Source organism: Tachypleus tridentatus, chromosome 2, assembly GCF_004210375.1.
Source record: "Tachypleus tridentatus isolate NWPU-2018 chromosome 2, ASM421037v1, whole genome shotgun sequence".
In the NCBI taxonomy this organism is placed as follows: Eukaryota; Metazoa; Arthropoda; class Merostomata; order Xiphosura; family Limulidae; genus Tachypleus; species Tachypleus tridentatus.
In genome coordinates, this window is record NC_134826.1 from 97,629,431 (window position 1) to 97,834,988 (window position 205,558).

A 205,558-nucleotide genomic window follows, 5' to 3' on the forward strand; every position below is an offset into this window, starting at 1 on the left:
TTTATGAGGTATTTAAAAATGTAATGCTTGTTCATTAATTTTCAGCGAGAACCATTTCTCATGTAGCTTAACTCACTAGCACATGAACTAAAAAAAGGTAACAGAAAGGTGGAAACATACAACCTCAAGCAATTTTTTCTTCAAAAAAAAAAGAAAAGAAAAAAAAAGATCAGTGTCCTTTAAAAAATCAAATATCTTGGTATGCAAAGTTAATGGTTTTTGTGCTGTTATTCATGCATAAATATAAGAGATACACAAAATTGCTAGTAGTAATATTAATAATAACTTAGGATGAATGTCTAAATATTAAATTCAAATGAATCAGATTTTCTTTAAGAATAAATTTTCTACCTGTCTTCACCCTGCATAATACATGTAGTAATGCTACAGTATTTTAAAATAGTGTGTAAATCTGTTGTTAGAATATTAAATATCTATCTCTGTCATGAAAAACAACAATAAATTTTCACCTTAACTAGGAAAAAAAGTGTGAATCATTTTGGAACAAAAAATATTTAATATTGTAGTGCCCCTTTAGTGCAAATACCAGCATCATCTACTACAAGAGTGTTGCATGATTGACCTCAAAAACTATCTTCAGAAAAGAAATCATAACTTTTCTTTGAAACTTTAAAATTCTGAAGCCTGGAGGAAGCTCTTTGAATTTATTAGCAGAAAATATCTTTAAATGTTTTTCATCACTTTGGAACACATGTTAAAAACATTCGAAAGTAATTTCCCACATGGCAGTTGTTATGTATAGATAAAGAAATATATTAAGTTTGAAAATTCTTTTTTTCACATATGCCTATAAGGTGGATATTTTATTTTTTCTTATTAATTCCTTTTGTTGGTATTAAACCCAAGATCTTTCATACACCAGGGGAATGCTCTACCAATATAGCTAAATGATTAAATAGTAGGGCATCTTTAATAACTCAAACTACTGCATTCTTCTCTTCTCACACATAAGGCTAATCCTTGGACCTTACATATCCCAGGGTTGTAAAATGATCATCATTAATTGGATGCCAGCTTTACTATGTTAAATATTTTATCTTTGCATCAGATTCCAACCCATACCTACACTTTTACTATAAATGCTTTCTCTCTTAAATGTGTTAAGGGTTAATCTGCTAACATTTGTTAGTAATACATCCTTTAACAATTCACACTACCATAGCAGTAAATTATCAATTACTGAATAATGTTGAGTAAATATGTTTATAAGAATTTTTGAAATAGAAGTTTAATTGTGTAATTATTGTTTTCTTTATTTCTTCAAGTAATGTTTATTTTTCAAGCAAAACAAATTACAATTATTTTTTGACAACAAAATATTTCTAATATTTAGATAAAGTTATTCTAATCAACAGTAGTGTGACAGTAAGAGCACTTGGAGGATAACTGTAGCAGCAAGTAACAGGAAACTCCGAAAGACCTGGTGAATTTGTCTGGACAGTCTTCTTCTTTGAAGTGGAAGAAGGATCCTGTATTTAAAAAAAACAAACAAGACAAATACTGTGAAAAAATATTTCAAGAGGGTTTTTCTAAACTGATAATTATAACATAAAATGGAAAAACATGAAAAAGAAATTCCCAAAACAGATTTCACTTGACTGTTTTGGGATAAGTGTATTGAATCTCTGTCACAAAAAATGTTTCATACAAAATCTCGTATTATTTGTTTAAATTTTCCATAATGCCATATACCTATTAAATAAAAAGTGAAAAGCAAGAAAATATATATTATTGCATTTATAATATAATGTTCTGTCTTGCATAATATATTCACTTTATGACAAAACATGGTAATTCTGATAAGGTATCTCGCCTCTCTCGTAAATATCTTCTCTCGTTCAGTACTGCTTTCTATATGCAAAAATTTTTGTGCTCACAACTTGCTATGAAACTCTAACCTACTTCACATTCATTATGGTTCTACTGCTTCTTTGCATGCAGTAATCCTCCACCAATAAAAATATGACACATTCTCCTAATGCAGATTATCCCTCTATACTACTCAGTCAAGCCTTCACTTTTCATTTTGGCACTATCATGTTGAAACATTCTTAAATTTCACTAGTTTTTTCATTTTAACTCCAAAAAGTAATTTGAAATAGTTTAGCATTTCCATTACAACTGGCCCGGCATGGCCAGGTGGTTAGGGCACTTGAGTCGTAATCTGAGGGTTGAAGGTTCGAATCCCTTTTGCACCAAACATGCTTGCCCTTTCATTTGTGGGGGGCATTATAGTGTGACGGTCAATCCCACTGTTTGTTGGTAAAAGAGTACCCCAAGAGTTAGCGATGGGTGGTGATGACTAGCTGCCTTCCCTCTAGTCTTACACTGCAAAATTAAGGATGGCTAGTGCAGATAGCCCTCGTGTAGCTTTGCTCAAAATTCAAAACAAACAAACCATTACAACTTGAATTGAAGTAAACTTTTTTCTTAACTATTTAATTTGGTGAATTGTTCTATAGAGAATCCTCATTCTCAAGACCAATGTCTTATTCAAGCTCCTGCTGAACTAAGACATTGGTCTTGAGAATGAGGATTTAGAGTTATCTTTCTCTTCCATCCTGTGCCATACAATTCCTAGTGTCAGCTGTGAATGCCACCAAGTCACCCTTAGCCTTTTAAACATGATCATACAGGTATGCTACATTTTGTTTGTGTTCCATCCCCCATTTCATATGACCCCACACCTTCTGTTTACACATGGCTTCTTTATCAGAATCCCTTGGTATCCCCCTCTCTGGATATTTGGGTCTTCATGGATCAGCTCCAGGCACAATTAAGTGCAAGATCCACCATCTTCAGATCATTCTGCTTTGGCTTATAACCAAGTAGACTTTCCTTTTTTCAGACTTACAACACTTGAAGTCTTTGATGCAAGTAGGAAGAGAGAACCCAGATTTTCTGGTGAGGTTCTCCAAGGCCCAATTTATCAAACTCCAGCTAATCCTGTCTTAGATATCTATCTTAGATACCTCTCCTGCCCAAGACTATCTATCAATCCCTTAAAGAGTTTTCTGAGAAGAACTTCAACCTCATACTTTACATGTTGGCATGTTTATCCACTTCTGTCCTTGCCCTCCAGATGTAGTAGGGATGAATTTTTGTCTCAGGTGTGCTCATCCATTACCCAGGGAACACATTGTTCATGCATATCTCATTTTAGAAATGTCTGCATTGTCACAAGTGGAGTGTGCATGAGAATGTATTTTTCATTTCTTCTTTGGTTTCCATATTATTCCAGCCTTCAACTGCCTCTGTTTCCACTTCCATTTCCCATCCCACTCCTTCCCAACCTTTACATGTTCTTCTGTCTAGGGTTTTGATTTCACAATATACACAAACCACCAATGGTACTGGTGATTATCTGGTGGGTTCTGTTAGGGTAGGTGCACACCTGTCCTTGGATTTTTCAGCTGCTGCCTGGAGGACTCTTATTCTACTCCTCCTTTCAGATAGCAATTTCTCTTTCATCCCATTCCCTTCCCTCTTTCTCACTTCATGGTTTATCAAAGAAAATGGTGGACTTTTTGCTAATTGTCTTTGCATCATGGATTTTGTCCTTCGTGAGAGACTAACTACATGTCACATTGCAAAATTATTGGCCTGGCTGTTTGATCATAACTCATCACTATCTTCTCTTGCAGGATGATCTTGGGCAGCCTTATTTAACATATTCTGTTTTACAAGAAGCTGCAAAGTGATTTCTTCTTCAATCATTTCACAATTGTTGCATTTCTTCAAGATTTATCATCCTCCTTGCCCCACGTTATTGCCAGATTGAGGTATTAATGTTATTTTACACCCATATCCCTCCTTTCTTTGAACCCTTGGCTACCTGTTTCCCCTACCACTTCTTCCTTAAAACATACTTCCCACTCCTTTGGACTGTTGATGTCAAAGGTCTGAAATATTCACTGTTGATATTTCGCATACACTTTGACACTACACCTATGTTCTCCTTTATCCAGATCATACCTTCCTTCCCAAAACAATAGCAGCTCATGAAAGCAATTTTTCCTTTATGTTGGTTCCTCCTCCCTTCTATTTCATATTTCTACTTCTGTTCAGATTTGGATAGACTTCTATGTCCAATTCATTCTCTTTGCATTATATTGCCAGCACAACTCTGTATCATAGGGCACGCTCTCAATTATTCATTTCTTTGAACCCATCCTCTCTCCACAAATCGTGGGATTTACTCTATTTGTTATATATTTTTAGATTTTTCACAAATTTTAACCATTAAATTTTCCAACACATTTAGATATAGAAAGTTACTTTAAAATAATGCTTTTTATTAGATACTTGTGAGATCAATGAAAAAAAAAATACTGTTAAAGTCATTTTGTTAATAATGAAATGAACAGTTACGCATAAAACAGAATTGTTGAAAGGGAAAAAATGAGTTTTTTGTTTTTTTTTCTGTATTTCAAAGCAATAATCACTGACAAAACTCACCAGTGGTATATGAAGATGAAACACAGAGTTAATGTGATGATCCCTCCACTGCATAAAATCCAATCACTGAAACTAAACAAAGTTACCTATATTACTTGAAAATAACAGAATATATAATACTGTCAAAATATCACTTTATTATGCTTGATTGTTTATTGTGTTTTATATAAAGCTACTCAAGAGCTATTGATGCTGCAGCCCCAAGTGTAAGTTAGAAAGAAAAAAGCCCATCTTAATTTGTTTTTTATTAAAATGCTTACCCTTCATGCTTTGGGTGATTAAAGAACATATTACTACTGTTGTAGAGTTGCATTCAAAATTTAACGAAATTACTTTATTATCATGGTATATGAACAAATATGGCATTCAAATGTAGTTAATAAATAAAATTTTCATACAAGTTTTCACCTTATAATGAAATATTTAAATAATCCTCAGTCTCACCCAAGTATGAGAACTGTGACATTTGGTTTCTGGGTATCCCTTCTTCTCTTATATTTATTTACAAACTTTTCTGAGAAGTATGGAATTTAACATAAATTGTGTATTATAATATTACCACGTAACTCTAGAGCATTTGATATTCTTTGGTTACAGCCATAAAATAGAAAATCAGATTTCTTTTGCCATGCTCATCTGTTACATCTTCTCATTTTCATTACATTTAATCACTATTATATGTGTAAGGATATATAAACCTTTTTCTTAGGTTTAAAAATTGTTTGTTACCTACCTATTAATACATAAACCCTCTTACTTCAGGTTAAGTGAAATGAACTTCATTTTTAATTTATACTTGGAAATATGTACTGTGCAATCTACATACACACACACACATTAATAAATAAAATAAATGCTTTTCAAGAAATCTTTGGCAAATACTGTGTGTACAGGTGTTGGAGATTTGTCACAAGGCTCCTAATGTTTTTAAAATTATATCTCAGATAACAGATATTATTATCAAAGAAAGAGGATATTGTGTGATAAACTATTGCATTTATTTTAATCTTTTTAACTTGTATACTAAAGTAATAATCAAGAAAATTTCAAATGTACTTTACATGTCTCAGTTCTAAACAAAATATTCAATGGGGAAATACAAGATAAAGCTTTGGAAGTATTTTTCTGTGGAAGAATGATGGAGTACCAATTGTAAGTTTTGAATTAATTTAAGTAAAACTATTTGACAAAGCCTAAATTCAGATTTTTATTTATTTTTTAATAAAAAGTATCTTGTCTCTGGAAGAGAGCTTTGGCATACACTGTTTGCAACTCATCTACAGTTCTGGCTAGATCAATTTAGAATATAGTGGCAGCAATGGAGTTATTCCAAAGTGATGGTTTGTTTTCACTCAACATTTGATCAAGAAGACCTACAACCTGTACAAAGAGTAATGTCCTAATTATGAAGATTTAGAAGTTATTTGATATCAGTTCTGGTGTTGTTTCAACCCTTAAACGAAGATTGGGGAATCCAGTGAAGAAAAGAAAACAGACATCAAAATATAATTAATAAAAGTTATCATACAGCAAGTTTAAAGATCTAATTTCTTTGATAAGTAGAATTAATTTCAAACAATTTCTTTGTTTATATTTTTTAATCATTTATATTTGCTAATAAAATGATTTTCAATGTGGTTCAAAAAATTCCATCTTATATGCATTTTTCAGTAACTGATGTTATGGTAATCTTTCAACAAGACTTCATAGTTGTAATTTCAACGTCATTGCTATGTATTAAATGCATGAGTAATTTATTAACTTGTACTTATGTTTCTAATTCTACATTAAAAGTACTGTTGGTTAACAACATGAAAATGATTAAAATGACAAGTTATTGAGATTCTTAAATCACTTATTATTAATGAGGAAAAATTAGAACAACTTACACAGTTGAAAATATCACATTACAGATTTTTTTTAACAGGAAAAATATTTCAGTATAAAGAAATAATCTTTAAGTGATAAAACAAAACACTAAAATTAATATCTAGTAACCAATTAAGCATATTTTTACCTATAATATAATACGTTTAGGCTCTCCAACCAATGTGATCTAAACAAGACTCAATATGTTTACCACATTCGTAAAATAATTTAAAAATATTTCTGATTTTATTTTCTGTCAACACTACAATTAAGTTAAAAGCCTTACAATATAAAGGTGAAGAAAATGTTATTGTTTGTTGTTAAGCACAAAGCCACACAAAGGGCTATCTGTGCTCTGCCCACCGCAAGTATTGAGACCTGGTTTCTAGCACATGGTATTGTGAACCTAGAGTTTCTTAAGAAGTGGTATGTTTTAAAACTCAAAGTCTGTGGCTAAGTATATGTGTTAAGACTTGTTGAATCTTCTATCAAATTCTTTCTAAGGTTCTGTATTTCACCTTTTTTTTTTTTTAATGAAGGTTAATTACATCACTTAGTTTTAAAAGGTTCTTGTAGATTTCTCTCTTCATGTCACATTCTGAATAAAACTATGATGTAAATGTTCATATTTACAATTTTGTTTTGATGTATATATATTATCAACATTTGTTTTGGATAAAGAAATAACAAAATTCAAACTAAACTGGTGGTGCCCGTTTTTTTTTTTTTTTAATCTTTCAAACTTCATAAGTTAATAAACATATGAATAGTCTAAAAACTGGTATCATTTTCTTCCTCACAGTTTATTTGGTGTAGTTTCCTTTCTTTTATAAATTTAAGAACTTTAGTTATTATAACAGAAATTAGCAGTATTTTTTGATATAGCTAGTGCATGTTGTCATTAAGTCTGATACTGTTGTACTATGAAGTACACCATACAGCTACATCAAAAGGTGACTTGTATTTCATTATAAATTGCACATTTACCTAAATATTCAGTGATTGCAATACTATATGTTTCAGTTACCTGTATTTCAGATATTGCTTCATTTATGAGTCATTCATTTTTATTGTAGAAGCTTTACAGTGCCACCAAGGTGGGAAAAAAAAACCAGATAAGTACTAAAGTTAACTCAACTTACTTTCTTTACAATGCTATTAAGTATTTCCCATTTATTCATTATAAATTTTGAAATGAAATCAAATATATACATATTTTCTCATGTTAATTCTTGTCATACAAAATAATTTTAAATTACCATGAACCATTATGCAATACTGATTTGTCATCTTTTTTTTCTTGCTGGCTGTGGTGTGATAACTAGAAGAAACAAAAACAAAAAAACTGAATCTAAAATGATTAAACAATTTAAAAAAAATTGTAACATAATATTATCATTAAATTAGAAATTTGGGAGTGTTTCAAATTATGAATCAAATGACAGTGTGAATTGATATTATTACAAGAACAGTATTATTATATACAAAATTTAGCATTTACATATTCCTACAATTCTTTAAAAGTTTATTGGGCATGACTGGGAATTTGAAACAGAGGAAGGGGAATATTCCAGAAAAACAAACACAACTAAATATTGATGAAAATTTACGTAGATTATAGTGAGGTGGTACCATACTTATATTTACTCTTCATTGCAGAATTAGCAATTTTAATTGTAGAATTGCAAGATAATTCACCTTGTAATGCATAGTGTATTTGCTTCAACACTACATTTTTGGCCTTTACTATGTATGCCATTAGTTTCACAAAATGTTGAAACTAATGATTAGTATTGTTAACTTTACCAAGATTGATTGGAATGATATATAACTATTGTGCCCATATTGTTTCTCTTTCAATACAGAAAGAAACTGCTGGTATGCCAAATTGATTGGGGATATCTTTGAAAATTTTCTTCCCTTGTTTGACCTAGACCCATGTTTAGCTTAATTACTACACTTAAACCTCACTTTCACAACCACATCATTACATCATTTTACTTTACTTTTACAAGTTAACTTCTTCATACTGACCCTTATGGTCTTTGTTCTGGTCCAGTGACCTAAGACCTTGAAAATAGTTCCAAACATTTTTTGTGTTCAATCAAAATATCCCAAACCTTTCCAGAATTACTCAATTTTTTTTATCCACATCAAGATGCTGAGCTGCCTCTTGTGGCAGACTTTACAAAATACCAGTATACCAATAATAACACATTACTGCATATAATTTTTTGTAATAGTCAGTCTTTACCTTAGAAAACTAATCTCAAGTATATGCATCAAATAATTACAAAATGAACATTAAGTATATTTGAAAATTCTATGATCTTATAGCAATAAAGAAACTTGTTAGAAACTTATGATGAGAAATATGCCTTATAGATTGGAATTATTACTCTTCTGATAGGGCATATTACCTACTTTCACATAAGTAGCTATTCTCATTCAGTGCTACTCTCTATAAGCAGAAAGATTTAAGCACATGCCACAAGTCTTGAAGTTCCCACCCATCTGGAATTGACTAATTCCAATGCATCCTGCATAGAAATGATCATACAACAACCCTCCATCCTTACACCCACCACTATACTGGTACAGGTATGTTTATGATACAACTACTGGAATTACATCTAAAGAACACACACTTAGTTTTTTCAATCATGTTAACTTGATACACCTCAACATTAAGTTCACCTGTGAACAGGAAAAACTAGCCACATAGCATTTCTTAACCTCAATATCAATAGAACTGATACACAATTCAAAACAGAAATTTACAGAAAAATCACCCATACTGGATTATACATTCCCTGGGACTCAGCATATGAAACAAAACAAAAACTCAACATATTAAGAAATCAAATAAACACAGCTACAAAGCTATGCTCACTCGATAAAATTAACGATGAAATCAACAAAATAAAACAACACTTCATCAACATCAAAAAATTTCCTCAAAAAACTGTGGAAAAAATTATATGCACACACCTAGACCAACAACAAACAGACAATAAATCTCAGGATACAATAAACTGCAAAATCTTATACTGCTGCATACTATATGTTCCTGACATCAGCAAAAAAATAACCAACATTTGGAAAAAAACTTAAAAAAAACAACACAACTTTCTAGTAAACACCAAATTTATTCAAAAACCAGGTACAAAACTAAAGTCCATACTATGTAAAAACTACACTAATAAACACAACACCAACATAATTTATAAAATACAATGCAACAACTGCCACGACTTCTATATTGGAGAAACATGTAGAAAAATGGAAACTAGATTCAAAGAACACATCTTCACACATTTTCGAACACTGCAAATCAAATAAACACGACATAACCATAGAAAACACCCAGATATTAAGTAGGGAAAGAAATATAAACAAATGCAAAATCAAAGAAGCCCTACTTATACAGCAACTAAAACCAAAATTAAACCAATATAAAGGAACATCTTTATACCTGTACTAATTAATAACCTAATATCCAAATAAAACACCCCTACAATCCCTTACCCATTTATACTCTCGTCCCTAAGACACATGTCCAGCAACAGTCAGTTGCAAACTCTCTTTGTTAATCTGAAGATGACCTAGGAAGGTCGAAATGTTGTTCTCTGCTTATCAATAAAAATGTTAATACCCATACCAGCCATTCTGAGATGAATTTTTATTTCAAGAAAGTGGGTTTCTCGTTATCAAGAGGTACTCTGTATGTTGAACACTGGGTCTACATCTCATATGTTCATCTCACATTCTCTGCTTTGGGTAGCTGTTTCTTCCTTGTCAGGGTATTGTTATCCACCAGTTGTCATCCTTCACTCTTTCATAAGACTATCACTGGGTAAATTACCTTTTACTGTACATACCCCTTCTTCTTTGGGTACATGTCCTTCTTTTTCCTACCTTTCTCTCTGTGACAAATGGTGCCTGACCAGGTCTTCTTTAACTATTCAGATCAACACTGTAAGACCATGTCAACTTACATATTATGATTCCATTGCTGATAGAGGGTGTTCCACAAGATCGCTTGTAGGTTTATCCTCAAAATATGTTTGCTTCATTAGTTTACCCATCCCAGACTCTACTTCCACCTTGCACTACGTGGGTAAAGCTATGCTTTGTGTTGAATAAATCAGTATGATCTGCTTTTAAAAACACAGTTTCATGGTTACTCCTTGCACTATCTCAGTTGTTGTTGTTCCTCCAGACTCTCCACTGCATCTTCTCCTCCTTTTTCTTCTAGGAGTTCTTAAGAGTCCTTACACCTTTTGGTTCCAAGTTGCTGCACAGTCCATTGCATCTTAACCACACTGCATCCTTTAATCTGCCCACTTTCAGATCTTCAATGATTGAGTTTTATAAATAATGTATGTTTTGAATCACTATCCTACCACAGTTCTCACCTGTTTGAATGTGCTCCTCCATCTTTTCACCCTTATGTGCAACATCATTCCACAATGGGCAAAGAGAATACCTAGTTCAGAAGTGGTGTGGTCTCCAAACACCTCCTTTTGGGGAGTGTCTTTAGGACACTATTGAAGGGTGCTTCATTCTTTTCTTCACACTGGTTCCTCCACCTATTAAATGTGGTATTCTACATATTTATGTGAGTAGAGTTAATGTACTCTGAGAAGTTATAATTTTCCTATACTGAAAATTTATTTCCATTAAGTACGTACTTGTACTCACACTTCTCCAATGAAAAATGGTGCTTCCATTTTCTGCCAATACATGAAATGACGATGAAAATCTGCACGTGAGAGGTATTGAAATTAGTCAATTCCAGACAGGTAGAAATTTCAAGGTTTGTGGCATGCACAAAAATGTTTTCCATATAGAGGGCATCACTAAACATGAATAGCTATTTTTGTGATAGGAGGTAATCGAAAAATTAATTTTTAGTATAGGAAATTATAATTTTGTAAAGCTTTGTCAAAATATTTAAGAACACAAGGAAAAATTTAGGAAGATACTGAATCAAAACAGCAAACAAAATAATTAGAAGGTACTGAAGTAAATAACCTACTATTAACTAATGTGTCAGTATCTTAATTTTATAAAATGAAAGCTTAATTCTGAAAATATTTTAGTGAGGCAGCGATAAACATATATAATTATAACAGGAGCACATGGATACAACTAGGTAAGAACATATGCATAATAAAATGGTGGATTTTATCAAATTGTTAAATATTTATGTAAATACTTGGAGCTTAAATGTTTCTTACTGGATGAGGGAAATCATTTATATGATTTTGATTTTCAACAGTGTTTACATAAAAGTCAGGCAGAGGGAGGAAAGCAGCAGCTTCCAGTTTCCATAGATGAGAAATAGTTTCAGTAGGCAAATCTAGAAAACATAATTACATAAGTACATATGTTGGATAAAAATAAATCAATGGGTGATGAAATAATGTCATCACTTAAAAGAGAATATTCTAAAATTACTTAAACCTATTTTGTTAAGAAAATTATAAGCCACCATAGTTTTATTAAAATTATAATATTTAAATTGTTCTTGAAATTTATTACATGTTTAGCTTCCACATTAAAAAAACTTACGCTATTTAGAATATAACCACTCACCAATTTTTTCAGAAAAGTCTAATAATAACATAATCTTCTCATATGTTCGAGGATCTTTATCATTAGCCTAAACAATGATTAAAATGTAAAGTATTAGTTTCATCAAATGTGAATAATCATATTAAAACTGATGAAGACATTACATTAATAACTGTTGACACAGTAAAGTATCACAGAGAAAAAATATTTCTAATCAATCTCTCTGCTACAAGGTTTCTTTAAACTCAGATTATACTTAATTGTACAGTTTACAAGACTAAAAGAATAAAAAAGTAAAGAAATAAAATGCCAATTTGTCCAATAGGTAAAGAAATAAACTGTCTTATTTATTACAAAAAATGTTTAAAATTTATAATTATGTAATAATCTTGTTGAAAGTATTTTTCTGTCAAACCTTTGGTATCTTAATCAAGTCAAAAAAAGTAAAATCTCTCCCATGCTGAGATGGTATATTGAATCCAGTGCTGAATACTGGTCTAAGTAGCACGAGTTGATAAGAGTGGTGAAACACTTCCGCAAGACAAAACCAACCCATTGGAGATTAACCGATAGCTAACACCTAGTACCAACCAGACAGCTGAGTAGATTGACTGGAGTGAGGTGTTTTGCTCTGAGACAACAGCATGATGTAAGCCAGCTTTATGTTTACGACTAACTGATTGCAAGTTGAAACAGCAAAACCACACTGTCAAGCACTGTATAACAATAATAAGGTATTACTTAATTCAAAATAAACAAGTACACAAATGAAAATAGATTTATTGATCATCACTCTTTTGAGATGTTCTATTTAGTATCTTGTACAATTTTAGGATTGCCTCACATCATAATGTCAAAACCTATCATGATAAAAAGGGATTTATTTATTTATTAATAAATGCATGTGATCTTAGAATTTGCACATTTCTCAAAAACTTATAAAAGTCTCACTGCACTACCACCCATGAGATGGTGGATTCCTGTACGTAGTGAGGAGACCCCCTCAGAGATGGTTTTGTACTTTCAGTTTATCTCCTTTAGGATCTGAAAATCCACCCATGTGTTTACTGTCTGTGGCAAACTGTGAAGGGGAGGAGAAGATTCTGGTGGTTGAAAGGTCCAACTCCAATAAGCCACTTTGGCCTTGAATTGTTGTAAATGGGCAACCTTTGAGTGGCCCTTCAGGGTCAATCAGCTGGTCCTGTTGGGCTAGGGTGAACTGGGTACTAGTGTTGGACGTTCTCAATAGGTGTTGTGGACACTGTCTGATGCTGGTGTTTGGGTATAATGCTCACAAAACTCTGGCATTGCTGCAGTGTCCTTGTTTGGCATTGAAGTGCATTTCCTTGCCATTCCCTTGGCTGCAGTTTCACTAGATAGTAGATAGGGACTGTGAAAATCTTGTTAATTCATTCATGCATGTCACTAATCAGATGACGATGCATCTGGATACTGAAATTTTCTGTAGTTATTATGGATATCTCATTCTGTGAAAAAATAAATGAATCTGAAGAAAAACAACAGCTAACTTAAAAATCAACCACACATGGATGACTCTGTTGCACAGTCTGATTTCACACCTCAATTTCTTATCCTTCATTTATTATCTGGGAACTCAGGGCATATTTTCATTCAAAAGAGATTAGAGGGGCATGATGACCTGGGAGAGCCAGCAAGTTGTGCTCTGGCAACATTTCGGTGGAAATGTTTACACTGCACCAAAGGCCATTGGGGACATACCTATCAAGATTAATCCCCATGGTACTTTGAATTCTTCAAGTGGAGTTATTGTTGAGAGGGATTTTAAGAAAAGTTTTGAGTTGGAGATCTTCACTGGTTTCTCCAGCCAATCCATTTTTGCAATTTGCGAGGACATTCTCCAACCATGTGAAGAGACATTTGCCTTCCATGGTTAAAAATAGTCCATGAGTCAATGTCTACTCCTACCTTTGTCCTCACCATTCCTTCCAATGGCTCCCCAGATCCACTTCGTTTTGCTTCAACGTCTGGCATCATTTCAGGTCTATCTTCTTTGGCCCCAAGATGCAGAACGATTATTTGTTTATGTCCTCAGATACCGAAATCTACATCTACCAACAAAGACCAGGGCAGAATCCATGAAGGCTAACAGACTTCCTTCTATTAAAGGAAAATGGCATGGTCGAAAACAGAAGGGCTTTTCCTCATTCTCCTCCACCAAAGTAAAAATGACCACTTTGATATAGCAGAACTATCAAGGTTTCCTTTCTAAAGTGGATGACATTTAGACTTTGATTGAGTTTTATAATACTGTGTATCTTTTCTTAAAGGAAAGATTTTTTAAACCTGTCAATACAGCCACCTTTCAGCAGTTTTATTTGGACTAAAATGACAGATTGAGTGATGGACTAGCGCCTGAAGGGGTGGCACTGCTGGTCGACTAGCATGTGCTGCCCTGTCTCTGCTACCAGTACACCCCTGTTGGCAGTAGCCATCCATGTTTCATTGGGTCACACCATCACTGTTTGTTTTCTCTACCTGTCTCCTGGAGAGACTTATGATCAACCAGACCTTAATGCCCTCATTGAACAATTGTATTCTCCCTTTATAATCCAAGGGGACTTTAATGGATGTAATCCCCTCAGAGGTAGTGTTTATATTGATGAGAAGGGTTGTTCCATAGAGCATCTACTCTCCCATCATAACCTTTCTTCAATACTAATTCTTATGCTTATTTTTATGCACCTACTCAGTCTTTTAATGCTACTGATCTCTGCTTGCTTTCCTTCACTTTTCTTGGATGGCAGACAGTGACCCATGTGGCAGTGATCATTTACATATCATTTTGAGGAAGACTGGCTGTGGCCTATGCCATTTGATCCTCATTCTTTGGTGGAAGTTGGACCAGACCAACTGGCCCTCTTTTACTGCTCTCTTGGAAGTTCATCCTCCTGTTGTCTGTATGCTATCAATAGAAAACTGTGGTAGCAGTGACTGACTGTATTGTCCAGATGGCTGATCAGTCTATTCCTAAAAGCTTTGACACATTTTCCACGATATCCTCATCCTTGGTGGAGTCCTGCCTGCCAAGACCTTTTCTCATGCATCTAGCAATTCTGTTTTTCTCCCCACTTTCTTGGCCATCAAGTCTTGGGCTGAACAATCACTTCTTTCCTTTCGGACCAGTTGTTTCCATGACTATAACTGCCCCTTCACACTGGTGGAACTCAAGCTTGCTCTTCATTGGTCTGCCAGTATATCAGTCAGACCTGATGATATTCACTATGAGATGCTGTGCCATCTGTCTTTGTCTTCTGCCTCTCTTGCTATTCTTCTGGTTGCTTTTAACAGAATCTGGCAGGAGAATGTTTTTTCTGATGCTTGGTGCCAGGATATTGTCCTCCCTTTTCCTAAGCCTGGAAAGGATCTCAAGATTCCTTCAAACTACCATCCAATTGCTTTGACAAGTTGTCTGTGTAAGGTTTTAGAGAGGATGGTTAATAGTTGTCTTATGTGGTTTCTTTAATAAAACAGTCTCCTTTCACCCACCCAGTGTGGGTTCTGACAACAGCATTCCATTATGAACCACCTGATTTTACTTGAAAGATTAATCAAGGAACCCTTTCATAAGTTTCTGCATTCTTTGACATTGAGAAGGTTTATAATACTATGTTGGTGGTACAGCATTTTGCAAGATTTCCACTCAAATGAGTTACTTGGCCATTTACCCACTTCTATAAACAACTTTTAAATGGCCAGGCAATTACAACTCCATATGGGCTCAAATGCTTTCCCATTCTTTTGCACAGGAACTTGGAGTTCCTCAGAGCTGTGTCTTGAGTGACACACTTTTCAATGTGAAGATTAATGCTGTCACTGCACTACTTTCTCCTACTTTTGCAAATGGGTTTTATGTCAATGACTTCCACATCTTGTGTCAGTCATTGAATAAAGTTTATTGAGTGACAGTTTCATGCTGCCCTCAATCGTTTAAGTTGACCACAGCAAACAGTTTTATCTTTTCTTTCTCTAAAACTGTTTGCATGCATTTTTGCTACCAATGGGGTATTCATTCACCCCAATCCTGAGATCTGTCTCAATGATGTTGTTCTTCCCATGGTCTCTGAGACAAAGTTCTTGGGACTTATCTTTAATCATAAGCTGACTTTCATTTCACACATCAAGCGGCTTTGTGTAAAGTGTACAAGGATACTCAACATCCTCTGTGTCCTCTGTTCCATCTCTTAGAGAGCAGATCTGTATTCTGTGCTGAAGATGTATAGTGCCTTTATTCGATCTAAATTGGACTATGTGTCTATAGTCTATGGTTCTATGCCCCCCAGTGGCACAGCAGTATGTCTGCAGACTCACAGTGTTAAAAACCAAGGATAGCACAGATAGCCTATTGTGTAGCTTTGTGCTTACTTATAAATAAACAAACTATGGTTCTGCCAGTATCTTGGTCTTGATGGTGTTAGACCCCGTTCACCATCTGGGGTTTTAGATCTGCATGGTTGTGGGTACTTTCTGCACTTCTCCAGTCCAGAGTCTCAAGAAACTTCTCTTCATCTCAGTTGCTGGCAACTTTCTTTATAGTATGCTTCAAATCTTTGATCCTTACTTACTTCAGCATCCCACCTGGGGTTGTGTTTTCTTTTCTCAGGGCTATGTTGTTTTTTTTTAATAGATAGTTTGACATTCTTCTTTTTGGCCTTTGTATTCAGATGCAGCTCGCTGAATTGGGCCTGTCCTTGGATAATGCGACTGTCTTCATTGGTGAGCCCACTCCACCATGGCTTATTACCATTGCCACTTGTGACCTTTCTTTGAGTCATCTGAGGAAGGCAGATACTCCTGACTGGAAGTGCAATCTTCTATTTGCAGAACATCTTTTGAACCATCATTCCATTCCCATTTATACAGATGGTTTGAAATCAGTAGACTCTTTTGGGCTTTGTCATGTTTTTTTGTGGTTCAGTGGTTGCATACAGGATCCCCTCTACAGTTTGTGTTCACTACTAAAGTGCATGCCATTTCTTCTGCCTAGATCATGTAGAAGCTATGCAATACATCAATTGTACTATTTATAGACTCTCTTAGCTCTCTGCTAGCCATGAAATCACTTCACATTCGTTCCCACCTTGTTCTCATTGATATTCAAAAGCAACTGGCCCATTTTTTTACCTTCTGTTTCTATCTAGTTTTTCTGAATACTGGGCCACATTGGCATTCATGGGAAGGAGCTTACTAATACTCCAGCTAAGTCCTACTCTGGTGCTATCACTACCATGCTCGTCCCATAGATGGACTATGCCATTTGGCAGTTGACTTATAGTGAACAATGTGATAACAAGCCCTTCCAGATCAAACCTTCTGGTGCTCTTCGGCCATCCTTTTTTTCCCATAAGAATTGGAAGTAGAAAGTTGTTATTGGTCACAGTTTTGTAACTAATATTTTTCTTTTATCTGGGATTGATGCACCAACATGTGGCCATTGTGACAATCAAATCCCAATAGCTTATGTTTTACTGTTATGCCAGTGTTATGTCTCTGAATGGCAGCACCATTTTAGACGTTTTTTTCCATGGATTTATCCCTGACAATGAGCAATGCCATGGGCAATGGTGACACTGACCATCTCACTTGTGTTTTTAAGTTTCTAAAGGGCCATTGGCCTTTTTAATTCTATTTAAATCCTTTATCTGAATTTTGACCATTGTTTTGTTTAAACTTGATTTCTTTTTACATGTTATAATAATTTTTCCTTTTTTTTTATCTATTAATTTGCACAAACAGCCGAGTTGCTTTTTGCCAATAAAACAACCAACCTCTGCTCTATCATATACAGGAAGCTTTAGTATATGTGCAAACAGTTGTAACATTAAGAACTTATACAGTCATACTGTATATACAAAAATAAAAGTAGCTACTATATCATTTCTATCAAAACATCTTACCTTGAAGACTCTTAATGTCCAAAATCCAGGCTCCATTAGTCCACAATGTAACTGTGTACTAAATGTCAGCATGTCAATCTTTGGCTTTTCAACCTTGAACAGAAATCATAACTGATGGATATATTTGGACATTTGTTTAACTTTTTTTTTTCTCAAAATAGAGCCAAAAATTTCTTAAACCTGAAAAAAAAAGGATCATAACATATCTTTTAAGGACAATAGGGACCTGTTAGACCATCTCAGCTGTCCCACTAAGATAATCTATTTAAACAAACATATAAAAAAAGAAAACTCAAAGCAATTTTGTCATTCAAATATTTATCAATCCTTCCTTTGAAATCCCATAGATTTAATACTTGCTTCTCATCTTAAGGCAACCCATTTCAAATACTTCTTTGTAAGAAAAATAAAAAACTGTCTTAACAGAAGATTACTCTTGCATTGTCAAAATTTATATCCCTTACCAAATAAGCAAATCAAAAAAATTGTTTTATTTATTATAAAATATTAGACAACATGACAGAAAGTGCTTAAAATTAAATTAGAGAATAACCCTAATGAAAGTACTTTTTTGTGATACTTTTTGTATCTTAAGCAAGTCAAAAGGTCAAATCCCTTCTATACTGAAATGGCACATAGAATTTAGTACTGTAGCCCAGTTTAAGTGGCACCAATAAGAATTTTAAAAAAATGTACCAACACTAAAATTCCCTTAAGAATTTGAAACAACTTAATTAGATACTCTCTAACTCTTCCTTCTTCTTCAAAGGAAGATAATTTCAGAGACTTTAGTGTACCTCCATATGGCATCTTATCCATCAGAGGTTATTGACCTAGTAGCCCCATTCTGAACACTTTTCAACAATTCAGTTTTCTTCCTAAGCTAAGGAGCTCAGGACTGAACACAATACTCCAAAATATGGTGTAACTAGTGACCTGCTTATACAATTAAATTGTAACCTCTTTAGACTTGTACATTTTTAAGGTTATTCTAATCAAAACTGTGATCATTTATTCAAACTGATAAATTAGGTTACCTAGTAATCAAATACAAGTTAATAAAAGAGAATAAAATATTTTTATAAGTTGTAACTCTTCTTGCATGTTTGCAAAACAAGCTTTTATTTGCATATATTTCATTTTTTCCCAAAGTACTTATTTGTTTTAAAAAAAAAGTTTACTTTAATACAAAATAATGCTATTATACAATTACTGATCCTTTTATAAAATATTCTTGTTTATTCATCTTGAAATTATGTAAAACTCAGAATCCTTTTCACAAAGGACAAATTAATAGAATTATACATCTCTTTGTAAACATAAAATTGAGCTTTAATGTTTAATATAGTATCAGTGTCTTTCATTTATGATTTTGCATTTTTCTTGTTTTAATACATATTTTTTATTTGCTTCTTAAATTTATTTACTTACATGTCAACCATGTGGTGAGATTCCAAGGTTCTCACTTAACAAAAACATAAGTAACCTGAATAGAATAAATAATTTGACAATGTTTAGACAGATTTGATACAATAACTTTTACAGGCTATTCTCTGATCATTCAGCATATTCTCATGATGTCTCCTTCCTTTAACCCTAAGTGCTCATATGTACCCAGGTGAACATAATCCTGTATCTCCTATGTAGCATATCTTCTCCAAGCAAGTCTTAATTTTACAATTAAGAATGTTCAGTTTGTCGACAAGGATAGAATACAAAAATATAAAACAATAATCCTTATTGGCAAATAACAATAAAAGCCATAACCATATGACAAAACAAGAGCAATTATGGTTACTTCAGATTCATTGATTTCACAAGATTTCCAATATAGATGCTCCAGGTCATTAGGTTAAACAAGCATTAGCTGGCACTGTAAGGTAGATATGAATCAATCTTCCTCTCTGTTCCAATGATATAGTGATATCCTAGTAAAATTTTAGTATTCAGTGATTTCAGTCCAATTGGTAATAGGTTTTTCTTTGACCTTCAAGTATGGATTAAATTCTTGTTTGCAGCTTACTATCTAAAGCACAATAGCATCACTTAGAATCAGTGGAGGTGGATGTACTGGCCTACTTATCATTTATGCCTGTTTTAACTCCTATCAGTCTTTCTTCACCATTTAATATGAGATTCATAAGTTTTGAAATGTACATGCTTTTAAGAAAATAGAATTTATATGAGTAATCACATTTAGATGGGCAAATAATTCTCTCTTCTTCCCACAGCTCATTGTTTCTAAATGAAATACCCAGCTATGTGCTATACATCACATGATCTTCCAAATATGTAGATACATGAAGATGCTTTTTACTTTCAAAAGTAGAGCTTGCAATCTACAAGTTACTATACACTATTCAGATACAATAATTTGTATGAAATGATATCACAAAATGACAGAAATAGTAAAGAAATCTATTTCAAAAGTCAGTGGAAGAACTTTAATTTTCAATCCATACATAAAAAAAATATTTAAGTACTAATTGCATAGCTGTGGTCATTGTTGTCATTTTTAATAGCCTATATAATTCTAGATCTACTTACAAATTATTCACTACCATTTCCTACCCCCCATCCTCCAAGTGGAACAGTGATGTGTCTGCAGACTCACACTGTTCAAATCTAGGTTTCAATGCCTGTGGAGGGAGAGAACAGATAACCCACTGTGTAGCTTTGTGTTTCATTTAAAATAAACCAAACACGAGTTATTAATCAGATTTAGATGACTGTTTACGCTATGACAACTGAGGAATATTCATTTAATCCTATATGACTTAAATATTTTTTTAGTTGCTATTCTGCATACCTCTGGATTGCTAGCCACTGCTGTACTGTTGTTCCATTCCACCACACGATCTTGACTACACTTTACATACCCATCACTTCTTATAAGCTCCAAGGTTAAGTGTAAAGGCTTAGCCTGTACATTAGCTACATTCAGATCTTCAAAAAGCAGGGGAGTTCCTTGGTTTGATGCCTCATCTAAAGTATATCAAATATAAGTTAGTATTTCTCTCCAATAGATTTGTTCAGTCATAAATTAATTGTGTATGTTATACATTTCATAATTAGAACTAAAAATATGCAGCTCATGATGTTTAATCATGTGATGTTCTCTAAATTACTCTTCAATTATGGACTATGCCCACAAATTCTGTATTTCAGTTCCAATAATTAAAACTTTGGAAATTAAAACAATTATCTATTGTTACTAATGAAGCATCAAGAATAAATCTAATGACAGGTATATACATATTAGCTCCTGAAATTTATAAGCATGTTTTTACTATTCAATACGATGAAAAATTTGTGAAATGGTAATAGTTCACTTCAAATGGATGCTTCCCATTTTGTTCTAATTAAATATGTTTCTAAGCTTTGCACTCATACTTTTGATAATAGTGGTCAAACGTACATACATACATACATAACATATACAAGTTAAAATTTCTTTATAAAAGTAATGATTGAATCTTTGCCTCAACATTGGAAAGTTAATAATAAGGACGTTTTTAAGTAATTTTCCATCAATTAATGCATAAAAGACATATTAGTCAATAAAACAGAAACTACAGAAATCCTGTAAAAGATTAAAAATACTGATCTACCATGTAAGTACAATTTTTCTCTGTTTGTAAACCAGTGTTCTTAGTTGCAACAAGTTCTTGTAAAACTGCAAACAGAGCTGAACAGAAGTGTGGCTGTAATATCCTTAGCCATTTGTGGTACACCCATTACTATTAAAATTAAGGGCAAAAACTAACTGCTGTGGTGCATTATGTTCTTGGTATTTTTCATGATTACATATAATAGGAAAAACTAAATATATCAAACACTGTTATCTTTAAACTTGATGAAATTTACCATGGGATTTGGAAAAATGTAATTATATTCTTTGAATTCCAATTTCTGTCAATCTTGAATCATTTACAAATTTCTCATTCTTTTTTAAGATATAAAAACAAAATAAATTTAAATAAAACAAACATTTTGTTTACAAAAAAAGTCTCATCCAAACTCCCAAAACTTCTCTTGTTTCTGTCATAGTTAAAATAACTGATTATTTCACTCTTGTATGACTAGTGTAGCATACATCTATAATAAAATACATTCGAGTAAATTTTTGTAGAGGTGTTTTACATGTTTTATTAACAGCTTTGTAAACTGGATGTTAAAAGGTCATAAATAAGTACTAATCTTCTTTCTTAGGTAAGGCTTATATACAACTATTACACAAACTTGTACTACTAAAATTTTGTTGCTCTATCCATTATCTAGGTTGGAAAAAGTCCATTTTAAGAAGTGACAAATGTTTGTACAAAGTGATAAGCATTTATGATTTTCTTTTTTGAACATATCAAATCACAAAATTCATTGATGCAAATAACATCTGCATTATGGGATATTGCAATCAGACCCTTTGACTTGAAACTGCAGCATAATAAAGTTCTTGCTGTCCTCTTTTCATGCAAATATTTTGGTAAAGCTCTCCAGCCCCATCAGTCAGTTGTTGTTGTTGTTCGTAATTAAGCACAAAGCTACACAAAGAGCTATCTGTTCTCTGCCCACCACGGGTATCAAAACCCAGTTTTTTAGTGTTGCTGGTTGGTTGATTTAGTGTTTTATGGCACAAAGCAGCTAAGCTATCTGTGCCAAACATCTGGTAAAAAGGTAAAATTAAAGTAAATATAGTAAAATTCGTAAAAGAAAATTAAGGTAAAACAAAACAAAGTTTAAAAAAACATAAATAGCATAAAACCAATGTTCACATCTAGTCTACAATGTCAAGAGGAAAATTACAACAATTCAAGTTGTAAAGGACTTTCTGTAGCATAATTGTAATTATCATAACTTGCAAAAAGACTAACAGGTAAGTACAAAAACCACCTTCAGTCACCTGAAGTTGGCCTTTCCAGTCCTGGTTCCGAGTTATGTGTCAATATGGCCATTGTCAAAAAGTAAAGTAATAAAAGTTTTAAAAGATGTGTAGCAAAATTTTAATAATAACTCCCCAGGATGACTAATGGGTAGTTCAAACAGCAGCATCAGTCACCTAAAGTTGGCCTTTCCAGTCCTCGTGTCGAGTTATTTAACGTTACAGTCAATTTCTAATTTCAAATTGAACTAGAGAGACTGTGATTCTTAAAAAAAGAACCACATTAAAAAAGGTTTAATGTATAAATTAAAAAACTTAAATGGCATTAAAAATATTAATGGCCTTTAAATAAACTAAACACTTTATCAAGCTGGACAGTGTCACCATCACCAATAACACTGTCTAATGTTACAAACAAACCTTGGGACAGAACATGTTTAAAAATGGTACCATCATTGAGAGTCGTAATGACAGCAAGAAAGCAAAATGTGGCTTATTGTAATCTGTGTGTTACACAGACTACACACTGGTGCATTAGTTCCAGATAAAAAAAAATTGATGAGTTAAAAAACTGTGACCAATGCATAGTCTAGTTAGAACAACTTCCTCTTTCCAATCCTTATGGAAGCAAGACAGCCAAATTCCAATACAGGGTTTTATTCGGAAAAGCTTGTTTTTGCATTGCTCACTCCAAGACGACTGCCAGCTGGCATGGAACTGAGCCTTGAATAGAGGGCCATAGTCCACATATGGAGCAGGCACAGTGGTGATAGTGCCAGAGCAGATAGATTTAGCTGAGGTGTCGGCGAGCTCGTTCCTGCAAATACCAACATGGCCAGGTATCCAGAAAAACTGGATAGAATCAAATGTTGAAGAGAAATGAGCCAGTTGGTTTTGGATATCGGCGAGAATAGGGTGTGTGAACCAACATGAAGTGATTGCAGGACCAGTAGAGAACTAAGAGAGTCAGTATAATTGTGCAGTTTGAGTACCGCTTAGTTTCTATGTGATCCCGGGCAAGAAAAATGGCATACAGATCATCAGTGAATACAGAAGCTGTAGAGGGGATTCTGCATGCAACAACTGAACCACAACAAACCATAGAAGAGCCCACACAGTCACCCGATTTCGAACCCTTTGTATAAATAGAAATGGAATGATGGTTCAAAAGATGTTCAGCAAATAACAGACAGTATTTCCAATCGGGAGTGTCTGCTTTTCTTAGATGACTTAAAGATAGGTCACATACGGGGACTGTAACAAGCCATGGTGGGATGGGCTGACCAGTGAATACTGCAATATTATCCAAGGACAGACCAAATTTATCCAACTGCACCTGAATACGAAGGCCAAAAGGAGCAATGGAAGATCATCTGTTCTGAAGAAGTATGGCCCTCCAAGAAAGGAAAGTACAACCTCAGGTGGGATGCTTTGGTAAGGAACGAAGTTTTGAAGCATATAGTAAAGACAGCTGCAAACAGCAAAGGTGCAAATAAGGTTCATGAGACTCTACTTATAAGCTCTGAACTGGAGAGGTGCAGAAAGCCCCAGTGCAGAGCCAAAGTCTGTGATGATGAAGGAGGCTCTTTAAGGCAGAGGGTCTGGCAGAGCCATAGACCAGTGATGCATAGTTGAGTTTTGATCAAATAAGAGCACAATATATCTTTAGCATAGAACATCGACCCACTCCCCAAGTGGTGGTAGAGAGGGCACAGAGGATGTTCAGTGCTCTTGTACATTTCACCTGTAGCTGCTTAATGTGTGGTATAAAAGTCAGCTAACGATCAGAGATAAATCCCAATAACTTGGTCTTAGGGACCACAGACAGCACAACTTCACTGATACAGAGGTTCAGGGTGAATACCCCGTTGGTAGCAAAAGTATACGTATGCAAACGGTTTTAGAGAGAGAGAAAAATAAAAGCCATTTGCTGCAGTTTCCTTCAGTCCACGATTGAAGGCAGTTTGTAGCTGCCCCTCAATATGTCTTATGTTTGACGACTGACATGAGATGTGAAAGTCGTTGACATAGAACCTGTTTGTGACAGTGAGCGGGAGTTGTCAGTGATGGCATTAATCTTGATACTGAAAAGTGTGACACTCAAAACACAGCCCTGAGGGACTCCAAGTTCCTGTAGAAAAGAACAGGAATGTGTCAAACCCACATGAACTTGGAATCTCCTGTACATTAAAAAATTGTTAATAAAAATGGGTAAATGGCCACGTAACCCATATGTATGGAGGTCTCGCAAAATGCCATACATTCATGTTGTGTCATAAGCCTTCTCAATGTCAAAGAATATTGATACAAGATGTTGTCATTTGAGAAAGGCTTCTCTGACTGAAGTTTCAAGTCAAATCAGGTGGTCCATGGTGTAGTGCTGTTGTTGGAACCCACACTGGTTGGGCGAGAGGCGGTTGTTTGACTCAAGGAACCAGTAAAGATGAGCATTAACAATCCTCTCTGAAGTCTTACAGAGACAGCTCGTCAAAGCAATTGGACGGTAGTTTGAAGTAATCTTGGGATCCTTCCCAGGCTTAGAGAAAGGTAAGATAAATAGCCTGGTGCCAGGCATCAGGAAAAACATTCTCCTGCCAGATCCAGTTAAAAACAATTAGAAGAATATCGAGAGAAGCAGGAGATAGATGGTGCAGCATGTCATAGTGTACATCCTCAGGTCCAACCGATGTACTGCCAGACCAATGAAGGGCCAGTTTCAGTTCCACCAATGTAAAGGGATGATTATAGTCAGAGACAATAAGCTTGAAAGGAAAGAGGTGATCACTCTGTCTGAGTCTTGATGGCTAAGAGGGTGGAGGGAAAAGCAGAGGAGCTAGATACCTGGCAAAAGCTTTCACCTAGAGTATTGGCGATGCTCCGGATATCAGCTACTTCCTGGCCATCAGAGAGTAAGATCGAGAGGGGGACAGAATTATATTGCTCACTGACTTTTGGAATGTTGTCCCATATAACTTTGGACCTGGTGGTAGAAGATATGCCAGTTGTGAACTTGTGAACTTAATCCAAGATTCTTTCTGGCTTTGACGTCTCTCACCCACCGAGCATGTGCACAGGCCTGCTGGAAAGTAATGCAGTTTGAGAGTGTGGGATATCTACAGAAAGTATCCCAGGCCAATTTGTGAGCCTTCTGTGCCATGTGGTAGGCAGAATTCCATCATGGAGTGCATAAAAATAAGTAGAAGAACCAGTATTGAAAAGAGAAAGGTTGTGATCAGAGAGCATACACTCTACAGAGCGACCCCTTCTATCAATATTAGCAATTTCCCAGAGGGGATGATGTCCATTCAAGCCCCCAGGATTAAAAAGGGAGAGAGCAAATGTTCAATGAGAGCATCAAAGGTCTGATTGATCATATGTCTCTCCAGGCGACAGGTAGAGAGAACAAACAGTGACGGTGTGACTCAAGAAAACACGGATGGCTACAGCCTCCAAGGGTGTATCGAGTGGCAAAGACAGGGTGGGCACATACGGCAAACACATGGGTGGATGTTTAGATCCCAGAGGAGGTTAACTGAAAGAACAGAACCTTCCCTATGAGGTTCTCTCACCATGTACAGAAATCCACACTGAGAGGTTTTAGCGTTGCAAGTCCACAGACATACTGCTATGCCACAAGGGAGCAACAGCCAGTTATAAGCTCATATCAATAGGAGAAGACAAGTAGGTAATATAGAGAATGCACCTTAGTGGATAAATATTACTTTGTTCATATGTTTGTAGATATCTATGTTTAACATTTGCCTTAAGTTTCCAGCACCTATACTTTTGTGGAAATTTGAATAACACAAAATGAACATAATATAATCATATTACATGTGTGGTTGAGTGCTAAAATAATAAGTTATGCAAGTGACTGCTAAACGTTTATAAAAAAGAAAAAAATCATATCTGGGAAAATTATGGTAAAAGTGCTGCTACTAAATACTAAGGAGATAACAGAGAACTACTATTTTAATTTATGTTAGTAATGTTTATAATTATGAAAGACTTAGTGAAAAAATTAATATTTAGCTATTGTAATCCAGATTTTTATGTAGGAAAAAAAAACAACAGCTCAAGCTCATTAAATACTTACATAATATGACAATATTTTTTTTTACTATTCTAAATTTTCTTTTTTTTTTTTATAATGCAGTGTGCAGGAATTAGTTATTACAACAATTCTTGGTATTCAGAAAAACTGCAAATTTTGTACTCATTTATAAAACAGATTACATGTACTTCCATATGATTATTACATTACAATAAATAATTTTCAACTTTTAAATACTCTAAAAAACCACCTGCTGTAAAATACATTTGTTGCCATTAGACAGTAATGAACTAATGTACATTAGGCATGCTTTTTTTAACATTTGTATTGTTCCTAGTGACTGTATTTACTACACTTTTCATATACAACTTTTATAAAGCAGTACAGACCCTTAAATGATGTTAAACAGAAATCCATTGAGACAACCTGAAACTTTACTCACCTTCACACCTGTCTTTGTCTTCTTCAACATAAAAATAGAGCTGTATCCAAACAACTGGGACATAAGCTGGGCCATAAGGAACAGGAAGAGATATATCTAAACCTAACCTGTAAAAAGTATAAACACCAACTAATTAACAGAAAATAGTTTGGTTTGTTTTGAATTTTGTGCAAACCTACATGAGGGCTATCTGCACTAGCCACCCTTAATAATTTAGCAGCATAAGACTAGAAGGAAGGCAGCTACTCATCACCACCCACTGCCAACTCTTGGGTTACTCTTTTACCAATGAATAGTGGGACTGACCATCAGATTATAATGCCCCCACGACTGAAAGGACAAGCATGTTTGATGTGATGCAGATTTGAACCCACGATCCTCAGATTACGATGAGTGCCCTAACCACCTGGTCATGCCGTGCTGCGTAGAAAATTGGAACACATATTTGTGACTGCAAAATTAGTGACACAGTTCATAAACTTTTTAAACACATTTATAAACTTTGAAACAATTTGTTGGTTATAGAATTTCTAATAACATAAGAGTCACACAAACAAATGTTCAATTTATGTTACTAATATTGCAATTAATCCAAGAAATTACTTTTAAAGTCTCTAATGCAGAAAACTAGTGATTACACTTAATGTGTGTTGGTTAGGTTTTAGAAAGAATGTTGCAACAAGTAAAATATATAAAACTTTTCAATTTGGTGCAATAAGTGGACACTCCCTTACTGGAAATTTCAGTATTGTCCAGAGGGAGGAAGAATGAGCAGAAGTAGCAGCAAAAGCATCCAACTCCTGCTGAATGTATGCTCAAGTCTCCTCAGCTAATGTCAGCAACTTGCCATGTAAGGAAAAGAAGTTCCTACCAACATGGAAAATCCGAATTCATACGTCCACGTTGACTTTTTAAAAAATAATAGTAAAGGAGCTACTAAATAATCAAGTAATTACTACTAAAAGAGAAAACTAGCAATAAAAACACACAAAAACCAAGCAAACTTTGCTTGAAAAACAACTGAAAACACACATCTAAAACTGTAGTGCCAATCAAGAAAGTGATAGTAAAAGAAGCTATCTTTGCTGATATAGAGGGTGCAAAGGGATTTGGTGGAGGGTGGTCACATGATCAGCATATGTTGCTGCAATGATGCAAAAAGTATAGGAGCATAAAAGACTGGTGTGTCATTAAGATTTACCAATGCCTAGAGTGAAACTGAAGGTTGAGATAGCTATAGGAGAAAGGAAGTAGTATTGTTTCAAAATAAACATTATAATACGAGTACTGGTAAATGAGATGGAATCACATGTATCAAGAAAGTGTGTTGCAATTATGTGGAAGGTTGTTACATGATAATTTGCCTGCAAAACATATTGCAATTAGTCAGTTCAAGACAGGTGAGAGTTTCAAGGCTTGTGGCATGCACAAAAATATTTTTGCATATAGAAGGCAGGACTAAATGTGAATAGCTATTTATGTGAGAGGAGGTAGTGTACAGTATAGGAAATATAAAAAATTCCACTTTGGAATATCTTAACAAGCTACTAATATTGCTACTGAAAAGGAAAAGTTAGACTTGTTGAGAGACATTAACACAAAGATATAGAAAAGAAATAAAACAAAACAGTTGAAGAGAGCACAAACTAAATGTTATAATTACTGCCAAACAAAAAGTGATAGTTTGGTATAATTGAATAGAGGGAGTTACATGCATCAAGTATGTGTGTATCATGCTCTTATTATTGGAGGTTTTATTGCATGGTAACTTGCATGGGAGATGCATTGGAATTAGTTAATTTCAAATGAGTGGAAGTTTTAAAGCTTGTGGCATGCACAAAAAATGGTTTGCATATAGAGGGCAGCACAGAATGAAAATAGGTATTTATGTGAATGGAGGTAATATATTAAAAAACCTTGATTAATTATAAAATATTCCATAAAAATTGACATATTTTATTAACAGAATTGTATAATTATTGAGAGAAATGTTTTTTCCCCATAGAAACAATGTATCTTATTGTTTTTACCCTTCAAGTTAATCCTGTCTTAATGTTAATGTAATGTAAACATTCATTTTTTAAAATTTATATCAATATTGCCTTCAGACTATTATATATTTTTGCATATTTTGCTAATATTATGTGCCAAGGTTAATAAGTGATCCATTCATACCATTTAATGGCACCAGAATAATGTATCTGTGATAAAAATGTTATTGTGTAGATAATTTATACTGGCCAACACTACTTGTTTTTCTACTTATGTGTAGTATTACAGGTTGCTTGGTTGGCTGATTTTGTCTTTTATGGCACAAAGCAGCTTGGCTATCTGCACCAAACATCCGGTAAAAAGGTAAAAGTATAGTAAATGTAGTACAATTCATAAAAGGAAAAGAACATAAAACAAAACAGCATTTGAAAACATAAAAAGCATAAAACCAATGTTGACATCTAGTATACAATGTTAAGAGAGAAACTACAGTAAAAAAAGTTGTAAAGGACTTTCTGTAGCAAAATGGTAATTATCATAACCCACCAGGAAGACTAACAGGTAAGTACAAGAACCACCGTCAGTCACCTGAAGTTAGCCTTTCCAGTCCTGGTTCCGAGTTATGTGTCAATATGGCCATTGTCAAAAAGTAAAGTAATAAAAGTTTTAAAAGATGTGTAGCAAAATTCTAATAATAACTCCCCAGGATGACTAATGGGTAGTTCAAACAGCAGCATCAGTCACCTAAAGTTGGCCTTTCCAGTCCTCGTGTCGAGTTATTTAACGTTACAGTCAATTTCTAATTTCAAATTGAACTAGAGAGACTGTGATTCTTAAAAAAAGAACCACATTAAAAAAGGTTTAATGTATAAATTAAAAAACTTAAATGGCATTAAAAATATTAATGGCCTTTAAATAAACTAAACACTTTATCAAGCTGGACAGTGTCACCATCACCAATAACACTGTCTAATGTTACAAACAAACCTTGGGACAGAACATGTTTAAAAATGGTACCATCATTGAGAGTCGTAATGACAGCAAGAAAGCAAAATGTGGCTTATTGTAATCTGTGTGTTACACAGACTACACACTGGTGCATTAGTTCCAGATAAAAAAAAATTGATGAGTTAAAAAACTGTGACCAATGCATAGTCTAGTTAGAACAACTTCCTCTTTCCAATCCTTATGGAAGCAAGACAGCCAAATTCCAATACAGGGTTTTATTCGGAAAAGCTTGTTTTTGCATTGCTCACTCCAAGGCGACTGCCAGCTGGCATGGAACTGAGCCTTGAATAGAGGGCCATAGTCCACATATGGAGCAGGCACAGTGGTGATAGTGCCAGAGCAGATAGATTTAGCTGAGGTGTCGGCGAGCTCGTTCCTGCAAATACCAACATGGCCAGGTATCCAGAAAAACTGGATAGAATCAAATGTTGAAGAGAAATGAGCCAGTTGGTTTTGGATATCGGCGAGAATAGGGTGTGTGAACCAACATGAAGCGATTGCAGGACCAGTAGAGAACTAAGAGAGTCAGTATAATTGTGCAGTTTGAGTACCGCTTAGTTTCTATGTGATCCCGGGCAAGAGAAATACAGTTCAGCAGTGAACACAGAAGCTGTAGAGGGGATTCTGCGTGCAACCACTGAATTGCAAAAAACCATGGCAGAGCCACAGAATCACCTGATTTGGAACCATCCGTATAAATAGGAATAGAAAGACTGTTCGAAAAATGTTCAGTAAATAAAAGATGGTACTTCCAATCGGGAGTATCTGCTTTTTCAGGTGACTTAAAGAAAGGTCATATTTGGGGACTGTAATAAGCCATGGTGGAATGGGCTGACCAGTGAATGCTGCATTGTTATCCATGGACAGACCCAATTCATCCAACTGTGCCTGGATACAAAGTCCAAAAGGAGCAATGGAAGATCATCTGTTCTGGGAAAGTATGGCCCACCAAGGAAGGAAAGCACAACCCCAGGTGGGATGCTTTGGTAAGGAACGAAGTTTCAAAGCATATAGTAAAGACAGTTGCAAACAGTGAAGGTGCAAAGAATGTTCACGAGACTCTACGTATAAGCTCTGAACTGGGGAGGTGCAGAAAGCCCCAGTACAGAGCCAAAGTCCGTGATGATGAATGGGAGGTTCTCTCACCATGTACAAGAATCCACACAGAGTGGAGTATTATAGAATTTACTCTGAATTCATTCTTTACTTTGAAAAATGCATGTACAATTAACTTGTTTCAAATTACCCCTGTTCTTTGTTATCCTTGAAAGTAAATTATACATGTTACCACATAGGAAGAACATTGATAAAGTGTATAAGAATTTCAAAACCATATTACAGAGTCCTTAAACAGTTGTTCAGGCAGTTTCTAAAGCTTAAAGCCCCAACTACATTGTAATGAAATGACCAGTTAGCTGGATGGCATGTGAGTTACTTTGGGTGATTGTGAAGTTTCTTGGAAGCTAAAAAACATGGCATTTAAACAACCTGGAATTTCATCTTCCATAATATATTTGGTCTCTATTTTAAATGATCTGATCAAAGATATTTCCAGAATAGACTGAAGGAAAAGCTTGTATAAATGATAGTCCAATGCATTTTAAATATTCAAACGGTTACATGTACCATGATTGTGTTACATTATATAATAAAGACTGTAAATTTTTGTGCTTCACTTTGTTTTCAGTCTTTTTATCTGATTTAACATCATTCCAGTTAGTTGGAATTTTAACACTATAATTAATATATTAATTTGTTTTTAAAATCTCAATGTATTGTGCTTTCAGCTTATCAATATATAAATAGTCATTTTAAAATACGAACAATGAGAAGAACATGTACACACTTAAAAATTCCTTACTTCTTACCACCTGGAATATCACGTGTCCATGTAGTAGCAAAGAGAAATTTCAAGTGGCCAGTATCTCCAAAGCATTTAGTAACTCCAAATGAAGAGGTCTAGATGACATGAAAGGATAAGTTAATATTGAAACATTTGTTCTAAAATAATCTTTTTTTTTTTTTTTTTTTTTTTTTTTATACATAGGTCAGAAATTCATCACACACAAATCAAGTAAAATAAAAGGGTACAGTAATGAGACAATACCAGCTAGTGCCATATATCAAGTTTTCAAATTGTAATATACATGCTTTAGGATTTGTTATAATACACTTTTTAGTTTATAAAGTAAAATTAAGGTTAGGTATTTTAAGGAAAATATGTAATAAAAAAATCAAATTTAACAAACAGTTTGTTATAACTCATTGCTAACAGTTAATGAAGTTTATTACATATTTGAAAGTTAGAAATACAGTAACATAGCAAATTTAAACAGGTTGAAATAAAGTTCTTTACCTAAATATACCGATATGACATATTTTATAAAGTATTTCAAAACTCAGTTTAAAACTTAAAAATGTTCAATTACATTTTTTAAAATTGTTTTTATAAAAGTAGTTTTTATCCTTAAATGTATAATTTCTTGTATAAAGGATTAAATCTGTTCTCATTTGAGCAATTAACATAATTTCTCCTACTTACAAGTTCAATACATCATATACGAGTCAATGTAGATTCTAAACATGAAAAAGTTATTTCACCCTCCAAATGCCAGAGTAAAGTTTATGAAAAGAGCAAGACTTGACCCTTTTATATTAAATACATTCACAATGTGAAAACACCATTCAATGAAGAAAATGCTATTTATTTAGCGATTTCATATTTACATTGAGTGCATGCATGCGTGTGTGCGTGCGTGCGTGTGTATTAGTGGTAATTATTTCTGAAGTTTTGATTTACAACACCTCCCTAATTTTATTTCAATATACATAAATGAGTAAATCATACCACGTTTTTATCCATATTGAATAAAATTTAGGGATTACTTGGGCATATAAAATTTTACCTTTTACCTTGCATTATATATCTGCATATTCTGAATGTTCTAGAATATTCTAAATAATTTTGGAAGGTTCTAAATTATGCTAGGATGTTCTAGCATATAATAAAATGTTCTAGCACGTTCTGAAATATTGTAGCATATTCTAGAACATTCTATAGTATTCCACAGCATTCCAAATGTTCAAGAACATTCCATGTATAAATCATATGTGCTGTCATTTTTATTTCTAGAATATTCCGTATAACCTAAAAGCAGGTTATAGAATTTTTTATGGTTATATAAGCACTTAATTAGATTCCTTTATACCACTAACTGAAACTGTATTGGTATACCATTGCAAATGAACAGTGCAACAAAAAGTAATACTACACTTTGACCTATAAGAAACAGAATGAACATGAAGCAAACTACTTTCAAATAGGCAAGTGATTTGTGTATTTCTCTTCCAAAATGTTGAAGAAGACTGTTTACAAAAGCTTGAGGTTGTGACCAATGATACTGCAGCTTTCTTTTTATATATATAAAAAAATTACTCTAATTCCAATGTGTCCAGAATGTCAGGTCACTATAGAACTGAAGATACTTTTTTGTAAAATGGGCAAATTCAAAATTCAAAAAAGAAAACTGAAACACTGTTAAGAGGATTTGAGTATCTGTGAACTGGGACCCTTCTATAGTAGATGTTTGTGACCTATTCCCATTAAATTTGGACACTAAATGGACAACACGCAATCCATTCATTTTAAAATAATATATATTCAAAACAAGTCAAGCTTACTTACAAAAATACTTTCAATTATAGGAAGTCACAGTTTTATTTAAAACTAAATAATTCTCTCTTCCTGTCAAAAGTTCACACAGATTGATTCAATTACTTTAGAATACAACTGACAAGAATTATTTTTCTCTACTGTTAAACGATATTATAACAATTTGTGGTTTATTACAGTTGTATCTTGAACTTTAAATAATTGTTTCCTTTTTGTCATAATCCAAACAGACAAGTTCAATTACTTTAAAATATCCTTTGACAAGACAAATTATTCCCCTTATCTCTGTTTAGCTGTAAAACGCATTTTAAAATATAACCCATCATGGCTAAAATACCAATCACACAGACTAATATTACTTTCACTGACTTGACTTAACTCCACTTCTAACTTCTTTTATTAGTTACCACAGATGTATCCAAAGCTTTAAATAATTCTCTCATTCTTTTTTTTTTCCTTTGTCAAAAGTCTCCACAAGCTGGTTCAATTACTTTAAAACCAAACTAAGCAAGACAAATTATTTTTTTATCTCGTTTGTTATAATAAAGCTATGAAACACTACAGAAATCACCCATTATGGGTAACCACTCACACGTTGGCTAACTTCACATTTTTTTTCACTAACTAAATTTTTTATGATATAAGTACTTCTTACTGCCTTTGATGTATTTAGCTTCAACAGCAAAACTGCTTTGATAGATCTGGTTAAATATTCCTTTATGGTTCTCTGTCCATTTTGTATTGTTTTACTTTCTCTCAGTTGTCTTCTATTCCCATTAACCAATAATCAAAATGCTACTCTCTGGTATTTACAAGGGCTTGATGTCTTTCTTTATCTTCTTTCTTTGAGCTCAGTGTTGACTGCACATGCCCTATCCATCTTCTTTCTGTCTGGTCCCTTCAAACTTCTACTATTTAGTATTTTTCTAATCACCAAGTCATAGAGGGGTGTCTTTATACACATGGCCTCAAGGTCTCCCATATAGTATGGAGTGTCCACCTTCATTCTTGCTGTGGGAAACTTTCTCAATGTTCCATCATCTAGCACACACAGATGTACCTTGTCTGATATAAAATGATAGACTGATTCTCACTGCTGCACTACTGCACCTAGTGTCTCATAGGACCTTCTCTTTGTTGTTCTCAACACAGCCTTCACCTACTGGCATGTTATGATTTGTTATTATCTCTCAATGTTTCTCACATGCTCCAGTCACCACTGGCATTGTTAATTCATTTGCTAATTCCAGCTGACAATTAGTTATACAATAATCAATCGCAGAAATAGCACTTCCTTCTTGTGATGAATCTGACACGTTTTCTTGATTTAATTTCTTCTGACAGGTCCATCCATAATCACAGTTACTCTTCCCTTGTTTCTTGTCAGCATCATCTTTGTAGGTAGCTCAAACTGCTGCTTTATGTTTATATTTCTGCTGTTGTTTGTAAATTATAGACTTGTACTCCTTTACAATGTACCCCATTTTATAACATATATAATATCTCTTCTCCCATTTGTCTTGTTAACTTCCTGTCATCTTTAGTAGACTCCTACTTCTGGTCAGCCACTACTGGTTTTGACCTTAACTAGATATTTTTGGAGTTGCCTGTTATACTCTGTCCATGGGATTCCATATACTGTTCTGCCAGCTTGATCATGTCATCCAAAATATTATTTTGATGCTCTTTCCTTTGCAAACAGTGGCATATCAGATGAGTACATGATTGTGAACTGTTCAAACATTAAAACTATTGTCACATTTGGCCATGTTATATGAAAAACGGGCATTGTGGGTGCATGGGTCAGGTAGATAGGGTTCTTTCTTAAGGGAATCAAGGGCTGAGAAAAGAAGTAGGGCAAGTAAGGGCAGAAAATAGCAAGCAGGAGCAACAGTAAATGCACTAAATGAAAAGAAAGGTATGGATGAACCTTCAAAATGCATTGAGCTCGATATCAGGAAGTCTGAGGACATGACAATGAAGATTTCATCACAGAAACAAAACAGGCTCCTTGAAATTCTATCTGAATTATAGTTCTGAGTCAGAGCTATGCAAGCTGAGAAGACTACAGGGAGGTACTACAGACTATTATCACTTGAACAGAGGAGTAAATGACAATGCTGAAAGGGGTTTGGCCCTTACTGAGGAGTAATGCCATCTCAACAAGAAAGAAGAACAGAAACAATTAAAATTCAAGTTGTGTTGGATCACAGTAGGTACTTTGTTAACAGCAAAAAGGAAAACAATAACAATGCAAAAGTTAAGCATACCAAAAACCATATAATTATACTGTTGTACATGCAATAAAATAATAATATACTTTATATCAAGCATTTATAATACATAACATATATGTCTACATATCATACAGTACATGCTGTGTCAGGTCATTGCATTATAGAACTTCAACCCCATTAAGCAACTTCTAAATAAGGTATAAAATGGACGAAGTTTGACATTTAATGTTTTTGTACAATGGAACAAAATTAGGGGATTAGGACTTTACAATTTTTTTATCTTAAATTTTACCTGTAAACAGGGGCAGCTTCTATATACATACAAACAATTTGAAGCATTAAATATGATGATTGTAGTTTTATTAATTTAAAATTATTTTTCTTCATAATCTAAGAAAATCATTTTATTCACTTTTAAATTTTTTTAGTTTAATCAAAAAACAAGTCTCCATTAAAAATAATAGAAATCCATTATCTAAATTCACTGCCTTTTTCTTCTTAATTTTTAACTTAAATTTTGAATGATGTTCAAGATTCATAATCTTAGAAAAGTTTTTTATGCCCACACACACAGTGCTTTTTCCTACATCTTTTCAAATACAGAAGTGTCAAAATTTCTTGGCAACTTTCACATATCAACTGAAGTCATTCTGGATTCAAATCTTTATGAAATTTTTTGACTTTTCATTCTACAATTTTTCATCAATCTTTCGCTTTGTGCAAGAACTTGGTTCCGATTCTACCAAAGGTTTTATGCTTAATCAATTTGAATGAATTAAAGTTGAATATCATTATGGTCAGCAGTACCAAAGTTTGATTTAATTGCAGGCTTAAAATGCAATTATATCTATAGTTTAATGAGTAAAGGCAAGTTAAAATGATGCTACCGTATGGTACATGCCTTGTGGAATTAATGGTTATCTTCCATGACAAAAAATCCAATTAAAAAATGTAGAAATTCATGCACCATAAAAGACACCACATAATTTTCAATTGTCAGTAACACTCTTCTGTAATCAAATGATAATAATTAATTCAGTTATGTGTATCAGTAAAATACACAGTCAACTTTCAATTCTTTTTTGTTTTGACACAAAATTTTCAGTAACAGCTAATCCATACTCTTGCCAAGAAGCATGTTAATTGGCTTAAAACTAAACAATGCATGCTGAATTGGGAGAATATGGATAAGCATGTAGTCTAAGATTTGAATGGTTTATGTCAAGAGTTTGAAGACCAAGTATGCGATATTATTTATCACATTCAGCATGTAAGCTGTCAAATGAATGAAACTTGAACTTTATCTTAGGAAAAATCAAAAGGCGAAATCAGAACTTTAAAGTCTTCATCTAGTCACTTAATCCCTGTTCATAAGCTCTATTTAATATACTCATATCATCACTAAAAACCTCACAATTACATACAGAATACACATGCTCCAAAATACTAGTAAAAAAACCCTAGTCTTTTTGCATATGTTCTTTTAAAAATGCTTAACCATCTAGTGGTACTCCTTGGCACAACCAGGAAATTTTCATTTATGTATATAACTATAATGGCCTTTTCAGCTATGGAATTTTATCCTTGAAATTAAAAGAAAATTGCATTCAAAAAGCTGTCTTTAAAATGTATGTTAACTGGAAGTATTTGGAAATAATTTGCATAAAATGTTCTGTATTTTTCTTTACATGTTGGAATAATTTACCTACATATAAAAATGCTAATATCAAAAATTGTTTAGAGATGTCACATAAAAAAAGTTTGGTATACTAAAATCTGTAATTTTATTGAACATATTTCATATGTTTTAGCACATGTAACAATATTTTTTATTCATTTAACTTGAGATAACATCTTATTAATTTTATTACATATGTTCTTGTTATTACTTATAATCTTCTAAGCTAGATAAACAAGAATTGTCATAAGATTTTCTTTAAACAAGTTAAGAAAAAAAAAGTATCAAAATTTACATATATATAGACACACACACACACACGAGAATGTTGGTTTGTGGCATAAATTACACTAAACCATCCTGATTTATATGGACTAAATTATCCAAAAAACTAAGTCAACATACAGTCGCTTACATGCTTAACAGTAAACTTGAAATAATGATAAGAATTTAAATATTGCACAAAAAAAGTTCAATTTTTTTTTAGATTGAAACATAGTAAAAGTTTTATCTGCATAACATCAATATTGTAGAGGTTTGATTCCACTAGGATTCTTACCCAGTCACTGCTTCCATGATAACACAAGAAAAGGTTAGTTACTGTTCTTTAGCACCCAAACTAGCCTGTTTGATCATATATACATCCATCTATCTCTCTCTCTTTTTTTTTTCTTCCCCTTTCTTATTAAATTTGCTTAAGTGTGCTCAAAAGTGTAGACATTTAAGTATTCTTGTTGTGTCAAGAAGGACATTGGTTTAGCCACAAGATGGTTAACCACTCAAATATTAGAAAATATACAGAATGTAACAATGTTTCTTTCAGTGTTGCAGATCATGTGCTCTCTGTATGTAACTGTGAGGTTCCAAGTGACTATTTTAGTATGCTAAGTAAAGCTCATGATAAGTTGTAATTGTAATAAGAGAAAGCCTGTTGGTTGCTAAACTGAAAACAGTTTTAAACCATTGACGGTTAGTCTATACTATATGCATCAAACTGTAAGTTGTCTATAATTTTATTATTGTTGCTGTCTTTGGCTGGTGAAATTTAGATGCTTCACACTTACCAATGATGCACGAATCACACGAGTGTCTGAAAAATCATTGTTGGCCTGAAAACACGGGAAAAATCAATCATATTTTATTGTAGCAGATATTCACTTTAGACTATTTAGCTTTTTAAGACACTAAACAAATTGTTCTTCTTAATGTTCTTATATTCTGCAATTCTCAAAACAACTGCCTTCCAATGTTCATAATAATGTGTTAAATGTTTGAAATTGTTCTAACATTTTTAACATAATATTTAACTGTGAAATGTAGCTAGTAGCTGTACAATGACACAAAAATTCACTAAACATGGCATCTTGTTACAAATGATAAGGGTAAAAAAAAATATTTTCAATTTAATTATGAACATACGAGTACAGCATTAATTCTAAGATCATTTATCATAATTTATACTTACAACTTGAAAGTCAATCCAGTATTTATACTGAACAGTGTTTCTAAACCCTCTTTGATGAGGAAGAAAGCAACAGAAACTAGGTGGAAGAATAAAAGGAAAAACTCGAAAATTAAGAACATCCTGAAGCACTTCAAACTGACCAAGGGTAGTAGTGTTCTCTTTTATAAGTTTCTGAATAACCACTTCTGCTAACTTCCTATAATAAAAATAATACATAATTAGTTCTGTACTACCACTTAGGGCATCTGAATTTGGAATTAGTCTATTTGGCTTAAATTAAAAACCCTAGCCTCTGTGCATACATGAGAGTTCAAAAATGAAATTTAAAAATAAATTTTTGATTAGTTGGTTTTAAGAGTTTTTAAGATTAGTATTAAATAAATAATTCATGATTGAAAAACATGTCACAAGTCTCAGAGATTCAAATTAATTAATTGTAATATTAAATAATTATTTCATGTTTGAATATTCTGATTAAGCATTAATATAGTTGGTTTGATTGTTTTCGAGTTTCATGCAAAGCTAATCAAGGATTATCTACAATAGCTGTTCCTAATTTAGAAGTGATAAACAAGAGAAAAAGTAGCTAGCCAACACCATCTACTGCTAACTCTTGGGTGACTCTTTTACAAACATGAAGTGGAATTGACCATCACATTATAGCACTCCTATGGCTGAAAAGGAAAGCAAATTAAGTTTTAGGAGACATACTCATAACTTGCAGATTGTAAGCAGAGTAACTTAACCACAAGGCCATGCCAGACCTACGAATTTAATACAATCAGAGTTGTATCAGAAGGAAATGGACATTTAACCCTATCATGACCAGTGTGCACCTTTTATTTATTTAGTGCATACCTCTGTATCAAATATCAATAAATAAAAAAAAACAACAAAAAACTATTTCAACAATTATTTTCTACTGAAGTATTTTAGGATTGACATTTTAGCAACATGTAATGTTTAGTTAACAAATGTTACAAAGAACATGAAAACAATTATTAACTTTAATTTCAGTGTAGATAGAGGTGGCTTGCCAGCAGACAATACAATTTAAAGGTTTCAGAATTTTCCTACTTATTCCACTTTCTCAATACAGTGCTGTAGTAACTGAACCAACCTGTATGTATTTGGATACAATTATTTAAAGCTCTGGATACAACTGTGGTGATCAACAGTGAGATAAACGTATATATTGGACTTATTTTAGTATATATTATTCTAAAAAATAACTTGCAAAACTAAAATATAGTTTACTTTTTTACACACAGAAATGAATGCAAGAGTTAAGTTATGAAAATTCTTAAAACTAGAAATATTCTAAAATATTTGATATATAACAAGCGAAACATTCTGCCACTTTTGACATTTTGTTGCTACAGATATTATTAACAGATAACTTCCTATAAGATTACTGTAATTAAATCAACAGTAATGAAGCTGCTAATAAATAAAACATAATTTTGATTAGATGATACTGACTATTTTTGTTTGGGAAAAGTATTACAGTCTCTGTTTTTCCTTGGTTGTAGGTGTAGTTACTATGCCAGGACCAATTAACATCTCAGTTGAACATCCTGACCTATGGCCACTAGTCCACATCCATTTTTGTTGCTTAATAGGCAATAAAAAGTATGCAAATATTTTCACTGCAAGCTATAAAAGAAAGTTATACTGATGCACTAGCCTCATCTGGTGATTTCAATCATTAATTGCCTCAAATCCTTACCTACTACAAAACTTATGTTGGAGTTCCACCTAACAGACTTTAGAACTACTTCTCTAGCACTCAGTACAATTCCTCTTTTTCAATTTTATTTGCTTTTGTAAAAATACATGTGAAGAAAATCTACAAACACAGATCTACACAGAAATTTTTCCAGGGAAAGGCCAAAGTCAAATTCAAGAAACGATGAACCCACCTTCAACTCTGCCATTACAATCAAGAGAACAGGCAGGCTCCTACAGTTAGAGATGATGGGTTCAATACTTTTAAGGTTAGTTTAAGCACATACTCCATAATAGTAAATTATGTTTGAATCTGACCATGTTCTCTAATGGGAAGTATGCAAGACTGCATCAGTCTTTTTTATACACTGCTGCCAATATTACTGACAAGTGATAATTTGTTGACCCTGATCACATTATGTTAAGGCCAGGGAATGTCAGCAGGATATCACTAGCCTCTTTGATGACATGAGTTGGAGGCCACTGTAATAGCGATGTTTCTCAATATTTAGCTATAGGGTAGGTATCTAGAGATTTTAAGTAAAGCTGCTGAAACAAAAACTGGTGAATTTTATTAAAATTAAAATTTAAGTTCAATAAGTAGTGTGAAATTGTGAAACGAGTTAATAGCTTGTAAATTCATATACATATGCTGAATGAATAAAGAAAGAATGTTTCTAGTTTTCTATGGGATTCAGTGCTCTCTTGCTTTCCCAGTGGATGCCATGTCTATGATGGCATTCTATACAAGTCACAATAAAATATAGTCAAAAACAATAAAAAAATATTAAACTACAACAAGTAGTGATTATTAGTAGTAAAACATTATAAAATCGATAATAAAAACATACTGACTAACATAATCAAATCAGAATTATCATGAAGATGGTGAATCTAACTAGAATTTGAAAAATTATGCCAAGCTAAATGTATTTTTTGGTTTCAATTTAACTATTAAATATTAAGTTACTTCCCTTAAAACTAGTTTTCTAAGTGCTTACTCACCAATTCAACTGCAGCTAATAAAAATGAAATTAGGGAAAGTTAAATGCCAATAAACTGCTTACTATTTGTCTAATATTTTTTCATAGGTGCCACAAACTAATTTCTATGTATCCTACATTTATCTGAGTTTTACAGCACTAAATTGAAGGTTAATAGTCTTCACATGTGTCAGGTGTCAATTTAAGTTTGATGCAAATATTAAATTTAGTTATGTTTAAAAGCAATAGTTTACTGCAGGCTTGTTTCTGTAACTGTGTAGTTCCACTGTTGGGAATTGGTGCTTGTTGTATTACTGCATCATGTTACTAAAACCTTTTAAGTATTTTTCTTGTTTTGACTGAGTATTGTTGTATCATAAGATCCCATACTACATAGCTTCAGTCAGGCTATAACTACATGTGTACATGTATTTATAACCTGACTGAAGCCTAAATGTGATAATAAACAGTGAGAAAAAACATTTGTGTATATGTCTTCTTTTAGCATATATCATTTTAAAACAAGTGGACTATCTTGTTGTTTTTTAATTGTTGAAATTTATCACCAATAAGTCACAGGCATCTACTGTAAATCATCCAACCCACACATACATAAACACCTGACATTGACAAGCTAGCAAGGATGATATAGTGGTAACAGGTGACAGAAGATGTGAACAACAGTAGAAATAGACCTATATACACACAGCTGTAGCAGTGATGAAAACATTGTAGAGGTCACAACACACTATATAATCATGTTGACTGACACTGAGAGAGAGAGAGAGAGAGAGAGAGAGAGAGAGAGAGGTGACTGCTTGAATAAGCAATTTCACTGTGGTTTTACTGTGGTGAAATTGAGATATGGAATTACAAATACAAATGTTTGCAGCTGCTTACTTAGAAAATCTCAGCTTTCTTGAATGTACTGTGCATGAATTCTGTTTAGAGAAACAACCAAAGAAAAGACTGAGTTACTGGTGATGTATGTGTAAAGACTTTTTACCCTGTTTCAGTAAGAACTTGATGCATTAAAGATAAATGTCACTTGTAGTTGTGACTTTATAACTATATGACATAGTTTACTCGTATTAACATGCTCATTTATTCATATCCTACATTCCTTTCTGAACATCTGAACAAAGAATGAATTAAACCACAGTTTAATACCAAGTATCAGTAAGTCATTCAAACAATTTAAATAAAGCAACTAACCTTATTATAGAAATATCAAGAAAGCGATTTAGTGCGGAATAATATTCCTGACGAACTAACTTTACAGCTGCCATTCTGGTTTTGTGATAAAAACTAGTGTAAAATTTACGGGCAAAGAAAGCCCTATGTGCTGCAATGTGTAACTCTTCAATATCCTGATCTTCAAACACAGCTGGACCCTACAAGACAAATAAAACATATTTTCAAAGCACTATACACATTTTATACACATTTATTTTCTGCACTGACAACAATGTCAGTTTACACAGAAATGTTAAATTATCCACTCATGTAGCCCTCTGTAGAGATATTACGTTATTATAGAAATAATATAGTTTTTATTTGCATAAAACATCTCTTTCATTTATGATTAATGTCATTTTGAAATTTGACTGCACCAGGAGAGTTCAAGAGAAGACAAGGTTGGGCAGTTAAAAGATTACATGTAGTTTCAAGTCACTGTTAATGAAACCCTTGTCCAGAAAAATGGAAACAGGGATGAAATGGTTTTTAATGATCATCATGGAAGATAGCTTCATTTTCAATTCATAAACAAAGACCCTGAATAATAACTAAGGAGAAAAGAAGTTCCTTTATTAGTAAACAAAGATACACATAAGTTAAAACATGGAATGCTATATATTTCAAATGTTACTGAGATTTGGAAACTAAATAAAACTTTGTGGAACACCAAAGAAAGTTTTTTACCAAAGTTCATTATATGTGACAACTTTTCAATACAATGATGCAAACTTTGTTAAAATATGAACCTGCTTTAGGTGATACATTCCAAACTGGGTTAGGAGATTCATTGATTAGTACAGAAATAACATCCAATTACTTAAGACAACATTCTTATTAAAGCAAAAAATGATATTTAGATAAATAGTGGTAGTGAAAATGGAATGATATTAATGAGGGAACTCTATGCCAGTGCAGAAGCCAAGTAGCACTGTCATATGTTGAAAATATTTTTTACAAACTACATCTTAAATTAATTAATATGCTTTTGGGCCTAGTAGAAATGCTAGCTTGCATGGATGATTTAAATGAATATTTTTGTAAGATCCTACAGATGCTGAAATGCATGGATGACTGGCTGACATCATGAGAAATTACATATATGGGCTGAATCAAATTGGATATCTGCAACATTAACCTCCAGGACTCATTGCACATAGAATGCATGAAACAAAAACCCATGACTGAGGTAGGATTATGAGTCATGTGCAACACATGTAAAGATTTATGTCAACTGGTCCTACTCAAATCCAAAGTCACTCACTATTCCATACAACCCTAGCCATACTACTCTGCACAAAATCAACCTCTTAGGCCCAAAACTATTGATGTGTAGTAGCAGTGTATAACCAAAGCAACATCATCCTTTAGATAGGAATGGACAAAGGCTGGAGTGAATGTATCACTTAGTGATATCCTAAGCAACCATAGTTCACAGAACAAGCAGAACTAGGACTAAACGATATCAATCTCCAAGACCCACCTCATGAAGGTGGAATGACTGAGTCACTAAGTAGAAGAGAATATATCCCTGTATGACTTATGGTCAGCTGTGTAGTGAGAAAAAAATTTTTTTTTGTTGATGTACCAATAAGTAGCATGTTTGGACAGGCAATACACAGTATTGAGCAGGATCCTAGACCTAAAAGAAACATGTATCTGTAAACAAAAGTAACACAGAGGGAAAAGGAAACTTACTTAGTCACAGATAAACTGATGATTGGAGGATGGTGACAGGTGGAAGGCAGTGCCTCAACAAGGAAGAAACAGCCATCTGATGATGGTAGTGAGAGATGAATGTATGAGTTGTTGTCCACATGCCTGACTGGGCTGGAAGCCACTGGATAGTCACTAGCACTGTTGGCATTGATGAATACAATGGTGAGCCAAGTGATAAACCAACAGCCCCTGGAGAAAGGAACAAGCAAAGGATGTGAAGCAGGTAGAGAAGATGGGACACGAGAAGGCTGAAACAAATGACCAACCAAAAGAAGAAAGAGTTGAGTGTTGCTTCACGGATTCAATATGCCACTCCAATGATTCAGGAATAGTTACAAAACCAGAATTACAGAGAAAGGAAGCCAGCCTCAGGTCATAAAGATATGTATAAAGTAGACAAATTTGAGACATGACAGCATCACTACCAATAACAAAGAAAACAAGTGTAAAGGGATAGGGCTGAGGAGGATAATTATGCTAATGTGGAGGTACCTATTCATTCGTTATCATCCAAAAATCCCTCACGAAACCAGCGAAGAGCTTTAGAAAGTAGGTGTATGGAGGAAAGGTACTATAGGAGTGGAATACATGTATAGAATCATCAAGATCTGCCCCACACAAGTAAAAGTAACTAAAGCTGCTTGGAGTAGAAAAAAGGGATGGCCAGCTTGATTGTAGGCCAATGAGATTATGATCAGGGACTTGTTGTAGATGAAATTCAATTGAGAAATGAAATGTTCAGCATGTACCCTGATAATAGGAAAAGGAAGAAAAACAAGGTAATTGGACAATGGGATAGTCATAACAAGAAGTGGACAAGGTCGTACAATACTGGGGAAACAATAAAACATAAACGTGAGAAATAATTTCCAAAAAGAATGAGGGAGGCCTAGCTGATTCTTCAAGAAAGACACCGACATACATAACATAGGTAGGAAAAAGGCTGCCAAAATTATCCTCATCACAAACGGGTTCTACAGAGACATGCAAGGATAAATCTTTTGATGAACGATGGGTTAAAAATCCTCAGCTGAAACCATCACTCTTATCTGAAGTTGTAGCATAATATTCCAAGTACACAATTGATTGTGAACAAGTCATAAACACAAAAAAGTAAAAATAAAATGACAAAAAATTGTAAGTTAACTTTGAAAATAAGCTACAATCATTAAATTGCTGAAAAAAAAAGACTAGAAATGTGAAAGCACTATTTTGTAAGGAAAAAGAAACTGTGTGAAATCAACACAAATTCAAAATATTCACACTAGACAAGTGTTCAATGAGAAGTTATGATTATGTGAAACTAAATAGGAGTATTCTACATCAGGGGTGTGTGTTGCACTATTATTATTTGAGAGTTGTCATATGATCATGTACATGTGAATATGCAAGGAATCATGTTGATCATGGTGTAGATGGGAGTTTCTAGACAAGTGACAAAAAATACACATGTAGAACAGCACTAATGGAGGTTTGGTTTTTGAAATTTATGCAAAGTTACATGAGGGCTATCTGTGTTTAACAGTAAATACTAGAGAGAAGGAAGCTAGTCATCACCACCAACTGCCAACTCTTGGACTACTCTTTTACAAATGAATAGTGAGATTAGCTGTAATATTATAACACCACTATAGCTGAAAGGGCTAGCACATTTGGTAGTATGGGTATTTGAACATGAAACCATCAGACTATGTGTCAAGTGCTCTAACCACATAGTCATATCAGGCCTCATTGAGTGAGAAAATCTATTACGCATGTAGAGGCAAGATACTGCATCTGAAGTCACAATTTCGTCTTTTACCTGTTATTGCTGCACATAATGCAATTGTTTTCAATTGGATACTATTTAATTATTTTCACTTACATACATCTTAATCTGCAAGAGTTTTGCTACATGAAAATCAACTTGTCACTTTCAGTCCATCTTCAATAAGTATTTTATTTTTAATATGGCTTCAAACCCATATCTTGACTCTTTCAATCCATCTCTAATTAATAATTACACCTGTCTTTCCAAACAGTAAATCCTTAAACCTTTTGTTTTTGCAAAAATTGAGTGCCCACATACTAGATTTAACCTAGGAACACTATATACCTTCCCTAAAAAAACTGACAACCTATATCTGATGTTAAGTTTATAAAAGCAAAGTAATAAACAAAAGCTGTTATTCCAAGATATTTAATTAGTTTCTACCATTACTTATACTGACTAATAAAAACATAATTCTCTTCTATAAATGTAGAATTTATAATTACACATGTTAATAGCTATGTCTTTAAATTCTAGGTAATTCATCAATTAATCCTTCCTTCCAAAATAAACTAATTTTCTACACACAGTTACAAGACATGATAGTGTTCTTCAAAAATGATAAAAAACAACAACTTTAAAAAGGTCAAAACTCACCTGGCCACAAAAATCAGCATCATTTCTATGTCGACACAAGTTGTCAATATCAGTATTGGAAAATCTTTTAAAATGACGAATTCCTCCCATTCTAAGTGTCTTACTTAAGAAAAACAAAAAATCTTGTTAAAGATTTTGAACAAGTAATGTATTAAAGGAACAATGGCATGACTTAGAAGTATTAAGGTATGCCTTAAGGACTGTCAATTAGAAATTAGCCATAAAAAGAGAATTAGTTCTAATACTATTCAAACTATTATAAAGATTGTGTGATTTACATCTGAATTTACAAGTTTCTATAAAGTAGTGTTGATCTGTTTTTATGTAGTCTCAAATTCATCAGGATTAAGTTTCAAAATGGAAAAGATTGCAAACAACTTCAGGAAAACACATCAACACAACAATAAGTAAGTTTTAAAGGATAATAACAATCCAAAGCCACACATTACACACACACACACACACACACATATATATATTTAATATGCAAGAAAAATAAAAGTCTCTACATGAAGTATCAATGGAACAAATGCTGTTCTTATTGGCTTGTTAATTATAGTATTCTAAACTGTTTACGTACGAAAATGTTTGTGTTTCCATAAGTTTCTGGCTAAATGATTTATAATGATCTACAAGTCAAATAAATACAGTAAAAAAGAACACATTTAAATAATATAATTAATCAAACTAATTACTGTTGGGATTCTATATGAATTTTACTTACAAAATGAGTTATTTCACCAAATTTGTCTAGACAATTCTTCACATTGCACGTTGATGAAAGCATAAACTAATTACTCAATATGATGAAATATGTCTCTAATGGTAGAGTGAACTGTGTAATAACAAATCAACAATCTGAAGGTCATTATCATAGTTTGAACAAAATGTGTACATTTAAAGTTCTAGACTTTGACAGCTCTACATGTTCTTTTTAAAGTACACAAAATGACTTCTTACATAGCAAAGAAAGCTATAACTTGAACATACAGTTAGTTAACTGAAGCTTACTTAAATGGTGAGTTTACTATAGCTGTCACTAAGTATGATTCATCTGGAACAGGACTGGTCTGAAGGTAGAATTGATGTTTATTGAGTTGTTCTGATCTCTCTTCTTCTTGCAGTAGATACTCCACAAAATTCCTAAAGCAGTTTGTGTGAAAAACAACAGCAATGTCATACATATAACACAGAAAGAATTTTATTCAAGTTTTTAAATATACACGTTTGGTCTCACATTATAACGTGCAAGTAAACAAACTCTTTGTACCTATTCTTAACCACTTTGGTATAATTACAACATCTGCAGCACTGAATGAGTAAATGAGGTACAACTGTTTTACTAGTCATTAAACGTTGACATGAAAAATATTGTTTGTTTCATTTGCAATAATAGTTTCAAATCACCTTGTTGTAGATCTAGTTCTCCCATTCACAGAGAAGATCTAGTTAGGATTAAGGAAAAGTTTATTTTCAGCACAAAATCTCGTGGAGATTTGAGCTTGCTTCTTTTACGACCATTTCTTTGTTATCTGTTATGTGAGATTACTAGGTACACGGTGAATTCTTTCAAATAACTTTTTAGTAACTAATATACATACAGTATTTACTCCTAACCTAACTAAGTTGCATATTTAACAAGATTTTTCCATATATGTAGCTTTAATATTTCTAATGAAATAATTCTTCCATAAACATACTGGTTTAATCAGTAATGAAAAATTCTGTTAATATAAGTTTGTTAAAGAAATTCAAGAAGGTTGTACACTGAAAATTAACCAAGAGTTTACTGGTTCTACACAATGACTAAAATTTCTGCATCAGTTTTTGCTTTTGCAACAAAGATACACAGGATTTTCAGCAACACAACACATTGTAAGAAAGCATACATGTACACATATATTTGAATTCAACTTTCAAAGAAGTCAAATGACAACTCAATTAAATCTTTCATTTTGATGCATTATAAGACTAGTGTGAAGCAAACTGTAATTCAGAACAATTTCAATCAGGCTAACACAGAATATAAAACCTTAACTAGAAGTCAATTTATTTTTAGAAATTAATTTTTTATAAAATAAAACAATATTTGTCTGGTAAGAATACCTGCTAAATACACCCCATTGGGAAGATGAAAAAACCAGCAGATTCTCACTTAGTGGTTCTCCAGCCATAGAAGAAACATTGTAAACATATCCCCCACATGCATATCTGAATGAAACAAGAAAGAGAATTAACAACAAATAACACCACAAAGTCTAATGCAATGTACTTTTCAAAAACAAAATAACAAAAATGTACAAAGATGTTTCTACCAGGAACAATGCAAAAGATAGCTGAAATACTTACTAGAAAAAATATATTAAGAAATTAAGTGCTACCAGAAACAAAACTTTCCCAATACCACAGTTTAGGCAAGCTAATTAGTTTTAAGAAACAAAGCACAAAGACTTATCTTTCAGAAACACATCAACAAAAATTAAATGAACTTAAATTTTCTGAAGAAAAAAAATATTACCAAAAACTTGAAGTGTGTTATTTCCTACCTAAGAAACTATAAAAATAAAAGTGTTTTGTTAGACTTGAAATTAAAATGACAATGCATTGAAAACCATTAAAATACATGCATGATTCCAAAACTGAACTCAATCAATAAACAGAGCATTAACATAATAAGCAACAATATATTAACTGAAAAACTTGAGATACAAAATCTCATCAGTTTTTGATATATGCATAGAGATAAGACAAAAACTACACCATGTTACACAAGTCATTTTTCATTTACCTATTAAAACACTAAATGTTAACCAAAATATTTCCTCAAAAGACACTTATACATTACTTATTCTGTAGTCACAAACAAAGAAAGCTACATATTATATACACGTACATACATACAAATTACGTATAACAAGAGACTTAATGGTTTATCTCAATCATACTATACATTAAAATATAATAATGAAAACTAGCCCTTATGATTCAAACATATTTAAAGTCTTTTGTTAAAACACTCTAAAATTAAATACATTCATTTCATCTGAAAGCTAACTGTTCCATAAACTAACCACCCATTTATAAAAAAACATAGCTGTTTTCAATGAAGATAATGCCTACCTAACAAAAATCTGCATCTGTATCTCCTAGTCAAACCATTCTCAACATTAAGAACGAAACAAAACAAATGTGTTAATGCTAGCAATTGCTTTAAGAATCTTAAACAACTCAATCAAATCAAACTATTTTTCAAGACAAAACAATTTCAGATATCTGAATCTGTCTTTACATGATAACTTTCCATCCTAAATATTACCTTGATAGCTCTCCTCCTTACCCTTTCCAACAATCCAATGTTCCTCTTACGGTAAGGAACCCAAGTTTGAAAATAATACTCCAAACATGGAATAAACAATGACCTATACAATGAAATCTTAACCTCTTTATAATTGTATTCAATATCTGCTTGCATTACTTACAAGATTGATCAACTATAACAAAAGATACTTTTCTTGCATAACACTTTTATGGCTATTTTCCATCAAACTGGTAGTCATAATTCAATTAATCAATTAAGCCATAAGCTCCTCTGATGGTACTTTTCAATCAATTTCTGTAAATTTTATGTTTACATTCATTTTACCAGAAACCCAAATACGTTGGAATCAAAATGTTTACCAATCAAAAATAGTGTTATAAAAGTTATATTTTAATGTTGTGACTAAAATATTAACTAGAGGGAGCTGTAGGTATTAAGGTAGCATATACCCTTTAAATGTGAAAAAAACATCACAATTTATTTTGTTGCATATTTTAAATCCTTAGACCTTTAGTTTCAACATCCAGTTTTAGCAGAAATAAAAACTTTAAGAAAGTATGAAAAATATTTTAAATTTAATTGCCTTTATAAACATGTCATTCCTGTAGCAACCTATCCAAATCTGTGTTTATCATTGTTTTGAAACACTTTTAGCTAATTTGACTGTAATTCCCCCTGTTTATGAAAATGCTACATTCTTGTTATTCCCCTTTAAAAGTAATGGACTGTGCCAATAACTTTCCATTGATGAGTCAGTCACAAAGGTCAAACTTTGTGTTCAACAAAGAAATAACTTTTACTAATTCCTGTGGTTCAACTTGCCATTAAATATGATTATTCCTATGGTAGATTGAGAATATTTGAGGATAAAACAAAAGCATGGTCCTCAGAAATCAAAGAACTGGAAGATTCATGATAACAGGTCGGCTAGAAACAAATAACTGAAAGAAGAGAAGATTGGTAGGTTTAGTAATTATACAGTTGAACCATACATTTGTAATTGTATATCACAAAAATGAAGCCACATCTCATCTACATCAGACAACACTACTACCTTATACTCAACTGAATGATTATAGCCATCTTTGTGTGGAACTCCTCCAGGCAAGTGTCTTTAAGGTGGACGACCCAAATGGCTTGAAACTGGAAAGCGGTAAGGACTCCCATACTCCATTAGAACAGAGGAGGATGAAAAAGCTGTCGACAGTTTGAAGAAATGTAATTATCTGAGACAGTGTAATAGCTGACCATGAAACCATATTTTGAAAATCAGACTACCAAGTTATTCACTATGTGCATAGCAGGGATGGGCAACTATCTTCTTCTGTTTTAGCCATACAGTCTATGGTTGATATGGTCTAAGACAAATATGTTTATGAAGCAAAACATCACGAGGTTATTCACCTACAAGCAGTAATGTGGAACACCCCATCCTCAAAATATATAAAGCTTATATCCACCCCCTGACAGAATACTATTGTCTGGTTACATACAACATGTCCAATAAGACATTACACAAGATTCAAATACAACAGAACAAAGTAATAAGAGCAGCAAATTGACTGCCAATATACACACCTGTCAACTATTTACACAAAAATCAGTAATCTACCCACCGTTAGAAATAGGCTTACCAAATTAGCACACAAATACTACAAGAAAGCAGAATGCAAAAATAAATTAACTACATAATTATACATAATGCTTCCATAAAATACACTTCCCCATATAACTTATTTCAACAAGCACAAATCACTTAATACACACAATACGCTTTCCCCCCATACAACACAAACATGGCTTCCAAAACCTCTCAGCATAACAATAAACAACACACAATAAACAAATTATTATGTATTAATCTTTAATCATGTCTTTATTCGATTTCAACTTTGGGCACAGGACAGGTAGATAATTTGGTGCCTGTCCTGTGAAAGTGGGTTTTCTCAGAGTACTCTCATTTTCCCCAACAGCAAATTCTTAGGCACTTGGACTTATTAATCCCAGTCACACCATGACCCTGATCTTGGACCATTTGAGAAATGTTTCATCTACCACCTGCTGTCTTGCTTTTTCTTGGTCTTCCTTCTTCAGTCAAATCATTGACCATCACATTAATGTCATGCCACCAGCCCTGCTAGTCTTCACTCTGCCACCTTGATCTGACCACACAGCTCCAATATTGTCAAAATCAATCAAATATATATTTCATGTTGAGAACCATAACTAGCAAAAAACGTCCAGAACAACCAAACAAAAATCAACACAAAGCATACAAACAATAACTCTAGCTTAAATCAAATCACGAGCAGGGAGAAAGAAGATACTGGTATCCCCAACCCCAGTTGAGAAAGTCAATTTTCCTTTAAAACTAAATACCTGTCATGATTTAGTCATGTACTGGTCAACTTAAAATTCTGTGGGTGGGATTGAAGAGGAACAAGAATGTTCTGAACACCGCAGTTGGGGAGAGAAGTCTCCTAGCTTGTCTCTCTTCAAACTAAATACCTGCCACAGAAAGAATGAACAAAAAGGCAATCACAATTTTGATAAAACCTGAAGAACCTTTTGATACTTGATGAAGGAATATCAGAGTTCAAAAAATTGGCAAGCACAGCTTCCACTGGACCACCAATACTGTTGGTGACAAGATGTACATCATTGAAAAAAAAAAAAAAAGAGGCACCTGTGAAAAGAAGGGACAGGTAAAAATCAGGAAGGGGAAGGATGGAAAATGTTGTCATATAGCCTCCAACTGAGACAAATGTGCAACAATATTGGTAACATAGCACACATTCTGCTTAAGGTGCACTTGTAAGTGTTGTGGATTGAGCATGAATTAATTTTCAGTTTTCCTTAGTTCAGACTAATTGTTCACATCCCAAAGTCTGTACCAATTTTCAGGAGTTTTCAGCCCTATTTACAGAAGTGATCCAGAATAAGACACTTCTTTTGTATTTCTTTATTTTTACAATATGCCAAATAGCCATAGTGGCAATGTTACACAACATGTGTAAATATATGTCTTTGTACCTATTTCAATATATTTTCACACAAAAAACCAGTATGGAGGAGTTTTTCTTGTAATAAAAAGCCCAAAATGTAGTAAACACAATGTTAAGGGAATATGCTACTTTAATGGTGACATTTAATAACATTGATCTATACCACAGTTATTTTTAAGTGTGACAAAATTTTCTTTCCAATATATTTAAGACAGTTGTGAAGTATATCAATTTCTTCTGAGATAAAAAGTTCAATCATTCATTGTTTTTGCAAAATATTTAGATATGCATTTGCTGTATTGAGTTACTTAGAATAAAGAAGTTAATTTGTTTTACGTTAGTGTTAACTGTAATGCAGGCCTGTTCAAGTGTTCAAGCTTGTAAAGACATTAGAATTCACTTTTTATAGTTTACAAAGACTGAACTTAGAATTATGTTTATCAAATAACTTTAAACACCCAACAATGAAAGAACAATAGTTATAAACAAGTGATCATGAAGATAACACAACATGTTACTAATAGTTAACTGAATGGAGTTGTTTTTATCTTGGCCATATTGTTTCTTTAAGAGTGAACATCTTTTCACAACAGAACACACAGCATGAGTAGCAATTTTGAATGTCAGATATTGTGGGTTTAAGAACCTATAATTGTTCATTAAGTTATAATTTAAATTCAAATGTGAAACTTAGAAACAAAAATCTGATATATGATGTATACCCAACTCTATATGGATCTTACTTCAAATATCTCTAGTTGTAACATTTTTGTCAAGCTGTTATAATTGCATCACATACATAAATATACACATATATAAATACATTTTTCTGTTTATTTTATTACGCACATGATTCATTTTTACTCACAAAGCACTTTCCAGAAGTGGTTTGGTATTGTTGGTATTTTGGTTTCTCCAGGAGTAGAATGGGAAAAAAGTCAGGCCTAAAGAACAAGGTTTCTCCAATTAAACCATATGGTTCTGTTAGCAAATACGTTAAAATACTAAAAAGTGTTTTTTTTTCAAACATATTCTAAAGAAGTCAAGAATATTTTGGACTACTTATAATTTGAAAGATATCAAATGGTTTTATGATAAAATAACATTTGCTAAAAGTTTCCAGGTTTGACAAAGTAATTTCTTAAAATTGTTATGGTAATTCAAGAATTAATCTAATGTACATTCACCTGGCCTCTGCAAAATCTAAAATTTCAAATATTCAGTACATGGAAAGTTTAGCATAGTAATTTGTTGCAAGTGAATTTATACAAGACATGGTGATAAAGTCTGAATGAAAATATTACATTTTATTTTCTTATTACAAGTTGATAAAAGGAAACTGATTTTCAAAGTAGTAGAACTATTGAGAAGGACAAGCTAAGTTGCAGAGGTAAATGAAGAAAGTTGGACTGTGCATAAATACAGAAAACAAAAACATTTATATAAGAAATAAACATAAATAAAATAAAATGGGTAAAATCAACAGAAGCATCAGTTATAAATCTGTATGCCAAAACTGCATGCACGGAGCACTTTCCTTCTATAGCTGACCAATAAGGAACAAGGTGCCAGAATGTGGATATTAGCACACAAGTTAAAGTTGGATACAATACAAATTTTTCATGAAACGGTAGATATGCTCCTTGACTAAAGATATTACAGAAAGTAATGCATATGGTTGAATTGGCACATGAACTCAACAAGATTTAAATAATTTCAGACTAGAAAACTTAAATGAAAATCTTTTAGTGATGAAATATCCACCACATTACCATTATAAAACAAATTATGGAACTCTTCCATTACAAAGAATATATACATGTGTGCGTATAGTATATAAATTTCTAAAGGCAAATTATTAATTTATCACAAGTTAGCATACTACTATTTCTGAAAATATAAAACTAGCACATAATTGTTCTCAATCAGTTTAAAGTACTTCTACTGCTGTTAAAAACAAATTATTAAAACAAACATCAGCATACAAAAGAAATGTTATTATAAAATGATTTATTAAAAGTATTATAAAATTCACTAATAATTATTGTCTTTACAGAAAGAATATAAATATTAAATAAATGAGTTTACCACTGAGTTTAAATAAACATCTAAAATAAAAGTTTATCACTATTTGTAAACAAATAGTATTAACTTACAATTCATCTATCACTCTTCTGAAAAATATGTTAATAAAAAATTAATGTACCAATGTTTTTTTTTAAGTGTGGTACCACTGCTTTTAAATAAATTCAATATATATATAACAAAGCAAGTTTACCTTTTTACCAAAACTTGAAAGAGAAATTTTACCATGTTTACTTTGGGAAAATCTGCTACCTTAAAATGTTTGACTGAAGTGATATTAATTTAGAAACAGCAATCCTAGCAACTTTACTACCTCTGTATTGTGCTAGTGCTGCAGCCAAATCATCAACATCTCTGAGTGGTAAATCTGCCCCACTGAGATTAATAGCAAAATCCCAAGTTCCCATTCTCAGTAACTCTTCAAATCCCTGCAAAAACATGTCCCAAAGTGTTCATTTCTACATTAATATTAAATCAACTATGAGGTCACAGTGTAAAAAAATATACTTAAAAGAAAAACTTCATATGATTCTGAAATAATTACAGATTGGTTTAGATAAATAATTTTTATTAGTATTCTAAGCTATACTGCATCACTATGACAAAACTTGCTTCCCATATTATGTGCTAGATATACATAAATGTTTCATTTTGCGTTTAATGTTAGCATTATGAATTAGGTTATATATATGCTATAAGTATTAAATTTACTCTTAAAAGCAACAGTTGTGTCAAGATTGTTTGTATAACTGTTTTACAAATTATTTATTGTGTTGTTCAGTTGTTATGAATTGAAGTTTTGTTACTTGAAAATTCTGAAATTTTCTCATTGCTTTAATTGAACATTGTTGTATCATAATATGTTGCAGTGCACAGAAAGTTCCAGGCCTATTTTGGCTATAAATAGCTATACAAAATGTAGTTTAAGCCAGAAAAAGTTAGTTATACAGATAGCAAGATCTAGAATGCATGATTATAAATTTAGCCATAAAGAGTGTAGAGTGGTGATTTCTAAAACAAATTATTACAGATTGTATTGTATATAACAGAATTAAAAAAAATTTGTTTTGTCATTTGCGTTGTAAAGTAAGTGAACAAGCCTATGTAAACTTTGATGAAAAGAAAATTAGTTAAAGCTCTGGATACAACTGTGGTAATCAACAGTATAAAGAACATTTGTATGCATGTTTCACTTCTTTTAAAACAAGGGTACTGTGTGGTGTTTATTTTTGTTGAAATGTATTGCCAACAAGATACAGACACTTACTGTAAAGCACCTAATCCATACAGATCCTGACATTATGCGATAGAAACTTTTAATTAATGTAATTTTATACTATGCAAAAGCTATGGTATTTGACAGTCCTGACTTTGTGTCCTTTTAACTCCAATTTCCAAAAATTAGTTTGGTCTGCATGCCTAAGAGTCTAAAACTAATTGTACTTTTATATCTTGTAATGTTAATTCTGTAATAATATATATATATATGACGTGTTACCAAAATAACAAATTAAGCATTTGTGAACCATCTGCTTCCAATAAATTCACACTGGTTTGGCATGTACAAATTGTCAGCTAAGACCATATTATTATAACATAAATGAAATAGCATCAGTGTAAAAACGCATCTACTTCAAGTTTTTGAACTAAGTTATCTGATTGATTTAGTAAATTTCAGAAGTGAGATCTGTTGAATATATAACACTTAGGAAGCATACGATTTCAAGTACATTTTTAAATGGCAATATTGTTATGTGATTTACACTCTTTTTAAAAATTACATACATTACATTTATTTTACTGCATACCTCTTACCAAAGTAGATGTAATTGTCACTTGCTTGTTTGACAAGATTATTCAAATATAAGTATATTAAAATATTTATGATACAGCAAATATTCTTGTTAGAAAAAAAAATTCTTCCATATGCACTAAGAAAATATGTTCTCAAATGGATTACCTTTTATAAATTTTATTTACTTTTATATACGTTAAAAAAATGTTTTATTCAAGCAAATAAGAAGAGCCTTTATGTTATGAAACGAAGCAAATTCAAAAATAGTCAGTAACCCAGGTAAAATTTTGGCATTTAGTATCTGATTTCTTGAAATAAACTGCAACACTAACAATTAAACTCAGTGCTGAAAATGTGTGCAGTGTTATTGCTAGCCATTGATGTTCTTGCTCAATTCTATTTGACAGTGCCCAAACCACTAGTTCATGGTCAGCTCTAATTAAATCTGTGTTTCTAACAGAAAGAAAAATATATATAGCTGATGCAATATTCAGAAGTTATCATCAACACATGTACTAATAAGTGTTTCATACACTTTTTTGTATATTAAAAGACAAAATAATGCTTAAGTAAATTAATTTGTTTAAAATCAAATGACTGAGATTGAGTAATTTGACCAATAAAATAAACTAGTCATTTAACATGTCAAACTTGCTAATTTTACATCACTATAATTTTCATTTGACAAAAGATATGCTAGATATAAGGGCGATGTTCAATTCTACATACCTCTAACTGTGCACGTACTATATCATATGAAGCCCAAGATGTTAAAAAGGATCGATCTTTGGGAAGAACCCGAATGTTGTTAGACTGGAGTTCCAGCATGTTAATTTTTGTTTCGAGCTCCTGATTTAAATATAAAAAACTGGATAATTAACATACTTAGAAATATCAATTTCTTTAAACTGAAGATGTGTTTATGCCAAAAAAACTTTTAGATATAATATTATTCTATGTTCAAATACCACAACTTTATCTCTCTGCTTTCAAACACTGATATTCTTGGAATAAGATTATAACCATTAACTCCCCTACTTCCATGATAATAAGTAGAAATATATTTATTAAATATTAAATGGTTCAAAAGTGATTTTACATTTCATAGTACAATGTATTTTGAAATTAAACAACTTCCTCACCTCTCTAACATTTCTTGCTCTGACATCTACATGAATAACGTAGAAGTAATAAGGTCGATAGATTAATTGCAGTAATTCCATCTATATGAGACAAGGCTTCATATAAAATCTCAATACAACATACAACTATTATGGAAAAGTAAGTTAATAATATTTTCTGAGAAAATATGTACATGATTATTAGAAACAAGGTCTCTGAAATTTGTGTTATAAAACATTTTTTTTTATATATACAGAATTTGCTCTTGTTATTTATTTATCTAGAAAATTACCTATAGTCTTTAAAATGTGTACTAATTATACTGCTCATACTGTTGTTTAGAGTTCCATACAAAATTAAAAACAGTACTTAAAAGTTTTCCTAATACATATGCATTATCAATAACTTCTTATAAGCTTTTAAATTAGTTTAAAACATGACATGTTATCAAAAATTTTAAACTACTGAATTAAGAATTGAAATTAATGTGAATTCTTAAAGTACTTAATAGTTTGTGAAATTCACTTCAAAAGAAAGTGATCTGTACTTTAAAAACTTCCTAATTCCAGAGTAAACTTTATTTACATCAAAATTTAAAACATTCAACAGCCACACTGCCAGCACAGATAGCCCTCAAGTAGCTTGGCACAAAACATAAAACAAAACAAACTATACCAAACTTTTTTCACTTTCACAAGCTGCAAATACCAGAGATTATTCTAACAATAATGTAGCAAAGAACTTCCCCCTGAAACATCAAAATTATAGAAGATACTTACAAGATCAATTTAAGTTGATGAAATATTTTACCAAACATAACTCATAAAACCTCATATCAAAATAAATGAATCCACAATATATTTTAACACTTTACGTAGAAAGTGAATGATTTCACTTTAGATTAAGTACTGCTTTTTTCACTATTGCATTAGGAAGTGTGAAAGAAGGCAAGTACTTATCAAAAATATAATTTCAGTACAGAAAAATTATAACCTCTGATAGGATACTTCCCTCCCATCACAAGAGTTGCTAGAATCCCACAATGAGAAGAAGGAGGAACCAGTGTGAAGTAATGAGAAAAATACCTACCAAAAGAATCTGAAGGAATCCCTGAAAATGAAAGATTCAGAACCAAAAATAAAAAAGATGAACTGTACCACTTCTGAATCATTTATACTCTTTGCCCATGTGCAAGACATAAGGGTGAATATAGAGAGAATCACATCTTGCTGCAAGATAATGTGGTAAGAAAAAGATTCTAACCAGGGCAAGCAAAGATAATTCAATCCAACAAGAGAAATGCTGGTAAACAATGATGTGCTCATGGGTGTAGTGTATCTATGGCATGGCAGACCATATTCCACAAGTCAACTACATTCAAAACCTCCTAGTGGGGTACCAACATCCACACAAGGATAGGACCAGGATCATACTCTCTTTATTTCACACCCAAGAATCAGAAATTAAGACTCATATCAATTCCTGGATATGACATGGTAATTATATCTGACCTATCAATCTGAGAATTGACATCTGGTATGAAAAGTATGTATGCCTCATAGAATCAACTTCCCCAACTGTGACACAGTCTAGGACCATCAAAAGGCAATAACATCCCCATAAGAAGAAAACAAGGAATAGCCAAGGATAGAAACACTGGTATGACCTATAACACAGATGAAGTAATTGGGAATGGAAACACTCCAATTAAAAGAAAAGGGCAAGGGGTGTAAGGGGTAAGAATGGGATATTGAAGTAGAAAGCATATGACGGTTTGACCAACACAAATGATCTATAGAAGTCACAAGGGTAGATTTTTGGCAGACTGATTCACCTGAGGCTCAGTAGTTTCAAAGGCCATAACAAATACATAATATCTCAGAAAATGTTCCAGACATAAATCCCCAGACACATTGAAGGTAAACTGGCCCAAGTCAAAATTGCTTCCCAATCTATAAAGTCCCAACGACAAAGAAACAAATGAAATGTGGACTAAAGTGGAGGAGAGAATAGTAAGGGTATCTGCAGAAAGCCCCCAGAAATTTTGTAGAGAGTCTCAGGTAAGAGATGTATGAAAGAATGATATTGTAAGAGGATGGTTAAGATACAATGTAGATTAGAATATTGGACATGAGTAGGACTAACATTTGATTTGAGAACTGCCCCCAAATAGGTAATGAGGAACCTAACTATTGTTGATCTAAAAATGGATAGTTTGCACAATTGGAAAGAAATAGTGAACTGATCAGAAGTCCTGAGGGGGTGCAGCATGCCAATTTCCTTGTTTAATTGCAAGATAAACTGATCAACATGTACCTGAAAGCAGAGAAGGGAGGAAAAAAAAACAAAAATGATTAGGAAGCTTGTTCACACAATAAGGAAGGACAAAGTGAATAGGATATAGAGAAAAGGGATAAAATATCAGAAACTTGAGACACAAAATCCATACAGACAGAATTAGATCTAGACGATTCTTCATTCTGTAAATGGGAAGGAACAGCAAACAGTCAAAGTTCTAATCATTCTGTATGGGTTTAACTGACTCAGAAGGAGCCTGTGGACAAAGGTAGACCTACATAACATTTGATCTCCCAATGTATAAATGCTGATAGATCCATCATTAGGTTGCCCACACCTAAGACCTATGAAATAATGCCTGTTACTGATACAACCCCTGAAGTGGTAAAATGAATGAAAATGAAGTAAAAAATGACCATTTCATATGGAAATAAAAATTGTCACATTGGAAGCACTAAGCATAAAATAGAGTACATCTGAACTCAAATGTTGCAAAACAAGAAGCGATAGTTTAGTAGAGTATTAAAGAGGGAACCTTATGCGTCATGTAAGCATATCATGTTTCTATTGTTGAAGAAGTGACGCATGATGATTTGAATTAGAGATACGTTGGAATTGTGCAATTGCAACATGGGAAAGTAGAAGGCTTTGGGTGTCTGGAAAGAAAAGTTTTGCACAATAGCTAATCTTGTGAGACAAGTACTTTTCCAGAAACATTTTATAATACACTGTTGCACTTCTTTATTACTTGGGATGGAAGATAATACTGACATTTTTCAAATTAGCAACATAATGCTTTTATCTTATGTAATAAACAAACACGTTAGTCTTTACTTATTTATAATGTGTGCATTAACATATTTGCCAAAGCATATATCCTTAGCAAGTCCTACTATGGCAGATCCTTTGTTAAGAGTAAACTGTATGAAGAGAGGACAAAAACAAAAAAATAATTTTATACCTAGCTTACAGGGTTTCTATTTTCATGCACTACTGACACATGTAAGGTTAATTATTACCCACAAATAAAAGCACAGTTGTGAGAAAAGAAACAAAACCTTAAGATCATATATAGAACTATTCCTACCACAGCTGGAATGTCTTGATGAATGAGTAGAACGAACCCCAGTCTAGTAGGAATCAGATGATGATTGGAATAAGTTAATACTATCTAAAGAAAAGAGATATAAAATGAAAATGAATCTTGAAAAATACAAGTATTCAAAGCATTACTAGTTTGTTACATTATACTTTATTATACTGAAGTTCAGTGTCACTTTCAACTGCTTCTGTAACACACATCATGTATACAATATATATAGATAAAGTTACAATATAATATATAGTTTAATTTAAACATGCACTAAACAGAAGTGTTATTTTTACAATAAAAGTAAAATGAAATGTCTTACTTGCCATTTTCAAAAATCCAACACAAATAATAACTTAAAAATTCCTTCCATATGATATGTAACTTAAAAATCCTGTTGTAATCATAATAGATGTAAGAACTTTAAGTTAATCTTCATATAAAATCAAATCATTCACAATACAAAGAAGCTGCTTAATCACCACATTTTGTAAAACCTCATCTAAAGCACACAAGTTATTACTTTTATTTTTTGCAACTGAATAAATAAATTGCAAGTTATTCTGTTATAGTGCTACAATTTTCTACACAGAAAATTTACACTTGATAACCAGAACTAAGATACTCTAATCTTGTAAAATTCAGTTAGTAAAAATAAAAAATTAACGTTAACAGTCAAATTCAAATAGATAGAAGGACAAAGAAATGTGAATGTGAATTACGCAACACAGTTGCCCCTCCCCATTCCAGTTACTTTGTTTTAGAGTGCTTGTATGGTTAATGGCAACTTACTCAAAATTTGGACCCTAAACTTTGCACTCAAGTTTAAACACTCCTTAAATAAAGGAATGAATGATATCAAAGTGTGTCTACACTGTAAGTGCCTGAAAAATCATATAATCATACTGTATAGTTATCTCATTATTTAAAATGCAAAAAGTGGCAGTTTCTTTTACAAACTAAATAAAACTTACACTTCTGATGAAATGCTTTGTTCACCCAAACACCATGAACTGGAAGAGATTTGAAACTCAATTTTTTCTTCTTTTCCTAGAAAATTAATTGTCCTCATATAACTTCTATATTAAAAATTGTATTCCAACAAGGTTAGCAGCTTTGTAGAAATTCATACATTTAGAAGAAAAAACACTGATCTACTGCTGTATTGAACTTTATTGTTCCTATGTACAAGTTCTATGTTCAAGCAAATCAATGTCAAAAATACAAAAAAAAAAAAACTTTTCTTACGAAGGTATAATCGTTGGAGAAAATGTGTAAAACTAATATGTTTTTCACCACTTTCTCAAGCCAGTTTAATCAAGAACCAGTTCTCTTCTCTTTCATTCACTGTAATATAAGTATAATATCTTATTTAAATAACTCTAAAGTTAGAAATAAATTGCATTTACTACTACATGATAAACAGATAGATGTTTTGAACAGAGCTTCAAAATTTCACATTTCCTTAAATAAAAGATACAGAAAAAACATAAGTGAAATTGAAATTAACATGAATGATGCATAATGTCAGAAGTGAGTGTTGTACTTCATTAAATAATATTAAAACCCATAAATAATAATAAACAGGATTTTGAAATTGTGAAAAAGTTCAAGGAGCAAGATGTGGTTATTTGCAAAGATGATAAAGGGAAAAAACAGCAATTATTAATGAAAAAGAAAATGAAGCATTTCTTCATCTTGAGAAATGTATTAGAATACAAAAGTTAAACCTGTGAATAAATTTCAAAGTTTAATTCTAAGTAACCTATTTTACCTAGACTTCCTGGCTTGAAGTTCATAAGATTTGAAACACTTTTAGCCCTGTTGCATCTAATATTAAGAGTTCAGCTTATAATGTAACAAAATTTCTATCAGTAAATACTCACTTATGAATTTGTTTGAATTTCTGAAAGGAACAGATCATATAATTTTAAATCATAAAGATATCTTGGTGTCTTTTGATGTTGTGATAATGTTCAGCAAAGTACATGTGAAAAAAAAAATTACATGTTTTAAGAAAAACTTAAAAGAAAATACAGTCTAAAATAACAGATAAGATTAACCTGGGAGAAGTATGTGTCGAAAATGTTTCTGTCAAATTAACAACAATTATAAACTGAATGAGGTTTAGTAGCTATGGGTACTCTTTTATCTCAGCTATAATGTGACTTTTTATGGACATTTCTGAGTTTAAAACATTACAAAAAGCAGATAAAAACCTGAAGTTTGGTTAAGGCATGTTGATGACACATTTCTGATATGGTTCCACTATAAGGAGTTAGATCTTTTTTTTGCTAATTACCTTAATAGCATTGACAATTTTATTAGATTTACTTATGAAGTTGAGACATAACTGTTTACTTCTTTACATATTTTAGTGAATAAGAACAAGGATAAATGGAAAAAACTATTTATTAAAAACCTCTTTTTCTCTCTAATCACTCCACCACATCAAAAATCTAATCACATTTAAAGATCAGAAAACTACCATTTTTTTTATCTTATGTGGTATTCACATACTAAAATTATAATGTAAACAGGATGATATTAGCAATCATTTATTATTAAGTACATAGCATTAAAAAGATATTTTAATTCTGATACTGTTGGAAAAGCTGTCAAGAAACTAAAAAAACAGAGATAAAAGTATTAAGTTAAAACCACTTGATGAAAAAATTAGAAAAGAATGTTTGGTACTACAATTTATATCTGGCTTATCATGTCAAATAATGAATAACTTTAGTAACCAAATAAATATTTTTCTGGTATGTATATTGATAATTAAAATTCTTAATATAACTAAAGATAAAACTGATTTAATGGGAAAATCTAGCATATATATAAAATATCATGTGAATATGAAAAAGTTCACATAGGACAAGGCAAAAGAAATTTAACATTCAGAATGAATTAACACAAACGAAATGTTAAAAACAATAATATTACTATTTCATCTTTGACAGAAAATATTAATAAAATCAAACATAATTCAATGGGGAAACTTATTTTAGGGCACCTTTAAAATTTTATCACTCCTAATATACATAAACCTATTGAAATAATTAAATATAAGAAAAGTAAATTTAAAATACTGAATAAGAATAATAGTCCTGATGAAAACATTGTCAGCAGATGGCATGAATTTTTTAAAATATGTAAATTGGTGATTGTGTAATGTATAAATGTTACTCTTGCACAGCATTGTGCTTCAGAGGGTGACCAAGTAAAATACATCAAAACATGTTGCATGTATGAGACTGCTTACAGTCTCATTGAGTTTTTGTCTTTTATCCTGTACAGTAAGTTTAGTATTTTATTGTAATTGTGTGACTGGTAACAGTTTCATTATTAGAAACATGTAAAAAACTGTTGTTCTATTAAAAAAAAAAAGAGAGGTTTTAACAAAATTAACAAATTCTCACTGAATATTATAATTTCAAAATATTCTTTTTTGTTGTTCAGAGGTGATATTAATTTTTAATATGACAAATTTATATATTTTAAAATAATGTGCTGGAATCCAATTTGTCTAATAACTGACAATATTATGTAGAACGTTTCATCAGCACTGAAATTTGAAACCACATACATGAAATATTATATTCAAATTGTTATTACTAGCAATAATAGTGGAGTATTCAAGAATGTTATGTTACAACAATCTTACTGTGATGCTTAGTCTTAACAATTTACACACTTTGATAATCAAGGTATCTCATCAATACTTGTCTAATACAGAATTTTTTGCAAAACCATTATATGGTGTGACCCAAACTCCTTAAAGAATCTCTGGTTTTACAAAAGTCTTATTGAGAGTGATTAAATACTAAATTTATTTACTAAATTTGTGCTGGAAATCCAAAATGTGGAGTGTAAGAAAGAAATATCCAAAATTTCTTGGCTGTCTTACAGTTACACAGCTGGTATTCTTTAACATGCAGTGATAATATTTTGGACTTTCCACCAAATCTTTATAACAGAATCAGAACTGCAGTAACTATTATTACTTTCCACCAGCTTTTACATCATACGATTATACTGTATGAATATAACAAGTTAAACAATATTTTACTGTAATTCTGATAAACCATTCTTTCAGTTTTTATCAAATGTAACATTGCTTTCTCAGTTATTTTTGCTACTGACATATCACTATGCTAACATGAAAGTGAAATCAACTTCAAAAATTAAGGTCAACACCACTGTTATCTGATGATTTATGCCAACTTACTTGGAATAGAGTACCATTTTAATGTTCAACTACTAAATCATCATTGTTATTACAATCTTAAAAGCATATTCAAAACAAACAACATTGCTCAATTTTAAAATCATATCATTTCTTGTACTATTGGACAGTTCAAATGTGTTTACCTAATAAAACAAAGTTCTGAAAAGTTTGCAAATAAGAATGGGATTCATGGCAGTTCTGTTGTTAAAATCTCTGAATTTCAACTCTTTCAACACCTCACTTTCTTTAACACCTGGTGTTTAATAATGCAGATATTCAGATGCATAAAGATGCATAAAACTGTATAGAAGTATACTCTTCAAAAAAAGAAATGCAAAAGGCAAAATTTGAGACAAATTGTTAACAAGTTTATTCCAGGTAGTTCTGTATGAGATGTGTGAAACTTTGCACATTCACTGCTGAACATCCAAAGTCTGCAAAGGCGATGTTCACGCTCACTAGTTGAAGTTTAACGTCACTCAACGTCAATAACGAGTATGCCCCCGTGAGCATCAATAACTGCTTGGCATCTCCTGCCCATGGAAGCGATGAGATGACGAATCACATCCTGTGGAATGGCTGTCCACTCAATCTGCAAAGCTGCTGCAAGCTGAGGTAGAGTCTGCGGTTGAGGTTGTCACCGTCGCAGACGTCGATCCAACTCGTCCCAAAGATGTTCGATGGGGTTTAAATCTGGTGATCTGGAGGGCCAGGGAAGAACGTTGATGTTTTGGTGTCTCAAGAAGACAGTGGTGAGTCAGGCTGTTGAGGACGGGTGTTGTCATGTTGAAAAACGTCATTGACGTTCACCATGATGGGTTGCACATGGGGCCTAAGAATCTAGTCGACGTATCGTTGAGCCGTAAGATTCCCTCGAATGTGCAAAAGGTCTGTTCTGGCATTGTAGGCGATGGCAGCCCACATCATGACGCTGCCACCACCAAATCTGTCAACTTCCGACACACAGTTTGCTGCAAAACGTTCACCTCGGCGACGGTAAACACGGATCCTTCCATCCTGCCAACGAAGCATAAAACGTGATTCATCGCTGATCCAAACATGCCTCTATCGTCGATGAGGCCATACCCGATGTGCCCGAGTCCACTGCAGCCGTGCTTGACGATGTTGCTGGGTGAGGATGACGCCTCTGACTGGACGTCGAGGTCGGATTTTTGAATCTCGTAGACGGTTGCGTACGGTCTGATCGGAAATCCTACGCAGCCCTGGTATGGTTGAGGCAGAAGACGTCGCAGTGGTGGTCCTATCCCGAAGGTGACGTAACCGGATGTAGCGTTCTTGTGCGGGCGTGGTCACACGAGGTCTGCCAGATCGTGGAAGGTCACGAGTTGATCCATATTGTTGGTGACAATTCCATAGCCTTGTGATGGTACTTGGGTGGACATTCACAGCTCTGGCAACATCTGATCGAGATTCGCCTGCTTCCAAGCGACCAATGGCGTTGTTGCGTTGTGCTTCAGTCAGTCTTGGCGTAACTGTATTGCGTGTCGGTGGCTTAACACTGAGCTACGGAAACCGAAAACCCGTCAGTTTTATAGGGATTTTGTACGTTATTGGACACAAATGCGTTTTGGCAAAAAATCCAATGTTTTCCTCCGTTTTCAAAGTGCACAACTTTTATTGTCATTTTGGTCTGACAATCAGTGCCTTAACACGTGTAACATCACTTACTCTGAGCTTGTAACGTTATTACATATATATCTGTTTAAAATAACAAAAATATCCCTTTTGCGTTTCTTTTTTTGAAGAGTATATAATCATTATGTCTCATGTAAAAGTTATTCTCATTTTTGTCCTTGTCCCTTTTATGCATAGATCAGACTTAAGTGCAGAAATATAAGGACAAGGTAATTTTAAAAGAAATCAAAAATAATTTATAATTATTTTAGAAAAATACCAATCTTTGAGAAACTTCTATTAGCTTGCTAAACAAATTAGCTTGATGACAGAGGAAATAAAGATAGAACTTAAGAAATAGTTGGCCCAATAATAAAAATTTAAAATACTATTGTAGGCCTCTTAAAAATTACTTTCGTTTCTCAATTGTGGTATGGCTTGCATTGACAAGTTTTGTCAGATAACATTGAATTGCAACTTTCATTGAAAAGGTGTCAAGCTAATTTTTTGGTATTAGATTCAATACAATTAATAACTTTACTGTAAACACTTAATGGATCTAGTTGATCACCAATACTGGTCTAAATGGGTTAGAGGATGCCTCCTAGTGCATATCAACATGAACCGAGTTTAACAGATACAAAACTAAAGGATGAATAAGATGAATGCCTGTCTTTGTTGCTCTATAGTGTTTATTGAGAAAAACAATTATTGAAAAAAGAAGATAGTTTAGGCAAGTTAAACTAAAATTATTTAGTATATATAATTGTTAATTTTTGTTTAATGGTTATTTTTAGTTGTTTTTTTTTTCCTAATATAATTTATCTTGTAATATACTGACTAGACAGTGCCAATTTTCCATTGCAACTTGCAACTACTGCTATTGGTTTACAAGATTTTTATTAAGGGATATAAAATACCCAAGCTAAAACACTAAGAGCATTACAATTTCCTAAAAATAACCATAAATAAATTCAATTGTTGTCAAAATAATGTTTTTTTTTATCAAACTAAAAAGTGCACATACATACATTAAAAATCTAACAGAATTCTAGATACCTTGTGATCTATAAGAAAAGGTGGAAAACAAGCACTTCTAGAGTTGTACTTATATGCACAAAAAACTTGTTGGATTTCTTCACGGCACTGAGCAGTTGAAACTCTGCAAGTAAAATTTCAATACATGGCAGTTTTTATATGTTTAATTAAAAATCCTTATCTTCAAACATTATATTCAATGAAACATGATAAAATTTCTAGTCAGCACTTTGTTAAGTTTCATTGTTTATTATCATGTTTCAACTCATCAGTTAACATTTATATTCATGAAATTAGTAAAATTTTAACAGAAAAGCTTCTTTACAACAAATGTTAAATCCTTTTTTGTCTCTTAAAAAAAATCAACCTCCTGGAAGCTTTCTGGCCACTGTGAAGGCAAATGTATTCAGGGTGAAAAATGATTATCATGTGCAGGGGTTATCTCAAAGCAATGAGATAAGATAGCTTATTTTCTCTTTACAAAAGGAGAGTAACAGATGGTCTTACTGAAGTTTGAAAGATTACCCAGGATATTGATAAGATAAAAACCTATGGTTTCTTTGCACTGTATTCTGAAAGTAACAGAATGAGAGGACATAAGTTTAAGGTCATGAAAAGGTAATCTATGTGGCAATTAAGAAAAAATTATTTTCCTAGCAGGGTAAATGACTTATAAAATAAGTTTTCATTGATAGAACACTTTGTACCATAAAAAGTTACTAAAATCACATTCAAGAAGTTTAGTACATACCATACAGATTTTGAAATAATTTGTTAAATACAGCTTAAACACGTTATTTAACAACTTATTATCTACAACAGATGAATAAGAAAGTATGAAATGTAACTGGATTTAAAAATTGTCATCAACATTTAAACAATCAATCATTTTATTCAAAAACTATTAGTAGTTTGATATGTGTAAAACAAATAATTTAAAAATTTATTTCAGCTCAAGAATTGTAATTCAAGAAAAAAAAACATCGATTATTTACTTTGGTAAGTTATTTATACAATTATACAGTCAATTTGTGTTATAAAAGTTATACTTAATGCAGTATACCATTATCTACCCTTTTTAAAATATGAGAAGAGTCAAGATACTAATATTATTTTCCTCATAATATAACATTTAAATACAACAATGGGCCTGTTGTCCCATAATCTAAACTAAATATACGTATATATAACTCAACTTTTTAGCGTTTGAATAATAATTAAACCATCCCTTAAACTATCCTGAATTTACTTTATCCACCATATAATAATAGATTAAAATAATAGCAGATAATGATCTAATTTTATTTTTGTTCTGTATAACATTACAATGCAGTAAACAAAAAGGTGGAAAATGTGCAAGTTCAGTTCCAAGACTGAGTAAGAAACTTATGTGCACAAATATATATATATATATATATATACATCTATGATCAATCACATTGATTCATGACATAAATCATTAAAATCAAGGCCCAATGTCCCTATAAACAATAAACTTACCTTCCTAACACATTCCATAACATTTCACTAGCTGTTTCAGCATCAGGAGCTTCAGTTCCACATTCGCCAGTGTATCTTACAACATAACAGGAAAAAAATTAGAAAATGACACTGTAAGAAAGTTATACATATCTAATTTGGGCATAGATCTCACACACAAGAAATATGCTTTCACTTATAACAATAGACAAAGCCAACTCACTGACAGTACAATATATTTTTATTTCACCATACAAGTTTAAAAATAAAGTTCAAAAAGATAAAATATATTATGCATAATTTCAATAATTCTTTTAAATACCGTTGAAAAAATGTTATTTCACTACTTTGATTTTTTGAGGCATTAAAAATTATTTTAAAATATATTTTAAATTAAAATTACTATAGGAGATTATACTGGATGATGGTATGACAAGAGCGTGGGGGTGGAAAGTGGTGTGGTATCATAAAGACTCCCACCCAACTTAATTTAGCAGCATTTCAAATTTTTTTCAATGTGCTTGTGCATCAGTATCTTTTTCATTAATCATTTCATTCTCAGAATACACAAATACTATCTACAACCACAAAATGATTTGATATGTACATACATGTAAAAATCAAGACAATTGTATGTGTACAAATTAAACTTTTTAAAGGTAATTAGACACACAGGAATAGAAAGTAAGTAGAATTAAAAGAAAAGAAATTACCCTTTTTCTTGTGCTTCTTCTAGTTTGGGACAAAAAAAACTAAAAATTTCATCTTCTTGTAATACTAATTTGTTAATGACTGTTCTTGCATAATCTCTTATTCCTTCTTCTACACGAGATTTATAATAAAGTGACAAAACTTGTTTGGTATACTCATGCCATTCTGCTTGCTCAGCTTTCCAGTTTGTGATTTGAGAAAAGAAACTCTCATCATAGAGGCATGTGATATTCACATTCAATACTTTACGGACTGATTCAGCTGGGTCTTGCTGACAAAACTCATTACCAAACTTGAACAAACAGCCCTGGTACCCAAGGCACTCATTCAACGTGGGACAGGCAGTTGGGTTTACTGAAATAGGAATTTACAAATAGAAAAAATAAAGGATTTATCTTATGCAGAAATAAATAACACTAGAACAAACATGATAACCCAAGCACATTCTGAGGGTCCACTTTCAAGTTATCAAACTTATTATCTTAAGACTTATTTATTATAAACGTCTTCTTAATATCAACAATACAAAGTAACAACAGCTTTATTTTCTAATATATATTGAAACCTTAAACAAACAGTATATGATGGGTTGCATTTGTGCTTATATTGAAAATTATATATGTAAAAAACGGCTGGTATGGGTAGAGAAAGCTTTGTTTGTTTGTAATTTCGCACAAAGCTACTCGAGGGCTATCTGTGCTAGCCGTCCCTAATTTAGCAGTGTAAGACTAGAGGAAAGGCAGCTAGTCATCACCACCCACCGCCAACTCTTGGGCTACTCTTTTACCAACGAAAGTGGGATTGATCGTAACATTATAACGCCCCCACGGCTGGGAGGGCGAGCATGTTTGGTGCGACTCGGGCGTGAACCCGCGACCCTCAGATTACGAAGCGCACGCCTTAACGCGCTAGGCCATGCCAGGCCCGTAGAGAAAGCATATATAATTTTCTCTACAAGTGGGTTTTCTCATCATCACATATTATACTGAAAATATTAAACCTCCAGCTCTCAAGTATTAGATTTTTTGAAAAATTAAATTCTTTGTTGACAGGTAAGCACGAGGTATTCATCCATGTGGGAGGGGTTCAAGAATGGCTGAAGAATTCTTAAAAATTTTTTTGATAAAATCGTGCATTCTGAGCAATTTTAAGGCTTTATGCAACACTTTCAATGAGTATTTTATTACGGTATTCTTTAAAAAAAAACGATAGAATTTCTTAATAACCCAATTTGGTCTTGTACTTTGTAGTATCCCACTATTTTAACTTTTTTAGCACCTAGTAATAGTTTCTGCTTCTTCTCTCTCACTCTCTGGTGTTTGGGTATATATATTTGTATACCCAGGAGGGTCAGGTACACTAGACCTCTTCCTCCCCTGCTTCTTCTCAAAAACACAATTGTTGAAATTTCAACATAAAAAGCTAGGTTGTGATTGGTTGATAGTTCATAATTGACCAGTAAGTGCCATGGCCAAGGCTTACGGAAATAAGGGAATTAGTAAAACAGCAGTGAATGAAAGAAATAAACTTGAGTTTTTAAGTAACAAAAAATATTCTTGACATACGTCACGTCAAATGCATAAGATTTTTATATCACAGCGAAAGAGCGTGACAGTGTGTAAATGTTTGAGTTTCACGCTCAATGCGTGACACTTAACAGATCCGTAAACCATTCAAAAGATACGTTAACCTTTCAAATATACTGAAAATAGAAGCTGCTTTATTTCTAAAGTATCAGCGTTCTTTAAAAAAGGAGCATCGAGAGAGTTTTCAATGTTTTAATTCTTTGACAAAGATAATCTAGCCCCGCATATCCCAAACTTTCTCGGTTCACGGCGCCTTTAGTGTCTCAGGACTTTTTTCACGGTACACCTAGGTAAAAAGAAAAACCTAACAGTTCCGTTTATTAAGGCGTGCGACTGTAATCTGAGGGTCGCGGGTTCGCGCCCGAGTCGCGCCAAACATGCTCGCCCTCCCAGCCGTGGGGGCGTTATAATGTGACGGTCAATCCCACTATTCGTTGGTAAAAGAGTAGCCCAAGAGTTGGCGGTGGGTGGTGATGACTAGTTGCCTTCCCTCTAGTCTTACACTGCTAAATTAGGGACAGCTAGCACAGATAGCCCTCGAGTAGCTTTGTGCGAAATTCAAAAAACAACCGTTTATTAAGTAGTTAGGTCCAAACAACTTAAACTTAATAGGTTTTTTATGTCCTAATAATTAAGTAACCGTTTGAAAGAATAATACACGTAAACTGAAAGTAAGAACAACATTTTTATTTCATTTTTAAATAATCACAATTACTAATATGATGTGTACTCCCATTGGGCACTGCACACCTTCTCAAACCTTGGAATCAGACTAGACACCACCATCGTCATTTCTTCTTTCGCATTGATTTTCGTGGGGTACTTGCTTTTTATCACAGTAACCGCCGAAAACCCTGCTTCGCAGAGATTTGACGTCACACATAGAATTAGGATTCGCTGAGCTTCAGCACTTAGCAAGGATATCCATCTTTTACTGATATCGAAAACTCAGTTAGTTCCAAGCTGCCAAATTTTGTTTTCAATCAATGTCTTGTCACAAGACAGCTCAATAAAATTTTCTTCTTCTGCAGAGGTAAATTCAGATGGGGCCTTAGCCTTGAATGGGTCTTGGATTCATGATAACTTCTCCATATTTTCTGTAAAGTAATTTCAAACCATTCACTGAGTTGCGTTAAGTGCTTTTCAAAAACAGATTTTAGTTCGTGGGTCAAATCGACTTCATTGGGATGTAGCAAACTGCTGCAGCAGGAGGAAACAGTCTTTGCCACCATCTTCATTCATTTTTCTTCTCCATAGCAGTAACTTTTTTTCTGAAAGCTGAAACTTTCTCTGCGAGTTTCAGAATGTGCGTGTTGCTTCTCTGCAAGAAGAGATTTAATGCATTCAGTTTCTCGAAGATATTGCACAGGTATGTTAATTGTGACAAAAAAAATCAGTGTCCAAGTTTTTAGCACATTCGTATTCTTCTTCGAGATAAGAGTAGAGTTCCTGTCGTAATTTGAACATATGGTACAGCACACAGTTACGACAGAAAGTGTTCGTACACCTCCGTCGTGAGTAGTGTTTTTCTCATAACTTAAAAAGTATCACGTTTAGAATATTGAAAGTAGAGTATATTATAAATATTATAATAACACACATCTAAAATAAAATTTTATGTAAATTGAGCAACAAATAAACTATTTATAAACAAATAACCAAACATAGGAGGGGCAGAAAGTGTTCGTGCGTCTACTTTAATGGTCAGTTGTGTAGCCTTTCAGGTGAATTATTTGGCGCAATCTCTCCTCATAGCCCTCCATGATCGTTTGACAATATTCGACTGGTATTTTCTTCCATTCTTCTTTACAAAAGGCCTCCAACTCTTGCAAGTTTTTCGGATAACGCTGATGAACCCTGGTCTTCAACTCATGCCAAACGTTTTCAATTGGGTTGAGATCGGGTGACTGCGATGGCCACTCCAGAACGCTTATATGGTTCCTCTGCAATCAGGATTGCACATATTTCGATGTGTGCTTAGGGTCAAAGTCGTGCTGGAAGATCCAACGACGCCAAAGCTGCAGGTTCCGAGCATCATTCTTGTTATAAGTGCCTAATATATCAACGTACTCTTCTTTTTTCATGATTCCGTTGAAGTGGTGAAGGCTGCCTACACCAGAAGAGATGAAGGAACCCCATAGCATGATCGAACCATCTCCGTATTTAGCTGTAGGGACGGTGTTCTTTGGAAGATTTCGTTTTCTTTTCTTACGGAAAAGCTCGATTTTAGTTTCGTCTGATCAAAGAATACTCTTCCAATAGGTAAAGAGTTTATCTACATGCTTTCTTGCATACCTCAATCGTGCTTCTAAATGAACAGGCTTTAAATATGGAGTTCTATGAGGACGCCATGCTTTGAACCCAGAAGAGCGTAACATGTTTATAACTGTAGAGGTGCTTACTTTAACCCTAGTTTCCTTTACTAGTTACTCTATGTCACTACGTGTTAAACGATGGTTCCTACTAACTTTTCAGATAACCTTCCTCTTGTTTCTCTCTGGAATTTTGGTGGGGCGTCCGGAATGAGGAAGGTTAGCAGTTGATTCTGTAAGATTAAACTTGGCAATTATGCTTTGAACTGTAGATTTCGGCGCATTATGTTGTGTAGCAATACTGGAAAGAGACACACTAGCCTTATATTTTGCAATAATTCGGTTTTGGAAATCACTGAACAGTTGTTTCCTGTTCGCCATAATGACCAAGCAGATAATGACGGAGACGGCGCTATATTGCCAGAAGTACATTTTTTTGCTGGCTAAATTCCAATAATTATGAACTCAGTTTCTAGTTCTGGAATGGAATAATGTAGTTTATTTTCCAAACTAAACAAAATTTTTACGGGAATATCAGTTTCTTCACACGTTCTGAAATGTACGAACACTTTATGCTCCTCCTATTTTTGGTTATTTGTTTATAAACAGTTTATTTGTCGTTCAATTTACATAAAAAAAATATGTAAATGTGTGTTAGTATAATGTTTATAAGATAATATACTTTCATTATTATAATCATGATACTTTTTAAGTTATGAGCAAAAAAACCACTCACGACGCAAGGGTATGAACACTTTCTGTCGTAACTGTATCCGGCTAATAATGATAAGTTAAATAAAACTGTTAGGTGTTCATATAATTTCTGAGTACCATGTTTTAGGAGAATAGCTTGTATACCATCTTCTTTGGTATACAAGAGCTTTGTTTTTGTGTTTTTGATAGCTGTTAGTACTTCCGTTACTGTTATATCTTTTATTAGTTGATGAGTGCTCCAGTCTATTGTTTTCTCTGGTTTTATTAATGTGTTTACGGGGAATTTTGGTATGTATGTGGTTTTGTTGTGTTCAATAAAGTTATTGACTTTATTATAGAAGTATCTGTTCATGTTTGGTTCATGGCGTGTTTTGAACGTGTTTTCTAGGTGGTCTTTAAATATCTCCGCTTTTTCTATATTAGTGTAAGCTGTTTTGCCATGTAATTCGAGTGGTGGGTACTCTTTGTTTTTCCTGTGTTAGTATATCTTTTCAAGCGTGTCCAGAATTGTGTCGATATCACTGTGTCGCCCTGGAAAATTGAAAATATCCCGCGGCGGCTCTATGAGTTCGCCGCAGCTCCCTGGGGTGCCGCGGCGCACAGTTTGGGAACCACTGATCTAGCTTATGAAGTGTTGCACAGATACAATAATACAAACGGATTTATTGCCCACCTTTTATTACGTTCATTAACTTAACTGATGTTAGCCTTTTTTAAAACAGTGAAAAAAGTTACAAATCTAGTTTTTATATTTGAATCAAAGTCATAATAGCACTTTCATCAGTTCTGTAGAACAGTAAAAACAAACAGCAACAAAAACTCGAGTTTCTCTCATAACAAGGTTTATTTATAATTCACTCAATTAAGTAATCAGATTACATTTCTAATACAAGTTCCTTGGAATGAATATTTTAATTAATTGATATATTATGCCACTCATCAATGTTTTGTATTTTTTCCCCTTCTTGTGCTATTTTCAAGTTGTTACCATCATGATGTTAGAAAAGCATGTAGGTTTAAGAAGTCGCGAAACCCTATAGGGTTTTTATTAATTTCAGGTTGTTATCAATACTTAGTGAATATGAATTGCAATAAAAATAATGACTTCTTGAGAAAATTTTAAAAGAGCATCACTTTATTCATTCGTTAAAGAAAACCGTTCATTATACTCATTTGAGGTCTACGTTTAATTAATCTTATGGTAATATTTTTTTTAGTCAACCTACAACGGGAAGAATGAGGCCAAAACGTATTGCTGGAAATTGTTATGCTTGTTGTTTTTTAAAAATTATATTATACAACGAACAACATTAATGATATTTAAACTATACAGATTTAATTTACAATGTATAAAGTAAAATCTGTTAGATATGATAAATTTTTATGAGAAACCTAACAACTGAAGGGCATAGCTTGAAAAACAAAGCGTAGATGGGTTCACACATAAGAAATGAATACTAGCTAAGTTTTTGTTAACTTAGGAAACAGCCCGGCATGGCCAGGTGGTTAAGACATTCGACTCGTCATCCGATAGACGTGGGTTCGAATTATTTGTCACCCCAAACATGCTCGTACTCTCAGCCGTGGGAGTGTTATAATCTGACGGTCAATCCTAAAGCCCAATAGTTACCCAAGAGTTGGCAGTGGGTGGTGATGTCTAGCTGCCCTCCCTCTAGTCTTACACTGCTAAATTAGGGACGGCTAGCGCAGATAGCCTTGGTGTAGCTTTGCGCGAAATTAAAAACACAAGCAAACAAACAAAAAACGTAGCTCGCGAAACTACGAAGTATACGATATATAAGTTAAATCTTCCACACTTCTTACCAAAAAGAATTGAACACATATGTGAAAATGATTGCAACGATATACGAATGTTTTTTGTAAGCAAAAGAAAAGGATTGGCACATGACAACCAAGGTACAGTACACTGTATCTTTGCTGCCTTAGTAACTAATATACCTTTTGATATGTAATTAGAATAGTTACTTTGTACTGTACTACGCATATTTTAAATTACAAAGTTTGTGTTTAATTCACGAATTTTTTAAAATTGTATTATAATTCATCTACATATAGAAGAATATAACAACAATCTTTACTGTAGATTTTATGTATCATATAAACTACAGTGTTATGTTCAAGCTATATAGTGGTCACCTCTTTAAGGCTATATATACTCTTAAAAAAAAAAAAGAAACGCAAAAGGCAAAATTTGAGACATATTGTTAACAAGTTTATTCCGGGTAGTTCTGTATGACATGTGTGAAACTTTGCACATTCACTGCTGAACATCCAAAGTCTGCAAAGGCGATGTTCACGCTCACTAGTTGAAGTTTAACGTCATTCAACGTCAATAATGAGTATGCCCCCCGTGAGCATCAATAACTGCTTGGCATCTCCTGCCCATGGAAGCGATGAGATGACGAATCACATCCTGTGGAATGGCTGTCCACTCAATCTGCAAAGCTGCTGCAAGCTGAGGTAGAGTCTGCGGTTGAGGTTGTCACCGTCGCAGACGTCGATCCAACTCGTCCCAAAGATGTTCGATGGGGTTTAAATCTGGAGTCTTGGCGTAACTGTATTGCGTGTCGGTGGCTTAACACTGAGCTATGGAAACCGAAAACCGGTCACTTTTATAGGGATTTTGCACATGTTGCACTTGCAGAACATGCAGATCTCTCAAACAAATTTATTGGACACGCATGCGTTTTTGCGAAAAATGCGATGTTTTCCTCTGTTTTCTAAGTGCACAACTTTTATTGTCATTTTGGTCTGACAATCAGTGCCTTAACACGTGTAACATTATATACTCTGAGCTTGTAACGTTATTACACATATTTCTCTTTAAAATATTAAAAATATCCCTTTTCCGTTTCTTTTTTTGAAGAGTATATATTTGTTTTTTGACACAATCCAGCCAGAAAGTCAGTCTTTCTCTAGTGCCAGCATTAGACGTGAAATGTGCACAGTTGACCCTATTGAGCTAAATCTTGTGGCGATGATATGTACGATATGCAATCCGGCTTATTTGATCCTCAAACTTCCTCAGGTATTGATGACTTCATTCTTCCTGTCCCACCATCATTGCAATACACTACAGGAACTATGGATTCATCAGAAACTTTTTATGATATTTCTGTAGGCAGTGAGCCATGCATTGGCACTGAAAATTTATTGGTACAAACAAAATCACTTGATGAGAAATGCTAAGTCATTAGCAATCTCTCAAATGTGAAAAGTAGTCCTATCTTTATAAACGTATAGTACAACCACAATTTTACCTACCACTTTTTTTCCTTGGTGTAACCAAAGTTTTAAAACAGCTTAACTTGAGAAATTCCAATGGTTATTATACAGCTCAAAATTGGATGGTATATTTTTAGCCCTTGTGCTACCCTTTCTCCATTGCATAGTCAACGTGATAAAGGAGTATTTGCCAACAAATCATTTAACAACGGGGTAAAAAATGAGCGATACTTTAAGCAACTATTCTAAGTTTGTTTACCGTTGTGATTTTATGAAGGCTGCTGAAGTTTTGAAGGCTTCCGTTGAACATCCGCCATCTATTAGAATTGATATTATTACCAACAGTACTCTTCAACATTATGTAATTTAGAATAAACATTTTCTTCGTCATGCTGCTCACACCATTTTCTTTTTGGTAAAACAAGGCTCAACATTTTGTGGCTTTACCAAACATGTAAATTATTCAAAAAATCTTGGCAATTTTCTAGCTTTGCTAAAACATTATACTGAAAATAATGAAATACTGGGAGCTACATGTTTTTCTCACAAAATCACACCATCAATGCCATAGATTATGGTGTAATTCAAGTAAAATTATTGAAAAAGTAAAAAAGGATGAATTCTTCCCTGTTCTTGCTGGTGAAATGCCTTCTCACAATGTACAACATTTACCAACATGTCTTTGCTTTGTAGATGACAACTGTGAAATTAGGAAATAATTTATTGACATTGTTAAACTACAGAGTTTCAGAGTAATTATAAATATATCGCCTGGTTTTAGATTAATTCCACATGAATTGCGAGGTAAAAAATATGATGAAGCATTCACCACGATTGGAAAAAAAGATATGGTATACAAAAACAAATCCAAGATATCCAAAGCATGGCCTTCTACATTCATAGATCACTCATTTAATCTTGGAATCATAAATTCATGTGCAGTCCATCAACACGAAATTATATCGATCAAGTTAATTTAAGGGAATAACTATTTGGATTAAATCCTCGCCTAAGCTTTTAAAGACAATTAAATAAAATGGCATCTAGTATAGAACATCTTCATCTTGTTTTCCACTATATAATGTGTGTGTTACACACTGGGTTGTTTGTTTGTTTTTTTTAATTTCGCACAAAGCTACTCGAGGGCTATCTGTGCTAGCCGTCTCTAATTTAGCAGTGTAAGGGATGGCAGCTAGTCATCACCGCCAATTCTTGGGCTACTCTTTTACCAACGAATAGTGTGATTGACCGCACATTATAACGCCCCCACAGCTGAAAGGGTGAACATGTTTGTTGCGACCGGGATTTGAACCCGCGACCCTCAGATTAGGAGTCAAACGCCTTAACCCACCTGGCCATGCCGGGCCTCACTGGATTCAGAATAACGAAGATTGGAAAAGTTATGTTTATGTCATTCATTCTTACTTTCTCCAGTTAGTATAGCGGTAAATCTACAGGTTAACAACACTAAAATCAGGGGTTCGATTCCCCTCGGTGGGCTCAGCAGATAGCCCGCTGTGGCTTTGCTATAAGAAAACACAAACAAACACACACTCTTAGTTCAAATGTATGGGGTTATTGTGTACAGAGATAATAACTTTAAAATATTTAATGACAATTGGGCTTCTGAAACTAAAAAAAAATGTCATGGCTTATCTAAAAATATTAGAATCATTTAAATTCATTTTTGTTTAACCGCTTTACACTCATTTTTTCTACTATTTGAAAACGTTTCTATAAAACTGAAAAGTCCAAGCCAAAATATTTTCCTTGTGTTTCCCTAATAGAACAATGCTGTAAAGAACTGACTTCTTTAAGAACGAATGTATATGATTATTTATAAGGTATCGTCAAGAATAACAGTAATATTACAAATAAGTATAATATTTAAGTTAGCTTGCCACCAACGACAAGCCCAATATGCATATACATAATAAATTTTCATGGAGAATTATTTTCAGTAACAGTAACCGTTCCTTTTCTTGAACACATTATGAGTAATCTTTCCTCTAGATTTGATGCACATATAAAGCAAGCAGCATCAACTCAGTAACACGTCATTAAAACTCGCATAAGAGTTCTCCATCTGTGACATCGAACAGACTATAGATGTTTTTTAGGGAAAATTTACAAAAAGTTGATATTTGTGGTGCTTCAGTGTACCAGATATCATTATTTTTGCCATACTACCACTGAAATTCATCTTTATGTGAATGTTTGGCACCTTCTTTCTTAAGTAATTCCTTAAGGTGTACAAAAACCTAATAAAGACTCAGTATTTTAGCTTTAATACATAATCATTATGAAGCTGCTATCGACATTGGAACTGTATGTAAGTTATTTACGGAAAAGCGCCCCAGAAGAATAGAGCATGATAATATATTATTTCCCGAACACAAACATGTACACATATAATAGCCAATCATTGAAATAGCTAATATAATACTGTTGCACACAGCTATTTAACTTGGTAATATAATTTAACAATTAATAACTACTCTGTATGTATATAGTACAGTACCTTAGAATAATAAAACATACATATCTATGCTAATGTAAGTTGAGCTATCTATGCAGTGTTAAAACAGAATGATGATTTTTCGACTTTTATCAGATATTTACGGATTTTATGTGAACAGCCATAGTATCGTTTATGATATGTTTCATGCAAAACTTTTTCCAGATTTAATGTCATAGTACCTATTTTTTACACATTTTATGTGACACATGACCCCAAAACTGTGTACAAAACTGGTTCTGAGTTATCTAACACTTCATCTCTTAAAACTCACAATTCTTTTTATAATCTTGTATCATTATGATACAAAATATTATATTTACATCTTACTGTAATATTATAACATTTGTTTTAAATTTATACTTTGTTTTTTATATGTGCAAGTTTAACGAACACGAGTTCAATAAAGCCATCACGATGATTTCATTAAACCCTGTTCCTTTGTTGTTCTCAAAGTGGATGATACCTATTCTATCTAGGATGTTATTGCACAATGCCACATTTCTGACAGCAATGCCCTTTATTAGCTATTCAGGTGCTGCCTAGGGGTTGCAACCTCATGTCCAGCTACTGAGTAGCGCTGGCCACACTAAGTAAATACAGTATTTCTTATATAGTAAGGAACTATGCATTTAGTTACCCTGTTTGAAGCATCATCTTCAGTGCGTTTAGTTTAGAACAGGATCCCGAAGAGTTACAAATGAGAGTATCCATTCAGAATAACATTTTATCGCGGTAATTCAACCAAGTGCACACATTTTTATTACGTTTTCAAGTATGAATAAAAATGGTTTTATTGTGTTTTGTACACTGTCTCTAGGCTCGTCCTTTATCGTATTCAGTTCAAGTCAAAGAACTCCAAATTACTTCACAACAAATATTTTGTTGAATTCCAAATTATTAAATAGCTCTATCTCATTGCTTTTAAGTAAATTCTGTTTTACCTGGGTAGACCACAAATGCAACAACTATAGCTTGACTTTAATTATTAGATACAAGTTTAATGACCAAAAAGAATTAGGAAATTTGAAAAAATTATTCTTATAATCTCACCTGAATTAGAAAGAGCATCATTTACAGTCACATTTTGAGCTTTTTCACTCCACTGTTTGCTAGCGGGCAACTGATAAAGTTTCTCAGACAGTATTAGCTTCTGGCTTATCTATATACAAAAACAAAATTGTGAAACACATAAACATTAAAAAAATGGATTAGTTGGTCCATCAGAAATTGAAGAAAAGTAAATCAAATTCGAACGTATGCATTTATAAACAAAACTACTTTACGATGCTATATATAATGTTTTATTTTTATTGACAAGTCAATAAATAAATTTCATCTTCTATAAGGACAACATCTCAGGCTGAAAGTCTCATAGTAAATGTAAATGCGTATTTCCTAACCAATTGTACCTCATACCATTCTTTATTTACGACTCATTTGTAAACAATTAATAGCCAACCATGACTAATTTGCTTCAATGCAAAAAAAACGTTCGATTTATTATTTATTTTGAAAGCTTTATCGTGATTCTTTCACAGATTCTGGTGACCTAATTTTGGGTCACGCCAAAGCTAAATCACTAAAGCAACAATCAATTTATATTTTTTCTTGTTAATCAGTTAATGAAGGTAGGTAAATTATTTAATTCTACAATCGAAAAATATGTCAATTAATAAACGGGCTAACCGCATTTATGTATAAAACTTTCACCCTTAATTTCAGAACGATGCAAGAGTATGGTTTCAGAAACAAATAATAAGGGCTAGGAATTTATTGTGAATACAAGAACGACTGCAGTTAATACAAAAATGAAAATAATTTCAGCGTTTATGTCCATATAAGGAACAATAAGGACTTCAGGGACGCATTAAACTTTCGCCCCCCAGTGGCATAGCGGTATGTCTGCGGACTCTCACCTTTAGAACCCGGATTTCGATACCCGTGGTGGGCAGAGCACAGATAGCCCAGTGTTTAGCTTTGTGCTCAATTCTAAACACACAAAAGCTACATTTTTATGTGCAGTTTCTATTATGTTTTACAGGTATATTAATTAAATATGATTTTATTGAACTGACTGTTTTCTAATTCATAGAAAATGACGTACTATTTGCAGGGATGCTAACTTACAGGAATCTGTTTCAGTAATAAAGCAAAACGGTCCAATCTGTTGCATTTATTGGCAATGCCATGTAACAGATATATAGGGTTGACTATTAATGTTAAATATTTTGTAAAAGCAGAAAAGGAAACACAAGAAACCTATGGAAAGTAAAAGATTCAATAAAACTAATAAAACTTAGTAAATAAAGTTACAATATTCATCAGTATGACAAAGAAAGTAATCGTCAAAAAGTATTGTGACAAAACTAATGATATAATGCCGTAAGAGAATTGGTATACAGCTAATATTAATCATATATGATAAAATAACTTAATACACCAAGGTTGTTCATTGTTACCTTAAACAATATCCCAAAGAATCAAAATGTTGACGAAAAAGTTTTCATAAGATCGTGACCCTCTATAAAACATCTCAACCCTTAACCTGTAGCAAGAATGTTGTTTAGATTCCTACAGAATTGAATAAACTTTGTACTTAAAATACACAATGAAAAACTTTGATTATGAATAATAAAAGTGAGTTTACGGTATTTAACTACAGAATCTTATATTGATAAAAAACTCTATTGCGTTTAATAAGCAAAGAGTAGTGAACCTTATAACATAAATTAGTTTGTTTTACATAATGAAAAGCATTAAAAGTAAGATAAAGATCGCACGTAACTTGATCCAGCTGTTTGATTTGTTCTTCAGTTAGGTTTGGTTTTAAGAAAGTTACCACCATCAGTATCACACTAAATGAGTTGAAGATCCTGTTTATATAATCATTCCTTTGTTTTAGTGCTCAAACTAAAGTAAAAATATTTAGTACCCTCATAGAAAGTCTGTATGGTAGAGGTACGACTCTGTTGGTTAGGGATTCATTTGTACTACCTATTCCTTTGTATTCAAAACTTCTGATAAGTTCAGTTAAATATGAGATAATCAAAACAGTCACTGTTTCTATGATACACAACAGAAAACAGGGATGAAAGATATGCAGTCACATGAATTCTCATTGGTCAGAAGTTCATTTACAAGTGTAGGTTTGAATGTTATGATGGCATGGCCATAATCACATATGAAATGTAACCTTAGTCGAGTGACATTGCTGAAGGCTTACTATGCGTATTGACATGTATAGGGCCTATCATTGTCCAGTGAATAGGGTGCTCAACTTTCAAGCGTCAGACTGTAGGTTCGAATCCGATCACATGCATAATCATCATTCCAGTCATAGGGGTATTGTAACGTAATAATTAATTTTACTTTTCGTTGGTAAAAAGTAACCCTGTTACCCAGGTAAACAGTTGGCAGTGTGTGGCATGGAATAGCTGATTTCTCTCTAGTGCATCAGTTTTATAATTAGGGCTAGTTGACGCAAATAGGCATCGAGTAGTTTCTTTACAAAATTCAACAAACAAAACGTTCATGTTTATTGTTTAAAGATAATATATCCCTCTCATTTGTGGCTGTCTTGGTCCATCGTGCTTCATATAGTCTCAAAGTTGACATATTTTCATCAGTGATCAAGACAACAACTAACAGGTCTACCCCAGAATCCAGCCACATTCTTTTCACTACTGCGACTCTTATGCAAATAGAGAATCAGGTCCAGTAGGAAAGAAATGAGGGCAAAACTAACAACTCTGGTTCCTACAAAAGCAATCAAAATAAGGTAGTCATCATAACCAAGCCAACCTCGATCTTTTGACAGTGGAAGTTCGTCAACACCAACATGTTTCTTCCATTTAGACTCTTTTCACATAAAACTTTATCAGGCCTAAAAGCACCACAGAGCAATACCAAATGGATGTTATATTTTGCCTTCGGCAATACCCTTAATGTCTGCAACTACATGCATTTAAGCTACACATTGCACTAAAATAATGTTAAAATACATCAGTAAAAGTGTGAATTTATCAAAATACTTCGATATGCGTGATTACAAATATTCAGCTTTAATCAATTAGAACACCGAGAGCACAAAATATACTGTTTGCAGATTTCACTTTCAATGAGAAAATTTACTTACCCGCGATTAATTTTGATTCGATCTAATTGAGATCGAATAACAATACAATAACTCGCTACTGCTGGCGAAGACAACAGGTATTTTCTTCCAAGTATAGCATGAGACTAGCCACTACTATAATCTCTTTCATGAAAATTCACTACCTGTGAAACATTTCAATGCCAAATCTAGAACATATTTTCGTCAGCATTAATGAAAATATCAGGTGCCCTGAATTTTCAAAAAAATGCTTTACAGGACAATAATTGCAGTCGATATTCACATTTCAAAGCCATAACATTCAGATATATGTTTTTTTATTTCTATTAATTTCTTACATGATAGTTGTGTTCTCATTGTAATAGATTTATTTACGTTATTCAACACATAAGAAAAATGACGTAATAACCGTAATTGTACAAAACTACACAAAAATGTTTATTTAAACACTTTTGCCATATACAGTAATGTAAAAAAGTTAGGACACCCTATGAAGGCCTGTATATTTTTGTAACATTTTTGAATATATAGATATTTAATCTCAATTTTAACAATACTAAGAGATTATAGGAATATAACTAAATAATTAAAACTGAAGAAAAGACTTTTCAAGATCTTCTGTAAATGTAATTCTACAAAAATGTATATTCTAACTGAAGAAAAAGTTAGGACACCCCCACATTTATTCCCACTTAAAATGACTTAACTCACACACAGGTGTATCCCACCAGATGCACATGATTAGAAGATCGTTACTCAGCATTTTGAATGAGACTTGCCCTATTTAAACCTCAGACATTTAGTTTGACGGGCTCCTGACTGTTGAAGTGAGAGTGAGCACCAAGGTGAAAGCAAAAGAACTGTCTGAGGCTTTCAGAAAGAAAATTGTAGCAGCTTATGAGTCTGGTAAGGAATTTAAAAAGATACCAAAAGATTTTGAAATCAGCCATTCCACTGTCCGGAAAATATTCAATAAGTGGAGAGCTTTCAAAACAACTGCCAACATGCCCAGGTCTGGTCGTCCAAGCAAGTTCACTCCAAGAGCAGACCGCAAGATGCTAAAAGATGCCTCCAAACACCCTAACATGTTATCACGGGACCTACAGCAGGCTCTGGTTACTGTTGATGTGAAAGTGCATGCCTCTACAATTAGAAAGAGACTGCACAAGTTTGACTTGCATGGGAGGTGTGCAAGAAGGAAACCTTTGCTATCTAATAGAAACATCAAGACCAGACTGAAGTTTGCCAGAGAGAATGTAGACAAAGACCAGGACTTCTGGAATAATGTTCTTTGGACAGATGAGTCCAAAATTGAATTATTTGGACACCAGAACAGAGGACATGTTTGGTGTAAACCAAATACAGCATTCCAGGAAAAGCACCTCATACCAACTGTGAAGCATAGAGGTGGAAGTGTCATGGTTTGGGGCTTCTTTGCTGTAGCAGGACCTGGACAATCATAGACTCCACCATGAATTCTACTGTATACCAAAGGGTGCTTGAGGATCATGTGAGACCATCTGTAATAAAATTAAAGCTGAAGCGGAACTGGACCCTGGAACACGACAATGACCCAAGACATACCAGTAAATCCACCAAGGACTGGCTAAAATTAAGAAATGGAGAGTCCTGGAATGGCCGAGTGAAAGCCCAGATCTTAATCCCATTGAGATGCTGTGGGGTGACTTGAAACGGGATGTACATGCAAGAAACCACTCAAACGTCTTACAGCTGAAAGAATTCTGCATTGAGGAGTGGGGCAAACGTTCTTCGGACCGATGTCAGAAACTGGTAGATGGCTACAAGAAGCGTCTCACTGCAGTTATTTTAGCCAAAGGGGAACACTAGCTATTAGGGGGTAGGGTGTCCTAACTTTTTTCTCAGTTAGAATGTGCATTTTTGTAGAATTACATTTACAGAAGATCTTGAAAAGTATTTTCTTCAGTTTTAATTGTTTAGTTATATTCTTATAATCTTTCAGTATTGTTGAAATTGAGATTAAATACCTATATATCCAAAAATGTTACAAAAATACACAGGCTTTCATAGGGTGTCCTAACTTTTTCACATGACTGTACACATATCTCAACATTACACATCAGACTACATCTTGCTTGTGCACCGTTACCATGATAACATACAAGAGTTACCTTAACAGCTATAATGATGCAATTTGTTGGCATCTATTCATCAGGCTCAACTTATTTTTTAGTGTCACAGAATAAACAACCACTCACAGAATTCAAACAAACTAAGACTCTTCAGTTAGAGTGACGCAGTCAAGATTAATATTTGTGTTATTCCTACGATATATAATAATATACACTCAGACCAACCTAGATTAAATACAACGGTTTACAGTAAAAATATTTTCACTGTCCTAGGTGTTAACTAATATTAGTAGCAGAACTAAAAAGATGTAGTTTCATTCACGCGTTGATCCACTCATTTTAGTTAGCAACACATAAAATAAATAAGCACAAATCTAGTGGAACTAATGCTATTCTATTTAGTGCCATATCAATCTGACTTACATTCTGTATTGAAAAGAAAATGTAGTTTTGGGCAACTGTGACATTTCTTGAAGATTAAGGAACGTTGACTTCAAACAATCTGGTACTTAATTTCAGGTTGAAGTTTGGAATGAAAGATCCAGTAAAAATCCCACGTATGAAAATAGCAAGTGCACATACTGTGTTTGTGCTTCACTTTGATAATAAAAACTATGTGTTTTATTTTACTCTTCATGTCCAGTTCGATTATTTTATTTTAGATTGAATCAGTCACTAAAAGGTGAAATATTACTGTGTAGCTCGTATCTTAATCGAATATTCTATTATCTATCAGACTTATTCTAGTGTAGCTCTGAAGTTATTCCAGTTTTTTCTTGATCTATCACACATTCCCCACTTATCACTAAGTTTTGGAATTTCTATCTCTCCTCATAAATTCTTGACAACCAAAATCTAATCAACAGAACTAGGATTAATATAGTGGTAAAGTATACAATATTCTGTTAATTTACTTTTTAATGGTATATATATATATATATTTCCTCATATCAGATTTGGATTCAAGACCTACATCTCGCCAGGTGTGTTAACCAAATAGCACAAACAAGGTTTTATATCAAGTTCATGTGACAGCCTCACGTTGAACTGGCAGTTTTTCTTGTAGACCATTCAATTTTATTTATTATTATTACTTCCTGAGCTCGGATTCAAACTACTACGTTATATGTAGCTTTAATACGGTGGTTGAAACAACATAAACCACCTTACATGTTATATGCAGCAAATCGTATTATGAAGCTAAAAAACGTACATTTGAGGTTAATTGTTTGGTAGGAGCAGCACACTGTGCAAGTAAAATCTTTACTACTTTTTATGATCTTATTTAATGGTTAAAACTATTGCTGTGAAATTTTCTATCACTAAGGGAGTTCTGTTTTTATTATTAGATAAAGATAATATAAAGTACAGTTCACTGAAAGATAACAAAATTGATTTATTTCATCAACTATAACGTTAACTTAATTTATAAGTAAAATTAGACTGTCACTTATTTCTATAATTTCTGCTTCGTTCACACACAAGTTCAAACTGTACAGCATTGATCTCGCCTACTAACTACCTAACTCATTGATTAACTCTCTACCCGGGCGCTCGACTCGTAATATGAGGGTCGGAGGTTCGAATCTCCGTCATACCAAACCTGCTTGTTCCTTTCAGCTATGAGAGCGTTATAATGTTACGGTCAATTCCACTGTTACTTGGTAAGATTAATGGCCCAAGAGTTGGCGGCGGGTGGTGCTGACTTGTTGCCTTCCTTCTAGTCTCACACTGCTGAATTAGGGGCGGCTAGCGAAGATAGCCCTTGTGTAGCTTTGCACGAAATTCATAAAAAAAACCTATTTCGTTGACTGACTACACCACTCCAAATTTTAAATACCACAATATTTGTTTTATAATCTCACAAAAATTCGAGCTTTCACGTCAAATTTATATACCCAGAAAACTATTACGTATCAAACGTCATCATTACTTTCTATCAAACTCCCTCTGGCAAAAATCCAGAAAATCCAGACTGAAATGTTAAAAGCATTGCCTACAGCACTGTCTTTTAAACAAATAAAATATTACATTAAAATTAATACTTTATAATTATCAATAACATAGATATTTAGAATTAATGAAAATTGGCGTTCATAAATAGATTTTAAAATCACTTTATCATTCATTTTGTAAAACAATGTACAGTCAGGATGCTGATTAACAAATCAAAATCTTCATTAGACCATTTACTGTGTCTAAACTGATTATTCATCAGATCCTTTTGGTGTTTCTCCTGTTGCTGTCTTGCCAATGAGTTCTTTTTAGGTAGATGGTAAGCAAAATGCTAGCGGCTCTGTTCTTGATTATAATCTGGAAGTGGTCTCAAAAAGAACCCTAAGATCTTCAGCAGATTAATCTTTCTCTGATAAATTTCACTGTAAAATGGCTTGACAAGAACTTGACCTTGGGTTCATCAGCAAATAGACTAAACAGTGCAAAATACTTTTCTGAAGCTAAACAGTTGGTCTCTCTCTCCAAAGACATTCATAAGGATGACATATTGATTGGACCACTTGTTCTTCTGGATTCTGTAAACCACATCAATGATCTTTTCCACTAACAGCTCCAATATCAGCGAAATAATGTTGCCACAACGACATTTTGTCTTATCAGTATTTACATAAGAGTAGCTTTTCATCTTATAACTAGCTGCTTTAAATTTTAGTAAGGTGAAGTCATGTATAGCATCAACGGTGTTCCTTAGTATCTTTGTATATTATTTGTAATCTTTTGCAAAGTGCTGTTCATATTTACAATAAAAGTGTGTGTGTGTGTGTGTTTTTTTCTTATAGCAAAGCCACATCGGGCTATCTGCTCAGCCCACCGAGGGGAATCGAACTCCTGATTTTAGCGTTGTAAATTCGGAGACATACCGCTGTACCAGAGGGTGCAACAATAAAAGTAAATAAAGTTCAACTGTATTTTGGGTTTTCTCCAAAATATCATTAATGCCAATGTGTTAGCTGTGGGTTCATGTATTGAAGCTCAATAATTCATGAGTAGCGATGAAACATCTTGGTCCCACATTTTCTGATGCTAATCTACATAAGTGGCTAATTAATTTCAAAGTCTACTTTTTTAGCATTTAATAGGAAAAATGTGAACACTATGAAATTAGCCTAAATACTAGCTGGTCAAAAGTTTAAGACCATACTGAAACGAAGTCCTAAACAAGGTAAGAAATGCCCAACAAGAGGTCTCAGTAGTGAGTTGCACGGCCGTCATTGAGAATAACTTCAAAAATTTGCTTTGGTATGGTTCATATAAGCGTTTGCAGAAGGCTGGCTGGAATGTTATTTCAAATGGTGAAGATGGCTTCACGAAGATCATGCACTGTTTGGAACTGACGTCCATTTCTATAGACTTCCCTTGTCATCAACCCCCAAACATTTTCAATGGGGTTCAGTTCGGGCAAACACGCTGGATGTTCCAAAAGAATCACGTTATTCACCATGAAAACGTCCTTTGTTTTGCAGGCATTGTGGATTGCAGCGTTGTCCTGCTGAAAGATCCAATCATTTCCACACGAGCGAGGGCCTTCAGTCAATAAGGATGCTTTCTCTAACACGCCAATGTAGCCAGCTGCTGTTTGACGTCCTTGTATAACCTGAAGCTCTATTGCTCCATGAAAGGAGAAAGCACCCCAGATCATGACGGAACCTTCTCAACCGTGTCGTGTAGAAAATGTCTCCGGTGGGATATCCTTATTGTCCCAGTAACGTTGGAAGCCATCTGGACCATCCAGATTAATTTGTTTCTCATCTACGTCCCATGTTTGGTGCTTCTCAGCAAAGTTTAACCGAGCTGTTTCATGGTGTGAAAGGAGGCGTGGCCTTTGAAGACGTTTACGATTTTTAAAGCCTTTCTCTCGTAGATGCTGTCTTATTGTTCTTGAGCTGCATTCTGCGTTCGTAAGGGCCTTAATCTGGTTCGACGATCGGCTGGTGTCTTGCTGGACAACCCGTTGAATCCTCCTGCTCAACGCTGGCGAAATTTTCTTGGGCTGACCACTTAAAATTCTCGTTCCGTATTCCTCAGAGTTTTTTAAGAAATTTGCAACAGCAGTTTTACTACGCCCAATCTCACCAGCGATGGCACGTTGAGAGAGACCTTGCTTTTGCAGCTCGACAATCCTGCCACGTTCAAACTCTGTCAACTTTTTAGCCGTTGCTATGTTTTTACCCAATGTAACACAGGAGTTGTCAATGGGAGATGTTGACAATGCTAATGCTTGTACACAAATGACTAAATTTCGTTACGTGTTTACCGATTAACGCTTCGTTTCAGTATGGTCTTAAACTTTTGATCAGCTAGTATTTAGGCTAATTTCATAGTGTTCACATTCTCCCTATTAAATGATAAAAAAGTTTTTTTTTTAATTTTTATTTTCCCTTTTCTTATTTTCATCTCTCGAAGCTCTACTCAAATAAGTGGTTGAGTTTAACAACGCAAAATGGATATTTTTCTTTATGTTCATTGGCCTTAAGATTTTGGCCAGTAGTGTATCTCTTCATCATTCCATCAGAATATAGTTAAAGGATTGTCCATTTGATTATCTTCATCCAAAATTTGACATGTCTTTGCAAACAAGGTTGATTTTAAGTTCGATTCCAGATCTGGGTGAAGTTCCATAGCTAACCTAAATCTTGCAACTAATTCGTTCATAAATGTTATTACTAAACTTATTGTAAGCAAAATATATCCCACTGTGCTTCGTACATCTTCGTTTTCAGGTTGTATGGAGAAACTGTTTACCTTGAAGGTTATTTTGCATTATTCTTCATCCATTAAATAATTGGTTTCAGATATGTCTCCTTTACCTGAGCATCTTTCAGTTGATAGTTGTACCCCATTAATTCTACATTTTCACTTGCGGATACTTATATTTCACTATACTCTGTTTACTTTAGTTTGGCCTTCTTAATTGTCTCATGTGATTGTTAATTCTTCATAATAAAACGTCTTTGTGATATGACATCACCATGTCCGCATTCCATGCAGAATGATGCATTATGATAAAGTTGCGCGCCTATAGTTTGTAGAAATTTTTGTTATCCGTCATTTGGGATTGTGAAACTTTACCATTCACTTCAATACTGCATAACTAATCTGAAGTTTAAACTATTGTTCATACAATTAATTATGGAAATGGTTTAGAATAAGAAAATATTTTTTAGTTCTTTCCAAACTGTAGAATGCTTCATTCTTGCTGCATCATTACCTTGTTATAACAGACAATAACGTTTATTTCTTGTAATAGCATTATTTCCAGTGAAAAATTACTAGTATCTTGATCTAATATGAATGTATCTTCAAGTGATGGGTATGCTAAAAACGGAATAATGATCAGTTATTTCTTCAGTTTGTTGGATTTGTTCACTCAGGCATCAGTTTCAAATTGATTTTTAAAAATCAGAATGAAAGAAACCCTCTTACCGCATACACATTCTGTAGTGTTGGCTAATCTTAACAGATTTAATCTTATACGGATTTGTAGATATTCCTTCTCCACTGATCATGTATCCAAGGGAACTCGCCTGTTAATAGAGCAATTCATACTTTAGATTTAGCTTACGGTTCTTTTCTTCTTCAGAACTTTCTTCAGTTTTTAAAAGTAGACAAGTACAATGTTTCAAGGTAATCCAAAAATAACACTCCTTAAGTCATTGAAATGTAATAGGTGCATTACATAATTCAATTGATAACACAAACAATTGCCAAAACCTACTTATTGTAGTAAAGGTTGTTTTTTTACATATTTGCTTCATCTACTTGTAAATATCGGCTTTTCAGATCCAATGTTGAAAACCATTTTGATTCAGGTAAAACATCTAAAGTAAAGTCAACCCACGGCAGTGGATAGGAATTCTTATTTGTGATTTCATTCATTTTCCATTAGAAAAGCTAAGAAGAGCCTTGTGATCCCTTCCTTACTCAAAAATAAAAAACGATGATGCTAAATGACTGGCACTCAATTCTATCACTCCTTGTTCTTTTATGGCTTCTATCTATTTGGAAGCCTGTATGTTTTGCACCTGAAAGTCGTCTGGTTAACTAACCAGAAATGCAACTCTAAATTCAATGTTATGAGATATTTTATTTGCCCAGCCTATTTCATGACATCCATTAGAGGAAATATCTTGGAATTCGAGGTATTGATAGTGATCAGCTGTAAACCCTCTACATATTCAGTCATACAATTTTTCTAATTGAGGTGGTAAGGTGTCTTTATGTGAAGATACGACATCACACTTTCCCACATATTGTCCTAAGATAACTTCTGTGATGTTCTTCAATATGGAATTACTTCTGTAAAGCTCCACATCTTGGGGTCCGGCATGGCCAAGCGTGTTAAGGCGTTCGACTCTTAATCCGAGGGTCGCGGGTTCAAATCCAGGTCGCACCCAACATGCCCGCCCTCCCAGCCGTGGGGGCGTTGCAATGTAACGGTAAATCCCACTATTCGTTGGTAAAAGAGTAGCCTAAGAGTTGGCGGTGGGTGGTGATGACTAGCTGCCTTCCCTCTAGTCTTACATTGCTAAATTAGGGACGGCCAGCGCAGATAGCTCTCGAGTAGCTTTGCGCGAAATTCAAAAACAAACAAACAAAATCCACATCTTGCAGTGTCCTATCCAGAAGAGTCTCGAACTTTATTGCTTGTGTTCATGGCCCTAATAATTATTCCATTATTATTCAAATCAATAAAAGCTCTTCCAATTAAATAATCCATCTGTTTATTGTTGGCACACAAGTTTATAACTTATAGCACTGAGCTGACTTAGAAACTAACGAACGCAGTGGCTAGTTTATTCACTCGTGTTTGCATATATATCACAATATTTGTTTTCCCCCAAATTTAATGAAAATATGAAACGTCATGTCATATGTAAGAAAACCTCATAGCAACATGTGTCATCACTACATCTTGCTAAAATTCCCTCTCGTAAAAATACAAAATGTTTAAATTAAAATGTTAAAACATAGCCCTACAACACAATTATAACATTTCCGTTAGCAAAACAAAAATCGGAGCTTAGGAAAGCTTAAAAACAACATAGAAGAAATGTTTGTTTATCACAGTAATTTAAGTGCCAAAAACTTTACAAAATGCATATTGTTTCGACAATATATTTCAAATTTCTTATAAAGTTATAATACAACAATTTAAGGGTAAAACTCTGTCATGTGATTGTGAATAGTTTATTAGCTACTGAATGTCGCTAAAGAAAGTTTTATACGTAACCGGAAATTATTTACAGTTAGTATTATTTTATACAATGATAACGTATATAAATACTTGGCTAAAAGTAATATCAGAAAATGTATAGCTGGAATAAAAACTGTCTTTTTTTTCTAGATTCTTTGTTTGTTTCTTTTCGTTAAGTAAAAAGATACAAAATAGGCTATCTGTGCTCCGTCCATCACAGGTATCGAAAACCAGTTGTAAGTGATAGAAGTCCGGTGACATACTATTGTACCCAGTGGAGTGTATAGATAGGAGCTAGAGAGGGTTCAGCCCCAGAGCCCATGGTCTTAATGGGGACCCATTAATAATTTTATTTTATGTAAAATTACACGGGATGTAGGACCCCTGGGCCCACACAACATTAAATCCGCCACTGATTGTGCCACCGTGGGCTTCTAGATTCTAACGACAAATTATAACTAGGTCAACGAAAGGTCGAGGAGGTTCGGGAAATTACCTGGGGCCAATTTGCTACCAGTATTTCCATGAGGTTAGCAAATAAACAAAAACAAGTATAAGGTTTGTATCACATCAGTTAAGAACGTACTGCAAAGCAGACATTAACCGCAACTTCAATAACTTGTACGTGGCATCATTTCAAAAACTATTCGTGAGTCAGAAGTACATATCCATTATTTCCCGAGGCATATTATGACTGTTGATGGCCCTGGTTATAACCTATGAATAGATTATTAAATAATATAATATGTATCTGTCTTCACAGCATCATCGTACGTAAATGTGAAGTTTGACTTGTTATCTTGAATAAAAAGCTAAAGTTTTACAAACTTCATAATAAGTAAAAACTCAATTATTAATTTTTCTAAAGATTGCAAAAAATAAATAAAAAAGTGAAACCTAAAAAGAAAATTTTAATTGTAACTTGTCCATTGTACCCTTTGCTGATTACTTGGAATTTTTCACTGGTTACAGTGTTAACACAGAAGCTTAAGTAAATGAACCAAGAAACTACACTGGCTTATAAGTATCATTTATTTTCTAAAATAATTAATATATATTACTTACTGCATAAATAAAAAAATGTTTAGGACACAAGAAAAAACTCCTTGGGTGAGTTTCTAGAATAAGATATTCCCGTTGAATACTTGATGTTCGTGGATTCGAGTAATATAAATACGAAGAAGGGTCAGGTATTGTTCGATTTTCAAACTCCATCGATGTTACGCTCAACACAATCCATCCCAATCCAACACAAAAAATTACTCCGAACAGCATCTCGTGTATCATCGCAGTTAATCGTTTTCTGATAATTTTCTATATTAAAGATAGTAGAAAATAGATTAATCAAAGGAAATGAAAAATCAGAAGAAAATGGACGAGTAGTAAAAAAAATGAATCATTTTTTTCTGAATAAAGCCTCAACACATCAGAAAATTTGAATTACAAAAATAATTAAGTTTAAGAAAACAAAACTGGTTGTTTGTAATTAAGTACAAAGCTATGTAGAGGGCTATCTGTGCTCTGCCAATCACGGGTATCGAAAGCTGGTATCTAGCGTTGTAAGTCTGCAGACATTTCGCTGGGAGAATTCAGAAAATTAAATATTGTCGTTCTTATAAAACATAATTATTTTGGTAGTTTTATTTGCAATGCAACACATGGACAGCTTCAATTATAATTAAATAAATAAATTTTAAATACATAACGCTGTCAAATGTTTGCTCAAATGATTAAGTGAACAGTTAACAAAACCATAATACTTTCTAAATATATTCAAGCAAAACACGTTAATTGTAAAGTTACAAAGAATAGTTTTGTGGATCATAACAGCATATGAACGATACGCATATCTCAATGAAAGTTATCAAGGGTTAGACGTAGTAGCCGTGTATGTTTGCAGGTAGCAATGTTAATTAATACTGTTAATTTCTATTTGTACATATCCTAGATTTTCATTATTCGAGTGTAAGCTGTAAAGAATGGCTTTCAGTTACAAATATGTACAAGAAACCACCACTTGGAAAAGCAGTGTCATTCAATCGTCTAGTATAATTTTACATTTTAAAAATAGGTTAAATAGTCGAATTGAAGATATTAAAAACTTAGTCATAACCATCATTAATTTATAATTAGTAACCAGACGGCGAGTGTCACTCTGTAGCGTCTGCCGCCTACACGACTACACTTGTATGAATAGTAGATATTACGATAAATTATAATACCTTCACAAATGAAGATGCGAAACGTGTTGAATAGCATATCAAAACTCTAGCCGTGGACCTTATGACTCGTAGTTGTAGCCTGTTACTTAATCACGTGTCTGGTCGTGGTTAATATAAAACTGAACGAATTCTTTATACCCCTATCTGAATAGATGTATTTTTAATATTTATATTAAGTTTGACTTACTAAGACTGCTCTGACGGTCGAATGTCGTTGTTATTGCTTTATACTCTACAAGTTTATGTTAATTAATACGTAAAACACCTCACGATTTCTCTCGAGATCTCATATATGCATCATATCCATGCTGTGAAATAAACTGTACACGCACCAAGTGAAAGATAATACCAATAATTGTGCTGAAAAGATAATATTTGGAAAAATACAGTTGTTTCTGACACATCTGCGCGATTCTCACGGCAATTCTAAATCTTTGTCCCTGGTTTAGTTGCTATCATATTATTTATTCAAAAACACTGCACTTGCTGTTCTGTATTTTCATTTTTTTTGCGTCTAATTTATTGGGTGAGAGACTATAAATGTACGCTTTTTAATTCAAGCATAACTTCTTTTTGTTTAGAATATTTTTTTTTTGTTATGAAGAGCAAAGATGTTGTCATATAGTTAAGCGAAAGTTTTTTTATTTTTTGTATTTTAAACTTTATCACTGCATGTTATATATTTTAGGAAACTGCGAAAACCGGCTGAAGATTAACTGTGCATTTGTGATAGAAAAGATTATTATTTTCTTTAAAAAGAGATATTACATTACCATGATTAGAAGGTGGAGGATTTCTATTGGTTCAATAATACCATGAAGTGTTTTGAATTCATTTTTTTTTAAAGTTTAATCGCATCAAGAAGCTATAATGTTTTAGATGTATTGTCTGTGAACCTATTTGTTTTGATAAGAACCTGTACATTTCATTTATGTTCACAGAAAAAAAAGAAGTATTTCTCTAATTGCAAGAATTGATACTAATTATTAAAGTAACAGTGAAGTGCAAGAGCTTTTATTATGAAACTTTTACACATAACACATTATTTTTTATATTTTCTTGATAAATTAGTAAGATTGATTTTAGAAACTCAGAATATGCATAATTAGGGTTTGGGAAGTATGAATAACACATAATATCAATTGGGCGAATTGAAATTGAAATTAAAGACCTGTTTCGCGGAAAGTATGAAAGAGGTTTGAAACCTTGTGATGTTGCCATCATGCCCCTGGTGACTCATTGATAAGTTTGAGGTCTTATGATGCTCAACATCGAGGTTCTATCCCTATAGTTGGCACATCGCTGATTGCTCATTAAATAACATTTTACTTAACGACAAAACAAACAAATATACAAACTTATCACAGCGACGTCATTATTCTAGTAGTTCCTGTTGTTACTTCGTTATGAGCATTGTTTCATTGATGTATTTAATCCAGTGGTTCTTAACCTGGGATCAATCGAACCCCAGGGGTTTGGTGAGTCAGTCTTAGGGGTTCGGCGGAGCTCGAGACACACACACTGTGTGTGTGTCCGTTCCGTTCACCCCACTCGTATGATTCGTGACATCATGCTCCACTGGGCCATTATTGGTTGCGGCTGATCACTTCACATCACTTGGCCTTAATATCTGTGCTGCAGGGAACTTCGGGCGCTTAGCAGTCGACTTATGACTGTAGAAATCGTGCGCCATTTGTGATTTTTTCCCTAATCCTTCAATCCTTTCATACTAACTATCTCAAGCAAAAACAGAAAATGGTCGGAAGAATACGTACAATATGGATCCTCATTGTATGACTTGCAATGCCAAGTTGAGCAATTCTAGTCTAGCACCGGCAAAACTAAGAGAACATTCCCTAAAGCTATATGGAGATGGGAAATACAAGAACACAACGCTTGCTGAATTCAAGGTAAAGAGAGCCAGGTTCGATGAAAAGGCTACTTTGCTTGTTCTCGGCTTTGTACCCATCGATAAACCGATCCTCACAGCATCGTACGAAGTTGTGTACTTGATCGCAAAGCAGGGCAAACCACACACCATTGGTGAAACACTCTAAAACCAGCTGCGTTTAAGATGGCGAATATCATGCTGGGAAAAGCTGCTGAAAATAAGTTATCCCAAATTCCTCTTTCAAATGACACAACCAGCAGCAGAATAGATGACATGAGCGATGACACGTTGGTTCAAATAGTTGCAGATCTGATTACAAGCCCAGCAAAATTCAGTCTTCAACTTGACGAGACCACCGACGTATCCAATCTAAGCCAGCTTGTTGTATTTGTGCGCTATGTGAAGAACGACGAGATAAAATATTTTTTTATTTTATAAGCCTCTTACAATAACAACTAAGGCAGCCAACATGAAGAAACTTGTGGATGACTTCTTCGGAGACAACGATCTTTTGTGGGATATGGTTTCTGCAGTTTGTTCGGACGGAGCTCCAGTTATGCTGGGACGAAACTCTGGTTTTGGTGCGCTGGTGAAAGCCGATGCACCACACATCATTGTAACGCACTGTGTTCTGCACAGGCATGCATTGGCAATACAAACCTTGCTTTTAAAACTGGCAGAAGTATTAAAGATTGTAGTGGAATGTGTGAAATAGTGCCCTGAAGCACCGCATCTTTAAAGAGCTGTGTAATGAAATGGACTCTGAATTCGAGTTACTTCTGTACCATTCTAACGTTCGGTGGTTATCCCGGGGAAAGGTGTTTTTGCCATGCGTGTGAAATTAGCCGTTTTTGCGAGAGCACCAACATTGTCATGCAGATTGTTTCGAAAAATCTGAGTTCATTTTCATTTTGGCGTACATGGCCGATATCTTCAATGCTCTCAATCATCTCAATCAACAGATGCTGGGCGGTGGAGTAAACATCATTGAAGCGGAAGAAAACCTGAAGGCTTTTCAAAAAAAGTTATCGTTATGGAAACGATAAACAGAGAATGATAATTTCACAAACTTTCCCCTACTGGACGACTGTGTACGTAAGATCGAAGATGTGTCTAAAATCGGAGACATTTCTGTACCCGGGGAACTGAAGCAAGCAATTGCCATACACTTAGATGAGCTCGCAAAGTCTATCGACGGATACTTCCCTACCAGAGAGTCATATCCAGCATGGATGAGACAGCCGTTCACGTTTAATGTTGCGACAGAAGATGTCAACGATGAATACCTCGACGAAATCATTGAACTTCAGCAGAGCCAGATTCAACAGCAACTTTTCAGAACAACAACGCTTTCAATGTTTTGGTGTCACCAAATCATAGCGTATCCTCTTATTCTTAAGAAAGCCCTTGAGATACTCATACCGTTTGTTACAACATATCTTCGCGAGCAATTCTTTTCGAGGATGGTAGACATAAAAACGAAGAAAAAGAACAGACTTTGTTACGAAAATGATATGAGAGTGGTACTTGCCAAGGTAAAGCCACGCATTTCTGAACTTGTCTCTGAAAGGCAACAGCAAAAGTCACATTGATTTGCAGTAAATATTCATTGAGTTATGTTTTTGTTTTTGTGTGAAATTCATGTTTTGTTGGTTTTGTTCTTTGAACACAGTGATATTGTGTGCAACTGATGCATCGTTCATTTTGTACACTAATAAAATATCTACTTATGTTTTAAATTTGAAAAAATCATATTTTATTTTTCCAATTACGAAGGGTTCAGTGAATGCAAGTACGAAACTTCCGGGGTTCAGTACCTCCAAAAAGGTTAAGAACCACTGATTTAATCATTAAGGTAAAGCAGAGATAACAAGGGTGTATTTTGGTACTAGACAACATGAATAAGTTTCGAGTTCATATTCTGTAAAAGCATAATTAGTATATCTATGATCTATCAAGTAAAGCAGTAATGTTCTCGAGAATGATTGAAAAAAATCCACAAAAACCGTTCATAACTGGTGAAATGTTTATTAGAGGGAAATACACAGGTATATATAAAATTGGCCTTCTACTTAGGTCATCATCAGGCAAGAGAAAATAACAACGATTTGACACATTAGATAATACGATATTAGAATGATGTAATCGTGCACAACGAGAACAACAATAAAAAATAACTAACAACACTATTTATTAGTTACAAACGGTATAGAGTTGTGTTATTAGACACACCAGATTACCGAAAAAAAAAAAATGAAAACCATTCTGAGCGACACTACAATGCTCAAAGTACTTAGTCAGATATGCTCTCCCTGACCATTCAAAAGGAAGAAAAGTTAAAACGCTTTCTTATGTACTTAAAAAAAAATATTATTAATAACAATGCATTCAATCAACTATTTCTTATGGATTGCGACCTGGTATACCGTATGGCCTCCTTCAGGTTCATAAACAGAATAATCCATTACGTCATATACCTTCTGCTATTAGAACATACAGCTATAAAACAGCCATATTCCTTATACCTATTCTTAAACCACTAAGGGTTAATAAATTTAATGTCCTGGACTCGTTTTCATTTGTTAAAAAAATAAAAGCTATACACCCTCCCAGTGAATGTTTTATGGCTAATTTTAATATAAGTTCTTTATTCACAAACGTTCCATTACATGAAACCATTGACATTTGTTTGGAAAAAAACTCTTTCAATAGGAGTCTTTTGTTCGTGGATTAACTAAGGAACAACTTAAATCTTTAATTATTCATTCTAAAGAACAACCATTTTGTATTTAATGGAAAACTGTATGACCAAATTGATAGAGTGACTACGAGATCCTCTTAGGACCACCTCTAGCTAACATTTTCTGAGCCACTGAACAATCTTGATTGAACAATTGCACACAGAAACTAAAAAAAAAAATTCATAAACGCTACGTTGATGACATTTTCGTCATTTTTCGATCACATTATGAAGTTTAGTAGTTTCTTAAGTATTCAAACTCACAACACTCGTCTATACAGTTTGCCCATGAAATCGAAGGAAAAAATACTCTGTATTTACCAGACGTACTATTTGTACTCGAGCTGCTCAAAAGCCTTTAACATCAAGATGTCGAAAGAAAATATTTTTACAGGATAGCTTATCCAGTTTTATATTTTCATACCTGCAGAATATCTGTTCAACTTATTTCATATTACACTCTAAGGTTTGGTTTACTTTGTGAAATATTATTGTGTAATGATGTCCTCAAAATGATTGCAAGCCTAACCAGGATATTTCTGAACTACAGACTTAAAACACCCATACAAGTGTTTACAGTGGATAAATGCCAAGTCTTATTAAACAACCCTTACCTAAGATAATAATGTGTCATATTATCTAAACAACTTAAATGTTTACAGTGGGTAAATGCCCATTTTTATTGAACAACCCTTACGTTGGACAATAATGTGTCGCATTATCTAAACAACTTAGATCTTTAATGAGGAAGCTCAACTCACAAATCAAACTTAACATCATTTTCAAACTATCCTTTAGGTTAAAATACCTCTTTCAACACAAAGGATCTTCAACTCTCTTCGCTTCTGGACTGTGTATAAATATGTGTATGGTGACTGCAAGACACTTGTATCGGGAAGACTAAATGTCATTTTGCCGTTCATATCCACGAGTACAGGAATATCACTGTTTTTAAGTCCACCCAATTCGACGGTCAGGAACAAGAGACATGAAATTGGACATCCGATAATTCACTCAGGATTTACCATCCTTTGTAATGGTAATTACAACCTTGAACTGTTAATACAAGAAAGTCTATCTATACAATGAATGTTCCCTGTTTAGATATGACACACTCCTCCTGTACACTTAATTTGTTTTAAAGCAACTTACACTTTAAAATGCATTTATAATAAACCACTTTATAAATAGAATGTTTATATAATAATAATAACAACAAAAATACAGGTTTGTAATACCATTTCTTCCATAGATACTGTTGTAAATAGTCGATAATACTATTAGTTAATTTTATTGTTGTTTCCATTTCACGCGTTATAATACGATTTTAAACTTGTGCTTTCCCAGTGGCACAATGATACGACTACAGACTTATACCACTAGAAACGGGGTTTCGATACCAGTGATGGGCGGAGCGCAGATTGTCCTTTCTGTAGTTTTGTACTTAATTAAAAAAAAAAACATTTATTCCTCTAATGTGTCAAATTATCGTTATTTTCTCTTGCCAATGATGACCTAACTAGAAGGTCAAAATGTTGCATGGTCATATTTGGATACGCGTGTGTAGTTCTCGATAATAAACACTTTACAAAAAGTAAATATGAATTTTTTTTAGATTACAAATGCTTTTAGAAATTCAACCCTATTTCTAGAACAGAATGTAATGCATTAGTGGAATTATGTACGATAAATAGGGCTTTCTCCAGAGAAAATGACTATTTGGTTATTGCTTTTCAGTTTTCTTTATTTATTGTATATTGTTGCAATAAATATGCCGCGTGAGACTTCACAATATATGTATATTGTTGTGGGCAATGTTTTGATATAAATAAAATCTGACATTTTCTATTGTTTGCTAGAGAAGGTTTTGGCATGACATATAGATGGTATGTTACGCCTAGAAATGTGGTGACTGTCTAAATTTGGCGTGACGTGTGTCTCGAAGTTTCAGAGTGTTTAAAAAAATTGTATAGAAACACTGGAGAGAATTAGTTAGTTACTGAATCCATGAGTAGCCAGTTGATTAGTGGATCAACTAAACAGTGAGTTAGTTACTGAGTATCGTAAAGTGTTGTCGTTTGATTACTTTGTTAGCGAGTACAGTACATTTTTGGTGAGATTTTGCGGTAGATACAAAAGGAGAGTCAATCCGTAAGTGACATGGCCCGGCATGGCCAAGCGCGTAAGGCGTGCGACTCGTAATCCGAGGGTCGCGGGTTCGCGCCCGCGTCGCGCTAAACATGCTCGCCCTCCCAGCCGTGGGGGCGTATAATGTGACGGTCAATCCCACTTTTCGTTGGTAAAAGAGTAGCCCAAGAGTTGGCGGTGGGTGGTGATGACTAGCTGCCTTCCCTCTAGTCTTACACTGCTAAATTAGGGACGGCTAGCACAGATAGCCCTCGAGTAGCTTTGTGCGAAATTCAAACAAACAAACCGTAAGTGACTTTTAAGTTTTTTTTGTGAGTTACACTTATTGCTAGCTTAAATTTAGTTCGTGAGTCCATGTCAGTTGTAGAAATGAATTGTACTTTTAGTTAAGTGGGCAGGAATTTGTATTATTTTTTACCAAATAATAAAAAGAAGAACACACCCAAGGATACAAACTGTTAGCATTCTTGTTCTCTGATGTAAGATTAATTTGGTACAAGCAAAATAGAATCCAGATTAAACTCCAAGATGCTAGTATGTTCTCGAATTGAGATCGAAAATTTGCTGGAGGTAGTGAAACAGTAGAAATAATAATTAAAAGTATACAAGGAAGAATGAAAAGAATTCAAAGAACATCAAGAAAACATGTAAAGAAAATTAAGTGGAGATCGAAAGATGGAAAGCAATAAATTAGGAAGAGGGTTAAAAGAAGAAGATGCAAGATTTAAAGAATTAAAAAAAAACAAATTCAGTTTAAAACAAAATCAACGACGTACAAAAACTATCTATGAAGTACAGAAAGGTTACAATTAAAAATCAATGCAATGCAAGGAAATTATAATAGCAAAATCAATAAACTAGAAAAGGACATCAAAACAGTAAAAAGGGAGTACATAAAACATTGATGCCATGATAAAACATTTGGAAACAGATTTGGTAAATGCAAGGATTAAACCAACCACACCTCTGTCTGTACCTGGCCAAGAATTCCAGTATCTAACACCTTTAACTGTTAAATACTGAATAGGATAACCTATTTGGTCTATAACTTTTCCCGCTACTGATGTGTCACTTATGACTCCAAGAACTTGCTGGACTACTCTGGCTATATCGTTAATTCATCGACCCTTTCAGAATTTAGCAGATTGCATGCAAATATTGTCTATTAAACAGACTGTGATAGAAAGGTGCATGAGAAACATATCATTCTAATTATTATTTAAAAAGTTAATGTGTGACATAGTAAACAACAAGTTATTCATCTTGCTATTAATTTAAAAAGGAACAGCTTAAAAACATAAAGCAACCTTCCAAGTGAGAGCTATGACAACCATCAACCAATTATAACTACCTTATTCAACAAGTTTGAAATTACTCATCAGAAGAATGTTTCTAAAGTAAAGTTGAAAAGAAGGAAAAATGACAAGACCGCGATTAAAGTTGCAGAATATGTGAAAAGATTTGCTTGTTTACCCTACCTTGACACCAAACTAAAATTAAATATTCATTTGCATATAACCAACTCAAAGATGCATTAGTGGATGAGTACATACAAGTTAGCCAAACCAATAAAGGAAGTTGTCCAGCAGGTGGTGGAAATTGAATCAATTAAAGATGCAAATAAACAACTACGGGAACCACCCAAAATTTATGGTATTGGTAGATCAGGTATTGTTGAAGAATTAACTGTCACTGAGAGTTTGATTTTATTTGTTAGATTGTGTGCAAAACTAAACCAGAGTTATCTAGGCTAGTCATCCCTGATTTTGAAGTGAGAAACTAGAGGGAAGGCAACCAGTCAACAGCACCCAGTGCTAATTCTTAGGCAATAGTGGAATTGGCCATCGCTTTTATAGTGAATCTATGGCCTCAACACTTTTTATTTAGTGGTAACAGAACTCAACCACAGAAATTCAGCTCTACAGTCTGACATGTTAACCACTGGACCATGTTTGGACACTTCTGATGAAAGCCTAAACGAAATAAAAAGAATAATTAGGCAACAGTTTAATACGAATGGAGGAATTAAAACAGGAAACAAACAAACAAGTGTTTAAATCATAACTTAAAAGGATATATTGCCAAGATTTGGAAACAAAGTCTGTATAGAATAAAAAACTTATTCTAAAATATTCAAAAAAGGATCTGTTATAAATGTGGAAGCTGAACATTACAATTATGGCTGTAAGTAAACAACAAATTATAATAAACGAAAGAAACAATATCAACTAGATCAAAGGAGCAATAAAGAGCTAACCAGCCACTGGAAAAAAATGTCTGGACTTTGGGCCACATTCAGCTGAGAACATTTCATCTGCCCATTTGAGATAAACGTTCACTATTTAAAAACAGTCTAGTAGGTAGTGGATTTATTGATGAGAAACCGAGTGCCATGTTGATCGACTATGATTCTATAGTTACAGCTGTATGACCTGATATGGTAATAAAAGATGGAAAATTATCTCCAGATATGAAGAAAAAAAAAGATGATTTTTTTTTTTATAAAAGGCAAGTAGACATATAGTTTCAGCAAGTGGAAAGCTTGAAGTCACCATTAGTGTTAAAAGCTTGTCTAAACCTCATGATGTGTGGGTAACTGATATCGAGGAATAATGCACATTGGAAATAAGCTTCTTGCAGAAACATGGATATAAAGTTAGGCATGCTTCAACCAGTTTCACAGTCTATGATGAGGAATTCCCTGTGAATTGCATCATAATTATAATACCATAGGTGGAACTTTTAGTAAAACAAAGACAGTTATTATAACAAAAAGAACTCGAATACTTATACCAGAAATAATGGGAAATAAATTTTATATAGTGACTGGGATATAGCAGAATCAAACATTCCGGTTTGTCCTGAAGAGTTATTAGTTGGAAGAACAATTATCTATCTGAGAAAATGAGGATGTTATAATTAAGGTCATGAACACAAGCTATGAAATCCAAGTCAATTATCGATAAAATATCAAATAACATCAGAAGTAGTCACTTTTGATACAAAGTGTAGGAAGTTTAATATGATACCTTACTACCTTACTTATGGGAGCTGAATGGTTAGAACAATGGAGGTATTGCAACTGATCAGTGCTATAAATTATGCACGTTGCTCAAACAATATTAAGACAAATTCTATTCTGTGTCTCATGACTTTTGCCAGACAAATCAAATATCTCATAAGATTGAACTACAGATGCAGCCTTAATACAAAAATTAGTCAGATGACTCCAATTTGCAAAATAAACTGATACCATCAATGAAATTGGGCCTTGAAAGAACAATAGAACCAACTACTAGTTATTGTGTACCTACTAATGTGCTTGTGAAGAAGAAGTTTGGATCCACAAGGCTCTGAATGAACTATCGGAAGCTAAATCAAATCCCAAAGAAGGTGATTATACACTGACAAAGAGTGAATCAATCTTGTATGTTTTATCGGGACCAAAATGGTTATTCAGCATTAGATCTATAGAGTTTATAGTCGCAGGAAGGATTTTAGAAATAATTAATAAAACAAAGTACCCATTACTTCAGGAAATTGGTTTTGGCAATGTGTTATATTACCATTCAGATTAAGTAATGTAATTTCTACATTTCAATAACAAATACTTTCTATTACAATCACTCAAGGGTAGGTCTTTGATATTGCTTGTGATGGGCTTAATAACCTCAAACTAAATCCCGAGAAGTTTGAATTGTTACATCAATAGGCGAAGTTTCTGGGGCATATATTTAATGAAAAAAGAGATTTTACATGTTCCATTAAAACTGAATAAGTTCAGAATTATCCAGCATCACGACATTTGTTTTATTTAATAGGATTTCTTATTATGGGCTCTTACTATTGCCATTTTGTAAAATTATTCTCTGACACAATTTCTCTTCTATAAGCTTTCGTGAACAAGCATTCAACAAACTAAAGAAAGAATTAGTCACTACTCGTATATTAATATAATTAACTTTCGAAAATGTAGGTGTCAGTGGTTTTTCAATAGAAACAGTGTTATAACAAGTATAACACACACACACAAATTTTTTCTCAGCCACGGCAAAGTATTATCCAACTTGAAAAGAGCTACTATGTATTGCTCAGGACTTAAGTAATTTTCATTATTAGCTTTTTAGGACAAAAATTTATACTCTGGAAATATGATGTAACATCAAAGTAGGTAGAATATTTTTGCAATCCAGAAGGTAAGAGAGCAAGATGGCTTCAAAAACTATAGAAGTACAAATTTAATATCATGCATTCTTCTGAACAGATCCATGGTATCTCAGATACCTTTATTTCTGAGAAATGTAAACATTGTAGAAACAGGGAACAGCAATATAATAACGATAACCAACTGAAAGTGCAATAAAGCAAAATCAAAGACTAGACATCCAGAAATGACGTTGAAGAACTAATGTGGTCCAATGAAGTAAAAGATATGAGCATGAAGCTAATTATTCAGTGGATCATGGATGGCTCATAATGACTTTGGTAGCAGAAAGTGGCTCTATATAGTTTAAATTAACCTTGCAACAACTGGACACTTGGGTATTAAGAAGACAGTTGAGAAAAGAAGAGAAATTTTCTATTTATTTGGTGCCATAAATCTTTAGATAATTGCTGTAAGTTATCTGAGCTATAATGCGAACAAAAAGGTCTATAAGAAACAAAATAGAAACCACAAAAGTATTGTATTAGAGAACCTCTTGAGAAAGTTGGTATCGATGTGCTTGGCCCTTTACTACAGAGTAACATTGATAATAAATACATCATCATGGTGAAAAACTAGGAAGTTTGTTAAGACGTTGTCTCAAAATTTGGTGTTCCCATAGCACTTAAATGAAATAAAGGACGAAACTTTGAATCAACCTTGTTTATGGAGTCGTGTCAAATCTTTAAAATAAGAAAGAACAAGAAAATTTCATTTTCTAATGGAATGGTGAGAAGATACATCTGCACCCTTTCAAATCAATTAGCCATTTATGTGGTTGACGTGGGATAAAAATAATCCACTCCTAGAAATAACACATTAGCATCACTGGTGTTTAGAAAGGAACTCGAAGTGCCACTGGGCCCTCTTTAATCACATTCTAAAGGTCATCACTTAGCAGAGTCTTAGATAGATTATACAGAGAAATTAAGTAACACTCTTGGTGCTATTACATGGCCTTACTCGAAAAGATCAGCTAGTAATAAGATTAAAATTTATTGTGATGTAACTTCTGACAAGACTGTATTTTATCATGGTGAAATGGTATCACTTTACAGTTCTGATCCTAAGAGGAGATTGATTTTAAAGTTAAGTAGATATTGCTAAGAGCCCTATTCTTTAGCTAAAAGAATCAATTAAATGGTTTATATAATCCAAAAATATAGTTGATTCAAATCAAAATCACCTTACGTTATCCTATTTGAAAGTTTGTAAAAAATAGCAAAGTCGTTAGCTTTAAACAAGACAGCAAGAGGTTGCTAAGAGCAAGAGATTATTCCATCTTGTACCGTACACCACAGAGAAGAAAAAAACTAAAATATTAGGTGAAAAGGTTCTTTAAAAGCAGTAAAATAATAAATATTTTGATCTATTATTCAAATGTTTTATTGTAGTTTTTTTAGCACATTTAATTAATGGTTTAAAAATTAAATTTTAAGTACTCCAGTAAAATGCACTGGTCTGAGTGTATGTGGAGATGCTTTAATTTTCTTTAATTTAATTTTCTTCTTTAGTTTTCTATTTGATGTTTGTTTCATTTGTTAATAAATGTCGTTTTTGCATATCTTCCATGATTCGACTCTTTCTTTCTTACAAACTTGGTTCGAGATCAGAGAGATAAACAGATATATACAATATAACTCAGCCTCTTTTGAACTCCTGTTAACCTACCCTGACTTAAGGAAAATCATAGAATCAGGAAAAATACTAGTGAAAAAGGTTAAATTCTAATGGCGTGACAAAGAAATGTTGTTGTTTTGGAGGTATGTGTTCTGCGTTTTTAAGTACTCCAGTAAAATGCACTGGTCTGAGTGTATGTGGAGATGCTTCTCTACAGAAATATGGGTGAATAATCTGGAGGAGAATGAGTTTATGGCCAAGGCAGTAGGGCTTCCAAGAAGAGTGGATAGAGCTAGGGTAAGTCCTCTCCAGAGTCTTGGATTTTTGCCAATGCTGTGAAGATCCATTACAACCACCGCTCTGTATCATGAGCTTGGGAAAGGAAAAATAACTTTTGTAACACTAACGAGGGCTGACAAAGTTTTCATACTGAGGATGAGCCTAGGTAGGGATGGAGTACAAAGAATTAAGGATGGCCAGGGATGTGTTCTACTCAAGGGAGAAAGTAAACAAGAGTCACTGATGCATGAACTTCAGTTGTGGCGAAAATACTAAAGCAGGTCTCCCAGTTGCTTGTCTGAGCTAACAAGTCAACTAGAATAATCATTTGGTCTAGAAAAATAACTAAAAGGATATTGTGACCTTTGGTTTGTGATATAGTGTTTTGTAATCTAACCAAATGTGTGGATGACAATTTGGAATGACCAATTGGTCAATACAGTTAGAGTGGTCGTGTATTCGAAAAATAACTGACTAAAATGGTATGGCAATACTTGCTTTCAGAGCCATCTGATAGTTTTGTGACATATGATACGTGCACTACATTATACAAGTATCATTCAGTTATTACTTCGAGAACTTATTCATTGATAATTCATTTATGTAAAGGAGCTTTGTGGCCTTTATTTTCTGAGCTACTGGTAGATTTTCATTGTGAAATTATATATATTTTCCCGTGATTCCAAACAACATAAGTGGATTGACTTCTACAAGGCAATACAATGTCCAATGGTTTGATGTTGGCAACCATTCTGGGCACTAAATGCATATTCTTTGCAGACAACTGTATTTGGCTGAAGTCGATTAGAATACATAATGATATATTGCACTGAAGTGTACATTTTCCCACGCACAGCTACATTTCCAGACTGTAGCTACTGATGAATAATATACGACAGTAGCCTATACCAGTTATTGAGGTAACTACACAAAATAGCTTGGTAGACTTTTCAAACTATTGGCGTACGTAATTGATATATGGAAGGTGGAAACTTACGTGTACCTAAATATATGCTTGCGGTTATGCAAATGCAAGGTATAGCATACTTATATGAAAGTTTATACAAAATCCTTCGTAAATGTTGTTCAATGCAAAATTAAGTCACAAAGAAAATGAGGGCAACATTTGAATGAAAATATAGGAATTTGATTTGAATGTCATGTAGAGTTACATAGATGACTTTAGAACACTAGTCAGAAAGTAGGATTATGATGTAATAGGAATAACTAAAAGTTCGTTAAGTATAGACAATTTTAATCACTCGATTGTTTTTGTAATATAGGGTTATACGTTATTTAATAGGGATAGATTCATGAAAAGAAAGTAGTCGTGAGATAAAACTCAGCTATTAATAAGAACAAAACTTTGAGTTTGTTTTGATTTAAGCACAAAGCTACACAATGAGCTTTCTGTGCTTTGCCCACCACGGGTATTGAAACCCAGTTTTTAGTGTGTAAGTCCGCAGACATACCACTGTGGGTCCATAATCTTGAGAATTTTAATTTCAGGCATTGAGATTGGAAAATGTTAAAGTAAAATACACATGGTAGGTAGTTTTTAGAAACTGTTCAGAAAGGGTTTTCTTCACCAATTTGTTAGGGAACCTTCGCTTTTTTTAATTTCGCGCAAAGCGAAGGAAGGAATGATACAAGAATTATTTATTATGAATTGGGCAACTGAATTAAGTGTTGATACTGTTCAAATGTGAAAACTTTAAAATCTAAATTTTTAGATATTCAAGATAAGTATGCTCCCTATAAAATGGGGATATGTGCAAGTAAAAACCAGGTTGACTGCAATGATGGAAAGTTTAGCGAATTATAGAAATCCAAGAGAGTTGACTAAATGGAAAATAAGGAAATAAAAAAAAATTATATGAAAAAGTTGGCTGTAAAGGTTAACAGTAGGGGTTTATTTAAATACATTAATGATAAGCAAAATGTTAGTATGGGAGTAAGGCATTTGAACTATGACACAGAAAACTCATACCTGATATTTATGAGATGCCTTATTAAAAAGTACGTTTTTCTTTATTATTTGCTAATGAAAATTTAATTAATCACTCTTCATCATGAAGATTACTCCTCTTTCTAAAAGTGATAAAAATTGTTCCAGTAACTAAAGGTCAGTTAGTCTTCTATCAGTTATGGGAAAAAGTTTTTGAAAGTTTGATGAAAGATTCTTTGAAAAATAATTCCACATAGTTTAAAATTTTCTTGGATTGTTGTCATGGTTTCACTAAGGGAGAATTTCTTCTTACTACTCTTGATATTGTTTGAAGATGTAACTGCTTATTTAGATGAGAGTGTAGATTTAGTGTAACTGGATTATCAGGAAGAATTTGACAAGGTGTCACATAAAATTTTTGTCAAAAATATCTTCGTAAGTGCATGAAATAGGCTGGCTCATAGGATACAAAACTGGCTGAATGGAAGAAAGCAGATGTTTATTATAAATGGAGTTCAGTCAAACTAGATTACTGACACAAATGGGGTAACAAAAGGCTCGATACCGAAACATTTGTTTCTTGCCTTACATCAATGGCATATGTTAAGGTATTTCAATACATTATTAAAATTTGCTGATTAGATTAAGGTTCTGTGTATTGCTAGCTGTAAGGAAGAGGATGTTGTTTTACAAAACATTTTATGTTGTGAGATTGGCAAATAAATAGCAGATGGCTTTTAATTCATGATATAAATTATAAATATAATTTTGATAGCCTGAACATTGTTATGAAGAAAAAGATATTCATGATCTGTTTGACTGGTCTCTGAAGACATCCAAGCCATGTGCTGTTGTTAGTAGTCGAACAAATAGGATTTTTAGTTTTATTCACAAAAATATTGGTCTAAAAGGTTAAAATGTTGTTATAGAGGCAATTGGTTAGACTACATTTGGAATAGTGTTCATTTTAAACTCCTTCCCTTAGGAGTTAAATGTTGAAAATGGTCAGAGAAGGGCTAGAAATATTGTAATAAAACGGTAGGTTAAGACCTCTGAAACCATTTTATCTTGAGAAAAAAAATTAGAGATCTAATTGAAATATGTTTATATAAAAGTGATTATGAACATTGACATATGAAACATATAACGGATTGACTGTTACGCCTTTATTTAAACATCTACATTTGTTTCAGTTAGGTGCATGTGATGAATATTTTTAGATAAGTATTGTGCAAATCCCGCCTCTTCTCTAAGTTTGTAGAAGATTCTCGATAGCAAGAATCAATAATACATGTTTTTCGAAAATACTAGTGTGTCTTCGAATATTGTTGAACATTCGAAAATCTAGCCTAATAAGTATATAAACTGACATGCCAAGATACAAAATAGAATATATTTTTGGTTAGTTACAATCAGTATACTATAAGCCTTGGAAGCTATAATTTTGATAAATGCTTACTAATTGGAAAACTACAGATACTTGACGAGGAACGTTAATAGATTTCGAACATTACAAACTTCAGTGGATTAACTTTGAATGTTAGAATTTTTACGAGGACATCATCTTCATCGGTAATAAGTCAGCTTGTAAGCGGTGTGAAGCTAGCCAAGAAAAGACAACTAGCTAGCTTAAGCTCATCGATAAAATATTCAGTTCTACACCAGATAGGCCCAGCATTGCCAGATGGTTGAGGCGCTTGACTTGTAATCCGAGGGTCACGGGTTCGAATCCCCGTCACACGAAACATGCTCGCCATTTCAGCCGTGGGGACGTTATAATGTAACGATGAATCCCACTATTCGTTAGTATCTGGGTGTTTTCTATGGTTATGTTGTGTTTATGTGATTTACAGTGTCCAAAAACGCAGGGAAACAAATATAAATAAACGTAATATCAAAGAAGCCCTACTTATACAAGTAAGACAAAAATTAAACCAATATAAAATAACACCTTTATACCTTTACAATTAATGACCTAACATCTAATTGCAACACCTCCTACTATACCGTACATGTGCCCGTCAACGTCAGTTGCAAACTCTCTCTTTGCTAACCTGACGATGACCTAAGAAGGTTGAAACGTTATTTCCTTATCAATAAAAGTGTTATATCCATACCAGCCGTCCTGAGATACAACTGTAATAACTGTTAGTATAAATTGTATTGTTGTTTGTATAATGAAATACATTTATGTTAAACAAGAAAACTGTGTGTATCAATCTCGTTGGTAAATATCATAAATTTGATACATATCAAAATTCAATTAACTTCTAAATTAAAATTTCCAGCTACCTGAAATCGTGATACGGAACGTGCGTAACATAAATAGGAGACTCGTCTAAAATAAGTTATAATATATAACAAGCATTATTTGACGTAACAGTGAGTTGTTTTTATTAATGCTCGAGAAATTGCTTTAGTTTTTATATCGAAACATTCGGAAGTTACGGGATTTACTGAAAAAAGTAACAACTTTCTGCTATTCTTGCAAGAAAAATACACTTAAATGTGTTTTGTAAGTGCTGGCATGAAGCAGTTCAGTTGTTCTAACTGAAATGTAAGAGAATGAAACAGATTTATCTTTATAAATTGTAATTGGCACGACAACTTTAAACTTGGCATATGTTTTATTTGATTGTTGTGGAACATTTTCGACCATGCAAACCGAAATATTTCTTAAGTTCCTAGTCTTGTGAATATAGTACATGAAAATGTAAACTATGTTATAACTTTGAATTATCACAGGATCCTGCTCCCTAAAATCCAATGGTTATTTGACGACGCTGAGTCTACACTTAAAGCTTACTAGTTCACACGTAAAGATAAAGAACCACATCAAGTAACTACGTAAGGAAGCAAGAAAAATTCTTATCAGATGCCTCTTAGCTTGATTATTATTTAAAGAAGCATGAGAGCCTTACGGTTAGCTTAAACCATACCACAGTATAAGAACAACAATAATATCATGAGGAATGTCCGTAACATTTCAAATATATGAAAAATAATATTGGAAAACAGGTTAGTTCATTAAAACTAACTTTCCATAGTTTACTTATATGCACCACAACTATATCTATAAATAAAGCCTGTAATCAAATCCATGAAATGCACACTTACTTAAAAATTACATGTTAAGTTGTAACTTCTAAGCGAGATTTTCCATCACATGGACCGCCTTCACGGTAACACTGGGTATAAGGTGTTTCGAAATAGACTACTTAGTGATGTTTCCAAGAGTTTTGACGATTAGGAAAGGACACATATGATAACTTGCGTTACATATTACATTCCACAACAATCCAAAATATACACGATTGGTCTAATTACTTTCCAACATGAACTGTGCCTACATAATAAATTATTTAAAGATGCATGTTCAGCTCTTAAACCTAAAGGCATTTTCCACTCGACTCTCTATAGGCTCAGCTTTTTCACGCTACGCAGAACAAGTGGCGGTACTATTTTGATAAAATATTCACTCTGGATTACATAATACACGTTTTAGTCGCTTGGATGTTAAATAACAACAGTAAAAAATAACAGTATTAAGGACTTATATTTAACTTTACACCCTGATGTTATAATGAACACAAAAATATACTTACAAACTACGACTGCTTTCGATTTGTCTCATAAGTTTCTATGGTAACAGAGAAACAAATAAAACACACTAGTTGCACAGTACTTTAAAATACAGACAATTTTCACGAAAATTATGCCATATTACAAAAAAAAGTTTCTAAAATAAATACTTTCTATAAAATAGATCAGTAGTTCTCAAACTTTATTTTTACACGAACCATTTCAGCGGACTACAATGGGTTTGCTTTGTTTCAATTTCGCGCTAGCCATCATTAATTTAGGAGTGTAAGACTAGAAGGAAAACAACTAGTTATCACCGTCCACCGCTAACTCGTTTTTTCAACGAAGAGTAGAACTGACTGTCAATTTATAACGCCCCCACGCCTGAAAGAGCGAACATGTTTGGTGAGACGGGAATTCGAATCTGTGATCCTCAGATTATCGCTAATAGTTTTAAAGAAATGCACCAAATTTGGGCAAAAACGACTAAAAATATTCAATCTGTTATCTATTATTTGATTTATACGTGTAGCTCAATTTACAGTAAGGTTTAGAAATGATTTTTAAAGAAAATAGAATCAGCATCTTAAGTGATGTAAAACAATAATTATGATAGATGACCTGTGACTTTTATGATTAGAGCAACCAACCAACTGTGCTTGCTTACTGTTTTCATTGAAGTGGATTTTTCTGGGGAATCTACTGCATTTGAATGAAGTTTGATGTACAGAATAGTTGAAAGATATGATCATATTAAATTTTGTGTAACAAATGCTGGAAAGAAGAAATTTTATGTACAAGTTACTGGAAGGGTGTAATTTGTTTCTGAATTTTACGCAAAGCTTCGTGAGGGCTATCTGTGCTAGCTGTCCCTAATTTAGCAGTGTAAGACTAGAGGGAAGGCAGCTAGACATCACCACCCACTGCCAACTCTTGAGCTACTCTTTTGCCAATGAATAGTGGGACTAACCGTCATATTATAACACCTTCACGGCTGAAAGGGCGAGCATGTTTGGTGCGACAGGAATTTGAACTCACGACCCTCAGATTACGAGTTGAGCGCCTTAACCACCTGGCCATGCCAAGTCAGAAATGGTATAGCCAGGATAAATTCCACATTCGCAATAATGGAAGAGTATAAACTTTATGTATGAAATACTTTCATGGTAAATTTTATCTACAGGATACAGCAAGGATGTAACAAAGATAAATTTTACGTATAGAATATTGGAAGTGTGACAATAAGATAACTTATGTATTAAATACTGGAAGGGTATGGCTAGGAAAATTGGTTTTTACTTGATCTCAAACATGCTTCTCTTCATCAGAATATAAAATGTGAAAATTCTGGAAAAACCTTCTATGTTATATTTTAATTTACTACTGACCTTGGTTCGGCACCTACTGCACTGGAGTTTATATCAGTTATACTAATATATACTTAATTATATTTTAATATGAAACCAATCCTGATCAGGAAGCTATTGAACCAGAGTTTACACCTGTTCTAAAAGTATATAGTTAATATTTTAGTGTGATACAGATCCTGTCAAGAACATATTACACCAGTTTATACCTGTTGTACAAGCATATAGTTAATCATATTTTAGTGTGATACAACTCCTGTTGAGTACCTACTGCATCTATTTGTACCTGTTGTATAAGCATATAGTTAATACTTGAGTGTGATACAGATCCTGTCAACTACCTACTGCACCAGAGTTTATATCTTTTATAAGCATATAGTTAATCATATTTTAGTGTGATACATCTCCTGTCAAGTAACTACTGCACCATATCTTCTGTATCCATGAAGTTACATTAGTCACGACATATTTATAAATATGAATTAACATCACTTACCACACTTTTTTATAGTAGTGGTTTCAGATTTTATCCTTTAAAATGCACATAACACAAGAATTGGTTAGTAAGGTACAGGCAATTCTCTCATACACATCAAGAATTTGACTTAAAAGAGCCAAATATACAGCAACCAGATTCAAGTTTTCACATACAAATCATGTAATCTCACCCAGTATTTATTTCACTATTCATCCTTCATCACTAGTCTTTATTCAATAGAAATATTGAAAATAGTCACAAATATTTTACGAACATTGATAAAGATTTAAAGTGTTATGATATATCTATCATCAGATTAATTCTGTATGCCTACATCAGATGTTAGCAAACGAAGTTCCAAAGAAAGTCCTGGTATACATATTCCCAAAGTGAATCCTTTTAAGACCAAATTTCCATTTGAAATCTTTTCTTCAACTCTAAGTTTTTCAAATACTTCTCTGCTTGTTCATCAGTTTTCCCACCATATTCTTGAACAATTTTCAGGAAAGCCTTTCTGACATCTATAGGCATTTGCTTAGCATTACCTGCCACATACACCCATGCACCTTGCTCTTCTATTAGGTCCCACAGTAGCTGTGCCTGCTCCAAAATTTTATGCTGTACATAGCTGAAGAAAAGAAAGAAAAAAAAAAGATGCAACCTTAAAAAGTTAATAATCAACCAATAATCACTGGATAATTTTATAAGCATTCCTACTGTGAATCAAAACCAAAAAAAATGTAGAACTAAAATAATTTTGATCACCTTGTCAGATATTATTTTACAGTTCTATAACAGTGAAGGTTTAAATAAAAATAGCAAATAGGTAATGTGAGGTAAATGTTTAGTTCTTCACTTTCAAGATTCAATGGTCACTTAATAATACTAGCCATAATTGACTTTTTCAAATCAAAAAACTAACTTCTACATGTAGAAACATAACAACAAATTTTATGTCCACTAAATAAAATATCGTGTGGCATCAATAAATATCTCAGGTGTCAAAGTGTGATCTTAGCATTTAAATTATTTTCAAAGCGTAAGTTGGAAAATCTCTTTTTAAAATCAATTAGACTCCTAACATACACACAAAACTTTCAACTAGATCTCAACACACACACATGCTTATTGTTTGTTAATGTTTCATTATACCTCCAAAGAGAGATACACTGTCTCTATTATTTTTCATCTTCTAAAAAAAACTTTTCAATTCACCACCATTCCTTCATTTCTTGACAAATTGACTTGAAATGTCATAAACTTGATTCAGTACACCTAGACACCTTTTCATTTAGGCCTTTTAAGGATTTTATGGAATCAAAGGTTACACAATCCAAAATAATGTAGAAGTTTGGCTCCTATGCAATCATATTTATAGCAATCAAGATGAAATTCCACATAAATATAAATTTTTTATATACCAACCACACTTGCTCATTTTGAGTCTTGTTTTTTTGGAGGGTGGTAATTTTTGGGTTCTTGGTCAATTACTTAGTCATATTTTGACCACTTTATATAGGATTTGGTACAAAAGTCCCATACACTGAAAATCATAAATGGTGAACTTGGTCATATTTAGTCATTCTAGGAGGTCAAGATGTTATAAAAACATAATTTTGGGGGTTTTTGACAATTACTCCTCTGTATTTTGGTCAGTCTTAATGACTATGGCACAAAAATATTTTTTTTATAGGTCCCATACATATAAATACAAAAATGTTGGATATGCTCATATTTTGGAGGAGGTGTCAAAAGATTAAATAAACTCATAATTTTAGGTATTTTGATCAATTATTTAGCTTTATTCTGACTAATTTACATGAAATTTGATGCAAAGGTACTTTTTGTAGATCCCAAACACAGATATAGACAATTTTGGAATGCTCATCTTTGCTTAATTTTACAATGAGGAAAGTACAATTTGGGTTTAACAAAAATACCTTAGAGATCTCAAGCAGTGATATAGATAATTTTCATTTTTTTTTTTTTTTAACAATTGTTTTGGTGTCAAAATTGGCCATGTTGGGACTGCATAGTGAAGAAATGTTGAATGCTTTAATTTTTTATACTTTCCTTTTTGAAAGCAGAAAATGCTTAAAGAAATCCAGGTGCAACAGAAATAATTTTAAAGAAAAAAAAAGTTTAACCGTAATCTTGTGTCATGAAACTGAATGAGCTAAAGAACACTAAGAAAAGTTTACAAAGCATGCTATGGTGGTGTTGTAGCAAAACATTTTATAACCTGAATAGCATATCAAAACATGTATGTATATTTTTAAAATAACAATTATTTTTCACATTTTTATTATGATTAAAAACATTCTGTGACAATAATTTATCTTTTATCATACATAAACTATCAAGTTAGTACATAACAAATAGGTTATAAATGCTTAGAGAAACACAATAAATAAATCAGCTAACTTGCAGTTTTAGGATATCAGTTGTAGAAAAAAATGTTATATCTTTTTTTACATTAGTATATTTCATATATTCACTGATTAAATTGTGTATTGCAATCTGACAGTCTAAATAGAAATATCATAGAATATATTAAAAAAATAAAAAACATAGCAAAATTGTTATTTTCAGGGAGAAGGTAAAACAGTCACATTTAATGAAAAATACTTCTGATCAGTTATTTATAGTAGTAAAGAAATATGACAATAATAAAAAATAAAACACATCCTCCTAATACACACAAGCTATATTATGTATTAAATTTAAAAGATAAAGTGAAACTTGCAATCTAACTATCTGTGTTATAAAGCAAATAATAACAAACAACAATAACAAACTACTGGAAATCTTTTTTTAGTCACCATGTGCACCAAATCAGTAAGTTATAGTTTGTTGAGGCTTTTAAAAGCCTGGAATGTAGTGTCTCTTCCATGATAATTTTGAGCTTGCTGGTTCTACAGATCTGAATTAAGGAGAATTAACTGAAAAGTTCTCAAAAAGTAATATAATTCTACACAATTAAAAAAAAAGTTGGATTTTTGGTTAACATGCTTAGATTGCTCAAGTTACAGAATTCCATAAATCCTTACACATTTAGAATAATCACAAAAATCAATCTATCTTACACTTTATGCTCTTGATCTCGAGAGAAGGCTGTAAAGAGATGAAGCATACCACTATTTACTAGTGACAACCAATCCCTACAACAAAGAAAGTCTCCACATTTGTTTCTGCAACCAAAGAACAAGTAGTTACTAACTATATTTCTGGATGCTCTTTCAAAAATGAATGACCTAAAAGGGGCACATCCTGTTCCAGGACCTACCATCACAACAGGATCATCATCGGGAGGCATTGTAATGGACCCCTTACGAACCCACAAAGGAATTTTATTAATATCTTCCATGTTAATATTTGCCAACCAATTTGAGCAAAGGCCAAGTCTAGGTTTTTGCAACCTTGTTTTAAAATTAACAATTGCTATTAATATGTGTATTTCTCCTACATGTACTGTAGGAGATGAAGCAATAGAAAAAGCACGAGGTTTAATGGAGGGAATCAAGTCAAAATAGTACTCAAAAGGAATATATTGGGTAGTATGAGGAAAATCTTGTAACACTTCAAGCACTGTACGACGAGGTCTGTTACAATAGGAATAAAGCTCTTCTTGACCCTCTGCTGTTGTAAATTCTTGAAGCTTTTCTCGTTCTAAGTCATCTTGGCTAAAATGCCACAGAAGTTCAAAAAATGATCTGAAAAACAGAAAAATAAATTGCTTTTACATAAAAAATTTACAAAATTAAGAAGCATAAATATAAATATTGAAAAGGCATGCTTACAAATAAATGTTTTATATTTCACTTTCATATTCAGGTTTGTAATACAATACAGTTGAAACATCCAGAACATCTCTATAATGAATGTAGTCTTATCTAAACTAAACTTGTGATTTTAAGCAAAGAATATTCCACAAATGATAAATGTGATTGAAAACTTCCATCCAAAAACAAAAAGAAGTGCGTATTCCTACATGAGCCTACTCTACTACTAAAGTTATATTTAAACACAGGGATGAAATTCTGCCAGTACTCACTTGTACTGATACTAAAATTTACTTTTAAGGTGGTACTAGTAGTGTCATTTATTTGAGCTACTTTTTTCAAAAACAGGTTTACTTCATCCAGTTTAGTACCTCTATATCTTTTTTAAGAATATCACTTTGTTTACAGCTATCTTGAAATACAATGAATTATATAACACTATACAAATGCTATTCATACACCTAAAAATTTACAAAACATTTAGTTTTTCTTTAAGAAATAATGTCCACATTGAATTAGTTTGAATTAAAGCTTGGAACCTAAAACAAAATATTTTAAGATGTGCCATGTTTTTAACAGCAAAAAACCCCACCAAAACCAATGTTTTTTTTTGTCATAGTGAATGGTAAATACTTATTATTACTTGTACTTGACTAGATTCATTAATACAGTTACTATCATCAAAGCTTTTGGTTTCAGTAAGCTCTGCAGTCAAAGATATTAACAAACTCTAGAATCTGGATGATGCCTTTCCCAGCAGTCTTGTGTATCAAACAGGATCCAAAAAAAAGAACACCTTTCATTACTTCAGCTTCATGGTCATTAGGCACAAAATGCAGTTTTTGATTGAGTTGCTCCTCTATCTTAATAATAGCTTCTCTCTAGAATCTAGAATGTCCTTACAAGCCCAAATTCTTTTCAAGAAAAATTTACAGACCAAAGTTTATAACCATTCAGCATGAAAAAAATCCCAGAAGTATGGACACATGAAAATTCTGAAACCATTCATGTAATACCTACACTGTTTGACTTACATCTGTTAGAATTTAAAATTTTATGAAACTTGTAACCTCAAGTATGTATAACTACCAATCAATCTAAGGAACCCATGTACATTCTAGTAAAACAATGGCCCAATACTTTTCACTACTAAACTTCTGAAAAGGATCACATGGAAAATTTCAACCCTGAAATGGTACAATTTATTTTCTATATTACTTCTGTGGTAAAGATAACATAAAAAATAAACTGAGATCTCACTCATCCAGTAAAGAAACAGGTTTTTAGTTATCATAAAAAACAATGTTAGAAATGATAAATAACACCTTTTTATACAAACAGGAATCAATGAGAATTTTTTGTAACAGCTAACCTAGTTCTATTTTTCTTCAATGAAAAACAATTGTAAAATATATGTGAAATATTTTAGACTTGACAAATCTTTTAACATGCTCATGTAATTAAGCCATTTTTGCTATAGCTTGACATTTCAGAATATTTTAAAACCTATAATATATGCCTCAAAAATAACTGAAACTAACAGCAATAAGAACAATGTATTATAAATATCAGTAGTTTACACATCATTTCAATCTCATTTGCAGATGTTTTTATTTCATATATTAGTTACTAGAGCATGTTAAATTTTCATAGTCACAATTTTGATGTATTCTCAAACACATTGATACAAGGGACCCACGTGACCTTTTGTCATTTAAGTCTTTTTTTTCCCTTCTATACTCTACTTCAAGTCAATTTTTATACAGGAGAAGAAAAATATAGAAACCATTTTTATTTCACACAGAATAAAAACTCAATTTCCACAAGTTTCAAATAGTAAGTCACCACTTTAGATTCATCATTTACTAACACACAAACTTCAACTAGTATAAATAATTATGTAATGAAATAACAAATTTTTAATTAATTTCACATCCTCTGTTTTGATCATTGGTTACTGTTAACTTAAAATCTTAATTGACAACACAAACAGCAGCAACCTTATTTTCTGACACCAACTTCACTAATATGAGCCTACCATATTTTTTTCTGATCTGCTAGTAATGACTGCTTGCTATGTTTAATTTCAGTATTAATGTCAATCAAGAATACATTCTTGCAATCCATTAATACAGCATTTCCAAAACTGTGTTCTGGGGAATCCATAGGGTTCCATATAGTATAGTAACATTAAAGGAGAATGCCAGGTATAGGTATTGCTTAAAAGCTTGTCAGCCCATAAAGTATTCCAACATGTATTCCCTTTGGCATTGGTTATTTCATTTATTGGTGGAGCATAAATGAGGACCTGCTATTAGTTAGCCACTAGTGATAGTTAAGTGCAGCATTTCAAGAAATCAACAAGCTATTCTTGATTTACTTTTTATATAGGAATATTTCTTAAGGATTCTGTGAACATTTTTAGAGCTAACAAGTGCTTTGTGGTCAGAAAAGTTTGGGAAAAATGCTTAGTAAAAATCCCAGAAGTGTGGACAAACGAAAATTCTGAAGTTGTTCATGTACTAACTACACTGTTTGACTTATATTTGTTAGAATTTAAAATTTTATGAAACTGGTAACCTAAAGTATGTATAACTAGCAATAAATCTAAAGAACAGATTTCTGAAGTAAAAGAAAGCAAAATACAAGTTTATAAGTAAAAGAAAATGTAAATACAAGTATTACTGACAAGAAAAACTAACAGGAATCTAGCCTCAGACAGGCTAAAATAAAGATTTATTTAAAAAGATAACTAACTCCATTTTTATCAGATTTCTAAAATTTTTTTAACAAAATGATTATTTTTTATTGCACTAATGTTGTAGTTACTTATAATTCAAAATGTTTTTTTTGCGTATTTAACATGAAAGAAACAGAAGGAAACTTTTCTTTTACTTTACATTAACCATTGTAAATAAGCATGTCATAGTTAAAGTTTTTCAGTAATAATGTTAGAAATATTTCTCTCCAGTACCTTCTTGGGATGGATTGAATATCCCAATATCTTTCCACACATTCTTGGACACTGCAAGGCTGGGGTAATTCAGTTGGAAGAGTAGAGTATAAATCTTCTTGATGAAGAATAAATTTCTGATCTGGAGAAACATCTAGCAAATTCAGAAATTCTGTACTTGTTTCCTTCAGATTTTGAGGATATATCACCACTACATCTCCTGGTCTGTACTCAATCTTAGAGCCTACAAATTTAATTTATATATCATATACCAAGTTTTTTTTTGTTTAAACAACAAAACAGCTGTACAAAAACATTAAATTCACAAAAAGTAAATTTAAAGGTGTACTTCTAACACATATTCATAGAGCTAAAAAATTCAGGATTATAAAATAATTACACAACTCAAAATAATTATTCATACACCACAAAAAATTTCTCTGAAAAATGAGAGTGACTAAATTTACATTACCTTGTATATCAAACGAAATTAATCTTACATCTTGAAAATGAGACCTTGCAGTCATTTTCTCATTACCAATCATTCTAGCTTTAAAAGGAGAAGCTTGAGATGGAGGACTTTCTACTTCTGGAATTGTTTCTAATGAAGCTCTGTTTTCTTCAATGACTTCATCTGCCAAATCTTTTTCTTCCTCATAAGTCAAAAACTGTACTCTAAATCGAGGTGGACTTAAAATCTCTTTACTTATGATTTCAACTCCAGGTGGAAGAGGGTACATTATGTGAACCTTGTTCCAGAAAGATGTGAGCCAAATGTCTATAGCTGCATCTGGTCCAAGTTCATGTTGGTCATCACCAAGAGCTGGACTTAATATTGCAATTGCTCCTAGCTGTAACAACCTTTTGTGGAGTTTTTTTGCAACAACATTAAATTTCAGATAAGAAGAGTCACCAAGACCTATAACTCCATAACTCATTTGTGATAAGGAATCTAATGGCAAATTTTTACGTAACAGAAAACGCCAAAATATTTTCATGTTGTCTGGCTCATCTCCTTGACCAGTTGTAGCACATACAAAAAGTACCAATTTCTCATTTATTAAATTATATATTCTATATTCATCCATAGCCATAACTTTTACCATAAAATGTCTTCGCTGAGCTTCACGTGCAATTCTTTCAGCGTGATCTTTGGCAGTTCCAGTTTGACTACCATAAAGAATTAACAACTTTCTGTCGTCTTCTATCATCTTTAGTTTTTGGTTTTGAATTAACTTCAGAAACAGTCCACGAAAAACTACTTCTAATTTAAAATAAGCACTGTATGATAGTAATAACTTACAAGAATGATTCCTACAACAGGCTAATATATCTTATATGTTAATACATGCGACAGTAACACCGCATCTAACACTAACAGCGTCACTATCAATTCTAATACGAACAAGTATTGTACAACTTGTAACTAAATTACCACGAAGTTACTAGTTTCTTAATACAAAAAATAAATATAAAATAGAAGTACAAACTCGACATTTAAGTAAAAGCAGTTATACTTCAAAAACTTTTGATTAGCGAATTTTATTTAGAGGTATAATTATTATACAAGACCATAATTTTCAGTACATATTTGCATCTTGTGCTACCTAGCGGTAAATGCAGAAGTTATGCTCACTTTTTTGCTGTGTTTATAAATCGTTATTTTCCAGTTTATAACTATATTGGCATAATATGCTTCCATACTAAATATCATTGAAATCCTTAAAAGCACCACACTGTACAACGTAAGTAGCATGTCTTAAATCTTCATCAGTGTAAATCAGTCATAAACTTTTAAAATCTGACACAATTATATAGAGGCTTGTATTTATACGTAACTAAATTTTATTAATTTATAATTAACATGATATACTTTTTATCCATATTATTGTAATAGTTTCTGTCAGTGAGCGGGTTCTTTTTATTACTCGCTAAACATAGGCCCAGTATGGCCAGGTGGGTTAAGGCGTGCGACTCGTAATCTGAGGGTCGTGGGTTCGCATCCTCATCGCGCCAAACATGCTCGCCCTTTCAGTCGTGGGGGCGTTGTAATTCAGCAGTGTAAGGCTAGAGAAAACGCAGATTGTCATCCCTATCCAACCTCCAACTCTTGGAGTACTATTTTACCAACGAATAGTGGGATTGACCGTCACTTTATAACGCTCCTACGGGCAAACATGTTTGGTGGGATCGGGATTTGAAGTCGTAACTCTAAAAGCGCCCTAACCACCTGGCCATGCAGAGCTCTAATAAAAAATAAACACGTCATGTTAAGAAAAATCTATCAGTGTGAAGTTATGGTTTTGCTTATAATAAATTACTTTGAAATGACCCTTCGGAAGCCAAGTAAAAACATTAATAGAAATTAGTAATTGTAGAGATTTTTTAACAAAAAAAAAGCTATGATTTTGGGTAATAGGTCAGTTTGCAGCATTCAATCCCAGTCGTTAGAAGTCTCCACCGCAGTTCTAGACTATAGCCGTGCTTCAGAGTATTGAAAACTTGCGTTGCACGAAATCCTTGCCATTTGAAAATCGCTGTTTCTGGTCAAATCTAACATAGATAAAAAATATATTTTAATTGTAGATGCTCCAATGGTTGAATCAAAGAAAGATATAATTGAAAAGCCGTAATTAAAAAAAATTGCTGCTAGAATAGAAATTATATCAAAAAATAAACCTGGGGTTAAGCTAATAGATGATTTGTTGAATATTGTTCTGACGTAAAAGCAAAGTTTGTATAAATTACTAGTAAGTTACTTTACGTAAATACGTTATTGAATTAAATGTGGTTTTCTTTGTATTACGAGTGACTTTCTTCATTCTGAACAGAAAATTCCCCGAGATGGTGGCCTGTGAGTAAACCCACGACTGCACAACCTGAAATTTACTAAATTATATTTGTAACTCGTGTAAGTCGACCGAAACGATTGATCTAAAAACACCTGTTACACGGCCCGGTATGGCTAGGTGGTAAAGGCACTCGACTCGTAATCCGAGGGTCGCAGGCTCGAATCACCGTCGCGCCAAACATGCTCGCCCTTTCAGCCGTGGGAGCGTTATAATGTGACGGTCAATTTAGCAGTGTAAGACTAGAGGGAAGGCAGCTAGTCATCACCACCCACCGCCAACTCGTAGGCTACTCTTTTACCAACGAATAGTGGGATTGACCGTCACATTATAACGCCCCCACGGCTGAAAGGGCGAGCATGTTTGGCGCGACGGGGATGCGAACCCGCGACCCTCAGATTACGAGTCGCATGCCTTAACACGCTTGGCCATGCCGGGCCCATTTGAGCATGTACGAGTTTTTTTTTTCTTCAAAAATTGGTATGGTGATAAATTTTTCGAAAATCCCTCGAATTTCAAGACTTTACTGTCTTTTTAACCTCACATTAAAGATAACGCTGTTTTTTTTTCATTACGTGAAAATTAATTTGTAAACAATTTGACTAACTACACTTATTTTTCCATACTTTTTACCTATGTTGAAATGATATTGGTTTTAAACCATCTGTTAAAGTACGCGTATTTGTTTTTTTATTTTCTTTGATATATTATTTCGCAGCACCAACGCAAGCCCAAATTTTGTGTAACGAAGACAGGTGTATTTGTACTTTTATTGGTTATTCACAACTCACTGTAGGGGATTTAAAATAGGCGTGAAAACAAAACTATAATTTTTACAGCTATTATCAACAGAGACTCCAACACACAATTGATGTTTTGCTAACAACAGCCATCCTACTTGCAAGTTTATACAGCAAAATTAGTCGCTATTGTCATTGGATTCGGATATACGATAGATACATTCTTTTTTGTTATCAGTCTGAACCAATAAATACATCTTTTAGCCTTCCTTCGTTACAAATGGATACTGATTTTTAAGTTTGTAATTTTCTTCAGTAATTTAAATTCCTTTGTTCACATTTATGCACTCTTACGTGTGAATTATATTTAAAATATAAATTAAAAATCAAATTTCAAAACAAAATTTCTCGCTGAAATTAAACATTTTAGTTAGTCAAAGAAACGCTTGCCTTTTTCATAATTCCAATTAATTTTATAACGCTCCCACGTTCGGTGTGACGGGGATTTAAACTTGCGACTCTGATACTCAAGTTCAGCGCCCTAACCACTTAGCCATGTCGGGTTCCTAAAAATTAAGTAACACTCGGTGAATTGCAGGCTGTTTAAAAACTTGCACGTTCGCGTTCTAAACAGGTCAATATTGATTCTGCGATATGCCATGTTACTTGGAAGCAATAATAAAACGTCTTAAGCTGAAAGAAGGAAATAGGTGCAAATTGTTTTTTACGAACACTGTAACAACGTGTGAAGGGAAAGCTAATAACAGACTTCAACTTTCTCCTTAGCAAGGAATGAAATCACTCTTTGAATAAAAGAGAGTTTACTGGTTAGAAAATTAAAATCAGAACCAAATGAACATTCACCTTTTCCAATAGTTTGTAAGTTTCATACCATTTACGTCTGGGCAAGTTCTTTTTTTTCATCGGCATTCGTGTATGTTTTTCGGAATTGTCAGGTAAATTACTATTTTTACATGTTTCTTCTAATTTGGTGTATTTCTTCATTAGCAAGGCTTAGTAGAGTCTCTGAACATTTAGCATTTCATGATGTCTCTTTTGATGAATTTTTACTTCTTGGCTAAGACAAACAGTGTTTGTTTTTTAGAATCGTACAACTGAGAATGAGCTATAGATTAAACAATATTTTAGGTTAGCGCTTCTCTGCCTTTTCCATACTAGAAATCGGTCTACTGTGTCTAAACACGTGTAGTCACACTGAAAAATGTATAAGGTTTGTTTGTTTGTTTTGAATTTCGCACAAAGCTACTCGAAAGCTATCTGTGCTAGCCGTCCCTAATTTAGCAGTGTAAGACTAGAGGGAAGGCAGCTAGTCATCACCACCCACCGCCAACTCTTGAGCTACTCTTTTACCAACGAATAGTGGGATTGACCGTCACATTATAACGCCCCCACGCCTGAAAGGGCGAGCATGTTTGGCGTGACGGGGATGCAAACCCGTGACCCTCAGATTACGAGTCGCACACCTTAACACGCTTGGCCATGCCGGGCCCAGTATAAGGATTTAATAATCTGTTAGCTTTTGTGAAATTTCGTGGACTAGCAAGGTGAGGTGTATGTGTGATGAATCAGAAGTTGAGAAACACTGCTTTAAATGATAAATAGAAGATTGTGGTTTGAAATTGTTACATTTAGTAGATGTTCTGAAGGTTAAAGTTTCTTCTTATAGTACTTGCAAACGCCTATTTTGAACTCTGTTCTTTTAGTATTATATGCTTTCTGTCCATGTTCTATTACATTTGTTCCAATAGATTGAAACTTGTGTTCCTTTTTCCAATTATAAACTTAAATAACACAACAGAACCTGGAACAAGTAATACATTCCCCTCATTACAACTACATCAGTTGATTCTTAAGAATAGTTTAGAAATGACACAAAGTTTTTTTCTCTACAGAAAGTTCGTATTTTTTTATTTAACAGTGATCTGTAAGACTAGAGTCGTGATCTGTTAAATAAAGTAAACAGTTAAAACTTTTAAAAGTTGAATATAAAAACACTTATGATAATGATATACAAAAACACAGTCTCTTCTTGTAATTTTGTACTTCATTTGATAAATAAGGTAACTAAATTCTTGTGATATCTTGTGGTAGATTGTTTAAGTAAACACTGAGCTGAGAAAATTTTCTCCTTTCTTAGAAAAATATTTATGGTTGAGTTTAAGAAAAAAGCATGCTAGACAATGTGTAGAGAAAGATTAGTTTATTTCCAATACTCATGTATCTTTTGGCAACCCAAATAATTTTACAGTTCCAGCGTCTTGTTCGTATTTATCTTTATCATCACAGGCAAAAGCCAAGAGATATCTTTTTGGGTGCCAGGCAACAGTGAATGTTGCTGAGTCGCATGGTACATCTGCTATTTTCTCTCCTAAGGATAAAGACAATTTCACTGAACACAGTTTACATATTTTTAATGCAATTCAGGTATTTACAAAAATTTTGTACATCACGAAAATACATTAAGATATGTTAAGAAAAATAAGTTCTTATATATTTTTTGTTTTTCATAAAAAATGAGAATATTTTCCCACTAAACAGAAAAAAAACAAGAAAAAAGAAACTAGCTCTTCATATACTTATCACACAGGCTAGACAAATACTAACTTTATTTCAGTGTTTAATAATTCAGCTTATTAAACAGTGATGAAAAATCCAAGTTAACATGTTCTTTCTCTGAGCAAAGTTTTTTGGAATATATCTTTCATAGGGACTAAGCATGCACTCCTATATTCACAGCTTAGAACAGAGTGCTGTCTTTATTGTAGGTAAAATTACACTATCTTTGTTGTGTATCTTCCACTAACTGAAAATAGATTCCACCACTTTTTCTGAACATTTACATAAACATCTTACAGTGGTTAACACCAGACTGCCAATTTACCTTGCAATGGTTGAGAGTAGAATGTACTATCTCTTTTGTTTACTTTGCTGTAACTTAAATTATACTGCATTGCCTTTATTGCACACCTTGCACTAACTTGTTTTCACATCTGTAATTGAAGCTGACTTTCAGTGCCTATTATATATCTTACAACCATTAAAGTACGTTTAGGCATTTAGAAATGTAACAAATGTGAGCAACTGCAGTAGAATTTCTTGTGCATACCACAAGCCTTGAACAAACTCTCGCCTGTACAAGTCTAGGTGTACTGTATCAGCCTATGACATACTTGTAATAATGATATAGTCTTACATCAATAAGAGGATGATACAGTTTCTATGTATGGTAATCCCTGTGAATATTAGCATATGATCATAGGTTATTCTTGACAAGACAAAATAAACCAGAAGTGGGGACAAAGTATGGGAAAGTGGTACAGAGAGGTATATTTCTAAAATACATTTTTGGGTAAATAAAAGGTTAACTTCAGAAGCTCTCTACACTACTAAAAGCTAGAATCCTAAACTGAAAATTATAAAGGGCTGATGCTGATTAGTTTGAAAGATGAAATATTTTTTGAAACAGTGACAGAAAGATAATGCTCATAGGATACAACTTGCATGAGATCAGAAGTAGCCCAGTGAGTAGCATTAGGTGGGAAACTGCATTTTTCTCTTTGCCCAACTTGTTATTTATTCATTCTTTTATTAAGTTTACATTACACAAATATTTACTGTAAAGGTAATGTGTTGCATGACTAGAGCTTTAGCTCATTCTATTTTGTTCACCCCTAAACAATGAGAATGTTGTAGGTAGCGGCTCATTATAGATGTAAAAAATTGGGGACAAAAATTTCTTAAACATAATCTTTAGCATTTGTATCATGAATTTTGAACAAAATATGAAAGAAAATGAAAAGCATAATAAAGACTTATTTATTACAAGTTCAAGTTCAAATCTTTTTTAGGGTAGTAAAGTCACAAAACATTCTCAAATGCACAGTGCTACTCTACATTCTTTACACCAGGCAGTCACAATCTTTTGCTTTTTTTTTGTTGTTGTATGAATACATACATGACATTGTCTCTGTACAATTTTTCTAGCTCCTGAGGATGGAATGCTTTCTAAAAAGTGCTAAGAAAATGTTTCTTTACAACAAGTCTACCAGGAATAGTCTTCCTGGGAAAGGTCTTGTCACCCTTCTATACCTTTTCAATAACTGGCAAATTACATTGTAACTAAACTGCCTCAAGGACAGCTTCTTGCCACTCTTTACTAGATACGTTTTATAAGAATTCAAAATTGATATATCAATTTGGTGAGAGAAAAAAAAAAAAAAAGGCTTCTTTTATCACTTCACAGATTCATGAAGGCAATCAATTTGTCCAATTTGTATGTCACTTTTGTCAACTAGCATCATGTTGATAGTATAATCTAAATCCATATGGGGTTTGGTTGTTTAGCCTTGTAATCATCCTTTCCAGTGTATTTTATTTCACTTTTATGTATTGTACTAAGTAACAGGATGTTTGTCTTTCACTGAAGTGCTAAAACATTCCTTTGCTTCTTGGTCTTAACATCTCTTTTCTTCAGGGGTGCAAATTTGGGCATGTTCTTCCAATTAGTTCTAACTGTTCCACAAAAACCAGTCTTATTTTTAAAGAGAAAGTAGTATAATTCCAGATTTGTATAATAATTATAAGTATATAACATATAACCTTTTCATCAATTGCTTGATAACTGATCCTGAAAATCTTAACAGGGGATCTTTGGGGACATCTACATTGCTTTCAGAACTGATAATCATATCTATTACAATTTGTGTCTTACAATAACATAATACAAAGATCTTTATTCCAAATGTATGGTATTTGCTTGGAATGTATTGCTTGAAAACAATGCAATTGTTGAGAAGAATCAAAGACTCCTTAGCTTTATTCTTCACCACTGTAAACACTTCTTGAACTTTCCATAATCTATCATTTGCATTTGATTCTTCATTATTTACAAAATGCAAATATTTAACAATCTTCCTGAATCTTGAGTAATGTATTATGGAAAAATTGGAGTTCCTATAAGGGGATCATTCTTCCAATAACCAGCTAATAATCATGCTTTTTATATGTGGCATAAGCAAAAGTATACATTTCCTTAATAGTTGTATCTTCCCATTTCTTACTTCATGAAGTAAAGGGAGTATTACTTTCACTTTTTTCAGAATTCAAGGATTTAAACAAGCTATATTGTGTGAAAAACAAACATATATTGAGTTGTTTAAATCCTTGAATTAAAAAAAAGTGAAAGTAATACTCCCATTTCTTACTTTATGAAGTAAATGGAGTATAATTTTCACTTTTTTCGGAATTCAAGGATTTAAACAACTCATAATATATGTTTGTTTTTCACACAATATGGCTTGTTATACTTTGATCAAATATAGCAGTAAAAAATTCATATTCTTTATATGAAGCCTAAATTTACCTGCGAGTCCAGCATTTCTACTATTAAAAGAATGAATAAAATGAATCAGAATCATGACACATTACCCATTGGGAACAATCTAAATCTTGTTCAGAGCTTGAAACAATTGAATTTGAAAATGATGAAAATTTTGAAAAGATTTCTTCATTGGAATAATTATCACATGCTAATATTTCAGTTTTGTCTTTTGATGAAAAACTTTTTCACTTCATCCCCTTAGCTGACACATCCTTCCTATTCTGCTCCATAACTTAAACAGAGAAAATGACTCAAATGCTACACTTTAAATGGGTACGGTCACTACAATGTGAGGAAGTTGCCAACTAATGTTTTTAGCCTGTATCATCAATTGATAGTAGCTGTACTGAGCACAAAGCATGAAATAATCAAATGATGAGGACCACCATTTAAGGGTTAAAATACCTACATGAGATAGATATTGTAAAAACACGAGAAGGGAGGAGGTGATCTCACTGCATCCCAAGGTAACTTGAAGTTCCTTCTGACCAGATGTATCTGCTAGGAACAGCTTGAGAGATATTATAATGTGGTGTCTTAAATCTGAAAATAAGGGTGGCTGAACCAACTGGTTTCTTAATAGGGGAAAGGTACCACTCCCAGAGAAAATTTTCCACATTTACATCTCAAGCAGCTTGGGAATGGGAAATTAAGGATTCTCCTGCACTCCACAAGAAGAATATGTGTACATGGAGAGAAGAGGGAACAAGCATTGAGTAGAATACCAAATTATGTTCATGGATCATTGTTATCACGCATAGTAATCTGAAAGTTAGCATTTTCTTAAATCCAAAATATACATCCAATAATACCTCTTCCCACACTACAGCTATTACTCAACTGCTAACTGAAGAAAAAAACAACCTATTCCAGCAGATGATAATGTGCTAAAGGATGAATCTATCCCTGAGAATGAACCAGAGTGTAGAGAGAATGATCAAGCAGAAGAAATCACCCTATCTGAAGAAACATTGGAAGAATCAGTTGCTCCACCAGTTGAACTACTGACACATGATTATATCTTGTGGTCATGAGGTCAAGTAACCAAGCAACCAGAACTTGAAGAGTAAGATTTAACCAATAATACTAATAAGTAGCATTACAGCACACATCAAATAGTCACATAAAAGCAATGAATGTAAATAATGATAAATTAAGTATCATAAAAGCATTTAATCATATGCTAAGTTATCTTGATAAACATTGTTTTGTTGCAAAATTTAGTTGTGGGTTAATAATGTGTGCAATTGCATATATGTGAATGTTACATTCTTTCTTGTTAATACTTAAGTTATGCATATTAGTTACAAATTTTATTTAGGTACACCAGCGCTTTTGTGATGCTACTTGCTGATATAATAGGAGAAACTGTTAGTATTGTACCAGTAGAAAATAAGGTACGAATTGCGTTTGTTGAAGAAGGTAACTTCATTTTATCAGGAGATCAATAGATAATTGTAGAAGATATTCCATTTCCACAGTATGTCAGATTTTTGACAAATTTATAAGAACCAGTAATATTAAAAAAACATCACTTAATCAGGAACCTAGTGGAAATTTTAAATTAAATGAGTACGATGAATTTACAGTGTTAACAAATAAAGGAGTACCTATAATGTGTGTATTATGGATAATGCACTCAGGGTTAATAGATAATTATCATACATTAATTCATAAATATTAAGCAAAAATTGACAAATTATTGAACAAAATAAATCACAACAAAAACAGTGTTTCAATTTAATATACACATAGACTGAGACATGGACTGATTAATAAAGGCAGAAGTATTTTAAAATTTCTTTTTGGAACAGCAATGACAGGTGACCTGACAGAATTAAATAACAAAGTAGATTACAAAAGGTGAGTTGCCAAGGAAATTATACATTCAATAGGTTAACAGGTGACTATAATGAACTTGTTGAATCAGACAACTGAACAAAGTGATGAAGAAATTAGAGGAGTATTAACAACTTTAGTCAATATTACCAATGAACAAATTCATACTGAACTCAAGTAAACAGAAGTTCACAAAGGAGGAGTAAAAGAAAGTGCTAGTTTTTCATGCTAGGGTCCAGAATAATTTACAACAGTTAACATTTACAGTTGTAAGACAGAATTAGCTAAATTAGTTCAAGCTTTACACGTAGCTACTGATTGAAATTTAAGTTCTATTTCTTACCCTCTAGTACATTAGAGAAAATACTAGATGCAACTGAAAGGAGATTACCTCCACATCTGCAATTTGTAAACCCTTCCTGTAGTGATTAGATTTATATATATTAAACTTGGGCCAATGCAAAGATGGCTGCAATCAGATATTTTAGAAATGTTCATAGAAATACCCTGTCTATTCTAACACTAATACAGAAAAATATAATTTCCAGGTTCAACTCACCTTTCACCTCATGCAAGCATTCTACTAGTTATGCTGACTTGACTTTATTTTCATTGTACACAGTAAGTGTTATAATTTAAGCCTTACGTTTTTGATGTATTCAATTTTATGGCAGATGACATAATTTTATTTTACAGGCTATGGATACTGTTTGTTTTTTTCACACACAACATTCTGATTCTGTATACTTTTCTTTTACGTGAGAGTTAAATATATGGTGTATTAAAAGATGTATAGTTAATGATCTGTAAATAAATAGGTCTATAATGCTGCATTCCAAATTAAACATTAAGTCAAACTTGCCAAAATATGTTAAGTCTGCACAGAGTTTATTCATGTAATGTATATGAACATGAAAGAAATGTAACCTGTGCAGTGAATGTGGTGGACAAATAAGCAGAGAGACAGACAGAGATTTTACACATGGAAACACATAAACAAGTCAAGCCAATTTTTTAACAGCATTTATTATGCATTATTATAATAGTTATGGGATATTGTCTGTTTTTTACGTTATTAGCTGTATTATTTAATGAAATAAAACTTTATTTAGTGAAGTATTACCATTAGTGCAAAAAGTAGTATTAAGTTTCAATGACAGTTGACAACAGAAAAAAAGATCCAGGGAAGTACTATATTTTGTGTTTTTCATGTATATTACTTATCCATTATTATCAAAGTAACTAAACTGTAAAAATCAGAAACTTGTTATGCTAGGTAAAGTTAGATTAAGTAAAATAAAGAAAAACAGTAATAACAAATTTTTCTCACAATGTATTTTCACACACAGCCAATGCATTATATAATTTAATAGGGTAACGTGAGGTACTTGTTTGATGAGCAAGTTACAACTTGTGTGGCAGTATTATTAGTTAGACCTGGTTCAAAGGACAATAACATTTTAGTAAAAACAGATCTATCTGTTATAAGCTTTAAATTATTTAGGGTAAACAAATGTAGCATTATGTTAAAATCTGAGGTTATTCTAGAAAGAAAAAAGGGTAATTTGGATTCATTTTGTACTATTCTATGGCAGTTACAAGGTCAGCCAAAATTGAATGACCTCATATAGAGTTAGGACAGAGAAAATAACAGCTACAACATAGAGTTTGACTGAAAAAACAACAACAACAAACAAAAACCTTTGAAATTTATTTAGGAGGTTTTAGAGATTATATGTATCTGGGATACAAATCATAAATCCTCAGACTCACAGTAATGTATTTTAATTTCTAGGTGTCAAGATGGGGACACAAATCTTGCGTTAGGTAGGTTTAAACAAAACTAAATGAAAGTTTTTCTGCTACAAAGTTGGGGAGAATTCCCAGATGGACAAGAAACTGACTGGAAGTGAAAATGGTCTTGAAAAGTTGAACCAGACAACCTAGGCAAAAGGTCCCCTAGAGAGTAGAGTGGAGGTTGCATTTGCACAATCCTGTCAAGACAGGACCAGGAGAAATCATACAATCATAGAATGATAGAAGAAAAAAATGCAGACAAAAAGTGTGAAGAGAAAAAAGAAACAATGTGAAAGAACATGCAGAATTCCAAAGTCATTGGAGAAGGTGTATAAAGTAGAAAGGCAGACACTGGTGGATTCATAGCTTAGCATCATTTCCAAAGAAGAGTTACTGCTGAAAGCTGCAACAGCTAGATGTGTGGGAAAGGGAACAACATACAGAAGCAAGATTGGTTGGTTGGTTGATTTAGTGTTTAATGGCACAAGGCAGCTAGGCTATCTGCGCCAAACGTCCAGTAAAAAGGTAAAAATAAATTAAATGTAATAAAATACATAAAAGGAAATGAAGGTAAAATAAAACAGCATTGAAAAACAGAAAAAGCATAAAACCAATGTTGACACCTAGTCTACAATGTTAAGAGAGAAAGCAGAGTAAGAGAAGTTGTAAAGGACTTTCTCTAGCATAATGGTAATGATCATAACACGCCAGGAAGACTAAAAGGTAAGTATAAAAAACACCATTAGTCACCTGAAGTTGGCCTTTCCAGTCCTGGTTCCGGGTTATGTGTCATAACAGCCATTATCAAAAGGTAAAGTAATAAAAGTTTTAAAAGACATGTAGCAAAATTTTAATAATAATTTTCTAAATGTGTGGTAAAGAGGTAAAAGTAAAGTAAATGTAGTAAAATTCATAAAAGGAAATGAAGGTTAAAAACAAAACAGCATTGAAAAACATAAATGGCATAAAACTAATGTTGACATCCAGTTTACAAAGTTGTAAAGGACTTTGTGCAGCATAATGGTAACGATCATAACCCACCAGGAAGACTAAAAGGTAAGTATAAGAAACACCATCAGTCACCTGAAGTTGGCCTTTCCAGTCCTGGTTCCGGGTTATGTGTCATTATGGCCAGTATCAAAAAGTAAAGTAATAAAATTGTTAAAAGACATGCAGCAAAATTGTAATAACAACTCGCCAGAACGACTAACGGGTAGTTCAAACAGCAGCATTAGTCACCTGAAGTTGGCCTTTCCAGTCCTGGTGTCGAGTTATTTAATGTTATGGCCATTTTCCAATTTCAAATCGAACTAGAGAGATTGAGACTCTTAAAAGGGAACCACAATTAAAAAGATGTAATGAATAAATATCCAACACTTAAATGACATTAAAAAGATTAATGGCCATTAAAAAACTAAAACCTTTATCAAGGTGGAGAGTATCACCATCACCAATAACACTGTCTAATGTTACGGACAAACATTGGGATAGAACATGTTTAAAATAATGCTGTTGTAAAATGTGGCTTACAGTGATTTGAACTACACACTGGTGCAACAGTTCCAGATAAAAGAAAACGAGTTAAAAAACTGTGACCAATGCATAGTCTAGTTAGAACAACTTCCTCCTTCCGAACTTTACGGAAGCTAGACGGCCAAAGTACAACATAGGGTTTTATTTGGAAAAGCTTGTTGTCACATTGCTCACTCCAAGTTGACTGCCAGCTGGCACGGAGCTGAGCCTTGAATACAAGACCATAGTCCATGTATGGAATAGGTACAGTGGTGATAGTGCCAGAGCAGATAGATTTAGCTGACGTGTCTGTAAGCTCGTTCCCGCGAATACCAACGTGGCCTGGTATCCAGAAAAAACTGGATAGAAGTAGATGTTAATGAGAGATGGCCCAGTCAGTTTTGAATATCAGCAAGAACAGGGTGTGAGCCAACGTGAAGCGATTCCAGGACCAGTAGAGAACTAAGCAAGTCAGTATAAATAGTGCAGTTGGAGTACTGCTCAGCTTCAATATGATCCAGGGCAAGAGATATGGCGTACAGTTCAGCAGTGAACACAGAAGCTGTAGATGGGATTTTGTGCACAACCACCGAACCGCAACAAACCATGGCTGAGCCCACAGAGTTACCTGATTTGGAACCATCCATATAAATTGGAATGGAAAGATTGTTTGAAATATGTTCAGTAAAAAAAAGACGGTACTTCCATTCGGGAGTATTTGCCTTTCTCAGATGACTTAAAGAAAGATCACATTTGGGGACTTTAATAAGCCATGGTGGGATGGGCTGACCAGTGGATTCTGCAATGTTACCCAAGGACAGACCCAATTCATCCAATTGCACCTGGATGCAAGGGCCAAAAGGAGCAATGGCAGATCGTCTGTTCCGGAAAAGTATGGCCCACTGAGGAAGGAAAACACATCCCCAGGTGGGATGCTTTGGTAAGAAATGAAGTTTCAAAGAATATAGTAAAGACAGTTGCAAACAGCAAAGGTGCAGAGAAGGTTCATGAGATTCTATGGATAAGCTCTGAACTGGGGTGGTGCAGAAAGCCCCAGTGCAGGATCGAAGTCCTTGATGATGAATGGGATCCAGCATCTTTAAGGCCAAGGGTCTGGCAGAGCCATAGACCACTGATCCATAGTCGAGTTTTAACCGAATAATATCACGATATATCTTTAACATAGAACATCGATCCGCTCACCAACTGGAGGCAGGGAGGACACGTGTATTTGACCTGTAGCTGCTTTAAGTGTGGTATAAAGGTCAGCTTAGGGTCAAAGATAAGCCCCAAGTTCCTGTAGAAAAGAACGGGAAAGTGTCAAACCCACACGAACTTTGAATCTCCTGTCCATTAAAAAGTTTTTAATAAACATGATAACCCATATATATGGAGGTCTTGCAAAATGCCATACCTCCATATTGTGTCATAAGCCTTCTCAATGTCAAAGAATATTGATACAAGATGTTGTCTTTGAGAATGGATTCTCTGATTGATGTTTCAAGTCGATTTTGGTGGTCCATGGTGGAGTAATGTCTTCGGAACCCACACTGGGTGGGCGAGAGGAGGGTGTTTGATTTGAGGAACCAAAGAAGATGAGCATTAACCATTCTCTCTAAGGTCTTACAGAGACAGCTCGTCAAAGCAATTGGACAATAGTTTGAAGAAATCTTGGGATCTTTCCCAGGCTTAGAGAAAGGTAAGATAATAGCCTGGTGCTAAGCATTAGGAAAAATATTCTCCTGCCAGATTTGGTTAAAAACAATTAGAAGAATATCAAGAGAAGCAGGATAGAAATAGCACAGCATGTGATAGTGTACATCATCAGGTCCAACAGATGTAGTGCCAGACCAATTATGGGCCATTTTCAGTTCCACCAGTGTAAAGGAACAATTATAGTCAAAGAGACAGTCAGTACGAAAGGAAAGAGATGAACGCTCTTTCCTAGTCTAAGAAGAAGTGCTAGATACCTGGCAAAAGCTTTCACCTAGAGTATCAGTGATGCTCCGGATATCAGCTACTACCTGCCCATCAGAGAGTAAGATCAAGAGGAGGACAGAATTACATTGTTCAATGACCTTTCAAACCTTGTCCCATATGACATTGGAACTGGTGGTAGAAGATAGGCTAGTTGTGAACTTAATCCAAGATTCCTTCTGGCTTTTACGTCTTACCCACCTAGCATGTGCATGGGCCTGTTGGAAAGCAATGCAGTTTGAAAGTGTGGGATATCTACAGAAAGTAACCCAGGCACGTTTTTGAGACTTCCATGCCATGTGGCAGGCAGGATTCCACCACAGACGAGGATATCGTGGAAAATGTGTCGAGGTTTTAGGAATACACTGAGCAGTTGCTTGTATAATACAGTCAGTTACTGCTGCGACACAGTCGTCTATTGATGGCTGATTCATGATGGCAGGATCAAGTTCTGCGAGAGCAGTGAAAGCGGACCAGTCTGCCTGATCCAGCTTCCACCGGGGCACATGGATAGGGTGGCATCGACCATGGCCAGTCTCTCTCAAAAGTATAGGAAAATTATCACTGCCTAGTGGATAATTGTCAACCGTCCATGAAAAATGGGAGAATAATGAAGGGGAGCAAACTGAGAGATCAATAGCGGTAAAGGACTGACTAGGTGCATGAAAATAAGTGGAAGAACCAGTATTGAAACGAGAAAGATTGTGATCAGAGAACATACGCTCTACAGAGCGACCCCTCCTATCAATACCAGCACTTCCCCAGAGGGGATGATGTCCATTAAAGTGCCCTAGGATTAGAAAGGGAGACGGCAACTGTTCAGCAAGAGCATCAAGGTACAATTGATCATACGTCTCTCCAGGGGACAGGTAGAGAGAACAAACAATGAAGATATGACCCAAGGAAACATGGATGGCTATGGCCTCTAAGGGTGTGTTGAGTGACAAAGACAGGGTGGGCACATGCTGATCAACCAACAGTGCCACCCCTCCATGTACTCATTCATCACACAGCCTGTCATTTCTGTACAGAGAAAACTGCCAAAAGGTAACTGTATCGGCAGGTTTCAGAAATGTTTCTTGTAAGGAAAGACATACAGGATGGTAGGAAGCAATCAGTGTTTTGATGTCATCCAGATTAGAACGTAAACCTCGACAGTTCCATTGTATCAAGGTGGCTATTTTTAATGACGGGTAGGCGAAGTGGCTGGAGAACCCTTCTGTTTACGACCACGTCTTTTTTCCTTACTTTCCTTATTTGGAGGAGGTCTATCGACCTCCATGGATCCTGCCCTGGGTCGTTTGGGCAGGTCTTTGTTGTTGGAAGGAGATTCCAGTGACTGAGGATGTGAACGAATGATTGTTTTGCATCTTGGGGTGAGAGAGGAAGATGGATCTGAGGAAATGCCAATATTTGAAACCAAAGGATGTGAGTCTTGGGGTTTGTTGGGTCGTATGGAAGGAACAGAGATGGGTGTAGAAATTGATTCATTAACTTTAACAATGGAGGTCAAAAGGCTTTTCATTTGTTTTGAAAACGATTCTCTTGGAGGCACAGAGAGATCTGTTTGCACTCCCACTGTAGGGGACATTTGCCCTAAAGGTTTTTCTGCAAGAGAATGTAATATAAGAAAATGAGGTACGTGTGTTACAGAATGCTGCTCACAGTCTTCAAGACGTGGTCGTTTACCTATTGACTTATTTTCCACTATTTTATTTAAATTTTTCATAGGAGGATCCACAGGAAAAAAGGAAAATTTCGGTACCCACTGACCCCACCCATCATGGAGCCTTATGAGGGGATGCACTACAATGTCAGGCAAGGACATTGCAGCAATACCAAGGTTTCATGAGCACTATACTCAAACACCAGCATCAGACACAAAGTCCACAACACCAGTTGAGAACTTCCAACACTGGTACTTGGTTGACTCTAGCCCAAGTGGACCAGCCAATTGACCCAAGGGGGCCACCCAAAGGAACTGAAGGCCAAAGTGGTGTGTTAGGGTTGGACCCCTCAACCACCAGGATCCTCTCCTCCCCTTCACGGGTCACCACGCATGGCAAACACATTGGTGGACGCTTAGATCCCAAAGTAGGTAACCTTCCCTTGGAGGTCATCTCACCACGTACAGGAATTCACACCGAGGGGCAGAAGCAAGAGGACGAGGAACTGAAAAGTAGCAGTCCAATGTGATTCCTGAAGATGGGTGTGGCAGAGAAACCTGTGTACCAGAAAAAGCAAGAAAGCAATAAAATAATGCAGGTGAAGAGCCTAAGCCAAGGATTCCCAGGAGTCAGAAACATTTGAAAGACCTGAATATAATATGAAAAGATGTGGACACCTGACCAATGTGATCCCTAAAAGTACAGAAACTAGATCAAAATAAGAGACAGGAAAGGAAGAAATGAAAAACACATAGGTAATAAAAGAATAATGAGTGTTTCCACCAAAAAACTATTGAGGTTGTTATGAAGAGCTTCAGTGAAGAGGTGAAATGCAGAGAGAGTAAAGATAAATAAAAATAAACAGATAGCTACAAAAAAGAAAGAAGAAGAGTACCTCCAAAGAGAGATAGAAGATACAAGAGACAGGAGATTAAAAAAATATAGAGAAGCCAGGACTTGAGGCTGTAACAAAAGAGCCATGAAGATGAATGATACAAGAAAGATGAGGGACAGCATGGAGTTGGGAGAGAAGGAGGTACATTAAACTAAAACAACCAGAGACAATATGATACAGAGGTAAAACAGAATCTCACATACCTGATTCACGAGTTTAGCAAACAGAATATTAGAAAATACCTGCTCTTCATCATGGAGAGTAAAACCAGAAACAAAGGAGAGAAGTAAAAGAGCTGGCAAAAATCATCCAAAAGCAAGACAGGATCCACAAAAGGCAAGAATAATAAGGGGTTGAAATAGAGAAAAAATAAGCAGAAGGGAACATTATTAGTTAATTTGTTGATACACAATGGTTCATCAAAATTAAGAAAGGCTGTGGAAGCCAAGTTATCGACAATGTTGAAAGTACTTCACCATAGAGTGAAATTCAAGCCCTGTAAATATTACTAAGCATCCATTGTTTAAGTAGCCTAAAGAAGAAATGTGGTGGTTAGAAAAAATGAAGTTGTAGATGATTGCAACAAAAGTGTGACAAGGTACAAAAGCAATTTAGCACTAAAAGTAAGAAAGAGCCAACTGAGGTAACTAGAAACTCAAAAAGTACAGAAAAAACATGTCTGAACACACACAGTGCCAAGAAAAGAATGAGCCTATGACCATACCATGTGTATAGAAATCATATTGCATTCATGTTGGTGGAGGACTACAGCATTATGATATGTGTAGGGATGGGAGTTGGCTCAAGACTTATGGCACATGAAGGAAATTCTGTGACAGTTGAGCATGACATAATAACTCTTAGCAGTACAGATAGGTAAATAGCATTTCTGGAAAATAATGTACATTATTTCAACATGCTTTATTTCTACACACAAAATTCCTTTGGTTCACTTGGATAAAAGCCACTGTGAAATATTATTGGCTTTTTATTTGGTTGATTTTAATCATACTTTCATAAAGTCAATATAATATAAACTTAGTAATAAGGTAAAAAACAGAAAAACAAACTACATATTTGGAACTAAATACGGAATTGGTCAATTTAAATGAGCATTTCTAGAGAACTCTAATTGTCTAAGCAATAAAGAAAAACTAACAAGTAGTATAGATGTACATTTCTAAAGAACACCAATAACTATCTAAATAATAAAGAAAAATTAAAGTTTTTGTCATATTATTTTGTTTCATGAATATCACAACTGAAACAACAAAAGTTAAACATGCAAAAAAAATCAAAACACTAAGTAAACTAATATTAACCCAAACTGTGAATATAGCAAAAAGCACAAGGCAACAGAAACTTAAAAGGATGTTTGACTTTTTCATGCCAACCACACACACATGCTTGTTCACAGCCATCACCTCTTAATTTAAATACTGATCACATACATATGCAGTAGTGCAAGCCATCATCTAGAAATTTCATGATTTAAAATATTTTTCATGCCAAAGTTATATTAAATTTCATAGTAAAATAAAAATTATGCTGAAATATTTTTGACAACTTTCAAATTTAAACCTTAATGTCATACCTACCAGTTTCCACATCAGCAATATCAATAAGTAAATCTTCTGAGGCAGATGCCAGCATTTTACCATCATAGCTAAAACTAATCGTCCTTACTGGCCAATCCAGTCTAAAATGATAAGTTAATTTGGAATCACAAAACAATAAGCAGCATAATACATAAATTATTTACAATCATATTTATATATATACAAAAACTTTTTATTCACTTAAATTAGTATTTAAGAATTTAACTATATAGAAAGTCAAAGAATTTATGTTTTTAAGTATAAAACAAAACATGCTTCTATGAGAAGAAAACTACCTTTTTTCATAATTTCAAATGATTTAATGCATACCATTCAAAAACAAGTTGAATTTATTAAATTTATTTTTCTGGAAAAACAAAGAGCAAATAGTTTTCTAAACAGTTGTGCATCTTTGAATTAAGACTGTACTATCAGTTTAAGGTATATTTAATAATTCACCTTGTTTCACATGCTTATAAAAATATGCTAAAACTTGTTTGCAATGCATATTCTAGTGATCATCATTTGTTGGGTTTACCATTTTGTCAAAGACAATGCTAGTTAATTTAAAATCATCTAAGGAATACAAAATTTTTAAAGATCTTTTTACGTTTAGTATGTAAAATACACTATTGTTATGTTGTAGTGGATATTTTCAGCATTCAGTCAAGTAACATGCCAAAACTTTCAGAAACTCATGAATGTTGAACAAGAGCTCAATGCATGAATAAGCTTAGCTGAGTTTTTAATGGCTCATATAGCATAGTTAGAAAGACAGAAAAATTATAATAGTCAGTGAACATTGTCTGCTGCTTTTTATGGGTTATTATTCTGTGTTCCTAGGTGCAGCACTTAATTATATAAAAAATTGTTTAATGCGGTAATATCTTTGGTATAAAAAAGTAAGCTTCAGCTTCATCTACAGTTAACAGCAAAGAAAATTGATGACACAGATAAATACTAATTCCTTGTTTTCTGTGTATATTACTTATTTATTATTACAAAAGTAACTAAAATATAAAAAAAAACACATTAGAAATTTGTCAGATTAGGTAAAATTTTGAGTGCAAGTGCTTAAGGAAAGTTACAGCATATGGAGGTTCAGTTGCCCTCCAACTCAAAATTGCATGATGATATCATCATGTATCATTATGGTTTACATTAAACACATGAATTTTAGGTGGGAGTTAGTTCAAAGCTGTGGCATGCAAATCTCAGAGGGAGATACACATGTTCAGTGCACAGAGGTGAGATATTGTCTTGGAAGTTCTGCCACAGATAATATTTCTCTATACTTTCAGTTTTAAAATATTCTTAACAAAGAAAAAGAGCTAACTATAAAGCAGTATTATTTAACATAAAACCATTAAAATTGGCTAGCTATACACTTCAGCGACAAACAGGTTTAAGTTCAACATTTTGAATCTGCCAAAGGAAAATCAAGTAATACTATTTACTAAAAAACAACAAAAACAAAACAAGGAAGTAACAAAGAAACATCTCTAGATGAACTAACCTAGAAAAGGTGCGTACACAAACGAGTTCTTGTGCATCCCACAAGCTAACCAAGGCATCAACACTTCCTATGGCAAAGTACTTCCCCCGAGCATCAAATTCTATACAGATACAGTTAGCAGGATGAGCAGTTAGAACACACTGCTGTTCAAGCTGAGGGTAGCTAAAGAAAATAACAGTTGAAGCAAAGAATGGATACTAAAATAATTACAAATTCCAAAGTCTAACTAGAAATCTTACTCCTATTAAAATGAAAGAGGTATGTATAATACCATATTATACTGTAAATATAAAAAATAAATTAGTTAATAAAAAACCTTAGAAGGAGATATTACAATTATCTCTAAGCATTATTAGCTTCAAGAGCATTCAAACTTTCCATGTAAGACAGACTAAACAGCAGTTACAGCATATAGATTATTTACTATTTGTAAGCATTATCAGTTTTAAATACATACAAACTTTACATATAACACACCAAACAACAGTTACAGCATGTAGGTTACTTACAACTTTTAAACATTATTAGCTTCATATACATACAAATAAGACAGACCAAACAACAGTTACAGTGGATAGATTATTTACAATTTTGAAACCAAACAATATAAAGCCTATCTAAATTAGGGCTGTATTTTTGATAGAAGTGAAATAAAAGCCCCATAAACCCCAAGCACTTTCAAAAGGTGGAGCTTTCTTCTTCTGAAGAAGAAAGCTCCATCTTTGAAAGTGCTTGGGGTTGTAGAGCTTTTCTTTCACTTACTGTTAACATATTTTTGTATGATGTAAAACTGGGAACAACATAACGACTAAAGCAACTACATAAGTTATACTTCATACTTTACTGTGGGTCAAACTATTAGTAGTTATCTTTTGTTGTCATTTTGTTTCAAAAAGAAAACAACTAATTTTAATACTCCTGCATCATCTGCTGAACAGCACCACAAAGATTCATAACAAATAATTGCACAATTTAGGTATTCAAGATTCAGACAATTAGAAAAGTGAATGTTGCATGTGCAACAGCCATTGCTTTATAATATAATACACTTAAATAAAAATACTCTCCTCATAACAAAAACAAAGATCTCACTAGGCTATACATGAGGGTTTGGTAATATTTTTATTGGTGTAATTTTTAAATGTAGCACTGAGAAACTAGAATTCTTGAAAAACTGTTAATTTTTCAATAACTAGTATCCTTCTAATATATGAAAACATTTCAGTTTATATGAGTAAAATCTGATAATCACTTAACTGATGGGCTCATTAATTAATGACACTGGACTAATAAATTATTCTCATAGACTTGGATAGTTGAAATAATTGAAAATAGTAAAAATAAGTCATGACATTAAATTGCTAAACAGAAAAATGTTGAATGAATTGATAATAACAATGATATGTCATAATGACAATAATCCAAATGCTTGAATAGTTGGAGTTATCAAAAACAGCAATAATTGGAAACACTAATTTTGATTACCTGATTATTTTCTTGACATTAATCCATTATATCTCAGTTAACTCTAATGAAATACAGTGGTAAAAATATATGACTTACCTTAGGATATGAATGCTGCCTTGTCCACTTGTTAAGAAAAACAAGGAGTTATTATTATTCCATGATATTTCATTCACTTCAAACTTGAACTGCTTATCTGCTCGAACTTTGTGTGATCTGGCATCAATAAACGAAACCAAATCTTCCTTGTTTCCTACAGCAATAGTGTTTCCATCTGGAGACCAGCAGATGTTGATGTTTTCTCCTTTGAAAAATTATTCATGTTATTAGAACAACAAAAACAAAGGCATTTGTTCAGTTTCAGAAACCATTTATTTATACATGTGATTGGTTCCTGATAACATTTTTTTTTAAGTGAAAAAGTTGTAAAATGGCGTATTTGTGCTGTGCCCAATTAAGAGTTAAGATTCAAATTTTAGCATTATAAGCCATCAAGCTTACATATGAGCTACCTTGTGACAAATATGTAACTATCTCCTTGCTGACTTGGTCCCACTTACTAACTCTAGTTTTGTGAAGCTATACATACCATTGTTCTAAAATAACTAAATGTATCTTCACAGAATTGAGCAAGCTTTAATTAAACAAAAGTCTTTTGAACTTAAAATACCAGTTTTTTAAACAAAGTAACTGTTACTAGAGAGTTGTCTGTGAATTTCTAGTGTTTTCATCTTACTATTTTCATATTTCATTTGCATAGCCTCTGGAACCGATTAGATGAACATCAAATGTTTTTTTTGGAAGAAAATTTTATATTTTATCTCTTATTTTTTCTACAATAACACTAACAGCATATGTGATTCTCTGATCTGCAGTTCAAAAATATGAAATAAAATGAGCAATAACATTATTTTATCTAATCTGACTTGAGTATTGTTCAGAAGGTTTCAAACTACTTAACATTCAATTGTGAATATTTTCACATCTGTTTTATTTTATGCTTCAACAAGACAATAAATCAAAGTAGAGGCCATTAACTTTTCTGGCAGGTTTGACTTAAACAGAATATGACTGTATGATGAAACACAAGACATGAATTACTTGGGAAAATTTAGTTGTTTTATTTTACTATAGATTTGTTAGGATAAGTTGAAATGTTTATAATTTTTAAATTTTTGTTAGAAACATAAAAAGATAGAAAATAGAATAAAAAACAATACTTACAGTATTCCCTGTGCTATCAAACTGTTTTATACTTAGTTGTAATTCGAGAGTACCAAACAACATGTCACAGACTCACCCAATACTTGGACAAACTGCTTTGTACTCATTTGCAAATCCATGAATACCAAACAACACAAACTAGAGACATATGAATTACTTTGTTTAATACAAAACTACCAATAAATCAAAAACTTATAATGTTTCTATACTGAAAATGTATTTCTGATAGGTACTTACCTAAACAGTTATACTAGTTCAGTGCTGCCATTTATATGCAAAAGTTTTTGTACACATGCACTGAGCTTTTCTTCTCCCCTCCATTGGAATTGATTAATTCTAATACATTGCTCATGCAGATCACCATATGACAACCCTCCATCAAAGAGAGTACAACATTTATTATGTATGTTACTCACTCTATTCAATTCTACGTAAATATCACTTTGACCTATGGCAGAAAATGGAAGCACCAGTTTTCAGTGGTGAAGTGTGTGTGGGTATTTGTGGTAAGGGTGGGAGGCAAATACCTATCAGAAATACAGTTTCAATTTAGGAAAATTGAAACTTATAATATGATACATTAACCTTTCACATAAATAGCTAGAATTCCACACTGAATAAGTGGAGGGTCTGGTGCAAAGGAAAGATTGGTCGGTTGGTTTATTTAGTGTTTTATGGCACAAAGCAGCTAGGCTATCTGTGCCAAACATCTGGTAAAAAGGTAAAAGGAAATTCAGTAAAATTCATAAAAGGAAATTAAGGTAAAACAAAACAAAGTTGAAAAATAAATAAATAAAAAAATAGCATAAAACCAATGTTTACACCTAATCTACAATGTCAAGAGAAAAAGTACAGTAATTCAAGTTGTAAAGAACTTTCTGTAGCATGACTGTAATAATCATAACTTGCCAGGAAGACTAGCAGGTAAGTACAAAAACAACTGTCAGTCACCTGAAGTTGGCCTTTCCAGTCCTGGTTTCGAGTTACTTAATGTTACAGTCAGTTTCTAATTTCAAATTGAACTAGATGAACTGTGATTTTTAAAAGGGAGTCACATTAAAAGGTGTAAAGTACATATTAAAAAATTTAAATGCCATTAAAAAGATTAATGATCTTTAAAAAACTAAAAACACTACCAAAGTGGACAGTGTCACCATCACCAATAACACTGTCTAACGTAATGGACAAACCTTGGGACAGAATATGCTTAAAATGGGGCCGTCATTGTATTTCATAATGATGACAAGAAAGTAAAATGTGGCTTATTGTGATCTGAGTGTCACACAAACTACACACTGGTGCATCAGTTCCAAATAAAAGAAAATGATGAGTTAAAAACTGTGACCAATGCGTAGTCTAGTTAGAACAACTTCCTCTTTCCGATCCTTACGGAAGCACGACAGTCAAAGTCCAATATAGGGTTTTATTTGGAAAAGCTTGTTTTCACGTTGCTTACTCTAAATCGATTGCTAACTGGCACGGAGCCAAGGCTTGAATACAGGACCATAGTCCATGTATGGGACAGGCACAGTGGCAATAGTGCCAGAGCAGATAGACTTAGCTGCAGTGTTGGCGAGCTCGTTCCCGCGAATACCAAAGTGGCCCGGTATCCAGAAAAACTGGATAGAAGTAGATGTTAAAGAGAAATGGGCCAGTCAGTTTTGAATATTGGTGAGAATAGGATGTGAACGAACATGAAGTGATTCCAGAGCCAGTATAAGCGAGTCAGTATAAATCGTGCAGTTCGAGTACTCCTTAGCTTCTATGTGATCCAGGGCAAGAGAAATGGCATACAGTTCAGCAGTGAACACAGAAGCTGTAGAGGGGATTCTGCACACAACCACCAAACCACAACATACCATGGCAGAGCCAACACAGTCACTTGATTTCAAACCATCTGTATAAATATGAATGGAAGGATGGTTCGAAAGATGACTCAGATGACTTAAAGATAGGTCACAATTGGGGACTGTAAGAAGCCATGGTGGGATGGGTTGACCAGTGGATACAGCAATGTTATCCAAGGACAGACCCAATTCATCTGTAGACCAGTGATCCATAGTCGAGTTTCGATCAAATAAGAGCACGATATATCTTTAGCATAGAATGTCAATCTGCTCCCCAAGTGGTGGTAGAGAGGACATGAAGGATGTTCAGTGCTCTTGTACATTTGACCCATAGCTGCTTGATGTGTGATATAAAAGTTGTCAAAGATAAGACCTAAGAACATAGTCTCAGAAACCACAGGCAGCACAATTTCACCGATACAGAGTTCAGGATCAAAGTGAATACCTTGTTGGTGGCAAAAGTGCATGCAAATGGTTTTAGAGAGAGAAAAGGTAAAGCTGTTTGCTGTGATCCACTTCAGTAAACAACTGAGGGTAGCCTGTAGCTTATACTGAAAAGTGTGGCACTCAGAGCACAGCCCTGAGGGACTTCAAGTTCCTGTAGAAAAGAATGGGAAAGTGTCGAACCAACATGAACTCGGAATCTCCTGTCCATTAAATATTTTTTTATAAAAATGGGCAAATGGCCATGCAACCCATGTATATGGAGGTCTTGCAAAATTCCATACCTCCATGTTGTATCATAAGCCTTCTCAGTGTCAAAGAATATTGATACAAGATGTTGTCGTTTGAGAAAGGCTTCTCTGACTGACGTTTCAAGTCAAATCAGGTGGTCCATGGTGGAGCACTGTTGTCGGAACCCACACTGGGTGGACAAGAGGAGGTTGTTTGATTCGAGGAACCAAACAAGATGAGCATTAACCATTCTCTCTAATGTCTTACAGAGACAGCTCGTCAAAGCATTTGGACGGTAGTTTGAAGGAATCTTGGGATCCTTCCCAGGCTTGGAGAAAGGTGGGACAATAGCTTGGCACCAGGCATCAGGAAAAACATTCTCCTGCCAGATCTGGTTAAAAACAACCAGAAGGATAGTAAGAGAAGCAGGAGATAGATGGCACAACATCTTATAGTGTATATCATCAGGTCCAACCAATGTACTGCCAGACCAGTGAAGGGCCAGTTTGAGTTACACCAGTGTAAAGGGACGATTATCACCATAGAGACAATCAGCTTGAAAGGAAAGAGGTGATTGTGCTGCCCGAGTCTTGATGGCTAAGAAGGTGGAAGAAGAGGCAGAGGTTGCTAGATACCCGGCAAAAGCTTTCACCTAGAGTATCAATGATGCTCTGAGTATCAGTTACTTCCTGGCTATCAGAGAGCAACATCAAGAGGGAGACAGAGTGATATTGCCCACTGACCTTTTGAATCTTGTCCCTAATGACTTTGGAACTGGTGGTAGAGGATATGCTGGTTGTGAACTTAATCCAAAATTTCTTCTGGCTTTGACGTCTTATCCATCGAGCATGTACACGGGCCCACTGGAAAGCGATGCAGTTCGAGAGTGTGGGATACCTACAGAAAGTATCCTAGGCTCATTTTTGAGCCCTCGGTGCCATGTGGCAGGCAGGATTCCAACATGGACAAAAATATAGTGGAAAACATGTCAAAGTTTTAGGAATACATTGACCAGCTGCTTGTATAATACACTCAGTTACTGCTGCCACACAGTCATCTATTAATGGCTTACAGACAATGGCAGGATCAAGTTCTGCAAGAGCAGTGAAAGAGGGCCAGTTTGCCTGATGCAGCTTTCACTGGGGCATGCGGGTCGGGTGGTATCGACTATGGCTAGTTTCTCTCAAGATTATAGGAAAATAATTATTGTCATGGACTATTGTCAACCCTAAATGAAAAATTGGAGAATAATGAAGGGGAGCAAACCGAGAGATCAATAGCAAAGGACAGACTAGGTGCATGAAAATAAGTGGAAGAACCAGTATTGAAAGAAGAAAGGTTGTGATCAGAGAGCATAGCTCTACAGATCAACCCATCCTATCAATAACAGCACTTCCCCAGAGGGGATGATGTCCATTAAAGTCACCCAGGATGAAAGAGGAAAACAGCAACTCTTCAATGAGAGCATAAAGGTCTGATTGATCATATGTCTCTCCAGGTGACAGATAGAGAGAACAAACAGGAAACATGGATGACTACAGCCTCCAAGGGTGTGTCGATTGGCGAAGGCAGGGTGGGCACATGCTGATCAAACAACAGTGCAACCCCTCCATGCACTCGTCCATCACACAGCCTGTCATATCTGCATAAAGAAAATTGCCGAAAGGTGACTGTATCGGCAGGTTTCAGAAATGTTTCCTGTAAGGAGAAACAAACAGGATGGTAGGAAGCAATCAGTGTTTTGATGTCATCCAGATTAGAACATAAACCTCGACAGTTCCATTGTATAAGGGTGGCCATTTTCATTTATGTGTAGGCGAATTGGGCAGAGAACCCTTCTGTTTATGACCATGTCATTTTTCCTTACTTTCCTTATTTGAGGGAGGTCTATCAACCTCCATGGATCCTGTCCTAGGTCAATTGGGCAGGTCTTTGCTGTAGGAAGGAGATTCCAGAGACTGAGGACATGAACAAATGATTGTTTTGCATCTTGGGGTGAGAGAGGAAGATGGATCCGAGGAAATGCCTGTACCTGGAACCAAAGGATGTGGATCTTGGGGTTTGATGGAATGTATATACGGGACAGAGATAGGTGTCGAAGTTGATTCATCAACCTTTTTAACCATGGAGGTCAAAAGAGTTTTCATTTGATTGGAGATCAATTCTTTAGGAGGCACAGAAAGATCTGTCTGCACTCCCACAGTAGCTGTGGAATGAAGTGCAGCAGCATACATCCGAGATGATGTGGTGAACAGCAATTTTCAAGCCTCAGGATAAGTAATGTTATGAATCATTTTCAAACATTGCACCTCTTTTTCTTCCAACCATTTAGGGCAAGAACAAAAGTAGGATGGGTGAGAGCCATTGCAATTGATGCAATGATGGTCTGTTTCACACTCATAGGCATGATGGTCCTTGCCACTGCAATGAGCACACATCAAGGAGCCACAACATGACTTATTCGAGTGACAGAACTGTTGCCATTGGAAACATTAGAGAGGGTTTGAAATGCACGCCCATGCTCTGCAATTAAGATAATCTGCCTTGATGGTGGCAGGCGGACGTGGTAATGTAAATGTCCGAATGAGGACATTGGTAGGCACCATAATTCCATCTTTGTGAATAGAGATACGCCTCACTGCAGAAACTCCTTGGATGGAGAATCCAATGAAAATCTCTGACTCTGGGATGTTCTTCAAATTCCTCTAAAAAAAAAACTCCTTGTGATGAATTCAAAGTAGCATAAGGTGTAACCTCTATAGGTATATCTACGCCTTTGAATGCAATAGGAGTTTAGAGGATGTTTCCACTAATATGTCACCAGATCAAAGCTTTTTTACTGACTTTGGAGAGCCAGCAAGTCCCTCTAGTCTCTTCTGAATGAAAAAGGGAGATATTTACCCTAAAGGTTTGTCTGAAAGTGAGTGCAATATAAGAAAATGAGGTACAACAGGTGGTACGGATGGTGAGGATTGCTGCCCAGAATCTTCAGGACGTGATCATTTACCTATAGACTGTTTTTTCACTGTTTTATTAAGATTTTTAATTGTAGTATCCATAATAAAGAAAGGGAAATTTTGGTGCCCACTGACCTCACCCACAATGGAGCTCCCCTATGAGGGGATGCACTACAATGTGAAACAAGGACACTGCAGCAATGGCAGGTTTTAATGAGCACTATACTCAAACACCAGCATCAGATATAATGTCCACAACACCTGTTGAGAACATCCAACACTGGTACTTGGTTGACCCTAGCCTGAGTGGACCAGCCAACTGACCCAAGAATTGTCACCCCAAGGTTGCCAGTCTACAGGAATTCAAGGCCAAAGTGGTGTGTTAAGGTTGGATCCTTCAACCACCAGGATCCTTTCCTCCCCTTCACAGGTTGCCACACATGACAAACACATGGGTGGATGTTTAGATCCCAGAGGAGGGAAATTGAAGGAACAAAATCTTCCGTGGGAGGTCCCCTCACCACGTAAAGGAATCCACACTGAGGGGCAAAGGAAAGAAAGCATCCTTCAGAGAAACTGAAGGACACTTACTAAAATAAGACAGTAAGATGTTAAGATCTCATGAGGGAAATTACACCACATCTGAATAAGACATACAATTCATCCATTGCAGAAAGGCATTGAATACATAGGTGGGAAATCTGAGTAGCACATATATCTGGGAGAGAACTATGGCCATAAAGTGACCCAAACCATGCAATTTTTTAAAACTTAATTCAAGAAATTATAAAAGTGGTGAAAATTAAGAGAATGTGTCTCTAGGTGTAGAATGGCTAGGGTGTAATGAACCATACAGAGCAATACCATACCTGGTTATTGAGACAAGCAACCATTGTAGAATTGTTGGAATGGATCATTATCAATTTCTGGAGAGATGGAGAAAATGAATGAAAGCCAAATGGACAAGAAAAAGCTACAAGATATACAATAAGACCTTTATGCCACATTCCAGTACCCTGAAGCTTTCTGCTGATTGACCCTTTCTCCCCATCTCATTACCAACTTCTGGAGAGATGGAGAAAATGGATGAAAGTCCAACGTATAAGAAGCTACAAGACATTGATAGGATAAGATCTTTAGGGGCCACAGACCAATAGCTTCCTGCTGATTGAGCCCTGCTTCCCATCTCTGGATGGATGCATCCATGATAATGTGTAAATTTGCTGGATGATAATAAGGAAGAGAGACACCTGACAATGCGTGAATCTTGCCCAACCACACCACTGCAGATCAGGGTATGAGGAAGGGTAATAAGAGTTTGAAAATGATTCTGTGCAAGATTACACTGCTTGTGAGAAGTCTGCATATCAGCAGAACCTAAAAGTATAAGTTGCCATGGAAGACTACATCCTTAAAAGCAATAGAACCACATGACCTATAGTAGAGGGAACAGTAATAGTGTGAAGAACTGAAAGCTCCATAGAAAAAGGTCAAAGAGAAGTAATTTGGGCCCAACCGAAATGGATGTTGAAAACACATCCAAATGGAGAAGATATTGAGTATGTTGAACAAATTTCTTCTCCAATTTGATTAACTAGCCAAATTAAGCTGCCTCCTGGAGTCAGCCTGTCATGTTTATCAGCTGCTAGACCTCCACTTTCCTCTGCACCCCTTTTCCTCTGGTAGGTTTATTCCCTGTACCTCAGGATCCTATTACCTGCCCCCATCTGTCAGAGACCTTTTGTCTCAACAGGCCATTGAATCTCTTCATCATCTTTCTCCAGGCTGTTTATTTTCTCCAATAAAGCTAGAGATTGGTGGCCTGTAATAGATTTTTCTTGGGTCAGTAATTTTTCAGTCTGCCCTATTTTACCATGGAATCATTTCTTACCCTCATGTAGGTTTTTTCTCCAGATTTGTGAATGATCAAGGGATAGACGTGGCAAATGTTTACTTGCATATCCTGATACCTCATAAGTCATGATCATATCTTGGGTTTGTTCATCACTGTATGGTTTATCAGTTTCATACACTACATTCTGGGATTGCTTCAACTCAGTGTGTGTTTTTGTTAAGTCCCTCTGACAAAACCTAAATAACCCACTGATATGTGGTGAAAGATCACCAAAGAGGAACAAATTTGCACAATTGAGCTCCCACTGCACCAAAATCCACCAAGTAGTACCTGCTACTGATGGTGTTGTGCTCACCTACACTGAATAAAATGATGAGGTAAGGAACCTCTAGAGTGAGGAACAGGTAAAGACTGAAAAGGATTAGGACAGAAAACAACAATAAGGACTTGTTGTGTTCCATCTGTAACAAATGAGCTACCAAAGAGGAAATAGCAGAGTGTAGATGTATAGATTCCTTATGTGATTCCAAAGTCTCAGGTACATCAATGAAAACAATGTTGAAGAAAAGAAACTGCATGTAAATCTCTTAGATAAGTGGGTGGCAAACAAACCTGGAACAAGGCCATATCACAACCCAGAAAATCCTAACAATAGAGACATCATGTGGGTAAAGCAAGATCTGAAGATGATAAATGAGCCAACATGGAGGTAATAAGGGAAAAGCTTCCCCTAAATAACCCAGAAGATCTTGGTGTGTTGCTTCAGAAAGAAGATGAATGGTAGATAAATACCATAGAAGTAAAGTAAGGGTAAGATGGAGGCATGAAGACTGGGCATGGGTTCAACACACAGGAAATATAGATCCCAACTGCTAAGAGGAAAAAAATGGACAGTCAGCTTGATGGTAAGTTAAAGCAAACTGATCTGTAGCCCATGGAGGGCAAAGCATGCTGGCTTCCTGAACTAATTGTGAAACAAATTGCTCAGCATGAAGCCTAAATCCAGAGAAGGTGGCAAACTAAATATAGAGAAGAATAACTATCATGCAACAAAAAAGGATGGGGACTATAGGGAATCGAGGATATAGGTAAAACATCATACATAAGAAATTATATCTAAAAATGCCATATTACTCCTAGCTGATTCTGCAGGGCAGGCATAGGAAAAGATGGTAAAATCTGTTGGTGGAAAAAGGCTATCAAAACCTTCTTCAATCCAACCAGGTTTGGCTTCTTCAGGAAAAGGTGGTTGACCTATGTAACAATCAATCTCTCACCAGATAATTGCTAATAAATCCAACAATGGGTTGCAGCCCTGAAAGGAGGAATGATACCTAAAGTGGTAACATGAACCTCAGGGTTCATTTAAAAAATATGAATCAAACAAAATGTTTGATGGACAAATGGAAATGTGAGAGAAAAAAATACAGACTTGGAAATTAAGTTAATATAAAAGGCATCTTCAATAAAATAAAAAATTAAGGAAGAAATCATATTGGAATTGACATTATTATAGAAATTATAGAAGGAGTCACATGCATAATGAGCGTACATTGCACTCTTTTTTTTGATGGAGGGTTGTCTCATGATAATATGCATCAGACATTGAAATTGATTATGGAGTTCTCAGTCTGAAGAATACTTGTGGGGGACAAAGACTGTTTCAGTGATTAGTTTACTGTTTGTTGAGGTAGATTGGGAGTCAGGACATCTTTGAGGCTAATAGGCCCCTTAATAAATATATTACTTATTCATTTAAAACTTAATAATTTAGGAAGAAAACCAAATATTTCAAGCTGAACTGAAATAGGTTCTCTTTAATGCATGTAGAATTGTAAAATCTTTTAACTAAAATGTTTTTTTTTTAATTTTCACCAGTGGCAAATTATTAAAAAAATAATTAAGAATTGGAAATAATGAGACAAATGGGTTTAAAAAGCAAATTACACAGCAATATCACACCATTTATCATGTGAAAATAAACTGACCACAGTCACATGTTGATAGTTTGTGAAAAATAGTGTTGTCAGAAGATGTTAATTTTAGATTTATTCAAAAGGCTGTATTTCTAATGAGTTCTGTTTGATTAAATAAAAACTAAAAAATCATTTAATTTTTTTGAAATTTGCATACATTTGCACCCTAAAAGGTTTTAAGTCTGTTAATAACCATATTAATACAAGTCTTGAATTATATGTAAGCTTAATCTTCTCATTGATTCTGAAAGTTTTCTAATGATTCTTACAAATATGATGCATTATACTGAATACCTTTAGTTTGCACTACAGCAACTGATTTAGCAGCTCTTGAGTCCCAGATTCGAACAGTTTTATCCAAGCTTGCTGTTGCTAGTTGGTCAGGATGACTAGGATGCCAACAAAGTTGGTCAACACTTCCTCCATGCTCATGAAATTTATGTTCTTTACTCTAAAAATAGGAATCATATACAAACGGAATGCTTTAAAAATATTGTTATAAACTCCCAACTTTACAACCCTAAATTGTAAAGTCATTAATTAAGAGTATGCTGTGCTTGAAGGCTTAATGTTATAATTTTCCTATATTGAATATATATATTTCTGATAGGTATTTACCTCTCCTCACATCAATAGTTGTTCTCCTTCAGTGCTGCCCTTTATATACAAAATGTTCTTTTTTGCATCCACAAGCTTTGAGTTTCCATGTACCTTAATATTGAATGATTTGACTGCATCTTGTATGTAAATCATTATGCAACAATACTACATCAATAGGAGTATGACTCTTCTGATGCCTGTTACTCCTTCTATTCTATAATACTAAACTATAACTAAGTTTTGGCAGAAAATGAAATCATAAGTTTTCAGTTGGAAAGAAGGGTGAGAAGAGGTAATTACATATCAGAAATATATTTTCAATATGGGAAAATTATAACTTTCAATACTGTACCTTACCTCCTCTCACATAAATGGCTAGAATTCTATACTGAATAGGTGTAGAGACTGGTGCAAGGGAAAAACAAAATAACATTCCTTGAAAGCATCTGAAAAACAACTTAAAAATAACCGAAACCGAACCACTTCTATAGAAGTGTGGAAATGGGTGGAAAAAGGAAAGAACACCATTGCTCTATTCTCAACTGAATGATTTTAACATTATTTGTGTCGTATATCAATATCACATTCAGAAAGATGCCTCTATGGTCCACCATCATAACAGTATGGAACGGGAAAGTGGTAAAGGACTACCACTGAAAAAAAAAAGGGGTAGAAAATGTGATGCAGAGTCCATAGGAACATCAACACTGGAGATAGTGCAACTAGTCACTGAAAAAAAACAAACCTATTTTGAAAAACAGATTATACATGATTTATTTAATTGAAGGTATGGCAGGAACAAACAACTATACCCTTCTGCTTTACCCATGAAGTTCATGGGTGAGTATGGTCCTAGATGACCATATTGATGAAGCAAATATAGCTCAAGAAAAGAACCTAAAAGTGATCTTATGGAACACCCCATCTCAACAGTAAGCATTTTACGGCAATAGAATTTATAAATATGCATTCAACATGGCCTGACAATGCAGATTTGACTATTTGAAGCACACCTAGCCATTGGGCAGGATCAATAGTTACAAAAAAAAAGGAGGAAAAGCCCATGAAAATTAAGGTATGTATATATCTATACACACACACACACACACACACAAAAGACAACTTAACCAATTGCAGTCTCCCAAAAGCCTGAAGAATGGTTAAAGGTAGAAAAGAATAGCAGGATGATGATGAAACAGTAATCTGATGCAGAGAATGAGATGTGAACATCTGTGGTGTAGTCTACATGCTTGATTGAACAATTTCTTTCAAGGGATGATGGATATTAGATACCAGGGAAAAGGTATCTGAGGGAAGCCCCTGGAACAAACTACAGGCCAAGGTGGAATTAGAAATATTATAATTGGAGGCTATATGACAAGGAATGAATAAGTGAGAATTGGTACCATAGAAGGAGGACATGTGGGCAACATAACAACTAACAACATGTATGGAACTTGGTAGCCTATGTGGATCTGACTGAGAATACAGGTGGGAAAAGGAAGGGAAATTGGTAAGAAGGAGATGTTACCCCAATGAGCTAAGGAAATGGAAAGGATAGAGATACTTGAGACAATGAGGAGGGAAATGAAAGTGGATGACAAGTCTTTCAAATAACAACCAAATATCCACAAATTTGTGGTAAAAAATCTCCAGAATTGAGAAACAGATTATCAGTCTAATGAAACACCAAAAAAAACTTATCCAAAGCCCATGGAGAGTAAGGCATGCTAACACCATTATCCATCTGGGAAACAAAGCACTCTAAATAAATGCTAAAATTCATTTCAAAGAGAAAATCAAATACTGAGAGGAGTGGTTATCATATAATGGAGAAGGAAAGTGATCATATGAAACTAGAGAAATGGATAACACAGAACATACATGAGAAATCATGTCTAAAGAAGCCATATCAGGCCTAGTTATTTCCACAGTAGAGGCAGAGGAAGACACAGCAAAATAAAGTGGAAGAAAAAGGCTGTCAAAATCCTTGTTGATCCAAACAGGTTCAGCAAATTCACAAGGAATAAGAACAATACAAATAGAAGTAGGTTGACTCAAATAATGAACAATATCATGGTAGATGTGAGCTGAAAAGTACACAGATGAGTTACCTACACCTGTAACCTGCGTGAACGTGCTAACAGAAGGTACATCATCCAGTAAGGCAACTTGTACTTCATAATTCATTGTATAACAATGAATAATCTAGTAAAACCATTCTCTGAAAATAAAATTGAAAACTGGAAAAAATAAGTTATAAGAAAATTTGCAAAATATTGAAAAGAAAGAAAAAAAAACAAATCCACTTCAGATTAAATATAAAAAATGCACTAAACTGCATAAAAAAATATGGCATGAAAAAATGTTGCAACATGATTACTGCCAAATGAGAAGTAGTAGTGCAGTAGAATAGAATAGAGGGACTCATGTGTCAGTATTGTGTTGCACTTCTACTGGTGGAGAGTTACAGAATGATGACTTATATAAGGTATGTGGGAGCTCAAGGCTAGTGAGATGCAAAAAAAGTTCCTTACATATAGAGGACAGCACTGAACAAGAATAGCTACTTACATTAACCAATGTAATGTACCATATCGGAATCTGTCTTTACATTTTCTAATTTTAAAACCATCTGCAGCAAGAACTTTATTATTTCTATACAACACAATAAACATGTTCTCTAGCTTTTGTTATGAAGTGTGATGCTCTGTAATACTACAGTTTCTTTTTACTTATTTGCTACATTAATGAAAAACAAAAAAACACTTTTCAGACTGTAATACTCTTTTATTTTACCATAAGAAGAAATTTATTGTTCACAGTGGTTAGGCTTAATCAACTCAATAGTGTTATGAAAAAATAAGTTTATGATATTTTGGTTGATCAGCCTCATGAGTTTTCCAGGCAAATTGTTGTTACCAGCAGGAAAGCAAATAGGTAGTATCTTCAAGAGTACTGAATACAAGTCAAAAGAAGTTATTGTTTCTTTGCACATACTGCTGATTAGGACCTCATTTATAGAACTATATTCAAAGGATTGAGATAGTTTGATAAATACTTAGGGAGTAAGGGCTATATATGTAGGTAGAAGATTAAATGAGAAAATAAATGGACCAAAAGGCCCTTTACTGTCCCTCAAACATTACGAAGTAGTAGTAGCAGTAGTAAGTTATAGGATACTAAAACAATTATCATATATTATCTAAGTAATAAGTGTACTTTATTTTAGGAGTTTAAATTGTTTTTATTTGACTAATGTGAGAATTTAACATATTAGAAAATGGTGTAAACTTGCAATTAGTTACATGTAATTAATGTTGTGATGTTCTATTAAGTACAAATATCACTATTAGTTGATAGGGGATTTTTGTGTTAGATTAATCTATAAATTGTAAAAATATCTTAATTCCAACCAAACAGACTGGTATAGAAGTCTGAATGAGGGGCAACAGTAGAACGGCCCAGAGGAGAGTACGCTAGATGGATAAGTGATGCCACTTGCCTTGGGGAACAAAGAGAGTGAAAGGAAGAATTGAGCTGTACAAAAAAGGGTAACAGTGCGAGATACTGTTCATCAAGGAAAGAATATACAATTCCACCTGCAAAGACAAAAGGATGACACTCCCTGATGAACGAGTATGTAGAATAGTTGGAGCAGCTAAAACCTCAATGATGGAAGTGTCTGAGATGCCATCAACAGGACTCAAAATTCTCTCAGAACATTGCCAAGATATGTGGAGGGAAGGCAGATAGCAGGAAACACATACAGAAAAGAAGAAATCAATATAGGATGAGAGTGTCTGCAGCCACAGCATTTGGGTGTGGAATCAAAAACCAAAAGAGCTGAGGTAACCAAACATTTCATGACTTACAGACAAAATGGAGAACAATGAAACTAAATAAAGATGTAAACATAAAATGCCTCTGAGATGGATCAAATATAATGAGAATTAGGAACAATCAAGAAAAGACCAGCCATTCCAGAGAAGAAGGGATGTGGTTATAGAAGAGGTCTACCTAGTAGGAGCAAAAAAGTTGCCAATCATCCAAAAAAGGAGTGAAAACAAAGGTCTAGGTTTTGGATGTAGCAAGCAAAAGCCCTTATGACCTGGCTGAAAACATAAGAAGCAAAAGCCTGCCAAAGGGTTGCGCTTCAAGTTAGTAAATTGTATCTTGGCAGACAAACTGAAAGAAACATCATGATAATAGGAATATCAGAAATTGAAGGAAGGTATCTGAGACAATAACCATCCAAAAGCAAGGAAAATAATTATTAAAAGAAAGAAATTCTTTCATCAGAAGTGGTTAAGAGAAGTACAATGACAGGATGTCAATCTCCAGTATTCATGAGGACAAGTGGTAACTCTAGAGCATTCAAAACTGGGAATTTCAACAATGTGTCTTTGGGAAGGTGGAGGGGCTGAGGATCACAGGGCATAGAAAAACTTAACAAGGAAAGGAAAAGAAAAGGAAGAAAAATGATGAAAGAGACAATGAGTAAGAACCTGAGTGAGCCATGGTCTGCTGTGAAGGAAGTCCACATGTTAGTAAAGAAAAAAAAGTGACCAAAGCCAACTGGACACAGAGATAGTTTGCAGCAAAACAGAGATTAACCCTCCTTGAGAGACATGAAGATGAAATACAAGATAGGACAAAAGTACATGGGCCAAGGCATATAAAGAGATGCATGGGAACAGGAAAGACAAAAGACCAGAAAAGTAAGAGAAAACTGATGGCAAGCAGCTTTTATCCAGGACTCCAGGTGTGAAGAACATCCCAAGATCCTCATGGCAAATGAGTGAAGCAATAGAACTGAGGAAGGTGAACAACAGAGAAAGAGTGTAAAATTTGAAGGAATCTCAACTACAAAGAAAACATGAGGTGAGAGACAGAAAGAGCCAAAAATGAGAACCTAGTCTAAGTAGGGATAGAGAATGATTCAAGATACCCAAGAAAAACTACATGGATCCCAATGAAGGGCCTCAGGTGATAAGAAAATATACTTAAAGTGTGCAAATGTCCAGACAAAATCAGGTATATTATACTCAGCTTGTTGTAAAAGGGTTAACTGGGACTCTCAAAAGACCAATAAGGTTATAACACATACTTGCAGAGCTTGCTTACTTATTAAATAAGAAATACCATTGAGTAAGATTGCATCATCAGAGGGGGAGGGAATAACAGATTAGGAGTAGAAATAAAGGAATCAAAACATGAGTTAGGATAAAGGTTGCTTTGAGCGAGTGTGAGAATGAGAGTGCTAGGTTTACAAGGGTTCCCAGTAATACAAAAAAAGTTAAGGCTAAAAGAGACAAATTCAGTAAGCATTTAGGTACCAGTTTCCAACAAAACTGAGCCTTTGGCTGCAAGGAATGTAAGAGATTTCAACAGTAATAAACTTTTAAGTATATGGGTAAAGGTATCTGCAGTGAAAAGATCAGAAAGACTAGAACTAGAATATGCTTGCCAGGTGCTAAAGTACAGGACATTATAGACCACAGTGTTCTATCAAGGATATGTGCTTTCATCATTGGCGCAAAAAATATAGATGTGCTTAATTCCCCTAGATGGGTCTTGTGGTGCATTAAATTTTGTCTGTTCTCCTATCAACTTTCCTCTGGCATCATCAGAAAGCCAATTTATTAATGCACAGGCATGGTTACTGATATAAAATCGATTTTTATTGGGTATGGTTCTTGCTAGATCAATAAATATGATCATTTTATCAAGAGACATCATTGAAACAAAATATCTTATTGTAGTGAAGTGAAAAGAAAGAACAATTCTTAGTCTTTTTGGGTCATTAACTCAAAAGAAAAGCAACTTGGAAGATGAAGGAAACACAGAGAGTAATACTTTAGTGTACCCATGTACAGAGGACTCTGGACTTTCCACTAAAACTTTCTATTTAGAAAAAGAGGATATTGTAATTTCCAAATGAGAGTCTAAAGGTTTCTTGAAGAACTCAGTTGTCTGCATGTATTAGCCTTGAAAGTGGGGAGAAAAATGTAACATACTGTTCAGATAAGAATGTGTGTGAAATGTTTGAGCTAACTGCTACTGTTATTCATACAAAACTTGATGATAAACTGTTGAGGTCCCCATATGTGAGCATTTTATGTGATGAGAGTACTAATACTAGATTTAAGAAGTTGGTTGCATATAGTAGAATTTTGGACCCAGAGTGATTCAAGCACTCAACTAAATTTTTCCACAACTTATAGTACAAGTTGATCATGAAAATCTTTCAGATATTATGAATATAATGCAAATTTTCCCTTCCAAATAATGGGGCTTGGTCAGGTGAAGGGGTCACATTCTTAGACAAAACCCAATGATGTTGAACTACCACTGTGCTTTGCTTAGTATTAGTGATATCCAAAGCAGCAGGAGAATCTACCTATTTAGTTAAATATCAAAGCATACTGACTGGATTTTTTTTTTTCCAAAGCATTATCCAATCATGCTACAGAAGACTTGTAGGTATTCAGAATTTGCTTAGTAAGCCAATATTAAAAATTAAAGAGGTCCATGAAGTAACGGCTATTGTCAGTTTATCTAGCAGTGCAAACTGTGCAAGTATTTAAAAACTTACTACTTTCTTCGCAACTGACAAAGATGACAAATCCAAAGTTTTCACAATATGACTTCACAGCCAAAACATACTTGTTAATGGACATTTTACTGGTTGTCTCACAATTATTTCTGAAATTTCAAAAATCTGCCATGGATGTTAATTCTGTTTCAGTAGAACACTGTAAAACTACTTTAAATAAGATAAAATGTGTTTGAATGGAGAATGATACCCAATTCCATCAACAACAAAATGATCATCTGACTGCTGGTGAAAAGAAAAGCTTAGGGTTAACCCGATAATGTCAGTGCAGAAAAGTATGTTATGTAACTCTCATTACATTTTGTTCAATAATAAAATGAATGGATAAAGTTGTTTAAAACTTGACAATAAAAATATGTAGCTTGAAAAAAATCTTCTTTTTCTTCTACCATTTTTAATAAAAATTTGTTATTTAAATCAGTTATTCCATTCAGATTCTGAATAGTTCACCTGTAAGTATTAAAATACTATTTATCATCTTCCAGTTTTCATAATTTCTAGACCTACCTAAATTAATTTGAGAAGATTTTAGGGCAAATGTTTATATTTTTCCAGTTTCTCTACCATACCATTTAAACTAGCCATTATCATTAATGTGCAGTGCAATGAAATGCTTAAACTTAAGAAATTAAAATATGTACATAATCTTTAATTTTGTTGAATAATTTTAAAACATTTTCATGCCATTATATTTCCACCTATAGTTGTTTTTTCTTAACATTTTGTTTCCCTTTCATATTCTTTATTATCGATTATTTATGTTGATACACATCAACATGTACCCACTGGCAACAGAATAGTATTGACAGCAGAGATACCTAGCTCCAGCAAAATCTTTCTACGCACACTTGGTATTGTAGCCTTGCAGAACGAGGGGAGGTTCTGGTTATTTTATAACAATATCAAACCTTTCAGGTATGAATTTCAAAAGACAAATATGTAATTAGCTAAAATATAAAAATAAAACCTATTTACAATTTAAATGTCTCTCTCTCTATAACATATTTAGGTAAGAATCAACTAAAGTGTTATTGTGAACAAAGCAGCTAATAATAGTAAAAGTAATCACATTTATATAAGGAAGACAACTTGGCACCAATTTCTAGATAACCATTATGGATTACAGTGAAAATTGAGCTCTTTCTTATGAGTACAAACATGTACATGTAACTTCTGAAGTTCAACTTTAAACTATATATAGAAGGTGCATAGAGTACCTGTCAGAAATGGACAATTTATTTCTTGTTTCAACTGCATTAAGTAAAGTACTTTGAACCATACATGTTGAAAGGGCAAGTAAGCTACATTCTCACCTGGACATGCATGTACTTGACTATTGCCTTACGATTCAAACTATACTTCCCCAAATTTCAAAACTGTTTATAGCTTGTACATAATATGACATAATCTTGCAAGATTTCATTATTTCTTTCAATGTTTCTTTTCAAGTAAAGCAATAAAAAACTAAAATAATATAAAATCTTATAATGTACTTGAAAAAACCACTTCACTAACACAGTGACGTGCAGAAATGAGTTTGAAAATTGTGCCATTTTCATAAGGTCAAAGGGAACCACACTAAGTAAATAAACTATTGACCCTATCAGAGAGAAATCTGTTGATGCTATCTTGGAGAAGACTGATTAAAGACTTCTGAATGATGACAGTAATATCATGTACACCTCTTGTCTGCTAGCAGTGAAACCAATATCATTCTATTCTCAGAAGAATCTTAAGAAGTGAGGTAATGAGCAGCTTCAATCATTAATCAGTCAATACAAAAAGCCTAATGTGTCTAAACCTGCCAAGAACAGACTGGATATGGCATCACAACAGTACAACCAACCTCTGATGGTAAAACTTTTTGTGGTTAGAGTTGGCTACCCAAGAGACTATATCATCATTCAATTTTAATGGGCCACATCCATAATGTTGACTCTAATCCTTGACCAAAATTTTCAGTAATTTCCCCAACTACAAACTCAAAAATTTGAACCCTTACAAAAATATATCTTGGTACTTTGATAGATTGTACATTTTACATGAGAACTGTTAATACAATCCACCAAAAATGGCTGTAGACATTTAGGAAAGTTCACTTTTGTGATTGGCTAATAATAGTATTTTAGTCACTAAACTTCCTATCGTAGACAAGCATTACCTCTTTGCTGATTTATGTATGTAAATTTTGTATTGAGTTTAACTTAGCATAAGTCACTAGGTGTGGTAACACAGTAGAGTATATACAGCTCAATTAGTTACATTACCACAAGGAGTTCACAAGAAAGACGAATGCTGGTAGAAAGAACATTTTGTGAGATTAATTTCTTGTACAGATGATAATGACAATAAAATTAACATGGCTGTCTCAACTTCTCACCAATAAGTCTTCAGTATGAACTAAAATGATGAAATTTATAAAATCAAACTTAGAATTTTCTTTCTTAATCATCAGAGTTGACTCCCCTTTAGACTACATACATACAGATATAAGGCTAATGTTTGACATGACCAACAGTCTAAGAAATAAGAAAAGCAGGCAAGACCACAAATTAAACATAATAATGATAACTGCAAACAAAATTTTATGAAAGTTTTGACCAGTATGAAACAGAATAACAAAAAATAAGGCTGACTTTGCCTGTCTCCAGGTCAATATACAAACAAGTATGAACAACATACACAAAAATGGTGTGTGTGTGTGTACGTGTAGCATTCATGCATTGTATACATATTACATCATGGTAGAATATGCAAGAGTTTTGATGCAAGTTTAATCTTATTATAGGCTGTACTTTAATATACTTAGTAGCAGGCCAAGATGGTGAGAATGAAAACATTGAACATAATGGGCCAAGATTGCTGTTCTGTTTAAAAGTTTTACAGGTCACTGACTGTTTGTTTTCTTATGATACTAAGTAACATTAGTTTAATTTGGGCATATTGTTTTACCCATGTAATAAAACTTCCTGTGAAATAAGGCATCAAGAACTAGACATATTTCATTTGTTAAGACTGGGGCAGGGAAATGAAGAGGTACTATTCATTATGACTGCAGGGGGGTATTTCGAACCCACCAATGCTGTACATCTGTGGCATCAATCTTCAGAGAAAGTGACACAACCCTTCCAAGAAATCTATAGACCCTGGGGGAGAAGGTACAACCAACTGAATAAAGATGCAAAATTGCCAACTAAATATTATTTGTATTGTTGGGAAATAAATAAGATATAAAAAACATCAAAATTCTTGTAACTGGGCCTTTTTTAGGGTCTTTGTATATAAATATTCTCATAAGTGGACCCTTTTTAAGGGTCTGTTTTTTTTTCTCTCAGACAAATAATACAACCTTCTGGAGATGATGTATGCTAATATAATTGTATAACTGACAGGCAAATTGTTTAGCATGGGCTCGAATGTCAGGGAATGGGAGAAAAACCAAATAGGGTTGGTATGAATGTTGATGTATTAAAAAAGGATATGGATCATAAGAACTATGAGCTAGGGATAAAACATCACATATCTGAGAAATAAAGTTTTGAAAAAACCATGGAGCTGAAAGGGATTCTCAGGAAAGGTTTGGGAAGGCACAGCATATTCAGGAGGTGGAGACAGGTGATCAGAGTCCTTGTCAGCCTGTACAGGTTCAGCAGGAAATGGAGCAATGTTTTGAGGTTAACCCATGTGACATTAAATTTGTAAATAAATGTAGACAAATCTATCAGATCGCCTGCACCTGAAGCCTTGATAAAATGCTTGTCAAAATAGAGACACTAAGGTGGTGATACTTACTTCAGAATTCATGCTTCAATAGTCAGCAAAAGTTAATGTATTAAATAGATGGAACAAGAATTAGAAAACTGGGTATGTTAAAAAGTTATAATGACTTCAAGAAATAATTATAGCTCAAACAGAAATACATTTGTGTACAAACACTGCCAAACAAAAAGTGATAGCTCAGTAGAAGTGCACAGAGGGAGTCACGTGTCAGATGAGTGTACTGTCCTCCTATTGGTCGAGAAATGATGCATGATGACTTACATGAGACATTGGAATTACTTGATTTCAACAGGAGGAAGTAGAAAGCTAGTGGCATGAGAAAAGAAAATGTTTACATATGAGGAACCAATAAATGAGAGTAGCTAATATTGTGAAAAGAGGGAAGTACTGCATCAGAAAGTTATAACAGCAAAGATTTTTCAAACTGCTTTATAAGTTAATATTTGACAATAACTTTGTATTAGAAATAATGGAGGAAATAAAAAATAATATTGTAACTTTAAAATACATCATCTACACTTTAAATTATCAACAAACTGAATGAAAGTAAAGGCTTTGAAATATATAGAATGGTTAAACATGTAAACTTTATATTAATGTAAGATTATTTAAGCATGACTTTAGTTAACTGAATTTTATATATAACATTTTAAAAAACTGCCTTCATCAATTCAAAATCAACCTTTAAGTTTTAAATCTTTCATGCTTACATGTTTTGACTAAATTATGAAGTTATTAAAAAAGATGAGGTAAAAGTATAAAACACATTTATTTTATGACCCAAACATTCATTAAATGCTTCTACAAGAAAAACTCTTCTAGAATGGTTGGATAATAATAATAGTGTTCATAAACATTTCCTACTTGCAAATAATATATTTCTAGAATGCTGAAATATTATGCAACATCAACAAGTTTAAAAAAATCATAAGGAAAATCATTTTCAAAACTGAAGATCTGATAAAACTGAACTGTTTTAATTTCATTTGAAGTTTGATTTAGTGGATGGGATGACTCAAATGGATCAAGTCTCTTGATGTCCTTAAATCATGTATGTGTGTATACATATACACACACATATATAACAGGATAAATAAAAATAAAAGGTGATTCTGAGCAAATATCTGAAGTCCTAAAGCAGCTGCATATGATGGAAAATTAGGGGAAAATATTCTTAACAGAAATTGCTTAAAAAGTACTTGAACCATTAACAGTAGAATATTTCCTTGTCTATATTAAAAAACTCAAACTATGATCATAGTATCAAAAATTATCAGTTTTTAATGACATTTAAAAATTGAAACAAAAAATCCAAAAATGTTCAACTAAAACTTCAGGTAGTAGCTATTTCCATGCAATTACTAGAACAGTAAGTGTTGGAAAATATTGTTTTCATAGTAAATTGGTATTAAAATATTATTGTCACTGAAGTTTAACAATACACTAATTCTAAAGTAGTTTTAAGTATTACTGCAATATTAGTGCTTTTAATTTACACCAAAGATGAAAATAAATGATACTAATAAATTTATCAATTTCACAACATCATTCAAGATGGGCATAAAACTTAGCATTTTATTCAAACGATGATGTTACGAATTAGTTGTTTCCAAAATTTCAAGTTGCTTGTGCTATAACTTCACAGTGTTAGGGGTGTCGTGTTAGTTTCTCCAAATGTAAAATAATTAATAAGATTAAAAAATATATATATATGCGAAATATATTGCGTATGACAACAGGGGTGTTGCGCAAATCAAAGAGGGTTAGGGTGTAGTTAACGAAAAACGTTTTAGTATCACTAAGTTCAAATATCATTTTTGGTTGGTGTTAAAATTAAACACTAACTGACTTGTTGGGACCGAGTTAAACAGCGAAAAAATAAAACATAACTTGTAAAAATTACCAATCGATCTCTGTCCAGTACAAATATTGAAACTGTTTTATCAAAACTTCCAGATGCTAAACGCTTTCCATCACAGTTCCAGTCCACACTATGCACCTTAGAAGAATGGGCTTGAAAATCTTTCACTTTACAATTACTTTGAAAATAATTACGCATTGAGGATGCATACGATGGCGCCATTTTTCAAACAAATATTAATTTTGTCTTTGTCCAATAGAGAGCGCTTAGTATTAAAAAGGGTACTTTTTTGATACATTTTGTATTAATATAAATCTTTCAATATATAAAAAAATGTTTTGATACTTACATTAACATATATAATAAAATTAGCTTTACGTACATTTCTGGCCGATGAAGACAAACAGTCACCAAATGAAAAAAGAAAATGGGATAACTGATTAGTTCACAAAATTAAATTTAACTCGTGATCCACGAGAGGGTGAGTGCATAATTGAAATAAACTCGTTGTATACTGCCTTACGCAAAGCAACACAATGAGATATCTGCGCTGTGCTCACCATAAGTATCGAAAACATTTTTATAGCATTATAATCTTTCATGCTTACCGCTGAGCCACTGAGTGGGGAGGAGGAAATAAAATTACAAATAAGTAGAAAATCGAAGAGTATAAAGACTGTAGAAGCAATGAAATTTAAATATAAAGATATTTATCTCTCTTACATTGAAATAGATTGTTTGTTTGTTTGTTTTTTGGAATTTCGCACAAAACTACTCGAGGGCTATCTGTGCTAGCCGTCCCTAATTTAGCAGTGTAAGACTAGAGGGAAGGCAGCTAGTCATCACCACCCACCGCCAACTCTTGGGCTACTCTTTTACCAACGAATAATGGGATTGACCGTCACATTATACGCCCTCACGGCTGGGAGGGCGAGCATGTTTAGCGCGACGCGGGCACGAACCCGCGACCCTCGGATTACGAGTCGCATGCCTTACGCGCTTGGCCATGCCAGGCCCTTGAAATAGAATATTGATTGTTTCAAATATTCTCACAAAGTTAACATGGGCTATCTACGCTAGCTGTCCCTAATTTTGAACTTTTACTACTCAGCTGTTCTTACAGCCAACTCTTAAGCTACGTTTTTTTAAATACTTGAATGTAACTGGCACTTTTAAAATGCTATCATGGACCCAAAGCTCAGAACGTTATGTTCAGCAACAGGGCGCGAATCATGGAGTCTTTCACTCACAGTATTACATATTAATTTTTAGGCAACGGAAGCGAGACACAACCGAAAATCTAAAGTTACCTAGGTTTGGGCAAAATTGAATGAAAAGATGTTTTCTGTTTAGATATTATATCATTAAACAATACACTTTTTATGATTTTTATAAATATTATTATTATCCAAACTTTAAATAACTTACCAGAACAAGAAACAAGATTGTGGTTTTCGCGTGTTATATTACCTAATACGAAGTCCCTCAGTGACACAGCGGTAAATCTGGAGAGTTACAACGTTAGAAACCTGGTTTTGGTACTCTTGGTGGGCAGAGCACAGATAACCCATTGTGCTCAATTGAAAAACAAAAAACAACAACCTATTGCTAATCTAGACATTAAAATAGTCGATGAATGATAATAAATTACGAGTATGTAACTCAAATCTTGTATAATGATATTAATTGAATTTTTGTCATAGTTTTGCGAAATAGACATGGCAACTGATGGTTTATATTATTGATGTAGCACACCTTGTTGCACCTCTTATACAATTGTACAGATTATATGCAATATGCACTCACCATAAGTTCTTCAGACTGTGCTGACCATGTTTTACCTTACTGTAACCAAATGGTACTCATACTACATCTGAGTCATTCAGTTGCTGTACTTGGAATTTCTGAATAATTGATTGCAGTATCTACCATAATTTGATATCATTTGGTCCTTACTTTAAATATAACATAGTGTTTAGGGTCAGGACATTCCATGAATGGACTGTTCTCTTACTACGCTGTGAGACATAAATCAGCATTCTCACATTGAGGGAACAGGCGGTGATGCACAACAAAGTTTCAATTTCTCTAGTACTGAGATCCAACATACAATTATATATTCTGGATTTATGAAATTCTCGTTGTGCACATATATGAAAGCCTTCTATCATATAAATGGTGAAGGTAATATTTGTTGAATACCAGAGTTACGAACAGCTCTTTATTTGTAGTTCAGTACCTGTATTCAGGTGGTATCAGTATACGACTAGCACATCTAACTATGCGTTTCACTCTCTACTGTAACTGGAACAATACCACTCTTGCTGACATCAGAATACAGATGGAATTCATAATCTCATTTTGAGAACCCTCAAAGCAGATTCTAATTTTGAAGCATAGTTTTCAGTTCAAAATTTGGGATAAAATCGCATTATCTCTACGTTTTCCGAGAGTCCTCTTAATTTGTCTATTTCACATTCAAAATTAGAAGCATGTGGAAATGGCATTTCATATATATATATTTTAACTCCCACAAGTAACTACTTAAAAGGCCATTTGTTTCGAAATAGTCACCTAAGGTAGACAATGGGAGACAATAGATAATCTTAAACACTATTTATATGTGCTGTATAATATTTTAAGTATTATGTTTGAATGTTGGTGAAGCACTAGAAATAAAATGTTTGATACAAATTAAGCTTACTGTAGATGTTTTTCACATTTCTCTTAATTTAACCATTTCAGATTTAAAATCAGGCAGTGTAAAAATAGCACTTCAGATCTATCAACATAGAGCAAATAATTTTCTCATTCCTGTCCTTCTATATAAGCTCCAATCACCATTCGAAAGTGGCAAGATTACACCAGCTGAGTGATATAATGCAAAACTTGGACCAACTATCTCAAGTGTTAAAAATATTTTTATGTTTGATATCATTATTCAGATTAACTTTTACATATTCAGATGTCAGTTTTAAAGTGATGAACCAATGAGCGTCTCTAAATGCATCTAGAATTAATCTTTCCACGATAGTGAAAAAGCATCAAAGTGTGTTACTGTATATGCATATCTAAAATCAACATGGAACCTTAGTGTGATCTCCTTCCTAATAATTACTATTCGAGATAGTTACCAATTCTATGAAGTTTGTATGATTTTTTCCTTTAGCATCTTGTGTATCTTAGTGCTAAATATATCTATGGTGCTTCAGGACAGCATGCGTAATGGAAGTTTATCAGATGTATATCACCTATGTGTTTGATGGTCAGTTTAGGTTGTCCAACCACATCAGCTATAATTCCATGAACACATCAGCATATTCAACTAATAATTCTCTGAGCTTCAATTACTGCAACCATTTCATAGGAAAGTTAACAGTCAGTTTTATACTTATAAATTTTGAGCTAATGCTGTTAGTTTTCTGGACAAGAAACATTGCGTTCCATCATTGTAGTTAGGTTTCCTACGTAGCAAACACCACAGAATATAATTTATGTACAAGATGTTAGAATAACTTACTCCTATTTACATATTCATGCTTAGACAAACATTAGATCTGTGTCTATAGAACAAGGAGTTGTCAAGGGTAGCTTCTTCAGGAGCTTTACATGTTCCTAGGTTTTTCACGACCAACAGCCGTACTGTTAGCATGTCCCATCATAAAGTGATCCATGACTGCTCCTTGTATCATTAACAATGCTTAATGATTCACCTGCTAGTGAAACCTGCAGAAAAAATCATAATCATGGATATTCACAGCAGCAGTGAACAGTATCCAGGAAGAAACTTCTTTGAGACCAAACCGCTCTCTCAGATAGTTGGTTGTCTAACTATAGTGACACATTATCAGCCTTTCTACTTGTGAAACTTATCATATCATCATTCAAAGATATTCAAACTTAGAGCAAACAAGAGTTACAAAAACACAGTAAGGTGCGTTTGTCAAGAAAAAAAACACACTGCACAATGAAAATCCTGTGGTCATGCCATTAAAATTCCTCTCTGCTTTCTACACTCTGTACTATTTTCAAGTTGTAATGACGATCTTAGAGTAAAAAGTAACGTTCACACTAACTTGAGAAACACCAAGAAACGTATTAAGGGGTTATGCTGATTTTTCTAACTTTATGTTTCAAGAAAGAGTCAGACACAGTGAAAACTAAAGCAAAAAGTAACTTTTGTTTACAACAAAGGCTATCAAAGTGGCGAGTGAACTAGCTCTAACCGTTTTCCACATTAATACTTTTTTTCATTTTTAACTTGCTTCAGAAAAATAGAGATATCAGTATGCATAAGATTTTGTAATTCCATATATTTCAGTGTATAGGCATTGCTCATGTCTTTTATATGCAAAAACGGCTCGTTTGGGCTGAGAAAACACTTTTACATGGAATCTCTGATGTTCATTCCAATATAGAAATAAGGGAGGAAAAATCTGTAAGGTATTACCTGACCTGCTAATGAGAAAAATGACCATATAAAGTGTATTCTTCTTGAAAGGATGGCCTGGCATGGCCAAGCGCGTAAGGCGTGCGACTCGTAATCTGAGGGTCGCGGGTTCGCGCCCGCGTCGCGCTAAACATGCTCGCTCTCCCAGCCGTGGGGGTGTATAATGTGACGGTCAATCCCATTATTCGTTGGTAAAAGATTAGCCCAAGAGTTGGCGGTGGATGGTGATGACTAGCTGCCTTCCCTCTAGTCTTACACTGCTAAATTAGGGACGGCTAGCACAGATAGCCCTCGAGTAGCTTTGTGCGAAATTCCAAAACAAAACAATCTTCTTGAAAGGATTTTTTTCCAAAAGAAAGTACACATAACATCATATAAAAATGATTAATAACAATAGGTTGCTTGGGTTTAAGGAATTTAGTAACATTCATTGAACAGTGTTCTATTGTCAGAACTGCAAACACGGCTAGAAAGGTTTATGAAACGTTCACCTTGCTAAACGGGAAAGAATAGAGAGAATAAAAAATATGACAACTGACACAAATTGTTAGGAAATGATTTGACCCATCACAGGTCTTAATTTAATGATTTCAATTTAATAACGAATATCTGACTTAACATATATATATAGTACACACTGCTGGCCAAAACCTTAAGGCCAATGAACATAAAGAAAAAATATGTATTTTGCGTTGTTAGACTCAACCACTTATTTGAGTAGAGCTTCGAAAGATTAAAATAAGAAAAGGGAAAATAAAAATAAAAATCTTTTTAGCAATTAATAGGGAAAATGTGAACACTATGAAATTAAGACCATACCGAAAAGAAGTCCTAAGCAGGGTAGCAAATGCCCAACAAGAGGTTTCAGTAGTGAGTTGCATGGCTGTCATTGTGAATAACTTCAAACATTCGCTTTGGCACGGTCGATATAAGCGTTTGCAGAAGGCTGGCTGGAATGTTATTTCAAGTGGTGAAGATGACTTCACGAAGATCATGCACTGTTTGGAACTGACTTCCATTTCTATAAATTTCTCTTGTCATCCATTCCCAAAAATTTTCGATGGGGTTCAGTTCGGGCAAACACCCTGAATGGTCCAAAAGAATCACGTTATTTGCCATGAAAAAGTCCTTTCTCCTGCGGGCATTGTGGATTGCAGCGTTGCACTTCTGAAAGATCCAATAATTTCCACACAAGCGAGGGCCTTCAGTCAATAAAGATGCTCTCTCCAACATGCCAATGTAGCCAGCTGCTGTTTGACGTCCTTGTATAACCTGAAGCTCCATTGTTCCATGGAAGGAGAATGCACCCAGATCATGATTGAACCTCTTCCACTGTGTCGTATAAAAAATGTCTCCGATGGGATATCTTTATCGTGCCAGTAACGTTGGAAGCCATGTAGACCATCCAGGATAAATTTTTTCTCATCAGAGAACAAAACCTTCGTCCATTTTTTCTCATCAGAGAACAAAGCCTTTCTCTTGTAGATGCCGTCTTATTGTTTTTGAGGTGCATTCTGCGTCTGTAAGGGCCTTAATCTGGTTCGACGATTGCTTGGTGTCTTGCTGGACAACCCATCAAGTCCTCCTGCTCAATGTCAGATAAATTTTCTTGGGCCGACCACTTGAAATTCTCTTTCCGTATCTTTCAAGGCCTTTTAAGAAATTTGCAACTGCAGTTTACTACGCCCAATCTCACCAGCGATGGCACGTTGAAAGAGACCTTGCTTTTGCAGCTTGACAATTCTGCCACGTTCAAACTCTGTCAACTTTTTAGCCTATGCCATGTTTTTACCCAATGTAACACAGGATATGTTAGTGGGATGTGTTGACAACGCTAATGCTTGAACACAAATGACTATATTTCGTTATATGTTTACCGATTAACGCTTCATTTCAGTATGGTCTTAAACTTTTGACCAGCTAGTATTTAAGCTAATTTCATAATGCTCACATTTTCCCTATTAAATGCTAAAAAAGTTCTTTATTTTTATTTTCCCTTTTCTTATTTTAATCTTTCGAAGCTTTACTCAAATAAGTGGTTGAGTCTAACAACGCAAAATGCATATTTTTCTTTATGTTCATTGTTCTTAAGATTGTGGTCAGCAGTGTACTTCACCTAAAGAATATACACAACAAGTATTTTCTCATCCCATTTTCAAACTTACAGATTACCCAATGCCGTATGAAAAGTAAAACAGGGTTAGTTTTTTTTTTTTTTTTTATTTTCCACAAAGCAACGCGAGGGCTATCTGCGCTAGTCGTCCCTAATTTTGCAGTGTAAGACTAGAGGGAAGGAAACTAGTCATTACCACCCACCGCCAACTCTTGGGCTACTTTTTTTCCAATGAATAGCGGCATTTGCCGTCATATATAACGCAACCACGGCTGAAAGGGCGAGCATGTTTGGTGCGACCTGGATTCGAACCCACGACCCTCAGATTAATAGTCAAACGCCTTAGCCCACCTGGCCATGGGGGGCCAAAACAGGATTAGCTGCCTAAAAAATGAAAAAAAGGAATGAGGTGATACTGTGATATTTCTGGTAAATATCTATATTTGTAGAATTTCTCACGAGGCTAAAGATCAAGGGAACTGTAAAAAGAAACTCTCAAGATCGCACATATCTCAGAGACAGATATCAGAAGCATCATATTCGAAGCTCACTTCGAAATGTAACATAGCAAGATGCTGGATGTGCTGTCGGTGTAACGGATGTAGGTGAGATTATGACAATATTCCAGTTGCAGAGAGAGCAAGTCCTAAAAGTAGCGAGAGAAGAATTTCCATTGCTGGTAATAGAAATGCCCAACGGGTATGTTCATAGAATCATGAGAACATGTGGATAGTTATGACTAGAACAATGAGAGTGATTAACGTTTTGGAGCTAGAAGACCGTCACAACCATTATACCGAAAGAAAAAAACGCAACAAAAATCTCCTGAGATCAAGCCCTTCAGATCTATATATCTTATTTCTACTTATCTGTATTTCGGGATTTCTCGAGTACCTTATTTTGTTACCAAAAGGTACACAATGATCCAGTTGACTCAGAGATTCGTTATTAATACAGCAGCAATATGAACTTTTACATCGGGTCAAAGTCCGTAAACAATTAATACTTGTAATTTCAACATTATAAAATTCCTATCTGCTTCTTTTCTCCTTACGCCGTATTATCATAGCATGTATTTTAATTGCAGGGTCACATACAAGGCAACAGAAAATCACCCTGAAAACATTTTATTGTGTAACTATGAAATCTAAAAAATTAACATTCGATTTATATAATATACCATTTTAATACAACATTTCGTTCTTTACTTGAAACAGTCACTGTTAACTATGTGCTGCAATATTAAAACTTTTTATTGTGTGTTTTGTTATAGCAACGCCACGTCGGGCTATCTGCTGAGCCCACTGAGAAGAATCGAACCCCTGATTTTAGCGTTGTAAATTTGTAGACATACCGTTGTACTAGCGGGAGGGGGCAAACTTTTTACTAAAATTAGCACTACTTTTAAATGAAGAAATAATGAATTATTTTTCGTCAAGCAATTTTACCGGTCGTGAGCTCTGAAAAACCTTCGAAACGTAGAAGACACATCATCTAAGCACGCTTTCTACATTCCTACACTTAATTACACAACTGCCTTCAAACATGTGGTCAGCTATCGGTCAGTATTCCTTTCTTTCCTTGTGAACCTAACGATGACCAAAGAAGGTAGAAATGTTGTTCGCTCCCCTACATAGTTTTCTCTACTCATACCAGCCGTTTATTACATATATAATTTTCTCTACAAGTGGGTTTTCTTGTTATCTCGGATTATAGAAGACACGGTTTGTATGTTATTGTATACCTATTACGCCGTTGTCGATAATAATAATAATAATAAATGAATCAACGGCTGTCCCATCTGTAGGGCTGCTTATACCGGCTTTATTTTAAGTTTTCTTTGTTTATAGTAACGTTTTTAAAAAAGTTACCTTTAGTGTACATATAATCATAAAAATCATTCCTGTCAATGTTGGCAGAAATAAAAAGTATTTTTAAATATTACTTTAAGAGTAGGCTCATTTTTTTCTAACTATATATATATTATGTTTTCATGCTTATTCAATAAAATGAATTTTAGGCAACTGGTGTATGATTTTTTTAATATTTACAATTTACAAACAAAAAGGTAGAGAAAGAAAAAGTCGAGTATATTTCAAAAGCTTGAAAGTGGTAAGAAAATAAAGGAGCTTGATTGTTACATGCGGCCTGTCACGTTTAATTCCTGTTTTTCAGCTACCTACACACAAAGCAGTTATTCCTAGGTTAGTCTGTACAAAACTGTATCGTGTCACACAAAAAGAATGGTATCGCCCAGGAGTGAAATAGCGCACGTAATCAAAATAATTTTTATTCAGTATGATTTGACCTTTACGTGTACTGCTATGTTCGTGTGGAACAATCGACACTGAAGTAGGCTGATGTTTTCCAATAGATGACATCACATACTTAAGCTAAATGACATTGTATCACATGAGTTACCAACTGTCAGAATTATGTGCACCTTGAACTAAAATGTTCATGAGACAGGAGATTTGTCACAAAGCTTCTGAAAATGTGAACTGTTCTGGAGCTGTAACACCAACAAAATAAGTTACTGAAATACTTCACGTACTCAGAATTGTTGAAAGTTTTGGTATATAGGGAAAGCTATTTAATATGAACAGTTTTAATCCATCGGATGACAAGAAAGGTTTGTTATTTTCATCTAACTGAATATTTTAACCTTATGTGTATGTTTATGATAATTATTTCACAGGATAATTTTGAAACGCGGAGGAGGAGAGAGAAGACAGAACTAAAAGGTAAAGATTTATCTAGATAATGCACTTTAAAATATATCTTCGGAATATGTGTTGCTTAATGTTATTTTTATAGTAGAAATTTACAGTTTGCTGAAGCCCAGGTTACGCATAAAATTGATTATTAGTCAGCGTTAATATATTTCTAAAGTATGTGTATATAATAAGCGTATCCCAGCCTCATTTCTTTAGCTGAATCACACTATTGTTTTCGTTCCAATTTTTTTTCTGTAAGCGACCTAAAATCCAATGTATGATTTTAAATATGTGTATATATATGCTTTTGGCAAGTTCCTAAAGTTTCAACAGACATACAAATATAGATAATTTTCTTTTCAGTTAAATACTGTCAAAATATCAATCTACCCGACACAGTACAGGTTAGAGTTAAACACTGTCAGGCCATTCTATACTATACAAAACAAAATAGGAGTTATTATAAAACGTATAAAATACAATTTTTAATGTAGCGATTCACGAAATCATAGTGGTTAAGTCCCGGCAGTGTTTCAATTTGTATAACCGCACGATCTAGTAAATAAGAACATTTAACATGTTTTAAATAAAATTTTAGTGACTCGTATTTGTGGAAAAACTATTTAATATTTCAGTTATGATTTTATTACTTGGAATATTTATTGCATCACGAATTAATGTTTTCTATTTGGATGAGTTTTGAATAATATTTACTTATATACAGAAGTTGAGTACGTTAAATTAACATAATTTTGAATTCTCACCAAATTGCCACACTGCATGTCGCTATATATGATCATGTTTTTTTTTCTTAAGGCTGCACATGTTGACAACAACTTTGTAACAATATTTTTATTGGTTTGTGTGGTGTGATAACAAAAGCCCACGAATAGTCATTGTTTGCTTTTCATGATCCATCTAGTGTACGAGATGGTGGTTTGTCAGTACCTATTTCAATAGTCTTGTCACTTAATTATTATGTCTTCAAAGGAAATAGCATGAATACTTTTTTTTTTTCGTTCTACAATTTTTTGAGGTATGTGATGGTTGAATAGATATATCATGGAAGCAACTTTATGTTTAAATGACTTGTGTAATATTTTTCGACATCCTTATAAATCATGTTGCATACTATTCCCTGGGGTAGATGGACGGCTTTGTGTTCGTGAATTATTACCTGTTACAAAACTTCGCCCTTTGCTTTCGACAATTGGAGTATAACTTGTTGCAGTTTTCTTTGCCGATGGCCCTGGTACCCAGTAATGGGCAGATATTGAAAGGGCAGAGCCTTATTGACAATAATGGAACTTTTCAAGCAAATAAAGTAAGCATGTTGTTTACTGTGTGCGTGTTTAAGGAGATTACGAGGACTGTTGCTAGGAGATACAGAAACATACAGATCCTCTTTTATTCAAGTCGGTCTTATAAACTTTTTTAAATATAAAACTAAGTAATGAATTATTGAATGCTAACACGTAGTATCTTATTTTTACTATAATGATCTACAACCTCCTGTGTGCTAGTCGTTTTAACGCTGGAATATTTATTTTTTATTATTCTAATAATAGCAAGTAAGGTGCGGAATCCAATTTATTTTCGTAGTTGTTGACAATTTTTGTGACAAAGAAGAAATTACACTTTTGAGGCATAAAGGCAAGAAGACAGGGGCTTGGGCTCATCTAGTTACTTCCCTATGCATCACCATTAGTGCTCCAGTTGAGCCTAACCATTTGTTTTTCAATGCTACTAAGTACATCGACTGTCTTTGTCTAGAACATTCTATATTTCCTATTGAACACAGCTTGATGAATGAAATGTATGAACAGTTTACGTTGAACAGAACCGCTGTATAGCCTTTCCAAAATCGGCCATTATTTGGTGACATCAAATTATTTACGAAATGTCAAGCAATATCAAACTGTAGTTCTAATACACCCTGTTTCATCGCTACTTTTATATTGGCTGTTGTTGTCACGTGGCTTACTGATTTAGACATTCAAAATCGTATCATAGTGTAATGGAACTCTTGCGTGAATGATATTGGAAAAAAAAAAAAACACTTTTTTTTTTTTTTTACTACGAGGTGTGCAACCCCCAACTTCGCAAAATTTTTATTCTGTGTGCATATAAATTTGCAGTTGGGATCGCGATTTTCTCGTTTCGCCTCCGTTTCCTGCCACGGAAAACTTAATTTTTCTCCATACTCCGGGTACAGATATGACGTAACCAATACATCCTATGCAGATCTAATGTATCGCCGCCATCTATACAAATATAATAGTACTGTTTCTTGTATGTGCAGGTAAATACTTCGCAGGGTGTGGATGAATCTCACCAAAATTGGCATTGACGTTCTTAGGGAGATACACACAGATTTTCAATTTTGCATTTCGCGTTCTTTTTTTTCTTTTTTTTTTAATATCATTACTTCGTTTCCGTTGATGGATCTTTATCAGATTTGGCATGAAGGTTTGTTGGGTCCATAAGGTTGTTGTTTTGAATTAAGCACAAAGTAACACAATGGGCTATCTGTGCTCTGCCCACCACGAATATCGAAACCCGGTTTTTAGTGTTGTAAGTCCGCATTGGGGGGCGGGTCCATAAGGAGAAATTTTAGATTTCACATTTTGTGTTTTGCTGTTTTTATAGGTGTTTTGGAGCATTACAATTATATATAAAAGAAACAAATTTTCATGTCCAAAGATAACCTTTCATTAATCATGAATTTACAAAACTTCCGTCCAGGGTAGGGATACCCCAGCTTGTTAATATAGTGTACTTAATCTTCTCCCTCTCTGTGTATATTTTTATACAGCATGAGATACAATATTTATACGTGTCTTCTACAGGAATGTTTACTTTGGAAGTTGATACCTAGAACAATTCTGGGATCTAGTTTATTGAGCAAAGTAAAATAAACAGTTAAGAAATTATCTTTTATTATTGTTTCGATAATTGACAAAGGTCATGTTTAGTCTTCCATAGACATTAACACAAATTGTAAAGAAAGTAAAAACTTTTTGTTTACTTGAAAGAAAACTAAAAAAAATGTGCATGTATTCCATCAATTTGTTCTTCTGTTAAAAACCAAATAAACTATGTCACCGTCAAAGTAAAATGTTGTTAATGCTTTTCGTGATTTATGAACATTTAGGTAAATCCTTATAACAAACGCAGGTGATTATGGTGATTATATTTAGAAATAAGTTGGCATTGTTGATATAAATGATAGAACCATTTGTAAATTTAACGTTTGTTTGGCTCATTTCCATTCTGCTCCTGAAGATGAATTGTTTATTTGTTTGAAGTTAAGCCCAAAGCTACACAATGGGCTATCTGTGCTTTGCCCATTAATGTTATCGAAACGCATTTTACAGCTTAAATAAAAAAAGAAAATTTATATACATATGCTAAATGAATAAAGAAAGAATTTTTTTATCATTTTCCAGGGGGAGACAGTGATGTTCCTTGCCACCATGGAGATGTCCATGTGAAGCATCGTACATATTATAGTTATTTAGTTATATGTTCTGTGTAGAGAAAATAGGTCATAATCTAGATTCAAACCAAAATAATTTATAAATCAGCCGATATTAAGTTTACCATATGAAGTGTATATCTGGAATTAATAGTTTTGTTTTTTATTACGCTGTGAGATTGACCGTCAATAACCATTTTTTTTTAAATATAACATTGGTTAATGTTATTGAGGACCTAGATGAACGTAAAATTTTAGTGTTTTTTTCTTATTGATCTTTGAATGCTTGATTTGACTGAATAAATACCATCTGTTTGGTGTTTAAGAAACCTCATGGATAAGTAACGAATGTATGGATTAGAGCAGGTAGCATCACCAGGATATTTTCACAAATGAATTAAATAAGTTATTATTTTAATTTTGCATAACTAAAATTTGTTATCCACCAGAAATGTTACATTTGTCATGATGCATTCAACCTGAGCTTCCTGTGAATAACTCTAATTATATTTGCAACAATTATGTGAAAGTGTTATAAAAATATCTTTACGATTTGTTGCTGTTTCTCTTCTAGAAAGTCTTAATTTCTATATGCTATATGAGTAATTCTTTTGACTCCTGTACTTATAAGTACAATGAGTTATAGAAACTTTGCTGTGAAATACTGTTTAATATTATTGATATACGTGTAAGCACTTACTTGTTTTCGAACAACGATTAGTATTAATAAAGCCGAAGGAATCATTTAATGTAAAGAGACTTAAATCGATTAAGAATGCTACATATACACGGTCCATCTCGAGTGAAATATGGAGTTGCGTTTATTTTATGCTCCAGGATGTGAACATTTGAGAGGATTTGACTTTGAGTATAACACTCAAGAAGGAAGTGCTCTCTGCAAAGCAAGTGATCGTCAGAAATGTATTGAATGTTTACTTTGGGATGCTCAGAAAGATATAGTTTCGTCGTCAGAAGTACAAGATACAGGGTAATTAAAAAAAAAAAAGAAAATCTGCTTTATTGTCGTGGAAAGTGAATAAATCCAGACATGGAAATAAGTAAGAACTTATTCTTACAGTATGTCGCCATTTTTATAACATTTCTATACACTCAAAATTAATTACAGGTTACTCAGTTGGTGTTCTATGAGATTTGCGAAATTAAATATACAGAAGCAATTAAGTCGGTAATAATTTTTTTTCTCCAGGAAATCGTGTAATTTTTTAGTAGGATGCGAGATGCTTATTTAGTAGAAGAGACCCGGCATGGACAGATGATTAGGGAGCTCGACTCTTAATCTAAGGGTCGCGGTTTCGAATTCCTGTCACACCAAACATGCTTGTCCTTTCAGCCGTGAAGGCGTTATAATATGGCAATCAATCCCACTATTCTTTGGTAAAAGAGTAACACAACAGTTGGCGGTGGGTGATGATGACTACCTGCCTTCCCACTAGTCTTGCGCTTCTAAATTAGGAACGGCTAACACAGATAGCTCTCGTGTAGCTTTGCGCGAAATCCAAAACGAACAAACAATTTATTTGAAGTTGTTAAATTCCCTAGCAGATTATGAGGGAGGTGCCACCTATGCAAATTACGCATGACTTATTTGTTATATAAACCTACAATATAATGAATTTAAGTTGTATAAGAAAACTGTTTTAAACAACAGGAGTTACATAAGATTTTGATATGTCATAATATTTAACAAATTATCTAATTATTATTTCATAATTTTTTGGTTAATGCTTAATACCAATAACAATGAATAAAGACTACCTTTTGTTATACTCTGCCTAGCGACTCTATTGAGACCTTTAAATAATATTAGGTTGCGAGTGAATATCCTCGAATTAAAATTACAACACCTCTTATTTGTCCAGAAGTTTCTCAAGATTGACCTATCATTTTTGTCTTCTGAAAAAAAGGTCTTTTTTTTTTTACTTACTGGCTTTTTTTACGATATAATTAGTTAAAAGGAATACATTTTAATGAAGTTAAAGAAGCAAAATAGCAAAGAACTTCGTTAAAAACAGCAAATTCAAACATCTGAGTAATTGTATTAGTTTTTTTATAAATTAAAAACAAACTGAAACAACAGTAAATTGAACAAAAAACAAAAACAAACTATGCACTAATTGAAAAGATCCCGGGTACAGAGCTATACTGTGGCATTATAAGTTGTACCTTAGGTTTTGGAGGTGACTGTAAAAATATAGGATCTACTTTACGGTGGGAATACACCGTCTATATAAGAAATAAATGAAAGGTTATATAGATGTGGGACGTTATGGGCTTGAACATCAATATGTCGCTCTCGTAATTTCTATGTCTATACCTATTGCCACTCTTTTATTTCTTATGTGAGACTGGCGAATGGAGGTTAAGACTGATAGACGGTGTATCCCCATCGCAATATGGGTTCTATATTTTTACAGTCACCTTCAAAACCTAGGGTACATATTATAGCCCACATTATACATGTAGCCTGTACCTTGTGATCTTTTCAATTAATGCAGCCTTTTTTTGTTTAATTTATTTTTGTTTCTTCTTGTTTTTTTAAGTTTATAACAAACTAATATATATATATATATATATATTTCTTTTGTTAAATAACTGATGTAATCTTGCATTTTGCAGAATATTTTTATGAAAGACATTACTTGATGTCAGTGAGCAGTTCATACAGTTTTTGTTTTTTTTTGTCTTCCACTCATATGAAATAGATATTCTTTGTCCGATGCAATGTGGTCAAATATGAATTGTAAGAACTGATAGATTGTCTTGCTGTGCATCACTAGAAGACTTTATGATATCATTGTCACAAAATCTTCTGGGATTGAAGTTTGGAGAGTTAGCGATGCTACCTAAAATTAACTATTGAAAAAAATTCCATAAAACGTCATAAATTATCTCGTTACATGCCTATTCATTGAGAGACTTGATCACTTGAATAAAAAATGTCATTAGAGGACTTGATAACATTTACGGCGATCAAGGTGATCTCAAACCAGATTTATAAAAAACCCTTGTCCATCAAAGGGGAGATACGGCATTGTGAGAATAGGTACCATAGATGAGTTCACATACACTCTGGATGCTACTAACTCTTCTACAGGAGTTAAAGGATCAATGAGCTCTCATGAGAACATTTTATAAAGAGTATTAGTGTGATTCATCATTTAAACCACATCACATACTTCCAGGCGTTCATTGTCAAACATTTGTGTTTATGCATCACCAAAACAGTGTTCTTGTTCGCTTTTAAGAAAAACAAATTAACAAGAAATTTAATATTACGAGTTTTTCATTTACATAGTATTATTGTATGGTATATATATTTTAATATTTTAACGTAGATGCCTTGTATTGTTTGTGGTGAACGTTTGAACATGAAATAATGGAAACTGTAATATGAGAATACCAGTCGACTCGTGAGTTATAAGAGTAAGTCCGGTCAGTGATGTACATTTTGGATTTGTGTTTTAAGCAAGTTGAGAACTTGAAAGTAAAAGACTGTTTAGTTTTATTTGTGAGTTAAGCCTATCAACAGGTTGAAGAAATAATGTTTTGATTATAACTAAATGGAATTGACTGTGATTTATTTTCAGGAATAACGAAAACGAAACCACCAACAGAGTGGTATATCTGGTTACATATTTACTGCGTAGCAAGAATATGGACACTAATTGGAAAGCCAGATAGATTTTTGCATTACATTACAAACTAATCATTGTAGCTGCATCATTTTATTCTAAAGGCTTAACAATTGAGTGATATTTGGACACACAAATGATGAGCCTATATTGCATAGTGTTCTGTTTGTTTGTTTGTTTGAATTTTTGCACAAAGCTACTCGAGGCTTATCTGCGCTAGCTGTTTTTAATTTAGAAGTGTAAGACTAGAGGAAAGGCAGCTAGTCGTTATCATCCACCGTCAACTCTTGGGCTATTCTTTTTACCAACGAATAGTGGATTGACCGTCACATTATAACCCCCCCCCCTCACTGCTGAAAGGGCGAGCATGTTTGGTGTGACGAGAATTCGAACCCGCGACCCTGAGATTACGAGTCCAGCACCTTAACCACCTGGCCATGTTGGGCCTCTAGAGTGTTCAATAAATGTATGTGGATGTCCTAAAATGATCATGCAGTGTATATCTTCAATGACATTGGATTCTAAGATATGGAAATTTATTAATCATTCGCTCTAGTGTACATATATACACAGATATTTGACAGCAGTTTTCCTCTTCATTTATTCATTCAAAGAAAAAGTTAGTTATAAAGTAAAAAGTGACAGACCTCTGAGTCTCTTTATGATGCAGCTTGTACACTTTCCTCCAAAAACCAAAGTTCACTTGAACCTTATGGAAACCACATTTAAAGCTTAACAAATGATCATCAAAATGTTAATAAATTTGATAAAATGAAAGAAAGTCCTGTTGAAGGTATAGAACATAACGCATAGGTACTGAAGGCGGCTAAGACATAATTTTCAATGCAATTTGAAGCATCCATTTTTCCCTATAATCGTGTGTGTGTTTTCTCATAACAAAGCCACAACAGGTTATCTGCTAAGTCCACCGAGAAGACCCTATAATCGTCCACAGATTTACAATTTATTTAATCCACCTCAGTTTCATTTCCTGTCTATTATATATTGATTCATTATAAACAGATAAAGGTTCTAATGTCAGTTCGGTAGCTAGAAAAATACAGAATCGAAAGTATAAAGATATTAAGGTAAAATATCAAATGTCATGTAAATGGTCACTAAGTTGTTTATTTTCTAATTAATTTCGCTTTTATTTCTTTTTCTGATTTTAAAAATATCAAAAATGATAAAATTGCCACTTCAATTATAAAAAATATTACTGTTGAGTGCGCCTCCAACTCTTAGTCAGTACTTTTTACAAGTTTGATTCACTTTCTTTTTCATTCATTTTTGCTCCCACCCATATACACACCCATTGATTTTGATGCTTATGTTAGATTTCCAGTAAAGACACTTTAAAACAAAGGTAATTGGATAATTTGTTGTAAGACTGGTATTAAAGTATATTTTGTCTTACGACTGGTTTTAAAACAAAAGTATTGGTTTTAGTTTATTTTGAATTTTACGCAAGGCTATACGAGGGTTGGTGGGAAAGCAGCTACTCATCACCGCCCGCCGCCAACGCTTGGACTACTTTTTTACCAACTAATAATGTTATTGACTGTCACCTTATAAAAACCCTCACTGCTGTAAGGTCGAGCATGTGTGGTGGAACAGAGGTTCGAAACAGCGACTCGCAGATTGCGAATCGAGCGCCCTAACCACTTGGCCATGAAAATAAAAGTAATAAAATATTTTTTGGTAGGAGTGTAGAGTAATGTAAAAACACGCTATTTCACTTCTTTCTTTTTTTTAGTACTTTAAATACACCGAAGAAAACTGATGGGACTCAAAACTGGGAAACCGTTTCTAGGAAGGATGTTTCGGTAAGTTTTTAGAAGATAAAATGTTTCCATTTTTAAAAACTTGTAGCCGAAACAAGGTGACATATTTATTTTAACACATAAAAGTAATTGCTATTTAGATTATAAATAATTTCAATTCTCAAACACATTGACAGTATTTACCAGAAACTGTTAACTGTAAAAAAATAAAAACCAAAAAAACACCTTGTAGTAAATTAAATGATTTGTATGAAAATTGAGATTACAGGAAACATCTTTAAATATTCATTAAGAAGATAAAAGACAATAAATCACTATTTAAATTAAACTGAGTTACTAACATAATCAGTGTTTTAGTTGGCGTTAAATATATTTTCAAATATTTAATTTAATGATCGCTCTGAATGAAAAATTAATTTAAATGAGGACTTGTACTTGAATTAAATGTAAGAAGTCAACCTAACTGTGCTATTTCAGAGATGTATCAGACTTTATAGATATATAATATACACCTTTCTTATATTTTTCCTTCTTTGTATCAGTAACATCTTTGTGGTTAAGTCACCAAGTCCACGTGAAACAAACAGTTTAAATACTAAGGTGAAGTGAAGCAGCTTTTGATGGCCACATTTGGAACAATTTTCAATTAGTATTTTAACTCTTAGTTTAGTCTAATAAAATATAACACTTCGTCTTTCGTATTTGGCACTTTTTCATCTCTTTAGCAATATCATGTTCATATTTTTTTGTAAATTCACTGGGTGTCACGTGCTTTCAGTTTAGTGGATTCCTGAAATCTAGAGCTTCGTATTTGTATTAAGATTTTACTACCTGGCAAATTATTATAATTCATTTAATATGTTGTAAGATCCTAAAACTGAATCACAATTTTGAGCCTCGAATGTGTGTTATTTGTATATGACAAAAGCTAGAGACAGGCTGTATGAGACCAGCTCGTATGCCAAATGCCCAACAAGAACTAACCGATATGTGGAACATTATTAATTCTAGAGATGAGTCAGCATCAATATCCAGTTAGATAACACACATACTTTCTTATGGAGAAAGTACTGAACAAGATCCAGCCATAATTTCATACAGAAACGTGAAGTATAAGACAGCAAGAGTAGTATGAGTAGAAATAAGCATTGAGCAAAACGTTACCATTAATATCGGGCATTGTGGAGAATATAATGTTCGATCATATATGCTACTATATGTCATTTAAATTTACTTGGACATCAGTCTAATAGGTGATAATATAGTGTGCACATGACTATTACTTCCTCCGTGACAATATAATATACAAGGTTTAGTCCAAATAGTCGACAAATTCTTCATGATGTCAGTCTAGTGGATGATAATGTCGGGTTTACCTAGTCTACACTTCCTCCATGACTTCAGTTTAATTAATAGGCGATATGTTGCCTACCTAGCTGACACTTTCTTCTTGACATAAGTTTAAGAAATACTTTGCCCACCTATTCAGTACATCCTCCACAATTTCAATCAAACAGATGGTAATGTGCGTTATACCTAATCGAAACTTCCTCCATGATTTCAGACGAATAGATGATAGTATCTAGTGCACCTGGTAAAAGCATTATCCCTCAATCAGTCTATTAGGTTATAGAATCTGCTATGCCTAGTCAACACTTCCTCCATGACTTCAGTCTCTAATAGATGGTAACGTCTGGCTCACCTACTTGACACTTTTTATCATACTTCAGTCAAATGAATAACACTTTGTTTCTTTATAATAAAAGATAACATCTATGACGCCTATTCGACACTTCCTCCCTAACTACAGTCTAATAGATAAGTTTGGTCCATCTTGTAGAAACTTTGTCTCTGAGTTCAGTTTAATAGATCCCAATGTCTTTTCCACTTGGTTGATACTTCCTCCATAACTTCATTGTAATAAACTATAATTTCTGCTACCTCAAATTTATGTTTTTTCCTAACTTCAGTCTATTAAGTAAGAGCAATATGTTCACCACTGTCAGCATTTTCTTCTCGAATCCAGTCTAATAGATTGTATCGTTTGCTACATCTAATCGAAAATTCCTCCATGATTTCAATTTAATTGATGATAAAATCTGCTACATTTAATCGACACTTACTCCCTAAAGTCAGTCTAATAGATTATAATCTTTGGTCTATTTAGCCAACAATTACTCTTGACTTTAGAATGATGGATGATAACATAAGTTCCATCTAGACAATATTTCCTCCCTGACTTAAGTGTAATAGACGGTAACATCTGGTTCAACTAGATGGCACTACTTTCCTGATCTTGTAGTAGCTAATATATTTGTCTTGTTCACCTACTCGCTTTCTCTGTGACTTCAGTATAATAAATGTTAATGTCTGCTGCACCTAATCGACATTTTCCCCCGACTTCCAGATGGTAACGTCTGGTTAACCTAGTTGACAGTTTTTCTTAGTTTAGTCTAATAAAATATAACACTTTTTGTTTTTGTACCTGACACTTCAGCATAATATATGATACTGCCTTATTCACCTACTTGACAATTCATTCACGATCTACGTCACAAAGATAATGTCTGCTACACCTAATAGATACCTTCTATATTATCTCAGTCTAACGGATGATAGTATCTGGTACATTTAATCAACACCTTCTCCTTGACTTCAGTTTAATAGATGTTAAGATTTGTTGTACCTTAGCGATATTTCACTCCAATAGATAATAACTTATGGTGATCTTGTTGACACTTCTAATTTAATATCAGCATAATAGGTGATAACATTTTCTCCACCTAGTAAACACTTCCTCAATTTCCGTCTAATAGAATAACACCCTATCCTCCTAGTTAGCAGTTTCCTTCTCATTTTATGGTTCGGCATGGCCATGTGGTTAGGATGCATGATTGATAATTTGTGAGCGTTATAATCTGAATGTTAATCCCACTATTCATTGGTAACGGTAGCTTAAGAGTTGGTGTTAGGTGGTGATGGCTTGCTATCTTTCATTGATAAATTAGCGCAGGTAACCGAAATTCAAAACAAAATAAATTTTCTCTTTTCACTCTAATATGTGATAACATCTTTTGGAATAATAAATAACACGCAACGTTGAAATAGATAAATATGCAACTAAAAACAAAATTTGAAAAATATCATGAATCATTAATGTGACGTGATCTTTTTTTAAGGCCTAGGACATAGTTAAAGAATAAATATGAAGCTTATGCCTTGCAAGTTCACTTCTGATGAAACATCTAAAATCAAATTTGAGGCCATAAAATGGCCTGAATAAAAAAAAATGTTTATATATTTTAACGTTACGTGTTGTTTATTTTAACTTTTATACACCATCTGACACCTACTGGACACTTTCTTCCTAATTTCAGCCTAAATGATGGTGACGTCTGCTACAGTTATTCCACACCTTTTTGACTTCAATATAACAACCGGTAACATTTCCTACATCTACTTGACACTTGTTTTCAGCTTAACAGACGATACGACTTTGTTTATCCGATCGACACCTCTTGTGTGACTTAAGTTTAATAGATTATAACATCTGATTCACCTAGTCAACGCTTCTTCCCTGACTTCAGTCTAATAGATGGTAACGTATGGTTCAAATAGATGAAACTTCCTTCCTGAGTTCAGTCTTTAATTAGACCGTTCCTTGCCTACCTACACAATATATAATAAATGATAATGTCCAGACACTATTTTCCGGACTCCAGCCTAACAGATGTTAACATTGATGACAACCTCTCGATAATTTCTACATTACTTTAGTGTGAAAAATCATAATATCTGCTTCACTTAGTTAACATATTATTTTTGACTTTAGTCTAAAAATTGATAACATCTTATCCACCTAGTCGACACTTTTTCCTCAAGTTCAGTTTAACAGATAACAACGTCTGCAACACCTAGTCGACACTTCTTCCATGAATTCAATACGACAGACGATAACGTTTGATCTACGAAGTTCCTCCATGACATTTGTCTAACAGATGGTAGGACGTGACTCACCTAATTTTCCCATTTTCCTTCACTTCAGTTTAACAGATAACTTTTAGTTCACCTAGTCGCACTTCCATTATGAAAAGTCTAATATATGATAACTTCTACACGTAATTGACGCTTCCTTTCTGACATCAGTCTAATACAGGGGTGGCCAAACCACAACTCGCAAGCAACATGCGGCTTTTTGATATATAATGTGCGGCTCGCGGAAACGTGTTGGTTGAGCTCCTTTTTACATCACAGCTAATATAAAAAGGTGAATAAACAATTTTAAAGCTTTATAATTATCTACTGCGTATAACGTGAGAGTCCACTGGATTAAAACTTAAGTTTAATGTTTATGGTGGGTAATTTAAACAATTTTAAAGCTTTATAATTATCTACTGCGTATAACGTGAGAGTCCACTGGATTAAAACTTAAGTTTAATGTTTATGGTGAGTAATTTAAATCCTAATTTTAATGCTAGATTTGAGTCGGGGATTAAAGAAATTTGGATCAGCAAGGATTACAGAGGAATTGTGCTGGAGAATCGGTAATCGTACAAGCCGGTGCTGACAATGTTAGTTTTAGAGGACGTGGCTTATGATGGCGTGATAGTGGTGTATGTGGCTGTGTTGCGGGCAGTGAAATTGGCGGAGTGTTAGTGTGATACTGGGCGCTGGAGAGTTTGGTTTGCGTTTCGCGTGTTAGAGTTTATTGTTTCTTTTCACTTTAATTGTCTGTGAAATTTTTGTGAAGGAAGGTGGCGTCATCAAATTGTAAAAAGCGAAAGTATGAAGATGAAAACAGAAATTTTAAGCCAGAGTGGGAGGAAGATTTGCATTCACCGTTAAAGGAGAAAAACCTTTGTCTTATCTGCAATCTGTTTCTCAGTCATCACAAAGCCAGTAACTTGAAACGCCACTATGAAACAAATTACAAAAACTTTTCGTCTGATTAGTCACTTAAATCAGAATTACTGGAAAACAAGTTAACTGTGTTAAAATCATCACTAAATAGCCAGCAGGCACTGTTGACAATGTTCAGTAAAAAAGTTGATACAACGACTGAAGCTAGTTTTGTTATATCATGGAATATTGCTCGTACTAAACGCCCATATTCTGATGGTGAATTTGTTAAGAAGAATATAGCTGCATTTGTTGCTGTGTTAGATCCAAATAACTATACCTTCAGCGACTAACAGCACAAACACCAGCTTCACGCTACACTGCAGAGATACGTATCTCCCCGATCAGTGCTGATGTTGTAGGCAAAATGCAAAATGATTTAAAGAATTTCCTTGCATTCAGCTTAGCTCTTGACGAATCTACAGACATACAAGAAAACCCACAATTTGCGGTATTTGTTTGTTTTTTCTTTTGATGTAACAGTGAAAGAAGAGAAGTTGGACTTAAGTGGCACTAAAAAGAAACCACTCGTGATGTTGACATTAAAAATGCATTTGACAGAGCCTTAACAAATGCTGATATTCCACTGGATAAACTCGTCAGTGTTGCAACAGATGGAGCACCTGCAATGGTGAGGAAAAATGCAGCATTAATTGCACTTATAAAAAGCGATCCCAGCTTTCCAACGTTTCTCCCTGTTCATTACATTATTTATCGTGAAAACCTGGCAGCCAGATACTTCAGGTATGAAGATATTATAAAATTTATTCTTGAAATTGTCAATTTTATACGCTTAAATAAGACCCATCAACAGTTCAAAAAATTTTATTAAGATACTGAAGCTTTAAGATAAACCCATTGATGTCTCTTTCTTCTGCATTGTGAGGTGGCTGTAAACCAGCAATGTCTTAAATAGGTTTGTGGATTTGTTGGAGCTTATTAATACTTTTCTTGAAAAAAAGAAAACATTATCCTCAACTGGGAAATGATGAATCAATGTAAGATATAATGTTCCTTACTGATGTAATGAATCATCTACAAACTGTCAACTTGGCACTATAGGGGAAGGATAAGGTTTTCCGATCTTTCTCGGACAATTTTTAGCTTTCAGAATAAAATAAGACTTTTTCAAAGAGACATATTATCAAGAAACTTTAGTTACTTTCCCAGTCTCAAAAGGAGAGTAAATACATTCCATGATATTGAAATAAAATATTAAAATTGGAAGATTACAAAGATAAATAACAAGAACTTCTTGATAGTATCCTAGACAGTTTAAGAATTTGCAGAAGTTGAAGCTCTGCTTCGCCTTTCTTGTAAATCCATTCATGATTGATGTGATCAATGATGGTTGTCCAATTCTCGAACCTCTAGTTTTTCAGAATCATCTGATGTGTAAATGGAACTAGTAGGACTAGAAGAGGACCTGGATCTAAAGATGATCTATAAATCTCATTCTACAATTGAGTTTTGAAAGCAAGTTCTGGGAATAAAATATCCTGAACTGAAGAAAACCAGTGTGCCACTCATTCCAGTTTTCAGCACAACATACTGCTATGAATCACTGTACTCTGTAAAGAAGTTTGTGAAGTCGAAGCATCATGCAATCCTTACAAATCAACACCGGACGGAGCTAATTCGTACAGCCGTGAAAACGCATCAGCCGCAATTTGAATGACTCGCAACCAAGATGGAAACTAACAAGACCTCTACTAGCCGTAAATAGCATGATAATTGTATCAATGTCAAAAATATTATAAGACAAATTTTGTAAGGTGGTATCTGATTAAAATATCTCTAATTTTATTGTTTTACATATTTTCCTCCATGTTTTGACCAGATATTTACTAAGACAAATATCATTAAAATTATGTTTTTACCCCTTTTTTATTTTTGGCAGTTTTGTTTAATGTTAATGAAATGCAAGTTTGCATATTTTTCTTAGATGTTTCCGTAGTTCATTACCATATTAAATACGCTCAATATAGTTATAACAATAATCAGTCAGGATTTTGAAAACATTTGATATATGTGTATGTGCGCGTATGTACTTTGTGATTATTGAAACTAATACAAATTAACAGTTTAAAAACTACATACATGAATAAATATTATTACGTACATGTATTAATACTTAAATAAAATGTTTTTAATAAAATATGCATGTAACAACAAAAACGTGTGTGTAATATTTGTTCATGTTCTCAAACATCTGAAGTTTATCGTAAGCAAGTTTGGCTATCCCTGGTCTAATATGTTAAGATCTGGTCAATCTAGTTAACACTTTCTTCCTTATAATAGTCTAATATATATTAATGCCTTATCTACCTTGTTACTTCTTTCACGACTTCAGTTTGATAGATGGTAGCATCTAATACAAGTAGTCGACACTTTATTCCTGACTTTAGTCTAAAAAATAATGCCTTGTCCACACATTTGACACTTCTTCAATGACTTCAGTTTCTATGATTACGTCTGCTACGCATTTTAGTTGACACTTTCTCCTAGACTTCAGTTTAACAGCTGATACTATTTGATATACCTAGATAACACTTTTTCCGTTTATTCAGTCTAATAGATAGTAACCTTTGGTCCACCTACATTACATTTTCTCTTTTTTCAGTCTAATAAATGATAACGTCTTATCCACATAGTTGGCGATTAATGCATAAATTTAGTCTGATAAGAAATAATACCTTGTCAACCTATTTGACACATTCTCTATGACATCAGTCTAAAAATAAGTGTTTCTAATCGACACTTTTTCCTGATTTCAATCTAACTTATGATAACGTCTGTTCCATCTATGTTATACTTTCTCGCTCACTTCAGTCTAACATATGTCGCTTCACCAAGTTGACATTTCTCTTGACTTAAGTCTGCTAGATGAAGACGTCCGGTACATTTACTTGACAGTTTCTCTCTGACTTCAGTCTAATAGATGAAACATCTTTCACACCCACTGAGCAATTTCTTTGTAAAAGTAATCTAATAGATGATATCGTTTGTAACACTTAGTCGTCAATTTCTACATGAATTAAGCCTAATAGATTATTTGTTTGTTTGTTTGGGAATTTCGCACAAAGCTACTCGAGGGCTATCTGTGCTAGCCGTCCCTAATTTAGCAGTGTAAGACTAGAGGGAAGGCAGCTAGTCATCACCACCCACCGCCAACTCTTGGGCTACTCTTTTACCAACGAATAGTGGGATTGACCGTAACATTATACACCCCAACGGCTGGGAGGGCGAGCATGTTTAGCGCGACCCGGGCGCGAACCCGCGACCCTCGGATTACGAGTCGCACGCCTTACGCGCTAGGCCATACCGGGCCCCTAATAGATTATAACGACTACCACACACTTGCTAAATTAGTCGACATCTTCCTTAGAGGGAATTTATAAGATTAAACTCTGCAAAGAGAGGAGTGGCCGACACTGATAACATTGATGTTTATCTTTCAGTCTTATTTGTAGTTGTAGTCATAATCTATATTGCAATTAAATGTATTTGTTTGGTTTTTGAATTTCGCACAAAGCTACTCGAGGGCTATCTGTGCTAGCCGTCCCTAATTTAGCAGTGTAAGACTAGAGGGAAGGTAGTTAGTCATCGCTCCCACCGCCAAGTCTGGGCTACTGTTTCACCAACGAATAGTGGGATTGACCACACATTATAACGCCTCAACTGCTGAAAAGGAGAGCATGTTTAGGGTGACGGGGATTTGACGCGACTCTCAGATTACGAGTCGAGCTCATTAACCACCTGGTCATGCCGGACTTCACTTCTTGATACCGTAATAAAAAAACACTGTTTTTTAACGTCGCGTTTTAAGGTTTTCTTTATATTTCAAGATCTCTGTGAAAGATGACCGTTATACACAAATACAGGTTGTTCGTACAAAAAAAATGTTGGGTACAAATATACATTTTACATGTTTTTACAGTTCTTTACTTTAAATGTAATTGCAGTAACTCCATATTCTGTAATGTATTTTTGTTTCTCTTATGTCCAATTGCATAATACAACAGGGTTTGCCTATTTAAAACATACACTATTAACACGTATATAGTAATTCACTTAATAATGCTGCTTATGTGAAAAAAAAAATCTTTGAGCTTTGGCTTATACGGTACAGCACGTATTCTGCATGTGGAAAATCGATGATTCAATCCCTTCCATATCCATTTTCATTTTTTTTTCCTAAACAGTGTTTCCGTTTCCAAATGCACAAATTTTTTCCTAGTCACATGTGTATGGTAATACGCTCTACTAATATATAACAGCTATATCCCTGTTGGGACAGCGGTAAGTCTACAAATTTACAACGCTAAAATCAGGGATTTGATTCCCCTTGGTGAACATAGGAGATAGCCTGATGTGGCTTTGCTATAAGAAAAAAAAAGGACACGTCAGCCATTTATAATAGCATAATTTCAAACTCGCAGACAACAGCTGCTGTAATATCAGTAGTTTTAATCTGTTATCGACTTAAATTGGGGAAGTAGCAACAGTGCCTCAATAATATTTAACTTGACAAAGAAATGTTTAATATGAGATCTCCCCTTGTGATAACAATGGAAATATTTAGACCCACATAAAAAATGTCAAATTAAATTCCTTTTTGTAGCAACCGGCAAATCCATAAAAAAGCTGGCCAGGCCAGTATAAAAAACTGGCCAGATGGTAATCCTAACTGCGTTTATAACTACACGTGTTGAATCATGAGATGAACAAGCACGAGGCCAAACAACTTAGACAGCATTTGTCAGTACGCTGTCACGAAACTTGGCAAATCTATTGTTTTTCAGTATGCAGTGCAGTGAAGCATTTCTTGAGAAGACTGATAAAAATAATCAACTCCCTAGTTGATCACGACCTTGCAACAGAGTTTTCGAAACAATAAGTTGTGGCTGCACGTCACGTATCATTTTATTTTGCTGAGAAAGTGTTTTATGAGCCTGTACTTTGCTCGAAACGATAGTTGTACTTCACATTTTGTCAGCTATTTTTATTTATTACTTGATATATATAAACGTGCTCATACTTTGAGACCTATACTACTTTAATTATGCAAAATAGTTTAAGTTGAGTCAGTGCCTAATAGCCTAATTAATGTTACTCATTTATTGTTGTTTTTTCCATCAGTAATTAATTGCATCTACAATTACTTTGTTTTATCAGAATGTTCTTTATTTAACTATAGTCTTCATTTTGTAATGAGGACGTTGTCCGAGACTGGTTTTGAATCCTGTTGCTGCCCTAAACATTTTGCTGTATTTTACTTCCTGTTTCAATGGAGAAAACTGAAATCTCGTGTTAATTTTTTTTTCATTGTTTAACTTCAGTGCTTACCCATTAATAATACTTAAGGACCCCCAGAAGTTACGTAAGTTCAGATGCGAATTTTAACCTCCCCCTCAAGTGTTGCTCACCTTTTGTGAAATAACGTTTCAGATAATCTACTACCATTTTTCTCAAAGGATTGTTAATAAACATCCAGTAGTAACTCTTATTATGAAAGAATTGCATTATCGAATATTCTGCAGTTTTATTTAAACATAAATTTATTTGTTCAATATATCACCCGTGGCGCCATGGCTCACATTCGGCAGCATTGTATTTATAGATCGTTCTTATAAAATTGAGGCCCGGCATGGCCAAGCGCGTAAGGCGCGCGACTCGTAATCCAAGGGTCGCGGGTTCGCGCCCGCGTCGCGCTAAACATGCTCGCCCTCCCAGCCGTGGGGGCGTTATAATGTGACGGTCAATCCCACTTTTCGTTGGTAAAAGAGTAGCCTAAGAGATGGCGGTGGGTGGTGATGACTAGCTGCCTTCCCCTCTAGTCTTACACTGCTAAATTAGGGACGGCTAGCACAGATAGCCCTCGAGTAGCTTTGTGCGAAATTCCAAAACAAACAAACAAACAAACTTATAAAATTGGATTAATTCTTATGTTGTAGCCACGTGCTAAACAAGTACCATTCAATGTTGACACACGTCCAGTTATCCAATGAAGGTCTACATCGACAGATGGAAATGTCAGCCCCAAACAAATTCAAAATGACTAATAAATGCAACTGGACCTTCCAATGATAGTTGTGTTTTCCAGTTTAATATTATTATTTACAAATTTCCTTTGGTATATTGAATTATTGAAGATTATTTATACCTTTCAGTTGGTGTACTCTGTTTTCCACTCTTTTAACTTCTTATGGTTGAAGGCACGACGAAACTTTCCTTCTATTTGTCAACACGTTATAAATAGTTACTTTGTTGTGTCGAAGTGCATATATAAAGGTCGTTTTTTTCTTCTTCACATCTCTCGAAATACATCAGGAGCGGAAAGATAGCACTTAAAGAAGGTAACAGACGAGGTCTACTGGCAAGTTTTCCAAATTGTTCAAACACTTTTTATTGCTTTTTCTTACGGTCGTTGCTTTCTTGTGAAAGACTTATTTCATGGTTTAAAAGTTTAAAAAAAGGTTTATTTTTTTCTATATTTGCTCAATTATTTTTTAATAATATCTTCAAGGTTTGTCTAAACGTCTTTATAACACATTTTACGGGAATCCTTACTTTAGAAAACTTTAAGTGAGGAGAAAAAAGATATTCGTACCAAATTTATAAACTTAGTACTGATTCGACGCTTGTGTTGTTTTTAATATTTTGTTTTGGCGATAAATTACTCCTCACCAGAGGCGTAGATCCTGCGTAGGTGGGTGGGTGGGGGATACATCCCTCTTCATTTTAGGTGGTGGTATGGTGCATACAATCATCCCCCCCCACAGTTTGGGTCTGTTGAATCGTTTAATTGCATCACAGACCTACAAATTGTGTTTGTTTTTGTGATTCTCGTGTTCTTACCAATCGAATTACATAACTAGGTCTAGATGTAGGCTTTTTCAGTAGCCGAAATGTACATCTTTAATATAGGCGTGCTTCTAAGCATTTCGATTTAAACGATAGTTCGTAAGCATCAGTCAGTAGGCCTAAGTATACATGCAAGGCTTGCAAGCACTATCACAGTATCTATCTACGTCTTAAGTAAAATTTTCATCACAGCAGATTGAACAGAGCATGAAATTCGAAAATATTACTCCCAAACGTAGACTCCTGTGATATAGATCTGGCAGACCATTTGTAGCTTGTAGCTGCATCAATCTTATGTGTATATTGTGCGGGTTTTCCTACGCCATTTGTTCTTATGCACGTCTAGCCGCTTATATTGTCGAACGCCTTACTCTCCTTAGCTGCCGAAGACGCTGACCATAGTGTACATTTAGTGTACAGTTAACGACAGGTTCGGGCCGCTCGGTTCCAGACGCGCCCTCTAATAAAGTGCTAGCGCTTTATGGTAAAAGAACAACATATTCTCTTATCATAGATAGTAAAAATATTGTATTTTCTTGTATAATTAGAACACAAAAGGCCTGATTTCAACGGCCTGAAGACTCTACTCGAATTGTATTGCTAGTTTTTATTTAGGTGTTTTTATTTAATAGACGTGCTTATAGACATTATATCACAACGTGTTTGCCTTTTGATGAGCTTTAACAGGAATATAATATATTTGTGATTGTTTAAGTATTTTTCGATAAACTTGCAATTACTTGTGTTGTAACTAGCACACATTATTGTCCCAGCGATGCCCAGGCGGTCAGTCGGCTCGGTAGTCACTGTGAGGTTCGCGCGTTCGACTTAAATACATTGTACAGTTCAATCTTACTTCCATTCTGTTCTATCTTCGTTCCTTGTACGTTAGAGTTATCTGGGAAACAGATTCCAATTATGACAAGCAAGCATCTGAAACTTTCCGATATTAAACAGTTCTGCAAGCCAGTTACTGGTACTACAAGTGACAATGCAGATGCAGATAATCCAACAACTTCAAGCAAAGAAATAGAGACTTGCCATACAGAGGAAATACCATGTTCATCAGAGGACGACTCTGAAAATGCTTGTGCAACTATTGCACATCATGAACCACCAGAAAGTTGTGAAGCAAATTTGTGCAGTAATGAAAAATCTGACACTCCACAGATACAATGTGGAAAGCCATATCATCCAGATGCACAACTAATACCACGACAGAAAGCAAAATCTCAAAATATCAAGTTCTAGGGCAAGTGGTTTGATGAGTTCCCATGGCTGCACTTCGACAATCAAACTCAGAGTCATATGCCTTCATTGTGCCAAGGCGAAAAATAGAGGCCTTTTTACAGGGAATTTGGACAGGCCAGTGGAGTATACCTTCATATCCACCGGTTTTTGCAACTGGAAAAGGTAAAACAGAAATTTCACGAACACCAATTCTCCTCTCAGCACAGATTCGCTATATCTCCAGAAGGTTCACATGATGTAACTCCAGTGACTGTCCAGCTACATGATGGAAAAAATAAGCAGCAGGAAGAATGCAAAAGAAGTCTAGCCAAAATATTCAGAAGTTTACGTTTCTTACTGTGTCAAAGTTTAGCATTACGTGGACATACTGATACGGAGAGGAACTTCCTGCAGTTAATGAAGATCCTGGAAAAGGAAGATCCTGAGTTGACGGTTTACTTGTCAAAGAAAACCACATTCACATAACCCCAGGCTCAGAATGAAATAATGGAGATGTTCAGCCATCAAATACTGAGGAACATAGCACACGAAGCGCAGCAAAGTAAAATTTTTTTGCATTAATGGTTGATGGCACTCAAGATGTTACAGATGCCGAACAGGAAGCAATATGTGTACGATACGTAGATGAGAACCTTGACGTCCATGAGACATTTCTTGGTTTGTACAGTGTTTCCAATACAACTGGTGAAACAATATCCTCGACTATACTTGATGTACTGACTAGACTCAATTTACCACTGTCAGGATTAAGAGCACAAACTTATGATGGAGCCGCTAACATGAGTGGTGCGAACAGTGGATGCCAGGCAAAAATAAAAGAGAAGCAACCGTCAGCTTTGTTTTTTTCACTGCAGAACACACAAGGCTAATTTAATAATGCAACATGCTTGTGAATGTGTTCGAGATTCTATCCATTGGGTACATGAATTTGGTGTCTTGCTTCAGAGGTCAGATAAATACAAGACAATCTTTGAAAATATTGTATCGTCAGACAGCCACAATGGTCCAATTAAATACATCCACCCACTGTGTCCAACACGCTGGTTGTGCCACCTATCTGCAATTACATGTGCTAATGATCACTACAGTGACATTTTTTATTCTTTGTCTGAATTAGCAAATGAAAAATCAGATGTAGCAGTGAAAGCACGAGGTCTGCTGGACAGATTTGACAAAGGAAAGACAGTTTTAGAATTGTTGATGGCTCAGCACCCATTAGCTGCATTAGAGGAACTAAACCGTGCATTCCAAGCAAAATCAGCGACAGTATCTGGCATGATTGAAGCATCTGCAATGACAGTTGGGCAATTGCGGGTATTGCGAACAGAGGAAAATTACAACAAGATATTTGATGAAGCTTAGAATAAGGTAACTTCCTTAGATCTGGTGCCTATTGAACTACCACTCATTCGCAGACCACCCCCCCAGAAGGTTCACAGATGATGGCTCAGCACACCATTCTGCAACAGCTAGAGATTACTACAGAAGCCAATATTTTGAATTTGTGGACACGGTCATAGAACATCTGACCATTAGATTCAATGCAGACAACAATGACTTGAGGCAATATCTGGCACTTGAGAACATGATCACATCTGGCAAGATTGACAACTCGGTTATAAACTTCTATGCAGAAATTTCTGCACAACGGCTTGAGTTTCAGTTGCCGATGTTCAAAGGAACAACAAAAGCAGTATCTCTGAAAGGTGCGAAGGATGCTTACTGTAAAATGCATGAAACAAGCCAGCAGATGTTTAGTGAAGTGTTTCTTCTCATGAAAATTTTGCTTGTATGTCCAGTATCCAGAGTGTGACAGTTTGTCACACTCACAAAGATGAGGTCGACAAGATAAATATAGAAGAGCTTGTGAAACAATTCATAAACAGATCATCACAAAGGAGGTCTACGTTTGGGAACATGTAAACTAGAGGACTAAATGAATCTTACTTCAATGAAATGTACGAATAATTATGTGCTACATTGTATTGATGTGTAATTTTCAAGAGTTCGCAAAGACATTTTAATTATTTTTATTAAACAACATGAACAGTTTTTCAGTAGATATAAACTTATCAAGGATAATTATTATTTTTATTAACATTTGAAAATGTAATTCATGCAATGAAAGTTATTAGTAACCGTGTAAAGTATAATGGCCATCTTTTATACTGTGCAATGTGCAGGAATAAATTCATGTGGCAGTTAATTTGTGACACATTTGTCTTTATTCTGTTGACATTTTGAAAACTGTTCACAACACCTCACTTATACAAACCTACATGGAAACCTTGAAGTATCGTGGCAACAAGATTACTCTGTGACTGCATGTTTATAGCTTTCAGGTTCACGTAATCAGAGATTGCCAATTTGCAAATTGAATAGTCCACGTAAGTGGTTGCAAAAATCATCCCCCCCCATCGGGTGTAAAAAATCTACGCCCCTGCTCCCCACTATTAAGCCTTTAACTCATTAGAACAGTCATTGCATTTATTTCAAGTTTATTAATGTTTTACATATACTGTACAAGTATGTATATGTGCTATAAATTATTAAGTTTTAAATAAATGCAATAGTTGTTTTAGTTGATTAAGCATTTTAATAGGTAGTTTCTCACTAAAATAAAATACAGAAAAGAAGGGCTCCAAATCCAAGATTATTTTTACTACGGTCTACTGTTTATGGTTTCGAAGAAAATGTAGTGTTGGAATAGCAAAGTTATTTAAACAATCACTTTTTTATCGTTGAATGTTTATAAATTTATTCATTGTATGATTATACTCAAGAATGTTTTCAGTCCTTTTGATTGCAGCAAATATAATCTATAAAGTAAGGATATTGCAAAAAAAAAAAAAAAGAAATGAAGGAGACATAAAAAGTACGAACATTATTTTAATAAAGGATCTCCCCTCAACTTGTGACGCTTCGGTGACAAGAATCTGGCATAAACAAATCTGAGATTTATTTGATTTTAGTAAAACTTGAGATAAAACAGTTTGCAGTTTCAAATCGGACAAAACTGTGTTTTGATTCGTGAAATCATCAGCAAAAATCCAATAGTTCTTGTGTAACAGATGGGTTTGTTAAGTGAACCTCCTTGTTTTATTCTTCGTTAGTCACTGCACTTTTTTAAAACCAGAACCCAATGGACCTTGGGCAGACAGTTCTAAGCCCCGCTGACTGTGTCTGGAACTCTCCGGGATGATAATCAAGCACACTTGTTTTCTTAATTAATTGCATATGCAAAGTTCCAAAATGTTTGAATTGTAGCCTACGTAGAACCACTTTTGATGCGATTACGATGGACTTTTTGATAGCTTATGTTTTGGGTAAATCCATTTATCAAGACCAGAAATTGTTTATTTTTTGTTTTTGAATTTCGTGCGAAGCTACAGAAGGATTATCTGCGCTAGCTGTCCCTAATTTAGTAGTGTAAGATTAGAGAGGTAAGGCGGCTAGTCATCACTACCCATCGCCAATTCTTGGGCCACTCTTTTAC

At 33.9% G+C, this 205,558-nt stretch overlaps 3 protein-coding genes across 6 annotated transcripts; all 3 read right to left on the reverse strand.

Moving 5' to 3' along the window:
- Window positions 1-1,248: 1,248 nt before the first annotated feature.
- On the reverse strand, window positions 1,249-117,483 carry LOC143244653 (uncharacterized). 4 transcript variants are annotated; one of them, XM_076489731.1, is made up of 27 exons: window positions 115,157-117,483; window positions 96,053-96,301; window positions 82,603-82,711; window positions 71,176-71,527; window positions 70,484-70,558; window positions 69,005-69,107; window positions 63,054-63,129; window positions 62,077-62,156; window positions 58,712-58,792; window positions 58,299-58,418; window positions 56,088-56,202; window positions 54,558-54,633; window positions 49,472-49,576; window positions 48,377-48,508; window positions 47,366-47,468; window positions 43,219-43,397; window positions 39,293-39,488; window positions 38,892-38,936; window positions 32,101-32,198; window positions 27,240-27,346; window positions 20,674-20,849; window positions 17,865-17,957; window positions 11,950-12,016; window positions 11,592-11,713; window positions 7,608-7,669; window positions 4,480-4,551; window positions 1,249-1,490 (listed from the first exon to the last, which is right to left on the reverse strand). In XM_076489731.1, the coding sequence occupies exons 2-27, from the start codon at window positions 96,272-96,274 to the stop codon at window positions 1,370-1,372; spliced, it is 3,087 nt and encodes a 1,028-aa protein (XP_076345846.1). In that variant the 5' UTR covers window positions 96,275-96,301; window positions 115,157-117,483; the 3' UTR covers window positions 1,249-1,369. The 4 variants fall into 4 exon arrangements, with proteins under 4 accessions (XP_076345846.1, XP_076345845.1, XP_076345844.1 ...); XM_076489730.1 differs by lacking the exon at window positions 115,157-117,483 and adding an exon at window positions 97,397-97,628; XM_076489729.1 differs by lacking the exon at window positions 115,157-117,483 and adding an exon at window positions 97,210-97,627.
- Window positions 117,484-117,628: 145 nt separating this feature from the next.
- LOC143244654 (NADPH-dependent diflavin oxidoreductase 1-like) lies at window positions 117,629-125,824 on the reverse strand. The gene is made up of 4 exons (XM_076489733.1): window positions 124,674-125,824; window positions 124,223-124,445; window positions 120,553-121,179; window positions 117,629-118,094 (listed from the first exon to the last, which is right to left on the reverse strand). The coding sequence occupies exons 1-4, from the start codon at window positions 125,410-125,412 to the stop codon at window positions 117,866-117,868; spliced, it is 1,818 nt and encodes a 605-aa protein (XP_076345848.1). The 5' UTR covers window positions 125,413-125,824; the 3' UTR covers window positions 117,629-117,865.
- A 4,170-nt stretch (window positions 125,825-129,994) lies between these two features.
- tex (THO complex 3 homolog tex) lies at window positions 129,995-171,108 on the reverse strand. Its single transcript, XM_076489743.1, has 6 exons — window positions 170,893-171,108; window positions 158,285-158,441; window positions 147,556-147,760; window positions 145,993-146,154; window positions 144,477-144,577; window positions 129,995-130,179 (listed from the first exon to the last, which is right to left on the reverse strand). The coding sequence occupies exons 1-6, from the start codon at window positions 171,070-171,072 to the stop codon at window positions 130,025-130,027; spliced, it is 960 nt and encodes a 319-aa protein (XP_076345858.1). The 5' UTR covers window positions 171,073-171,108; the 3' UTR covers window positions 129,995-130,024.
- Between the last annotated feature and the right edge of the window lie 34,450 nt (window positions 171,109-205,558).

What these genes read in the sequence shown, in the direction of transcription:
- LOC143244653 (XM_076489731.1), bottom strand. Translation starts at nt 96,274, where the DNA reads ATGATACACGAGATGCTGTTCGGAGTAATTTTTTGTGTTGGATTGGGA. An exon ending in AACATTTTTTTATTTATGCA is followed by an intron (nt 82,712 to 96,052) that starts GTAAGTAATATA and finishes TTTTGTATATAG; the next exon opens with ATAAGCCAGAAGCTAATACT. An exon ending in GTATTGCATAATGGTTCATG is followed by an intron (nt 4,552 to 7,607) that starts GTAATTTAAAAT and finishes AACTTTGTTTAG; the next exon opens with TTTCAGTGATTGGATTTTAT.
- LOC143244654 (XM_076489733.1), bottom strand. Translation starts at nt 125,412, where the DNA reads ATGATAGAAGACGACAGAAAGTTGTTAATTCTTTATGGTAGTCAAACT. An exon ending in ATTCAATCCATCCCAAGAAG is followed by an intron (nt 121,180 to 124,222) that starts GTACTGGAGAGA and finishes TCTGTTTTTCAG; the next exon opens with ATCATTTTTTGAACTTCTGT. An exon ending in CGAGATCAAGAGCATAAAGT is followed by an intron (nt 118,095 to 120,552) that starts GTAAGATAGATT and finishes TCTTTTCTTCAG; the next exon opens with CTATGTACAGCATAAAATTT.
- tex (XM_076489743.1), bottom strand. Translation starts at nt 171,072, where the DNA reads ATGGCGCCATCGTATGCATCCTCAATGCGTAATTATTTTCAAAGTAAT. An exon ending in TACTGGACAGAGATCGATTG is followed by an intron (nt 158,442 to 170,892) that starts GTAATTTTTACA and finishes TCCTATTTTTAG; the next exon opens with AGTAAAGAACATAAATTTCA. An exon ending in TGCTGTAGTGCAAACTAAAG is followed by an intron (nt 147,761 to 158,284) that starts GTATTCAGTATA and finishes AATTTTTCAAAG; the next exon opens with GAGAAAACATCAACATCTGC.